Source organism: Lagenorhynchus albirostris, chromosome 2 (assembly GCF_949774975.1).
Source record: "Lagenorhynchus albirostris chromosome 2, mLagAlb1.1, whole genome shotgun sequence".
Classification (NCBI taxonomy): Eukaryota; Metazoa; Chordata; class Mammalia; order Artiodactyla; family Delphinidae; genus Lagenorhynchus; species Lagenorhynchus albirostris.
This window is the reverse complement of record NC_083096.1, coordinates 42,307,215-42,595,572: the sequence shown is the minus strand read 5'-3', so window position 1 is coordinate 42,595,572 and position 288,358 is coordinate 42,307,215. Positions and strand designations below refer to the sequence as shown.

The window sequence follows — 288,358 nt, the reverse complement described above, 5'->3', positions numbered from 1 at the left end:
TCTTTGCAAACCAATGTATTCTCTTCTTCAATGAGTTTATGACAACCTCATGGAGGAAAAAATTCTAAAAATTCTAATTTTGTTATACATGTTGGAATGAGATTTAGGATGCTAATTTGGGCTTCTGGTTTTTATAACAGCATATTGGTAAATGGAATCTGCAGTAAATCTTCTCAGTGAGAACTTGTTTTAACTTCTAGGAATGATGGGTATCTTCCATTCATTAGCTCTGCCCTTAAAATCTGTTATATGCAAGTCCATGAACGTCTGGTATTTCAACTTGTCTCATAAGCCGAATACCCAAACCTCTGAAAGAACCTAACTGGGCAAAGCCAAGATGTAACTCACTTAACCTGCTCCAAGTCGTGGCTATTTTCAAAGGAAAATAGTCACCTGTTTACAAATCAGCAGTAACACTTCTTTCCTTCCCCACATGGCTGTGATTTGGAGGGAAATGGCCACCAGCCTGCTGTGAAGGCATAAGCTATGGGCTGACCATAAATAATAGCGTAGGGGAGACAAAGCATTGTGGGCTGACACAGGGCGCCCTCATGACCCTCTGCTGGCCCACGTCCAAGAAGATGGCCATTAAAACAACAGGCAGATGGCATCCAGGACAAGTTAAACCCTCGTGCGGACTGCCCAAGGTCTAGCAGGAAGGAGTGGGCTCTCAGCCAGCACACGTTATTAGATAACACAGCTGTGATTTCAACACCCAGTGGATCGGCTCACATTTAAAACTCAGAAATATCTCAATGTTTCCCTAAAAAGTCTGTAACTGTGGAAAGCTGCCATTTTCCTGCCTCCTTGGGGGAAGGAAGCAGCATTGGGGAAAAATTCGAAGCGGGAAGAAGTGGAATTCCCTATGATTACAACAGTGTAACTTTTGCTGGAAACCATCTCTAACTAAGGGTTAAGTAAAGCACATTTTCCTTAGGTGCGGAGTTGTCCTAAGCCCTAAAGAAAAAGGAAACTCCCCCCACTGCGTTCAGAATAGGAACCTAAAAAGAACTTATCAGGCTGGTAGTTAGCTTCTTGGCCTCTTTCCTCTCTACTGGGGGGTGTAAGGTAATATATGAGGAGCCTTGGACCGGAGATCGAGTCTAGAACCTCAGTTTTGTTTTGCCACAAACTTAATAACCTTTTTGGGTGTCTTCTTGAGTGGCAAAATAGGACCCACTTCACAAGATTATTAAATATCAAATAAGACAAAGCATTTGAAACTGCAAGGATTCGGCTTGACAAATCTGGTATTTTTATGCATGTAAACATTACCCTATGATCATCCTCAAGGCGTCCTAGAGAAGAGGAACAACAAAGAACTGTCATCTTATTCACCTCCCACATTCTTTACTTTGAGGGGATGAGGGCTGGTGGCATTTTCTGTGCTGGAACTCAATCTGCAAGTCAACAAAAATGTATGAACTTTGGGGATATGCGGGTTTCCTCGTGATTTTCTAAAACATCAATAGAACATACCACTTACATCTACACACATAAATACATCAGCATTACACAGGACAGACCTTACCTGCAGCATCAGAACCAACATAAAAGCCGTCCCTTTCCCTTTCATACCGGGACAGGCTGCTGCTAGAAATGTGGCAGACAGGAATCTGCGCACCTATTACTCTCCAGAAACCACTAGAAAATTCCTGTCCAACACCACAGGATGGGAAGGATGGAACACACTATAAAAATGGTTGAGGGGTAGAAAAATGAGTTTCTGGTAACTCAATGCTTAAAATATATTTTTCCAGTAAAACAATGCTATAAGTGGAGGTTCTGATAGTTGAAACAAAAGTAATTCCCATTTTTAATATATTATGTGTGAACTCAATTAACTTTCTAAGCTTGAATTAGCCACAATTTGCAATGTTGTTTCTATAAAGAAATGTATTTTGAGTTCCAAATGGTCAGTTTATATGAACCTCAGCAACACAACTCATTTGTAATTAAAATTGCAGCAATTGTTTTCTTTGGGTATTTTTAATGAGCCAACCAAAGAAAAACCAAAACCAGTGGACAGTACATTTGCAAGATCAGTAATTGAATGATATGAACAATTCTACAGTGATTAAACTCATTTGCAAAATAAGCATTAGTGGTTTTGAGAATGGTGAGAATTTTGTGGGACAGAACTTCATCTGAAATTAATGTGTAGTGTTGGATGAAAAGATTTATCTAACAATTGTAAACTGCAATTTAAAAAATTTTCTAATTATATGTATACAGAATAACCAACAGAGTGCAAAATCCTATGTATAGTTAAATAGTAACCGATTAATTTAATTATCATGACAACGTCAGGAGTATTATTATTATTCCCAATTCTACCAGAAGAAACTGGGGCATAGTGAAGGTCAAACTTGGCCCAAGGTCACTTGGGGAGCCCAGGCATTCTGACACCTGACTTTTAACGTCTACATTATACTAAACTTGCATATTCAAAGCCTTACAAATCTTTAGATTTTTCAAGTTTTCCAACAGACTCTTTAAAAAGATTTGCTTTTATTTAAATAAATAGTGCTTATGCACTGAGTTAGTAGTTACAATTTTTAGAAGTTGAAATTTATAGCTTGTCTCATTTTATGGTTTTGAAAATTCAATAGGTAACACAAGTCAGATGCCATCATCCTAGACTGAAGGACATCTCCATTGCACAGAGAGGAAAAGCTACTTCTATCACAGGCATATTTGTGCTATCAGAATTATTCTGGAACAGACTGCTCCTAGAGAGGCACAATATAAACAAGAAATAGAGTGGGCTCTATGTTCACGAACACCATGGTTGAAATACTTCAACCCTCTGAGCCTACATCATCTTTTATCCAATAAGTATAATCCCCGTTTTGCAAGCTTGTTGTGAGACACACTGTTATTATTAACAAGCTCTCTCCAGACATGAGTCAGAAGCTCCGTGTCTCTTACTTAATGTTAGCCTATGAAATGGAGATCCTAATGTCTACCTCACAAAGGTGTAAGGTTTGAGCAAACATTGAAATGACTGTAATTTTCCACACTGTGTTTTAAGTAGCTGAGCCGTAGCTCATGTGAATAGTGCCATTAGATACATAGCTCTACCTGGAGGTAGGATGCTAGTTTCAGGTCCTCAGTCTTTTCTAATTAGAACGAACGGCCTGGTTCTTCTGAAGCTACCCAAGTTCTATTCCCTCAGTGTTCTCTCTAGTCAGTGAACTTAGCGTGAAGCCCCTTCCTCTAAAGGGCAGGCAGCTTATGTGAGTAGAAGTGGGAGGGAGAGCATAGTCCCTTTGGACTCCTGATAACTCCCAACAACACAAAGGGCCATCTCAATTCCTACAGAATATTCAAGAGGGAAAAATCATCTCAACCAAGCCCCTCTTTGAACAGATGAGAATCAAATCCCTAGATCTCTGGACTTGGTTATTTCCCCATATGATTTTTCAGCTGGGATCTTATTTGTGACTCACCTGGCTTATTAGGTACTTCAGTAGTTGGGATTGTCCTGTATTTAGTTTTCCTCCTATATGCAGCTCAGCTCCTAGGGTAACAAGTATTATTAGCTCAAGGAAAAGAATATTTAATGTCCTTGCTGTCCATTTATAAGACTGTGAACAATTCTCTACAATTCTGAAAATGGAAGGCATGCTGAGTACTTCCTATAACAAGGAACAGCAACTACAGTTCACCTAGGAAAAGATGAAGATGCTTTCAAGGACTCACCAAACCGCCCAGCCAGACCTATTGAGTGGAATCTTCCAAAAACTGGAGACAGCCAATAAAGCTGATGGCCTGATCCCAGCAATGTCTACTCTGGGCCATGCCCTTGAGCACATGGCAGCCTTGGGATGATTTATGGTAAGGATATTGCACCAGACCACAACCTCGAGCAACAGAAAAAACAGGAGGAAAGTCAGGATACCACTCTCAGTGGATGAATACTAAGTAGCTTAATATTATTGAAGCATTATCCAACCATAGAGGCCATCTGGCAAAGGACAATTTTAAAATATAAATGATAGTATTTGTCAAGGTTTACACATCAATCTGAACTGGAAGTCAAGAGCAAATTATCTTTTACTAGCTCATGTCCTGGAAAACATCTTTACCCCGATTCAAGGACACAAGGACTTGTTCCAAAGTTTTTGGAATTGATATGGCTCATAATGCCTGCATATTTTCAAAACCCTGTCATCCGTAAATGAGCTGGAAAATACCACATACTTGTATCCTTGCTGATGGGATTTAATGGGTACACACAATGTGCTAAGCGCTGGCTGGACATATTATATGCCTACATAACCTTCATGACCCATATTCCAAATCATGTCTTTTAATATAACTGAATACATTCACTAAATATAGTAATATCGGTTGTTAAAACATTTTTACTATTATAAGAGGCTGGTGAAGTTAGCAAGAAATGGTACCAATGTTCATAGTATATTTATATTTAGGAATCATTTTTACAGAAAACAAAGGTGAATTTTTTAATAGAAAATATGCCATATTTTAATAGAAGATCACCATTTATCAGAATGCATACGAAAATACTACAACAAATTGGTCTTCAACAGAAACAGCACAATGACAGAAAACTCGATATGCTACACCTCTGAGGAGTCTGCAGCCAGGCTAATTGGAAATCAACACACAAATCCCACTACCCCACACACAAATATGTACAGGTTATATAAGCCAAGATTTAGAAAACACATTGGAAGAGGAGGGACACACCCACATATGTATTTGTGCGCATGTTTTCCTTGAACACATATAACATTGTTTTCTTTTGTTTTACTCAACTCAAAGAAATTCTTGATCTAAAATTATTTTATGCTTAACACTATACCAAGGAAATACCATAAGGCAAGTTTACATTTTCCTGGGAGCTGTTTGTTGCAAGTAAAAAATGTTTTGCAATTTTTTAGTGTAAAAATCCGTATAAAAACAGGAGTTGTTATATAGTGCTTGCCATTTGTGTTAACATTACCAAAAAGCTTTATACAGGACTATTATACATTACAGAAAAGGAATATCAATGAAGAGGTAATCAGTGCTTCCAAACTTTTCTAACTGTTATACAGGGGAGATCTAAAGAGTCCAACATATTTAGATTTATAAGGAATTGTTTTCTTCCCTCTGATAATGTGCTCCCTGAATAAAGAAAAACCCCACAGACACACTGCCTTCTATTCAACTACAGCCACCTTCCAGGGGTGCTGACACACAAGGGCTCTTCTACTGGACCCTACAGTTCTCACTGCCCTTGGACTCGGGGCCAGCTTCTGGGCTGGGAGCCAGCCGGCCTTGCTTGGCCCTCAGGCCCTCCCTGGGGCTGTCAGCCGAACTTCTCTCAGGAAGGTTACTGATGGAGAGAGATCTGGTGGTGGGTTCTCGGAGGGCAGTGCCTGAATCCACTGGGCTCTGTTGAGTAACCTTGACCTGCAACACAAGCGTCGTTGTTAGAGGTTTAAATCACATTCACATTTCTACAACATGAAAAATCAAGCACTTAGATCACCAAATTTGAAGTTAAATTCTTCTTCTAGGAGTTGTACACAGTTTTACTATTTCTTCTTCCCCAAAAACAGGCCCCCATCTAACAGAGAAGCTAGAGAGAAGAGTCGGACACAACCTCTGACCAGCCAGCCGCCTTGCAAGCTTCCCTTGACACCTCTGACGGCCGCAAACTCACTCCCAAGGCCAGTATGACATTCTCAGGTCAGAAGGTACGCTCTTCGAGGGCAAAGACTATGTCCTCTTTACCTTTGCCTGCATAGTGCCCAGAATATGCCTACCTGGCAAACATTCAATATTTGCCTAAATAAGAACCCAAAGCAGCTTCCATTTATCTTAACTGAGCCCCTGCTGTCATTCAAATGAACGTATTACAAATGAGTAATACCACCTTCATAGAGTGGAAGCTTTACTTACAACATTTAAAAGACCTAGAACCTCTTCCTCACATACCAGCATTTTAATCATTCCCCTTACATTGTTGTTTTATTCCCATATTTGGTTTATGGCAGAAGGGCAGCTATCTAATAATAAAGTCCAGAAAAAAGTAAATTCCCTTTCTGATGTCCTGCCTTTTAAGAGAAAGAGGGAATCTCAAAAATGCGAGACTTTAAGAAGTAGATGAAAGGGCAGGGTAGCTGGTAAAGTCGAGATATTTTTGAGGTTTCCATGGTAGCGAAAAAAGATATGGGGTCGGGAAAGAGAAAGAAGAGCACGACAGACGAAGCACAGAAAAAACGTCACTTAACCAAAGTGAAAGGCAAGAGTAGACAATTCAGGTAGGAAGATTTGTAAAAGAGAAAGGAAGGACTCTTAACAAGGGTGCTCAGCACAAACGTGCTCACTACCAAGCCTGATAAGCGGCTATGGGACACGTCACTCCCTGTGCAACGGACTGCCGGTGACCTCCTTCTGAAGCAGTAAGAAGAAAGAATGGAAATTATTTCCCCGTTTATATTCTTTCCATAGGAAGTACGTGGTCTTAAAAGGCAGCTAAATACTCTTCATTACAGAAAACACAGTAAATCTGGCCGACAGATCAGATCCCTGGAAAGCTTGCCTCTACCTCAGAGGATGTGCAGGACATTTAAAAGGAGCAGCCTTGAAGGATTAGGACTTAATGGAAAATTACTGTCCATGGAAAGTTGAAGGAAAAAAACCAGAGTTTTACTGGCACTCCTTTTTCTTTTCCTCTTTTTTTTTTTAAAGTAGAAAGTGATACAAAAACACACTTCCCTTGAACCCAACAGCTGCAGGAGAATCAAACCTTTAGATTCACCATTAAAAGCAGGGGGATGGAGAGATCAAGCTGGGGAAAGAGAATTTAAGCTACTCAATTCCTGAAACCCAATTAAATAGCCAAAGCCCACCCTTTGGCCTCCCCTCTAGACTCAATTTCTTTGATTCTGAATTGACGAAACTGTAGCCGGTGATCAGAGTTTACACGATGGATTTGATCCTCATGTTGGTTAGTTAGCCTCAGACTCACCCATAACTAGGTGAGGTCGGACTTACCAGGTACTTAAGCTATTAAGTGCACCCATACCCTGACTGTCTTACAAACTGTGTCTGCAGCCACAGTGGGGAGAGGGCAGGTATGCAAATGGCTCATTGGAAATGAATCTCATTAGTAGGAAAAATAGCTAAGACCCCACAAAACTGCTGACCGACTCTGTGGTGACGGCCTCACCATCATCTTCTACAATTAGTGGACGGTCCTCTGGAGCTGACTACCAACCCTAGATTCAGATCAAGTTTACACACAATCACAACTCCCCTGTTCCCAGCAAACTGGGAGCTCTGGGCTTATTCATCCCAGAGACATAACAGAGAGTGATCCTCACCTAATCCGCATTTTACCCATGTTCCCCTTTGAACTTGTCAGATGTCACTAAAGGTTCCGTTAAACGATCTAGGAAATCTCTCAACACTCAGCCAGTGACTTCAGGCAAAGGCTCATAATCCCAAGTTTCTAAGCAACTGCTTTAGGAAACGACACCTTGCTCTCTCTTTTTTCAAACTGAATGATGAAATATGCTCAACAGATGAGGCAAGCATTTTATAAGGTGATTCAGAAAATGCTGAATTAAATTAAAAATCAATAGGCTGGGGCTTCCCTGGTGGCGCAGTGGTTGAGAATCCGCCTGCCAACGCAGGGGGCACTGGTTCGATCCCTGGTCCAGGAAGATCCCACACGCCGCGGAGCAACGAAGCCTATACACCACAACTACTGAGCCTGTGCTCTAGAGCCCGTGAGCCACAACTACTGAGCCCGTGTGCCGCAACTACTGAAGCCCATGCGCCTAGAGCCCGTGCTCCACAGCAAGAGAAGCCACCGCAATGAGAAGCCTGCGCACCGCAACGAAGAGTAGCCCCCGCTCGCCGCAACTAGAGAAAGCCCGCATGCAGCAACGAAGACCCAACACAGCCAAAAATAAATAAATTTATATATATTAAAAAAAAATCAATAGGCCGGGTTTCAAAGGCTTACATCTAATCATGAAGTCCCCTATAACCTTCTTTCAAGAGGAACCACCCTCCATTCATGTGCACAAGTGCACAAAATTGCTTAGCAATTCATAACCACTGGTGCCTACTGCAGCCTGTAGCTAAAGCAAGCACACAAGTCTGCAGGCAACCATGGTTATTGCTCTGTCCTCAGCAGATGCGACAGCAGTGTGGAGAGCAGGCCCCCTAGCGTGCAAAGCTCTCTTTCTTAGATAGTAAGTCTAAACTCCACACGGAAACTGCTTTAAATAACATCAATTCCTCATAAAAGAAGGGAAAAATGACCCATATGATGATTTCATGAGGTGATTTCCTAACACACCTTTAAACATCTATTATTGCAATCACTTCAGAACATTCACAGCTCCATTCATTCAACAAATATCTCTACTAGACATGAGGACACAGGTAAACTGTAAACATAACCAGGAACATCGCAGAAGTCATACTGGAACTCAGAAGGCAGATATTTAGGCGAGTAGTTACAGTAAAGTGAGCTGCCGTGAAATAGCAGGACGTACAGGGTACTACCTATGTATCATGATTTCCTGTTTTAAAAGAGCCAAATACTTCATTTCAGGAATTAGCTTGTGGTTAATAGCTTTAGTCAAACCTGGAAGCTTCACTCTTTAAAGGTGCTAGTTACTTTATGGAAAAGAAGCTGTTCTTATTGTCCCTTGGAAAGTCAGGACCTACTGCAGTGTACTCTTCAGTGTTCTATTGCTACCAGCATCCAAGAGTTAAATCCAAATGTGAGTGAGTGAGTGAGGAAAAAAAAAAAAAAAGATAAAAAGGTGGGTGGAGGGGTGGGGATGGGGAAGAAATTTGCACAAAACAGTAGAATATTTCTAATACAAGTCATGAATGGGCCCATTTTAATAAGTGAAAGAAAACCTCAGACCCTTCTTCCTCACTCCTGAGTTAATCAAATTTTTATTATAATGTAAGTTATGAACAAACTTAATAGTAGGCATAAATTCCTTAATCCTTAAAGCCCTTATACATCAACATAGCAAACATGTGCATATGTGTTCTTGCTTTGATGCAACTAATCACCAGTGTCTTTGTATTTGGTGTCTAAAATCCTACTGAGGAGCATGCCTGCCCACTTAAGAATTACTACATTACACAAATAGGGTTACTACACTTTCAAAGTTTTGTTGTCTGCTTCAAGGTAATCACTGAATACTTAAACTCTGACAAGTAAGCAATCAAAGTAAAATCACGACATTAAAAAAAAAAAAAATCTGTGAGCCATTCTAGAAACTTCCAACAAGATTCCTGCAATCCCTAGTTTGAGAAACAATGGGAAAAGATCAAGACTGGAGCTGAGAGAGAGAGTAGGTGTTAAGTCTGGGCAGTTTCAATCTTCGTAAGTCTTACTTTCTTCCTCCTTTTATAATACTACTTACTAGGAGAGTACAATAAAATAAGAAAATAAAACTTGAGTTCCATAAAATACATATACTTTGCATACATAAGTGGTAGATGCTGGTATGGATTATAGTAATGGGACAAAGATCTGTGAAGCAAATATCCTCTATGCTTTAAATAACGTGACTGGGCTGTTTGCAAGGTGCAGAGAGGTCCCTAAGATCCCAGCCCTCCCTACCCTCAACAATCAAACTAGAGACATCCATAAACAGAGCTACTTTCTCCAGATATCTACTGAAATATGTGCTTTTTGTAGAAAGTAAAGGAATAATAAAGCACAAAGAGTCAGCAGCTGGGGGGCAGATGGGTGAGAGGGAAAACTGTGAAGCAAGCAATGACCAGTACCCATGCCAAATCCTTCAATGGTACTGCCCGAAACTTTCTTACAGACCCTCTGAGCTCTGATCTAACAACGCCAATTCCTGCCAAACAATTTCTAAGTGGCCCGCTGGGTCAAGGACAAGATTGTGCGGCAGGGTAATGTGATGTTTATCCTCGCATCTGCTCGCTACTTTCCTCACTACTGACTTCTTTATACCCCAGGGGGAAGGTCAGACTTTGAAGAGCTCCTGAGTCAGAGGGCGCAGTGTCAAACCCTTGCCCAGATAATGCTGTCATTTCCTGGATTTCAAACGGTAGATACATGTTGACAGTAGTTTACCTTTTGTGATCTGCTGCCACCAGCTGTTGGTTTGGAGGTCTCAGCGAGATTTTCTTTGTCGAGACTTAGTGGGGATGGTGCTAACTTCTGTGCAGCAAGGCGGGGGCTGGTCCTTGTCACCATGGTTGTTCTCCGCAGGATGTATGGGCTAGTCTTTCCTGTTGGGATGTCGGCAAACCCTAAAGGCAAAAAGCTGCCTGTCAACACTGCTGGCTTCAATTCTATCTACGGTGGGAGTACTACTCACTAGGTAAAGTTTGAACAAGGATAAGGGTGACTCCGAAAACACTTTCTCCTAGCCACAGTGGACAATGGACACACTTTATTCATAGTTACCCTGGAGTCATCAAATTGAATAAATCACTAACAGGTTTTTTTCTTATTAGAAACGTAAGAAACCACATGAGGAAAATAACATTAAACAGAAAAAATTTTTCCTGCTTCTTTTATGTGGATGTCTTAACTCGCACTTTTCTAAGAAGAACACACCAGCAGGCCTTCCTGTAAGATTTGGATTAGAGGAGGAAACAATGGGTGAAATGGAAAGGAAAGAGATAAAAGAAAAGGTCTGCTCTTGTTGAAAGGAGGAAAATGTGAAATGGTAGCAGCTACTTGAGGTAATTACTCTCAGGCAGAAAAACTATGTGGGAGGAGAGATTTGACCTTGCTCTGCACTCATCATCTCCTTCCACAGAGGGAACTGACAGGACCTGTGATGACTGAGAGGTGAAGGGCAATGCCAAGGATACTTAAAGAAAGCATGTCACACACAGCATTAAAGTAACTACAGTAACTACAGCAGCATGTGGTTTTGCTTTGTTTTTAACCCTTTAACTACAAATAAAAAACAGAAACGAGAAAGACATAGCTAACTATTTAGGGGTTAGATTTCCTAAAGCCTAGAGTTACTCAGAACAGTGCTTCTCAAACTATCTATGGCAAAAAATTGGTTTTGATATTTTGCGGGGGAGGGGTGGGAAGTAATTTCCCATCTGCTGTGGAATGATACTTTTGTATAGTACAATAAGAATGAATCTAATAGAGAACTGATTATGTGCTTGAATGTTGCAACAATAGCAAAGGGCTATGAAAATTTCAAACTCTTACTCTTGATTTCTATACATTGTTTTGATCATGGAGCAGTAACAAAAGTTCCTAGACTGGCCCCAATCTCTGGGTCGCACTTGGAGCACCAGTGGGTTTTAAAAAAAAAAAAGTGGTAAGTGGCTTCAGCCAGGGGTCCAGCATCATCAGGCCCATCTTGTAGCTCACCCACTACCTGGGGGTCACACAGGACTGAAGGTGGGAAAGCTCGAAGGGTGTCTTTGACTTGGGGATTTTTCAACACAGAAATGCCAATTTCTAAACAGGTTTTTGACAGCCATTTTTCAAATCTCCTAGTACTTTTGGTACTGTGACATGAGTAATTAGATCTTAGCCATTCTCTCATGACAGAAAAGAAAGTATATGCCTTACCAATTTAACAATGGACTATTGCTTCTGAAGGTCAACGAGTACTGTTACGCAATAACCTAAAAAATAAATGCTTCTGTCTTTTTGTATGTGAATTTTTATGAGCACTTTCAAAAGAACACAAATCCTTTTTGAATTATGAGTACCTTTCTTTACAACTTCTGGAAGTCCCTCTGGCTCAGGCTCAGCGTCTTCTGCATCCTCTGCAGGGTGAATACCACTTTTGACTGCTTTCCTGCTTTTTTTAGAAAATTTCTCTGGTGTAGAAGGTGTGGTTTCTCCCCCATCCTCCCGAATCCCACCGGACCTTTGCCTCTTGCCTGAAGCTTTATTTTGGCCAGATGATAACTTCTTTTCAGTAGCAGAAGGGACTGGGGATGGTCCTGGAACAACTGAATTCAGCGAAGGAGAACTTCGAAGATTAAGTTTAGATTGTTGTGAACTCAGACGGGCAACCTGTGTTTCTAACATCTCTTTGGCTTTCTCTAATTTCTCATGGCTTATAAGCAGGGAACAGTATTTATCCAGGTATTCGTCTGCCTCCTTGGTTTTTTCTTCAAGGGTTTCTTTCAGTTCTTTCATCTCGGTCATTAATTCATCAACATTAGCATCCACAACAGTACCTGTCAAAAATAAAGTGACACATCATTTGTAACTTGATGCTTCTCTGATTAACACTGGGCATCAGCAAGCAGATAACCTTAGACTTGCTTCTTGATTTTTATTTTTGGGAAGAGTGGCAGAAGGTCTATCTGTATATGTTCTTATAGTTCTTGTTTGGGAGGGATCATATCAACATACATATTCTAGTGAGTTACATACTTATTGGGATAACTTAAACATAACCCACCAAAATCTCAAACTCATATTTCGGCCAATCCATCAAACCTTCTTGTAGTTATCATGTGACATCAAATGAATTAATTTATTACATCCCCGATTTTCCCGTCCGTCCTTTCTATTGTAAGGGAATGAACGGTAAAAGTCGAAAGAGAATATAAAGTCACTGCTGTAATGGCTTTGGGAGATAGGAAAGGGCCAGTGATGAGACAAGGCCAAAGAAGTTCTGAAAACCATTTGGAGGCAATGGAGGATCTGATGGACAAGGGCTTGAGGGATACTATAAGGGAAGAGGTCTCAGTAACTTATAGGTGCCTGGTTGGCACTGATTCCATTAGAGACTCCCTGGAGCCCCAATCCATTCTGAGTACTCTTCTCAGGAGGCAAGACTTGACCTCCCACCCGTGCCAATTTATGTATGGTCCAAAAGAGGCACTTATACTATGCTTGCCATCATCTATCCACACAGAAAAAGCATTCCACTCTGGGGGCATACGTGGAGAAAAGTGGCAGGAAGAGTTGTCATTTCTTTTTTATTTCACCTCCATATCCAAAAATATAGCCCCCAACCCTTCCATTTAGTTGACCCACCAGGATGGGCCAAGGCCAACCAGAATCAGCTGTTTATAAATTACCAATGCCAGCTCACATGCCAGTCTTCCTTTACATTAGAACTACATCATGGACATCCACATGAAAAACCCTTCTTGGAAAGGCTCATTAGCAGAAAGGGCTACCAGTTTTTTGTATGTTTTATAGAACAGAAGATGCAATAATTCTGTTTTTAAAATGCAGGCTTCATTCTGAATCCTATTAATGACCCCAAGCTAAGCACAAAATTCTGAAACTGGAAAATGATGAAAACGGCTAACTGCTGAAAATCAGCATGCAGTCATAGAACAGAGCACTAACGACACTTCCCATGCAGACACACCATAAGTGTATGATTCACTAGTGGAAAACAGTCTGGGTTCACTGATGTACCCAGTTAACACCGACCTGCTTTCTGTTTCTCTTGCGCAGCTTCAAGACGAGATACCTCTTTCTGCAACGTCTCCTTTTCTTCTTCCAGCTGTTTACAGGATTTGATCAACAACTTTATTTTCCCCTGGGCACGATCGTTTTCCTTCTTCAACTTATCTGCATATTTTAGATTTTCCATCTACAAAACAGAAGTAATTCCTCTTAAAACCTTGAATTGCTTTTCATAAGCATATGGAAAAATAATAAGATATAATTAAGAATCATATGCTGTAAATTTAAGAACTATTATCTTCAAAACAATTCATCTTCTCTGCTCAGTGTCCTAAGTCCCCCCAGTAGACACTGTGGTTTTGTCACTACCTTTCTTAGTATCAGCAAGCATCAGTCACAGTTCTTAATATAATGTCCTATTAAGTAGCCCACTATGTCTGTGTTTATCCAATAGGAATCACACCGGGAGGTAGGGGCCAAGGGTCCGTGCACATATTCTTGGTAGGCCAAACACTCTAGATGACAGAATTGTTCCCTTTTGTGATCTGTGCTGTTGCACAATTTCAATACCTAAGATGGCATTTGTTTCGTCACACCAAGTGATACTACGGCTCACAACACAAATTTAAGGCCAAATGATATTATGGTTTACAATACAAATTTAAATTTTATAGCAGCTCAAACAAAAAGTGAATAGAATGGTGGCAGAATTATGTCATCAAGCACTTCTCAGTAGAACATGTTCACAGTTCCTTAAGCACAATTGCAAAATCAAAAAAAAAAAAAGCTCTGAAAATGATTTCTAGGCAAAACTTGACTTGAACAGATATGAAGGAATTTATTCCTTTATTTATCCCACCTTGTAAAAATATTTATACATTTTGCTGTAGAAATATGAATTTGATTATGAAGTATTACCCCAAGATTCTGATGGGACATTACGTAATATGTGGCATATGCATTGTATTATGCAATATCTAAGAAATGCAGAATTGTAAAACAATCTAGCTCTAAGAGTTTCTGATAAGAGATCATGAACATATAAAGGCAGACCAAACTATTAAAAAAAAAAAAAAAAAGAAGAACCTGAGCATCGCATTCATGTTACAAGTAGATTTCATTCTTCACACATTTCACCTTGAAATAATTCATTGGCAATGTTGCAGTAAATCTGCACTTTCAGAACTTTCTATTTCTGATTCCAACAGTAATTGGATTAGAGATAGATTTAATTCAATTTCAACAATGCTGGGACTTCCCTGGTGGTCCAGTGGGTAGCCCTCCACGCTCCCAATGCAGGGGGCCTGGGTTCGATCCCTGGTCAGGGAACTAGATTCCACATGCATGCCACAACTAAGAAGCCCGCATGCCGCAACTAAGAAGTCCACATGCCACACCTAAAGATCTTGCATGTTGCCACGAAGATCCCACATGCCATAACTAAGACCCAGCGGAGCCAAAATAAATAAATAAATAAATAAAGCAATGCTTATCAACTTCTACTTCATTAAAATTATATATGATTTGTATAGACTCAACTACAAATGTACCATTTTGTGCACGGCATATATATAAATAGACATTCCCCACAGTACAACTGTCGAAGATTTAAAAAAAGGAGAAAGTGAGTAAATTAAAACTTAGACCTGAAGCTACTTCTGTCTTCTTATTAAACCTAACATCTCTCATTTTGTAGCACCAGGACATTATTGATCATTAATGTTATTTTGCACTTAGTTTGTATTTTACTGGTATATTTCCTTCACCTTGATCATTGTATAAGAGCTGTAAACATAAGAAATCTATACCTAGTTTTCTGACCTTTACTGAAAAATATTTATTTTCCAGGTTCATATTGTACGTTCTGGATGGTATTTGTTTTATGAAAAGAATTTTGTGGGTATCAAAACAGCCTCCCTCTCCACGTAGAATTGCTGTAGCACCTTCTACAGTCTCACAATACTGAGATGAGGGCTCACCTCCTTTTTTTTATAAAGAAAAAAGTTTTATGGTCCTTGCATGGAAAAGAAAAGGAGAACATACACATACGTGTACCTGACCAAGTGCTTGATCTCCCCATAAGCCATGGTAAAGTGGGTTTGGTGACAGCAGTGAACCTGAAGACCAGTCATGCAAGACTTTCACCACCAAATTATTATTATCCACACCTGGAGGGGCCTGCCCTGATCTGTTATTGGCTTGCTCTTCATATCCATCTCAAGAAGTCTCTGACATCCTCTACTCTGAAAGGATTCACTGAGCAATGAATGAAGTTTATTCAAGCTATGGAACTGCAGGCTATCCTCTAATTTTTAAAAACAACTCAGCAGACAAGTGATGAATGGTATTATTTATGATTACAAAAAACTTTTTTCATGAAAATTAAAATGAAAGCACTTAATTTCATACTGTTAAAACCACTGTTAGACGTATGAACCATTCTAAGTCATGAAGTAATGATAAGTGAACATACCTTGGTTTTCTTTAATTCTTCTAAAGTCTCAGTGGTCACTTTCAGAGAATTATTGAGTTCTTCTTTACTGGACTTTAAGAGGTCTATCTCCACCTTCTGGGAGCTGAGACATTCTTCCTTAGAAGTTAATTTCTCTCGATATGTCTGGATTTCCATTTCATACTAGGGCAGAAAAATGTTACTTTAGCCAGGAGGCTCAGGTGAAAATATTGTAAAGAAAACAAACAAAAAAGAAAACTGCTGATCCGGGGACCATTTCAAATGGTCTTTGCAAATCCCTTACTATTCTACTCCAAGACGGAAATGTATTTTTAAAAAAATCAAGTCATAAAATAAGACATGTGCAAGTAACTGGTGGAAAGATAGGGAACTTAATAGGATGGGATGTTCACAGGATTATACATCATAATAATAATGCAGAACACTGACCTTCTTGGAAAAAATGCCTCATCACCATGGTCAACACACTCTCTCCAGTTCCCCCAGTCACCAGACCACACATTTTTACCTGTTTGTTTATATCCAGAAGCAAAGCCTGGTGTTTCTTTTCAGCTTCCTGAAGCCGTAGCTGATATTCAGCTATTTCTTCTCTCATCTTCCCTTGCTTTTCCATCTGGTCTTTGTGTACACAATCCAAACTCTTCTTCAGTTCACTGTTTTCTAGAATGAGCTCCTTCAGTTGACCCTGATGAGAAAAATAATAAAATCATGGGAAGATAATTAAGAGCCTGGATATATATATCAACATCTAGAAAATACTGAGTACTGGATATATATATCTATATCTAGAAAATACTGAGTACTGTCTTGCCTGTAATAGTTTACAGGCAAGACAATCTATAGAGAATTAGTGCTATAAATCCCTAGCAATGTACAGTCAACACTGTTTCCCCAGATTTCACATTCACTGATTCAACCAACTACAGAACAAAAATATTCCAAAACACAAATTCTAGAAATTTCCAAAAAGCCAAACTTTAATTTGCTGTGTACCAGCAACTTTTTACACAGCATTAACATTGTATTTACAACTATTTAGGTAGTATTAGGCATTTTAAGTAATGTAGAGATGACTTAAAGTATACCGGAGGAGGTGTGCAGGTGATATGCAAACACTATGCCATTTTATATAAGGGACTTGAGCATCTGCGGATTTTGGAATCTGGGGAGGGCCTGGAACCAATGCCCCGTGGATACCAAGGGATGACTGTATTCACTTTAAATGGCGATTTCACCTCCAGTGGCAATTTCCTTTGCTCCAGCCCAAGGTTACATCCACGGGGAACACAGAGTCTCTGAAACCTGGACTTCGCTACTAAAACACTCTGGACCAAACCCTCCTAGGCTCCCAGGCTCACTTATTTAAGTACTTCTAGTGCAGTAATTTCTTGACCTCATTAGCAGCATCACAACTACCTTCACACTCAAGCCCCTCCAGACTTATGTTTTCTTCCTTGGCCAGCTTAGATTCCATCTTCTATCAGTTTAAGAATTTCCTTCCAAAGGCCCCCCACTCTTCTGCCCTTCTCTCCCTTCACTGTGCAGGACTATCAAAACTGCAGCCCTAGGGCTTCCCTGGTGGCGCAGTGGTTGAGAGTCCGCCTGCCGATGCAGGGGGCGCGGGTTCGTGCCCCGGTCCAGGAGGATCCCACATGCCGCGGAGCGGCTGCGCCCGTGAGCCATGGCCGCTGAGCCTGCGCGTCCGGAGCCTGTGCTCCGCAACGGGAGAGGCCACAACAGTGAGAGGCCCGTGTACCGCAACAACAACAAAACAAAACAAAACAAAACTGCAGCCCTAGAGGTATCTGGCTTCTCCGTGCCTGACCCCAAATAGCTGTTTCTATACGTGTTTATATACATGCTGTGTCCACTTCCTCAGCAACCGTTCACCCTCAACCCACTCCAACCTGCTTTCATCCCAGCTCCTCCTGAAATGGCTTTTCACGGCATCGTTAAGCTCCATGTTGCAAATTCCAGGAGGACTCCTCAGCCCTCATCTCATTCGACCTCCAGGAAGTATGTGCTGCCGCTGACCACTCCTTCGGTCTTGAGACACCCTCCATGCGTGGCTTCTAGAACATGACACTCTCCTGGTTTGCCTCATCTTGTCTTCTCAGTTTCTTTGCTGGTTCTTCCTCACCCTACATGCTGCAGGGCATCTGGGCTAGGCCCTGAGCCATCTTCTCTTCTCCATCTATGTTTTCTACCATTCCCATAATTTTTTAAGCACTACCTATATTCTGAACTAGCCCAATTCATGTATCCACCCTAAACGTTTCCTTCAATCTCCAAGCTCATGTATTTGGTGTCACTTTAGATTCTACTCTGGTTCTTTACCATGCCTTCCTACTGCTCCAACCTTCTTTCCTATTATTTTCCATCTGACTCCAGACACAATGGCTTCCTTTCCATTTCTAAAATGTACAAAGATTTTTCTAATTTCAGAGATTCCACCACTCTGCTCTCTAGACCTAGAAGGCTCCTTCATCTGCCCTGTTCTCCACGTGGCTGACTCCTTGCCTTGCACGTGACATTCTCTGGCCACGCCATCTAAATTAGGTTCTTCCTTACCCCACACTCCACTTCCCAAATATTCTGCAGTGAAGAATCTTGCTTCCTTTATAGCACTTAACAGTTTATGATTATTCGATATACTTCCTATTTAATGATTTATTGTATGTCAAGATGGTAAGTTCTATGGGTGCAGGAAGAACCACAGGACAGCTATCGCCCTCCATTCTATCCTCTGACCTTAGCCGTGTTTATAGAATGAATAAAGCCATTGCAGACTAACAAACTCATATGTATGGCCTTGAGGCTGAACACCTAGCTTTCCTTTTTAGTAGAGCCTATAAATGAAAGACAAATAACAATATACTTGGGATACTCCCAAGCTGCTCAGTACCAAAGGAGATTTTAGCAGATGCAGGACTCAAATATCATCCATAGGAACTCCTTCCACACAGCATTGCCAGAAAATTCCATGAGCCAATTGCTGAGATTAAATGCCAAAGCTTTTCAATGTTCATTAGATTAAATACCACATTTAAAGAAAAGCACTAACTTCCCCAACTCCTTATACAGGCCATTACAAATATCGTTTCAACTTTTTGTGATTACTCTGGGTCATAATCACAATTATATTTTGCTGTCCTTTTCTGAGAATTACCTAGGGATGAAGTTGCACAGGGACTACATGAATATAGGAGTGTTTACCATTTGCATGCATGGTAGCTGCTACCTAAGACTTGGTGTTAAAGAGATTCAGGAGAAAGCGTATGAATCAGCAATGTCTATTACGGGACCAGCAGTGGGAGTGGCAGCCCAAACGCTATAGTTCTGCCACAACCTGCCCTAAAATAGCACCCAAGACCGCTCCAACTTTACATCTTACTATGACTTTCTTTCTGTTACTTTGTTAGTTCTTTGCAAGATCAGTGCATTTGTCTCTAGCAAGTTCTGGCTTGTAATCTGTGGCAGGCTAGGACAACAGCCTACTGAAAGCAGCATGAAATCCATTTCTGGTATGCATTAATGTAGTTACAAGGGTCATCTTCTATGAAAAAAATATTTGGGCTCCATGACAGGTATTTTCATGTGTTCAGGGGCCTCGCCTGACTCCTTCCGGGCTCATGACAGTGCTGGATGGCGAAAATTACTGCAGGTCTGATCGTGACATGAGCTTGGGTTACTCTTTTCAAAAGCTAAAAAAAAAGTTTAGTACATTACAGAAGGTCTTAACAAAAACAAACAAGGAGAGCGTGCACAAGAATTATCAGAGTGTAATGAATCTGTCACAGAGAAACTTACTTTTCTGCTCTTCATTTCTTCCGACACTAATTTTAAATCTTCAGTTAGCCTGTTTTTCTCCCTACTAAACTCTTCTTTCAGCTCCGTCGTTTTCTGTACCATTGCAAGCATTTCCTTCTGCAGCTCAGTTTCCTTCACAGTCATTGTGTTTACCTGAAATTTCCTCTTCGTTAGGATCTGCTTATGGTTGTCTGTTTGATCAAATTAATCACTCTTATATGGCATATTCACGACATTCGCTTTAGCCTCCAATAATAAAATAAAACCCAGCTAATTCTCCCTTTACTAATCCACTCAACTAATATTCTCAAAACCTACTGGTAAGCTTACCTTTTCTTCTCTGCAAGATTTAATAAAAGACAACAATAAGGAAAGGAATGACAAAGAAAGATAATATTACCAAGTCTTAAAATCCTTCATAGAAGTAAAGATTTGAATTAAACTTAAATATCAGAGATTGTATGAGGCAGTGACTTAATCTATCAGCTCTTGGATCTCTTACTAATTCTCCAAATGCCATGCTAAAATGCAAGAAACATGACTATGATTCATTAAAACCAGTTAAAGCAGTATTGTTTACATTCGTCCCTATATCAGATTGAAACAGCCTGGTATAGTTTGTCTGTCTCCACCCATAATTGCCATACAAAAACTTGAAATTCTTGGAAAATACAGAGGTATGATTGATTGTATTTTCTGGACAGTCTCTTAATATTTGTCCAGTAAAAACTTAATTTGAAGGAATCACTTTCCTAGGTCAGTAAGTATAGGGCAAAAACTTAATTTTTCTTTAATAATTGAGCTTCCAGATGGCAGATTTTCCCCTTTAAACATCAGCTAACAGAACAGGAGACTGCCCGAGGAGAAGGTACAAAAGAGGGGCTGAAAGCACAAAATCCCCAGGACATGCCCCGGGAGCCACGAGGGTTCTATCAGTTACAATTGTATCAGTATCTTTAATAGTTCTTTCTCCTAAAGGCAAAAAAAAGGCAGGGCAGCAGCAAAGGGGATCCCTACTGATTCTAACTGATATCTGTTATACTCTCTACAGCAGTGGTTCTCAACTGGGTATGGGTATGGGGGCTACTATTCTGATGTACTGTGAGAAGGGAGCCATGCACAACCCAAAAGCTTCTGCCCTGTCCAGGTGCCACAGTGAAAACCATGCCAATCCATACAAGTGCCCCATGGAAGTGTGTGCCAAAGCAAAGGGTCACCACTGCTGGAGCCAACTCAATGTCCCCACAATTCAAGACCCCAAAAGCCTTTACAAAGTTTGGTCCAATACTGCAAAAGCTGTCCAGAAGGAAAGAGAATTCACACAGTGGCTGACCCTCCCACATGACAACACATTCAAATGTACAGAGATAAAGCCACTTACTTTTTCAACAAAGGACAGTTTTTCCATTTTTGTCAATTGAAGCTCTTTCTCCAGATCCTTGGAAGAATTCTGCAGAGCTTCTAAGGTGTCCTGCAAAGTGTCATTTTTGGATTGCAGCACCTGGGTCTTCTGCTCCAATTCCACCATCAGATTTTCCAGTTTTGTTCTTTGCTCCTCCCAAAGTTGCTGTTCTCCTTCCATCTGGGACAGTTTAGAGACCAGCTGCTCTTGGTCTTGAATATGATTTTTTAGTATCCTGATTTCTTCATCCTTTTTCTCTAGTTTCTGTTTGCCATCTTCTACTTCTTGAATGAGGCCATTCACAGAAGACTGCAAAAGCATGTAATTACTTTTGGCCTCGTCAAGGCCCTGTAGCAGTTGAGCCTTCTCACGTTCAAGGGAATCTACTTGACTACTCAGGCTCTGTTCTTCTACCTTCCAGGTCTCCTGGTCATCACACAAGGCTGCTACTTCCTCACTTAGCTCTTTCAATTGTGTCTGCAGTATCTCCACCACAGCTTTAGATTCTTCTTTCATCTGTTCTTTTTCTTGCTCTTTTTCTTGCAATAGATTTTCAAATGAAGAGTTTAATGTTTCTAATTCAGACACTCGACCTTGCTCTTTTTGTAATTCTTTTGTCAGATCTTCTTTTTCTGACCTTGTATTGACAAGATCTAACTCCAAAGCTCTCAGATTTGGGGCCATCTCCTCTATTTTTGCTTTCAGGGTCTCTACCTCTGCTTTGGACTTCTCAGCCTCAAGAATCACATGCTGTTGGTTTTTTCCTGATACCTCTAGTTCTCTTTCAAGGTTCTCAACTGTATCCTTCAGCAAAGCTGCCTGATGCTCACTTTCCTTCAGTTTTTCTAAGATATGGAGCCGCTTCCTTTCATTAGTATCTAGGTGGACTTTCAGCTTTCCAATGTTATTTCTCAGCTGATGTACTTCCGGCACTGGGGAGTCCAGACTCTGTTCTTCCGCCTTCCAGGTCTCCTGGTCATCACACAAGGCTGCTACTTCCTCACTTAGCTCTTTCAATTGTGTTTGCAGTATCTCCACCACAGCTTTAGATTCTTCTTTCATCTGTATTTTCTCTCGCTCCTTTTCTTCTAATACATTTTTCAATGAAGAGAGTAACGTGTGTAATTCAGACACCTGACCTTGTTTTTCTTGTAGTTGTTTCACCAGATTTTCTTTTTCGGACCGTATGGTGACAAGGTCTAAATCTAAAGCTTTCAGCCTTTCAGTCATCAATTCCATTTGTGTTTTTAGGGTCTCCACCTCTGCTTTGGAATTCTCAGCATCAAGAATCACCAGCTCTTGGTTTTCTTCTGCCATATGCAATTCCCTTTCAAGGGTCTCAACTTTATCCTGAAGCGAGTCGTTCCTACGCTCGCTTTCTTTCAGTTTCTCTGAGATGTGGAGCTGCTTCTTTTCATCGGCCTCAATGCGGACCCTAAGCTTCTCAATGCCTTTTCTCAGCTGGTGCACTTCCTCCTGCGTTGAGCTCAGCCTCACCGCGACCTCGCCTTTCTCCATCAGTGCAGCCTCCAAGGCCTTGGTGACGGTCAGCTTTTCATGCTCCAATTCACTCAGTTTGGTCTGCAGGCTCTCGGATTCCCTTACGAGTGATTTCGTCTCTTTATTCAGTTGTCTGATTTGGTTTTCCAGCTCACTTCTTACCAGAGACAGTGCCTGAGAGTCCTTTTCCAAACTCTGCAGCTGCTCTTGGAGATGTAGATACTCATCTTGATGAGATTCGAGCTCTTGTATTTTCTCCTTCATCTTTTCAGACATCTGATCCAGCTCTTGATTTTCTTTTGACAAAGTATCTAATTCTCCACGAAGCTGGTCTCTCTCACTTGTGACCACCAAGAGTTCTTCCTCAAGACAGTTTATAATTTTCTGCTTATTTTCATTGTCTTTTTCTAAAAACAGCTTCTCTGTTTGAACTACCTCTAAGTTGGCTTCCACAGAGAGGGCGTGATGCTCTGTGCTACCTCTCTCAGCTTTCATCCTCTGCAGCTCATTTTCCACATTGAGACATCTCTCTCTCCAGTTGTCGTTCACCTTGGCTACCTCATCTTCGATACCTTCATGTGACAATTTATCTGTGCCCATTTCTAAGTTAGAAGTGAGGCCTCTCGAACTTTCTACTCTCTGGTTATCACGAGAAAAGGATTCCAATTTTTCACTGAACTCTGACTTTTCTTTCTTGAGTTCCTCAACTATTTTTTCTAATTCTATACATGCTTCAATCTTGGTAGTTAGTTGTATTTCCTGTAAATTGAGTTTTGAGTCTAACTCTTTGATTTCATTTAGCAAGCTTTCAACTTTTTGGTCACGTTCCTTTATGCCATGAAGTAATCTCAAATTCTCATTTGATGTCTCTTTTACCTGCAGTTGGAGATTCTGAATGGTTACCTGATTCTCTAGAAAATCCATAGGTACCGAAGCGTCAGGACCAGAAAGTGACAATTCGGAAATGCATTCTGAACAGCCCTGGGTTGTGTCTTCCACTGGGGTCCCGTGACTGGTTTCTGGGGACTGCTCCCCAGACCACTCTCCTATAAGCTTGATTGCACTCGTCTTAGTTATTTTCTCCATCTCTAGACTGAGGTCCTGCTGGACATCTTTTTCACAAATCTGATGGATCTCGTGCTCTGGTGTCCTCTCTTTAGTTTCTGAAGTATAGTCTTCCGATTCTCTTATGTCACAGCTATCGTTTCCACCCCGAATAGCCTGTAGTTGTAACATATAATGAGAAGGCACTTTATTTTTCAAGAAGAATCAAAATAGAATAAATAGGCTGAATTATAGTATTATTTTTGAGAAACTGGCTACTTGCTTCTGCTAAACACATCTCTTCAAAGGGCATTCTTCCCACCAAATTCACCTCTCTCCATCCAAATATTCAACACAATTAAACAAACATTCAGTAAGTGTTCTCTGTGGGCAAGGTACTGGGTATTTATCATGAACACAAACCCTTCAGGGTCAGTTACGTGATCATCTAAATTGTGATGTAGTTACATTTCAAAATTTGTTTCTTGCTAGCAATATTGTAGGTAACCTAAATATGAAATCTTCTTTGGGATTATCAAATAAGAGGCTAACAAATTCCACATAAAATGGTCGGCTTCCATCTTCAGCATTTATGATATTCTTCGATAAGAGAAGGCAGTAGGGTTTCATGACCAGATTCCCAGCCCAAGGACTTAATCACAGATCCAGCACTTACTATATTCTTGGATAAATCACATGTTTGAACCTCACTTTCTCTTCTCTGTAAAATAGGGATCTGCTACTTTGACTACAACTGCTGTCACCTCTCACCTGCCCTCCCTACCTTACAGAGGTAGAGGGAGGGAATTAAGTGAATCTCATTGTCTGTACGCCATTACTAGTTTAGCTGGTAGACTAGAAAAGAGAAAGGTGTAAGTAACCGAACAATTTCATATTCTGTAAAGAAAGAAATGTCTCTTTGAATGACTGATATCAAATCAGAGATTTGATATCCAAATTTGTACCAAGCAAATTGTCAGAAAAGTATTCAGAAATACATAATAAACTCCAATATTTAGGTTCATGACTATAACTCTAACATTAAAAACAGTCTGAAAGGGCTTCCCTGGTGGCGCAGTGCTTGGGAGTCCGCCTGCTGATGCAGGGGACACGGGTTCGTGCCCCGGTCCGGGAGGATCCCACATGCCGCGGAGCGGCTGGGCCCGCGAGCCATGGCCGCTGAGCCTGCGCGTCCGGAGCCTGGAGAGGCCACAACAGTGAGAGGCCCGCGTACCACAAAAAAAAAAAACAGTCTGAAAAAGGCAAAAGAGGTTAAAATTCATATCACCTTACCATTCCTAAGTTCCAATTTGATATTTAATGTGCTTTATTAACTCACAAAGAGTGAAAACACACAGACGTCCTGAAGAACATGTTCTGACACTGTAACATGATTTTCTCCAGGAGTCTTCAAAAAACATCTTTAGTAATGTCCGATATAATAGTGTTTAAAGATAATCATGATAGAAATTTACTCCTCAAATATAAAGTTGACTCACTTTCCTAAAGTTCTGGTTTATTTTTTCAAAACTTTGGTATATTCTGTTCTTATGTCCTTGAACCCTAAAAATATTTTAGTTTAGATTTAATTTCGATTTCAATTCAACAAACATTGATTGCGTGCCTACTAGGCACTCGATTAGAGAAATAGCATGTCAGTCCCACATACTTACATCGTCTATGTCGGTGCCAAGCAGAGACCGAGAGCTTAAGTCCAGACCTTGAAGCTGGAGTCGTGCTACTTCGAGCTCAAGTGTAAGGTGTTCCGTGTGTTTCTTTTCTGCCGCCAACTTGGACTCCATCTCTGCTGTCACACTTGTCAGCTTCTGCTGCCACTGTTCATTTTCTGACAAATACTGCTTCCTGAGACAGTCAAGCTCTTCCCTTGCAGAACTTAGTAACCGTTCGAGTTCTTCGATTTCCTTATTTTTCGTAATCCCTTGACTTTCAATTTTCTCTTCTAGCTTCTTGAAGGACTGCAGGTACATCTGACAGACGGTCTCAAGTTCTTCAACGCTCCTCACCGGGGCAGAGGGGATTTCTTTCTCAGTCAGATTCTCCTCCTCCAGACTACTGCAAGAGACCTTCTCTACACTGGACTGGTTTGCCAAAACAGTCCTGTCTAAATTATTCAAAAGGGATGTTTCTCCCATATGCTCTAAAAGATCTTTGTAAAAAGAGGATTCTATTGCATTACCAGGGCTGTCAGTCACACCAGAGAGTGACAAGGACAGAAAATGCTTCTCCCCGGGTCCTGGCATCACCTCCTTTACCAAGTCACCTTGAGAGTTTCTCAGACTCATGGACAAGACTGAATTTTCAGCCTTTAACGTGTCAATGTAGGACTGTAGCTCTGACATCTTAGAGCTCATCTGGCAGTGCTGATCGTGCAAAATTTTGTGTTCACTCTGTAAAGATGAGAATTTCTCCTGTAATTCAGCAAAGTGCATGCGAACTTCTTTGTTTGACACTGTCAAGTGCTCATAGGAATTACTGTCGTCCAAAGGATTTAAGGACACAGACGTCTGCTCATCTTGCTGTTCACCAAATTCACTTTCTGGCGTTTCTTTCACGAACTCACCTTGGAGAAGTCCATTTTCGTCATTTAATATTTTAACCTCATTTACTAGTTTCCCTACCTCTTCTGCCATTTTGCTAGTTGCTGTGACACATTCTGATCTTGAGTCGTTCAGCTCAGATATGAGTTCAAGCTTTTCCACCTGCAATGCCTCACACATCTTCTCTAACTCGTCCAGCTTGTTCATTGCCGTCTGTAGAGAGCACTGCAGGTGGGCATTGTCCTGCTGACTTGTTGACAACTCGTGAAGCACCGAAATGTATTTTTCCTCTGGATCTATTTCAAAGCTTCCAAGGCCGCTAATATCTTGTGGCTGAGTGCCTTGTTGCACATCTCCAGTTTCTAATTCTCCTCCAATTTGTAATTCGTGCTGTAGGTACTCCTCCTTCTCACTCTCCTGAAGTTTTAATTCCATGTTTCTCACTTTAGTTTCTACTTGTGCCAGTTGCGCACTGTAACTGTCTAGAGAAGCATCTTTAACTTCAAGGTCCATCGGAAGTTGAACGTGACGTGTATTTATCTTCCTCTCTGCTACTTTCACAGAGTCTTGAATTGGTTCCAATTCTAGATGCTGATGCTCATGTTTCATCTTCATTAATTCCATCAGGTGCTCCTTCTCTTGTAATAAGGCATTAACTTCCTGTTGCATCTTACTTTGTTCTTCCTTTAAAGTCATGATTTCTTGCTTTAAGCTGTCAGCCTCCCTCTTGGAATTGCTTTGGATATCTGTAACCTCAGATCTCAGGGCTTGCTGCACTGTCTCCAACTCTAGTATTAAACTCTGGTTTCTTTCTTCAGCTAATGCTAATTGTGATACAAATGCTTGGTGTTCCCTTGCAAATGTTTCCTTTAGCTGTCCCAATTCATTTTCTCTATCTTCACAAACACTCGTGCATTCATTCAGCAAGCATTCTAATTTAGAGTTCTTTTCCTGCTCTGCTTTATATTTTTCACTAAGTTCCCGAAATGCATTTCCTGTTTCTTCACATCTTTGGAGCAAAGTAAGTCTTTCTTGTTTGTACTGGTCAGATAACTCTGAAATGCTTTTGTCTCTTTCATCTATACAGTTTGAAAAACTCTCAGTTTTCTGGAGCAAGTTCATCTTCTCTTGGGTTAAGGTTGCATTAATTTCCTTGAGAGTCCCATTCTCTTGGGTCAGCTCTTCAATGTCCTTTTTATCAAGAGAAATGATGGAACTCATTTCCTTTTTCTCCAAGCTCAGAGTTTCAGACAAAAGTTGTAGCTCCTTTAGAGATTCCTGAAGTAAATGGTTGCTCTTTTTTAATTCTTGAATCTCTGCCTGCTCAGTTTCTAACTTTTCATTCAAAAGTTGCAACTCTCTTTCCTTGCTCTCCAAGGCAGCTAAAGTTTCAACAACAACATTCTGATGAACAGAAGTGTCTTCTTGTAACTTACTAATTCGTTGACTTGTTTCAGCCACAAAACTTTGATGCATCTGTTCTGCTTTCATGAGATTTTCTTCAATTTCTCCTTTGATTTGCACCAATTCTTCACACTGCTTTTGCAGATCTGAGTTCAACTGCTTTTGAGACTCTAATGAAAATTCAAGAGAAACGACTCTGTTTTGTAACATGGATGAGCTTTTAGGACTTTGGTCTGTTTCTAAATGGCATTCGCTCCTTTCTGAAGGCACGCTTTCTTGTTCTTCAATTATATTTGCAAAGGAATTATTCACTGCAGACTGCCGTTCAAATGCCAAAAGACTTCTCTGATGAGACTCATTTGTCACCGCAGAGGAATCTCTGGATTTTAGCAGATCCCTGAGGCTCTCAGATTCAGCATGCAAGTCTTGGTAACGCTGGTTTTTGTCCATTATTTCACTTGACAGTGACTGAAGCTTATCTTCTAGATCTTCAACTTGCCCGGTAAGCTGAGAAATTTTCAAACACATATTTTCTATTTCCTTCTCATGTTTCTGATCTGAGAACTCGGCTTTCTGTTGTAGTTCTCCATACGCTTGCTTCTGTGTCTCTGCCTCTGCAGTCTTGCTGTCTATCACATTGTGAAGGTTCCTGATCTCGACATTTAGATTTTCTCTTTCCATCTCCAATGTTCTTACCCTCTCATTGTATTCGTGACTTTTTATTTGTTGTGTCTTAAGACACGTTTCCAAGTGATTAATTTTACTCTGCAAGCTTTCCTTTTCTGATTCCATCTGATTTAAAAGTTGTTCATTTTCACTTTTCCAGCGAGAAAACAGAGTTTTCTCTTCTTTCAATTCTTCATATTCTTTCTTCTTTAATTCCAAAGCACTCAATAAAGCTTCGGACTCTCTCTCTGTTTGGCTTAACTTTTCATTCAGTTGTTCGATGTGATGTTCCCTTTTCTTCAAAAGGTCTTGAGAACAATCTCGCTGCTTTTCCAGATCAGCCAGGGCAAGCTTCAGTTTCTCTAAAGTCAAGGAATTCTCTTGCTGATTTATTTTTTCTTGAAGATCTCTTAACATGGTTTCCTGAGAAGTATTCTTAGCTATTAAAAAAGATACTTTTTTAAGTTGTCATGATTTTAATAAATATTTATTCTACAAGAATTCTAAACTCTCAAAAAAAAAACCCAAACAAACTAACAGCTTCTCAAGTCCTGTACAAACTGGCATTATTGCCTGCATACCTCCTTGAAAATAGATCGCCTGATAATTATCTAAGCTTATATAAAGACAATGGAAAATGGTCCTTTTCAGGATGGCAGTACATTTGTTTATCTCCTTTCTCAGCAGCTTAAGAAAGTGTTGTTGTATAAAATACCAAGGGATTAAAAAAAAAAAAAAATACCAAGGGATTATTTTCCTAAGCACATGAAACTTTCTTTTATTCTTTTTCCTTGTATGTGTTTATGCCCTTTGGAAATACTTATTCAAGGAGAGAAAAGTGTGACAAGAGCAGCACTAAAATGGAAATATCTCAGGAATACTATGGAGTATTCCAGATTTCTCAGAAAAGTAAATAACTTCTTTGCCACTTTAGCCAAAAAATCCATAGGATCTGGCATAAGTACTAGAGTATAAAGTGCTACAGGGAATTATACTCAATATTTTGTAATAACTTATAAGGGGAAAAAATCTGAAAAAGTATATGTGTGTGTGTGTGTGTGTGTGTGTGTGTGTGTATGAAACACAGTCACTGGGCTTCCCTGGTGGCGCAATGGTTGAGAGTCTGCCTGCGGATGCAGGGGACGCGGGTTCGTGCCCCAGTCTGGGAAGATCCCACATGCCGCGGAGCGGCTGGGCCCGTGAGCCATGGCCGCTGAGTTTGTGTGTCCGGAGCCTGTGCTCCACAACGGGAGAGGCCACAACAGTGAGAGGCCCGCGTACAGCAAAAAAAAAAAAAAAAAACACAGTCACTGTGCTGTACACCTGAAACTGACATGTAAATCAACTATACTTCAACTTATATATATATATATATATATATATCTTAATAGTATATGGTGCTATATATTAGTAACTCTCGAGGCCTACGTGTGAGTATCACTGGTAAGCAATATCCCCCCACATCCCGGCCCCTCACAGTGAGGGTGGTGCCTGTGAAGATGAGAATCATCAGGAAGATGTCACAAACTCCATTAGCACCTGTCCTCTGCCTAAAAACTCCCCTCTGCCCACTGGCCCCTGCTAGTTGAGAATAACCACACTGCTTTCATTCAACAATGATGGGAAGGCTTCCCAAGTATGTTGAGGAAGAATAAAAGTTGTGAATCTCAATAGTAGATGAAAAAGGTAGCATGTATTATAAACTCAGATGTAACTAGAAATCATTCCTATTTTTAGCCCCCTAATCTCAGTCTACATACTGAGAGTGGAAGGCTGGTGGAGATAGCGCCACAGGGGATATCAGTCCACTTCGCGTGTGAGGACCTCAAATAATGATACTGGTGACCAACACTGAAAAACGCCCTAACCCTTTCTTTTCCTATAGTTTTCTTTAAAAAAAGCTGAAGACTGACATTTCTACCTCCTGCCATGGAAAAATTGAAAGCTGTCTTAGGGAGACTGGAATTTAAAAAAGAAAACAGTCACAGAGAAGTGTGACACCCATTACACAAGTCAGGTTAAAAGAAATCCAAGATGTGCAAATACCTCAGGGGAGAACATAAATGTAAGGAAAGACTCATTCACATTTATATATACATAAATGTGAAACGAACAGTGGATTCATTTGGTGTATACAGCATCATTCTATGGCTATACAGAGAATAAGGAAATAAAATCATTCAGTCAAGTAAGCCATCCCAAAACAATGGTCACTAAGGGCTGGGAAAACATGCATTTAACATAGGATTTTCCATTATAAGGGAAATGGTGATGGGTGAGAAGATGCGCCGTCTGGATGTAACTAACAAACACACTTGAGACACAAAATAGCACTCTGAGGCGAGAGACAGCCCCAACAATTTACTCTTGTCTGGAAAATATTTACCCTTCTGGTTTCAAAGTGCTGAAAACCAGGCATCTGGGGACTCAGTGTGTTCCAATAAAAAAAAAAAAAGTCCAACTATCACTCTGGAAACGAAAAAGTGGAAAAGCAAAAACTTTTTCCACATCAACTGCAGACATCTCTCTGGGAGAAGATATGGAAAAATTCAAAGAAGCTTCTAATGATATCCATCCTCCCTCATGGGAACATTAGCCTAGAGAAAGAACTCAAAAACGCTACATTTACTCACCCCTCATTTCTTCTGCAAAGTTCTGGCTCTGACTCAAACGCTGCTTGGCCTTCTTCAGTTCTTCCTCCAGGTGGCAAACTTCTCTGGCCCTTTGCTCAGACTGACTCTTAAGGAGGCTGTTTTCCCTCTTCATTTCCTAAAGCACAGGTTTAGTTAGTTATCACCCAAGCAGATGCTCAAGCAACTTAGGACTTCTGCCTTGGTGAGGGTCCCTAATGGGACTGGGTGTGTATCTCACTAGGGGAGGAATCACACTTTCCCTTTGAGCAATGAAGTTACATAGTTTTACTTCAATAAAATGATTTTATAAATAGAAGTCAAAAGCACAGAATCCAAAACGGATGATAATCTTTTTACTTCGAGAAATATATTTTTTGAACTTTCTGGATGTCCCTATGGTTGTGAAAGTGTTCGTTCATAAGGAAAAGCCTATTTACAAGCTCCCCCAAAACACAAATGCTCCAAGTCCCCATCACACCTGAATGATCAAATATATCTTTGCGGGCTTCCCTGGTGGCGCAGTGGTTGAGAGTCCGCCTGCCGATGCAGGGGACGCGGGTTCGTGCCCCGGTCCGAGAGGATCCCACATGCCGCGGAGCGGCTGGGCCCGTGAGCCGTGGCCGCTGAGCCTGCACGTCCGGAGCCTGTGCTCCGCAGCGGAAGAGGCCACAACAGTGAGAGGCCCGCGTACCGCAAAAACAAACAAACAAACAAAAACAAACCAAAAAAAACACAAAAAAAGTATATATATATATATACACACACATATATATTTGCAAAGTTCTGAGGTGCTAACGAACCAAAAAATTCACGTGACAAATTTTGATGTTTCGTTATAAAACCATCTTAAGGTTCACTGTTATGGGAATGTCTTTATGAGTAAAATTACCTTTAATAAATGTTCATTAAGAAAGTCTGCAATGTAAAGATGTTGGAATGGGCGTTATGAAAGATGCAGCTACAAATTAAGAGAGTCTCTGCCCCCAGGACCAGGTACCCGCCAGTGGGGGACGATGCAATACCAATCACTTAATACACACCAAGATGCACTACATCCTCAAGAGAGATGAAGTGTCCTATGGGAAATCAGAGGGCTGGAGCATGGAAGAATTAATTCTAGGTGGAGGAATCGGAGAGTTCACAGTGAAGAAAGGTCCTTTGGGTACCTGATTAAATGAAGGACCCATGCATCGATGTGGCAGCGTAGCAGAGACACATACGCAGCCCCACACTCTTTTCTAGGGAGATCTGTCTATTTCTCTGAGTCTTAAAATGAAGCAATATTTTCATGCTGAACAAAAATGCTTCTTATTAACCACATGACTTGCATAATAAATATTATAAATCCTCTACCCATATTCCTCAACCTGCTGTTCAACCTTCAATGATATTACAGCTGATAAGTATTTCAACCTATATTATATGCCACCCTCTGGACCACTGGGAATTGGCATATATCATTACAAACTGACAGAATCAAGCAACTCCCATCCTTGGTGGTGGGGGGCGGGGGGGCGCGATTCATAAGCCTGACTTTAAAACACACACACACACACACACACACACACACATAAAAAATATCCCTCTGAAAAGCTGAAAAGTAGGGGAAATTTTTTAATCTTAAAGAAACAATTAAGACCTATCCTCCAAAACCTACTGCACTGTTGGAAAACAGATGGCCCTGGCAATTTAGTGCTGGAAGTCTGCCTTCAATTATCAGTCTGGTTACTACCAGCAGATGGGTACCAACGTAGCAAAGCCAAATTCAAGAAGAGGGAGAATCTGGCTGGTAGAAAGTACTTGAAAACTTGCTGGCAGCTGCTGTGCTCATGTATATATGTTCATTTCATCATCAAAATAAGACAGAGTCCGTTGTAGTTATATTTCTTTTTCCTTTGTCCTGATCCTACCTCCCTTCCATGAGCTCAACGCACAAGCTATCAAATTAAGAGATCAACCAGAACTAAAAGCCCGCTCCGGGCTTCCCTGGTGGCACAGTGGTTGGGAGTCCACCTGCCAGTGCAGGGGACAGGGGTTCGAGCCCTGGTCCGGGAGGATCCCACATGCCACGGAGCGGCTGGGCCCGTGTGCCGCAACTACTGAGCCTGCGCTCTGGAGCCCATGAGCCACAACTAGTGAGGCCCGCGCGACTGGAGCCTGTGTTCAGCAGCAGGAGAGGCCACGGCAATGGGAGGCCCACGCACCGCAACCAAGAGTAGCCCCTGCTCTCTGCAACTAGAGAGGGCCCGTGGGCAGCAACGGGGACCCAACGCAGCCAAAAATAAATAAATAAAAAATAAAATTAAAAAAAAGCCCGCTCCAACTCATCTCAAGACTGACATTCATACCAGTCATTGTGAAATTCTGCAAAGAATGATCACTGAAGTGCAATGATGTTACTGACTTAAACTAGCATCATTCAACTAGAGAATCTATAATCGCTTGTTTGCTCTTCAGGCTCCAAAATAGTCACCACTCAAATGAGATCACAGATGTGAAAGGAAAAATACCTTAACGTACTTTAACAAGGGTAATGGAGCATTGTCAGTAGTGTTTCTTCCTAAAATTTAACAGCAGCTAGATGTGTGTGATCAATGCTAAGATCAGCTAAATGAGCTCAACATAAGAGTAACTAGAATGCAACCATCTGAGTTGACTTAGCATTTTTACTTTGCAACTTATATATTTTACCCTAAAAAAAAAATCATCAAATCAAATGGCACCTACATCTAGAGGCGTGACAAGAAGGCTGACAAGACACTGTATGCAAAGCTGGGTGCATCCCAGTCGGAGGAAGGAAGGTGAAAAGGAGGAGAAGAGGTGGGGAGGGACCCCAGGAGGGAGGGTACAACTTATGTTTATGCGTCTGTTCGTCTCTATCCATGTCTGTGTATAACTGGAGACATTTAAATGAATACTAAGCTCAATGAAAAGATTAACAAGTCTTTGTCTATTCTGGCAGTAGTTCCATAAACACTTGTTTCAAATGAAGGAATGTTCAGCCAGTCCTGAGACCCAGCAGGCTTATCATGCTATGGCTATGGCCAGCCCAAGAGTTTTAAAAAGCCAGAATTTAGAAAATGAACATCTGAAAATGGAGCTGTAGGCTGCCACCCATCAGCAATTCGTTTTCTGCACAGCTTACAGCCACTTAGGACTTGACTGGGTGGCTCACTGCCAACGATGCGTTAAGCATACAAGGATATATTCTCCTAGGCAGCTCTTGCAACCTCACATGATTTGCAGAGTTGGGCACTAGTCTGGAAAAACACAACAAAAACCCTATAACCACAAGCCAGCCTTAGAGCTTAGCGAGCAATTCCAGCCAGATCAACTTTGGTTTAACCAAATTAAAATTGGTTTAGGAGCAACCAGGGAAGCATCATTTCCTAGGACCAGACAAAACAAATTTCAGTTACTGTGTGGCATTTCATGATCCCATCCATGAATGAAGCTTAATACGTCCCCTGCTGGGCGAAGTCTATATGGTGAACCAGGGACGGATGCAAAGGATGTGTTTTTCCCCTTCCACCTCATCATTCTTGCCTGCCAGACCAGGCCCCTTAGCGGACCCTGTTGTAATACAGGTCCCCACGCTCAGGAAGGTCCCCAGGCAAGTGTTCCCTCATCTTGGCTGTCAAATGATGGTACATGATCGCCTAACCCCAATGCTATGGAGCTGGCACTGGATGCTAGGTGAGCAGCTTATCTAAACCTTCCATTCACTTTGATACTAAATGCTAACTTTACCCTTGATTGGGCCATTACATCACATTTCCACTACTGATAATTTCTCACTGTGAGCAGCATATTAGTTTGCTAAACATGGACAAGGAAAATTGCAGTACAACTGTCTCATTTTTTTGGCATCCAAAACCTATAAGCGTGCTAAACTTGTTTGTACTTATAATTAGATACAGAAAGATACCCAGCACGATAAGACTAGAATGGGCTGCAATTTTATATGTGAAAAATCTCAAATGCTCTTTCCTTTGCCCATCCTTTCTGTGCCTATGGGTGAGAGCAAACAGTGGTAGCATCAAAAAGTTACAACAGTTGTGAAGACCAAAGAGCCCTTATGTGCTTGCTGGGCACGGATCTAAACATTTGACACACAATATTTAAGTTAATCATTAATGCAGCTCTGGAGGGTTAGTATTAGTCCCCATATGCAGATGAGGAAAGTCAGACTCAGAAATGGTAATCACTGTCCCCAGGTCACACAGCAGGGAGGTGGCAGAAAAGTGATGCAATTTCAGATCTCGCTCACTTTAAAGTCACCAAAATTTTACCTCGAAGCTATACCACCAGTCTAACTGGGTAAATTGCTTTTCTGATTCCAATCCCAATTCAAACTGCAAGAGCCAGCTAAACCCTTTGAATTCTTGATATCATCCTCAAAAGAAGGCACACACACAAAAACGTAAGTTAAAGACAAATACTAAATGAATCCCCTGGCCCTGAGCTATACACCTCCAATGACTGCCCTCACTGGACACAGAAATCAATGAAATATTAAGTGCAACATGACGGGCATTTAGCTAGAGTTCATGGTGGACAGCTCCACAGCTGACAAACCAGGCCCTGCAGGGATGCATGCGTCTTCAGAAACACCTGCGAGAAATGTCCAGCCCACTGTGGAGCCTTCGCCAAGCAAACTGTTTGCAAAGTGTTTGGACCCTCTTAACCAGTCGATCGATTTTACAAAATGTTTCCACCAGGCAGCCAGTGGAGTCGCGGGAGAGTTCCTGGCTGAAAGGGAAGCTCACAGAGGGAAGAGTTCAGTGCCAGTCTGCCTGTGGAAATGTTAGCAGAAGCATCTGTTGGTTGGTCCCCACTGGCCAAACGGCGAACATTTGTTTTGCTGAAACAAACTCTTTCATTTAAAAACGTTTGCTGATGAAACCGTCATCTGATATGAAGTTTTCTTCCACTCGGGTTTCTGGGGCTGTGGCCTCCTCTCTCCAGCAGTATTACCCCTCTGAGGCTATGGCTGCTTTAACAACCTCTTCTTTGCTACTGACAGACGTTCTGGTTTTATAACCATAATACACTCCTTGAAGCTGAGGGGATAAATATATTTAGACTTGCCTCACCTGGATAAATCACTGTTCTTTACAGAGAACTTAAAAAACAAACAAACAAAAAAAAAAAACCGTACAATCTAAAAAGTAATTGCAAAATAGTTAAAAGATTAGTGAAAACAAATTCTTTCCTGTGACATTTGCTGGAAAAGAAACCTCTAATGTTCTGCGGTGCTTTTCCATAAAACTACAATGTAGATTTATGACTCTATTCATATTGTTTCAGTCTATTAACTGTCCCTAAATGGTTCTTAATTAAGCCCTTTAAAATAAACTCCAAGCAACTACATATATTCAGAGAGAAGCAAATTAAAGTAAGTATGGGGACCTCCCTGTTGGCGCAGTGGTTGAGAATCCGCCTGCCAATGCAGGGGACACGGGTTCGAGCCCTGGTCCGGGAAGATCCCACATGCTGCGGAACAACTAAGCCCGTGTGCCACAACTCCTGAGCCTGCACTCTAGGGCCCACGAGCCACAACTACTGAGCGCGTGTGCCACAACTACCAAAGCCCGTGTGCCTAGAGCCCATGCTCTGCAACAAGAGAAGCCACCACAATGAGAAGCCCGAGCAACGCGACGAAGAGTAGCCCCTGCTTGCCACAACTAGAGAAGGCCCGTATGCAGCAACAAAGACCCAACACAGCCAAAAATAAATAAATAAATAAAGTTAAGTACAGATAAAATCCTATCGGTAGAAGCAACATCAGGGTACGCCCAGTACTCCGTGCCATTGGGAAACCTCATCCACAATTTTGTATCGTTACCATGACTCTCCAGAGACACCGTCATGGGAATTTTCTGGTGATCAAGTGGTTAAGACTCCGTGCTTCCACTGCAGGAAGCACGGGTTTGATCCCTGGTGGGGGAAGTAAGATCCCATATACCATGCAGCATGGTCAAAAAAAACCACAAAAAAACCCAGCAAAGACACCATCACCCATGCCTGCACACACTCAACATGAAAGTTAATGTTGGCTGCTGAAGCCAGAGTAATACAATTTACAATTACTTGAGGTTTTTATAACAATATTAAATCTAGAAACTCTTTATCTGTAAAAAATTTTATATTTAAGTCTATCACTTTGCACAAGGTTTTTAATATTTGATGATGCAAAAGCCAACCCTTGGAAAAGGGATTTAAATTATACCTCCCATCACCAGTTTTGTTTCTTTCCATTTAGAAAATCCCTTGCTTTCTTCCATCCTTCCACCTCACAGGTGGTCTAAAACAATCTTAAGAAAAAACAAAAGAGTAGTACATGGTCTTAATATAAGTCATGCTTTCCTATAATTGCTAGATGTGTATTAGTAAGTTATATCAGAATAGAAAGTGAAAAAAAAACCACATGTTCTATGTCATAGATTTTATACAAAACACTGTAATATATACTTCTGGCAAATTAAAAACAAAAATGTAGCTATAATAAACTACTAGAAAATGGAATAGAAATTCTTTAACCCTCCCACTTCCTCCTGTACAGAAGTTGACAAATACTCTTCTCTACCCCTCACTTACCTCACTGCTTCTCCTCAGCTCATTTTCCTTGGTCTGACTTGCCTGTAAGGTCTGTTCAGTTCTACTGAACTTTTCCTTAAACTCTTCCAATTTTTTTTCCAGCTGGTGCTTTACAGATGTGACCTACAAGTAGAAAACAAAGCAAAGCTTCATTTTTCTTTACTTTTTAAATAACTATGTATTCTTAAAGAATAAAAAGGTCATGGAATATAATAATTGATATCATCTATTTTGGTTGAGACCCACTATACATAACTGCTTAATAAGGCCCTAGAAGTTCAACTTAAAATACCGTCATGTCAACCTGTGACATTACTTGGCAGCAGCATATGTTGATGAAAAAGGCTAGGTTTGAGGAGGAAGCCACAAGGAAAACAATTAACCACAAAAAAATAAAACAACTAAATAGTAATAAACTAATTTTTAAAAATGAGATAAGAAATAACAAAAATTGAGAAAACAAACTGGGAGAACACATTTGCAATAAATACAACAGAATAAAAACGATATTTCCAAAATACAACACATAAAGCATATCTATGATTCAATATACAAAGAGGCAAGCCCATTTATAAAAAGAGCAAAGGACAGAAACAGAAATGTTATACAAAAGATACAAATGGCAAATCACCTTCTGAAAGAAATAACCTCAATGGTAATCAAGAAAGTGTGAATTGGGACTTCCCTGGTGATCCAGTGGTAAAGAATCCGCCTTACAATGCAGAGGATGCGGGTTCGATCCCAGGTCAGGGAACTAAGATCCTACATGCTGCGGGGCAACTAAGCCCATGTGCCGCAACTACTGAGCTTGCGCCTCTCAACTAGAGCCCACGTGCCACAAACCACAGAGCCTACGTGCTCTGGAGCCCACGTGCCACAACTAGAGAAGAGAAAACCCGCACTCCACAACTAGAGAGAAGCCCGTGCACCACAACGAAGAGCCCTCACGCCGCAATAAAGACCTGAGGCAGCCAAATAAATAAATATATATATTTTAAAAGTGTGAATTAGAACAATGATAAGATAACATTTTTCACTCCTTAGTTGGCAAAATTTTAAAAATCTGGACTATCTCCTATTAGGAGGATGGGAGGAAACAGGCCTCTTACAGCTGGTGTCAGGTGAACTGCTACGACTTTTCTGGAGGGCAATTTGGAAGTACCTATCACACGTGAGAACACATATGTCCTCGAGGCCATCAATGTCACATGTAGGAAGCTGTCCTACAGAAGCACCAGCAACACACATCTTTACCTGCCCAATGATACCACCAATGGTGCTACATGAACCTAAATACCCATCAGTAGGGGAATGACTAAATAAACTACAAAACATCCGATAAAAACAAGGCTCAGACACTACCAACAGAATGCTTCCTTTTAAACCAAAAAAAAAAAAAATTATACATTTGCGAATGTATATTTTTAAAAGTCTTGGAGGACATCCAATAAATAGTGCATAGCAATTTATCCTGGCACAGGAAGATTTTTTTTTCTTTTTTCCAAACCTGGACAGATGGATAGATAAAGGAATGACTCTATTAGAACTTCAGATGATCCCTCGTATGTAAGAGATATCAATGAATGTTGGCTGTCCGCATTTCACCTGCATTCCCCCATCCCCAGCTCCTCTGCTACTAGAAATCAACATGTCCTAGGCTGCTATATCTTACATTTGGGAATTAACCTGTATTTTTCATATGAGACAACCTAATTGGTAAACCCACACTTTTAGAAAATAAACAAACACTAAGAAAATAAGTATAACTCTGACAACAGGTGAATACCTGACATAATCAGCATAAAACTCTAAAATGTGTCACCCTCTCAGGGAAAATGGGTGAAGTCAAGAAAAGAATGAATTGGGAATTCCCTGGCGGTCCAGCAGTTAGGACTCTGCGCTTTCACTGCTGAGGGCCCATGTTCAATCCCCGGTTGGGGAACTAAAATCCCACAAGCCTCAGGGCGCAGCCAAAAAAAAAAAAAAAAGAAAAGAATGAATGACCACATTGCTTCTTCTGACAGCATAAAGCTCTGGATATTTAGTGCTTCCACATTGCAGATGGAGCAGGAAACTAAACAGACGAGACCCTGTCCTCATGGAAAGATCTGAGTGATGGAAGGAAGATAATATCTTTTTAAATTAATTAATTAATTTATTTTTGGCTGCATTGGGTCTTCGTTGCTGCGCGCGGGCTTTCTTTTTAGTTGCGGTGAGCAGGGACTACTCTTCGTCGCAGTGCGTGGGCTTCTCATTGCGGTGGCTTCTCTTGTTGCGGAGCACGGGCTCTAGGCGCACGGGCTGCAGTAGTTGTAGCATGCGGACTCAGTAGTTGTGGCTCGCGGGCTCTAGAGCGCAGGCTCAGTAGTCGTGGTGCACGGGCTTAGTTGCTCCACGGCATGTGAGATCTTCCCCAGACCAGGGCTCGAACCCGTGTCCCCTGTATTGGCAGGCGGATTCTTAACCACTGCACCACCAGGGAAGCCCCAGAAGATAATATTTAAATAAACAAATAACTCTATTATATGTCAGGTGATAGACTTTATGGAGAAAAATAAAGCAAGGTAAAGAAACAGAAAGTACCTGAGGGCAAGGGTCTATGTAGTGACCACGGGAAGATGTCATTCATAAGGTGACACTGGAGCAGCAAGTCTTCAGATAGTGAAGGCTCACACCCTACAGATCTGTGTGGGGACGGAGCACCCCCAAGAGCAAAGCCCAAAGCTGCCACTTGCTGGGTGTGTCCCCCCATGGCAAGGAGGCCACGTGGACAGGTAAGCAAAGGGAGAGTAGGAGATGGGGTGAGCGGGTAAGGTGGTGGGAAGGCCACCTAGGCTCCTGCATACATTTGGAATGACCTGACTCTTACTCTGAGAAATGGGGAGTAACTGCAGACTTCTGAGCAGAGGAGTGACGTGATCTGACCTATACTTGAAAAGACTCCCTCTGGCTGCTGATTGAAAACACACTGTGAGGAGGAAGGGTGGAAGCAGGAAGACCAGTTAGGATGCTGGTACAGAAACCCAGGTGAGAGATGATGTGTCTTAGACCACATATAGAGCTGGAGATGGTGAAAGCAGTCAGATCCAGTGTAAAACATAAAGACAGAGAAGTCAGGTTTATTCTTAGCATGGAGGTATGTGGCACATGAAAGGTTTCTGGGGTAGCCAACAAGATTCTATCCTCTGACATATATAATGGTCACAAGAGAGGCATGCCTTATAGTAATTTATTGTTGTACATTTGTTCTATATAGATTTTGTGTTCTAACACACAAAAAAGTTTATACTATTCATATAATACACACATATACTCATGCATGAAAATATACATATGCACAGATATACACAAATACACATGCACACACATGTGTATGTGTGTGTGTGTGTGTGTGAATAAATAAAGGTAGAGCCAGCAGAGTTTTAATGGATTACTTTGAGGTGTTGCGAGGAAAAGAGGAGGTGAAGATGACACTGAGGTTTTAGCCTGAGTGATGTGAAGAATGGAATTGCTATTTACTGGGACAAGGAAGACTAAGCAAAGAACAAGTCTGAAAAAAGTTGGAGTTCCATTAATAACATGTTTCAAGTGTGAGATGCCTATTACGTGTGTGACTGGAAATATCAGATGCACACCCACAAGTCTGAAATTCAGACCAGACATCCAGACTGGAGATATAAACATGGATGTCATCATCACATGGATGACACAGAAAGCCATAAAAGCAGATGAGATCATTTGTGCAGGGAGTGTTAAATAAGTAAATTATAATTTTCAGTGCTTTGACTATTTGGAAGCATAAATACTTGGGATAGCTCCCAGCTGGTGGCATGACCAAGAACCAATGGAATATCAGAGACACCCACAGACCTTCAGATCTGAGATCCTCACTCACTGCACTCCTTCTCTAAACAAGAAAACCCAGACCCAGAAAGGTTCAGTTTGCTCTCCACTTTGATACGTAAGGAAAGTGAGGATAGAGCTTTTTTTTTCTTTCTTTAAAGGTATCATATGTCCGCTGTGGTACAGAAATGACATGTATTAAAAAGGGGGTGGGGAGGTTAAGGAGGAGGGAGAAATCAGTTAGCACCCTACTTTATCCAGTTCAGCCTGGAGGATGTTGTGCATGTTCTTGGCTTGCTGTAGCTCCTGGGTGAGCTTGGCTTTCATCTGAGTGAACTCTTGGTCCAGGGTTTGGAAGGAACGCTGTTGACGGGAGAGCTCCTAAAAAGCAAAAGACAAATGCATCAAACTGATGCTGGTTAACAAGGGAGATCCTAGGGCGAGACCCATTCTTCCTCCAGGCAATGCTCTTCTGTAAGAGCAGAAGATTATGGGAGCCGGTCTGCGACTACCTGATGATTGATATAGGCAGCCTTAGCACGGGTCCCGGGCATCAGATCCGGGTCTCTGAGCGGAAGAGGAAGGAGTCCGCCAGGAGAACACATGGAAACTGGCCTGTTCCCGCCTCATCCCCGACTTAAATGAATCACCTCTGTTCTGAATTATCCAGGGGCAAAAGAGTAGAGCTGAGCTGCAGCCGGTCACAACTCGGCTGAGAAATCAACACACTCAAAAATGGAGTTTAAAATGTCAAATAGCTTATGCCACTGACCATTGAGAATGACAGGAAGGAAATGCCACCAATTAACTTGGATAATCACACAGGGACACCAGGTTAACATTTCCAGTCACTCTCATTGAAAGACTATAGACCCATTTCAAGGCTAACTCACCTGAAACTGATACCAAGCCTTATGCAAGGGCATCTTCAGCCCTAATTTGTCTGCCAACTTCATTCCCCTCCCCATCAATTACCTTCCTAATGTATTTGCCAACTCACAGCCTTTAAATACACCTGGTGAATGTAATACAATTTCCTTTAGAACACAGAGTGTTTGAAATAAGAAATACAATCCTTTCCTACTTGGTGTCAAATTTCAAACAAATCAGAAAATGTTGAAAAAAAAAGAATATTCTAAGTCCCTTCTCCAGTCAAAAACTAAAAGATGGAAAAGTGTGAAGGAAAATATAGTGCCTTTTCCGCACAAAGCATTTCCCGTCTAGTGGAACATCCCAAATAATGACAGACGCTCCTCTTTTCAAATGATCAAACTAGGAAATGCCGACAAGAGCCTTCTGGACAAACTCCTCATGAATCCATTTACCTTACCTCTTGGAACTCTTTTTCTTTTTCCTTGATTTTCTGTTCCAGAGAACATCTGGCACTTTCTGCATTTTGACGCTGACAACTCAAATCTTCAGTCAATTTTTTCAGTTTTTGCTCCAAAGCAATACACTAACAACAAATTAAGACACTCAGTACAAAACAAAAATTCTTGGAAAGAAGCAAACATTCTGAATTTTAGAAAAATTAGTCCCATGATCTGGTTCAAGTTTAACATAGTGTTTTGACATTTTTATTTCATAAAAAGTTGGGTTTAAAACAATTAGTCAAGTACCAAAACCACTACAATTATTTTAGCACACATAAAATTTATATTTGGGAAATATTAGCAAGGATGTAAAGCATTAGACCATTTAAATAAATACTTCATAACTTGTGCCATGAAAAAAGAAATCAGCATGTCTGAATAATGATTCACCTAATGATTTTTTGTTTTTGCTTTTTTTTTTAGAAGATGTTGGGGGTAGGAGTTTATTTATTTATTTTTGCTGTGTTGGGTCTTCATTTCTGTGCGAGGGCTTTCTCTGGTTGTGGCAAGTGGGGGCCACTCTTCATGGCGGTGCACGGGCCTCTCACTATCGCGGCCTCTCTTGCTGCGGAGCACAGGCTCCAGACGCGCAGGCTCATTACTTGTGGCTCACGGGCCTAGGTGCTCCGCGGCATGTGGCATCCTCCCGGACCAGGGCTCGAACCCATGTCCCCTGCATTAGCAGGCAGATTCTCAACCACTGCGCCACCAGGGAAGCCCTCACCTAATGTTTTGTTGCACGGGAATGAGAGGTTAAAATGCAGTGATGTTGGGCTTCCCTGGTGGCGCAGTGGTTGAGAGTCTGCCTGCCGATACAGGGCACACGGGTTTGTGCCCCGGTCCGGGAGGATCCCACATGCCGCGGAGCACCTGCGCCCGTGAGCCATGGCCGCTGGGCCTGCGCGTCCGGAGCCTGTGCTCCGCAACGGGAGAGGCCACAACAGTGAGAGGCCCGCGTACCGCAAAAAAAAAAAAAAAAAAAAAAAAAAAAAAAGCAGTGATGTTGACCTGCGTAATTTAGAGGCTATAAAATAACCAGAGGGTACCCATTATCCTCATGTGATAGTGTTTTTCAAGCACAACAGATTTTGTGGGAAACTTAAATATTAATATGCATCTTTCCACAATGCTCCCACTATGCCATTTTAAATATCTGGAGGTTCACAGCACTTCAAAGAATATCACAATGGGTTTTAACCAAGCTGCCAAAGGCAACACGAAGAACATGCATTTGCCCTTTTACATAGCCATTTATCTTTTTTTTTAATTGAAGTATAGTTGATTTACAATGTTGTGTTAGTTTCAGGTGTACAGCAAAGTGATTCGGTTACACACACATATGTTCTTTTTCAGATTCTTTTTCATTATAGGTTATTACAAGATATTGAATATAGTTCCCTGTGCCTTACAGTAGGTCCTTACTGTTTACCTATTTTATATATAGTAGTGTATATCTGTTAATCCCAGTTTATCCCTCCTCCCACTCTCCCCTTTATAACCATAAATTTGTTTTCTATGTCTGTGAGTCTGTTTCTGTTTTGTAAGCAGGTTCATTTGTATCATTTTTTAGATTCCACATATAAGTGATATCAGGTGATATTTGTCTTTCACTGTCTGATTTACTTCGCTTAGTATGATAAGCCCTAGGTCCATCTATGTGGCTGCAAATGGCATTATTTCATTCTTTTCTATGCATAGCCAGTTATCTCTAAAATAATTTTTAAAACATGAACTACATCAAAATTTAGGATGCTCTTCTAAAATTAAATCTTCAAGTGTTAAAACCCATTCCTCTGATGCTTCCCTGTAGTGTTCAAATCCTTGAACTGCCCTACAAAGCAACTCTAACTTCCCAGGAAAGAATGAGAACAACTCACATTAGTGGGGGAGAAGTCCTGTTCCAAAAGAAATGTGCCCCAGTTTGGCAAATCTCTCCACTAATGTATTTCTCTGAGACTCATTATAGTCCGATTTAGAACTATTAGAACTATTAGAAATTTAACAGAAAATTCAGAGGAAAAGAAAACATTATGTAAGACTTTCCTGGAAGACCAGACACCAACTATTAACTAACCAAAGATGAAAAGATAAAGCTGGTCTGATTTTGCAAATATCATAACTTTAAAATACTGGATTCAAAAAGTAAAATATTGAGCAGTTGTTCAAATTAATCCACTGCTTTGAACATTAAGACACCTTTGTCATTAACCTTATTGTTCTTGAATTTTTAAATCCCTAAGGAAAATTATGAAAGAAATTATTTCTAATAATAATAAATATGAACTCAACAAATATGTCTAGCACCATGCTAGGCACTGGGGATATAGCAGTAAACAACTCAGACAAAAATCATTGTTGCCTAAATGATGGTCTAAAATTTTGACAGGGACTTCCCCAGTGGCACAGTGGTTAAGACTCTGTGCTCCCAACGCAGGGTGCCCAGGTTCAATCCCTGGTCAGGGAACTAGATCCCACATGCATGCCGCAACTAAGAGTTCACATGCCACAACTAAGGAGCCTGTGTGCCACAACTATGGAGCCCCCGAGCCGCAACTAAGGAGCCTGCCTGCCACAACTAAGACCCATCGCAACCAAATAAATAAATAAATATAAAAAATAAAATAAAATAAAATTCTGACAATTTTCAGGGGGAAAAAAAAACATGCATGGCAGAGTAGACGAATGAACCCTCGGCACCCTCTGCTGGCACTCCGTCAAACTGCAACATATTCCACTATAGGATCTCAGGATCAATCAATTCTTTCTTATTAGAAACAGTAGCTTAAAAAAGAGCCTTTAAGGGTAATTTATATTTTATTTAGATTATTTTTTATGCTGATATTTATGATGCACAATCCATGTGCAAGTACCTGGCCACTAGGTGTCATGAATGCTCCATAATACTCTAAAAAAGTGTCCAGAGCTCAAGTCCTTTAAAAATATACAGCATATGACCCTGGAGACTCAGTGCTCTGGGCCAATGAGCTTTTAGCTGTAAAATACGGGTGCTGAAGTCTAGCTTTGCTGCCAGCCCCAGCACTGTTTCTACATGAGTTCAAACCTAGCATCCCACACGGTTTGTAAATACTTGGAAAAGAAACATACGACAAACAGCGTATGTTCACTAAAGCACACGGTATTGATTTTGGCTAAATTAGCTCCATTTTATTTAATAGGTAGTTCTAATGGTACATCAGGGAATAGCATAAACAAAGCATAATCTGATTTCAGCAACATATTGGACAAGGTCATATTATCTTTAGAGACAAGATGGAGAAAGGTGGACTGAATTTTCAGTTAGGTGGGTTTGTAATTTACAGGAAAAAAAATGGAATACAAAAAGCATTGAACGAATGAGTCTTAAGAACTTGGAGAGGAGTCTCCAACAGAAAGAAAGCCAGAGCTATATTCTCAGCACTGTCCTGGTCAAAAATCCTAATTCATGATCTGGTAAGAAGAGACTTCATCAAATATGCTAGTCAGTACAAGGATTTGGTGACCTTGTCACACCAAAACCAACAAGACAAAATGTAAAAGGATAAGTATAATTCTCTTATATGAGAAGGCGTGACTTGGCAGAAATGCAACTGAAAATGAGCTTCACTGACAAGGAACTTTATTGATATAATAATAACAATTATTATTATAAGTTCACCATGTGCCAGGCACTATATGCCAAAACCTCTATAAAAATTATCACAGGTACTTCCCTGGTAGTCCAGTGGTAAAGAATCTGCCTTCCAACGCAGGGGACGCGGGTTCAATCCCTGGTCAGGGAACTAAGATCCCACATGCCGTGGAGCAACTAAGCCCACGTGCCACAACTATTGAGCTTGCGTACCTCAAAGAGAGAGCCCACATGCCACAACTAGAGAGAGAAAACCCACACACCACAACTAGAGAGAAGCCTGTGCACCACAACGAGAGAGAAACCCGAGCAGACCACACGCCGTAATGAAAAGATCCCACATGCCTCAACAAAGACCCCGTGTGCTGCAACTAACATCCGATGCAGCCAGAAAAAACAAGGAAAATAAATAAATTAAATAAATAAATATTTTTTAAAAATTATCACAAACTTTACAGCAATCCTATGACAAAGGCATTATTATTAACACCATTTTATCGATTAGGACACTGAAGTTCAGAAGTTAATTAAATAGCTCCAAAGCAACACAATTGGGATGTAGTAGAGCCAGGGTTTGAATCCAAGTCTTTCTAACTTAGAAAACCAAATTACAGACCCAGACTGCACAAAGAGAATAAATATATGGATCAAGGGAGATCATGTTCCTTCATACATCTAAGCCGTAGTTACCAAGAATTTCTTGGTGCAAAGCACTGCACTAGAAGAATTCTAAAAATGAACCTGGACTACCACTTCCAGGTAGATGGAAGAGATGAACATTTCCCTCTACCTCCCACCAAGAATAATCCAAAACCTTGCACGTTACATTAAAACAAACATAAAAAAGCTCTGAAAAAAAGAGAAGAAAGAAGATTAACAAGAGACTTTGGAGCCCAAGGAAAAACAAGACAGTGCTGAAAGAAAAAAACTGTTAACCTTTAGAATCCTATAACCTGCAGAAATATCTTCCAGGAATGAAGAGGAAATCAAAACATTCCCAGACAAAAGAAAATTTAGAGGATTTGTAACTACACTAAAAGAATGGTTAAAGGATGTTCTCTAAACAGAAAGGAAATAATGAAAGAAGGAAATATGGAAGGAATCACGAAGGAAGGAACAATAAGTTAATGAACAATAAACATATATACAATAGGCTTTCCATCTCTTCTTCAGTTTTCTAAATTATGTTTGACAAGTGAAGCAAAAATTATAACACTGTCTGATGTGGTTCTAAATGTATGTAGAGAAAACACCGAAGGAAATTATACTATAAATGGGGAAGGGTATAAGGGCAAAAAGAGAAGTAAATTTTCGATAATTTATTAGCGTTGATAGAATGACAACACCAATAAACTGTGATAAATTGTATGTATATATACATTATCTAAAACAATCATTATAAAAGCTCTACCAAGAAATACACTTAGAAACACTATCAATAATTCAAAAGGGAATTCTAAAAAGTGTTCAAGTAACCTACAGGAAGGCAGGAAAAATGAAAGAGAAATGAAAAATGAAAGAAATAAAAAACAAAAAATAAGATGGAAGACTTAAGCCATGACATATCAATAATTACATTGAATATCAGTGATCTAAATATACTAATTAAAAGACAGATAGTGTTTCTAAAAGGGAATAGTGTTTTAAAAGAGTGGATTAAAAAATATGACCCAACTAGACGCTGTCCACACAAAACTCACATTAGGTCTATTTTCTAATTTATAGTTAGGTCATACTTTTTAATTTAATAGCATAGATAGGCTGAAAGTAAAATGACAGAAAGAAATACATCATGAAACATAAACCAAAGGAAAGCTACAGTAGCTATATTACTACCAGATAAAGTAGACTTTAAAATAAAAAAAATTACCAGAGACACTGAGGGCTATTGCATAATGATAAGGGTCAATCCACCAAGAAGACATAGCAATCCTAAATGTGTATGGACCAAACTACAGAACTGCAAAATAAGTGAAGCAAAAACTGATAGAACAGAAAGGAGAAATAGACAAATCAACAATTATGGGAGACTTCAATATCCCTCTCTCAACAATTGCTAGAGCAACTAGACAAGAAATCAGCAAAGATACAGAGGAATTCAACAAAGAACGTTAACCAACAGGAGCTAATGACAATTTTAGAACATTCCATCCAACAACAGAATATACATTTTTTCCCAAGTGCCTGTGAAACATATACCAAGATAGACCATATACTAGGCCATAAAACCCCCACAAATTTAAAAGACCTGAAATCATAAAGTATATTCTCTGAACACAGTGGAATCAAACTAGAAATCAATAACAAAAAGAGAAAAAGCTCCAAACACTTGGAAACTAAACAAGGTATTTCTGAATAATCAATGAGCCAAAAAAGAAGTTCCAAGAAAAAAAAATTTTTTTAGTACATTAAAGAATAAAAATTAAAATACAATATATCAGGGACTTACTTCCCTGGTGGTGCAGTGGTTAAGAATCTGCCTGCCAATGCAGGGAACACGGGTTCAAGCCCTGGTCTGGGAAGATCCCACATGCCGCGGAGCAACTAAGCCCATGCACCGCAACTACTGAGCTTGTGCTCTAGAACCCACGAGCCACAACTACTGAGCCTGCATGCCACAACTAGTGAAGCCCATGCGCCTAGAGCCTGTGCTCTGCAACAAGAGAAGCCACCACAATGAGAAGCCCACGCACTACAACAAAGAGTAGCCCCTGCTCCCCGCAACTAGAGAAAGCCTGGGCACAGCAACGAAAACCCAATGCAGCCAAAAATAAATAAATGTTTTTTAAAATTATTTAAAAAAATACAATATATCAAAATTTGCAGAGCACAGTTAAAGCAGTACTGAGAGGGAAATTTATAGCATTAAATGTCTGCATTAGAAAAGAAGAAGTCTCAAATCAGTAAGCTAAGCTCCCCACCTCAACAACCTAGAAAAAGAAGAGCAAAATAAACCTAAAGCAAGCAGAAGGAAATAACAGAGAGGAAAAAAAATTAAAAAATCAATGAAATTGAAAATAGGAAATAGAGAAAAATCAATGAATTAAAGAGCTGACTCTTTGGTAAGATCAATAAAAGAGCAACAAAACTGTCAAGTTCCTAGCAGTACTGAAAAAGAGAAAAATAGAGAAGACACAAATATCAGAAATGAACAGGGAATAAACCTGACCTACAGACATCAAAAGAATAAGGAAATACTATGAACTCCACATGCACAAATTTGACAATTTAGATGAAATTTCCTCTAAAATCACAAACTAACCCAACTCATCCAATGTGAAATAAATAATTTTAATAGCTGTGTAACTGTTTTAAAAATTGAATTTATAATTTTAAATCTCCCAAAAAAGAAATCTCCAGGCCCAGATAGTTTCATGGAGAATTCTACCAAATGTATAAAGATGAAATAACACCAATTCTGCACAATCTCTTCCGAGAAGAGAAGGGAATGCTTCCCAATGCATTTTATGAAGCTAGTATTACCTCTGATACAAATACCAGACAAAGACAGTACAAAAAGAGAAAACAGCTGAACAACATCCCTCACAAATATAGACACGAGAACCCTTAACAAATTATTAGCAAATAAAAGTCAGAAATATATAAAATGAATTATACACCAAGACCAAGTATGGTCTATTCCAAGGATGAAAGACATTCAAATATCTGAAAAGCAATCATTGTAACCCATCATATTAACAAGCTATTATTTTATATAACTACACGAATCTATAATTATCTTAAAATAAAAAGGATTAATTTGAAAAAAAAGAAAGACAGAAAGAGCCTGTTCCCAGGAAGCGAATAGAAGATACAGGTCTACCTACTACAGTGGTTTTTACCTAGAGATTTTATTAAAGGTAAATTCCATAGGCCCACTTCAGACATGAGTCTAAGAAGATTAATTCTGCAAGGTTCTCAGTGATTCTGACAATTAGCCAAGTGTGGGAACTACAAGAGCTAGAACATAAATAACGACAATAAAAGGGTCATAATGGGGATGGAAGCCAGGAGAAAAGACCTCACCGCACTAAGAAATGAGAGAAGGAGCTCACGGGATGGGGAGCATGTCAAGAGTATTCCAAGAGGCGGGTATGCCGAGCAGAAAGGCAAATGTGAGCAGAACACTGACCCAGACACAGATTAGGTTCAAGAAACACCAAATAACTGCAGTTGGTCCTAGAAGATAATTCGTTTTGCTCTACACTTTTCTCCATATAACACACTATCTACGTGACTGGTACATCTACGTTACGTCCCCCATTATGATGAAGCTCCACAAGGGCCATTCTTTTTGTCTATTTACTCACTGCTGCATCCCCAGGTCTAGAACAGTGGCTGACATACAGTAGATGGTCAATAAATATTTGTCAAATGAGCCAGTGAATGAATGAATAATAGAAAAAAGAGAAGAAAAGACTAGAGAGGTAGGTTGGGGGCAAAGCAACAACAACAACAACAAACACAACCCCCAAATAGCGGGCTATGAAGCTTGGCCTTAATTAGAGCCTTAGATTAATGGTAGGAGTGTATACACTGGATCCCAGGAGTAGGTCTATTCAATTCTATCATATGTCCTAAACCTCTTTTAAAGCTCCATGACTTTAAGTGCCTCTTTTATATATTAGGCACCTGCCAGGCACTGTACATACATAATCTTTATTCTTCACCACCCTCTGAGATATAAAAGAGATCAGTGACTTGCCCAGGTCCCTTGGCTGGGAAAATGTGCAGTCTGGATTTGACCCCAGATCTACCCAACTCTAAAAGAACTTACTGTTCAACTGCATCAATACCGCCTAGTATATAATAAGGTTCATTACTAATATTTATTTCACAAGTCTAAGTGCAGAGTACTCTTTCCAAAGAATGATATGAAAAAAATGGAGATTTATCAATAACTCATGAAAAGTCAAGTACCTTGGTTGATGCCTGGTCATACTGTGCAGTTGTTCTCACCAGTTCATCCCTGCTTTTGTTCAAAACTTTCTCTTTTTCGTTTAATTCCACTTTTGCTTTCTCCACTTGGAGTTGGAGTTCTTGAAGCTTGTTCACTTGGCCTTTCATTTCTCTTTCTTGTCCTTGCAGACGTAGTTCCAACTCACTAATCTTGCTCCTTAGCTCTTAAATCACAAACAAAACCCACACTTCAATTAACATATATTTTTCACAAAGACATTTACAACTAAACTCAGAATGTATCAACGTTACTCTGCTCTGAAATCTTTGGTGAGTCAAACATAAATCAATTCACATTAAACAAAGAAGCTACTTTAATTGGATTTAATTTCAATGTTTAGTCTTTATTGTTATTTGTATTCAAAAACCCTACAGAAAGCCGGAGAAACAAATTTTCGTAAGTTTTCACAGAGAAACTTGGGGGGGCAGAAATGTTTTTCTAAAATCGTGAATAGTATCTTATCGAGACTGCAAAAAGTGTACCACATATAACAGCCTGCACTAAAATTACCACTTGGTTTTATACACCCACAAACTAATATATTTTTTGTGCCCATATCAATGCAAATGAGTGCTAAGCAGTGAAAAATTCACACTCCCACATTCTCTAGTAGCTTGTCCTCCAGTAAAGAGCAAGACAATGTGAACCTCCTCTATTGCCAAAATTAACAACAATGTTTTTTTTCATTTTTTTCCCCACATATACACAATATTGGTTCCAATGGCACTGGCCATGTGACAGGTCTCACCAGTGCACACAGATGGTGATTTTCAATCTACCATAGCACTGGTAATTATCATAGTCTGCAGACTAGATTCCAGAACACCACCTGGCACCCTTGGCTGTCAGCAGTAGCGTGATGCAGCAGCCAAGGTTACAGGTTTCTCCCATACACACAACCTGGCAGCACACAGCAAAGCTCTCCTACAGACACATGCCACACCTCTGGCCAAAACTGGCTTGTTTCATGGGCCACAAAAGGAGCCAGGGGAGAGCTGTGGGGAGTGTCAACTGTAACCCACCTACTTGCCCCGCTCTGGAAAGTCAAAGCCACTCACCCTACTTTTCAAGTCTTCATGGCACCAGCTTTATAGTACAAATAAAGGTAACTTTCTAAATGGTGATATCTTTTCTCATTATCCCAAAGACAGTATTTCACATCACCAGGCTGGGATGTTGATCACTGATGGGTCTAACAAAACACATGAGCACTTTCTAGGGCTAAAAATGTCCAGAAATTTCTAGACTTCTAAAATTATCTCCGGAAAATTTAATTTAGCTCAAGCAGTTACCTTGATTCTGGGCTTTGAATTGATCCAAAAGATGAGAATTGCTAGAATTATCACAGAAACTGCTATTAGCATCTCTATTCCCTATTTGCAAAGTTGATCTACTAAGAGTCACTTCTTGTTCCGCAGAAAAACTAGATGCAGAGAAATCCCTCCTAATTGGAGTTTTTAGAGCATTGGATGAAAGACGACTTGGGGTCTTTTCTTGTTGCCATGAGAACACAGATGATGAAGCCTGATGTCGGGCAATGTCCCGGTGATTCATGGTGCTTTGGGGAGTAGCCTGGCTTGCTTTCTGTAAAAACAGAAACTCTTTAGAGCCCTTTAGAAGTCAAAATATTTAAGACTATGTAGTAGACTCACAGACATAAAAAAGCAAACTTATGGTTACCAAAGGGGAAAGCAGCGGGGGTGGGAGGGCGGGTAAATGAGGAGTTCGGGATTAGCAGGTACAAACTACTACATATAATATAGATAAACAAGGTCTTACACACAGGGGACCACATTCAATGTTTTGCAATAAATTATAATGGAAAAGAATATGAAAAAGTATATATGTATATATAATGTATATAACTGAATCACCTTGCTATATACACCTGAAACTAATACAACATTGGAAATCAGCAATACTGCAATAAAAAAAAAAAGATTATGTGCTTATTTTCAAATAGAACATAAAGCCATGCCAAGAAGGTAACACTTCCACTGTGTACCAAGAAAGAACATTCATCAAGTCAAGGGGACCACTGGGTCCCAATAACCAGTGAGGAAATGTTCTAACAGTCAGACTTGGCACTGAAGGGTGAAATCAGTGCCATCTGAGGCCCAATCTATTTTAAATTGGCTCAGTTTTTATATTTATTCTGCATCCCTCATATACTTCATAAAAACACATGTGAGTACTCACTGCCATTTTGAATTCTGAAATTTGATTTTACTTTGCCCCTCCTTGGTCACCTCCCCCTGTAGCTTTGCACACTGAGACTCAAAATTCAATACTAACCTAAAGAACTCTTTCAAGAATCTCACATTCCACCATAACACTCTCCCCCCAAAAATGTCGTCTGAGGTATTTTGTATTATATAACACACATTTGTGGATTTTCTGCTGTTATGAATTCTTCTTTTTGTTCTTCTCTCTGCCTGCATTCTGAAAACTATCAAGGTGTGACTATAGAGGCTGAGTTAATTTTGTTTGTTTGTTTGTTGTTGGTACGCGGGCCTCTCACTGTTGTGGCCTCTCCCGTTGCGGAGCACAGGCTCCGGACGCGCAGGCTCAGCGGCCATGGCTCACCGGCCCAGCCGCTCCGCGGCATGTGGGATCTTCCCGGACCGGGGCACGAACCCGTGTCCCCTGCATCGGCAGGCGGACTCCCAACCACTGCGCCACCAGGGAAGTCCAAGTTAAATTTTTGATAGCAAGGGCTTTTCTTGCCACAGGGAAAGGTTTAAGGCTTCTGGAGACTCATAGTCCTCCACAAAATAACTCTGGGAACAGATGTCAGGGCCAGAATTGATACCAATGACTGAACTGGATAACAAAGCACATATTTCCAAGTCAGACCAGAGAATTATTGTTTAATTTTATTCATCTTGTAAGCAATGCCTTTGCTACATATCAAAACCCTGGTGATCTCAAAACAAGGGTTAAAGGCGTAAAAAGAATTTAAATTGTTAAAGCTCTACCAGGTATTTTTTTGATCCTCAGTATTTAAGGCATCTACGTATAAATTCAGCCTTAAACTGTTTGCTAAGTTGTGCCATCTCACCAAGTTCATATGTTTAGAATTGTGCCATTAAGTGCCAAACTGGAATTTTTTAAAAAACAAATAACAGCGGGCTTCCCTGGTGGCGCAGTGGTTGAGAGTCCGCCTGCCGATGCGGGGGACACGGGTTCGTGCCCCGGTCCGGGAAGATCCCACATGCCGCGGAGCGGCTGGGCCCGTGAGCCATGGACGCTGAGCCTGCGCGTCCGGAGCCTGTGCTCCGCAACGGGAGAGGCCACGGCAGTGAGAGGCCCGCGTACCGCAAAAAAAAAAGAATAAAATAAATAATAAATAAATAACATCGTGCACAGAAATGGGAAAGGTATTTCTATAGACACCAGGTATTTTCTGGGTCAGTCCTGAAACTAAAAGCTGGGGTTTCCAAAATACGCATTTTGTTTATTTTATTGATGTTAAACAAATCTTTTCACCCACCCCTCTGTGCTTTTTTTACCCCTATCAAAATGTAATTTAAAACACTTGTCAGCAACTTATTTAAAAGAACTGGGGAGATTACGTTGATAACATTCTCACCTGAAATAAACAGTTCATTAATAATGACCCCCAAACCTCACGTCCCTGGTAGCAATCACCACATTCCATCAGAAGGCCTGAACAGGAAGCAATCGCCTCCAGGTTCCAAAGCTAGTGAGTGTCAGTTATGACTCTGGTCCCACCCTCTTGAAACTTCTTCTTTATCATTAGATCTTAACAGAGAAATAATTACATGACCACAGTTTCCATGGAATTTGGTGAACATTTAATATTTAGGGGTAAAGTCATCTCCCCAATCTATTTTACTCTACTCTTACCTATTTTAAAATTTAAAAATACCATAACCAATGAGGCAGGAACTTTATTTTCTCAGTGTAATAAAAATGTGCCAGCCCTATGTGAAGCAGACTTTTCTCTATCCTTGTTGCATCCTATATCAAAGTACTTCTTCAACTGCATACTCTATTAAAAGGCCCATAATTAATTTACCTTTGCCTGCAAGGCTTTCACCTCTGCCTCTAATCTTTTTCGTTCTTCAACTTCTTTATTATATTTTTCTTTTAGATCTTCATATTTGGAACCTAAACACAGACATTGAGATACAGTTTTACTTCGATCACTGATTTTGCAAAGAATCATTATGATAGATCGCCTAGAAATGAGTATCTTAGTACATCAGATAGAAAGAATATTTTGGTTAAGGCAATGGATACTGATCAAATTACTCAAATATCAAAATACATGGAAACATAGGTGTTTTAAATATTCCAAAACTGAATTATGTTTTAAAATACCATAGGATAAAGTGAAAAGTTTAAAGGCTTACTGATGGCTCAACATAGTTCAACAGATACACAAATGTATATGTAACTAATGGCTGCTTTTTTTTTAATGCTAAAATTAGAAGTTGAATTCAAAGTTGAATGAATTCATTTCTTTGGCAGAATTAAAATCTCAATAAAAGAGCTATTTATACAAAGGGAAAATATCCTTACCGCTATAATACTGGCTTGGTGTGAGTGGAGTTGCAAAAATTTTTTGTGGTGTAGTGCATGGACTCATAGAGACATCTGCAGACTGTGCAGCTTGTTGGCTTCTTTCAAGTTCAGATTTACACCTATGAGAAAAGGACCCGAGAGGATGGCAAATCAGAGCAACAGCTGTAGAATACCAACACCATACGTTCTCAGAAAGCGATAAACTTACAAAAAAACCAACCCTCTAAGAATTCTTACCACTTCATTTATCCAACAGACGTTTAATAAGAACTAATTTATGAGACAGTCCTTTGTCTTCAAAGGAACTCAGTCTAGTTAGGAAAACAGAACTATAGACCAGTAATTACAACGTGATAAAGACGATAATGAAGATCTGTAATAACCACCACAGTAGCAAAGAAGAGTTGAGAGGGTTGGGACACATTCCAATGAAATTTTATATTCTAGGCCAAAGAAAGACACAGTGCTACAAAATACCAGAATTTCAGAAACACAGGAGGAAATTGGAGCATGGGCTCAAATCATAAAACCGGATGGCATTACTTATAATATTGTCATTATAAAAACAGAGATTTGGGGCTTCCCTGGTGGCGCAATGGTTGAGAGTCCACCTGCCGATGCAGGGGACACGGGTTCGTGCCCCAGTCTGGGGAGATCCCACATGCTGCAAAGCGGCTGGGCCCGTGAGCCATGGCCGCTGAGCCTGCGCATCCGGAGCCTGTGCTCCACAATGGGAGAGGCCACAACACTGAGAGGCCCGCGTACCGCAAAAAAACCAAAAACAAACAGATTTGATATACATATCACGTCTTTTGTGATATTTTTAAAACACATTTTAAAAATCAAGTTAACGTAATGCATCTAGAAAAGATACTGGCAGGAAACAGATCCAAAGAACTGGAGAAAGTGAGCTATATACAGTCGTCCTTGGGATCTGTGGGTTGTTGGTCCCAGGACACCTGCAGATAACAAAATCCAGGGATGCTCAAGTCCCTTATATAAAACAGCAGTCGTACACTCAGCCCTCCATATCTGTGGGTGCAGAACCTGTGGATACGAGGGCCGACTGTATTGTATATGTGTACAGAGTATCCCTACCATTTCAGTTGTAACACCCTTCAGAAGCAAACCTAAGAGAGGACTCAATTCCTGCAAGTCTCCAATGTCTCTGAGTTTAACTTAACACAAGAAATAAAATGAATACCCTAGTAGAATGGCTAATGATGTGCACCATTCTCTTTGCCAAGGACACATTACTCAAAGCAGGGAGTGAAGAAAGTAGTGAAGAAAGTGCCTCAGTGCCCTAGCTCTGCCTGCTCCAAATTCAATCCGGGAAGGAAGAAGCAATGTATGAGTTGAAAATGGCTGCTCAGCAAATCAAATTGTCACATTCGAATTTATAACAGGTAAGAGTCCTCCAACAGAAATGTTGTATTAGCATGAAAAAAGTAACAAGAAATAAATGAATTTAATCTTAATATTTAACTCAATATTTTCCATATTGTAATTTCAACTTATAATCATTACAAAAATCATTAATAAGATATTTTACATGTTTTTGTACTAAATCTTCAGAATTTGGACTGGGTTGTGTCCTTCCAGCACACCTCAATTGACACTAGCCGCATTTCAAGTGTTCAACAGCCACATGTAACCAGTGGCTACCATATTGGACACTGCAGGTCTATAGACTTCCAAAGGTGTAAAAAGGTTGGTAAAACTCCAGAGATGAATTTTGAAGAACTGTGCAAAACTGATGTTTCTTTGCCCTCTCAAATTCACATCTTTTCAGTAAAAAAAAAAAAGTTTATTAATTTTAACTATTAAATAAAAGTATACCCTATTATTTTTATAAACCTTTGTATCTCCTGTCTCGTAGGGAGAGAAAAAACACAAATCACCACACCACCAAAACAAAACAAAAAAACATAAAATTAAGCTGTTTTCTCCTAGGTCTAATTTAACTATATGAGATTGCTAATATTCACCAGTTTTTATTTGTTTGTTTTTGTTTGTTCATTTTTTGTTTTGTTTTAAAAAATAATTTATTGAGGTGAAATTCACGTAACATAAAATTAACCAGATTAAGTGAACAATGCAGTGGCATTAATTACACTCACAGTGTTGTACAACTACCATCTCTATCTACTTAAAAGCCATTTCTATCATTCCATAGTAAAGCTCTTTAACCATTAAGGAATTTCTCCCCAGTGCCATCTTCCCCCAGTCCCTGACAACAACCAGTCTGTGTTCTGTGTCTATTATTCACCAGTTTTTGACCAACATTTCAAATGTTCAACCTAACTCGTTCAAGATGTACCTGAAATCGGTGGCCATTGATGGAACAAATAAGTTCCTGCCCTGTACCTGAAGGTTACCAGTGAAAAATTTTAAACTACACTCGGGGCTTCCCTGGTGGCACAGTGGTTAAGAATCCACCTGCCAATACAGGGGACACGGGTTCGAGCCCTGGCCCGGGAAGATCATACACGTTGTGGAGCAACTAAGCCCGTGTGCCACAACTACTGAGCCTGTGCTTTAGAGCCTGCGAGCCACAACTACTGAAGCCCACGTGCCACAACTACTGAAGCCTGCGTGCCTAGAGCTCGTGCTCTGCAAAAAGAAGCCACGATAATGAGAAGCCTGCGCACCGCAACAAAGACCCAACACTGCCCCAAAAATTAAATAATTAAAACTATACTCAATAGTTACTGTAATCTATAGGTCTTATACCCTTAACAATTTTTATACTATAGAAGAGTATACTCAATACTTTTTATAGTCTAAAGTCTATACAGTTTGTAAACTTTTATAAACATCTATATCTATCAACATCATAGATAATAAAAATATTTTTAAACTAAATGCACTATGAGGGTATCCTAATCCCATGATGACGATAATAACTAACAACTGATAATATTAATGCTAACATTTAACCATTGCTACATGTCAGATACAACCATGAACTATATCTGCAGCCACTGCTACCAAATGGCACTTTTCAATGAAATAGGGAAATGTATACAAAAGCATTTTTTCTCAAATGTTAAAAAATACTAACATTTCTGTCTAAATTAAATTATTAAAACCAATTAATAAAGTAAATTATTAAAACCAATATTTCTAACATTGGCAGCCAAAATGTTCTTTTCAAAGAAATGATTATTCTAGCATACTGAAGTGAGCTTCCTACTTCCCGAGCACCTGCTTTCCAAAACAAATGCCTCTCTTTCATTCATTCATTCAACAAATATTTGAGGACCTACAATTGCCAGGTGCTAGGAATAGTGATGAACACAGACCAGGATAGAGTTTAGGAAAACAAAGAACTCAACAAGACAGAAATTTATTTATCATTCTAACATGGCAAATTATAGATAGCCACCTTCCCACACGGATAGGAAACAAAATTAGAAAAAGATTTCTGTGCACTTAAATTATCAGCTTCACCAAAAGACAAGCATATAGTTGTCCCTAACAATCTACCTGCAGAAGATTGGTTCTAGGACCCCCTTGAATACTAAAATGTGCAAATGCTCAACTCTCATATAAAATCACATAGGTAGTATTTACGTATAACCTATGTATATCCTCCTGTATACTTTAAATCATCTCTAGGTTACTTATAATACCTAATACGATGTATATGCTATGTAAATAGTTGCCTGCACGCAGCAAACTTAAGTTTTGCTTTTGGAACTCTCTGGAATTTTTTTCAAATATTTTTGACCCTTGGTTGGTTGAATCTGTGGATGCAGAACTCATGGATATGGAGGGCAAACTGTAATTTTTAAACGTTTTAACTTTCAAAAGTATGTTTCCTTTGTAGGTAGAATTAAGATTATTGCAGCTATGCCAGGAAAAAAAATTCTTGGCATCAAAATATTTATTAATTACAAATGGAAAAACAGTAACTTTATAATGCAGAAACCCAGATAAACACCCTAACAAGCGATCGGTTTAAAAGGCAAATTAAATCATGTACACTCTGATATGATCCATGTCACTACTATACACGTCACTATAAAGGTGTGTCACTACCTCTGTGGTATTCTTACCAAAAATTCATAACCTCAATCTGACCCAGTGATTCTCCATCAGGGATGAATTTGCCCTCCCAAAGGACATTTGGCAATGCCTGGCAAGATTTTTGACTATCAAAATTTGGAGGTGGTGTAAGTGCTACTGGCATCTAGTGGGTAGAGGCCAGGAATTCTAAGTATCCTACAATGCAGCCTACAGGGCAGCCTTCCACAACAAAGAATAATCCAGTCCAAAATGTCAATTCTGCCATTGTTGAAAAACAGCAGACGAACCCAAATTGAGGACTATTCTACAATAAAGGAGACTAGTGCTCTTTAAAAATGTCAAGGTCACAAAAGACAAGAAACCATCAGAGCTTAGAAAAAAAAGTAACTAAGACCCAGCGCAGCCAAATAAATACTAAAAAAAAAAAAAAAAGTAAGAAAACATCAACTAAATGCAGTGTGGAATCCTGGATCAGATCCTGGAACACAAAAAGGCCATTACTGGAAAAATGAGTGAAATTCCAATAAAGTCTGTAGTTTAGTTAATAGTATTGAATTAATGTTTATTTCTGATTTGGTCATTGTACTCTGGTTATGTAAGATGTTAACAACTGTTTCTGGAAGTCTAAAGTTATTTCAAAACAAAATTTTTTCTTAAAATTTTTGGGTGTATATTCATGGAATTAACAATAGGGCAATTTGCTAAAGTCTTTTTTGCTTTTAGTGTTTATCACTCCTTGTTATTTTGACAAAATTCCACTACTAGAACAAGAAGATTCCATTTATAAGCCAGCAGTGCTCAAGTCCCATTAAATTTATTTTGAATAATGCCTCTAGTTGTTTGGGGGATTTTTTTTTAATGGAAAAGTAGTAATAAGCACCTTTTTTTTATTGCCTAAATATGGAGTTGATATTGGTGAATTGATTATGTAATACTTAAGATGGAAGATGGGTCTCTTGGATGGGGACCTCAGTAGGAAAGTCTTCTAGACTTCACTTCCCTCCTCTCCAGCTGAGATTCCATGGCACCCAACTTCAATCACTCTCTTCCAATATACTCAATTATTCCACTGTCTTCTATCCCATCACCCTCGCCCAAAAACCCTAAATCGATCCTCCTGTATACCTTCTCAGCATTTATATGCTAAAGAAAGGAAAAAAAAAAAAAACTCATTAAACGCTATAGATTGGTCCCACTATAAATTCCTGGCCTCCAATCTCAACTGACCCCTCAGTGCTCCTCAGTCCTTTTGAAGTTCCCTAGTTCTCTGATTCTCTACAACAGCTTTTCCACACAGAGAAAACAGAAGCCATCAATATAAGCCATGCTTTAACTTCCCTCCATTTTTTCAGTAACCACTGTTGATAGTTTTGGTATTATTTATTATTGCATTCCCTAGTAACAAACACAGTGCCTGGCACATGAAGCAGCTTAATAAACATATACTGAATAAGTAAATGAATAAGCTAGCAACCATTTAATGAATTTATATAGTACTGAGCCATGCAACAATAGGACTGAAGCATATAAGAAAAGAATTAATCTTCCTCAAATCATTGTTCATTCCACTGGAAAGAAAAAAATGTCAATGTGTAATAATTACACCATAAAAGGAAAAGATAGCTGCATCTGATGAATATATACAAAGACATCTATAATAAATACAATTCCCAAAAAAGTTACCTTTTAAGTTCCTGTTCCAGTTTTTCTATTTGCTTTTTGCTTGTGTTCAGTTGTCCTTCTTGGAAATTCACTTGTGACTCCTTGACTTGAAGTTCGTGAGAAATCTTCTGCTTAGTCTTCTCCAGATTTTCACATATTTCCATCAAGCTTTGGTTCTCTCTTTTCAGGTTTGCACCCTCAGCTTTTTCATTCTCAACCTAATGCAGATTATTCAAAAGGAACTAGGTCTCTTACTCATGAATTTACCAAATAGTATCTGTTAATCTAACACTGATGACTAATTTTCTGAGATATGGTTGAAAAAATACAGAAGTCAGTGCTTGATGTACACCGAAATTTTAGATGATCTCACTTTGAAGCCTATTGATAGAAAAGTTTTGCAAAGTCATGTATTACAGTCCTTGGTTAGGGCTACACAAACCCATCCTAGAAAGAGAGGCTTTAATAGGCTTTCAAGAATTAAAAAATCAAAAATAAATCTTATAAACCCTCCCTTAGCTATTCATTTTCAAGTTCAGCTGCTAAAGCCAGTTACTGTAAGAAACTGAAAAATTCTCCCACTAGCAAAAACATTTTAGGAGCAGTAATCGTATTACTATGGGTTGGCTAATGCAAAGATACGAAAGAAGTACTATTTAAGTTTCCATTTACTAGTCCTGGAGAGAGGTGGGAATACCAAGGTGAAAAGCTCACTCTCAGAAAGTCCAAATAGTGGACTTTAAATAGATATCCAAATAGTGATATCTATTTGGACTGCAAAGTGCTCTAATATTGATCCCAGATTCGGAGCCAGAGATTTTCGGCCATTTTAGTGCAGAATGCAAAAGCAATGCCCAATTCTTGGTCCTAAACAGAAGTGAAAATGGAACTCAGCAGCCCTACACATTAGCAGGTAAGCAGAAATGAAAACAAAGAACGGAGAAAATGAGGTAATTAAAATAAAAATGACTCAACAGGGGAGGGGACTTCCCCTGTGGTCCAGCGGTTAAGACTCAGCTTGAGCTTCCACTGCAGGGGGCGCGGTCCCATCCCTGGTCGGTGAACTAAGATCCCACATGCCACGTGGTGTGGCCAAAAAAAAAAAAAAAAAAAAAAAAAAAGATTCAATAAAGGAGAGGAGGGGGGATTACCACCTGAAGATGGCAAAATCATTTTTCTCTTGAAAAGACCAAGACAAAACCATTCATCCAAATAATGAGAGAACAGTTTTAAATACCAGCATTTCAGTGATACCTTCTGTTTTTGCTTCTGCAACGCAGCCTCCAGAGTTTCAAGTTGAAACTGCCTTTGCTGCCTTTCTTTCTTCAGTTTGTCGAGCTGTCCTTCAAGCTCTTGAATTTTCTGAAGAGCTCTTGTAGGCAGGCCTTCCTTCCATTCTTCCAAAGCCCAGCTCATTTTGCTCTCCTTTATTATTCAAACATTTATAAATAAACTGAAAAGAATAAACAACCTGTTGGTCTTACTATAGTAAAAAGAAACTTACTGTCTCAGAGACTAACTAATCTACATAACCACCTCTAAGAATCAAGTTTCAAAACTTCACGTTTCAAAAGATAACAAAGTATAACATCCATCTTCTCCACCCTCTGCAAGGTGACTACTAATAACTGACTGTGAAGTGTCAATAGTACACAGTATGCTTGTTTGGCTTCCCCTTGCTTTCTGGTTTTCTTATATCTTATTTTTGACTCTTATATGGCTACCTGCTTTCTACCACTCAGTTTGTTTTCATTGTACAAGACATGAATATTTTGCTATAAGGTTTCTGGTGAACTAGGTCTTACAGGACAAATAAAATGCATGATAAGTTACTTTGCAAATGCTCTTCTTTCCTCTCTTCATGTCATTAATTCCCACTCATACTCTGTCCCTCTTCTTCCAGGAAGCCTTCCCTGAGGACAACCATCATAATCTGGTCATATCTCCCCAACAAAGTCTCTCATGGCACAGGTACCTCCTTTTCCTCCCAAGAGGTTATCATTTGTTGAGTCAATGCATGCATGAACAAAGGGTGAATGCCATACTAGCACTAGAATCACTGCAAAATGCAGTAAAGTCATTCTCCAGACAGACCCTGACCAGGAATCAGGTATATAGCCTTAGTGATTCAAATCCCTGCTCAGCAACCTACAAGATGCGTGACCTTGGGCATGTTATTTAACACCTCTGTGCCTTGGTTTCCTCATTTGTAAAATGGGAATAATAATGGTGGTGGTTCCCTAAAGCTTTAGAACAGTATCTCCTGGTAAGCTTTCCATACATATTAGCGATTGTATTAGTCACTGAAAACGCTTTTTCATTTGTATACTGATGCCTGTGGCGCCAAGATAGAAATGGCCTACCTCTTTCTCAGGCATATCTTAGAAAATTTAAATCAGCTGGGAGACAAGTATGGCAATTATTCTTTATTCATTAGCCTTTAGAACTTAAATGAAAGAAAAAGCATTCATTTTCCAGTTCCTTTAGCAACAGGATGAGAATCTGTTTTTTACTAAATGAAGTCCACAACCATTTTTAGCGTTTTGTTTCAGTCGACTTTATCAATGACATTTTTTATCAGATTAATAAATAGTTGATGAAAGTACTAAGTATAATAAAACTTTTCCCAAATATTAAAAGAGAAGGAAGGGTCTCGGAAAACACATACTTTAGTATCAAGCCTTGGAGAGCTGTTTTCTCTGCCATTCTCACCTCCCACCCCACCCTTTTAGTTCTTTGAACACAACATCTTAAACTCCATTCCCATTTACCCAAAAACTAAAGGAGTCTCATGCCACTCGCTCCACCAACAAAGGACAATTTACACTGCCCCAATAGGCTATTCCTTCTATTCCAAACTAGCTTGCTCATTCAGGGGTTCACGGGTGGGTATATCATACCTCAGAGGCACACAACTACAACTCCTAAACAATTCTGCCAGCCACTGAAATCATGACGTCCATACACCATAGCGAACAAAATGTTAAAAGGAGCAATTTAAAAAGATGATAGAGATGATGGGAATAAACAGAAGGAAGACTGCCAAGTGAAATGCTTTTCCATTTCCAAAGTCTAAGACACAGCAACAAATAAATAGTTAAAGCAATCACCAGACCCAAGCTAATTTTGATTAGAGGGGACTTTGACAGATTAAGGCATCAACGATTCAACAATCTCTATGGAGCCACTGGGAGAAAAGGACAAAAAATGCAATCCTCAAAGATGTGAGGGGCAAAGGGATGGGAGTGGGGGGCGGGGGTGGGTGATGTAGAAAAGCCCTGGATATCGAGGTTCCTGCAAAAAAGATCTGCAGGACTATCCTCCTTCCAGAAAATGCTGTTTCTGTCTTAACCGTGGGGAGGACACTCTCCATGCCCGAATCACTCAACCCCAGAAAGTGCCCGAGGAAGCTCTTTTGTGACCTTGTGACTCGCCCACCCCCGGCACGGCAGGCCCGTTTTGCGCTTTCCCTTTATCAGAATTCCCCATCTCCACCAAGAAACCCAAGTTCCCGCCTAAAGTGCCACCGCGGAGCCTGTGAATGAAAACTCTGCCTGCTCCTCTAGACCAGGCTCAAAGTCATTTATTTCTGAGTCCTCATCCCATAGCGGAGCCAGGAACACAGGCGCAGCCAAATGAACGTGGAAGGCGTGAGAGAAATGCTCTCGCAACTAACAATAGGCACACCAACCTGCTGCCCGGATCAAAACCCTCAAAACTAAAGTTTGCATTTCCTCCACGCAACAAAGGACCGATGTCCAAATTTCAAACAGGCGCGGAAGGCTGCTAGTAAATACCTGCTGATCTCCCAAGTCTTTTACCTTACAAAGGAGGAAACTGATCCTCCAAAGGGCAAGCCCGTGACCGAGCAGGGCCTCCGGACACTAGTGCGAGCCCATTTTTACCAGGAGCAGAGGGGGGCCGACACCACAAAGAACTTGGCCCGGGGCCGATTCCCCAGTTCCGTCAGAAGGGAAGAGGCGGCGGCCCGCTGTACCTTCAGTGCCTAGGAGGGCGATTCCACAGGCATCCCCGCCCAGTAACCCCCTGCAGAAGGCCAACAGCTCCCTCACTCCCGCCGCCAGAGCCGGGACCCAAGCAGAACGCTCACCTTGCTTGCAGAGTCGGGAAAAACCCGACTCACAGAGTCGGGCCCTAGTACAGCCGCCGCGGGCTGGAGCACAGATTCCAACTCAAACTGCCCGCGACCGCCACCCGTTTTCGATTCGCTCGCTTCCGGCCCAGACCAAACTCATCTCAAAGCCTATTGGTCTCTGTCATCAGCTGTCAGCCTATCCGCTTCCGCGCACTCGGAATGCCGCCTTTGATTGGTCCTTTCGGATGGATTTAAAAATCAAGCCACCAAAAAAAAAAAAAAAAAAAATCAAGCCACAGGAGCAGAGCGGCCGGTGCTGGTGCTGCAGGGTGTTTTGTTGTTGTGGGGAGGCGGAGTCCACGTGCTTTAGCTGAGGCTGGGAGGCGTTATGAACCGCTCGTTCCGCAAAAGCCAGGGAATGGGCAGACTGATTAGGAGGGTGAGGCCTATCGGCTGCAGCCCGCTGGAGTGTGCTGTCTGGTGAAGACTCAATACTGTACACTCATATCTACTTATTTATTAAATATATAACTTAGGACATAAATACTAAGTACTGTGCTGCCATGTGTTCTTCATCCCGTGTCATTCTTAACAATTCTTTGAGGAAAATATTCTTATTTTTATTTAAAAGTTAACTGAAGCACATAGAAGCTAAGTCATTTGAAATTGAATCTAGAACATGCAGGATCTCACTCTTAACTGCTGTTCTCTATTGATCATATTCTAAAGAGGTGATTCTGAACATCTGTTAGCTGGGATTCCAGGGGAGAACACTGTAGCCAGAAAAATCGTCGAAACAGGATGCAACCTCTCCTTTTCTATGAAGCTCACTAGTATTGTGGGTATTTATGTACCCGTTTTATATCTCTCAACTAAAAATAAGCTAAAGGCAGGAGCAAAACAATGAATTGTTAAGTTAATATATCTCTGATGCTGTTGTCTTCCTCAATAGATTCCAATCTTTCTGTCTCCCTCTCTTTATCTTTTATTAGACCGTTCCTGCAGCCCCTTACCTTTCACTGAAATTCTACTCATCCTTCAGTACACCATTCAAATGCCACTTTCTTCTTAAAATTTCGCTATTCCCACCCACCCCTTAGAAATAATAATTTCCTAGGCCTTTCCTAGAGCTTGGTTTATACTTTTAGGATTTTTGCCGTGTCTTATAATAGATGGGTAGATAAATATAGTTATACATATAGATATCTATGTTTACGTCTGGCTCCCCTTCAGACTCAGAAAATCCTGTAGATTAAAATCTTTTTAAATTCATCTTTGCATCCCTAGTAACTCCCTAGTAATTTTACACATAGAACTCCCTAGTAATTTTACACATAGAACTTAAAAATAAAATTATCTTGGGAAGTAAAACTGCCAGCTGGAGAAAGGCCTTGTTCTCCAAGGCCTTTGGCTTCCAAACAAGCCAAAGAGGAGTAAAACTGCCAGCTGGAGAAAGTCTCCTTGAAGCCCCAAGGAGAGAGGAGGGAGCAGGTAAGGGAAGAGAATTTTATGAGACACTCTTCCTTATCAGTCTAGTATCTGGCTGTTTGGAGATTTGAACCAAATTCTGACGCCAACAACAATTCCAACTATGTTGCTTCCCAGGGTAATTATTCGACTATGTATTAGCTGCCTAAGGAAAACAGAACTAGAAAGACGTGTAATAGAGGATTCTCAAGGTTTGAATGGGAAATTTGCAGTTACTATTCTTTCATTCATTACTAAGCAGATGTCTATTAGCGACCACTGTATAGCCAAGCTTTGTGCTACACTATTCTATAATAAATAATAAAGAAATACATTCACTTCTTGGACAAGGGAATTATGTGATGGAGGCTATTGTAGCAACTTCAGTGATATTTCTGTGACTTAAATTTTATGATTCCCTTCCCCTGCCTCTATTTTTCCCCAGCTTTGTTTTTGGCTAGCACCATAACTAGAGGAACTGATGAAATAGCAGAGGATACTGAGGCACAATTGTTAGAGAGGATTAATGAGTCACCGTGGTACGCAATCCAGGTTGACAAGTCTACCGATGTTGACAACAAGGCAACAGTGTTTGTTTTTGTGCGATACATTTTTCAGGAGGATGTGCATGAGGATATGTTATGCGCACTTTTGTTGCCAACCAACACCACAGCTGCAGAATTATTCAAGTCCTTGAATGATTACATATCAGGAACACTGAATTGGTCATTTTGTGTCAGTATATGCATGGACGGAGCAGCTGCCATGACTGGACGGCTTTCTGGTTTCACTACTCGGGTCAAAGAGGTCGCCTCTGAATGTGAGTCTACAGACTGTGTCATCCACAGAGAAATGCTGGCTAGCCGAAAAATGTCAGCTGAACTTAACAGCGTTTTGCAGGATGTGATTAAGTTGATAATGAACAATTATAAATATTATTATCAATTAATATTATCATGTATTAAAATACATGCCCTTAGCTCACGTCTATTTGCACAGCTCTGTGAGGAGACGGATGCAGAGCACACACGTCTTCTCTTAGACACAGAAGTGAGATGGCTTTCTAAGGGTAGATCACTGGCCAGAGTTTTTGAGTAATGAGAGCTGCTCTAGAGATTTCTTTTAGAAAGAGTCACCACTGGCAGCACATTTCAGTGACACAGAATGGGTCACAAAACTTGCTTACTTGTGTGACATATTCAACCTGCTCAATGAACTCAATCTGTCACTTCAGGGGAGAACGACAACTGTGTTCAAGTCGGCAGATAAAGTGGCTTCATTCAAAGCCAAACTGGAATTCTGGGGGCGATGAGTGCACATTGGGATTTTTGACATGTTTCAAACATTAGCAGAGATTTTGAAAGAGACTGAGCCAGGGCCTTCTTTCTCCCAGCTGGTGCCTGATCAGCTATCTCAGCTTTCAAAAGACTTTGAGCGTTACTTCCCAACCACAAAAGACCCCCGAACTGGGAAGGAATGGATCCGTGACCCATTTGTGAATAAGTCAGGTGAATCGACTTTGTCCATCCTAGAAGAGGATCAACTGCTCGAGATCGCAAATGACGGTGGCCTTAAAAATATGTTTGAGACAGGGCTTCCCTGGTGGCGCGGTGGTTAAGAATCCGCCTGCCAACGCAGGGGACACAGGTTCAAGCCCTGGTCTGGGAAGATCCCACATGCCGCAGAGCAATTAAGCCCGTGCGCCACAACCACTGAGCCTGTGCTCTAGAGCCCGCGAGCCACAACTACTGAAGCCCGTGCGCCTAGAGCCTGTGATCCATAACAAGAGAAGCCACCGCAATGAGAAGCCCACGCACCGCAACAAAGTGTAGCCCCTGCTAACCACAACTAAAGAAAGCCCTTGTGCAGCACGAAGACCCAACACAGCCAAATATAAAAATAAATAAATGTAAAAAAATATATGTTTGAGACAACTTCAAATCTTCATATGTTCTGGATTAAAGTCAAGGCGGAATATCCTGAGATTGCCACAAAAGCACTGAAAAGCCCGCTTCCATTTCCAACATCCTATTTTTGTGAAGCAGTTCCTGTTACACAATGTAGTGATTCGATATTTCTACACATTTCAAAATGATCACCACAATAAGTCTAGTTACCATGGATGTTTAACTTTTTAAGAAACATCCTCAGTCTTTTCCAAAGTGGTTGTATACTTCACATTGCCACAATGCATGAGTGTTCTATCTCTGATCCACATCTTCACCAGCATGTGGAGTCAGTCTTTATGTCATTCTAATTGGTGTGTGTATTTCACACTGGATTTAATTTGCATTTCTCTGATGACTAACGACATTGAGCATCTTTTGACATGCTTATTATTTAGTTGTATATCTTGTGAAGTATCTATTAAAATATTTTGCCTATGTTTTTATTAAGTTGGTCTTCGTATGATTTCCCATATATTCTGGATACAAAGCCTTTGTCAGATATATGTCCATTGCTTGTCTTTTCAATTTCTTGATGATGTCTTTTGAAAAGCAGAAACATTTGATTTTGATGGAACCTATTCAATTTTCTCCTTTACACATCATGCTTTTTTTTGGACAAATCCCTTATCCCAAATTTGCAAAGACTGTTTCTTCTGTTTTCTTCTGGAAATTATATAATTTGAGCTTTTCCATTTAAGTTCATGATTCATGTTGAGTTTATTTTTGTGTATGGTGTGAAGTTAGGGTTAACATTTACGTTTTCCCATATAGAGATCCAGTTATTCTACCACAATTTGTTGAAAAGGTTATCCTTTCTTCATTGAAATCACCTTTGTTTAAAATTAGTTGAATATACAAATATGGATATATTTTTGCCTCTCTATTCTGTTCTACTGATCTATATGTCTATCTTTACACCTGTATCACACTGTCTTGATTACCGTAGGTCTTATAGTAAGTCATGAAATTAGGTAATGTAAATCCTCGATTTACATTACGATCTTTTTAAAATTGTGTCATCTATTCTAGGGCCTTTATCTTTCAAAAAAATTCAGAATAAGTATATTAATTTTTCTAAAAGCCTTCTGGAATTTTGATTGGGATTGTATTCCTAGGTGACAGATAAATGGTCAGCACACTTGGGTTTCACTTGATTTCTATTACCAGAAATATTCAAGCATTGGCCCAGCAGAAAGCTGAGAGCCACTACAGTGCAAAATCAAGGCAGGGCCCGGCGTTTGGCCATATCATCTGCAAACCTAATAATACTAGAGATAACTGTGGCCAATAAGGCCAAGCCTCTGGCAAGCCTCAAGGAGAAATTCATTGCACAGACTCCCCAGCATCCTGGAGCAAAGCCATGTTTCCTCCAGTAAAGAATGACTCACCATTTGAAAAAAGACTCCTGATGTGCTACTGGCTTTATTAAAGACTGAGCACCTGACCTTGGAATATCAGGTATGTCCATCACTAGCTGAGTATTGTCAGATCCACCAAGTCAGGGGTTCTAGGGGGTGCAGCAGCAAGCCATTCTATGATGGAGCCCAAGCCACAAATAACTTACATAAATAAGTGGCCACAAGTCACCTGTTCTGTTTCACCAATGCTTTGTCTCAATGCGCATCTATGGTCTCATTGTGGGTTCCCCAAACAAGCCAAAGAGGAGAAAATGCCTGATTCTCGTTCACAGATGGGTTGGCTTCATATGTTGGGGTGTCCTGAAAACAAATTGCTGCTCCCTACAGCACCACAAGGGGGGATTCCAGTGTGCAGAGCTGTGAGCAGAACAGTTGATTGTCTGCTTCACATGGAAGAAAAGGTAGCCCATGTTCAGGATATACCTCTGGGCAAATGATTTGGCTGACATGTCAGGGGCCTGGACGGAGCAGGATGAAATTATTAGAGACATAGAGTTTTAGAGAAGAGGGTTTTGGGTAGACCTTACAGAAAAGAGAACAAAGAGTTTGAGTCTTTGGGTCTTATGTCAATGCCCTCTAGAGAGCATCCACCACAGATAAGACACAACCAGATGGACAGGATGATTGGTCTGGTGGATTGTCCAGTGGATGCCCTCAGTCACCCGAGTGCACAATGGTCCCATCATCAGAATAGCCATGGTGTCAGGGATGTGGCTATAGATGGGCCCAACAGCATGGGCTCCCTCTCAAAAAAGCTGGTCTAACCACTATTTCTGCTGCATAATCAACCTGTCATCATCAGACCGACACTGTGTCCTCAGTAGCCCAAGTAAAAACAACCAACCAGCTTCTTGATGGCAAGTCAATTGTATTGGAGCCCTTCCTGTCTGAAGGAATTGATACCTGCTCCTGATATGGGTTTATCTTCTTTTTCTGCAGTGCCTCTGCCAGAAATACTCTTTGAAGGGCTTATAGAATACCTGATAACAGTCACAGAATCCTGCATAAGATTGCCTTGTGCCAAGGGACCTATTTTATTGAGAAATGTGTACATGACCATGGGATTTGCTGGTTCTACCATATGCTACTTTTTTCTGGAAGTAGCTGGTCTAATACTGTTTGAGTTGAATTGTGTCCCCCATAAATTCATATGTTGAAGTCTTAACTCCCAGTACAACAGAATGTGACTTTAATCGGAAACAGGGTCATTTCAAATATAATCCGTTAAGTTAGATGAGGTCATTAGGATGGGCCCTAATCCAATATGACTATGTCCTTATCAAAAGGAGATATTTGGACACAGAGACAGAGACACAGAGAGAACACCCTGTAAAGAATAGAGTTACACTGCCACGAGCCAAGGGATACCAAAGATGGCTGCTAAATGACCAGAAGCTAGGAGACAGGCATGGAACAGAGTCTCCCTTACAGCCAACAGAAGGAACCAATCCTGCCAACAGCATCTCAAACTTCTAGAATCTGGAAACGTGAAACAATAAATTTCTGTTGTTCTAAGCCACCACGTTGTTGGTATTTTGTTATATCAGCTTCAGGAAACCAATACAAATACCATATTGGAGGGACTTCCCTGGCGGTCCAGTGGTTAAGACATCACCTTCCAATGCAGGGGGTGCAGGTTCGATCCCTGGTCCAGTAGCTAAGATCCCACACACCTCGCGGCCAAAAAAGCAAAACATAAAAACAGAAGCAATATTGTAACAAATTCAACAAAGACTTTAAAATTGTCCACATCAAAAAAATCTTAAAAAAAAATACCATATTGGAATAGCCTATTAACAGTTCAGCTAAGGCAACATCCTATAGAACTGGGGAACTATCCTCCTTAACGCACTATCTGTACTGAACCAATATATCAAGGTATGTCCCTCATAGCTTGAAAATCCAGATCCAGATGCCAGAAAGTGGAACAAGGATTAGCCCCTCTCATTATCACTCATAATAACCCATTTGTGTTTCCCATTCTAGTGTGGGCTCTACTGGGTAAAGTGGGGAGTGGGGAACACTACTCCCAGTGACACAAAAGGATTCCAGAAAATCTGAAGCTACAACTCGTCTCTTTGTTTTCCTTATGTGGGTGGAACAGCAGGCAAAGAAAGGAGTTACAATACTGGTGAGGTTACTCAACCTTGATTATCATGAGAAGCTAGAATTGTTACTATGTTAAGGGGACAGGGAAGAATATGTCTGGAACTCAGGGGGTTCGCTGGGGTACCCTTATGTGTGTGTGTATTTGATAATAATAGTGAACAAGCAATTGCAGCCACCGCAGCCTGATGAGGGCAAGGCAATCTAAGGCCTGACCACTCAGATGAAGTTCTGGGATCCCCTACCAGCCAAATAAATTAGACCAGCCAATGCTGGCCAAGGATGAGGTAATCTAGAATAAGTGGTAGAGGAGAAAGTTGATGAATCTCAGTCATGGCCTTGGGACCAGCAGGCACTATTAGCTTATTCCACTGTTTCTCCTGCACAAAGTCCTTTCTAGAAATGTGGCCACCGCTTTGAAGGCACAATGACAAAGCGAATTTAATAGGGGGACAGAGGGATCTGACTAGTGTAAGCCGTGGTCTATAGCAAGTACTTTATGACATCCCCTTGGCCCAGCTCTGATTTCAGCCACAGTTGTGGTAGACAGTTCTCTGTGGGCTCAGACTCTTTCTACCTCAACAAGCCATAGGTCGCTCCACTTCTCTGCTCCAGGGCTTTCTCTGAAGCTGACGGAGGTCACAGCACAGCTTGGAAACATGGGGACAGTCACTGTATCCAGGAGCAATCCTCAATGAATGGGGTCAGGAGGCAGCAGATAAACATCCAAGGGTCCCATCTTCCCCATGGGCAATTTTGGTAGATGCTGGGAGAATCAAGCCACTGGCATCTACAGTAACAACTGCAATTTGTCACCCTTCTCTTGGCTTCTCCGCTTCCCCCGTCTCACTCTTGCTGCTCCCTACTTCCCTTCCTGGAATCATCACCCAAATAAACTACTTCCATTCAAATCCTTATCATAGTCTCTGCTTTTGGCAGAACTCAACCTAAACAGAAGTTGCCATACATGTATGATTTATTATTTTCAACAGGTGAAAATGCCGTCGTGGTCCCAAGTGTTTTAAAGCTTCTATTATGTAGATAGAACCTCAGCTACCTCATCTGTGAAATTAGAAGTGCAATCATAATGCATTTGCCTGGTGTTGATGGTTTTAGACCAGGGGCTTCTGATAGGTAAGGGGCATGCTTTCATGCTTGGTTTTTGCATATCTAAACCTTGTTTGACCATGGAACCGTGAATTAACACATTCTTTGGGACAAGAATTAATTTTCAAAGCTTAATATTAGGGGATTTTTGAACCCTCTAGGAAAGCGAGGCTTCGGGGTAAATATTTAAATATTCAACATATTAGCATGACTTAAATAAAGTTGATCACAAAAAATAAGTGTTCAAAATCTTCATATGTTTTAAATAAATTCATTGCAAACCATATGGACACTTGCTCAGTAACATGTACTGAAGCACAAGGAAAAGGATCTTAAGCTTTTGAAAAGCTTTTTCTATTCGCACCACTAGGTGATCCCCTATACTATGCCTTAGAAAGTCATTAACCATTACTGCTGTCTCATACATCCTGGTTTACTACATTATCCTTCTACCTCCCACTCCACCTTCCCTTAGTGTATCTAACGTTCTTGTTTACTCTCTTTTTAAAATAACACTTGCTTGTTTAAAGTAGAGGAAAATAAAAGGAAAAAAGAATAGCTCATAATCCTACTGCTTATAAAATCTTTCTTATTAACAAAATAATAAAACAATAACACGTGCACCTGATAAGAAATTCCAAACATTCAAAAAAGTGTAAAAGACAAATTCAGGAAACTAGAATGAGCATTGACCATCTACCAGACTAAATCATTTTGTAGTTGAGGTCAGTGAGATCAAGATATTTCTAAAAATTCAGACAACTAGTTACTGACCCAACACCCTACCCCTGCCAAATGCAAATTAAGAAAATGGTGTAAACAGATAAAACATCATCATTCTGGTATCAGCCACCTTACAGAAACTCAAAACACATTCTTACAACCCTTACAATAGTAATTTTTATGAATGAAATGAAATAATTTATATGTTTTAAAAATTTTAGTAGCATTTTTTATGGGGAAAAAGGCTCACCTAGTGCTTATTTCTTCCAAAGTATTAAAATCAATGTTCATTATATTATCTATTCCTTAGCTGTAAACCTGAACCTCAAAGAAAGAAAGTGGCTGGTATAGGTCCAAGTTCCCCAAAAGGAGATGAGGGGCTTCGCTGGTGGCGCAGTGGTTGACAGTCCGCCTGCCGATGCAGGGGACACGGGTTCGTGCCCTGGTCCGGGAAGATCCCACATGCCGCAGAGCCGCCGGGCCCGTGAGCCATGGCCGCTGAGCCTGCGCGTCCGGAGCCTGTGCTCCGCAACGGGAGAGGCCACAACAGTGAGAGGCCCGCGTATGGCAAAAAAAAAAAAAAGAGATGATATAGCCAAAAATAAATCTTTCAACTTGCAAGACAAGTCTGCTCAAGGACGTAATATTTTTATCACGTGACTGAATTTAAGTTCAATTTGTCTCTAGCTCATTTTCAATAATAGCTTTGATCCAGGTGTTAGATTAGCCATGGAGTAAAGCGCTTGATTCTCCAGGCCTCTCTGACAAGGGGGCTTGACACCTTGGAATAAAAGGTGAAGGAATTCCCTAAACCAGGAGTAAAACTTTAGTGTCCCTAAGAATATCATGGAGGGAACTATCCTCAATATTCCTATAAAAGAATCTGAAAAAAAATAGAAAATATGTATGTATAACTGAATCACTTTGCTGTTCACCTGAAACTAACACAGCATTGTAAATCAACTATACTTCAATTAAAAAATAAAATAAATAAATAAATTTTAAAACAAACAAACAAGAATATCATGGAGAGCTTTTTTTAATGCAAATTTTGAGGCTATACCTTTTTCTGATTTAACAGGTTTGGAGTGGAGTACAGAAATCCATTTTATGAAGCACCCCTGTGGTCAATAGATAAGATGAATACACTTTCTGATTTACTTCAATTGTCCTGGCCTCCCTCTGGTTTAACATGTGTCCCAGAATTATCGTTGTTGTTGTTTTTAAGAAAATATTATTAAAAATAATTGTATTAAAATAAGCCAGGCTGGCTTTGGTAGATCACTTTGTACTTCCATATTCTACCATGGCCTTATTTAGTAGCATGTGAGCTGCATGTGCAGTAAGCAGAGTCCAGCATTTAACAAGTGGTTATATCTGAACCATGAGTGATAACCCCCCCTCACTTTTTCAAAACCCGTCTTGACACTGGTAACTAACTCCACCACTTTAAGGATAGCATACAGGATGCTGGCTGATAAAGTGTGGCTGCATAAGGGCAGGTGGCTTGGGACAACTAACTTCTGGTCCCCAGTGATGTGGGAGAAGTGTTTGCTTCTGCCCCTGGTGGCCATCTGGTGGATGAGTCGTTGTGCCCTAGTTCAGAGGGAGGCCTGCGAGATGAGGAAGCCAAGTAGGCTGCCAGTCTCCCAGTGGGTGGTATCACTTTGAAACGTGGGAAATCAGAAATTTGGTGCATGAGAAATAAACGTGAAAAGTGGGGGTGAAGCATGCCTGCAGTAGAGCTTGTACAGAGAAGTGTGAGCCATCCTGCTGAAGTGGGTTTGGCTTATAGTAGCCAAATTGTTGTAAATCTACAACAATTTATAGCTATCCTCTGCTTTTCGAACGTTCGGTTTACACCACTTCTAGTACCTTTCTTTGCTAACTGAAACAAATCTGAAGAGGATTTTTGCTTTCACAAAAAAAGGGCAAGAAGCAAAAATAGCATTTTGTGTTTGTTTTGCAGAAGCCCATAGAGAGGCAGTGCATACCTGGAGCGTTGAGTGAGGCACCACCAAGCTCCTTCCCCAGGGACCACACTCAGCATCTCAGCATGAAGCCGCCATAGCTTTGAACTGTGTCTGTGAGCATCTGTGCTTTAGCTGGATCTATCTTCCTACGAAAGATTTCGTAGGAACACTCTACTTTTGTAAAGCAGGGGAAACCTGTATTTACTTTATTGCTGTAACAATTTTTAAAGATTTTACAATGAACCCTCTCAGCAGCAATGAGCTCAAGAAACAAAGCTAAACAAAACAAAAACACATGTTTAGTGAAAATTGAGTACAGAATTTTTATTTTTCAGTAAAGTTGATAATAAATGTACAACATACATAAAATGTTTGCCAACATTTACCATCTACCATGGGACCTGTAGTAACTAAAACTAGAAGGCATAAATATGCTATAAAGACCCCAGGGACTTCCCTGGTGGTGCAGTGGTTAAGAATCCACCTGCCAATGCAGGGGACACGGGTTCGAGCCCTGGTCCGTGAAGATCCCACCTGCCGCGGAGCAACTAAGCCCGTGTGCCACACCTACTGAGCCTGTGCTCTAGAGCTGGCGAGCCACAACTATTGAGCCCACGTGCCTAGAGCCTGTGCTCTGCAACAAGAGAAGCCACCGCAATGAGAAACCCACACACCGCAACAAAGAGCAGCCCCTGCTCGCCGCAACTAGAGAAAGCCCACGCACAGCAACGGAGACCCAACGCAGCCAAAAAAATTTTAAAAACCCCAGAATTTGCTTTAAATCTTAGACGTTATTTTAAGATTATCTTGGATAAGTATGAACGATGAAGAAATAGCTATTAATGTGCTTGGTTTAATTAATAGAAGAACTCTGCAGACAGTTAAATGACTCATTTTTTGTGTCACCAATTATTTCAAATTAAAAAATTAATTCCAATAATTGTTCATTTTTTCATGAAATTCATGGAATCAAAGTAAAAAAAGTTCTTCAGATCTTATTGTGAATACTATTGTAAATTCAGTTAAAAAGTTTAATTTTAAGTATTTATTTATTGGGTTGCACCAGGTCTTCGTTGCGGCAGGTGAGCTCCTTAGTTGTGACTCGCCGCCTCCTTAGTTGTGGCATGTGTACTTTTAGTTGCGACATTCATGTGGGATCTATTTCCCTGGACAGAGATGGAACCCGGGCCCCCAGCATTGGGAGCACGGAGTCTTAACCACTGCACCACCAGGGAAGTCCCAAAAAGTTTAATTTTAAGGATAAAGTTATTTGCTTTGTGAGGATCATAGGAGTACAAGTTCTACATACAGTCTGTCTCTTATCAATAAATTTCTTGCTAAATAAGAAATAGAGCAGAAATGTTCTTTGAAGCTTTTAGAGAATTGCAGTTCTTAAAAACAAAATTTGGAAAGTGGGAAAATATTGAACAAATTAAACAATGAGAGCATAATCAATTTACAAGTTTTATCTTTGAAATTCTACCATTGTGCCTTGGAATACTCAGACTTGTGGAATAGTCTTTTGACAGAGCCTCTTGCTTTCATTTCATAAATGTATACTCTGTCTCAGAGAGCATGAAACTGCAAAAGCTAACAATTTTGAAGCATCTAAATTACACAAAATATTTTAAAGAAGTATAAATAGAGACAAGTTACTGACAAGTTTTGTCTGGAGGCAAACATAAGGCACCTGTGAAAAAAACCTTGGCTGAAAAATTTACGCATTTCAAAATTTAAAAAATAGAATTGAGAATCCCTCCATTTAGCAGAATTTATTCTGAGCTTACCACGAGTCTCACCACCTGAAGAATAATTTCTCAGTTGAAAATATTGTGGGCTCCAGAGAAGAGTCAATTGGAAAAGATTGTGGCAATTTAATGAAAAAAAAAAAGATCATATTGAAAACAATATATTCTTCAGAAATATGTCAGTAACAGAGTATTAGCAAATGATACAGCTAAGAAATTGAAGAAAGTATATAAGTATAAACCAACAACTATTCTGCTCATATTATTTTTAATATTCAGATAAACAATATAAATGTTTCCAAAAGTTTGCTTTAATATACATGGGTACTTACGTTTTGTTTTGTTTTTTCGGACACGCTGAGTGGCCTACGGGATCTTAGTAACTGATCAGGGATCGAACCCATGTCCCCTGCAGCGGAAGCATGGAGTTTTAACCACTGGACTGCCAGATAAGTCCCTTTTATATACTTTTTTCTTTTTAAAAATTTATTTTATTTATTTATTTTTGGCTGTGTTGGGTCTCCGTTGCTGCACGCGGGCTTTCTCTAGTTACAGCGAGCAGGGGGCTACTCTTCGTTGCAGTGCGTGGGCTTCTCATTGCGGTGGCTTCTCTTGTTGCGGGGCATGGGCTCTCGGCACGTGGACTTCAGTAGTTGCAGCACACAGGCTCAGTAGTTGTGGCTCACGGGCTCTAGAGCACAGGCTCAGCAGTTGTGGTGCACGGGCTTAGTTGCTCTGGGGCACGTGGGATCTTCATGGACCAGGGATCGAACCCGTGTCCCCTGCATTGGCAGGCGGATTCTCAACCACTGAACTACCAGGGAAGCCCCTATATATGTTTTTAAGAGAGAATTTTTTTGAAAATGGTTTTTAATGAAAGTATTTTATAGATCCAACAATGTAAAAAACCAATTTATTGGTCAATAAATGAATATGCTAAAAATGACACATGCTAAATAATTTTAGTCACCCCTTTTTTCTCAAAAATATTTGTCAGCTAAACTGTATACTCACTCTATTTTAAGCCCAAATTTAAGAAGCAGTTAAATCATTCATGCCCTATATTTGTTCTAGAATATTTTTAAATGGATTTGGATGGAGGTTCTTTTATTGTTATTTTAGGGTATAGGACATTGAAAAAAAGACCAGAGAATGTAACATTTTAAAACTGTCTCAGGGCTTCCCTGGTGGCACAGTGGTTGAGAGTCCGCCTGCTGATGCAGGGGACACGGGTTCGTGCCCCGGTCCGGGAAGATCCCACATACCGTGGAGCGGCTGGGCCCGTGAGCCATGGCCGCTGAGCCTGCGCGTCTGGAGCCTGTGCTCCGCAACGGGAGAGGCCACAGCAGTGAGAGGCCCACGTACCGCAAACAAACAAACAAACAAACAAAAAAACTGTCTCATTTGATTCTAAGCAAAACATAATCCTACTTATTGAGGTGGTAGGCTTAGCTTGTTAAATTTCAAGGAGCCGTTGAATGACCAACAGGACAAATGCCCAGGAGGGAAGAACGGTTTCCCTGGGATGTGGAACTTTCAATGCTAAAACTGTGACAGTCTCAGACAAGCCAAAATTGATGGTCTCCCTACATCTATTAAGTGAATTCAGACTCCAGTGTGTTTAGGTGAGGCCGGGATCGCATGTGAAGAAAGGAAATCATGAATACTGGGCCTGAGCCACGATTTCAGAAAAGGTACTCTTTACCTTTCCTATATCTCAAAATAAGTAGACATCAAGTTTTATGGCTCCTTTATATTCCAGTCCTCGCTTCTCAAACCAGGAAAACCCAAGACAAATATCGTATGATGATTCACTTCCTTCTCCTTTCTCCCCAGGGGAGCCCTGAGTTCTGCTTCTTCACACCCTTAACCTTAAAACTACTCCCACCTATGAGAGCAGATGCAATATTTGAACAGCATCTGGGGACTGCCTGACTTTATAAGGAATCCATTTCCTCACATACCCACCAAAAAAGCTGAGCATTGAATCCTAATGCCTAGTTCAATGGTGGGCACATAGTAAGTTTCAATGAATATATGTAGAACTTGTGAATGATAGATCAAAGCGCCCCTGAAAGGTGGAAACTCATCCAAATGTACTCACCCAGCTATGTGGTGAAAGAAAGTCCTCAGGAGGGGAGGGGAGAGAAAAAGTTGGGGAATAACCATTTTCCTTTTTGCCCTGCCCAAGAGCTCAGTGGATGGATTGAAGTGCAAGCAAACCACAAATGCATTGAGGACAACCCTTTATTCCTGTCTCCTTTGCCTCTTGGAAATTAAAGGAGGAAGAGCAACTGAAGGAACCTAGCTATCCTCTCTTGGCTGGTATCAGCTAGCCAGGTACCTGAGAGATAAAAGGTATAAAAGTACCCCTTATAGGGGCTTCCCTGGTGGCGCAGTGGTTGAGAGTCCGCCTGCCGATGCAGGGGACACCAATGGGAGAGGTCATAGCAGTGAGAGGCGCACGTACCGCAAAAAAAAAGAAAAAAGTACCCCTTATATTTTCCTTTTGAGGAGATATTGCTTCTGGGATCCTAGAACCAGGAAATAGGAATACCTGATTATTTAAAAACAGGTAACCAACCCTTTTTAGATTTGCATGTGACTCTTAATTACCAAGAGAAAAGGTATTATTTCATGAAAAGTCAAAGATGACAAAATATGTGTTCAGAACATATAAAGGTGACCTGTTGACCACAGCAACTGAAGAGTGTTTTCCTTGCTTTCTAGATTCCTATCCTGCCTGGTAACCCGGAGGCAGCCCAGTGTAGGGCTGTAGGTATCAAACTGAAGATCACGGCCCAGGGCACCACCTACCAGCTGTGAGACGTTGGGCAGATTATCCACCTAATAGTGTTGTTATGAGGATTAATTGAGATAATGTGTGAAGCTCTTAGCACTGGGCCACATGGTAAGTACTCAAAAGGTGCTGATGGTACTTACTGTTCTGGATAGGCTGTGTCATCTAATCACCTGTGATTTCTGCTGGAAGAACTAAGGTGATTTTTACACCTCATAGTAAAATTATAAGTTATATTAATCATAGGAAAGGTTATACCATGAGTTGGTGGTTGCCTAATTTGATGAGTCAGATTGTTTTCTTTTTTCACTTCTTTGTTGAAAATAGAAATTTAGGTCAAATTTTTGCTTGAGGCAGAAAAACCTTTTTATTCAGTTACTTGTCTGAAATGAGAAGGTAACCCGTTTTAATGTCTGGCCACCAACCCAGCCCCACAGCTGATATTAATAGGTTTCCTTTGGGAACCACAAGCAGGAGTGTTAGGACAGAGCCTGTATATGGCTCTTAAGCTAGGAAGCATAGATTAAAATCTAGTTTAGAGTCTTTTATCTCCAAGCCCATCTGAACTGAAACATTTAAAAACTCAGAACCCCAGAATTCTTTGGTTGAATTTAATAGGCAACGTATCCTTGTGAACAGCTTCACCAGATCAGAGCTCATTAGTTCTGTTACCCTGGGGTGCAGTCAGGGAAGGCTACACAGGGGAGAATTTATGTGATGGGAAACTTGAGGATGCCTAGGGACATCCAAGGTGGTCTTCCTACTAAGAAGAGCTGATCTAACGAATTGCTCTAATAGGCTTCTAGGTTGCTAACAATCAAACGGCCCTAATCAGCAGTAAAGGAGCACCCACTTAATCTACCCCAAGTCCCAAGGTAACGTGATCTAACAAGAAAGGTGAACTGCCTATGTCATTACCACTAAGTGACATAACTTGAACAAAACTGGCAGATTTTCATTTTCCCAGTGTTCTCCTTGGTGCATGAAACTGGGTGCTGGCTTAATAACCCTTCGCCATAAAATACTGTAACATGTTAGTTCATGCTGAGTGGCAACAGGTTTGTTTTTCATGATTATGTAATCTGAATTCTTTTTCCAAGAAAGGATTTGGAAATGAGCTATTACATTGGATTGCCAGCAAGTGTTTGGTCTAAATGCACATGTGTAATAGCTGCAGTAAACTCAGACCCTTTCTCTCAAACTGCCCCCTTCCCCTAGACAAAACTGTAAACTATAAATCAAGTGTGACCCATGAGAAATGTCCAGTAGCTGGCTGAGGTTTACATAAAGCATTGAAATGCCTACTAAGGATTTTTAGGGAGGGTATTTGATCTCCCTCAGTCTTAAATAGCAACCTAATGAGCCAGGCGATCTGGGCCCTCTGTACACTAGTACCCATGTTAGATCGGCTTTAAAAACTAATATGGTGTTAAAACAGTGTGTAAAGGGTGCATACTGGAGTTGGTTCAAAGACTTTAGGTGCGAGTTTGGTATTTATTGACTAGAATGCTACTTAGAAGAGAGTTCACATTGTTCTTACCTTCCAGGACAAAGCTTAAAACCACAGCAAATAACTGCTTGGGGGTTTGCATTCCATAGTCCTGGACTCAGAGACAAGCTTCCTGTTCCCTCCTGGCTGGCAGACCGAACCTGAAGGCCAGACGGTGAATGGTTTGATTCTTATAGGACAATCCACTCTGGCTTTCAGCCCTCAGGGTTCTGGGTGCCAGACCAGGTGTTTTTGTTGTTGTTGTTGTTGTTTTTAAGTTCCTCCTGGAGACTTGGATTTCACCTGAAGATAACAGGAGGAGAACAGACTGAGTTAGGCATTTGGGCAAAGGCCTAACTAATAGAGATCCACACACCCATGTAGATCCCATAGAGGAGTGTTTCAGAATAACTAAGAACCAAACTTGGAAAACTGTAATCATTCTCTGGGATCTTCTTGGTAGGTTTCAGGAATTAAGAGGGAAAAAAAAGAAGAGAAGAACAATACAAGATTCTTGGGGCAACATGATTTTTTTTCTTCTGGGGGAAATGGCAGATTTTTTTTCAAATGGTGTAATTCTGTGCTTTCCTATGCAACATGTATACACAGTCCAATGTTTACCATGAGCTGAAAGTCAAACGTCAAGATTTCCTCTACTGCCTTCACCAACAAGTGCAGTGTTAGTAACTGGGCCCCAGGTCAGAACCTATGGAAACTCTGAGTGAGGGAGAGAGATTGTAACTCTGGCAGTGAGTGTGTGTGTGTGTGTAACAAAGAGAAAAGGAGAGAGAGATACAGGGGGAGAGAGAATTCCAGAACTTGTCCTTGTATGGAATAGTTATGAGTCTGCTTTGAATTTTTAGTGAAAAATAAAGAGAATACTAGAACACTCATTATTCAAATATCATGCCCAAATTAATTGCTTAGGGAAAACCATTAACCTTTTCTTCTCTGCCCCATTACTGCAGCAATTTTAAAGGTCTTATGGCCAAAGGACAGGATCTTGAAGGGTTGGTGGTGGGGTGGGCGAGAGCTGAATTTTTAACTCAGCTGAATTGGGGACTAATTTCCTTGGCAGTTCAAAAGCTCTTAATGAAGCCATTCTGCCAGACAGAAGCAGCGCAGGCCACTAGGCAGTCATGCTCAGGCGTGTCCCCGACCCTCCTTCAGAGGAGAAGACGCTGGTGTCCTATTCCTCTGAGGCAGCCCCTCCTTTGGGTAAAACAAACAACCTTCCTCAACACCCCCCAACCGCTACCACTGTGCTCATTCCGACCTTTGTGCCCCCTTTCAAACTCTGCTTGGAATTCTCTCTCCCCACCTCTTTAACCCAATCTTTCGCCTCCTTCCAGGTCCATCTCAGAACAGCCTTACCTATAAAGAGCTTCAACGCAAGGGTGCTCTCGTTCCTCTAAGCCATCATGAAACTGCTGCAGTTTTCACTGTTTCTGGTAGATTCTTTGAGCTAGCTAGTCAACTAGGGACAAAAGCCCTTCTCTTTCTTTCCTGGCTGCACTTTTCTTTCTTTTCTTAAAAAAATAAATAGGGGCTTCCCTGGTGGCGCCGTGGTTGAGAGTCCACCTACTGATGCAGAGGACACGGGTTCGTGCCCCGGTCCAGGAGGATCCCACATGCAGCGGAGCGGCTGGGCCCATGAGCCATGGCCGCTGAGCCTGCGCGTCCGGAGCCTGTGCTCCGCAACGGGAGAGGCCGCAACAGTGAGAGGCCCGCGTACCGCAAAAAAAAATAATAATAATAAAAATAAATAAATAAATAACTTTATGATCTCCCTGCCTGACTTTTATCATTGTTTACTATATCCACAGAGGTGGAACATAACTGACTTTTCACTGCTGTTGCATCCAGGCATGATATTATTTCAGCTTAATCCACTGCAATCAACCCAAGTGCATATTTGGTTTTTGCAAAAGTTCTCTGACATTAGAATTTAAAAGCATTCTGAAAGAATGGAAGCTGTTTCTCCAGCAAGGAGGAGAGGAACTGAAGAAAAAGTGAGTACGTGGAGGGTATATTATGCTACTTACATTACTCTACTCTACTCTGGGAGCATATGCAGAGAAGTAACCTAGAGGGACTTTTCAGAGATATGGTCCAAAGATACTACAGAAAACCCTCTCTCTATTTACAAAAATGTCTTAAAGACTTTTTTTTTTTTTGGGCCGTGCCACACGGCATATTGGACCTTAGTTCCTCATCAGGGATCGAACCCGTGCTCCTTGCAGTGGAAGCACGGTGTCCTAACCATTGGACCACCAGGGAAGTCCCTTAAAGACTTTTTAGAGACTTCCCTGGTGGCGCAGTGGTTAAGAATCTGCCTGCCAATGCAGGGGACACAGGTTCAATCCCTGGTCCGGGAGGATTCCACATGCCACAGAGCAACTAAGCCCGTGCGCCACAACTACTGAAGCCCGCGTGCCTAGAACCAGTGCTCCGCAACAAGAGAAGCCACCACAATGAGAAGCCTGCGTGCAGCAATGAAGACCCAACGCAGCCAAAAATTAAAAATAAAATAAAAAGATTTTTTAGATGAAGCAAAAAGTAGAAATATTTTTCTACTTGGGTCTCCCTAAGTTTTTAGATCTCCCTTAAAAGTAATAAAGGTGGATACAGGGAATAGAGATTCCATGAGAGAGAAATAATTCTTTCTCATGAGTCTGAACTTCCCTACCTAGGGAAACCTAAAGGAAATTGAGTGCAGTCAACCTGCAAGGGTGAGCAGAGATCATTGAAATGCACTGATAATTCAGAATCTCATTTCCACCTCATTAATTTCAACCTCTGTTCCCTTCTACTGGTACTTCTACAAGGTAGACTAAGTTGAAGATAATATCCTGTCCCCACTCCTGCCTTCCGCCTCCCCCAGGGTGCTGTCAGTTGGGTGGAAGATCATTCTGAGGAAAAAAAGGCAAAGTAAGTTGCCTACAAGTTTCACAACCCAGCTAGCCTCCTCTTCATCACTTAATTATGCAAAGATTACAGGTGAGTATCACTTTAATATTGATGAGATTTTTTAATTTGAAAATTATTTCTGGTCTTGATCTGTTTCCAATTTGTCAATACCCTAGATTTTGCCAAGTTTGGGAACCTTAGCGTAATTATGGCTAAAGTCATTTGACTACAGTTAGTGAACTTCTGTGTTTTTACTCTCTCTCCCATTCTTTGGGAAGGGGGGAATTTTGCATTGTTTTCAATAGGACATGATTATTAATTATTGCCTATACTGGAAAGTGATTGAGGTGCTGCCTCTCCCTAATATTTTCCTCTGTCATTTTACAATGTGTACTCATCCTATTATTGTATAAGAATATGTACTGTATATACCCTGTTATAAATCATTATAAGAAAAAAAAAACCCTATCTTCTTGCAAGGAAAATTTCAAGATTTACAAATACTAGATAACACATCTGGATGATAATCTGGGGAACATCAGACATTAAGTATTCTAGAATAATCAGGTTTAAGTACAAAAAAGAATGTTCAGCGTCATAGGAAGCCATTGTAAAGAGAGAGGAGGAAATTCAAGCAGGTGTAAACAGCAGGGACTAGGTGGAAAAAGGGTCAGAGAAGGTTGTTTCCTATGAGAGTCAGAGTGAGTCCTACTCAAAACCGTGCTATAGACAAACTTAACTTTCCCCTTTCCTTTTCTTTACTAAGACCGGCTTAGAATTTCCAATAACAGGATAATTATTACTACCACTTGTAGAGTTTACATTTTGACAATGTTTGACACAAACTATCTCTAACCCGCAAAATTTTAGACTGGAAAAATATGGATGAAGGGAAATTTGTGGAAGAAATTCCCTAGCCCAGAAATTCTATTGCACATCAAGAGTGCCTCAGTCCAGCCTTGAGCAGTAATGAGGAAAAAATTCTAGGCTCTGATCAAGGTACCTGGTGTGAGGGAATACAATGTGTATGCCAAACGCATAAAAATAAAGATTAAAAGAGTCCAATCCTTCTAGCAGGGTGTGCTGGTTAGCTATATGTGTCAATGTGGCTAGGCTATAGTATCCAGTTTTTCAATCAAATACTAATCTGGATGTTGCTATAGAGGTATTCTGCAGATGGGCTTAACATCTACAATTAAGTTGACTTCATTTTTTATTTTTTCAGTTGACTTTAAATAAAGGAGATAATCCTACATAATGAGGCTGGGCCTCATCCAATCAGTTGAAAGGCCTTAAGAGCAAAACTGAGATCTCCCTGAGGAAGATAAGAAATTCTGCCCCATGACTGCAGTACCAGCTCCTGCTTGGGAGTTTCCAGCCTGCTGGGCTGACCTACAGATTTCAGATTTGCCACCCCCATGCCCCACCCCCCATAAAATATCTGTCTATTTACCTAGCTCCACCTATCTGTCTGTCTGTCCATCTATCTATCTTTCTCACTGGTTCTGTTTCTCTGGAGGACCTTGATACAGAGAGTCACCAGGAGAGAACTCAGGAGGTGATAGTAAACTGACCCTCAATGAATAAGGAACCAACTATATGAAAAGTAGAGTTTAATTATGTTCCTTTCAGAGGGAAGAGCATACCCAAAGGCCCAGAGATAGGAAATAGCTTGGGATAAATAAGGGTGTGAAAAAGAAATCAGGATATTTTAGCCACAGTGAGCAAAAGAGAGATGGTCCAAGATAAGGTTGGGGAGGTTTGCAGAGGTCAGATCATACAAGACGCTTAGTAAAATACTTGAACTTATTTTTCAAACTATTGTAGGAGGTCATTTAAGGTTTTTAACCTGGAGAAAGATGGCTGCCTGTGGAGAAGAGAATGGAGACCAACAAACACATAGAAGGTTACTATAGTGGTCCGGGTGGGTAATGGTAATAGCCTGGCCCAGTGTGATGGCGGAGGAGATGGAAAAATGTGGGCTGATTCAAGGTTATATGATGGAATGAATGAAGAAGGTAGGAGGTCAGGGCATCACAGATGCTCCTATGTTTCTGCCTCATACAATTGGGTGGATGGTGATGTTACTATATCCAATGGGGTAGACTGCTAGAGGAACAGGATTAAAGAATGTGAATTAAGAGTTTAGTTTTGACTGGAGTTCAGAAGAAAGATTTCAGCATTAGATATAAATTTGGGAGGCGTCTCTTACAAATGGCATTTGAAGTCACATGAATAAACATGATTAATCAAGGAGAGAAGGAGATGAGACAGGGTAGAGAAAGAGTCGCTAGAGAGTTTCGAAGGGGGCGAGGGCGGAGAGAGTAAGAGTGTGCCCAGAGGTGTTGTGTTTCAGGAAAGAGGTAGTAGTCGACTCAGTGAAATACTGCCAAGAAGCCAAGCACAACTAGGACAGAAAAATGAACATAGGGCTTGATACCATGGCCTTGCTCTGTGAGTTCTGATGTCTGGTGTGCTTGCGTATTTACTTAACGTGTTCTCATTTACCATTCACCATTTATCATGGTGACCACTATCATGGCTAAGTCCAGGTGATTACTGGATCTCCTAGGTATTGGTTTTCATAATTGAATGTACATGGATGCCTAATTTTTTGTTTGTTTGTTTCTGAAAGAGAAGGAAGGAAAGAAGTTGGTTTCTGGGAACCTGGGGATGAAGAAGGAAGAGAAAAGAGAGGGGTAAAGAAAGGAAGGATGTTCTGCATCCCCCAAACTGACCTTAGAGATAACATCTGCTTTTTATATAAGATGAATTGTTTTAGGGAATTCCCTGATGGTCCAATGGTTAGGACTCGGCGCTTTCACTGCTGTGCATCTGGGGTTCGATCCCTAGTCAGGAACTAAGATTCCTCAAGCCGTGCAATGTGGCCAAAAATAAATAAAATAAAATAAATTTTTTTTAAAAAAGATGAATCGTTTTGAAGATTCAAATATCCCAAGTTCTAGGTTACTCTCTCCCTTAATACTGTTTTTCACTTTTTCTTCATAGTATTTGAAGGTTAATTTTATGTGTTGACTTGACTGGGCTAAGGGATGCCCGGATAGCTGGTAAAACATTATTTCTGACTGTGTCTGTGAGGGTGTTTCTGGAAGAGATTAGCATTTAAATGAATAAACTGAGTAAAGTTACTCCACTCTCACCAATGGGGGGCGGGGAGGGGGGGCATTTTCCAAACCACTGAGAGCATGAATAGAACAAAAAGGCAGAGGAAGGGGGGATTTGCTCCTTCTGCCTGAGCTACCCTTGGATGTCTGCTCTCCTGGTTCTCAGGCCTTCAGATCTGACCCGGACTTACGCCACTGGCTCCCCTATTACTGGGCCCTTGGAATTGGACTGAACTACACCCCCAGCTTTCTTGGTTCTCCAGCTTGCAAATGGCAGAGCATGAGACTTCTTGGCCTCCATAATCATGTGAATCAATCCTAGGATAAATCTCTCTCTCTCTCTCTCTACATATATATAATATATATAGCTTCTATTGGTTTTGCTTCTCTGGAGACCCCTGACTAGTACACTCAGCCTGGTCTCAGAGATCACATCTGATCTATAGGAGACGCCTTACATAAAAGATAAATTGTTTTGAAGATTCAGGTATCCCAAATTCTAAGTTAGGAGATTCATTCTCTCTCTGAATATTGTCTTCTTCCCCCTTCATTACATTTAGCACAATTTGTAATTACAAATATATTTGGTATAACAATTTATTTAATGTTTAGACCTGTACTAGCTGTAACTTTCATGAGGCCAAAGCCTGTCTGGTTCTATCTACTTGTATCTAGTGTCCAGCACAAAGCCTGGCACGTAGTAAGAGTTCAAGATATAGTTGTTGAGTTAATAAATGATGATAGTTTATGTAGGAATAGAAAATTAAAGCCATAAGTTTATAGGCATAAATAAATTTGTGAACTAAAAATCAGTAGTCTTCTATTTCTCCATATACATTAATTTGCTACCTTTTTATATTGCTCTCCACCACTAATAGACAAGCAGGGGCAGCCCCTGGAAATTTTAAGAGACTATTTGGAGAAACACAGCAAACTGAGAAAATTTTACATATTAACTTACTTTTCCAGAGATTTTTAGAAAAGACAACTGTTATTTTATTTTACCTGTAGAAAATCTCAGTACTTATGGAGAATTCTGTACTGGTATTTGGGAATTAAAAACTTATTTTTTATTGACATGTCCAGAAAAACCCAGATGTACAGTAGCCATAGGAACCACAGGAAGTCCACTACTTGTGTAGTTCCTAGAGCATTAGCAAAATCACCACTTTTCAGAATAAGAAGTTTGGGGAAGAGGCATATAAGGGAACTATGAACTTATGCCACCGACGTAGTAGAAGATTTCTCTTAGAGAAATCAGAGAACCATACAATTTTAGAGTTAAAGGAGGCTTTAGGCCAGTTTTCCTTACTGTATAGTTTGGGAAACAAGGGCCTATAAGTGAATTGTAGACTCACACGGCCAGTTGTTACAACTTGTAATAATCTCATGTCTGAGCTCAAGTCCAAATACTACATCGTGTGTGTGTGTGTGTGTGTGTGTGTGTGTGTGTGTGTGTGTGTGTGTGTGTGTTTAATTTGTGTAAATATTGAATTCTGACGTATAATCAATACTGGTGCACATAATATAAATGAGCTTATGGTTAGAGCCTTGGCTATTTACCTCGAATGAGAAACAATCCCCCAATATATTTATTTCATAAGTTTGGAATTTTTATATTAGGTTTTCTCCAAAGTGAGGCACTGCTGAACTATTCTGATGAGATCTCAATTTTAGTAGGAGCGAAAATGTCACTTTCTCCCCTTGCAAACTCTTGCGAAGACGTTGGTGAGCTCAGCAGGGGTCATCGAGTGAGGCCAGTGCCCTGTGCTCCAGTGGCCCAGGCATGGCCATCAATAGCTCTAGTGGAGGATCTCATACATGAATCGCATCCCTGTCCTGCCAACTTTTTATAACTCACTTATTTCTGTGCATTTTTGAGGAAATTGATAGTTTTATATGGCCACGTATTAATATTTTCTTTCTTGGTTACAGAATTTGGTTAAGAAATGACTACTCCTCCACAAATACAGGGAGTTTTCTTGAATGTTTCTTCTAGAGTCCTTGCTTTCTACACTAAAATGGGTACCAATGGCTTTGCTGGTTGCAAATCAATAAAAACGTGTATTCAGTCAGATATAAAACACACATAAAGATGTAACTCACTTTGCAGAACAGCTATTATTTAGGCTAAAATTTTTCATTCCTTATTTTAACATGGTTTTCTTCCGTTGTATGATTTTCAAACATTAGGAATTTTGAAGTCAGACTCCTTTTATATCCTTCATTTACAGTTCTTACAGCAAAGTGCTAGTTTAGCCAGAAAGGGTGTTTTTGTGCTCCTATTAAGGACTATTTTCCTAAATCTTCATGCTGTTTTCATGATTTGATGATGTCATAACATTTTTTGAAGTTTTATGTCAAGGATCATTTAATTTGAATGATTCCTTTTAAAATTAAAGAATACAGAAAAATGTGGTAATAATGTTCTTTCAAGGAAAGTAGCTATTGAACATTTTTCCCAAGTTCTATTATTTAAAAAAAAAAAAACTCCTTTCCTCTTTATCAAAAAGCTTGTATTGATTCATAATTCTGTATTAAGTATAGGAAGTTATCAAAAGATGACAACAAAGACCTGCTTTAGTCTAAATATAGAAGATTGTTTAAAAAGTTCCCCCCAAAACATGTCTTATTCAATTGTGTGTTATGAACACTTAGCAAACAGTAAGGGCTTATTAAACTTTTACACAAATACAATCATATAAGTGTTTATAAGGAGTCTGCAGAAAAATTGGGTGGAAAAGATACTCTCCTTAATTGAAAAAAAAGTCTAACAAAGAGATTACATTGGTTTTAGAGAACATATGGAGCTGGCTTGGCAGATGGATGGGAGTAGGTGGTACCCGGCATGCAGAAGGGCCCTACAAGTCCATCTTTCTGCTTCTTGTCAGAAAAGAGATAATAAGATCAATGCACACGCTAAGTGTTTCTCTCTCTGTTTTTAAATAAGGTCCATGTAGTTATGATACTTGTTCTCTATTTATATTCTCATGTTTGCTAACCTTTCTTTTCTCCTCTTTCCTGGACAGGTCTACCGTGATTAATTTATCAGCTATTTTAATAGAATATTTCTAGCTGAAACAGATAGTTTTAAAAACTGAATTGACAGGATTGACCAGTTATTTTGGTGCCCTACACACAGGTTACCTATAGACTCAGTTCTCCTGACTTCAAATCCAGATCATGGATCATGGGGTGTGTACATGTGTGTGCATTTGAGAAGTTATGTATACATCTAATAAAATGTAAAAAGCAAAATCAGTAGTGGACTTCACAATCTAAAGGAGCCCTAAGCTATACTTATGTTTACTTGTTTTAAGTGAAGATTCCTTCTCATCCAATCTAAAACAAAGTTTTTTCCTAAGTTTGGAATTTTTATATTGTGTTTTCTCCAAAGGGAGGTACCTTGGAACTTATTCTGATACTTTCAAATCTCAAATTTACTACAAATGAAAATGTAGTTTTCTCCTCTATATTGTTTGGTATATATAATTCTAGACTTTAAAATAGTCTTGTGTGTGTCCCACCCACAATGTAGGATGGCTGACAGCATTTTGTAGTAGCTAATGCCTCACTTCAGCTTTTTCTTGCACTTAACATATATATCTATAAAATAAAGCATAAAGCCTCGGTCTGTATCAGTATAGAATTAAAGTGATTACCTCCAGGGAATGTTAATATGAAAATGGGAAGTGAAAACAGGCAACCCATCTTTTCATTATGTACTTCAATATTATTTGAAATGAGGACATATTGTTTTTATAATATATTTTTCCTTTTAAACTTTTTATTATTATTAGGCTTTTAACTTTATTATTTCACACTTATACAAAATTAACCAATTAGTATAATGAACTCCCATGTATCCATCAGTCAGCTTCCGCTGTCATCAACTCCTTGCCATCTTTGCTTTATCTGTACTCCCATCCATTTCCTGGCTCCTGTTCTATTTGGAAGCAAAATCCAGATAAAACATTTCAACTATAAAAAATATATATATTTAAAAGAAGTGGACTCTATTTTTAACATAAAAACAATATCAGTTATCACATCTAAAGTATTTCATAGTAATTCCTTAATATCTAATCAGTGTTCAAAAGTCCTCATACATGGCATAGCTTTTTTGTTTTAGATTTTGTTTATTTGAATCTGCATACAGATAAGGCTACATGTTGTGAGAGTTGGTATGTCTTTTAAGTCTCTTTTAATCTATAGATTACCTCTATTTCCCCCCCCCCTCGCCATTGCAATGTATTTGTTTTAAAAAAAATGTTTTCTTCTAGACTTTCCCACAGCCTGCATTTTGCCGATTGTTCATATGCTGATCTCTGAGGTCTGTTTGAACATGTTCCTCTGACTTGTATTTTTTTTTTGTAAATTGGTGGCTGAATCTATCTAGAGGCCTGATCAGGTACAGGTTGTCTTTCTCAAAACAAAACAGTGACAGTCTGATGTCTGATTATCTCTTTTTTTGTGATGTTAGCAACCATTGAAGGTCTTGCCTAGATCCATTACTTTATCAGAGGTTGCAAAATGGTGATATTCTAATTTTATCATCCCTTTTACTTGTTATCTAGGATATTTCCATAATGTAAAATCCCTCCTCATCTACTGCTTGGTTACCAGTGGTGTAATTTCTTAGGAAAGGCAAGATGAACGATTTATTTCTATGCCTTCATTTATCATTTTTCAAAATAAAGACTTGGCTCCAATGACGACTAACTAGTTTTTTTCCCTTTGTACCATTATGAACTTATGGATTTCAACGCAGTTGAAATGTATAACTAATTGCTTTTATCACCCTTATTGATGCTAAAATTGGTCCATCTGTAGCCACTGAGAGTCTCTTCAACGTGGTTTCTGAGTCCTTTGGTTACAACCCTAGTGTTCTTTTGATACCTTTCTTGTACATTTCTTTCCTCAGACTTGGAGTTTGCCATTTCTCTAAGGAGCCCAGGTTCTGTTTAGTGGGAAAGATTTGGAATGAAATAATTTTTTAGTTGGATGGATAATTTGACCCCATCACCTTTCAGCAAACCCTGAGCATAGCATAGGGGTTAAAATCACAAGTGCTGGAGTCAAAAAGATCAAGGTTTGAATCCCAGCTCCATCACTTACAGCTTGGTGATCTTGGGAAGCCTACAGGGCTTCTGGCTCAGGGCAAGATAGCAAAGCAACACAAATGGAGTGCTCTCCCCTGGAGAGATGCCACAGGAGATGAACTTTGGAGCTGTGTTCAGCAATTAGCTGTGGAAAGAAATTCTTGGGGTGGATAGAAGTTGACTTGATCTCCTGGCAGGGAAACTGGCCAGAGGTGGGTAGGGCCTGGGGTCACAGGTAGGGACTCAGTTTGGGGGAAAATGTTTTAGTTCTGTCTTTTCCTCATCCTTGTGCTGCCCTAGGTAGATGTGCCCCTCCTTTGGGTACTGTAGAGGCAGGATTTCAGCACATAGAAGCAGTGGGGTAACTACAAGGCAGGGCTTGGATGGGGGATGGTTATGAGCAGATGGCAATGAGTGTATGTGGTCTGACCAGTCCCTGAGAAGGCCCCCTCCATACATACATCTCCTGGCTCTTATCCTCCTGTGGGCACCCACTTATAATACCGAGTGGCTGCCTCCAAGAAAAGATTATTCAGAAGTTCTTTGCAGACCAGTTGAGCACAGTACCGTGCCTCTCCCACAAATGCACATAACAAACATACACACCAATTCATCTAGAGCAGCACAAGTTCTTATAGACATCTGCCCCCTCCACAGATGCATTTTGCTAATCAAGGCAGCTAATGGCCCCAAAGGAACAAGGATGAGCTCAGAGGGCAAATACCAAGAACTGTAAGTTTGAGGAACAACAAACTGAACAACCTATACCAGAGAAAACAGAACTCATGGAAAACAGGAGAAGAATTTAAAACCAGAATAATAAATATGCTTGAAGGGGTGAGAGAAGATACTGGAAACATGAAGTGAGAATAAGCAGTTCTTACTAGAAGAGTAAAAGAATTAGAATGAATCCTGACAGAGAAAGACAGTACTGATGGTATCACTTACACGTGGAATCTAAAAATAAAAAAAGTCAAACTCATAGAAGCAGAGTGTAGAATCATGGTAGCCAGGGGCTCGAGGGTGGGGGAAATAGGGAGAGGTTAGTAAAAGCGTACAAACTTTCATTTAAAAGATGAATAATGTCTGAGGATCTAATGTGTAACTGGTGACTATAGTTGATAACACTGTATTGTATAACTGAAATTTGCTAAGAGGGGTACAATTTAAATGTTCTCACCCCAACCAAAAATAAATATGTGAGATGATAGATGTGTTAACTTAATGGGGAAAATCCTGTCACAATGTTTACATATATCAAGTCATCACATCGTATACTTTTAAGTATCTTACAATTTTATTTGTCAATTATATCTCAATAAAACTGAAAAAAAGTTAATTTTTCAAAAATATCCTGTAATTATTGAATAAATAATTCAATGGATTGCTTAAATAATGAAGGTACCTAGTCAATATGAGCTGGAAGGTTAGGTTGAGGAGTTTCCCCAGGAGGCAAGGAAAGGGTAAGGGTAAAGAATGGAAAATAGAAAAGAAACGTGGAGAATCAGAAAAGAAACGTGTCAAAGTGTGTGTATTAGGGACCCCAGAAAGAAAAAAAACAAATGGAGGGAGATCAAAAGTTCAAAATTTCCCAATGTCACAGCTATTAAGTGGCAAAGCCAGGAGGTCAGCCCAGGCAAAGTAGCTGGAGTATAGACCCTTAACTATAATTAACTGCCTCAGATATACTATATCAGATGCAAATCTGGAGGAGGAAAACCAAGTTAGGAATAGGGCATAAAGGGAAAAATTATAAAATAAGCAAAAGAGAGGCAGTGTATAAAGTGAGGAACGGAGTGTGTTCCGAATGGGGATAAGTCTGGATGTCTCCCTGTGACTGAGGTCCTTAAAAGCAAACGAACGTCAAAACCTCCCAAACACAGAAACCACCTAGAAATAACAACAAAAACAGACAAGTTATTTCATCTCTCTAATCTTCAATTTCTTCATCTATAAATGGGAGAGTGTAACCCTTACTTCGTAGGGTTGTTGTTAAGATTAAATAAAATAGTACCTGTAGACTTCTGAGCACAGGAAAATAACTGCATATAATCACATAAAAATAATAAAATTTTTATTTATTCAAACATTCAAAAAATATTTGTTGGGGATCTTCTATGCACTAGGCAGTGGAATACAGTGGTGACCAACACAGACAAAAATCTCTACTTGCAATGGAGCTTCTGGAGGGGCGGGAGGGGCAATAAACAAATAAACACAAATAGATAATATAATGTCAGTAGTGAATGTGCTACCAAGGAAACTAGAGCAGGATAAAGGAATACAGAATGGAATGTGAAGAGGTTCTATTTTGATAGGATGGCTGCGAAAGATCTATCCAAGGAATGAAGTGAGGAAACTTCCAGGAAACATCTAGAGGAGTGGCAGTTCTTGGCAGAGGAAACAGCACATGCAAAGGTCCTGAGGTGGGAGAGTAGTTGGAATGTATGTTCAAGGAATAGCAGAATGCATCCTGGGGGCAGAGGGAGACAGTGAAGAGTAGTTGGAAATTAGATCAGAAAGGTAGCCAGACAGTGGCCAGATCATTTGGGTCTTCCTCTATCACTAAAAATTCAGTTTCTCTTTCACCATTTAAAATTTTTGTCTTTGTGTATTCCATGACATCAAAGGTGCCCATCGTAGAGGGAAGCCCAGGATGCACCCTCCTACATTAGTAAGCTCTAGTGTCTAGGATTTAGAATGTCAGAAGGTACCTCTTTCTCCTAGTTGTGACAGAAGATACCTCAAAATTGAGCTTCCTAGGCAATTTGCCTTTCTCCTGCTGGCCACCAGAAGTATCTTTCGATCTCAGTGGTCATTCCAAACCAGTTCTCTAATTGCCCTTGTCTAGGTCCATGGGAATTACTCAGAAATGTTTGAAGTCACAGTGCCAGTCACACTCTGAGTCACCCCTCATTCTAGAAGAGGCAGCCAGGAAGCAGCCAGGTCTTAGGGGAGGTTTTGATTTAGTGATATTGGATTCACTTACATAGCCCTGACCATACTTGGGGGTAACTCTATCTCACCCCTGCAGGCTGGATCGTCCATGTTCTTTAGAAAGCCATCCCAAACACGACCTGATCCTTCCCTCCCCCAAAGAAGGTTGTTCCTTGTTGCTAGTCACAGCAGAAGATTCCTTTCACGGCCCATACCTCTCAGAGGGGTGTTCTGGCTATAGCAGCCGATGTTAGAAACAAATGCACTCTTTTCTTGCTTTATTTTCCAGTCCTCTCTGAATTTGTAATCCACCTGGAAGTCCATCTAGTTTTTACTTCCATAAATCTGGTAGTACAGTTTGCATTATTATTTATTGACAATTTTACCTAGGTGTTTAAATTATATTAAAAAATAAGCTCAGAACCAAAGAGGCAAGGGAAAAACAAACTAATGAATTACCACTTACTGGGACTTTATTTTTTTAATTAATTAATTTATCTATTTATTTTTGGCTGCGTTAGGTTTTCGTTGCTGTGCACGGGCTTTCTCTAGTGGCTGTGAGCGGGGGCTACTCTTCTTTGCGGTGCGCAGGCTTCTCATTGCAGTGGCTTCTCTTGTTGCAGAGCACGGGCTCTAGGCATGTGGGCTTCAGTAGCTGTGGCACACTGGCTCAGGAGTTGTGGCTCATGGGCTCTAGAGCGCAGGCTCAGTAATTGTGGCGCACAGGCTTTGTTGCTCTGCGGCATATGGGATCTTCCCAGACCGGGACTCGAACCCGCGTCCCTTGCACTGGCAGGCAGATTCTTAACCACTATGCCACCAGGGAATTCCCTGGGGCTTTATTTAAACGTGGCATTTAGGACACTAGGAGAAGAGTCAGTGGCCCATAAAGTTGAAATCCAGCTTTGTCAGGCTGGATATATTTTCAGAGGTTTAGGGCAGCTACAAATATTAGCAAACACAGACAATGTCAGGAAGAGAGCCATATCTGGACTGGCCCCTTTATTCTGAACACCATCATTTTAAGAAGGTAAAGATAGATACCCTGGCTCCAAATAGTTTTCTTCTAAGGTTGGTGGGAAAAGACAGAAAAATGTACATAATGAAGAGGGGGAATCTATTGACTTTTTACTCAGAAATGTCCTGACTTGATTTTCTATAATAGTGTGTCTGGCCATCACTTTCTTTATCTCCTATGAACTGTCCCCCTCCAGTGCCGCAGCTCTGCGCAGCATGCAGGATCTTTGTGCCCCGACCAGGGATCCAACCTGCGCCCCCTGCAGTGGAAGCACAGAGTCTTAACCACTGGACTGCCAAGGAATTCCCCTATGAACAATGATTTTAAGATTCCACATAGAATTTCCCTATCCCAGTTATTTTTAGCAACCTGGCACCTATTCCCACTATCATGACACAAAATGGCAACGGGCAGATATTTTGGAGACGATTAGACAGGGATAATTACGGCTTTTATTGACCTGCCCTCATGCAGCTCCTTGGAGGTGTTGATGGCTCCTTGGCCAGCCATGGTAAATGCTATAGCTGTGTACCTTCTTAAGAGGTGGCCCAGGTAGGGATATAATCAGGATGAAGAACAGTTTAGCTCAGTTCATGGATTCAGGAGAGATTCATAAGTAACTATTCTTAGAAAGTAGGGTATTTCTGACCTCTTGAGTTTGATGTCATGAACAGAAAGGACTCCACACTCCCAGAAACTGTGACCTCATGCCGGTCGAAGGTGACCTCCTGTGTGCTAGAAGGACCATGGACCCAAATTGCCACTTCTTGGACTTCATGCAGCTAAGAAGTGTGGACATTAACTCATGGGAATCTTGGGAGCTAATGAAATAAATAGTAGTGAGAATTAGAGTTCTTTGAAAGGATTTGCTCCCTGATCATATGGCAGTAGCTTCCCTTCCCCTTTTTACTAGGTGCACTCAGAAAAATATGGGAAAAGAAGGTTTTAAGATAATTGAAGACACGTACCCTGGATATGTGTCTTCTTATTAGTAAAATTTAACATCAGCCAAGTAGAGCTGTCCTCTGGTCAACTACTGTAACGGGGAATTTTGACACTACACTTTTGATGGTTTTATTGCCCCTGTTTTTAACCATACAAGCTTGGCCACCACCTACCCCTATTCCTGACATATAATGGTACTCAATAAACTTTGTAGCGACAGGATGGTTTAGAAAGAACATGAACTTTGGAATTAGAGAGGTCCATATTTGAATCTTGGTTCTGCCACGTACTTAGGTACTTAAGTACTCGTCTAAATGCTGGTACTTAATGTCTTGAGGTCTCATTTTATTTCTCTGTTAAACAACAAAAACGCTAACCTCAATGTATTAGTCTGTTAGGGCTGCCATAACAAAATACTACAGACTGTGTGACTTAAACAACAGAAATCAATTTTCTCACAGTTCTGGAGCATGGAAGTCCAAATTAAGGTGCTGTTGGGCTTGGTTTCTGGAGAGACCTCTCTCCTTGGCTTGCAGATGGCCTCCTTCTCTCTGTGTCCTTACATGGCCTTTCCTCTGTACACATGTGGAGAGAAAGAGCTCTGGAATCTCTTCCTCTACTTATAAGGACATCAGTCCGATTGGATTAGGGTCCCACCCTTAGGACCTCATTTAACCCTAATTATCTCCGTAAAGTCCTTATCACCAAAGATAGCCATATTGGGGGGTCAGGACTTCAACATATGAATTTTGGAGGGACACAGTTCAGTCCAAAACACGCAAACACTGTCACAAGGATTACTTCAGACTGTGTATATACAGGACCTAGCCTTGCTCCTAGAGCATAGCAAGTGCTCAATGAATATTGGTTCCCTTCCTTTCAGCCCTGTGTCACTTGCCTCCCTAGGGGGTCACTTTCTTCCCTACACACGAGAAGCCAAGTTTGGACCTTTGCATAGATGGTGTAGACAATTAGAGAGGGTGAACAGAGGTTTTCGAGACTTGACTTTGGTAAAAAATGTCTCCCTTCCTTGATTATTGTGCTTTCAGATGACTCCCTGGCCCCTCCTGCTTTCTGAGAACTGTCCTTCCCACCCAAAGGGCTGAGCCCAGCCACAATAGCCTGTTCCTTCTTCAAGACCCTAGACTCACAACTGAAGCCATATTCCTTCTCTTGGGAGTTTGGATTTGAGATTCAAATTTGGATTTTCCTGCTGAAGGCGAGAAATCCAGTCTGCAGGGACAGAATGACGTTGATGAGAATATTAATAGGTAACATATTGACAGCTCAATGTGTACCAGGTACTCTTCTAAGGGGTTCCTACCTATTGACTCACTCACCACAATCTTACTACTACTTCTTACTACAACCCCATGAGATAGCTATGTTCATCATTCCCCTTTTTACAGGTGAGGAAATTCAGGTGTGAGAGCTTTAGTACTTTGTCCAGGGTCACATAGCTATCAAGTCTGGGTACAGGCAAAAGAGTAAGATAGTATCCCCCCAGCCAAAGGGAGGAAAGCAGAATGTCCCGCCCCTCTTTCTTTCTTGTTATTCCAAGACATGTTCCAGTATCCTGCCAATATCTTCCTTTTTTGCTTGAACAATAAGGAACTTGTACTAAGACAATTGGCCCTAAGTACCAGATCCGTTGCAGCCAACATTAGAGTATGCTTTTGAGTTTATCAACCACATGTAAATGACTATGAAGAGCCTTCCCTCCTCCCTCCCTCCCTCCCCCCTCCCTCCCTCCTTCCTTCCTTTCTCTCTCTTTTCTTCCTTCCTTCCTTTCTTTTTCTTTCTTTCTTTCTTCTCTTTCTTTTCTTTCTTTCCTCCCTCCTTCCCTCCCTCCCTCCCTCCCTCCCTCCCTCCCTCCCTTCCTTCCTCTTTTTAATGACTCTATTCCATTACAAAGTTTAAAGTGATTTAAATCGAAATGAAGAAGCCCTCCAGAAGAGATTCTGGAGGTAAAGTCTTCTTCACTGGATGGATGGTGGATGGTTTTCAGCAGTAAGGGGTGGGTACACTCCATTGGCAGCATGCCCCACAGAGGATATGGTGATGACTGGACGTGTGTGTGCACATGACAGTGTGGGGAGTAAGCTGTGTGTTCTCATCAAGCCTGGGAAAGCTGGAAGACAAGGTTGGGGCCGAGGGCAGCGGGGAAAGTCAGCAAGTGGAGACCGGTGAGTATGACCAGGAAGCTTGTACCTTTAAGATGTGATTCAAAGTGTGTTTGTGATGCAAGGTGAAATTAGTAGAGAATAATGAATACAGTGAAATGGGTAAGATACTTAATAGTACCTAGGTTTTATTTCTTTTAAATCTTGCTGAAAGTAGTGATAATGTGTGTGAATTATCCTTTCTAGCGTATACTTGATTAACATATATTGCTGTCGTATGGAATTTTTAATAAACAATTGGCTGCATCTTGTACATTTTCCTTGGAAAAACTAGCGACCTGCCTAGAGTGAATCTGCTTGGTGTACATGACTCTGATACCATCGCCCACGTGGTCAACCACAGTTGCCAGGGGAGCTGGCATAGTGTCCCAGAGGACAGATTTATCTTCCTCCTCCCAGCTCGTAAAAACAAAACCTAAAAATCTTTGGAATTCTTTCCAGAAGGAAGTAACAAGGCAATAATTCATTTGTGGCCTAGGTTGACAGCCATGGATCTGGGGTCCCTCATTTCTTTGACTCAGGTCAGAGGACAGTCCCTTTGGAAGGCAGGGAGCCTTTTCCTGAGACATGGATAAAGGAAAGAGAAGTGAAGTGGAGAGGTAATGTGGTGACCAGAAGGCTTGGTGGCCAGAGATGACAGTATATCAGGAATGGCAGGGTTGAGACATGAGGAAAGATGAGGAAATGGAGACAGTATGGGACATAAAAGGGTGCAGGTATGGCGGGCCTCCAAAAGAGGCTGGAGAACAAACCCAAACAGATATTTTGCACTTTCATCTTATCCATGCCTCCACAAAAGTCTCCTGTTATGTTATCAATATTTGAGAAGAGTGTGACTTCCTGCCTTTAGTTAACGTGGGGAAATCTGAGCTTTAGAAAGTCACTTTTGGGGAATTCCCTGGTGGTCCAATGGTTAGAACACTGCACCTTCGCTGCCGAGGGCATGGGTTCAATCCCTGGTCTGGGAACTAAGATCCCACAAGCCGCATGGTGAGGCCAAAAAAAAAAAAAAAAAAGTCACTTTTCTTCCCCAAACTGAAAGTCCTCAAAGATGCAACCAGGAGGGAAGGACTCAGTCTTCTGTGTCGGAAATGATTCTTCCAAAGCAGACTCCATGAAGTTACCTCTAAAACGAGAACTCCTAATATCACAGCCACCATGGTGCACAGCTCCAGGGGATGCCATTCACACTAAAGACTATTTGAACTTACATAGTATTGTGCGCTGTGTGTGTGGATGTACGCAAGAGCTCTGCATAATCACGTTAGCTCTTCAAAAAGTCACGAGATAACACAAAGTCCATATTCCAGGCAATTTCCAGTAAATTTTATGGACAAGAAGCTCTGAATGTGTACTACCATTAAAACACTCTTCAAGTTGGTTGTTCTTAAGTGTTCTTGTTTTTCTTTCTCTGCTACTTAATAGTTTTTGTAGGGGTTAAGAATCTAGGCTTATTTTATGATTACTTTTGTTGTAAGTCATTGGTTCTGAATTGGAGGGTTCAGGGATAACAGAATTACTTGGGAAATATTTTCAAAATATACTTGCCCAATATATCAACAGAAGAATGCATAAGCAAATTGTGACATGGACACACATATACATACACACACATTATATAATTCTATTTATATGAAGTTTGAGAACCAGCAAAACTATGCTATGTTAGTAGAAGTTAGCCTAGAGAGGTGTTACTGACTGAACAGCCACATAAGGGAAATTTTTGTGGTGATGGAGATTTTCGTCTTTAAAATTAATTAATTATTTGGCTGTGTTGGGTCTTAGTTGCAGCACGCAGGATCTTTGTTGCAGCATTCAGGATCCCTTGTTGAGGCAAACAGGCTTCTCTCCAGCCATGGCATGCGGGCTCCAGAGGGCGGGCTCAGCAGTTGTGGTGCACAGGCTCTCTAGCTGTGGTGCGTGGGCTCTAGAGCACGTGGGCTCGGTAGTTGTGGTCCATGGGCCCAGCTGTCCCGCGGCATGCGGGATCCTAGTTCCCTGACCAGGGATCCAACCCTCGTCCCCCGCATTGGAAGGCGGATTCTCAACCACTGGACCACCAAGGAAGTCCTGGTGATGGACATTTTCTATATCCTGATTTGGGTGGTGGTCACATGGATGTATCCACATGAAAAAGTAAAGTTGTAGGTACATTTTTATTGAGCGTGAATTGTATCTCAATAAAATACTGCCTAAAAATATTATATATAGAAACATATATATACCAACTGAAGTCTCTTACCCTAGAACAAGGGGATAAGATAAATAAGACACGGGGAGCAGGAGTTACAGAGAGGATGCGTATTTTGAAAAAGCTTCTGATTTCTCTTTTCTTCCATTACGGTACACTGCCAAATACCCTCTTAGGAACTGAAATTAGACTTAGGGTAAAAACAAACAATCTCAGACTTCCCCAGTGGTCCAGTGGTTAAGACTCCACGCTCCCAATGCAGGGTGCACGGGTTGGATCCCTGGTTGAGATCCCGCATGCCACACGGCGAGACCAAAAAACAATCTCTCTCTCTCTCTCTCTACTTATATATGTCTTTACATTTTGTAGAAGGCCCCTAGAGATTGTCAGAGTTTTCTTAAGAGAGCCTGCTGACCTTCCGGTTTTCTTTGATTGCGGAACTTATTTTGTTTTGCTTTTCAATGGTTTTGAAGGTATAAAATTAATAAATTAATGTGAGGAACACATTGGAGGTGGGAGGAATCATGGCAGCCCATGAGATTTGGCCTGTATTTGTAGTTTAAATTGGGCTTAGAAACAGTTGAAAGATTTGGGGGGATATTTAATACTGACAAGTTCCTAAAATTACAGAGCTTTAAATAAATGTGTAGTGATGTGTTTAGGGCCTATCGCATCAATCAATCTCCTGTTTACTCTGATGCATGTTGAGAAGACTCAAGTGTAACGCAGACAGGAAATGGGTTGCTTTTTTCTTTTATGAAAGAAGCTCGTGACTAGCTTTTATATATTTATCTAGAGAATGAAAGGCTTTTAAAATTTGAAGTGGGACTTCATATTTAAAAAAGTCTTACTTGTATTGCCTTTCTGTGATCTATTCCAAAGAAAATGTGGCTGGTCAGATGCACTTTATGGGCTTTTAAATTAATAATGGGTTAATTTATTTTTAGAAGTAAAATTATTTAAAATAAAAATGAATCCACAGGAGTAGTACTTAATCTTATCTGATGGTTTTCTATTTTTTTGTTTTTTGTTGCCATTGAACACTCAGCAACATTTTCAACATTCATTTTGATTCTGAAGGCAGTCCTTTCCCCAAGACATCCTGGCTTTATCACTTAGCTTCTTCCATAGGTATGCCATCTGCTTGGAGGAGTATACATTCATCCCAGTTCAGACTGGGAAAGACCTCAGAGATGAACTCGTTCAACCAGGCTCTGACCTCCATGTCACACTCCACTTAAATATTAAACTCAGGCCTAGAGGTGAAGTGTCTTGCTCAGGGTCACACGGCTAGTCAGAGGCAGAACAAAAACTGCGTCTGCAGACAAGTTCTTTCTCATCTACACCACGACTGTCTCAGCTTGCTGTGCTCAAGAGTTTGGTGTCACAGTGACTTTAAAGCAAAACTATACAAATGCCACTTCCTTTCCTGGAAGACCTCAAGAGGCCTCTCATCTCTCCTACCTTGAGAGCCTGTAGGTCTTTCCTTATCTTTAATCTTAACCCTATTTTGGTTAAATTTTGAAAGGTTCATAAGTTTGCATTTTGGGGCCAGACAGACTAGGGTCCATTATCATAGTTTACTTGCTCTGTGATCCTTGGTGAGACAGGTAATTTCTTCACACTTCACTTTCCTCATCTCGGAAATGGGCATAATATACCGGAGCACATAAAGTGCTTTCCACGCTTCCTGGTGAACAGTAAGGCACTCCTTAATTTTCTTTGGAAATCCAGCAAGCCCATACTGAAGCTATCCAGCTATTTCTTGAAAGTTGGAGAAACCGATCTTAATTCCCTTCAGCCTTTTCCTTCCATCCCTTTAAGTTCTCCGCTTCTTTATAATTTTGAAGAGTAGCAAATGCTCAGAGAAGTCAGAGTTTTGTGACCACAAATTTGTACATGATGGCTGCCAGAGGCTCTTCCCCAAGAGTCCAGGAATTTTTCTGAGTTGTGGGACACTGAAGGAATTTGAGACAACATCCTCAGTGGCAATGACTTCAAGGACCCTATTCAACCTAAGAAAGGTTGAAAGGACTGGGCTTGAGTAAGACAACAGACTCCTAAGGCATCATTTTGGCAATGCAAAGGACCACAGAAAAATAGGCAAATCGTTTAATCTTACAGCTACAGAGGTCAAGGCTTTCAGGAACTGGGACACTCACCACAGGTCAGGTCCGAAAACCCGGGTTCCCCGGCCTGGCTCGGTGCCTGTTCCATCTTACCAGCTGCGTCTCTTTAACTCCACCTCCGAAAATGCTAAGGAAGTTCCCTCCCAGTGCCTACCCAGGCTGGGTGGGGCGATTCTGTGGCACTGAAAGAACCGGGAAAACGACATAGTCTAACTCCCTGCGTGCACTAACTGCTTTTGCGATTCAGGGAGGCGGCGGTGGGGTTGGGGGTTGTTAAGACGCCAGGTCCGGTACCCAGAGGTTCCAGGTGTCCTGGACAGAGAACTTTAAGATTGCCTATTTGGGGAAGCCACCTTCCTTTCTCCTGGTCTGTTTCCCCTGTGCGGTGGCCGCATGGGGACATCCTGCTTGGAGGGTTCCCCCAAATAAGATGGACTGTCCTTGCTCCTGGTCGGGGTGGGCAAGTTCCCGCCGCTGCCCCGCCTCTGCAGGTTGCAGAGATCTAGGTGGGATTTTTCCTGCTCCCCGCTTTCGCCCCCGCCGGGAGCGGCGCTAGGCGGGGTCTCTGTGGTCGCTTTGCCTTCCCCACTCCCACTCTCTTACTCCGGAGAGTTTCACCCCGTCCTCCCCGCTCGGCCCTCACCTTTGAAAACCTTCTCCAAAGCCACCACATTAAAAGTGCGCGACTTCCCCCGGGCCTGCAGAAGGAGCTCCTGCAGCCCGGCATTCCTCGGATTCCAGCGCTGTGACGTCCCCAAGGACGCGCGCCTGGGGCTCGGGAGCTGGGGCTCCCCTTTCCGCGCCGCCCCCCGCGCCCCCGCGCGCGCCCGCCCAGCCGCATTCCTCCCCGCCCCCGGCGCGCGCCCAGCGCTTCCCCCCGCGCCGCCGAGCCCGGCCCGGGGGTGGGGGAGCCGCGGCCGCTGGCGCCTGCTCCGTCCCCTCCCACTCGCACGGCCCCTTCCTCCCTCCTCTCTCGGCCGCTCGCATTTCCTGCCGCTCTGGCTCTCCCGGCCCCTGAAAGTTCGTCCCAACTTTTTCTCCCCCGGGCGGGCGCGGCGGGCGCAGTCCGGGGGCAGGTTGCTGCGCTCCTCCTCGCTCCGCCGCTTGCCCTCCCGGCGCTGGTCCTCGGGGAGCGGCCGCCACTCAGTGGCCCCTGGCGGTCCTTCCCCTCCCACCTCGCCCATCCTCCCGGTCCCAGCCTCCCTCTGGCGGGACAGACGCGAGCCAGGGTGGTTCTCCTTTTCCCCTTCTCCGAGCGCCCCCGCGCCAACTCTCGCGCCGGGTTCGCGGCGGAAACCTCCCTCCTCTTTCGCCTCCTTCGGCTCCTTCCCTCCGCCCTTCCACCGCCAGCCACTGGAATCAATTCTTTGGGGGAATTGGGGCTTCGCCGCTGCCGCCGCCGCGGAGGACAGCCTTTCCGCGCGGGACTCCGGGGCACCGATAGGGCCATGTAAGCAGGTAAGCGGCGTCTGGGGCGGGGAGTCGGGCCCGGGGTTGGGGGCCTCTTGGGCGTTTCGGGCGCCTTGCCGATGACTTGGGCAAACGCTGGCAACGCCGACTTGGGATCGGCGGCCCGGGACGCCTGGCAGGGCAGCGGGGGCGCGAGGTGGCCGGGCCGCAGGAGTTTTAAGTGGCGGTGGGAGCCGCCCGCTGCGGCGCACAGCTTGTCTGGGGAGTTAGGTGGAAGGTGAGCGCTGTCTGGAGAGCTGGTGGTGAAATCACACTCTCGCCTCCTCTTCCCCATTCCCTTCTCCTTTTTGGGATCCAGAGAGGGCCTAGTGAGGGCAGCTGGAGATACCCAGACGGTGCGGGCCGGAGGATGAAAGCCAAAGACGTTGCTGCCTCTCGGGCTGGAGAGGGACTCTCTCCGCGACCCTCCTCTTGCCCCCTAAGGAGACAGGATCCTGAGAGGGAGAGGAGTTTGCATGCCCTCCCACTAGGCCCCAGCCTAGCCACCAAACCCCAGGGCTTCTTGGTCCCTACTTGGGTGGTCGGGCCGGCCCATCGGGAAAACCTGTGGCCGCATAATTTCAGAACAGGTCTCCACCTCAAACTCTCGAAGTTCTGAGTATTAACAAGTTCTGAGGGTGTTGTTAATGCACCGCCTCCCCTCTCTCCTGGCATGACCGCTACATCGGGGGTTTGAATGCTTGTAAGGGATTTTCCACCTTTTGGAGGGAGCAGTGAGGTAACGCCGCCCCTGTCCCGCTTTCCTCTCCTCTTCCTCTAGTTGCCGTCACCCCCAGCTACAACTTAAGGAGATTGTGGGGTTTCGTCTTCAGTCTGTCCAGGGACTGGCTGTTGCAGGCTCTTTGTGAAGGTGAGGAATCTCTAGACTGCTGGCTGCTGGTGGGTTACAGGATTTCCACCAATGTGTGAATTTCTTCAAATGGGTTAGTTCACCCATTCATTCAAGGAATCTAGTATTGCAGTTTCCCCTCTGGGCTAGGAACAAGGGATACAAAGATGCTAAAACAAGATCTAACTGCAGCCTCCCGGAGGAAACCCTCAGGCTGATCTAGAAGTAGAGCGTAATGAGAGGGCCTGAGAAGCCTTGGTCGGGAGGTGAGGGGGCAAGGTGTGCACTGAGCTGAGAGGATTGAGATGTTGCTCACCTGGAGGGCCGATTAGGAAAGTGCGTTTCGCGCAGAGGAAAGAGCTTGTGCAAAGTAAGAGTCATCCAAAAGACGAGTACAAAAAGGTCATATCTAGTAGCTAGCTGGGGGCTGGAGGGGGATTTATGGCCAGTGTAGCATTTTTTTTTTAAATATCAGAAATTAAAGTGGAAGCATTTAGAGGAACCAAGTAGCTTCCAGAGGAGCACACATCTCTCTTTTTGGACACGCCTTCATGCCTGATGCCGTTTCTACAACAAGCAGTGGTTGTGGGACCATCTAAATTTTCATTGGCACTAATTGGCCCAGGCCTGGTTTCATTAGAATGGTATTGATTCTCTTTTAAAGAGCCACCTGACAGCAATAGGTGATAATACTGTAGCTTACAGAGTCCTGTATTAAAGTTGCCTTGTCTTTTGGTGATGGCCTTAAAAGCTTGTGCCTTATAGAATGATAGGTTAATGAATGGGGCTGAACAGCACGGTGCTCTTTTGCCTAATCCGAATGGGTGGCCATGCTGTGCAGAGTGAGTTCACGTATGTGTCACTGTGTTTGTTGTAGTATTCTCCACTTTTCCAAGTCATTACTGCCCCAGCACAGTTGGAAGGATGACTTTCCCTTCCTCTGAAACTTTATGAAAAACTGAATGTCTTCTGGGAGATTGTCGTAGCCTCATCGTCCAGGATTCAGCAGATCCTGCCTAGAAAATTTTTTATAGTACGGCAGCCTCCTGTACGTGTTTGCCTCTCAAGGGTGCCTCTTCTCGGGGCTGAAGTCGCGTTGTAGTATTTATTATTCATAGTGGCTGTGTCCTGGCTGAGGTGGCAGAAGTCCAGCTTCTGGTGACCTCAGGCCAGTCCATCAGAGTGAGAAAAGAACATTGACTTCCTACAGTGTCGGGTGTTTACCTAAGCTCCCCGCAAACACCATACCTTATCTCAAGAACAGCCCCTTGACGAGGGTTTTCCTGAAGGTATAGGACCTGCTTGAGAGTAATGGCTCAAGGGAAGCTTTTTCTTGCTAATTCCAGGTAGCCGCCCAGCCTCCATCATTGGCTTAAACACATAGTGAATTTTAATGCTTTAGTTATTTAGGTTTGTGCGGACCATGTGGAACGGACAGCTGTAATGGAAAGAGCAGTTTGACTATTTTCACTTGGAGGAACCTAAAGAATTCAGAGGAAAATCAGAATTTCGGGGAGAATTCTTACTTGTCCTGAATGGAAGAGCCAGAAGTCGAGAACTATGAAAATTTTTTTGGTTTCCCAGTGCCTTCCCTCCTTATTAAGGGTTTCCATTTTTGGCTCCAGGGAAGCAAACATAAACCCTTTGATTGCACATCGTCCCCCACCTGGGTTCCATATTCTTATCCTTTGTCACCTGCGACCCTGCATTCGAACTTCTTTACTTAGTCACCAAATGCTGTGCATTTTTTGGAACTCATTCTAAGCCTCAGCACGGTACTGTGCACTTTGTTAGACATAAGGCAGGGGAAAGAGATGAGATGAACTCTTTAGTCAATTCAGTTGTTGCTGCTTGTGCTGATTGAAAAAGAACGAGGGAAAACAAACAAGTTTTGGTAGAGAAGAGGTTAAAGTTAATGTCTAAAATAAGACTCTGTGGCCTCCTCTTATTGATTTAATTCTCTCTTCCCCTGTCTGAGCCCCAGGGAGGGCTTATTAAATGGTCCAAGGGGTGTGTGTAGCACATTTTGCAGCTTTTCCGGGCTATCGGTATGCTGGTGCCAGGGATCCAGGGTTGGGAGTTCAAGATATAGCTAGGTTTGTATTCCAGCTCTGCCATCGTTTAGCTGTGTGATGTTGGCCGAACTTCGCAGCCCTTCCAAGTCTCCATTTCTTCATCTCTTAGATGGGGCCAGTAGTATTTAACTTGCCAGGATATTTGTGGGGAATTCTGTGTAATGCTGTATGTCCCTCTGCTAACAGTGCCTCCCTCACAGAGTAGGTGTTGGGTCAAGGATGGCTATTTATATGTTCCAGGAGTTATATGTGGCCATGAATGTGCTCTTTGTGTGTGTCATTTTTTCCCCAGCAGCCTGAATTCACATGTGTGCCAACATACACATAAAGCTTTGTCTTTGACCCCTTTTTTTTTTTTTTTTTGGTCTATTGGCTCAAAGCACACGTGTTGGCTGGCAGCTGCTGGCCTCTCATATATGAGGAGGTCGAGCGTTGCAGGACCAGGCAGTAGGATAGTTGGGAGGGAAAGCCACATAGACAAGGGCAGAGAAAAGGATTCTTTTCCCTGTATACTACTTAGTGTAACGAGGGTCCAGTGCTAATACAAGGATCCTTGTGTTTCTAATGTTGAAATCCAGTTAATTAAATGATGTTAGAATAAATCCGCCTGCCTTTATAGCAAGAGTGCAAAAGCTGGCCGATCGACACAAATGAGTGTCTTTGCAGCCTTGCTTTCCTTCTTTGAAGCCCAAGTATAAGGAGGTAACTGCAATGCCTCTTGTGTCCTGCCAGCTTCAGGTCGCTTGAACTTTAACGTTGCCTTTCATCCGAGAAGCCTAAAGTATTTGGCAAACATTAACTCATTGATCTTCGTATCAACCTCCCAACAGGAGGGAATGTTAGAAGAAAGGAACAACTCCTAAAACAGCAGTAAGGCAGGTGTGTAGTAGCTGTTCTAGAAGCAGAAAGGGTTGTTACAGTCAAGAATTGGCTAGATCGTGCATACGGGATTGTAGACTGGTCCCAGGTCAGAGAGGACCCCTTTGAGTGGTCGAGGGAGAAAGTTTAAGAAAATGCAGATCAGGCTGGGATTTTTGCAGTGGAAGGGGAGAGGAAATCACATTACTAGGACCAGCCATTGCCTTTGCCACGTATTGCATGCACACCAATTATGAAAATAAATAATCTCTGAATTATTTATAATTTTGAATGAAAGGATATGATGCAATGCTTGTGGATGAGGATTTAGAGTAGCTGAGGGTAAAAGGTAATAGTGACTAAGTACCTTTTTGTGGGATAAGGGTGGTTATGTGTCTAAGTTGGATTATAAATGGCGTATTAACATTGTTTTAATTTCCTTTCCCTTTTTCCTGTTGCTTCCATATGCCTCAGCTTGGTTTTGTTTTACTCTCCAGTCAAGCTTTTGCTGGACTTGCTTTATGGTCCTTGCTACTGGAAAAAACATACTGTGGCCATGCTTAGATCAATCTTGTGTGTAGGATTTGATGTGGGTGATTTAGCTTAGTTCCTTAGGGGACTCCATTAGGCCCAGCTCAAGGGTTTCATCCTGAATCTGGTCAGTTAGCTTGACCCAGAGGCCTGTTGCATATCCAGAGATCCTGTAACCTTAGGCGACCATCCCATAAATGCTCGATGTTGCTCAACAGGGAGGTGTCTGGTGAGAAAATGAGAAAGGGTTCGCTGGTGGTGGTGGCATCCTCTGAGAAGCAGAGCATCCTTTTCACGTTTGTAATGTTTGAGATTTTAGTACTGAATGATATTCCTCAATTAGAAAGCTTTACGGTGAGGACCACTGACGTGCTCTCCTTTGCTTCGCTGTTGAAAATTAGCAAAAGTTCCTGATGCTTGTCTTCGTGCAGAGTGTATCCTTTTCTAACTTACAGTTTCCTCAAATCTTTGGAGACCTGTCTCCTGGGAGTTCTCTTTCACACTCCATTCCCCTCAAGTAATTGGGGCATTAGCTAAGGCTGTAGATCTCAAAGTCTAGTGAGCCTCAGAATCACCTGGAGGGCTCCTTACCCACAGACAGCTGCTCTTCCCCACACCACCCCAGCTTCTGATTCTGAGAATTTGCATTCCTAAGGAACTCCCAGGTGGTGTTAATACTCCCGGTCCTTTGATCATCTGCAGTTTGAGTAATCACTGAGCCAAGGAATCTCATTTTGGTCCATCCATCCCAGTCAGCCTTGGGGTGGTAGTCACTTAAGTTTTTCACTGTATTGGTTTGAATGATTCTGTTTCTGGTTGCTTTAGAGCTCTGGAGAGGCTGGGAGTCCCTTAGTAGCCACTTATCCCTAGCCAGACCCATGGCGAGCATGAATTAGATGCTTACTTTTTTTTTTTTTTTTTTTTTTTTTGGTATGCGGGCCTCTCACTGCTGTGGCCTCTCCCGTTGCGGAGCACAGGCTCCAGACGTGCAGGCCCAGCGGCCATGGCTCACGGGCCCACGGGCCCAGCCGCTCCGCGGCATGTGGGATCCTCCCGGACCGGGGCACGAACCCATGTCCCCTGCATCGGCAGGCGGACTCTCAACCACTGCGCCACCAGGGAAGCCCCTTAGATGCTTACATTTTAATGGGTTTGCTTGGCTATCTTCTCCCATCCAGACCCCTCCGCTTGGTTCCAAACAGTTCGGTTTATCTGGTACTTCTCTCCATCTGGTTATCCGATCTACATGCCCAATTCCACCTGTCTCAGATTGAACTTGCCACAAAATCTGCTGCTTCTGTATGTCCTGTCTTAGTGACATCAGCTGAGTTAGCTGCCGAAGCCAGGCAGTTGGAGTTCTCTTCAACCTGTCACTCTTTGTTAGCACCCCCCAACCCTGACCCTCAAACCCCAATAACAGACCCAGTCAGTCCCTAGATCCTTTGAGTCTGTGTCTCTAAAATATCCTTAATTTGTTCCTTTCCCTCCATCCCCGCTGCCTCTTCAGATTGTTCAAGAGTTTCAAAGGCTGTCTTTCATATATTCTTCATCTACTCTTTCAAAGAGTTTTTTAAAACACAAATCTTTTATGGTATTTAAATTCTTATTTTGCTTCTTATTACCTGTATGATAAAGCTTCTTTATTCTGAGTACCTTCCCATTCCCATCTGCTGTTGTCTCTCTCTCTCCCTCTCTCTCTCCCTCTCTCTCTCTCTCTCTCTCTCTCTCTCTCTCTCTCTCTCTCTCTCTCTCTCTCTCTCTCTCTCTCTCTGTTCTAGGGCCCTAAGATTTGGTGATGTGTAATCCCCTCTCCTTTGTTCCTTACATTCCGACCCTGAGCGACCTCTTCCCCTTTGCCACCTGCTTAGTCCCTGTGCCTTCAGCTAAAGCTTCTTCTTCCCTAACACGCCTTCCCATGACCAGTTAGGCATTCCTTTCTCTATAGCTCCGGAGCGCTTTGCACTTAGCTCTATCGGTAAGTTCTGTCTCACCATATTATATATGTTTACCTCCCTGTTTCCCCTACTGAGTTTTAAGCTTCTCCTGGCAGGATTCACGTTTTACTTGGTTCAGAATCTCTACCCTGTATGGAGGTTGGCTAGAAATAGCCACGGCTTACCTTTACTGGTGCGGACTCTCTCCCAGTGCTCTCAGCACTTTCGATGATTTTATTATGTCTTTCAACAGCCCTGTGAAGTAGGTACTATTATTATTGCCGTTTTGCAGAGAATGAAAGGGAGTTGACTTTTTTTTTAAGTGTTTAAAGAATCAGCGAATGAATGCATTTCTGAAATACTGACCTGAAGGTTTAGAGCTGAGTTTGGTGTGGAATTTATTATTTATTCTTTAATAGGAGGTGTGGTGCTCTGGGAAGATTATATCATATTAATGACTCTAAGTGATTTTAAGTTAAACAGATATCAGTGCTATTTATGATACACATCTTATTTGTTCATCTGAGGAGATGAATCACATCCCTCAGCTTTTTTTTTTTTTTTTTTTTTTTTTGCGGTACGTGGGCCTCTCACTGTTGTGGCCTCTCCTGTTGCGGAGCACAGGCTCCGGACGCTCAGGCTCAGCGGCCATGGCTCACGGGCCCAGCCGCTCCGCGGCATGTGGGATCTTCCCGGACCAGGGCACGAACCCGTGTCCCCTGCATCAGCAGGTGGACTCTCAACCACTGCGCCACCAGGGAAGCCCCTCCCTGAGTTATTTTATCAAGTCACTGATACTCTGGTCTTATTGTTGTTTTGTTTTACTCGTATACTTTCAAAAACATGGTAATCTTCTTCCTCATTTTTCAAACCTAGGAAACCTTGCAGATCAAGGGAGTGTAAATATCACAAAAAGATTAATAAGTTGGAATACTTGGGGGTTAAGGCATAAAACAAAATTGTTTTCACAAGTTTAGATGTACTATTGACTAGAATATGCTTAATTTCCTTTCTATGCATTATTTTCTTTTGTCCCTTATGTTAAAGAGGAAAAGGCAAATCACTCATTATTCAATCTCTGGGTTACTAGTTTTTAAAATGAAAAGGAAAGAGACCCTTCATGACACCATGTCACACTGGATACCAACCTGTCCTTAACCAGGACGGCCTGTTCTGCGTACAGAACCATGTAATAAGCAGCAATGATGTCACTGACGTTATCACCCAAATCACGAGATGGGCTCTGGTCCTTATTTCAGTTCTCAAGTAAAAGGGACTAAAGAAGATTTCATGGTCATGAAAGTGAGTTTGTTATGAATTACGTGTATACACTATATATACTTCAGATTGATCTTTAAGGTTCTCCACAAGTAATCCCCACATGGTCCTCTGATTTCTGCAGATTTATGTCCCACTATTCCCCAGGGTTCTGCCAAGCTGCAGCTGTTTCCTGAACAGGCCCAATAACGTGTCACCTATGGGCAGGGATCGTGGTGCTCAGCCATCCTAACCTGTCAAAAGCATCCTCAAGGTCCACCTTAAGTACTGCTCCTCTGGGCAGCCTTCCCGATCTCACCCCCTGGCCAGGCCCCTCTGCCGCTTTGTCTTGGCATTTACCTCTTTGTGCCTTGTGTCCTGGTTAACCTGCCTCATCCCTGTCATTAGCCTGCCAGCTGCCCAGTAGCTGCCACCCGCCTCACTCCTCTCCACGTCCCTCCTCATTCCCAGCACAGACTGTCCCAGCCTGTTGCTTCTCTTCTGCGGCGGGTCACCTGTAACTGTTCATTGGGGTCTGCCTCCTGCTTGCCCCAGGAATGTACTCCGAGGCTGAGGTTGCCCTTCCTCTCTCCATCGTGACAGTCCTTCAGCAAAGACAGTTGTCTCAACATCTCTTTGTCACCTGTCCTGCCGCTGCCAGTGCAGAGACCAGTCCACCCCCTACACTGCAGAGTCTTGTTTTAAACACGTCTGATATTTTCAGTCTCTTGCTTGAAATCTTTCTGGCCACTTTATATTGTTTAGAGACACATATGTCTGTCGTAAAAGTACAGTTGACCCTTGAACAACATGTGGGTTAGGGGCGCCAACCCTACACACAGTTGAAAATTCTTATGTAACTTATAGTTGTGCTCCCTCCCCCTCCAATATCCGTGGTTCCACGTCCACAGATTCAACAAACCACGGGTCAAGTAGTTCTGTAGTTACTATAAAAAAAAAATCCAAGTATAAGTGGACCCATGTAGTTCACACCATGTTGTTCAAGGGTCAACTTGGTAAAGAAATGCCAAGAAGATAATAAACACCAAATACAGGGGATGGGTGGTGGCAGAGGTGAGGAGAGATGTCGTATTGTTTTATTTCCTAAGCTGGGTGGCGGGGACACGTATGTTTACTATATTCTCCTGTATGTCTAAAATATTTCATTTTAATACTACATGAGACTGCCCACAGTCAAATGCAGACTTCTTAGCGGAGCATTCAGGGCTCTGCATGCATAGCTCTTTTTCCCACCTAACCTAACTTCTAGCCTGGGCCGGCAACATTTCTCATGGTTGAAACATTGTGGATTTGACTCATGCTGTTACTGTTATTCTTCCCTTGAATTCCTTTTCCCATCTGGTCACATCATAATTTCCTCTGTTCCTTAATGTCTAGTACGAGTTTTACATCTTCTAGATGTTTTGTCTGACATTCCCTTTTTATCATTTGGGAGAGTTCATTGTCCCCTGATCTGCCTTCCCTTGGTCCTCTCCCCATTCTTTACTGATAAGCATCACATTGGATTATAGCTGTTTGTTCATCTATCTCCCCAAAGCTGTGAGCTCTTCGGGGACATGTTTTGTGATTTATTTATCTTTGGGTTCTTGGCACCTGCTGCAGAGTAGAAGTTCAATAAATGCTCGAAATTGTTGAGTCATAGATGTAAGATTAATGTTTTTAATTGAAGTAATTTTTTTAAAAAGAGCGTGTCTGAAAAAACTTCAAATTGAAGGGGGAGTATCTTGTGGGCTCAATATTGGAAATGTAGACTGTAGATTGAATTGATTTACACATGGATGTCCTAATTCAAACCCATGATTAGTTTTAGAAATTATTTCTTCTGCTTTTCCCATTTACCTTATGGTGATGGGTGATGGTGTAATTGTTTTGGTTTGTTCTTATTTTTTAGTCCTTTCCCCCCGTGACCATGGAGTATGTTGATGGTCTCTGTAGCAGTGTCCAAGGGATGTGTGAGTCTAGGTTTTGAAGTAGATCTGCGCTCTGAGGTGGTACCACTTGTTGTAAGGGTGACTTATGCCATCAACGCTACTTGCTCTGGGATGGAGAAGTGACACATCCTTGTAGAGGAGAGGCAGCATTTTTGTGGCAGACGTGTCCCACTGCAGAGCTATAATAACTGTAATGAAGGAGGATTATGCTGTATTAGGTTTTTGAAGGGTGTACTGGTCTGTTACCAGGGTCAGTGGTGACAGCTCAAGCCAGCAATTAGGTTTCATTAAAGACTCCAGCAGGCAATTAGCATTCGTTTCTGCCAATGAAATCCTATGATCTATTAAGCATATTCTTTTCCATTAGACATTTTGTAAACTGTGCTTTACATGACGAAGGTACACATTTTTTTTAGACATACGCAAGTCTCCAAATTATCATTTGAAAAAGGGGGCTGACTTTTAGACCCCCTGTGTCTGAACCTGTGGGTTATACTGTCATTTTGGGTGGATTGTTCTGTTTTAAAATCTGTACGTTTTAAAAAGATCATATAAATTCTTTTATTCAAAGGCAAGGAATTTGTTATGGAATATTATATAATTATGTGATTTATGAGGGGGAAAAAAGTGTGACTGATGTGAAATGAATTAAAACTCCAAAATAATGAAGTGACACCTACCGGTTTTAATTATATTCTTTAGAAAATTATTGTTTTTCTTAACAGGCATCTAAAAATAAAGGCTGGGAAGGATGATTTGTGCTGTGTTTCTGCCGAGCAGCTGTTTGGTTGTTTTCAAAATGAGGCCTATTTTCCAAGGGCTAGTTTTGGTACAAGTGTGTGTTTCATGTCGCTTCATCCTCGTGCACGTGTTTAGGCATTTAAGCTTGGCCTGTGAATATGAAGTGGTGTTTACACTTTACTACATTATTCAGATAAATTTCCTTCCTCCTCTCTTTCTCCCTACTCCAATCCTTTCTCCTCCCTTTCTCCTCCCTTCCTTTATAATAAATTGCCTTCATCTGGAGGATTCTGATAGGTTAATTACTGTATATGTATCAGGGATGATAAAAGGGAGAAATGCACAGTGCACAGCCCATCGGGCCAGAAACTCAGTGCAAAGGTCTGTAAAGATGTCTATTTCCATGCGATAATTATAGACTATCTCCCTGTTGTTTGCTTCTCTTAATTCATTATTAATTTTTCTCATCTGTAGACTGCTAGAATGGTAATAATGGCTGAGCATAGCGGTTTGAAATCTGTGTACATGAGCGTGTTAAAAACTCCAAGAAGTCTTGCAGTAAACAAAAATGTGTTGAATCTGGATTTATTTTAGTTAGGACCTTTCAAAAAAATCGATTTTATGAAACACATGTAATCTCAAGGCACATGAATATTATATGAAATACTTTCTAGAAAAAGCATCTCAGTTGAGAAGGTCCCTGGAATAGAGAAGACTTGTTTGTTGTCTTTAAGAAACTCAACATCTAAATTAGAGAGTAGAGTGACTTGGATTATTAATACAAGTAAGCATTTAAAGTCTTCATTAGCAGACCAGACTAACTTTATACTTTTTATTAATTGAATTTTGGGGGGGACAAGCACAGAACAAGAACAAGTTTAAAATAAAATATCAGGAATTTATTCACAAAACCAACCTTCAGGGAAAGTTTTAGGAACGGTAAACATTTAGTCTAATTTTATGTGTTTATAATACAGGGAAGAGTAATGTTCAGGTTGGATTTGAGGCACTACATCCTTCAAAGAAAGAGCCATGTATCTTCAGTAATCCGTCTGATTGGGGCCAGAAGCTGTGATTAATATATACACTACAGAAAAATCTTGATTCTCCAAATTCTGGTGATCAGCGCCACCCTCCTCCCACCCCCTTACTTATCATACTGCCAAAAGAAAGCAGTCGGGCTAAGGAGGTATAAACCATTGAGGGCTTTAGAAATGTCAGTGCAATTATTTTATTAATAGCTGCCACTGTGGCAGTTGTTTTGTGCAACTGGGCATTTAACAAAGACTCTATGACTATCACATGACCAGTTTTTCTCTTCCATGACCTCTTTATTATCTCTAGCTAATTATTAGCTCAGCATTTCCTCCATCAATTTTTCCCACTCTCATTTCTGACCTTTTACAAAGCAGAGCTTTCGGTATGGAAAACTCTTTTTCTCTACAGCCTTTCAACTCATAACAATCTTATGAAAGAGAGGTTATTTTTTATCTATAGTTTATCCTTGAGAAATATGAGAGTTAAAGAGGTTATTTGCTAATGTCTCACAGCTATGAAGCGGAAGAAGTGGATTTGAACTCATTCTCTCTGGCCCCATAGTTCAGGTTCTTAACCACAACCTTAGGCCCAGAAGTCTCTGCAGGTTGGGGACATCTGTTCTTCCTCCCTTCCTTCTTTCTTTCTTTCCTTCTTTCCTTTCATCCATTCATCAGTTTGTTTAATAAACGCATTTTGATGTTTTTGAAGGTGGGGATGTTTCTCTGCTGTCCTAATCTTTAAAAGACTAAGCAACTCATCAGGTAGCCACCAGGCACATGTGACCATTTGGCATTTGAAATGTGACTAGTTTGAGTTGAGCTGTGCTGTATCAAGTACACACCACATGCTGCAGAATTAGTACAAAAAAAGAATGTCGAATATCTCGTACTTTAAAAACTTGATTACATGTCAAAATATTTCAGATATCTTGAATTGAATACAGCCTAGTATTAAAATTAATTTCATGTGTTCTGTTTTGCTCTTTAAATGTGACTCCTGGAGATTTTAAAATTACCTATGTGCTTGCATTTGTGGTCCACATTCTATTTCTTTAGGACAGGACTCTTACAGATGGTTATCCAACTACTCCTGGGAGCCCTATCCCCCGAGTGATGCCTGAGGACTGAGGGAACAGTGGAGAGAGATGGAAATTAGAAATCGTTTTTGGTGATGGAAAGAAGCAAGCTTGATGACGCCTTAGGTGACCAGCAGAGAGAGACTACCATTAGCGGGCATTTATTTACCACTTACCATTTGCAAGTGCTTTGTCAAGCACTTTAAATGGATTATCTTTTTGATCCTTATAGCAACTCTGTGAAGTAAGTGCTCTTGTTGGCTTATTTTATAGATGAGAAACCTAGGGCTTAAAAAGGCTGAGGCGCAAGATGGTCCATTAGTAAATACTAGTTTACTGTGTAACACCTTTGGCATGCAAATACAAGTACGTGAATGATGGAGCTCCGTGTCAAATCTGGGCATGAATCCAGAACGTGTACTTGTAACCACTCTGCATCACTGCCTTTCAAAGGCAAAAGAGAAAACATTACCTAGAACCAATAAGCAGTAGTTCTTTTGTTCATTCAGTGCCTAGGAAGGCCACACACTCTTCTCCCCAGCACTGTCAGAAATATCATCTTTGATTTAGGGAATATAGTACAATAATTGATGACCTCAAGTTACCAAGAAATGATGAAATTATGCTTAATACACCCTCTTGACTAATCCAATCTTGCCTTAATTAGAAAGATATTTATCAGAAATTGATTTTAGAAACTTTAAGCATACTTCACCTTGCTTTTAACTGAAAGACATTGATGTGTTGAATATTTCATAGCAAGTACAGATTTTGTAAATATAAGCATTAGATTTTTCTCTCTCCTCAATTAAAAAAAATTGGTAAAAGTTTATTTTATAAACCTATTTAAAAATTTTTTCATGTTTTTCTAGACTTTGCTTATACGTAGACATATTTTTATAGTTTTATATACTCTCACATATACGCATGCTTTTTGTATTTCTTATTGTCTTAATAATTAATATTTTATATATCTACATGTAATTGACATACTGTGAATTCCTTTATTTTTTTGTTGTTGAAAATATATACATTTATATTTCTTGCTATTCCATAGAAGATGATTGTGAGAATCTTCACATTAACAGTTTTTTTAATCATTATTGAATTTATTTTAGGATAAATTTCTGTGAATGAGAGTGCTTGTTATAATGAACACTTATGATTCTTGAGTCACACAAATGTAATGGAATTTCAAACAGGTCATAAAGATAAATTCAAAGGTAGCACAACTTTATTTTCAGGTAGGTGATGTCTTTTCAGACCTTGCCGTCCCACAGTGTTTGATGACTAGAGAATGGATTCTCCTGGCAAATAACTCTTGCTTTTGTCTGTTTTTTTTTTTTTTGCACTTCCCTTCCTTGTAGTCTGACAAAAGAATTTGATGAACCCTGAATTCATACCTTCAAAAACTGAATAACCTTTTGCACTAGATTCATTTTTAGCATAAGTGTACACTAATCTGTACATCATTTAATGCAGAAAACAGTGTGTTGGATAGAATTACTTCTGTTATAAATATGATCTGTATAGAATTACTGAAAATATATTGGTATAAAGGTAGCATTTAAAAGGGAATTAAAGATTTATAAATCTATACTTCATTTGTAAAAATAATTATAGGGAATTCCCTGGTGGTCCAGTGGTTAGGATTCCGTGCTTCCACTGCTGGGGGCACAAGTTCAATCCCTGGTCAGGGAACTGAGATCCTGCAAGCCACGTGGTGCAGCCAAAAAGTAAAAAATTATAAACTGTTACATCATTCTAAGTTAGTTAATTTCTGGTGCTCGTTGGCTTGCTTTATTTTATATAGATGTCTTTGGCAAATGCCTATTAGTTTTATCTTCTACTTTTTCACAAGTTTTTTTCAAATATATGTCTGCCTATATCAGCGATTCTATAACTTGCCATATTTTGATGACTGTTGTATTAGCTTTTGATATGGTCACAAAAAAGGTTCCAGCATCTCAGTGGCTTATGACAACAAACATTTATTCCTTGTCTATGTGACATGGGTGCTGCAGTGTGCTGCAGCCCTTGGTGGCTTGACCAGGCTTGGTGCCGCTCCACACACGTCTTCTCTTTCAGGAACCCAGGCGAAAGGACAGCCCCTATCTGGGGCATGCTGTTCTCATGGCCGAGGCAGGAATATAGTGAGAAGCATGCAATCTCATTTAAAGCTGCTGCGTGGGGACTTCCATGGCGGTCCAGACTCCGCGCTTCCACTGCAGGGGGCACGGGTTTGATCCCTGTCAGAGAACTAAGATCCCACATGCCTCACAGCGTGGCCAAAAAAAAAAAACAACAAAAGGCTGCTGCATGGAGGTGGCAAATACGCTGTCTGCTCACATCCCATTGGCCAAAGTCTATCACATAGCCAAGCCAAAAACCAGTGAGTTGGGGACCTATACTCACCTTGCAGGATTCTCAGGCAAGTCACAGGGACATGGATGGGATATATTACAGGAGGGGAGGAGGGGAGCAAAGAGTTGGGATCAATAATCTCATCTTTTATACCATCATTGACTTAACTCTTCCCTTATGGTTTGGTATTTGGATTGTTTCCAACTTTAACAATTATAAGTAGCATTGCAGTCAACATTGTTGAACAAATTACATTTATTTGCAGAGTATTTTCTTGGGATACAGTTTCCAAAGTAGGCCGTCTGGGTAAGAGGGCATGAATTGCTTGTAGATCTTGTTACATATGGCCAGATTGCTTTCTACAAAGGCTATCAGTTTATAATGCCATCACCAACGTTTAAGTATACAATTTTCATCATTGCTTATAGCTTAATTTTTGTAATTATTCAAGATGGTATTTTAAAACAAAAACTTTTAGAGCAAATTGTATTGTTATTTTTTCTATTAAATCAAATAAAACTAGGGCCACTTATAATTTCCTGTCCTGGTTTCTTAAAATCATTATAAAGAAATACTCATTTTTGTCATCTTTTTTTTCTTGGTCCCATGTTCTTCTCAGTACACTGTTTCTTAAACACATCTTTATCCTTACATTAAAACAGTAAAAAAAAAAAATAAAAAGAAAACATACACTTGATTTGAGGTTTTATAACTTTTATCCAAAGCAAATCGTAGTAATTATTACTGTGGAACTCGGTAAAAGGCTGAACCTACTCAAATTGCTGAATTTTGCTGCATATTTCAAAGTCTTAGGAGAGGAGATTTGTTTATAGTTCTGTTGCCTAACATCGGACGGCTTTAATTCCACGGTGTTCAGATTCCTCTATGGCCTTTTGGTTTATATAGCAGAAAATACCAATTGAAACTTAAGAACCAGTCTTTCCTACAGTTTTCCCCCCTCAAAGTGTAAACTAAAACTTTTTATTACCAACTGTATCCTCTCACTTGGCTTACTTTACAAGTGTCATGTTGCCTGCTGCTACACTTGTCTTTGGTTTCTGCTTAGAAATAGTAGTATCTAGACATGCCCATCAATGTCCTTGGTTATATTTCCTCATGTAAGGATCTGAGACCTCACAACAAAGGCAATAAGACTTGCAGGGCAGATAAGAGAAATCCTCAGGCCACTCAATCCAGAGTCCATAGGCAGAATAAGCAGGCGTGTGTGTGTGTGTGTGTGTGTGTGTGTGTGTGGGGGGGGGGGGGGGGGAAGTGGTGTGCTGGAATTTGGGAATGATAGGTTGGATTTTGCAACTACCAGTGGAGTGCAGATGCCTCCCACCTCATTTAGTGGAGGAAAGTCAAAAATCCTCAGAACTGAGAAATCCATTTTAGAGGCAGCCTGGTAAAGCTTGTAAGAAATACTACAACTCAGTGGGAAACAAGTTGACACGTGAACCAGACATCAGTGTGTGAACCAGAGTTTATTTGAACAGTAGTAGGTGCTGACTGCAGAATGTTAAAAGTGTATTTAGAGTATTAATATTGTGAATAGTAGGACTCAGATTAGTGTTGAGGAAATAATGAATTGGAATAGATTTGCCTTGGAAGTCTTTGGGTTTTTGTTCCTGAGATGGTTTCCTATTTCAGTTTAAGTTCATTTAGTGTAAGTCTTCTTGGAATTCATTGCAAATTTCTTTGAAGATGAGGTGAGGACCCGTTGCTTTATGAAGTTTTGATTTTGTAACTAAATCTTTTGGGAAAATTGGGATTCTGAGGCTCAAAGTAAGTGAGAATGAGGATGCTTTATGTTAATATAGAAGAAACCCAGTAATTACAGAACAGAAGCTTTTAAAAATCAGTGCAGTAAAATAGGATGCTTGTCTTATATTGAATGGTTACATATCTAGGTTGAATTTACAAGCAGAAAGTTACTACTGAACTTTTCTCAAAGGTTGTCATGCTCATTGTAAATGTTTTCTTAAGCTGCTAATAGTTTTTTTTTAATATATAAATTTATTTATTTATTTATTTATGGCTGCGTTGGGTCTTCGTTGCTGCACGCGGGCTTTCTCTAGTTGCGGCCAGCGGGGGCTACTCTTTGTTGCGGTGCGCGGCCTTCTCACTGCGGTGGCTTCTCTTGTTGCGGAGCGTGGGCTTTAGGCGTGCGGGCTTCAGTAGTTGTGTCACGTGGGCTCAGTAGTTGTGGCTCGCGGGCTCTAGGGCACAGGCTCAGTAGTTGTGGTGCACGGGCTTAGTTGCTCCGCAGCACATGGGATGTTCCTGGACCAGGGCTCAAACCCGTGTCCCCTGCATTGGCAGGCAGATTCTTAACCACTGCGCCACCAGGGAAGCCCAAAATTTTTATTTATTTATTTGTTTATTTATTTATTGGCTGTATTGGGTCTTCGTTGCTTTTTTTAAAAATTTATTTATTTTTGGCTGCGTTGGGTCTTCATTGCTGTGTGCAGGCTTCTTATTGTGGTGGCTTCTCTTGCTGCGGAGCCCTGGCTCTAAGTGCACGGGCTTCAGTAGTTGTGGCACATGGGCTTAGTTGCACCGTGGCATGTAGGATCTTCCTGGACCAGGGATCGAACCCATGTCCCCTGCCTTGGCAGGCAGATTCTTAACCACTGTGCCACCAGGGAAGTCCATGTACCATCTTAATGTCTGTATAAATTTAACGGGTGTGTATTTAATGCACTGAATTTCCATTCCATAGCAATTTCCATTTATTGATTATTTGGGTTATTTCCAGGGTTTTTGTTACTATAAATAAAATGCCATTAACATCTTTGTATGTGTAGTGTCTTTCTTCTTTCAGATTATTCCTTTGGGTTGAATTCCCAGGAGAACAATTAACGCATCACAGAAAATACTGTATACATTTTTATATTCTTCGTTGGCAAAACCACTCCTCCAGGGATGGGCCAATTTACATGCTGCCAGATTTTATAATATATAAGGCTCATGTTGAGTCATTGTTATATAGATTAATATTAAATACGTATTATTAGGATATTGTTGACTTGATATGAAGGTCTTTTATACCATCATTGGAATAACTGAGGCACTCAATAAATTTTGATTAATTGAGCTTTAGAAGGAAGTGCTTATCACTGTTAGCATTTGCAATCCTGTAACCATTCATCTTTATGTGTATATTGACTTTTTAAATGTTTTTACAGATTTTTCTGCGGGCCGGGTGGGGGAAGCAATGAAGAGAAAAAAATTTTAAAACCACCAGACAGCTTTTGTCCCAAAGACCTCAGACCCTGCTTAACTATGTTCCCCAACTACCTTCTAGATTTTTCTATTTGTTTGATTGTGGTTGGTTAGGTGTATCTCAGCATGCATTTCTGTGCTACTATGAAATCCAGTCCATTTTTAAACTACTTGACTATTCAGAATCTTGGATGTACCTGCTAGAAGGAAATATTGTTATGCTGATAGGAGTTTTTGGTTGATGAAAGGGAATGCTAAAAAAGAAGAATTAAAAATGTAGTTAATGTTTAAGGGACACCCTGAACAGGCAGCAGAAGTATCAATGCATGTAACAGGCTATGCTTGTTTTGTAACAATAGGTAGAGTGATCTATTTCTCTTTATTTAGAATTTTTGAGTACTAAACTGATTTGCCCAGACATTAGTCCTTTTGGGTTGAGAGTGAGCAGAGTTCCTTTGACAATTTGGCTTCTCAGTATAATTTCTCAGTTGACATTGGTCACTTCTGGTTGAACTCAAAATCAAGTTCCTTAACAGGCAAAGCAAAAGACCAGACCTGATATGTAGATAGAAGCCTCTGTTGGCACCCAGACAGAAATCTCAGATATCCTGGAACATCTGGTCAGAGTCTTATGTCTTGACTAGGACTTTACCCGCCTTGAAGGCAGGGGGCTTTCCTGCTGCCCTCTTGGATAATAGACACCATTTTGCCTTTTCCGGCTTTTATCGCCTGCTCTCTTTACCACTTCATTACTTTCTTTTCTTCTGATTTTCTGTTCTGCCCTCCGGCTCCCTTCTTTCATTTATCATTTCTTCCACACATCCCAGGCTTAAAATAAAAACAAACAAACAAACAAAACCCCCTAGATTTTCAAATGTCTTGCCAATCAAAATGCCCCTTCTCTGCTGTGTCTGGGCCAGTCATTGCTGGGTTAAGATCTTGGGAAACTTTCATTGCTGTATTTTGTTCTTGGGAGCTATGCTCGAAGAATTGCTTTTCTCCTAAGGTTAGCTCTGTCTCTCTCAAATAATATGTATCTTTCTGGTGTCTGGGTACCTACCATGAGTTGTTACTGAACAGATTCTAAAGGTAGTTTCCTTATAGTGCATATTTTACTGGTGATTGAATACATTAAAATGATATTTTTCCGTGGATTACTATTTTACCTAGAAAACCAAATAGACTTCTTTGCTTGGTATTTGAGTTACTGTTAGTATGTGTACACTTTATCTGCAGCTTGATTTTAATCACTTTGATTACACATATATCTAAAAATCCATTACCCATTAAAAAGGCAGCACCATTATGAAGTGACTCTAGCTTGTTACATGAGAGTCCCTTAGACCATGTAAGACGAAACTACTCTGGGCAGATGTGTAATGGGCCAAGTCCATTTTGAATTTTGGTGAACTCTCCAGCCATCCCCCATCATCACCCATGTGGTCTAGTGGAAAGTGCACTCCTGTGGCATTTCAGAAACCTGAGGCTTACTTCTGCCACTAATATTTTGGTTTTAGGAACTTACTTAGCCACTCATGACTCAGTTTCCTTGTCTTCATCATGAGTGAGTTGGCCTAGTTGGTCTCAGGTTTCTAGCTTTTACACTCCTTCGAAAATTCAATAGTTCTGGAAAATTTTTTGTTTCAGCTCTGTGGTTGAGTTTGTGGTCAGAGCAAAGAAGGAAACCTCAGAGCTGTTACTCTTCTCAGAAGAAACTGCTAATTGCCTGGTTTATTTTTGTCTAGGAAAAGATTTAACTAGCATATTTAAGTATTAAACTTTTTTTGCCGTGATAGTTAATTTTAATTGAATGAATTTGTGGCATTTACCTCTGATGCTTCCCGGGGGCTATCCTGTATGTTGTATATATACTTATTATTGCATTCATTTAAATTAACACTGATTTTGTTTGGATGTATTTTCAGAGTTTCACCCTGGTCGTTGAGGTCATTTTAGATAGTGTTAAGTGTTGCCCTATTAAAGCTTGGAAATCACTGGGGTAAGAGAATGAGTAGAATTTAGCAGAAGTATCTTTGTATTGTGCAAAAGAATTCCAGATCTCAGAGATTTAGTGCTGGTTATTGTTACTGTGTAGGTCTTTCAAGTGTGAGTTGCTGTATGTTATTAATACATATGTGCCTCTTTGGCATCTCCTGAGCTGTGATTTGTATCCTTTTGGGAATTGCAACATCCTATCCCAGGGTTTTAGGTTTCCTGATGCCCTCCAGGGCAGATTTCTTTATAGCATACACTTATTACATTGATTTGTTTTCAGAATTTCATCATTTATTTTGACATACTTTAAGACACTCAGGGTGTTTCAAGCTCTAGGCTGGAAATCTCTTTTAGAAAGCAGTAGGTGATAGACAAGAGAGACAAGAGAAGATTGGGGGGGTGGGTCAGTGGTTTCCAAACAGAGAGCCAAAGCTGACGTGTAGGAGTTGCAGGATAGGGGTAGTCTGAAAAAATAGATTTCACAGTATATATGCGATCTTTATTACATAAAGATCCTATTCTATTTTGAGTCCTTTCATATTTTTTTTTTTTTTTTTTGCGGTACGTGAGCCTCTCACTGTTGTGGCCTCTCCCATTGCGGAGCACAGGCTCCGGATGCGCAGGCTCAGCGGCCATGGCTCACGGGCCCAGCCGCTCCGCGGCATGTGGGATCTTCCCGGACCGGGGCACGAACCCGTGTCCCCTGCATCGGCAGGCGGACTCTCAACCACTGCGCCACCAGGGAAGCCCGAGTCCTTTCATATTTTTAAAAGCATACCTTATGTTGCTTACTCTCCACTCTCATTAGATTTTAATTTAACCAAAGTCTTTATTTATTTTACACACACACACAGTTTATTGATACAAATTGTCATTCTTTCGCTTTTACTGCTTTGAAACATGCATCCTGTTTCAGCTTCTAAGCCCACTTTATCAAGGATTGATTCAAAAGTTTGTTTGTAAATCAATTAGCTGGGAACCAGGAACTGATTATCCTATAGAAAGATGTTAATTGGTGCTGTAAGTTCTCAGCTACCTGGAGAAAAGCCCATTTCCTCTTATGTCGCACACTATAGAATGAAGCTCCTCTTTTAAATGCTGTTTCAGTGCAAAAAAGAGATTCCTGGGTCTTTGCTCAGTAACCAGAGCCAGGAGGCTCTTGGTCAGCCCCAGCAGGAGGAAGGGTTCCAGACTTTGCAGTGGTGGCCGGTGCTCCTGGGGCCAGCTGTCTGGGGAATGCTGCTGGACCCCTGGGGTCCCTTTCTTCTGGGCACCTTCATTGAAACTGCCCTCAGGTCCCCCAGTGGTCAAATCCATGAAGCCAGTTAAAGTAATTACTCTGGGTTCATTCTTGGTTAGGAAAGACTACCAATAAGGGATGTATAGGGAAAATGGGAAGATAGGAGAGGAGAGGGGCAGCAGATGCGCTCCTATGAGAGACTATGTTGACCTTTAGATACAAGGTCCAAGGTCATTGCCTCTGTAAAGATGGGTCATGCCTGTCCCTGCAGATCCTGTGCTATGAAAATGTCAGGATCACTCAAGGATTAATAGTGTATTAGTCTCCTATATGCTTAGATGCCTCATAAGTATGATTGAGTCAAGTCAGAATAATTATCATTATTTTGGTACTTAATCAACTTCTGATCACCACTGCAATTAAAAAAAAATCTTATATTGGTATTTCCCTGCTTTCTTTTCTTTTCTTTTTTTTTTTTGCGGTACGCGGGCCTCTCACTGTTGTGGCGTCTCCCGTTGTGGAGCACAGGCTCCGGACGCGCAGGCTCAGTGGCCATGGCTCACGGGCCCAGCCGCTCCGCGGCATGTGGGATCCTCCCAGACCGGGGCACAAACCCGTGTCCCCTGCGTCGGCAGGCGGACTCTGCCACCACTGTGCCACCAGGGAAGCCCTCCCTGCTTCTTAATAGGTCTAGTGGCTGCTGCTTTTTCCTGTCTTATCTTGCCAGCATTTTAAATGTAATTGATATCACTGACAATTATTAACTATTAAACATGAAGTTGCATGTTAAATCATTAAAAACACCATGGCATTTATTTTCACAACTGGTTATCTTTTGTTTACAAGTAAAGTTTTTACAGCTTTCTTGCTATATTTTTCCCTTCTGGTGCTCTTCATTTATGCTCTCTATGTCCTTTATTGAAAATAGCCTGGAGTTTGCTCACTGCACTTCTAGGCAGCCTTCTCCATTTCACACCATTTGGTTTAGACTCAAGGAATGTTAGCAATTTTCTTTTTTTTTTTTTTTTATGCTGGTTTAAGCCAAATGTAATTAGGAAAGTGAGTTTGTTTCAGAATCTGATATAAAGCATGCATTGCATATGCATTCTTGGTTTCATTCTTCTGGTCTGGATGGATGTTTGTATCCTGCTTGTTCCTTTTCTGAGCATAGGAAATTATTGGTGTTTGTTGAAGTAGCTAACTGTTGGTCGTCATTTTGCAAGTTACCCTTTTTGAAAAGAAGATGCTTGTTTAATCTAAAGCTTGTCTTAGCAGTGATTGTATCACCTCCCCACCATTGGCCATCCCATATTAAATTATAGCTATTTTTGAATCTTTCAGTTGCTACAATACTGATATGAAATCTTGCATACTTGTGAAAAAAATGATCTAAGAAGTTTTCTGATTTATGTTTTCTTGCAAATTAAATATAAACAAAACAAAACGAAAATCTCATGAAACAGGGTTTTAGGTGCCTTTGTCAAACAACTGGGGGATCAGTGTTGCCCATATTTTCCCCCATGGCTTATTTTGCCTCTTTTAATAAATTTCTTATTAAACTCTTTTTGCTCTTGTTTCTATTTATTTATACTATCATCAGTTTAGTACTCATAATGTATTTTCCTCACTTGGCAGGGATCTGATCTTTTAATTGGATTTGTTGTTTTTTTCAGAAAGTTCTGTACCTGGGCTGGAGTGGGTAGCTAAAAAGTCCTTGTTGCCACTAACTAAGGGATTATCAAATACTTTATGGAAACAACATACATGTGTATGCATTTATACGAGAGGTCTTTTTATTTACACTATTAACATGCCATGTGTGCCACGGACCTTGCACTGATTCATGCCTTTTCATTGAAACTTTTTTTCTTAAAAATTGCATTTCGCTGCTTTTTTTTTTAGACTGCCACTTGCAAAGATAAATTTTATTCTCTACTTAGGAAAACAAATGACTCTCTTTCCCTAAAATTCCTTCTGTGAAATGGTATGTGGACCTGGCAGCCATTGTGAATCTGTTTTATTTTCCCCTTGTGTTACATAAAGCAAAGAAGGCATTTTAGCCCCTTGAAGGAGATACTAGCCTGGGGTAAATAACCATTTAGTCCAGGTGGGTAGAAAAGAATGCTTATGACATTCTTTTCATGGGCTCCATGTGTAACCTCCACTCAGGAGGTCAGGCAGTAAAACATTTGAGTGAACTGGTGAAATGTTTTGTATTTATTTACAAGGCCCTTAATCACAAGACTGATCCCAATAAACTCAACAAGTCAAAGTGATGGAGGAAAGTATATGAGGCATGGAGAACAGTAAAAGTGGAGACTGGAAGGGGGCTTTAGATTGCACTTAGCCTGCTCTTGTTTCCACTGTGGAATGACGGCCATCAGAATCTCTGGTGCAGTGGTCATGAGTGGATTTGATGAAGAATGTAATTATATCCATGCTATTCGCACCTGCTGCTGAACTACTTGACATTTTGCTTTTAAGTTCCAGACATCCTGAAGTACTTGAATTCTGTTTTGCTAAAAATTTGCAATATTTTTTAGCCTTCTCTGTTCCAAACCTGTCTTCCCTTGTTCCCAGGGTATTCTGTGTTTTCTGTGGTGCTGGAGTTGATGACTTGATTTCATTGTCTATTATAGTCTGGTTTAAAGCAAAAGCATTCGAATACCTTCTAAGTTTTGTCATTTTTATTGTTACCTTATTTTAAAATTTTTGTTTAGATGTAGCCTGTAGAGAATAAAATTAGGGAAGTGGCCGTGCCTCTAGATAAGCAGTCCCTAACATTTTCACATAGTAAGCTCTGGGGTCGATACACATTTCCTTCTTGTCTTTAGTGCGTGATCCTGTTCATCTTATCATTGCATCTTATCGTGACAGAGCCACCAAATGATGGGCAGGGCTGTAATTCAGACCTGACAGCTCTGCTTTTTTATACCTCAAAGATTTCATGGGGTAGGAGGGTTAAAATCTCTGTGAATATTAAAAGTCCAGATTAATGTGAAAGAACTTTCATTTTATATGCTACTAAAAAAACGCTTTAGACAAGCAATTGTCTAATTTCTCTCACCCAGCAGAAATCTAGGCAGGATAGATTTAATGAATAAATAAGAATAATTTAGTGTTAGCCTATTAGACAAATAAGAGTGCTTTAGTATTGGGAATAAGATTTTGTTATTATTGGGCTTCCCTGGTGGCGCAGTGGTTGAGAGTCCTCCTGCCGATGCAGGGGACGCGGGTTCGTGCCCCGGTCCGGGAAGATCCCACGTGCCGCGGAGCGGCTGGGCCCGTGAGCCATGGCCGCTGAGCCTGCGCGTCCAGAGCCTGTGCTCCGCAACGGGAGAGGCCACAACAGTGAGAGGCCCGCATACCGCAAAAAAAAAAAAAAAATTTTGTTATTATTTGGACATTTCTTTTTGCAAACTGACTTTGGAAAATATTAATGAATATTAGGCAGTTACTTCAGTTTATTATGGACCGGCAAACATTATTGAGAACTGACTGTATTGTGGGTATGGTACAGGGACTATGAAAATGAGTGAGGTGCTCCCAGTTGGGGTAGGGGTGGGGAACACGCTCAGAATCAGATAATTGCACTAGAATGGTGAAAACTTGATACAGGAGTGCAGTTGATGCTGCTCTAGGAACATGCTTCCCACTTGCTTCTGGAGGGAGGGTTTTTTTTGTTCTTTATTTCTTTTTTTTTTTAAATAATTAAAGGTGGAATAGTTTACAACAAACATTTCTGGAATATAAAACAGAACGTAGGGCAGGCGTTCTTAGGACATATTCATCAGGTTACCATTTATTTTATTTTGTGATTTGAATGTAGTTTTGCTTTTTAATTTTTCCTCTATTTTGTGTCAGTATAGTTGACTCTAACTTAAAATAGAGTGCATGTAGCACAGGGAGATCAGCTTGGTGCTTTGTGACCACCTAGAGGGGTGGGATAGGGAGGGTGGGAGGGAGATGCAAGAGGGAGGAGATACGGGAACATATGTATATGTATAACTGATTCACTTTGTTATAAAGCAGAAACTAATGCACCATTGTAAGCAATTATACTCCAATAAAGATGTTAAAAAAAAACAGAATGCATAGCTGTGGTCTTTAGAGGTAGAGCAGATAACAGACACCTGTAATCCCTTCCTTATTTTCTCCCACTTGGATCCAGCTGACCCATGTGTCCAATGGGATTTTGGTTGATTTAGATGATTTCTCTTGAGTCCTTGGCTCAAGAAAAAACATGGGAATTCGTTTTTGAAGCTTCATCCTCTCTGTGTGAATAAATTACTTGATCATTAGCTACTGTTTTTCATTTTGTGAAAGAAAGGAAAAAAGAACTGGAGGCAGGGAGGGAAGAGAAGGAAAGAGAAGAGACTTAAAATATACATAAAGCTTATAATAAAGCCCTCTAATGAAGGGCCTTAGAATTCATCATGTATAATAATGGATAGCGGAGAAGAATAGTGTTCTAGACAAACGAACTTATATTTGGAACAGTTAATGTAATACAACATTTATTCCCTTTCATGACTTTAAATGAACAAAGAAATGAAATAAAATATTGTTGTCCTGGCAAATAATTTATCAAATTCTAAAGAAGATTGTCTTGAATCTGCCCGGGATGTCTTTTATTAGTCCTGGTGAATAGAGATTCCTGGCTTGGGTATTGCTGGAGTCATATTTTCATTGGGTGGAAATCTCTCTGACATTTTACATGGTGTGGTGCTTCTACGTTTCCCCCCTAAAATAATAATTTCATCCTTGGGAAAAGAAGTCCATCATGGCTGGATTTTCAGTTACAGCACCCAGGTCAGTCTCTTGACAAATATTTGCTGTTTACCTTGTGCTAGGCGAATAGCAGTGGTAGTTGGGGGGTTAAAGAAGATAAGAAAGCATGATTCCTTCTTTAGAGGATTTTATTATAAACCTTACATGTTTTAAGTCTCTTTTCTTCCCTTCTCTCCCTGCCTCCAGTTTTTTTTTTTTCTTCTCTTCCTTCCCTTTTCCATTTCATCTCAGAAGAAAGATGTGTTTCACCGGGCTGGTGTTCTTGCATCTTTTCATTTATGGCTCCTGGTTACTGCTGTGATAAGATTTTTGGATGTGGGTGGTTAAGTGACATTTCTTTCTTGAGCTGTTTTCGCTGTGTTATCCTCAGGAAGTTTGGTGAGTTGACCTAGAAGCAGCATCTCAAGCGTCTTCAGATTCAGTGTATGGACTGACTTTGGCTTTAACTAGTTTTAATCTTGATGGTTGGTGTTCATTTGAGATATACTTGAGGAAGGAGCCTCCTTTTTCCACTTAGGTTTCTTAAATTCTGGTGCAATAATGATTTCAGGAAGGGAAAAATATCATGCATTTCTTAATGCATGCATGAAGTTTGCTTTTTGGGGAGACTTCTACAGGGCACCTACCATGTTTCACAGAAACAGAGGCAACAGGAAGAAGATACGCAGGGTTGACGATTGCTCTATAAATGACATGAATAAAATATTGTGAAGCTTAGAGGTGGGACTGGTTACATTTGCCTGGGTGACATGAGACAATCTTAGCAGAAGAAAGAGCTGGGTCTGGAAGGATGAGTAGGACATACTTACTGGGAAGACAAGAAAGAATGTCTCTAGGAAGAGAGATAACAAGAGCTGAGACAGTGGTGGAGTGTGGATGCCTTAGATGCAGGGCATATTCAGGAAGCCAAGAGTTTAGTATGTTTTGTTCCAAGGGTGGGTGGAGTGGGGTGGGGAATGGGAATTGTTTTCAAGCTGGGTTATGATGGTAACACAAGAATGTGTATATGACTTTTCTCTTTGGAAAGATAAGAATTTTCCTGGATGGGACACTTAGGACCTGCCTGTGTCCCTGATTTTTTTTTTCTTGTTTCCAAGTTAATCCTGTGTTTTCAAACATAAACTGCCTTTCTATTTCCATTTGATTCTGTCTCCAGAGAAAATAAATATTTACAGTCCTCGTAGCGATGCGGATTGCCCCGGTAAGCTTTTAGTAGTAGGTAACTTCAAACACACTTTACCAAAGCACATTTTGTGTTTGCTTTGCTCTGGTGATAATCTGGCAAGAATGATGCCCAGCAGGAAAGTCAACATACCTTAATAAGCCATCTGTTTTACAGGAATGCTGGGTTTCTGGCAAATGTAATATCTGCCTGGCATGCATTGTATAGTGATGACTCTTGTAAACTTGTTCTGGTGGGGGACAGCAGTGTATTTCATTGGTCACTGTCATCCTTGTCGAGAATAGTCTAGAGTGCTCTAAATTACTTTTCAATTTGTATACAGACCTCAGCCTCTTACGCTGTAAGTGTAAAAACCAAAAACAAAGCAGAAAACGTCATACAGAAATTAATTCTACCGCGTCAGTTCTACGGCGTCACCTGGTAGAAGTAGGTGGTGGGGAAACCGGAGAGGCAAACGATGTTCTTACTCTGTGACTGGTTTCGTCAGCCATGCATGTGCCAATACAGGGAGATTTTTCTTGAGAACCTGGGGTTGGGGTGAGCCCAGCTCCTCTGGGGTGAGGTGGAGGTGTACTTCCTTTTTCTATGGTTTGGCAGGAGAATTATACCCAGACATTAGGAGTTTCTTTGAAAAGTTGGCTACTACCCTCTTTATCAGATATAGGACAAGGCCTAAGTGAGAGTATCAGCCCAGTTGCCGTTTGGCCAGAAAAGTTGTATTTTGCCAAAGGCTACTTTTCCAAGGGCAGTGATATAGCAAGACATTTCCTGAGAGAGGGAAGTAAAGAGGAAAAATCCCTTTTATGGAATTAAAAATTCAAAGAGTATGCTGAACACAGTTTCTAAAAACTCAAATAGTGTGTAAGTTTTTCATTGTCTTTTAATCCCTGAGATAAGGCTTTTTCTGCTTATGGAGGGATCTTTCTGCGGAATTTTGAGGAGTTGGCTGTTCAGAAGGCATTGAAGAGATGCTATTCCCTGGGCATGATGCCATTTTGATAAGGTTGAAGACGTATTGGGAAGAATTTCTTTTCTTGCTGTTAACTGCACTCGGTCATTCCTATGGATGGTGGAGAGAGAGGGATACTTGCTTATGGTTGACTGGAGGAGAGACACGGCCAGGAGACTGAACAGGGTGAAGAGGGTTTCTCCTTAGTATGTGACTTACAGGAATGCCTCTAGTACCTGTTCTGGCCCTCATGCTGAACTTGGGCTGCTGTTACATGAGATCCTGAGAGCATACAGCAAGCGCGTCTCTTTTAGAGTTTTTACTGTGTGGTCTTGTGCATGGTACAGCAGTTGGTGAGCTGCACGATGGGGTGACGAAAGCTGGATCCGATGGTGCAGGAGTTGGCACCCTTTGGTATTTCATCGAAGTCCCAACTCTGCACACCTGGGAACTCGTTAAAACTAGGTTCCTGCTGGGAGTTCCCTGGTGGCCTAGTGGTTAGGATTCCAAGCTTTCACTGCCATGGCCTGGGTTCAATCCCTGGTCAGGGAACTGAGATCCTGCAAGCCTCGTGACATGGCCAAAAAGAAAAGAAAAAACAAAAACAACTAGGTTCCTGCAAGGGCCCCCGGACACGGTGAATCACACTCTCTAGTGTGAGCGCCTTGGAATCTGCATAACAAATTCCTAAGGTGCTTTTCACTTGGAAAATTGCTGGTTCATACTTACCTATCCACAGCTGCTCTAAGCTCATTTTGCAATTTTGACAAATCTTTCCCCAAATGATCCAGCTATGGGGGAGAGGGTGCATGAGGGGCCCAGAGTGGTTCTTATGCACCAACAAAACTCACGTATGCAGCATATCCTAAAATCATGGTCACTTTGTGATATCTTTGCAGAGAGCTTGAGAGTCTATTTCAGGCACTGGGTTTATTGCCTTTTAAAGTGTGGTGTTTTATCCTGTGTAAGGACACCTTCAGACTATTAATTTTGCTCCTCGGGGCTATATGTTGAATATGTTTGCTGCTCTGGAATCTGTAGCCTGGAAGTGGCCGGATGGTAAAAGACCACCTGGGTTTCCTAAGTCAACTCTCAAAATTATCTTGGATTTAAAAAAAAGAAAAGGAGAAAAAAGAAAAATTGTTGGGAATGTGGGTGGTACAGGGAGGGGGTCTTTCACAGCTGGATGGGTCCTGGGATTCCCTCCAATCGTTTTTATTGGCCTAACAAGAATGGTAATGATGATGAGAGTAACAACAAAAAACCACACACAAAAATAAAAACAGCAAGTATTTAATGAGGACTTACTCTGTGCCAAGCACTGTGCTAAACCCTTTGCATCCATTGTCTCATTTAATTTCTGTGACAACCCTATGAAGTAAGTACCATTATTATCACTTCATTTTACAGATGAGGAAATTGAGGCAGAGAGTTTAGATCAAGTCACTTAGCTAGTAGTGGCAGATGTGGAATTCTAATTCTGTGAAGTCTGACTTGGAACCCCGGGTGCAAAATACAGTGCAGATTATAGATTCAGTGCCTCTAGGGCTCGGCTGGAAGAATAAATGAAGAAAACATGCCTCTAGGCACAAAGAGAGTGGTGGGGACCACAGCAAATGAGAGGGTCCTTCCCCTGGCAATGCGGTAGTCACTGCAGTCCCAGCTCCTTGTTGCCAGGCTGAAATTCAAGCCATTGCTATCGGTTTTTTTTTTTTTTTCCAAGAGCTAATGGAAATCTGCATTTTGGGGTGAGACGTCTTGGTTTTTAAATAGGGGCAACAAATTCAAATTTTAAAATAAAAGTATCTGGGTCAAACAAAACAGCAGAATGTAAGCAGGATCTTTAGTCTGTTTGGTATTGATGCTGTATTGACAGCATCTAGAACAGTGCCTGGCATATAGTAGGTGCTCAGTAAGTGCCTGTTGAACAGATGAGCGAATGAGTGTTGGTGGACTGCATGACATTCTCAGGTTGCCAGTTTATAACCTCTGCGCTACTGCTTTCCCCAACTACCTTTAGGTTTTTCTGCTGCTTCCTATTCCAGACAGGATCATTTTTTAGTTAAATATATAGATCAGATGTACTTCAAGAGTTAAAATCCCTTTCGTTTGGTGTTTGAACCAGCGTTCTTTTTTTTTTCTTTTTTTTTAGGGTTTTTTGGTTTGTTTTTTAAATTCTTTTTCAAGATTTGTGGTAGAAAACAAAATTTACCATTTTAACCAGTTTCCAGTTTCCAGCTAAGTAGCGTCAAGTATACTCACGTTGTTGTGCAGGAGATCTCCAGAACTATTTCCTCTTGCAAAATGGAAACTCTATACTCACTAAACAACAACTTTCCCCCCCCCCCAACCTCTGGTAAGCACCATTCTGTCTCTGTGAATTTGACTGTTTTAGAAACCTCATATAAGTGGAATCATATTTGTCGTTTTGTGACTGGCGTATTTCACTTAGCATAATGTCTTCCAGGTTCATCAGGTTGTAACCTTATCAGAATTTCCTTCCTTTTTAAGGCTGAATCATATTTCATTGTAATGTGTAGACCATATTTTGTTTATCCATTCATCTGTCAGTGAACGCTTGGGTTGCTTACATCTCTTGGCTTTGTGAATAGTGCCACGATGAACATGGGTGTGCAAATATTTCTTTGAGATCCTGCTTGCAGTTCTTTCGGTTATATACCCAGAAGTGGGATTGCTGAATCATATGGTAGTTCTATTTTTAATTTTGGGGGGAGCCTCCGTACTGTTTTCTTGAGCAGCTGTACCATTTTACATTCCAATCAACAGGGTACAAGAGTACCAATTTCTCCACATCCTTGCCAACACTTGTTATTTTCTGTTTTTTTTTTTTTTTTTTTTGCTGTACGTGGGCCTCTCACTGTCGTGGCCTCTCCCATGGCGGAGCACAGGCTGCGGACGCGCAGGCTCAGCGTCCATGGCTCACGGGCCCAGCCACTCCGCGGCATGTGGGATCTTCCCGGACCGGGGCACGAACCCGTGTCCTCTGCATCGGCAGGCGGACTCTCAACCACTGCGCCACCAGGGAAGCCCTATTTCCTGTTTTTTTGATAATGCCGTCCTCATGGGTGTGAGGTGGTATCTCACTGTGGTTTTGGTTTTCGTTTCTCCAGTGAGTAGTGATGTTGAGCATCTTTTCACGAGCTTATTGGTCATTGTTTTGTATTTTACTATTCAGTAGCTTTAAATCTGTGAGCTTGCCTTGGTGTAGCACGGGGGAATTTTCTCAAGGTGATTGTGTGTTCTCTTCCACACAGAGATGCAAAAGTTTATTCAATCAACCTAACTCCAGGAGCCATTAAAGCATCAGAAGCTAACGCTAGGAACCCTGGCCCTGGCTTTAACTGCTTAGAAAACATATCAATCATTCACAGAGTACCTACGGTGTACTGGCCTAGGTTTACAACTACCCAGAAAAAAGTGCAAACAAATTGAGAGGGTCTCTAGCCATTTGCCCAATGTAGAGGGGTCATTTTTGACTCCGAGAGCACTATTCCGTGGAATCTGATTAAGAATTTTTTTTTTTTTTTTCCCGGTACGCGGGCCTCTCCCTGTTGCGGTCTCTCCCGTTGCGGAGCAGAAGCTCCGGACGCGCAGGCTCAGTGGCCATGGCTCACGGGCCCAGCCGCTCCGCGGCATGTGGGATCTTCCCAGACCGGGGCACGAACCCTGCATCGGCAGGCGGACTCTCAGCCACTGCGCCACCAGGGAAGCCCTGATTAAGCTTTTTGAGGTGAGGTTATAGGGGGCGAGGAAGGTGAAGAAGGAAGGGTTGAAGTGACTGGGAGCTTTTTTTCTTATTTCCCCCAGAATGCCGAACCATCTCATAGTGGCAGAGCTTAGTGTATTTAGAAAGGATTGATAAATTAAAGTAGCCATATAGGAAATGTAAATGAATGATCTTTCCTTCTACTGTATTGCTAGTTGGTACTGAACATAACAAAAGAAAGTTGGTGGAATCAATGTGGTGAAAATAATGGTAAAGTCTGACACCTCCAAATCCCAGCGAAGAGTAAATTTAGCTCTGTGACAGCTAATTTGTAGTTTCAGGGTTAAAAGGTGTTATGTACACCTCTTGAGATTTTCATTCTAGAATTTGATATTCCAGGGTGAACCTCTCCTGACTCAGGATTAATTGAAAAAAGGTACATATGTTGAGGTCTTGACTTTTGAGATGTTCTTTATTGACAGAGCATTGCTGTGGGATTAACCATATCTGCAGCCTCAGAAACAGGAGGCATTCCTGCCTTTTCACTGTCTGGTTTGCAGGCATGAGGGCTGGGAAGGATTGTCGGGGCTTTTGTTAGGCAGTAAGTTAATGGTTAACTCCTGCAACATGCCAGACATAGCACCTAATCTTTGATGAGACCTGCTGCTCAGAATGAATAATGGTTAACCATTCATTACCTTTGACTCAGACCATCTACCTTCCATAGTTTGTTCCCTTAAATATGTGGGACTGTGAAGGGTTTTTTCTTTCTTTCGCAAATAAAATTTACAAAGCACAGGAGTTTTATGAGTCATTACTTGCAAAGAAAACAGGTGCTATCTGTGAATAGTTTGGTGTTTTTTTCGGGACCAATAGAAAGTTTGCTTCTGAATTTTTGTTTAACTCGATCACAGCTGTGTAGCTAGACATCCATCTAAAATGGTCCTTTCCTCGGTGTAAAACATGAGTGCTGTTGTGAGCAGATGTGTCTTTTTGTCTGCTGTGCTGCACGTGACAGTGAGACTTTCTTATTTATGGTGACCAGTCATCTGGACTGAAAAAGATAAAAACTAAAAGCAAACAAAGGGAGCAAAGAAAAGTTAGAGGTCTCTCTCCCCTCACAGGGGGCTGTTTTGGGCTGGGTGGGTTGCAAGGAGTCAGCCCCCTTATTCCTGGTGAGTTAGCGGTGGTCACCCAGCAGAATACCTCCACCACAAAGAGTCAGTTTCAGATTTATGTGTCTTATGGCCAACTGAAACTTTTGGTGTTCTTGCCTACTTAAGAACATTCTATAAACATTAGAAAGATCCTTTATCTTTCAAAAAGAAAAAAAAAAGCTCTGCTGAAAATTAGTTTTTGCTAGTTCTGAGAAGTTGGTCCGTAATGGTGTTAATGGTTCCACACTTGTTATCAGGGCCCTGGTTTCCTTTCTTAGTAATCTTGGTCTTAATTTCCTTTCTGCAGAGTAATCTGTCTGTTGTCTGAGCCAAGGATGCGTGGCTGACACGGCCAGTGTCTGTCTGGCTTGGATTTACCCCTAGAGAGTTCATTGTAAATCTGTTCTGAACTGACAATTCGGTCCAGGTTGGAATATATTTTGCTTATACAAACTCTTAACTTAAAAAAAGAGAGAGAGACTGGGCACTCTTTCCTTTGTAGCTAAGGTTTTCGAGAAAGTTCTGAGGGATGGCTGCATCTCTCATTCTTAGACATTGGCTCCATGCATATGGCTGGCAGAGGGGCCAGTCATCTCCTAAAGGCTAGTGCATATTTCTCAGTTCTCATCTGATTTGACCTTCCTTTGGAATTTGACATTGACCATGGCCTCCTCCTTGAAGCATTACCTTCTTGGGCCTCCCTGATGTTATTCCTCCCCTGGGTGTTCCCTTTCACTGTCTTTTGAGGGTTCTCCTCCACTGCTCACCTGTTGAATGCAGGTGTGGTCTCGCATGTGACCTTCTGCTCTTCTGACACTGTTTTCTGAGCTCGTCTGTAGCTCAGACCCCTCTCTCTTCTGGGCAGCCACATTCCAGCTGCCCATTGGATTTTCCATGTGATTGACTGCAAATATCTTAAACTCAGAATGTCACACACAGAATTCATTGGCTTTCTCCTCAAACCTCTTCCTTTTCCTCTATTCCCACCCTGGGGGACGGTGTCACCTCCTTTCGAGTTAAACACACTACGGACTTGAGTCAACCTGAATTCCCCATCTTCCTTTACCCCCTATGTGCATGACACAAAACCCTTTTCCTTACTCTAAGGTAGGTATTTTTTTCCTAAATGGAGCCGATTCCACTGTCCTTCAGAGTTCAATCTGTACCTTACCTCATGCAGAAAGAGCCCCTAGAATTCTGGACTTAGCCCATTATCCTGGGGTGTAATAAATCTGGTTTACCTGTTGGTCCCTGCCTCAGTGGAACTCAACCATGGCTGAGCAGAGTGGTACCTTGGAACTATGCAATCTAGTGGCGGGCTGGGGCATCCGTCTGTGGACTTCCTGTTTCTGAAAGCCTGTTTCTCTGGTGCCTGTCCTTTGGTTGCCTTAAGTTGGATGTGACAGCTATGGGAAGGGGATAGAGGGCAGGAGGCAGTTTTGGTTTGGTGGGAAGAACACAGACTTCCAGAATGTTGCTCTAAGGATTAGGGAAGACTAATGCATCAGGAGCTGCCAATGAGGAGCTGGTTCTCAGTCATGATAGGTTCGGGACAGCTCCCCATTGCCAGGGCTGGGCGAGGTGCTTGGATGCAGCAGTGAGAGAAAGGGTCCTTGTCTGGCTAAATGGTGACTGACTGGGGTCACAGTCCTCATGTATTTTCTCACTCCTCCAGGGAAGTGTGAAGGTCATCTCAGAGGTGGGGCTCAGGCAGAGGCAGTGGCAGTGCTTTATGTTCTGTAATGTAAGTTGGAAGACTTTAGTCTTAAGTTGACTCTCCCTCATTTCCAGAACGAGTGAGGAGGAATTGGGAAGTGGTGACATCACTGGTAGCATTCTAATCACCATTTCCTGGTTCTGCATTTGGGGAAAGGTACCTGAGTTTCCTGACTATTTCTCACACTTCCCAGGAACAAGAAAGCACCGTGTTCAGAATGCGTAGAGTCCTAGAAACCATCTGTTGCCTTAGGCTTGTCCTTACTGGGAAAGCTCAGAGACTCAACTGTAAGCTAAGATAAACAAGTAAAAAGACATAAGGCAAACCTTACTGGAGTACGTGACGTCAGGTATGTTTGCTCCTGAACAGATAGAAATATTTTATACGCAGATAAAATGAAATGACTCATAATTATTGCTGACGTTAGTCTCTGCTCTTCCTGCACCTAAATATGTCATATGATTTTTGCTGATTGCCCCAACTGGTTGTTCATAGACAGACATTACAATAGTAGGAGCACAAGACCATGTATTAAGGCGCTGCACTTTGCTTTGAGAGGAAAGAACGAGCCCCTGGGGAGTCGGTGGAAATGTAACAATCCTGAACAAAGATTTGAAGTGAAAATGCAATGCTGGATTTTATTTTTCTGCTCCTTAAACTCTGTTTCTAAAGTTTATCTTGTCTTGCAACTATACACCTGCATATTGGAGATAAGAATGGAAGAGGGGAAGCTGACGATAAATTTATGGCTGTGTTTAAATAAGGTTTAGTCCTCTGATTACTGAGCTATGTCAAAGAAGCCATGCCCAGAATGTCTTCTCACGTCTTTTCCCATGCCAACCTCAATACTCGATATAAGTTTAGGTCCGATTACCTCTTATGTGTCGTTGGAGATTATTTTGAAGTTAGTTCTTATGAAGTACTTAGAATAGTATCATAGTAAATACTAAATAGTAACACTAAATAGTGCTTACTCTCTTATTGATAATACTATTGTTTATTTTTAGCAAAACTGTATTTATATTTTTCTTTTTTTTTGCGGTACATGGTTCTCTCACTGTTGTGCCCTCTCCCGTTGCGGAGCACAGGCTCCGGTCGCGCAGGCTCCGGACACGCAGGCTCAGCGGCCATGGCTCACGGGCCCAGCCGCTCCGCGACATGTGGGATCTTCCCGGACCGGGGCACGAACCCGTGTCCCCTGCATCGGCAGGTGGACTCTCAACCACTGCGCCACCAGGGAAGCGCTATATTTTTCTTTAATGGTAGATTTTGCTAAATATAAACCAATATGATTATTTTTCACAGTTTGAATTTAAAACTCAGAATCCCTCTGTTAATTGGATTTTGTTGTTTTGGGTTGGAATTTTCTTTTGAGATACTTTACTTTTGTAAGGTTAGGCTACTAATATATATTACCTATAAGATATATTAGTAGGTTTTAAATTTTTTTATTGAAGTATAGTTGATTTTCAATGTTGTGTTAGTTGCTGGTATACAGCAAAGTGATTCAGTTATACATATATATATTCTTTTTCATATTTTTCATTATAGGTTATTATAAGATATTGATAATAGTTCCCTGTGCTATATACAGTAGGACTTCGTTTTTATCTATTTTATATGTAGTAGTTATTAGTAGGTTTTTTAAATTACAAATTTCAACAACTTCTCATTTAATTTTTCTACTGTCTTGTTAAAAAACTTTGAGGGAAATCTGGTTACATCCTATGTAAATAATTGATATAAGAATGATAACACTTTGGGGCTTCCCTGGTTACGCAGTGGTTAAGAATCCGGCTGCCAATGCAGGGGACACGGGTTTGAGCCCTGGTTCGGGAAGATCCCACATGCCGCGGAGCAGCTAAGCCCATGTGCCACAACTACTGAGCCTGAGCTCTAGAGCCTGCGAGCCACAACTACTGAGCCCGCGTGCCTAGAGCCCGTGCTCTGCAACAACAGAAGACACCGCAATGAGAAGCCCGTGCACTGCAACGAAGAGTAGCCCCTGCTCGCCGCAACTAGAGAAAGCCCGCACACAGCTACGAAGACCCAACACAGCCAAAAATAAATAAATAAAATAGATAAATTAAAAAAAAAAGAATGATAACACTTTCATTTATGTTTTCCACATATATATTTTCTGTGATATTATTTTTAACATTATTGTGCTATGTGTCATTATGGAACACTTTCACATAATCAAATAACTCTGCCTTTGTTTTTGATAATTTCTTGATAATTTTCTTTGATAATTTCTTCTAATTCCTTGACCTTCAGATGCTATATTTTCCCCAAAGCTTAGATGAAAATGCCTATCATTTTCCTTAGCTTTTAAATGATAAAAATATTTAATTAATATAACAAATATTTTTCAATGCATATATTTTTTCTTATTTAATCCTTGCCACTCTGAGTTGTATTGTAGCAAGAAGAGGCTTATCTTGCCCCTGGGAAAACAGGCGTGTAAAGCGTACATCATTTACCTGGCTAGTAAGACACAGAACTGGGTTCAACTCAGATCTCTGTCTCTAAAGCCCAGACTCTTAACCAACACAATAAAAACATTTCACAACAATTTCTCTTAGAATTGAGTACATGGCATGGAAAATGGCTCTAAGTTAATTTTTCTCTATTCTACACCTGGTGATCTCAATTCATTTCCTTAACAAGTGTTTGTTAAGCTCCTAATATGTTCCAGGCGCAGTGTTAGGTAGAAATTCAACAGGGATAAACATGAATAGGGTCCCTTCTTAAAGAGTTTATAGCTACTTGTTCATAGAATTCTTAGTACGTTTTCATCGATTAAGTTTTCTCTGTTTAATCAGCTCTCTTATGGTTTATGAGACTATAATATTATTATAGTCACACCCTAATATAATCAAAATATGAAAAGAAAATTTAACATTTTTTCCCAGTTCTGCCAGATGAATCTCAACTGTTTGCCCCAATATTCCTTGAACTTTGGTGTTGACTTAAAACTGCACATCCTGTCAATTAAAATACTTTTTAATCTTTATTGTAGTTAGTTTTCTTCACCTACTCTTGTTGTTAGTGTTTGACATAGTTCCTCACAGTAATGAATAATTACCAAATACCAGGTGTCTTTTAATCTTTCCTCTAATGCTTGCACTCGCCCCCTGGAATAGCTCTGTGCTTTCCTCATATTCATAATGCAGGGACCCGAGGCACCGTGCCATGCCCTACAGATGTTGTCATGCCAGGCCAGGGCAGGCCTTGATGGCTTCATGTTTCTTTCAGACTTTCTCATGAAGACCTTAGATAGGCTGTAACAAAATATCCCCTCATCCGCTCCGCTTCTGCAGGAGCCAAGGTTCCTTATAGACGTGGAAATCTGGTGAGACCAGTGGTGAATTGATTGCTGAACTTTCATTTCTGTCTGCCCCTCGGTGGTCCTGATACCTTAGGACGTTGGACTTCCCGAGAGGGATTTATTCAGTCAGCAACGTATTCAGGAAGCCACTTGTCTTCGAGCCAGTTGTATTAGGAACCAAGAAAGAGTTGGTCATTTACTGAGATGGAGGAGGATGGTATTGCTGCCAGGGCGCCTCTGATTCTGAGAAGCCTCAAGCAGAGAGCGCTCAGGAGAGGTGAAGCTGAGTCCTGTGGAAGAACGTGGAAAGTTGGGGTGTTTGAACAAAATTTGAGTTGCCTTGGGGATGTTGAATAGGAGACTGCAGATTTGCGTGGCAAGGGAGTGAGGGAGATCTATGGCCCCTTCTAATTGGGAATCTGGGACGTGACTACGCCTTTTGTCCCAGACTACTAAAGGATAGTTTTTCAGATTATCTTTCATGATTGCCACAGATATACCAGCAGCACGGACACATGTGAGTATGTGGTACTTCACTGGGAGAATATTCTGCGGAGAACTTTTATTTTTGGGCACATCCTTACAGTTGTCTTAGAATTAAGTTATCCTTTATAAGCCAAAATGCCATCAACAGGAATTGTGATTCGTTGCCTACGGTGAGAAAATGTCACACAGAGTTGCTGGCAGACACTCGCAGGTAGGACTGTTTGCCCTTTCCCTCCTCAAGGGGCTGGTACAGATGTGTCCCCAGGACCGAGAGTTCCTGTAGGAAATGTATTGGCTTTTGAAGTTGAGTTTCCTGTAATATGAAGAGTGTTTTCTGTATCAGACATCAAACAGAGCTGAGTATTATTTTCTTTTTTGGAGTTGTCTCATAGGCATTTTTTGAAATTTTATACTTAAATTAGAAGTCGTATAACAACTTTACAGAGAGTTTGACATATTAACCATTTAAATTACAGTGACGTGAACTTTGGCAGACTTTCTGAGTTCACATAAATGGACAGTTTTACTATGTAAAGTGTTGGCTTTGAAGTTTTCTTTTGAGGGCAGAGATAAAATGTATTAAATTTAAAATTTAAATTATATCTATTTTTGTTTGAATGGGTGAAAGATGAACATAATGCAGAATTTTAAAGGTACCCTTGATCCCCAGCCTCAGGTTCCCCTCTTAGAGGCCAATTGTTAATAGTTTTTAATGTAGTCTTCCAGAGATATTTTGTATGCATACAGACATATATATCCCTCCCCCCATTGTTTCCACAAACCTAGTGCATCACTCCTGCTCTATATCAGTGTTTTCTCTTATCCTAGAAGCCATTCATTTCAGCTTATATAGGTCCTCCTCATTAATTTTTCCATTTTATGTACACACCATTATTTCACCTGTCCTCTGTGATGGGGTTTTTAGGTTGTTTCCAGATTTTGCAATTACAAAGAATCTTTTCACACACATATGAGTCTTAGAATAAATTTCTAGAAGTAGGATTGCTGGGTCAAAGGGTTTGTGCATTTGTAATTTTAGTAGATATTGCCAAATTGCTTGCCATGAAAGTTACACCACCAGCAGTGTTACCGGGATACCTTGTAGACTGTTGGCCTTGAAGTCTTTCTTTTTGGGGTAGGAATTTGAGACATTAAAAATATACACTGTTAAATATATGTGTGCATATTTAGATATGTTTCAGTATATATTTCATTATTATGGAGTCATATATGAGTCTCTTTTGGGAAGCTAGGTGTTTAAGTGACAATTTTCAAACGTAGAGGGCCATCAGATTGAGAAGAGATGAATAGTGAGGTAATTGGAGGGACTTCTGGGTTCATGTTCTCTTTTTCTCTGAATTCTTTAAGATTCAGCCCAATGTTGCCTTCTTCCATGATACCTTCTCTAATTATTCTAGGTCTTAGTGACCTGGGACAACGTTTAGAGCCTGTAGTTAATTATATGATTTTATTAAAATTAATCTGTATCATGGTTGTGAGCCATGTCTAGAGAATCAGAGTTAAAATGGAAAGAGCAAGGAGGACTTTGCCCTGGGTCTAGTCTAGTTCTTGGGACAGAATTCTAAATACTGTTATATTAAATAGTTATTATACTTGGGACAGGAAATAAATACTATTTTTTCAAGTTTTTTAAAGCTCCTGCAAGCACTTCATTATAACATTTTAAGCATAACACGATATTTTTCTAAATATAAAAGTAATAATGATCATTGTAGAAAATGTAAGAAATATAGAAAATTTTTTAAAGCAGAAAATAAATCACCCAGCATCCTACCACCCATGAATAATCACTATATCACCTCTTGTCCTTTTCTGTGTTGCATGTATGCATGGATATGTGTACATGTGTGTGTGTGTGTGTGTGTTATTAAATTGGGATAGTAGTGTGTGTTATTAAATTGGGATAGTGCTGATAGTAGTTTGTTTGTATTTATTTATCTATCTATTTATTTATTTATGGCTGCGTTGGGTCTTCGTTGCTGCACACGGGCTTTCTCTAGTTGCTGCGAGCGGGGGCTACTCTTCGTTGTGGTGCGCGGGCTTCTTATTGCAGTGGCTTCCTTTGTTGCAGAGCATGGGCTCTAGGTGCGCAGATTGTGGCACATGGGCTCAGTAGTTGTGGCTCGCGGGCTCTAGAGCGCCCGCTCAGTAGTTGTGGTGCATGGGCTTAATTGCTTCACGGCATGTGGGATCTTCCCGGACCAGGGCTTGAACCTGTGTCCCCTGCATTGGCAGGCGGATTCTTAACCACTGCGCCACCAGGGAAGTCCCTGATACAGTTTTATATTCTCCTTTTTTTACCTGCCAACAGCTGACGGTTTGGGGTATGTCCTCCCAGACCTTTTCTTATGCGTGTGCATAGACAACATGAAATGTAAAGAAAATTTTAAAAAAGAAATTAGAAACTGTGTTGGGCTTTTATCACACAGAGATGTGTGGTAATAGCTCCCTGTCCTGCGAGTATGTACACATCCTAGTTCTTTTAAATGTTTGCACCACGTTCCATACAAAATTTCAGTTGTATCAAGTTTTCCCTATTCAAAATAATGCTAAGGCAGACGGCCTTTTACATAAATACATGTAGAATCTTGCAGGATAGATTCCTAGAAGTAGAATTCCTGGGTTAAAGGTCATACACACTTTTAAAGTTTTTACAGGTTTCCCTTAAAAAGGTCTTACCTGTGTCTGTTCCCATAACAAGCACCATATATCCTCATCGGCACTGGAAATGATCAATCTCTAATTTTTTTTCAATTTGAGAGTTAAAAAAAATGGCCCCTTATGTGTGTTTAATTTACATTTCCCTGATAATTAGAGCGTTTGAATGTCTTCATATGCTCTTTAGCCCTGTGTCTTTCAGTTGTAAAGTGTCCATTTTTCTAGTTTCTTATAGATTAATAGGATTTCTTTGATATTGACTTTTTGTCTGTTGTATATGGTACAAGTATTTTCTCCCAAGTGGCTGTCTTCTAACCTGCTTTATGTTGTCTTTAGCCATGCAGGAATTTTAGATTATGTAATAAAATCTGATATGGTTTCTGAGGCCAGGATCTTATTTAGGAAAGACCCATACCTTCACATTTGTAATGTATTTTCTTCTGACAGTTTTATAACTTTTTTTTAAACATTTAGATTGAGCTAGATTGATTGAATTCTACTATTCTTTTTTCCCTGTTGTTTAACCATGAAAACTGGTATATTCTTGTGCAGAATTTTTATGATTTACCAAAGCAATTCTGTATAGGAAAAAACCAAGTTAAAACTGATGGAAATTTACATGTTCCAGATACATTTTTCTTGAGGGTCTTCCAGTCTTTCTCTAGCTCCCATTTAGTTTGTCTTTTCAAGCTGTGTTTTCTGGTCACTTTAGGGGTCCCAGGACTTGGGGCTAGGTGTCGGGGGGGGAGCGTCATAGAGGATATATGGGTGTCAGCAAGTCAGTTCTGCTTTCATCTGTAATGTTTTATTTGAAAATAAAGGTGTTGCTTAAAAAAAGAAACAGAAAACCTCTGATTTGCTAACCTGTTTGAAGTTGGGGGAGCGGGGCAGGTAATAGGAACCCGTTTTCCCCTGGCTGGGGTCTGGGTGGGTTTCCAGTACTTGGTGTTAGTCCTGCATTCGGTCTGTGTGCTCTGGAGCTAGAATTCCTTGCCTTGAGGACCTGGGCTGAGCTCCCCAGGCGGGGCTGGGCTAAGCCTCACTCTGTTTCCAGCCCTATCCTGTTACACTTATAAAGTAAAGTATGTTCCGTTGCTTGACCTTCTGCTCTAGAACATTTTGCACACTATTCCACATTTCCTCTCGAATACCTTTCTCATCTGTACACTGGGATATAGTTAAGCAGAAGCAATAAATACTTCAGAGCATAAATATTATGGTTAGGAACTGAAGTGCATTTCTAAATCTGTGAGCACAAAAGTGACATGGAAAATTACTGAGTACATTCTAAGCTCAGGACCATGAATGCCAGTAGAGTTTTATTTTTATGTTTAGAAAAGAAACACAAAGTGTTGTTTGTCTGTGGGTGTGAAAAATATATTAGAATAGCATTTGCTAACTATGTCGTGAAGCTTTCTTCCTGCCCTATCTTAATCTGATAACTTGTTTAAATATGTTTTCTCCTGGAGTAGATTGATGGCAAATTTACTTCAAATTGATAGCAAATCTTTCTTATTTGGGCTCCTTTGAGTTATTGCAGACATTTTGACTGTTTAATTCTTATTTCTCACCTTAACGTTATTTATTTTTCAGACATTATCAAATAAATTTTAGTTCTTAGAGTCACCTTTCAAATCTTTTTATTTCTTGAGTGCTAATTTTTTAACCATCTTTCCTCCAGTTGTAATAGCTATATTAATAGAAACCTCATTAGGGTTTATCTGTGGTCCAAATACTTGAACTGCTTTACATGTAGAGTCTCATTTAATCCTTCCAGTAACCCTGTGAAGTGTAGTTACTGTTACTTTCATCTTACAGATGAGGAAACCGAGGTTCAGAGAAGTTAAAATGGTTTGCCCAAGATTTTACAGTTAGTTAAAATTCAAACTTAGTATTCAAATTCAGGACTTTCTTACTTCAAAGCCCAAGCTCTTGAGTCTTTAGATCTTTTTCACCTTAATGAGTAACTGGATGTGTCTCCATTCTTTTACGGGATGAGGCTGAGGAGAGAGAAAGCATCTCACCACCAATGCTGGTCCCAGCTCTCAGACTATTGCTGGTTGGTCTAAAGCGAGTTAAGTAATCTTCAAGACCTGGTTCGTTTCATGAGTTGGACAAGAGGAATTCCAGGTCTTGCAGGCATCTCTTTCCCTTAAGTTTACTTGTGGTGTAGATGACTTTACTTGTGGTGTCGTTGCTAATTATACTTCATTCCTTCCTTTCCTTGAATCTTGTCAAGGAACAGAATCACCTGCCCTCACTGCCTCTCTTTCATCCAATAGTGTAGTAGCGGCTCTTGGCCTTAGAAATGTCAGGAGAGGCCATTCTTCTTTTACTCAAGTATTTTGTCAGCTTTCCTTCTCTCTGCGTCGCTGCTGTTCAGGTAAGAGCTTCCTCTATATAACCAGTTTCCTAGCCTCTTCTCTTTCCACTCCTTCAGAAAAAAGAACAGCTCTAACTTCTTAAAGTTAGATGATGGAACACAGTGGAGCATACTGTTTGTCGGTTAACTCAGCAGTTAACGAGAAGTATATCCAGGGCTCGCTCCTATTTTGACCAGAAAACATTAAAGCATAAGTTTATATGGCAGGAATCCCCAACCTCTGTAACCTTGGGGGTGCTAGACCATGCAGTAGGCTGCCAAGACCACTAGTGTAATATAGGAAGAGAGAAGAAGAAAAGAGAGAAAGAGGAAGGCACTAAAGATGGGAGAGAGAACACTGGTGGAGTGTGTATTGCATATTGGTTATCTTCACGCAAGTTGAGTGCCACTACTTTAGAAGTTGTTCTTACTTTCTTTGACAAATGCCTATAAGAATATGTTCTTAAAAGCTGCCCCCAATATAATCATTCTGCTGATATTTCGAATTTGAGCAGCTTTTCATCATATATATATGTGACCTTGTATGTGTTGCTCTTGTCCATAAAATAGGTCTAACACATGGGCCAGCATATCAACTTACAGCATCTTCACTGATCTTCACATCTTCACTGTGCCTCTGAGTAGATTAAAATTGTGTATAAAAGGCAAATTTCTTCCTTAATGTTCTGGTTTTTTAGACTAAGATCTACCGTAGTAAATAAGCCTTTTGTTGGAGGGGGGCAGTGTGTACAAGAACAATGAAGCACGGAAGGAAAAAGGTGCACGTTTGCTCTGGCCACTACGTAGATGAGTACCGCATCTCATCTGGTCTCTTTCCAAAGCCAACTTCCCATGTTCTGAAGTTTTCATTGTAAGCCTAGGAGGGGATGCAGTGGTGCTTTATCAAGGCCGGTAAATAAAAGTTGGACTACTTCAGCAGCATTGGCCGTCTGCAGCCACTGTAGAGCTCTTACATCGCAGTTTTATCCATGAACTAATATGACATTACAGCGTCAAGAGAACATATAAAATGAGGCTTGATCTTAGAATTTTTCCAGGCCATTCCTAGTCCTACATAATTATTGTAATGAAATCTGTGGAGCTTTAAAACCTATTAAAGAAAATGTAATTTGAAAAGCAGTTTGTTCCTATGGCACTGAATATGGGGTTAGACCGTATTAAGTAAGCAAATTACATTTCTTAAAGTAGCATAAATATAACGATGAATTCTGACATCTTTCATGGTATTGTCACTTATATATGCAAAATGGGATACGCTCTGTGGTCTAATTTATAGCCAAGGATGTTTTGACTAATATGGTGTGAAATGACTAAGCTTTTAAACTTGAACTAGCGATCAGCATGGTACAGTTACTAATAGTGCTCTGTCAAAGGTAGCTGTTAGTGTAGCAGCTGCTTTATTCTGAGCTAGGTCATGAGTTCCTAGGGAAATGCTTGTCTTGGGAGAAAAGGTTAAATTCAAGGTTATGTGTGAAACATTTTTTCCCCTCAAAGCTTTATTGGAAAACCTAAGTAATTTTTAAATGTTTAGCTCTGGAAGGGATCCGGCTTGCTTGTGGAAGTGATCTCTCCCACCCTGTAGCCATATTATAGGGGGAGTAACTCTGTATCTGCTCAGAGCCCTGAGATTGGAGGGAAGAGAGGAGCTAGGTACCAAGGGCGAAGTCCTTTATTACTGGCGAGTTGGTTTTTGACCTGTAATTTACTAGTACTAATAGCTGACATTTACTGAGCACATACTATATGCCACTTACTGAGCTATGCTTCTAAATCTTAATCCTCAGAACAGCCTTTTGAGCTATATGCTACTCCTAGCTTTTGTTTTATAAAGGAGATTGAAGCTTAGAAAAGTTAAGGTGGGGGAAAAAAAAGAAGAAGAAAAGTTGGTCAAGTTGGTAAGAAATCAAGTTAGGACTTGAACTTGGGTATTTCTGGTTCCAAAGAATGTTCTGGAATAAACCCTTAGCTTCAGTTCTCTCTCCTCAATCATTTGTTCAACCAACCAGCACAGTTGATTTGATGCCTGCTTTGCATAAGCACTCCACAAGGCTCTGGAGCTCCAAAATTGAGTATGAAATGACCCATGACCTTGAGCAGCTCAGGACTGAATGGCACGTTCTCTGAGAGAGAGGGCCCGTGCCCACGGGCTGGGGAAATCCAGAGAAGAGACATCAAACCTTAGAGAGGGGCAGTCTAGAAAGTTTCCTAGAAAGGTGACACCAAATGAGTTCTGAAAGACAAGTAGGAGTCAACTGGAAAGTAGGACCTCTCAGAGGCAATAGCACTTAAAAGCTTGGGGATTAGAAAAGGCATGCGGGGTTCCTGCCCCTTGCAGGTGGTTGGTGCATGTGGGGAAAAGGCAGCTAAGGGAGGGCGTGGTACACTGGCTAAACACCTGGACTCGGCTCTGCCACTTTCTAGCTTTGTGTCCTTGAGCAAAGTCTCCACCTCTTCAATCCTCAGTTTTCTCATCTGTAAACTGGGGATTAAATAATAGACCTGTCCCGTAGGGCTCTCATGAGCATTAAATGGCAATGAGCTGAGACTGCTTAGCACAATGCTTGATACATAGTCAATGCTGAGTCCATTGGATCTGCGATTATTAATCACTATCATTATTATCACCATCCTCTTCCTCCTCCACAGTATTCAGGAAGGCACAGACCAGATACCTTTTTTTTTTTTTTTTTTTTTGCGGTACGCAGGCCTCTCACTGCTGCGGCCTCTCCCGCTGCGGAGCACAGGCTCCGGACGCGCAGGCTCAGCGGCCATGGCTCACGGGCCCAGCCGCTCCGCTGCATGTGGGATCTTCCCGGACCGGGGCACGAACCCGTGTCCCCTGCATCGGCAGGCGGACTCTCAACCACTGCGCCACCAGGGAAGCCCAGACCAGATATCTTAAAGGGCCTTCTTCATATCACCTTATTTAGTCTTTGGGAGCAGCCTTTAGCCACACCATAGACCAGGGAAAATTCAGATGTCTTTGAATGCCATAGTGGGAGGGGAGAGTGAATTTCGTAATTTGAGAAGTGGCAGCAAGCTTGTTTTGATGAAGTACATTCCACCATAGCAGAGAGGTCAAGAGCCTGCTCTGATGTCAGAGCTTGCAGTGGGGAAATTTGTAAGGAGAAAAAGGCAATAATATTACTCTGTGTCAGTTTTGCAAAAATCTTCTTGAACACAGCTCTCAAACCTCTTTCCAGAGAATGCTCTTTGCCCTCTCTGATTCTTAACAATTCATCCTCACTAGATTATGAGCTTCCTGAGGACAAGAACCGGACTGTACTCATCTTGGTATCTGCAGTGTCTGCAGGGTGACTCAGTGGAAATGAGCTGGATAAGTGAAAGTTAACGGTATTCCTTAGTGTTCTGGTATTTGACATTTAAAGAAGGGCAGATGTCCCTAAGAAAAAAAGATGAGACTTATGCCAGTGCATTATTTGGTGATTTTTACGTGCTCAGCTATGATACTGCCCTGCCTGGATGCTTTAGTGATTTCAGTCTTTTGAGTGCCTGTACAGACAGTTGTTTTAGAGATTAAGGTGTTTTATGGTAGGTGGGCTTCTTGAGGACAGCACAGCCATATCTGTTTTAAATAGTTTTATCTGTACTGTCTAGCATGGTGCCTGGCACATTGTAGGTCCTTGATAAATATTTGCAATAATGAATTTCTTTTAAAAATGTGCGTTAGGCCATTGTCCTAAAATATAACCTTAATTTAATAGAGACAACAAATTTGACTCTTATTTACTTCTCTTGGCTCATAAGTGGGAAGATGGCCTGTGGTCAGTACAAAATTCATGTTTGTATAGAAATGTTCTTCTGTTTCAAAGGTTGGCTTAAATGCTGTATGGTGTACACAGAGCCTTCACTTTCTCCCCCATGTCACCAGTAGCATCCTCTCGTAAAGGTGAGGTCTTTGGGCTGAATGGGTTCAGTGCTTAGGTGTGGACTTTTGGTCCCAGCTCTGCTTTGTATCCGTTTGCCCTCGTTACTCTGCCTGGACTATTGGAGGGATGTCGTGGCAGAGTGGGAAAGCCATCCTGCAGTGCTTTACCCTTGCCCTCCCTCCCTCAGATGCAGCTGATTATGTGGCCTGAACATCATACCCACAGCATCCTCTGCCTCTTCTTCCCAGGCATGTCAGAGAGAGGCCTTCCCCCGAAGCCGGCTTCTCTTTAAGTCACTATTAAGCATGTTATGTCGCAACACGATGCTTTCCTACCTTCTTCCTATGTTATTTGCAAAGGGTAGGTTGATTTAAGGTTTTTCCCTATTGCTTTTATAATTGGATTTCACAGTCCTTGATTCACCTTCCTTAATTCTAGTCTAATTTTTGAGACCTCTCAGTAAGTTTCCTGCTTGGTCCTTCCTTCATTTTCCTTTCCTTTCTCTAGTCATATGTGAACTACCCACGAATCGGTGACTTTAGGATATGCCTTGGCAAATAGGCATAATTTACTTGAATTTGTTTATTTTATTTTATTAATTTATTTATTTTTTAACATTTATAGCAGAAAGTAACACAACACTGTAAGCCAACTATAGTACAATAAAAATTAATTTAAAAAACTCCCCTTTATGTTTATAGGTAAAAGATTGCAGTGAAAATGATACACTTAGGTCTAAACATTTTCAAAAAAAACTTTCTAGCTTTTTCAATATTTGTACTACAAAAATGTCTGGTTCTACTTTTGTTCTCTTAGTTTTCTTTAATTGGGTACCTTTTTTTGTTTCCTATATGTTTTTATAGATATTTTCTCTTTTTTCTGGCAACTCGAATTATTTAATAAATGCGTCTACATAGATGTCATTTTCAGTACATTTTATTTTTTATTGAAGTATAGTTGATTTACAACGCTGTGCTAGTTTCAGGTGAACAGCAAAGTGATTCAGTTATACATACGTGTGTGTGTGTGTTTGTGTTTGTGTATATGTGTGTGTATATATATGTATTCTTTTTCAGATTCTTTTCCCTTATGGGTTATTACAAATTATCAAGTATAGTTCCCCGTGCTATACAGCAGGTCCTTGTTGGCTGAATTTGTTTTAATATTGGCATTAGCTTAAGAGGAGTGGGTGCAGTGCAATTTGTGTTCACTTCTGCATTTACGCATGAGAATATAAAAGCATATAGTTTTTTCTGGTATTATTAAAAACTTTAAAAAATATCAGCTTTATTGGGGGTCTAACTGACATATAAAACTAAGATATTTAAAGTGACTATCGTGGTGATTTGATGTACATACATATTGTGAAAGGACTTCCCCCATCTGGTTAACTAACACATCCGTCACCTCACATATTTATCTGGTATTTATTATTCTGTTGGTAGAGTGAAAAGACGCTTTGGAGAGTTTGACCAAAGTGCACAAATTAACATGAATAAGTAGAAGGTCGTGCCTCTGGGTGACAGTGGGTCAGCCTTTCCAGATTTCCTGAGAACTGCCAAAGCTAAAACTTGGAACATGCCAGTTTGTCATGTAAATATCTAAGAACTTCCCCACATTTTGGTTTATTTTTTTCAGTCAGTCCTACGGTATCAAGATTAGCCTCTGTTCATTAGTGGGAGGAATGTCAGGATCCAGGGAGTTTGTTTTTGAAACAGAGAAGGAACAATACTGGTAAATGCCAGGCATGTGTCTAGAGCAAACGCCAGGCCCACATGGAGCAAAGACCTGGCTTCTAGCCCTCCACTCCCTCTAATCTCCGTTCTTTCTTTTTCTCCTGACCCTGGGTCATCTAGCAACTTTGTTCCTCTTGTCCTAACCTTAGGAATTCAAAGAGTGCATTTCTCTAATGTGGCAACTAATTGTATTCAACACTGTCAGTAGGTCGTGAGCTCTGAGTTATATATATTTCCACTGGTAGAGATTAATTTCCCTGTATTCCTTCAGACTCTAGAAGAGTCATAATAGAGGCTCATCCTGTAAGATATTACGGAATATGGAAACCACGTGGCCAAATGGAGACTGTGTGAATTCCACTGCTAGCTAGTGTGTTGTCTTAGGTAAGTTACTTAAACTTTGTAAGCTTCAGTTTACTTATCTATGTAAGATGGGTATGATGCCTAGTACAAGGTGGGTGATGTGAGTACTGGAAATAATATATGCACAGAGTTTAGTGTGGAGGAAATGCTCCATAAATGGTAACTGTAATTTCTGGGAAAATTAGGAGTTTGGCTTTTGGCTGTGAACACTTAGTGATGAGAACTCACTGACCTTCACTCATTGAACCCATAAAGGTGGCAGCATCTGTACATGTCTGTGCTCTAGGAATCACCACTTACATATGAAGCCGGGATGTCTTCAGCCCTCATGGTCATCCATCTTCATGGATTTAGGCTCAGTACAAAAGCCATCTGTATTTGCATTTAGATTAGCCTCTAGTATTTGAGTGGTGGACATCGGGAGTTGGAGGTCTAGGTCAGCTGTTTTTCAGGTTTCTCTTCGGGTCCACTTCTTCCAGCTCAGTGTGCATGGGCCCTTCTTTATTCATCTAGTCTCTTCTAATGGGTCCCTGTTCCTGGCGTTTACCACAGACTTCCTGAAACAGAGCGAGATGCTCGTCTTCTCACTGAAGGAATTCCAAAGGCTGGCTTCAGGATATTCAAGGGGACCTTTCCTTCCTAGAGAAACATCCCTCTTTTCTCAGTCTGGGAGGCTGCATGGTGCCTTTTGTGTTGTGGCAGCCTCCTGACTCCCGGGAGAGACAGGAGGCCAACTAATAAGTGCTTAGTAGTTTAAAAAATAAAAAACACAGTAAGTGTTCAGTAATGTTAGCTCGGATGCTGGTGGTGGTGGCAGTGAGAAGTAAGGACTTGATCTCACTTACACCGAGTCTTCCTTGCCACCATCCTTCCAGAATGATTAGCAGCATGAATACTCTGGTTAGACTCAGTCCACTGCTTTCTATTCAGTATAAATATGTTAAGTAATGGTTACAGCTAAGCCAAGTGTGGTGTTGAGATTGCATTTTCTTTTTCGAACACATTCTTCTTGCTCCTTGAGTTGGTAAATGCTTCACCTTTTCCTTTGCTTGGTTTTCTTTAAACATCTAAGTCTTCCCACACACAGACTTCCCACAAAGTCTTCTAATGGCTTTATGAAACGCCTCTTACACAGCTTTCCACATGATCCAATCTTGTCGGATAATTTCACACCCCTCTCCCTTCCTCTTTCCCTCCTGGAGACCTCCCTCTTGGAGCCCTCCGACTTCCTGTTCCAGCTAGACCGGGAGGAGTAACACTTCCTTAGAAAGACATTCAAGCAGTTGCCTTACTTCCGCACCTTCCTTACTCACAACCTACACACTCGCGACGCAAAACAGAACACCTGCTACCTTGTGCCTCCCAGAGGTAGGCGAACAGGGGGCCAATTTAACCTGCTCTCCCGGCTTTTTTCCTTCTGGATTTGTATCTTTTGTTGCGGGGTTTCTGAAATCCCCTACTTTCATCAAACATGGAGCTTTTAGCATATAAGTCTTGTTCTCCTCCTCGGTTTGAAGTGATTTTTCAGTTAGGAAGTGATTTTTCAGTTAAACTCAGCGATCTCCTAGCTTCTAGCTCTAAATTTCTAATTATTGACTGGACTAAAGTAACCAGACAGAGCAAGGAGTTAAACCTACGTATTCCAGACCTATTTTATACTTTCTTTTTCGTTTGTCCTATTCTTCTTTATGTGATACAAATGAGAACAGGACTAGGTTGGTTGGTTGGTTTGTTTTTTGGTTTCTTCTTCTAGTGAGAGATCTTTTCCTTCTAGTGAAGATATGGGAAAACTCCACCTGTGTGCACTGTGTTTTCTGTTGAAAATGAGATAGGTTGTAAAGATAACTTGTCTTATTTTACTTCTGCAACTAGAAGAAAATAAGAATTTAGAGTTAATAGGGAACTACAGAGATAATTAAAGGGCGATGAACCTGAAAAGAGAAGGTAAGAAAGGAAAGATGATTTAAGTTGGAGAACCTGAGGCAGTGCGTGTCATACTAAGTATTAAATGTTTGAAGGTGTGATGTAGAGATGATGGTTCCCAGTTGCCCTTTTCAAGGTGAAAGACTTTAAGAGGAAATGGATAAAATTAGAACCAGAGATTTAAGTATATTTTACAAAGGAGAAATTTCAACACAGTGAAGATTGTTACTGGAATGAGTTACTGAAGTATGGTCACCCTGGGTAATTTTTCTTTGATGTGTTTAGCCACCATCTAAAAGTTCTAACCTTGTATATAAGTGACTAAGTGTCATCTCATTTTTCCAAGTCAGTTCACTCTCTCTTCAGGGTGTCCAGGAGCAGGTAGTAGAATGGGATCTTCATTCTTCACTTCTTGCCTGTTTTAGCTGCTGTATTACCATTTACCGTTCTGACTTAACTGCTCTTGAGAACTAATGACTATGGTTCCAGTGTTTGGGTAAATGGAACAGTTTCAAAATATCGTATGTGATAGTAAGATCCATAGAGTATTCTACTTTTTATTCTTGTGCTGACTGTGTTTGGACCTTCCGTTTCTTCTGTCTTAACTATTGTGTTTATGTGAAATAAAATGAGCTTGGACAGAACGTTTAGCCAAAATCCTCTGCATACTTGAAGGTCTTCTTGAGCCACGAACCTTTGTCATTTCCCTTTCTACCTTTTGTAAGTAATCCTGAAGCCTAGAGGTCTCCACATGGTTGGTGTGCATGTTCATCTACTCCTTCTTTCTGTCTTGCCCTTGCTCTGTCTGGGCTAATCTCTTCCCAGCTGCGCAGTGTATCTGCTGCTCTTGGTTTTAGCCTTACCTGGCATTTCCTACGACTCGGTAGACAGAGAGGGTGTCTTTACTTGTTCTTTGGGATTTCCCACAATTAGTAGTCTGTGCTGAGTGAATAATAGTTTTTGAGGAAATGATATATAAATATAAGGAAGTACAGTCATTTGATGTTCAGGCCAAGTAACTTCCATAGTTCCCACTTGATGGGGGGCAACATGTTCTATTTCTCAAAAGCTATCCTTAGAACTGCTGTTTCTGAAGTTGTGGTATGGGACACAGCACTGTAGCTCTGGAGAGAAGGGATCCCATTTATTGCAGGTTGGGTATTGGGATGCATTCTGTTGCCCAGACCTCCTGTCACATGGGGGCATTGGGGCTTTGATGTATCCCTTGTGGGTTGAAATTTTCCTTTACTGAAGCTTTTCTGCCTTTTGGGGAGTCGTGCTGAAGACAACCCTGTAAGAGAAAAAAGCTTTAACCTGGTCTTGGTTCTTTTGACTCCACGTTTGATTCCTTTCTGTTTACTTTATGCAGCTTTTAATGAAAGTATTTAAGAAAACGCAGTATTTCAGTCATTTTACAGGTAAAGAATTGGAAGTCTTAGCAATTTGTCATGGCTTGTGCATTTTACAGTCCTTTGGGAATCGGTTTAGGAGTACGCAATGAGACTTCTAAAAACGTATAGCTTTTGAGTTGATAACACTCCTTCTTAAGAATCTAACCTAAAGAAAGGATCAGAGGTCTAGGCAAATCTTTTAGAACAATGGCAAAAAATCAGAACCAACCTAACATTTCAGCAATGGAGAATGATTACATAAATGTTGATCTATCCCATGGAATATTATGTAACAGTTTAAACTTGTTTTTGAAAAATTTTTAGTAATATGGGAAAATAATAAGTAGGAATCAGACAAAAGAAAAATCTCAGTGTTGTACAATCCCAACTATGTAAACAAATTTAAAATACACTTAATTAAAAGAATTGGATAAAATATACAAAAGTTTTAAATTGATTTCTGGATGGGGACGTTATGGGTGACTTTTATTTTTTCCTTTTAGTTTTCTATGATTTCCAATTTTCTTATAATGAATTTATAATCAGAAAGTATTAAAGATTATTAAAAGTTTTAAAGTAGAAAAAGAATGACATTTTGAACTCTAATAATTCAAAAGAATAAAAACTCATGCAAGTTCCAAGATTTAAGTGGTTTTAATCAGTTCTAATTTTGAGAAGGAATGCTTGATCCCAAGCAATTTTCTTTTTTTCCTTTTGGTCAAGGGATGATTATATATGATGCTGAAAGCCATGTGGTTAATGAGACAGTGTGCTAAATATCGATATTTATGAAGTGGACATAGATAGCAAATGTGCATCTTACAGTATGATCTAATGATGAAAGACTGGGCTTGGAGGGAGTCTCTGCCACCTGATGGCTTTGGGACTGGTTATGTAGTCTACAGGTTATGTAGTCTCAGTTTTCTTATCTGTAAATAGGGATTTTGAGGATTAAATGATATGAGGCCTGCAAAAGTCTTAAGCCCAATTTTGGCACATAGTAATCACTCAGATAATACTCTAGCTGAGATGATACATGATAGCTGATGTAATACTACTCCTGAAGGAGGACTTCTTCCAAATTGCCTTCATATAGAATTTAGAAGAGGCAGAGGTTAAGTGGTTTAAAATACCGTTTTTTGGTCTAATAAGATATTAATACTCCAAAGACTGTAAAGACAAAGTGGTTGTTCTGCTGCCCCTTTCATCCTTCTGAGGATGGATGGAAATGCTCTACACCTTTCTCCAAGCTTATATAAGCATAAACATGTGCAAGATGACTGGCTTTGCTTTGTCTTTCCCTTACGTATTACTCTGCAACTTTTCCAACAAGCCAATAGTTACAGAATTTTTCATGGCTGTTGCTCTGAGTTCATAGGTTCAGATGTTATTAATTTTTTAATAACTGTATAATACCCCAAATAATGCGGCAATTGCAGAATTTATTTGGGTTGGGTTGTTCTTAGTTCCCACCCTCTACTACAGATGATGTTTACTGCAGCATCCTTATATGTAATCCTTAAGATTCATTGCTTTTATTTCCAATTAGTTTCCCCAAAGTGGCATTACTGAGTCAGAGTATGTGTTAATTATAGTGCAGAAGGATTTGGGGTTACAAAAGTTGTGTAAAACATTGTTGGTTCCTGCCCTCTTACAATCTAGTTGAAGAACAGATGCATTTATTTTCCCAGGAATTTCTTTTTCTTTCCTTTTCTTTTCTTTTTTTTTTTTTTGCTTATGTACAAAGATTTCAGTAAATGGTGTTTATTTCTAGGGAAATTTGAAATCCTTAACATTTTGAAACATAAGTATAAATCAAGAGAGCAAAGGGGGGCGTCTTGGATGAGGTTTACTCTGTATAGTCTTCGCTGCATTTATTAGATATGTATTTGTTAGAAAGTGTACATGTGTACGTTTTTCAGTTTTTAAGAGCTAAACGTCCCACTTGAGAACTGAAGCACTTGACATTTGCCCTCCTGGTCCTTACCAGGCTCACATCCCACAGGGCACAGACGTCCCCCATGCAGGGGGAGAGACAAGACGGACAGCGTCTTGTCTCTTGAGGCTCAGACTTGCTCCGCGAGATGCAGGCAGCTGAGCAGATCTTCAGGTTTGAGGTCACTGATGGTAACAGGAATCGTAGGATGAGAACAAATTGTTTTTACAACAGTGAAGCTACTCTGCTAGAGGTAGACAGATGCCTTTTCTTTGTACTGTTACTGAGAGCTACTTAGTACAACATAAGTTTTACCAAGTACCCACTTAAGGTGTGTGTATGTGTCTACCTACCAGGTAGGGGACAAAGAGAAGAAAGGACAGTTAGGATGGGTTTGCCGTGCATGTGTGTACGTAGTCTTCTTACATGAAGGGACGTATGTGTCGCATGACCATCTATTTAGAAGCTTCGTTTTCTCCCATTAGTAATTAACATTTGGTTACATCAGTTGGGATTATGCAACTCTTTAACAGCTGACACTAGTTCATACCTGTTTTCATTCTTTCTCCCCCCGGAGTCAGCATCTTGGCTCTGAAGAAGTGATTGCATTATAACACTTTAGAACCCACTTGGTTGTATTCTTGACTCACTGGAGTGGTCACATATCTGAAACCCACTAGGCACCCTGTCACGGTTCCCAATCAGTGGGACCTGTAGTTGCTTTTCATTCATGGTCTGTCTCCTTATGATGAATAGCCTTAACTTTAAACATTCTGTAACTATTGGCTTGTTGGAAAGCAAATTTTTTTCTCTTCTGGGACTTAGCAGGTACTTTGGGTTTCCTTGGGCTTCTGCAATATTTAGTGAAATAGCAACAATAATAAGGGCAGTGAGAGTAAACATACATAGTGCCGACCACATGCCAGGCGCTGGACCAGCACCCTGTATAGTAATAACTCCTATAAGTCCTCCAACAACTCTGTGTGTTGCAGGGGGACTCTTATCACCCCCATGTTATGAATGCAGAAAGTGAGGCAGCTGAGCCATGGTGATAGAGCTTATAAATGGCTTGTGCGTGGAAATTACTCCACATCGGGGAGAGGCTCACTGGTGGGGCTGGAGAAACCCAGGAACAAGACAGCGCACCCAGGGAAGCCGGGCACTGGATGCACAGACCCAGGGGGAGAGAACTGGCAGAGATGCTTTGGCCCCTGCTTATGTTTGGAGAGGAAGTGACACAGATGAGGCCTCCCATCCGAAAGCCCTGGACTTGTGAGGGAAGTCGAGGGAACTCAGGGCAGGAAGGAAGCGGAGGAAAGGGAGGTGTGGAAACTTGGCCGAGGGACGTCACTTGCAGCAGCCTCTCACGAAGAGCCCCTCTCTTCATGGGCTTTGTGCCCTCAGGGCGCAAATCCCAGAGGAGGGTGAAGCAAGTTGAAGGTGTGTTTACCTTCAGCCAGTTTCTTTTGTTTTGACAAGTGAGTCCTTTGACCCGGCTGGAAAAACCTCTCCGGCTGCTCTTGCGATTGTTTCTGAAATTGGTTTTTTTTTTTTTTTTTTTTTTACATCTTTATTGGGGTATAATTGCTTTACAATGGTGTGTTAGTTTCTGCTTTATAACAAAGTGAATCAGTCATACATAAACATATGTTCCCATATGTCTTCCCTGTTGCGTCTCCCTCCCTCCCACCCTCCCCATCCCACCCCTCCAGGCTGTCACAAAGCACCGAGCCAATATCCCTGTGCCATGCAGCTGCTTCCCACTAGCTATCTACCTTACTGCGTTTGTTAGTGTGTATATGCCCATGACTCTCTCTCGCCCTGTCACAGCTCACCCTTCCCCCTCCCCATAACCTCAAGTCCGTTCTCTAAGAGGTCTGCGTCTTTGGTTTTTGAAGAGGTTGTGTGTGACCTGCTAGGATTACCCACACTGGGCGGCACAGACCACAGACCAGGACTGTAGCAGGAAAGCCGTCTAGGTAAGAGGCATTGGGGGTGGCGATGGTGTGACCTGAACAGGACCCTGATTCTTCTGCCGTGCCCTCTGGATATGACATCCTAGGGCTGAAGATGGGTCCCCTGCCTCAGGATCCATCTCCACCGTAGCTGAGTCGAGTCCACTGTGGGCGTGCAGAGGCAGACTGCAGATGCCATGTCGCAGTCTTCCTTATAGAATGTGGTGGCTTGCTTTTGTCGTTGTTATTTTTATATCACCAGGTCATGGTTTCCAACCCACTTTCCGGATATTATTAGAATGGTTCATTGAATAAGAACGTGGTGGGTCAGATAGTGTCATTAGTACCTAGCAAGTTCTTGGGCAAGTTCTTAACCTCTCCAGCCTCGATGCCCTAGTCTGTGAAATGGGGTATTAGGAACAGCCATCTCATAGGGCTTTTGGAGATAAAGCTCAGCAGGGTACCCCGGCATCATATATCCCCTTTAAACATGGAGGTGCCCCTTGTTGCCTTCCTGGGGTTCTGACACATGCAGGAATCTCCTGTTCTGGTTCCGGGCTGTGATTAGCTCTGACATTCCAGGACACACATCACCATGGGTGTACACACTGACAGAAGAAGGAACTGGAATTGAGAGTTGCAGATTCAACGGTCTCCCAAAGAAGGGTGGAGTCTCTTAGGACAAAGCATTCCTGGCATGAATAAACAGAGAAAGCTCATTTGAGGAGTAAGCCCGAGTCAGGTATTTTGATACAGGTGATTATGCAAGTTGGACAGAGAAGAATCCCTTCTCTTAGGTCTGATTGATGGTTCTCTGTATTCTATCCAACTTGTCACTTTACCTACAAAACTTTTCCTGTCATCTTCTAAAAATGAAATTAAAAACTCCTACTCTCAATTTGATCTAGTTAAATACAAGTTTTATTTTGGAAGGGCAAGAGGGATTTAGGGTAGAGGGAAAAATCTGACCCTTTTTTTCTGTAAAACACCTCTGCAGAGTGGGCACTGTTATACCAGGTTACTTTACAAAGTACCATTTAAGAAATACTTCTTTATTAAAAAAACAAACAAAAAACCCCCAACCAAACAACAAAAAAAACCTTCCAGCTTTTAAATACGGAAAATTTCAAGCACACACAAAACTGTAGAGAGTGGTATGAGCCCTGACATACCTGGCTCCCACCCTCAACAGCTGTCAACTCACGGCCAGCACTGCGTCATCTGTAACCAAACCCCCTCCACCACTTCGCGCACAGTTCCCCCACCCCGTTCCTTTTAAGCAAATCCTGACGACGTATTATTTTATTTATATTCAAGATGTACTTTCAACGCCTTAAAGTTTTCAGTAACGTGAAAAATGGAAAATTTCACATTTTAAGGTCCTTCTTGTGGGAAGATCATGTCTCTCTAGAAACCTCAGAAAGCAGGGGGTGGGGAAATGATTTTTTGAAACATTTACCTGGGGGGCTTTTTCAACTCCGTGTTTTCCCAGAGTTGCCTTCTGCAGGCCTCTTCTCCCTCCATTCCCCTCCTTTCTCCCTTTTCTCTGCCCTCCCCTCCTCTCTCCCCCTCCCTTCCCTCTCCCCCAGTTAAAAATGGCAGTTCTTGCAACCAGTTCTTGAAACTGGTTTGCTTCTGAGTGTTAGAGCAGGAATAAAAGATAGGGAGCCACTTGCTTAGGGAAAAAAGTGATTCCAGGTGATGGAAGCTTTACCTCTCAAGAACCATTTTTTTTCTTGTTATTCTTAACCACCATGAATGGGACTGTTTAAAAATATATTCATTTTCTGCCTTCTTAACCGCCATGAATGGGACTGTTTAAAAATATATTCAGGGCTTCCCTGGTGGCGCAGTGGTTGAGAGTCCGCCTGCCGATGCAGGGGACACGGGTTCGTGCCCTGGTCGGGGAAGATCCCACATGCCGCGGAGTGGCTGGGCCCGTGAGCCATGGCCTCGGAGCCTGTGCTCCGCAATGGGAGAGGCCACAACAGTGAGAGGCCCGTGTACAGCCAAAAAAAAAAAAATATATATATATATATATATATATATATTCATTTTCTGCCTTCTTAACCGGAGTCCGCTGGATGTTATTTAATCGTTCCCATTTACTACAGGGTGTTTTCAGTACAGCTTTCCATGCTGTGGAGGGCTTATTTTTACAGTTTACCTGTCACCTCTCTCATTGCCAATTTTGTGCCCCGTCAAGGTGCTTTTCCTTATCTACAATCTGCTAAGGGCTAAGAAGCAAGGTATGTAAGGTTACAGTGAATGAACTATGAGGGTGTGTTTTGTTTCCCCAAGCAAAAGTGTATGTTGTTGGACTTAAGGGCTTTGTGATATATGAATGCTCAAAGGCAGTTTGGGCTCCATTTCCTGATTTTCAGTGATATTCTACATAGATGTTGCTGTGTAGCTACCTTTCATGTAGGTGAGGTATCCCTGTGATGGGGTTCTATAGCAGGAATCTTTCTTCTCACCTTAAATACAGCTTAAGAAAGGCTTGAAAGGTCAACCACATGGTTAGTGCCTGGGAATGTTGGAAAATGTGTTTTGGGACACATTTTTTCCATCTCACTGTTGAACGTTTGAGAGTGAGTTAGTAGGAGAGAAATGAAGGGATTTTAAAAGGTGACCATTCTGTTTTTGTTGTTGTAGTTATTTAGCAACTAAAAGTTAGAAATTTGTGTTTTAGACCTTGCACAAAACTTCTCCTTGGCTAAAAATAATTTGATATATGGGTATATATCAAATTTATAGTAGAAACTAATAGTCTGATTTTTCACCGGACAAAATGAACTTCCTGTCTGCTATTCTTTAAAGGGGGAATCAGAGAAGACATTTTCATCCCCTCTAGCCCTATCCTTTCTTAAAACTCTCCTTAGGAAAAGGACATAGTATTTTTCAAAACTAAGCTGTGCCTTATGCAGGTTTATACACAGGATGGGCTAGTGACATCAATTTTTCCTTTCTCACACCCAGACCAGGGTTACATAGTTCTGTGAGGTATGCTTGGGAGTTGTAATAATATGGAATACTGGAAAAATTCCAGAGGCTGTTGGTAAATAAAGAATGCAGCTGAACAGCAGTTAGCTTCTGCTAGTGATTTCAGAACTCACATTTAGGAGAAAAAAAAAGTCAAGTATGCGTAATATAGCATGGGAAATCAAGAGAAAGTGTGATGACCATCTTGAAGATTTGGGTGTTAATTTCTGTCTTTCATTTTTCTAAAGACTGTACAGGTAAATCAGTAAAGAAGATTAATCTGTATTTGGTTGACATTATGAAAGATCTCTCTACTTTTAACCCAGCTTATTTAAAGATTTATTAAATCAGCCAAACACTTTTTTCTGTATTATGAGAAAGCTGTCTTTGCTTTGTGTTTTCAACTTGCAGGGTTTTCGTTGATATATTTAGGAAAACGAAGAGTACAGGGTACTGGAAATTCACAGCTGATAGTCAAAGATGGATATATACATATTAGAGGTTTGGGGAATCTGGTGGGCTAGTCAGGAGAGGGTTTTAGAAGTGACTTTGAAGCTTTCTGTATGTTCTCTCTCACTGTTGCCTATTCCATAAAAGGCCTTTAAGTGTGCTGTTTACCCAGCAAATATCCCAACGAATTGCTTTCGGCAGTCATGGGCACACTAGAATACTATCCAATCGGTAGTTCTGTAGTTTTCTCACAGAACTTCCAGGGGATATGGCATCTCTCTAGTCTTCGAGACCACCCCCAGGACAAGGCACATTAAGGGCTGGAGAAGGGAAACTTGGGTGGTGGGAATGCTCTTTTCAAAATCTGGGTAAAATTTTTTCCCCAAAAAGCACCAGTGAGCTGAATAACTTCTTATCCCATTTCTCCACAGTTTTAAGCCTCTCTTAAGCGCCTCCAAGTCAGTCCTATCTGAGGCTTCAGATTCCTCAAGTTTCACTGGGGTCACCTGGAGGCCCCTGTCCTACCTTGGTTTCAAAATCTCTATTTTTAGGATTCACTCTTTCTTTCATTGTAACAACAAATATTTATTTAGCTTTCTGCCATGTACAAAACTCCACTTTAGGGTCACAGGAGACCACAGAGCTGAATCTGACAGAGAATCTGACACAGATCTTTCCCTTCAGGATTCTGATTGGGAACCAAGACACCTATGGGCGATTCTTCAGTGTGAGAGAGACTGGGATACGCTAGCAGCTGTAGAGACACAGCCTAGTGGATTATAGGACCGAAGGCAGTTTATTTATTTATTTATTTTTAATTAAATGTTAATTAAATGTTGTGGCATGTGGGATCCTTAGTTGCGGCTTGCGGACTCTTAGTTCCCCGACCAGGGATTGAACCCAGGCCCCCTGCATTGGGAGCATGGAATCTTAACCACTGGACCTCCAGGGAAGTCCTCCAAAGGCAGTTTAGAATCAATCTTCTACCAAAAAAAAAAACCCCAAAAAGCCAGTTGCTGACACCAGACACTATACACATGTTATTGACTGAAATAAGGGATTAAGGAGAAGGCTACAGTCTTCTCACCCACTGAGAATGGGCTCATAATGGGACATTTCATCGAATGACCAGTTCCTTTCTGCTCCAGATGTCAGTTGGGGGAATGACAAGGTAGCAGTTCTGGGAGAGTCCATGGTTCGTTTTACACTTGGTCAAGTTTCCCTGTGGAATTGTCATTGTTTCATGTTAAACTCTATATTCTTTGTTTTGCCTTTTTTCTATTGAAAAGGCTTTGTCCACGGTAGGTGGCAAGGTACTCAAGTCCTTTTCACACCTGCTCTGCTATCTGAGCAAACCCAGCTCACTGTGAGGGGCATAGGAAGGGAACACGCCCACACTTACTGAGCGCACCCCGGAAACATTTTCTCATTAACTCCTCACAAACTTGGGGTAGGGGTTATCTTTCCAGATGAGTAGACTGAGGCAGAGGTTATCTTTCCAGATGAGTAAACTGAGGATTAGTAACTGGGCACTCACTCCAGGCCTCTCTGGGTGAATCCAGTTCTCACACCAAGATTTGTGAATGTTCTGTTCCCTGAGATTAAACTTTGGCTCTTAGAGAGAACCGCTCAGCTCAATTGCAGTTCTCCCTCCTCTCGTCACGTGAGTGTCTTTTTACCCCTAAATATATCCACTGGCATCTCCTAAAGCCATTCTCCTACGTAACCACAATTCCACTATTAAAAACAGAAGAAAATTAACCAGCATATGTTCGTATCATCTCATTTCTACTCTCTATTTCAGATTTCCCTGATGGTCTCATGTGTTTGATAACTATTTTTTTCCAACCTGGGTTTGCTTAAGGCTCACACATTGCATTTTGCTTTTATAACTCTGGAATTTCTCTTACTCTAGACCAACCTGCCTCCAATCCCTCCTGTTCAGCTCTTGTTTCGGGACACTGACTTTTAGAGGGACCAGACCAGTTTTCTTATAACCTTTTTTTTTTTTTTAACATCTTTATTGGAGTATAATTGCTTTACAATGGTATGTTAGCTTCAGCTTCACAACAAAATGAATCAGTTATATACATACATATATTCCCATATCTCTTCCCGCTTGCGTCTCCCTCCCTCACACCCTCCCTATCCCACCCCTCCAGGCGGTCACAAAGCACCGAGCTGATCTCCCTGTGCTATGCGGCTGCTTCCCACTAGCTATTTACCTTACGTTTGGTAGTGTATATATGTCCATGCCTCTTTATCGCTTTGTCACCGTTTACCCTTCCCCCTCCCCATAACCTCAAGTCCATTCTCTAGTAAGTCTGTGTCTTTATTCCTGTTTCACCCCTAGGTTTTTCATGACATTTTTTTATAAATTCCATATATATGTGTTAGCATACGGTATTTGTCTCTCTCTTTCTGACTTACTTCACTCTGTATGACAGACTCTAGGTCTATCCACCTCATTACAAATAGCTCAATTTCGTCTCTTTTTATGGCTGAGTAATATTCCATTGTATATATGTGCCACATCTTCTTTATCCATTCATCCGATGATGGACACTTAGGTTGTTTCCATCTCCGGGCTATTGTAAATAGAGCTGCAATGAACATTTTGGTACATGACTCTTTTTGAATTATGGTTTTCTCAGGGTATATGCCCAGTAGTGGGATTGCTGGGTCATATGGTAGTTCTATTTGTAGCTTTTTAAGGAACCTCCATACTGTTCTCCACAGTGGCTGTATCAATTTACATTCCCACCAACAGTGTAAGAGGGTTCCCTTTTCTCCACACCCTCTCCAGCATTTATTGTTTCTAGATTTTTTGATGATGGCCATTCTGACTGGTGTGAGATGATATCTCATTGTAGTTTTGATTTGCATTTCTCTCATGATTAGTGATGTTGAGCATTCTTTCATGTGTTTGTTGGCACTCTGTATATCTTCTTTGGAGAAATGTCTATTTAGGTCTTCTGCCCATTTTTGTATTGGGTTGTTTGTTTTTTTGTTATTAAGCTGCATGAGCTGCTTATAAATTTTGGAGATCAATCCTTTGTCAGTTGCTTCATTTGCAAATATTTTCTCCCATTCTGAGGGTTGTCTTTTGGTCTTCTTTATGGTTTCCTTTGCTGCGCAAAAGCTTTTAAGTTTCATTAGGTCCCATTTGTTTACTCTTGTTTTTATTTCCATTTCTCTAGGAGGTGGGTCAAAAAGGACCTTGCTGTGATTTATGTCATAGAGTGTTCTGCCTATGTTTTCCTCTAAGAGTTTGATAGTTTCTGGCCTTACATTTAGGTCTTTAATCCATTTTGAGCTTATTTTTGTGTATGGTGTTAGGGAGTGATCTAATTTCATACCTTTACATGTAGCTGTCCAGTTTTCCCAGCACCACTTATTGAATAGGCTGTCCTTTCTCCACTGTACATTTCTGCCTCCTTTGTCAAAGATAAGGTGACCATATGTGCGTGGGTTTATCTCTGGGCTTTCTATCCTGTTCCATTGATCTATCTTTCTGTTTTTGTGCCAGTACCATACCGTCTTGATAACTGTAGCTTTGTAGTATAGTCTGTCTGGGAGCCTGATTCCTCCAGTTCCTTCTTTCGTTCTCAAAATTGCTTTGGCTATTCGGGGTCTTTTGTGTTTCCATACAAATTGCAAAATTTTTTGTTCTAGTTCTGTGAAAAATGCCAGTGGTAGTTTGATAGGGACTTATAACCTTTTTGTTGACACTTTTCCTGGCAAGTGTCTTGCAAATTGAAGATTTTAAAAGTTCTTTAAACCTATAATAGGTATTTTCTAGGAGATGTGTTGCCAGATTGTCAGATGTTGCACCTGATATTTTTCTGTAGCTAATATATTTTAAAAGAATCTTTATTTACAAAAATAAGGCAATTGTAAAATGTTAGAACAGTTCAGAAATACAGTTGGCCCTTTGTATCCACAGGTTCTGCATCTATGGATTCAACCAACCTTGGACTGAAAATATTGTTTAAAACAAAATTCCACAAAGTTCCAAAAAGCAAACCTTGAATTTGCCAAGCTGGCCAACTATTTACATAGCATTTACACTGTATTAGGTATTATAAGTAATCTAGAGATGAATTAAAGTATACGAGATAGGTTCTTTGCAAACACTATGCCATTTTATATAAGAGACATGAGCATCCTCGAATTTTGGTATCTGCTGGGATCCTGGAACCAACCCCCCTGCGGATACAGAGGGATGACTATGTATGAAATATAAAATAAGAGTTCTGTTTGATACCATCACCATGTAGCCCTGAGATAACAGTCATTTTGGTGAAGTTTTTTTTTTTCCCATTTATTTATTTATTATAAAAACTGATCATCTGTACACATTGTTGTGCAGTTTACTTTTTATCTCACTAACTGCATTGTGTCATGTCAAATATGTAGCTGAGATTGTGTTTAGTGGTGTCTGGGATAAAAGTGCACCAAGCCAGCCACATTCCTTCCTAGGTGTTCAAGGCGAGACACACCCAAATGCCCGGCCCAGGATGAGAAATGTGACTTGTGCCCACAGAGCAAATATTTTTCTCTCTTTGAGGCTCTCTAGCTAATATAGGAGTTGAATCTTGGTGTCTTCTGCCCTGTGTTTTAGCAAGTTGATGGAATGTGGGAGTAGTAAACTCTTAAGGACTCTGTATTTAAATTCTGATACTCTTTTGTTTTTCTTTTCTGGGTGGGTCCCTCCATATTTTTTTCTGCAGATACCAGGAGATCATCAGGTTGGCCTACCTTGCAGGTAAACATGATACTCTGCCAACATAAAGTGATTTAGAAATGTTAATCTATTTTACCAAGCCCAAGTCTCTAGCATATGTATTTTAAGCCATCATAAAACACGTACCTGTCACGCTAAGGAATGTGCCTAGGGCAGGCATCAAAGAATGGCCGAGGGAGTCTCAGGAGTGTGTTTTACTGTATTGTAGGATTGTGTCCTGACAACCTCTGTGAGGCCCGGGGGTACTGACAAGGAGTGATTTCTAAATATTGAAGCCATTTAACTTATGAATGCAAGAATGCCTGCAAGTTATTATTCCTGTTTGTCTATCCAAGTGTCAGGGTGCTCAGAGGTAATTCTGTGGATAAAGGGCATAAAGGCTGCCTGACTTAGGGAATCAAATTAACAGAACAATCATATGAGCGAGAGATAGTCCTTTGCACTTCATGGAGAACAGAAAGTTGAACAGAGAGACCGTGTGGATGTTTCTGGCTTCTTTGGAAGATAAGTTTAACGAGCCTCCCAGTGAGAGAATTGCTGGCACAGGGCGGAATGGTAAAGCCGCTTTTACTGTTGTTATTTTGTTCTCGTGTTGTCCATGGCAGTAATGTCATCACTGCCATTTGGTGGGACATCCGGGTGTCAGTAAATCTTGTTATTAGTAAGTTAAATTATCTGTAATTTGGTGATGGGCTTTTGCATCGAGAATTCTGTAAAGGAACAAAATGATTGTAGGGTGGTTCCCCACGTCTGTCTAGATATCTGGTGAAAAAAGGATAGAGTTGTGATTTTAAGTGCATTAAAAAATTCATGTATTAATTTTTTTTTGAAAAAAGAAAGTTGCTGAGTAGTTAATCATTAATTACTAATTTGTAATTAGTTAATAATTAAATGCATATGCACTCCATTTTCTATCATCCAGTAATAAAGTGAATAAGAAAATAAGTATAAATCTTAAAATAAGGGCTTCCCTGGTGGCACAGTGGTTGGGAGTCCACCTGCCGATGCGGGGGACGTGCCCCGGTCCGGGAAGATCCCACCTGCCGCGGAGCGGCTGGGCCCGTGAGCCGTGGCCGCTGAGCCTGCGCGTCCGGAGCCTGTGCTCCGCAGCGGGAGAGGCCGCAACAGTGAGAGGCCCGCGTATCGCAAAAAAAAAAAAAAATTAAAATAAACGGAAATAATGTTAATGGAAGTAAAGAGGCAGTGTTACAAAGAGTGAGGAATAAGATAAGATTTTAAGTTCAGGATCAGGGAATTGCTTAAATCATTGAACCCCACTTTTTTCATCTCTAGAATAGGGATCGTACAATCGACACCCAGAGGGTTGTTAATGAGGCTGAAATGAGATAATATATTTAGAAATTTAAAGAAAAAGTTCAAATTCTACTCCTGCTTTCTTGAGCAGACAGGCTTGTACGATGAAAAAAAGCATGTGAATCGAAGTCACGTAGACACTGGTGTGAATGCAGGCTTTGCCGTGTGCATTCTTAGATGAGTTCTTTTAATCGCTCTGAGCGTCAGTTACTCTAGCCATAAAGTGGATCTTATCACATCACCCTTGTAAGGTAAGGTCAAGTGCACGGGTTAGACCAAGGCGCTTGGGAGCAACAGAGTCTGCTGGCTCTTGAATCTGGACATTCATCTATCAGGGGCATATGCTTGTGTGTGTGGAATATGTGCCGCCTGGAGCTTCCCTTCCAGGTGATGACCTTGCTGCTGCTTTTCTGTTTGCAGCGACCCTCCAGAGCGCCACGCCGGGCATGGACGCCTTTTTCCGCACTTGGAGGAGCACGGGTGCTAGTGTCATCGCCCAGTCACAAAGCTGCTAAGGCCGTCTCAGGGGCGTGGGCGTCAGGACAGGAGGGCAGCATCCGAGGGCCGCAGAGCCATGCCTTTCGGCCTGAAGCTCCGCCGGACCCGGCGCTACAACGTCCTGAGCAAGAACTGCTTTGTCACCCGCATCCGCCTGTTGGACAGCAACGTTATCGAGTGCACGCTGTCTGTGGAGAGCACGGGGCAGGAGTGCCTGGAGGCGGTGGCCCAGAGGCTGGAGCTGCGGGAGGTAAGGGTGCAAGCGTGGTGGGTGGATGCGCCGGAGCTCAACCCCAGGGACCAGCCACCTTCTCTTGGCACCTGCCCGGCTTTTCAGCTTCAGCCTGGTTTCGAAGCATCCTGTTATTCTTAGCGTGGCCTAGATCTTAACACCTTTCAGTGGATGCAGACACCTGCTCTGATGTTGTGAGAAGCAGGGACACCCCCTAGAGTTTGCATGGGGCACGGGCTGGGGGTGGCAGCACCCCTTTGCTTTCAGCCCATGACGAGGTTGTAATGAGACTCTCCTCCCCAAAACCATTTACTCTCTTTAAAAACAATCAAGTGGGTAGCTGGGGTTTTGGCATTCCGGCTGCATATCAAGGAGAAAACCACATAAGCGGTGGATGCAGCTGCCTTTTTGTTTGTTTCCATCTTTTCCTCTTCAAAGAGGGAAAAGAGGGAAAAAAAGAAAGAGCGTTTAAAGTGAGCATGACCAGCGAGGCTTTTTTTTGTGGGAGCTTGTAAAATGGGGGTTTTGTTCCTTTTAAGATTCCTCATGACCTTGTTTTCTTTGGGCTTTAAGCAAACCCAGGGTTCACCATTAAGACAGTCACGTTATCTCTCTTTAGAAGAGATTCTTAGAGCAATGTGCCCTTTGTAACCAGCAAGCCCTGCTTTTTTTTTTCAGTCTTACAGACATTTAGGACAAGGGACTTTTGAGAGAAACCCCCTCAAGCATTTGTGTCTTGGGAGCATATCGCATGTGGCGTATGGGCTGGTAGGTAAGGGGGTGTGGTTGAAAGGTTGCCAGTGCTGAAATGACGGCAGACCCCTGAGAGTCAAGCCTTCCCGAGGGCAAGGAAGAGCTCTGTGATTGTCCTGGGCCCTGTGACACCATTGCCCAGTTCTCAGGGTGATGCAGAAGAGGGGAGCGGTCCGTATTGAAAGTGATCTTATTTGATCTCTTTGCTCACCTCTCAGGATCCACCCTCTTTCCATTTGCACAAAGGAGTTGGGGTCAAGGAAGGTCTTCCTCTCCGCTTGGCATCTTCCACAGGCTGCCTCTTATCCTCTGGGGGACGGTTTCACCTGAGCACTTCTGTTTCCTACTGGTCTTCGTGTTTATACTTTGGTTTCAGTGTTCAGGCCTCCCTTTGACATTTATCTTCCTGCGGAGGAGACTGTCCTGCCCAACAGGTATATGTAGCTTGGTAGCTGGTACGATAAACATGTGAAACGTTCTGACCTTGCTGGTTGATAGTTGGCTCTTTGTTGCTTCTTGGTAGCACATTAGGGTGCACATATTTAAACATATGTGTGTGTATCGGCATAAAGGAAAAACCTTAGTGCTGTCGTCAGTTGGTCAAGAGGCTGGTCTAAATTCTCATAAAAATTTTCATTATAGATCATTTGAAAATATATGCAGTGGTTTTACTTTTGAATATTCCCAGTAACTTAAATGAGAACAACTAAATATTCTTTGCATGCATTAGAAGCAGTATAGTATGTGGTTAAGTAGTTATAAGTGCAGGCTTTGGAGTCTTAAACTTGAGTCAAGTTATGGTTCTGTCACTTACTAGGTAACCTTGGAAAAGTTATTGAACTTCTCTGGAAATCAGTTTTCTCAGCAATAAAATGGGAATAGTGATATTCACCTGACTTACCTTACAGGGCTGTTGTAAATATTAGAAGAGATATAGTATGGCAAATGCATAGGGCTGTGTCTAATAATGTATAATTGTTCCAGTTTGAGAGTTTTGAAAAACATTTTTTCGTTAAAGAAAATACTGAACAACCGCAACGTTCCAGACACTGTTTGGGGACTTGGTGAAACTAAGATAAATAAGTTGTAATTTTTCCTTCAAGATATGCACAGACTAATAGAGGAATCCAGCATGTAAAAACCAGCTAAGACTGAATGTGATCCACACTAAATGCAATGCAGGGGCTGGCCTGAAAGGCAGTGGCTCTCCTTAGAGTTGTGCAGTGCACGGCCTGCTCCACTGAACACCGCAGCCCTAGCTAGGGGAGAGGAAGCCTCAGTGAAATATGAACAGAGCCCTCGCATTTTGAACAGGGACTTGAAGGATGCCCAGGAGGTCAGTAGGTGGAAAAGAAGGCAGGTCATTCTGGGCATGGGGAGAAGGCATCTCTGTGAATCACCAGGTAAAGCCAGAGTGTAAGGTGCAAAGTGAGGGGCGTCTGGAGATGTGTATGATAATAATAATTAAGTTCCAGCAGAGTATTGTTTCTCTCAGTGAGAGGGCAAAGGTCAACCCTGGATTATCCCACAACTGGGTCGTCACAAAGGACAAAGCAGCGAAGTCCAGATTCTACCGTCAACGCGTGTGGCAGGGTGATTGATCTTCTAATGCTAAGATGGGGTTTGCGTTTAATGTCGGCTTTATTTTGACATGCTCTAAACAGGTGCATCCACATTAGAACACATCACTTTCTCTTTTGGTTTTATGCTTTCATTCTGTGACAGATCACATTGAAGGTATTGGCCTTTTGTGAAACAGTCCTATAGAAAGTCCTCTTGAATCGAAGGATGAGACAGAGCAATGTAATACTTTGTTCTTCGTTTGCCCAGACACACCTCAAGGAGGAATGCATGCCCCGCCCAAGAGCAGAGGGGAGGGTGTGAACACAGGGTCTGCCACACTCACTTGACTTTGGATGTGGGTCATTTTTCAAATAGGGCTGATGGTGCTTTAGAGAAGAAAGAAAAAGTTCCTCTAAGATACAATGAATTGTTTAGTCTTTATGAAGTGTTGGAAAGTAGAGTGTGGTGAATTTTTGGCGTTGCCGTTAGAAGTGTTCTGTAGTTTAGGTGTGCCCTAAACTTGACGGTAGATTTATATTAGGAAAGGAAAACTAATTTTGATTTAATTTTTGATCTATGTTAATTACAATTTATGTTTTATTAGATAACTTAAAAATAGATTGTAGGGAATTCCCTGGCAGTCCAGTGCTTAGGACTCCATGCTTCCATTGCAGGACACAGGCTCCATCCCTGGTTGGGGAACTAAGATCCCATAAGCTGCACGGTGCGGCCAAAAAAAAAAAAAAATTGTATTTTTTGAGGCAGTTTTAGGTTTATAGCAAAACTGAGTGGAAAGCACAGAGAGTTCCTTACACCTCCTGTCCCCTCCCCACCAGGCACCCCCACTGTCGACACCCCTCACCAGAGTGGTCCATTTGTACAGTCAATGAACCCACATTAACACATCATATGCTCTAAGTCCATAGTGTAGGTTAGGGTTCACTCTTGGTGGTGTACATTTTGTGGATTTTGACAAACGTATAATGATGTGTGTCCATATGGTAAACTCTTTTTTTAATGTAATAAACTGATTTCTTAAACAAATGTTATATGCAAACATGAATTAAAAAGTATACATGTTTCAGCATTAAACACATATTCCTCTACCAACAGAATGAAATGTCACCCTGAGTCACCTTGGGTCACCAGAGGTCTCAGTTGACTCTCTGCTAGTATTTGACCGTGTCCTGTATGACTTTATCCTCCTGTTACTGAATGCAGGTTCATGTGCTCAATGCACAGTGAGGCCAAACAAACCGAAACGTCCACGTTTGGAGCAAAGAAAGGTTTATTGCAAGGGCCAAGCAAAGGGAACAGGTGGATCGTGCTCAGAAATCCCTGAACTGATAATGCTAAACGTTTTCAGGGTCAAATTTGGTTTTGAATACACAGCTGTGCTGCCATTTCATATGGCATCCAGAGTGCCCAGGCCTGGCTTAGTTAGCAGAAACAGTCATCCCCTGGGGAAGCAGAATATGCCAGGGTCCCTGCTCCCAGAAACCCTGGAGTTGGGAGAATAGGAAAAACAAGAAACAAAACAAAGAGAACAGCCTGTGCTGAGGTACAGAAACAGGAAAGAACATGGAGTTTTCAGGGAAGGGCAGAGTGCAGTTTGCACAGATTTGTGTGTGTGTGTGTGTGTGTGTGTGTGTGTGTGTGTGTGTGTGTGTGTGTGTGTAGGGGTCATGGAGGGGAGGATAGGAGTGTGGGTAGGTAGGTGGAGTCTGCTTTTGAAGGGTTTGATGTACCTGGCTAAGGAGTTTTAACTAGATCCAGTAGAACATTGTTTCTAAAATGTGTCACAAAAATAATTAAAATAATCACCACCTTTTAATGTACCACCTGTTTTGCTGAGCGCCTTTCATAGATCATCTCATTTAATTTTTCTAACAAGTCTGTCAGGTGACTACTCTTGCTGTCCCCATTTTATGGATGGGGAGACCACAGTGTAGTCACTGGACTGGCTCCAATTCAGGTAGACTGACTCCACCATTCTAATTCCCGGGGATGTGTAGTGGCAGAGAAAGGGGATGTGGTAAGATGCTTTGGGAAACACTCTCATAAGTTCTGCAGTTAAAAAAATAAATGTGTTGAGCTCACTGTTTCACAATTAATTTAGCCTTCTAGTAAATACTCTTCGAATCGTTTGGGTAATAAAACACTGCCTGGAGATGGAAAGCCATAAAAAGATTTCAAGGTGAAGCATGACATGATCACCTTGAGTTTTAAGAAAAGAACCAAATAGCCGAAAAACAATGGGGATTGGGTGACAGGAGGAACAGAGATGCTAATTAGGTGGGCATAACAATAACTTGGCAAGAGGAAATAACGTGAACCCCTTAAGAAAAAAAATTTTTAATTGTTTTAAATAAGTTCGGAAAAAAAATTAGGTATGAGTTTCTGGCTGGGAACTCTATTTAAAGGTAGAGGCTCGGGAGATATAGGAGGCTTAGAAAATTAGAATTCTGATAATATAGTTACAATATGTTTGGATCAATGGATTTCCTCTTCCCCAAATGAAATCTTAGGTGGAACTTCAGTATGTAAAATGGAGCTGCTCTGTTTGCTGAGGGGGTGGATAGGGTATCTGGAGCCCCATCTCCTTGTGCCCTTCCCACACACACCCCAACATGGCTTGAAAAATCATTGCCCTAGATTACGAGAGAAATAGCTAAAACAATGTTGCCTTATGACTAACCTTATCTTTAAAAAATAAATACATGGAGAAACAGCAGAGTTTAGTGGCTAGGAATGAGAGTTCGGACCAAACTGTCCGAGTTTGAATCCTGGCTCTGCCACTGTTGTGCTGTGTGATCTTGAATAGTTACTTAACCACCTTGTGCCTCTGTTTTCTCATCTGTGAATGAAGATGGTAATAGTAGCAGCCTCCGTAAATTGTTGGGAGGATTAAATGAGTTAGTTTTTGCAAAGTTGCCACCGTATCTCAGTGCTGGGCACATAGGAAGCACTTAATATGGCGGTCTCCTCTGCAAAACACTACTCAGGTCAGACAGAGAAAGAGAAATATAGTATGTTATATGCGGACTCTAAAAAGAAATGATACAGGGACTTCCCTGGTGGTGCAGTGGTTAAGAATCTGCCTGCCAATGCAGGGGACACGGGTTTGAGCCCTGCTCCAGGAAGATCCCACATGCCGTGGAGCAACTAAGCCCGTGCACCACAACTACTGAGCCTGCGCTCTAGAGCCCATGAGGCACAACTACTGAAGCCCGCACGCCTAGAGCCCGAGCTCTGCAACAAAAGAAGCCACTGCAATGAGAAGCCTGCGCACTGCAACGAGGAGTGGCCTCCACTCGCTGCAACTAGAGAGAGCCGGCGCACGCAGCAACAAAGACCCCAACGCAGCCAAAAATTTAAAAAAAAAGAAAAGAAATGATACAAATGAACTTGTTTACAAAACAGAAACAAACTCACAGACTTAGAGAACAGAACTTATGGTTATGGGGTGGGGGGAAGGGATAGTTAGGGAGTTTGGGATTGACATATACATACTGCTATATTTAAAATGGGTAACCAACAAGGACCTACTGTATAGCACAGCTCAATAATATGTAACAACCTAAATGGGAAAAGAATTTGAAAAAGAATAGACACATGTATATGTATACCTGAATCACTTTGCTGTACACCGGACACCAACACGACATTGTTAATCAACTATACTCCAATATAAAATAGAAAGTTAAAAAAAAAAAATAAGACACCACTCAGGCTGTCTAGACCCCCTACAGTCCCTCCAGAGTCTGGGCTCTCACCCTTTTGTAAGTCTGCTCATTCCATTTTTAGATGGCTTTGATCATTAGAAGCTATGATCTTCCACTGAGCCAGAATCTTTCAGTTCCTTGAACAGTTATTAATTTCAGATTGTGCTGCCCAGTAGGATAGCCCTTGGCTACATGTGGCTATCGAGCACTTGAAGCGTGGCTAGCTTGAACTGAGATGTGCAATAAGTATAACATACACAGCGGATTTTGAAGACCTAGTATGAAAAAAAGTTAATATATCTCCGTCATTTTTATAATAGTTACATGTTGAAAGCATAATATTTTGAATATACCATTTTATTTTCTTTTTTAATTTATTTATTTCTGGCTGCATTGGGCCTTCTTTGCTACATGTGGGCTTTCTCTAGTTGCGGCGAGCGGGAACTATTCTTCGTTGCAGTGCACAGGCTTCTCATTGCGGTGGCTTCTCTTGTTGCGGAGCACGGGCTCTAGGCATGCGGGCTTCAGTAGTTGTAGCACGTGGGCTCAGTAGCTATGGCTCGTGAGCTCCAGGGTGCAGGCTCAGTAGTTGTGGCGCATGGGCTTAGTTGCTCAGCGGCATGTGGGATCTTCCCAGACCAGGGCTCGAACCCGTATCCCCTGCATTGGCAGGTGGATTCTTAACCACTGTGCCACCAGGAAAGTCCCTATACCATTTTAAGTAAAATTTATTAAAGTTAATTTTACTTCTTTAAACAGACTTCATTAAAATTAATTTTACTTCTTTGTACTTTTTAAATGTAGCTACTAGAAAATTTTAAATTACATATGTGGCTCGGGGACTTCCCTGGTGGTCCAGTGGGTAAGACTCCGTGTTCCCAATGCAGGGGCCCCAGGTTCAGTCCCTGGTCAGGGAACTAGATCCCGTTTGTATGCCACAACTACGAGTTTGCATGCCGCAACTAAGAGTCTGCAGGCTGCAACTAAGAAGCCTACATGCCGCAACTGAGTCCGCGGGCTGCAACTAAGAAGTCTGCATGCATGCTGCAGCAAAGATCCCACATGCCACAAAAAAGCCCCGGCACAGTCAAAATAATAAGTAAGTAAGTAAGTAAATAAATAAATAAATAAATAAAGTGAAGTAGTGTTAGCATAATAATTTTAGAAAATTCAGGTCACATTTCAAAAAATATCTGGCTCACATTATATTTCTACTAAACACTGCTGTTCTAAGAAAAGCAAGGAGGCCATGTTAATAATAATAAGGAATATAAAGAATTCCAATAAAACATAAAAATATGCTAGAATTATTTCCTTTAGGGATAATTGTGACTACTTTTAATTAAAAAATAATAAATGGAGGAGGGATAAATAATTTTACACAGGTACGTAAGAATACTTTTCATGGCTATACTCTATTCAAGGTAGAGAACTGTTGTTTTATTAGGAAATTCAGCACTTTGGGGAAGAATAAATTTGATAACTCTTGGGCCTCTTCTAAGGCTAAACTAAGAGCCCTGGTTTTTAAAGGAGCCTAAAAAAAATCCATAACCATTTCATAGCGTTGGTGATTATCCTCTAAGTTATTCCCCTTTTCTTTTGCAAATTTATATTTTCATCTTTACTGAAAGCTGATTTATCCAGAGCTATCAGCTATGGTAGAAATGTCTCACATTTTGCTCTTTTCATAATGGCTAGAGCTTACAAAGGTACAGAATCTTAACATGCATTTCCTTTCATCAGAGTAAAGCTAACCTACATTAAGGACATTTCTATGGCTTGATTTTATGTTAATCTTTTGGGAATTGGAAATTTATCTGTGATAATGGGAGTACTCGAGCACTTCATTCCCTGGCCCTGTCAGATAATAGTGGAATTTGCTGTATTTTGTAGCTAGCTTAAGCATATCTATATATGTTTGTATTTGCAGAGAACTAAAATAATCAACCATAATTAAGAACTGATTGAAGAGTACTCTGCTGGGGAAAGTTCTGAGTTTTGCATTGCTTTTTGTCTTTGTAAAGATTATGATGTGAAATCTTACTAGCTTGATGTCAATTCTGTAAGGTAAATTGGTGCTAGTGTCTGTTTTCTAGATACAGAGATTGTAGGTGAAGCAATCCCCTGGTCTTCATCTTTTTGTATATTCCGAGTGAGTCGTGCAGCCTCAGAAGAGTGAATTTTCTTGGCTATGAGATTTGCCTCTTGGGTCTGTGTTACTCTGCAGTTTCTTTTCCTGTACTTTTATGAAAAGATTGACTAGGAAAATGAAGATGGTGCAGTTGTTAATTATAGACGTGCCAGTTATAGAAATCCCAGACTATCCAGAGCAGAGGTTGATTGCACACAAGTTGTTTTCTGCAGTTATCCAACTGATGTATGGTGGTTTATTTTCCAAAGCATTTGGAATGTAATTGCGTGAAGTGCTGTTTTCAGAGTCTGTGTCTAGTCACCTTTTGGAGTATTTTCCATGCCTCCGTGAAAGTTTGAATGCTTGTATGTAATTCCTGTATATTTTATGTGAAGGTGTCTCAACCTCTTTGTTTCTTAATTTACAACTGAAATATACTGGCTACGACAGGGACCCTATTACAACCTAATGGAAAGTATTTTAAACTTTTGCTTCTGGATGATTAACTCTTCAGAATGCTTGAGATAAGATCGTGGATTTAATCCCTAGTAATTGCCAAGACTGTGTCTGTAACCCTTATAAATAGTTAGCATTAAAGCTGTGTCATTGTCATAAAACTAGAAAAACAAGACCCTCAAAAAATATCTTTCCCTATTAATAGCTACCATGGGGGATAACACCATATTTACAAATAAATGAAGAAATCAATCAAAAACATCCCAAACTGTTTTTAAAGGCCTTATTTACTACAATCTTTTCATGATACCGGAAGAGGGCTCTTATTATGACACTGAAGGATTCACATGCCAATCTGCCACTGAAGAAACGAGCCTATTTTCGAGGGCTCACATACATTTATCCTTCCCTGTTAAAATGCAAAACTCCAAACCAAATAAACCAGGGAACTACTCATATGAAAATGACAATTTATGTGGCTCTTCTTACATTATTTTTTTAGTAATGCATTTTTGCATCTTTAGCAATTGATTCAGAGATGTGGTTCCTTTCCCTGGGAACCGGTTCTTCTGTCTTTTCTGTTCTTTTTTTAATAAATTTATTTATTTATTTATTTTGGGCTGAGTTGGGTCTTTGTTGCTGCGTGCGGGCTTTCTCTGGTTGCAGCGAGCGGGGGCTTTCTCCTGTTGTGGAGCATGGGCTCTAAGCGCGGGCTTCAGTAGTTGTGGCTCGCGGGCTCTGGAGCGCAGGCTCAGTAGTTGTGGCGCACGGGCTTAGTTGCTCTGCGGCATGTGGGATCTTCCCGGAGCAGGGCTCGAACGAACCCGTGTCCTCTGCATTGGCAGGCGGATTTCTAACCACTGCACCACCAGGGAAGCCCTGTCTTTTCTTATTGCAATGAACTCATTGCAGAATTCATGGCACCAGAGCTGTTTTCTAAAGAAAACTAGAGAAATAAAATGGGATTTAGAGCTCACACAGAGGTATCTTGAGGATTAGATGGACCTGGTTTATGTTTGGTGCTTTGGAGATAAACCAAACAAGTGTCTCAGGCATTTTCTTGGGCAATATGGTGGAATCCTTTTGGTCATGGAGGAGGTAGCCATTTCTACCATTTCTATTTGGAATCCACCACATTTCCTTCAACCATCTGGCAGCGTTTAGCAGTGAAGCTCAGCTTTCAGAATTCAGCTGGAGTTGAATTGGCAAGTCGCTTATGAACAGGCCTGGTGTGGTCTCAGCTGGGCTTGATGGGAGTAATGGCCCCTTGGCTGACACACAGGAAGTTGATTGGTGCACATGTTAGTTTAAGTGAGTGGTTAGGTTCTGATTCCATTTCCTGTGATGAATTTTGTAGACATGGCTGAATAAATGTGTTGCCTTGTGAACTTGAACAGAACAGGGTAAGAACTTTGAGACAAGGTCTTTCTCCTCCATTGAATACTCCAGAGCAGGGATGTGGCTAGGGGAAGAACGGGGAGCGGGGAGGAGGGGGAATGGAGAAGGTTACTTGGGGCAGAGCTGCACAAAACAGTGTGCGGATGGGGATCTCATAAATGAACTTTCCTTCCCCCTAAATAACTCAATACAGCACTTCTAAAACTAGGTCGTTCTGGCCTTAGTATGTAGAAACTGTGTCCTCCAGATTACCTGCCTCTGCATTGGAACCCCATTTCTTGAATAGTTAAATAATTGTTTCATTGGATAAATGCATGGTGAGTCACCCAGAAATACCCTGTGTCCTCTGGAAAAGACTGTATTGCAGCAACAAAAATAGCTTACGCCATGGATTAGGTTTTGGCATTGGAAGTGGTTTACCTTGTTATTTGGAATTCTGTACTGTTAATTATGGCTCAAGACTATTATCATACAATGATTTCTTTTGTACCTCATCATCTTCCTTTTCTGTGTGTGCACGTGTGCATGAATGTATCTTTGTGCATGCATGTATGTGTACTCCGTGGAATATTCTTTCTCAGGGTGGTTTTTTTTTCATTAATTTATTTTTGTCTGCGTTGGGTCTTCGTTGCTGTGCGTGGGGTTTCTCTAGTTGCGGCGAGTGGGTGCTTCTCTTCATTGCGGTGCGTGGGCTTCTCATTGCGGTGGCTTCTCTTGTTGCGGAGCACGGGCTCTAGGCATGCGGGCTTCAGTAGTTGTGGCATGCAGGCTCAGTAGCTGTGGCTTGCAGGCTTTAGAGCGCAGGCTCAGTAGTTGTGGTGCATGGGCTTAGTTGCTCCGTGGCACGTGGGATCTTCCCGGACCAGAGCTCAAACCCATGTCCCCTGAATTGGAAGGCGGATTCTTAACCCACTGCGCCATGAGGGAAATTGCGTTTTTTTTTTTTTTTTTTTGAAGCGGGGGGATCAGTTCTGGTTTAATGATTGGGTGGGAATGAGAAAAGGAAATTTAAAATACCGGCCTTCAAAGCATAGGAGAAGTAAAAGTTAAATCTTTTTTTTTTTTTTCCAAAATCAATTGTAGAATGTTTATGCAGTTACTGTGGACCCTTTATAGTTTGAATGTTACTAATTTGAGTGAATGTTACAATTTGAATGAAGTATGGACCATAAAATCATACCTCCAAATGTGAAGACTCCATTTAGTGAAAGATAATATATCATGGTTGGCTTGTTAAGCAATTGCAAAGTTTGCCCTCCCTTTCTCCACCTATGCTTATAAAAGGGCTCTTTTTCAACTAAAATAATTATCACAATAGCCTGTCACTGTTTACATATATTACCTCATTTATCATATGCAAACTCATTACTAGCCATCTACAATATGGTGGAATACCCTCACATGGCGCTGTGCTCCATGAAGGAATTCAGTATAATGCAGAACTGCCTTGGACCCTTTTCAGGCGGTTTATTAAGTACCCAGATTGCCTCATTTTAAGGTTAGCCTAAGCCCACATGATAGATCCCCTAGGAAAGCATCAGAGTGATGTTCCAGTGTCCCATGAACACCTAGAATGAGACTCTAAAGAAAATCTTCGGGGAGGCACTGCTTTGTGATTTTTTTTTTTCTTATACCTGTTAGATTTTTATCTTCCAGCTTCTGCTTTTGCTTGCTTTTTCTCCTTTATCTTTAGATAACTTCTGTTTTCTTTTTTTAACATCTTTATTGGAGTATAATTGCTTTACAGTGTATTGTTAGTTTCCACTCTATAACAAAGTGAATCAGCTATACATATACATATATCCCCATATCTCCTCCCTCTTGCGTCTCCCTCCCTCCCACTCTCCCTATCCCACCCCTTCTAGGTGGTCACAAAGCACTGAGCTCATCTCCCTGTGCTATGCGGCTGCTTCCCACTAGCTATCTATTTTACATTTGGTAGTGTATATATGTCCATGCCACTCTCTCACTTCGTCCCAGCTTACCCTTCCCCCTCCCCGTGTCCTCAAGACCATTCTCTACGTCTGCGTCTTTTAACTTCTGTTTTCTGATTCTGTGGTCGATAGAGATGCCAGTAGCACTGATGACAAAGCTTCTTGAGGCTTGCCTGCCTTCACTCACTGAGGATGATGATCATGGTGATAATAGGAGCAGCAACCGAAGTCACCGTTTATGAAGTAGTTACTTAATGTGGGCCACGCACACGTGGACAGGCATTATCTCATTTACACCCCTAACAGCCTGTGGGTGATGGTTGTAATCACCATCCCCATTTTACAGATGAGAAAGCTCTGAGACCCTCGGAGGCTCCATCACTTGTATAAAGTTATCAAGACAGAGAGTGTAAAAGCTGGGAGATAAACTGACTTCAAAGCCTATTTTCTTTCTGTTCAGCCACATTTCATTTCCCCTACGTCATCAGTCCCATTGGAACAACTAATGGGCTCACTGGAGCTGGGAAATGAACAATAGGGTCAGAATTCACTCAAGCAAGTTGGTCCAAGTTGATAGAAATATAACCTCGGCTCTGTTCATTGGCATTTTGTTGCTCAAGAAATGCACAGATTTCTGGTATGGACTTGCCTTTCGGAAAATCATGGAGGAAATGGTCCCATCTGAAAGTACACCCATTTAAAAATATCCTTTAGAGTATTTTGGGTCTGCAGCTTTATGTAGGGAAGGATGTGTCTGGTTTTCTGGTAAAGTCAGAGTCAAAACTTGATTACAGATTTTGGTGGGGTGGTGATGGGGATTGATCTATAGTATTGTTGAGGTGGCAGCTGGCTGGAGTGGGAAGGTCGGCGCAAAAATGCCTTTGGAAATTAAACATTGTAATGAAATGATTCCTTTGAAGGCGGCTTTCCAGGTGTGCTGTAAACCATTTTAGGCTATAATTGAAATATAAAAGAATGCTTCAAAAGCAGTGATCTATTTTTTAGCGACTGTTGTGCTAATCCTGAAATCCTAGCATGAATTAATGTAAAGACAGGATTGGATGCATAAAAGTACCTGTTTTAATCATTTAGCACGTTGTTCAAAACTAACCCGGTTGAGGCTTCAAGTCTAAGGGTGAAAATCTCGCTCTCATCTCTCAAATCCCCCCATCATCTGCCAGGAGGAGCCACCAGGGGCTCCTGCGGCAGCTGTGAAGAGGGGCTACTTCCGCTCTCCCTGCTTAGTGCCGGGGAGAGATTCCCTGCAGTTCCTGTATAATGAAGTAGTCGAGGCCGATGTTTTTTTTTTTTTTTTTTTTTTTTTTTTTTTTTTTTTGCGGTACGCGGGCCTCTCACTGCTGTGGCCTCTCCCGTTGCGGAGCACAGGCTCCGGACGCGCAGGCTCAGCGGCCATAGCTCACGGGTCCAGCCGCTTCGCGGCACGTGGGATCTTCTCGGACCGGGGCACGAACCCGTGTCCCCTGCATCGGCAGGCGGACTCTCAACCACTGCGCCACCAGGGAAGCCCGAGGCCGATGTTTTTTAAAAGTACTTCATTAAAGCTTAAACAGTGAATCAATTTTCTGTTCCAATCCGGTACTGTATGAAAATATCTACACTGCTGAAGTTTAACGTTGGCAGAAGGTTTCATCTTTGGAGTTGAACCGTAAGTTACTTTGTAGCAGGTGAGAGAGCTGTGTTTGCCTCTGCTCCTGCGCTTCACTAGCACAGGGAAGTCAGCCTTGAGATCTTAGAATAAGTCCACACTGTCCCCACTCTGCATCACCCCTGCTTACCTAGCATAGGTGCATCAGTACCCACATGTACAAACAGCAGCAATGGGTAGGAATACTGCATCTGGAGACTCAGGGTAGATTACAGTACTGGGTACCTGTGGTTTCTTTTCATGTGTCCCAAAGTTCAAAAGTAAAAGCCGGATCCTTGTGTACGGGCTGAGGCACCAAAGGGGAGGTAAGGTGCTGGAGTCTTATTTCCTGTGTGGTCTCAGGATGCCCCTTGTAACCATGAACTGACGCTGTTTTATCCTTTTATCTAGACGCACTACTTTGGCCTTTGGTTTCTCAGCAAGAGCCAGCAAGCACGATGGGTGGAGCTGGAGAAACCTCTGAAGAAACATCTGGACAAATTTGCTAATGAGCCTCTGCTTTTCTTTGGAGTCATGTTTTATGTGCCAAATGTGTCGTGGCTTCAGCAAGAGGCCACAAGGTAGGTACATTTTTTCCTCCGTGTTCCAAGTAGGATGTGGATTAACTGTGAGGCTTCAGATGAAGTAGATGAGCTGGTTGATTTAGGGGTGTGTGTGTGTGTGTGTGTGTGTGTGTGTGTGTGTGTGTGTGTGTGTGTGTGTGTGTGTGTGTGTGTGTGTGTGTGTGTGTGTGTGTGTGTGTGTGTGTGTGTGTGTGTGTGTGTGTGGTGGGGGAGGAGGGTGGCATAGTTGGGAATTGTTTACCAGTTGCTTTGCAGCTTTGGAATTTTTGTTTGAATCCATGTAGCTAACCCCAGCGGCTCCCTGTACTGCTAGTGAGGTAGCAGTGACCCTGAAGCACGTAGAATTTTGTGTCTAGCAGCATAGACTGTGGGTAAAATCAATATGCTAGGATTTCATGAAAAATTAACCCCCTAAAACCGTTTGGTCCAGTCCTTCCCTCAAAATGTCCCCAAACAAAATGCATCATCAGACTCTGGATTTGAGGATTGAGAAGGTAACTGAAGATGGCAGTAGAGTTGAGGAAAGCGCTGAGAGGGCAAGAGTTTTGGTTTCGTGGGTTGAATAGAGGAGGCAGGAAGCCAAGGGCAGAGCGATCTGGGGATGAGCCCCGCCCTCCTGCTCATTGGCTACTTTACCTGGGAGAGAAACCATGTGCCATCTTTGAAGTGATAGTTTTCCCTCATCTGTAAAGTGAGGGATTTGAATGAGTCCCAAACGTTCTGATAGTCTGCGATTCTGTGAATGAAACGAGTGCGTTTTTGTTGGTGTTCATTAAAATATGCAGGTGGCGGGGGTGTCTCCTTATCATTCTGTTATTTCCGGTACTGAAGGGAATCGCATAAATCCTCTACTTTAAGCCTTTTACTTGGATCATGGCGTTCAGAGTGCTTGGGAAGCAATGTCAGCGGCATCCCAGGTAGAAGGAACAGTATTCTACTTGATTATTCCATGTGTCATTTCTTAGATTTTAAATTTCTGAAATAAGGATGCAGTTGAAATTTTTGTTTACATTTTAAGGTGATAATGTCCATCTTCTTCTTTTTTTAACCCATATCATTGTTAAATAGGTGGTATTTCTATAAACACAGGCCATGAGAGAGCCGACAGTCTGACCCAGGAAACCTATGTCAGTCTTTCAGGTGTCATTCATTTGAAGCACTTGATTGTGTACCACCGTGCACTGTTTTCAAGTGATTTCATTTATTTAAGTCCTTTCTGTCCAAGAAATTATCTCCTCAAATCTCCTCAAGTCAAATCAAAGCAAGATGATTTCCTCCAGCTTTTGAATCCTTGAGTACTTTACACAGTGTTAGGAACACAGCATTAGGGTAAATAAGAAATACTTGCTGATTCATGGCTCTTGGACCATTAAATGCAAGAGAATGAGTGCCAAGGATGAAACATGGACTATAAATTAATGCATATTGGGAAAAGTACAGCCCGTAAGAAAAAAAAAATGAAGTGGTGTTCCTCTAGACAGATTTATTCTGTAAGGTCTGTTCAGGAAGAGCAGTTGAAATGGTGAGGGACTCAGAAATTGTGCTTTATGAAGTTAAAGAAAAAAAAGCTTGTTTAAGCTTAGAAAAATGAAGACTTGCAAGGGTACAGTAGCTGCCTTTGGACTCTCATGGGGAGGGAATTCTGTGTCAGCTCCAGAGCACAAAATTAGGGCCGGTAATAATGAAGTTCAAGGAGTTGAAAGACTTCGGTTATCTGGCTCGACATAAGAACAGACTTTCTAATAATAAAGCCATGTAAAAGTGGAGTAAGCAGACTCATAAAAGGGCAAGAGCCCCAGTCTCTGAAAATGCTGTAGCAGAGTGATAGCCCATGTAGTGTCTTGTAGAGGAGACCGCCATATTGGGAAGAATGTTGGAATCATCAGTGGTTCTCAAACAGACCAGGGCCTGCTAGATCATAATTACCCGAAGCATTTATTATAAATATGGATTCCAGGGCTGCACCAGAAGTCTGAACTGGAATGTCTCAGACTGGGGTTCACGAGGATGTGTTGTTTAAAATAAACAATATTCCTCAGGTAGCTCTGATGTTCATTCAGACTTGGGAATCAATAAGTTAGTTAACCTCTAAAGCTCTTTACAGTTTTAGATTTTCCAGATAAGTAAACTTAATGCTGCATTATTTGATTGTCAGTATTTGCATTTACAAGCTGAAACAAAAAGTGTTTAAATCTCAGAAACTGAGGTATAGAGTAGGAACTTTTGAATTTCTTTTTGCTCAGTTAGGTTGGTTCATTTAAGAAGTTTGATAAGGAAGGAAAGAAGGGTTTTTCAACACAGGATTTTGAAGCAAACTCTGTTACTGTTGTTTGATGAGAAAAACTAACAGAAAATAATACAAAACTTTGAAGGACATTTTTTAGACTTAAACATTGGAACTAACCTATGTAGATTTCAGGTATAACCTTCTCTTTATGGGAAAGGATGTTTAAAATTAGGAGCCGGTTTGCATGAAGGTTTTTTTGGTCCTCCCCCTCCCCCCCCAGCATTGCAGGAATTTTTGTTGTCCCAAGGGGCCGTAAAACTGGAATGTGCCTGGGGGGGTGGGGGGATGGGGGGCGGGGGGGGCGGCGGGGTCAGAGCAAGGGAGGTGGAGAAATAATAGAGAAAAGTGTTGTAAATAAAGAAAGGAACATTGATAGAGGGAGAACAAAAAGAAAAAAGGAGGGAATTCCCTGGTGGTCCAGGGGTTAGGACTCAGCCCTCTCACTGGGGGGGACCCGGGTTCAGTCCCTGGTTGGGGAACTAAAATTCTATAAGCCACACGGCATGGCCGGGAAAAAAAAAGAAAGAAAAAAGGAATACATATACTTGGGAAGGTTGAGGGACACCAACAATGACCCAGGTGTGATCCACTGAGACTCACCTGGGTTTTAGGCATATAGACTAGAGGGTAAAGGAGACTGGTTTGAACAGAATAACAGTTTTAAGTGCTCAAGATTTCTGGGTTTGATATTAGAGATGAATAGAAGAGCTGAATTCAAGGTGACGAGTGCTACCAATCGTCATTAGGAGCCCTTGGGAATCTGAGCCTTCCTGGGAGGTTTTAGAAGCATCTGGGGTCTCAACTGAATATTGAAACTGTCCTCCAGGCAGAGCAGCCAAGGAGAAGCCGGGGTGGGGGTGGGGGGCGGGATTCCAGAGGAATGTTTGAAAGAGGGCCCCGGCAGCATTCATGAGGAGCTGGTTAGTGGCTCACTCCCCAGTCAGCCCCTGTTACCTGAGTTACCAGGCATCTCAGGTGGAGGTGGGCTTTGGCTTCTCTGAGAGCACCTGGGATCCGCAGCATCTGACACAGAACAGTTAGTCTTTGTGATGCCCCGCAGAGTAAGATGTTTGCATAGATTAGAAATAGAAATCTGTCTTTCATTGTGGGCAACCCTTTGGAGGAGGCAACCATTCAACCATCTGTGCTTAAAAAATAAGCCTTTGTCTGGAGCCAACCACAGTTGTTTTCACCCAACACATGTTTGCAATTGTTTGGCTACTTCTCTTGGAGAGTAAAACAGGTTCTATAGCATTAGTCGGGACCAGCCATTTCTTTTCTGATTAAGGATAAAGAGCTTGGAATTAATACTCTGTGTGTGTGTGCGTGCGTGTGCACACACGCGTGTGTGCATGCATGTGTGTGAACCCATATAAAGACACACAGGGGTGAAAGAAAGATATATTTAAAAGACGTATGTTTCATTTCTCATCTTCAGACAGTCTACCCTTGAAAACTTGCAGGTTAACAGAGTATTTGGAACAATACAACAAAAATTGGAGAAGAATGTTGATTGCAAACTGTTTAAGAAGGTGATTGACTTAAGATTATCAAGTCCAGGTTTTTTAAGTTAGAAAATCGAGAATCTTTGTTTTTTGACATTAATTTTGATATGCTTTGTCTCATCTCGTTTCCAGGATATGACTTTTGCAGAACAAATCTCTTCGTAAGTGAGGGAAAAAGGCCAAGATACTATGGGGAGTAGGGGACGACATGGACAGTTCAGGACCTACGTTTAGGTGGTAACTGAATAGAAGACCAAAGATATCAAAAGGAGAATACACACAGAAGTACACATAAAAGGGGAAAAACAAAACAAAACAAAACTCCTGATAGTCTTACAGAAGTGTGAAAAAGCTGGTGAAAAGGACACACTAATAGACAGATGGAAGATGAGTCATGAAACCATAGGAATTAAAGAGATTAGGAAGAGAGTTTGTTAGCCCTGTTCCAAACTGTAAGATACATTACCTTGGCGCTTTAAAAATGTTAGTTTTCCTCCTTTGGTTAAAATGACTCAAGGGATGGGACCACCATATTTTTTTCCGTTTTGCTTTGTTTCTCATCTCCCTTTTTGCCAGCTTATCTGCTCAGCAAAGGGACTCTGGCTAGGAGTTCATCTTCCCCCATCCTGTCCTCCTCCTGACTCAAAGGAAAGATTTTTGTAATGTGTTTTAATGATGTGCATAGCAACAGGCTCATTATAAACACATGGTTTTCTGATTTTTTCTGGACACAGAAAGAAAAAAGATGGTTTGTGAGAGGTGGAGAAATTCTTAGTCAAACAGAAGGATCCTTAATAATAGCCAGGGGAAACCAGAAAGCTGTTGGCCAAGATCACTGCTTTTCGTTTAGGTCTGGGGTTTTTCCAAGTCTTCCTCCAGTGAGGAAGTCCCTCTTTAGTTTTTTCACTACTAAAGAGAACACTTTTAAGAGAAAAAGTAATTTTTGAAGAGTGAATTGGCTTCAAGGTGGAAGTTGCTGACTGCATACATGGTTTCTAAAATTTTCAATTCTGGGACATTTTTCTGTTATCAGAACATGTTTGTCTTTGCATCATCCCTGTTGAATGGTCTGTTTGCATAGTGCTAAGGGGCTTTTAATTGTCCTAATGAGGGCAGATAACCTTTCCTACTTTTCCAGAACACATTTGTAGCCTGCTGTTGAGGTGCGGCCATCCGCCTTCCTAGAGGTAAGCATCGTTTTGATGCAAAGCAGTGGAACCACTGCTGTGGCCAGCACAGTTGCTCTACCGGCCAAGGACAGTCTTGACACATTGTGGAATTCTGGTGGAAACTTCGGGTCTGTGGGACCTGTTCCAAGCTCTCTCCATCTAGAGGGTGCTGCCTCTGTGTTTTCTGCACTTCTCAGCCTCTGTGGGTCACTCTACTCTTGGAATCACCGTTCTCCTTACACGTCTCAAGTTCTCTAAAGTACTGGACTATGAGGCTATATTCTAGTCTGCTCGGTAAAGCTGCCTAGCAGTTCTTTCCAGAAGGATTTTGAAAAATACTTAATCTCGGTATGGGCTTGTAGGGGGCATTCTACAATGTTAAATGTAGCTCCTGTCTGGGAAGAACTTACCGGACAGCGTGTCATTCCACTAACTGCAAATAAATGCCCACATTGAAAGCTGCACTGTTTAGGTACCATAAAGAGCATGAGTGCATTTTTGTTGTGATGGTGAGTGACAAGACAGTTACGTTATTACATTGTTAGACTATGGTGGGGGGGCAGTGGTAACCCCCCTTTTCTTCCAATTACATAGTTTGGGCCTCTGGCATATTATATTGATGGCAAAGCCAGATTAGGTGAAGCCTTACATCCCCATAAAGGTTAAATTGGTATTTTGATTTTTTTTTTTAAACTAGGTTTCAAGAAGTGGTTCCAATGACCTTACAAAAGCTCTCTTCACCTTACCTTTCTAGTAAATACCTATGGTTTCCCTTTTAGTCTCTTGCCATCTGCCTTGAGTGCTATTATAAACAAGTCAGTGTTCAACCAGTGTTTAAAATGTCTCTTTTAAAAGCTCTAATTATGGTAACGTTTCCATTTCCTTTTACAACACCATTTATTTTGTTCCCTGGTTCTGTGAATTCTTTTATTATTTTGAAATGTCATTTTAATGGCTATTTAAAGTTTACCCGTGGGCTGGGAAATAGGGACTCTCTTCAAATCAGACTTAAAATTCAGCATGAATTCCCCGTGGATAATATAATTTGCTGAGAATGGCAAATCCTCCTCCTGGCCAGCTCCAGCGGGTGAATGAGAACTTGTTCTCTCTCTGTTGATGATTGAGAACAGAGTTGTTCCTGCCAGATATTTTAGATATTTTAAGATGCTGTTTATACTGGGATTCAATCTCAAACATCATGCTGTGTGGCTAGTGTCATGTATGATGAGATGAGAGAGGAAAATGGCTGTCTGCAACAAGCAGAGCAATCTTGAAGGCGAGAATTGCTTTCCCAAAGGAGATGAGTTGATGAAAATGTTAGTTGCCATTTGCATTATTTTTCATTTCAGCCTTTATTTTAAGTACCTGTTCCGTGTTAGACACTTTGCTAGTCAGTGGGAGTACAAAATGAACAGATCTCAACACGTCCTCTCTCTCCTGAAAAGAGCTGTATCTCCAAGCAGCTTTTATTTCATCTCTACATGTTTGACTTATTGGAGTTTGTTTGTAAAGCTTACCCAGGGAGCCTGGTAAGTGTCTTCCAGGACCTGTGACCTGTGCAGTTAGTTGCACGGAGCCCCACGCTCAGAAAAGCCCTGCACTTGGCTCAGTGCACTGCTGCTGTTCTTCTGAAATTCTTAATAATTTTTTTTTTTTTGGCTGCGCCTCGGGGCACACAGGATCTTAGTTCCCCGACCAGAGATCGAACCCATGCCCCCTGCAGTGGAAGCACGGAGTCTTAACCACTGGACCGCCAGGGAAGTCCCTGAAATTCTTAATTTTTGAATAATGAACGCTGCATTTTCATTTTTCACTAGACTCTGCAGATTTTGTAGCCAGTCCTGCCCAGGACAGCCTCCTACCTCCATCCCTGTTCGTTCATCTCTGCTTGTTTTATTGTTGCCTTGTGACTTTTGCTCTTAGCTCTGGGTAGATCTGAGTCTTCTGTTATGGGTGTGATCAAAGAGGAAAGGTAAAAAGACAAACAAACAAACAAACAAAAACCATGGGGGAACACAAATAAAATTTTCACTGTCTCTACAAATATGAAAATAAAATTGAGATCCTGGTAACCATTTCTGCTCCTGGACTTGACTTACCGGAAAATCCTGCAGAGTTTGGGGAACTGTTATAAAATCAGTTGAATTTCCTTTAGGGAAGCTGATCAATTAGCTTATCTCAATCCTCAACTAGGATTTCCTCATGTTTTGCTTTGAAGAAGATGAGTCCGCAAAGTTTATACTTCTCTTAATTAAATCGAAAGCACACCTTAGTGCCTACCTCATCATACCAAGTCTTCCAGATGCATGGAATTACTTTTTTTCCTTCTCTTTCCTCTCACAGGAAAAAGATATAGATTGCAAGAATATGTAGGGAGATAGCTATTTAGGCAACACACTGCCAGTAGAACAATGAGGTCTACACAAATAAAATGAAGTTAACATTTAAACACAATCTGGGTGTTTCTTTGATATTCTTTCCCTTTAGGGGAGAGAAAACAAATGGTAAAATAAATCAGTGTTCTTTAATAATATCACTTGACATTATTATTATTTATTGTAGGTGTTCTATAATAAATGGAAAAATTGGAATTTCAAATGGAAATAGGTCCGTGGCATCATTCATGTTTCAAAAGGAGCCTTCATGTAATGTTAGTTTTCTTTAATGCATCTGACATTTGATTTTCACCCTTTGTAAAGCAAGATATGCTTCTCTATGCTTTAACCATTAGTAAAGCAAAGTTTCTGCCAAATAGGTAAAGTATCAATAGTATACCTCAAAAAAAAAAAAACCCCTTTGCTTTTAAAGTGTTAAGATTCTCATTTTCAATCGTATGGTTAATGTGTATTTACTAGTTGTTTTTTTTTTAAATTTATTTTTGGCTCAGTTGTGGCTTAGTTGCAGCGTGCAGGCTCTTTGTTGCAGCGTGCAGGCTCCGTAGTTGCGGTTTGCGGGCTCTGTAGTTGAGGCACGTGGGCTCTCTAGTTGTGGTGCATGGGCTTAGTCGCCCTGCAGCATGTGGGATATTAGTTCCCTTACCAGGGATCGAACCCGTGTCCCCTGCATTGTAAGGCGGATTCTTAACCCCTGGACCACGAGGGAAGTCCTTATTTACTAGTATTTGATGATCTATTCTGAAATTTTCAAAAGCAAACAAAAATCATGTGCTTCTCTTGAGCTGTTTGGAAAATAACTTGAAATTTTAAGCAAGGGTAATACTTCTGTTCTTTGTGTATTCCTTGATTTTCAAACGTACATTTATTCGTTTGTTTATTCACTCATTCATTGATTTCAAATGGTTGTTTATCAGAGTTACATTGCAGAAGACTGAGAAAGATCCAACATTTGACTCATGAAACGATAAAGATTTGTAAGAGAGCAGGGTTTAAAATTTTAGAATATTCTTTTTTATTTCAAAAGCTGGTAGAACATGATGATCCCACACCGCAGTGTTTACCTTCAGCTGAGGGGTGGAGAGGGGAAAAATAAACAGAAGCGATGGGAAGAGGTGTTCTGTCGTGTCAAAGCATGCCGGCTATGTTCTATGGATTTTTAAAAGACATCCACTTCCTTAGAAAGTATTCCTAGGATTTGTAGGGCTATCATTATAATGGGTGGGATTGGGAATGGTGTGTTAATTTCAATGCTGGGGTTTTAAAAAAGTCTTGCGGGGAGAGGCACAGGAAGTAGTAGATGTTTTAGAATCCTTTGCTCTACTTTTTCTGGGATCTCAGTGCAGGGACCTTAAGTCAGGGCAGAGTGGGTGGGGAAGGAGGAGGGAAGTGGCAAATGTGCTGTATTCCCACGTTAAAGAGGCCTACAGTGTCAGAGCAGCAGCATCTAGAAAGCACAGAATCCTTTTCTGTGCTTTATGGTATAGCTGTTTTCTGACCCAGTACAAGACTTCCAAACCTACCCAGCCTGAGAATATGATAATTCTATGAGGTTCCATGGAAGCATGTAGTTTGTATTCCATCACCTGATAGAATTTAATAATAATAATCATGAGAGTGGCTAGCGTTTATGTACGAGGTGCTGCACCAGGTATCTTAGGTGATTACCTTTTCCGGTCCTCACTACAACCCTATGAAGGGGGCTCTATTATTATTCTCTGAAAAAGGATTGTGGGGTTTTTTTCCCTAATAGAAGTTTTATGACTAATAAGCGGAGATTTCGTCCATCAAAGTAGTTGAATCTTTTACATTACTTTGCCAGAGAAATACTCTCGTCCACATGTCCCTCTACTCCCCAGCGTTACCAGAGAAATGGGAGGTGGGGCCGTTAGTTCCTACTGAAGTGTCAGCAAAGAAATCCAGAGGGCTGAAGTACCCGTAAAGTCAGAGATCATACGCTGGCAGCACGAGAGCTGATTCTGGTCTACTGGTGGGTTTTGTTTTACCTGGACTTTTTTTTTTTTTTTTTTTTTTGCGGTACGCGGGCCTCTCACTGCTGTGGCCTCTCCCGTTACGGACCACAGGCTCCGGACGCGCAGGCTCAGCGGCCATGGCTCACGGGCCCAGCCGCTCCGCGGCATGTGGGATCTTCCCGGACCGGGGCACGAACCCGTGTCCCCTGCATCGGCAGGCGGACTCTCAACCACGGCGCCAGCAGGGAAGCCCTGGACCATTTTTTAAAGAATTGAATTTGGATGCCTTACAGATAGGTATAGGCTGTCTAGTTTGCCCAGTTCCCCGACTCCCTGTGGTGTTACAGTCAGCAACATGGATTCCTTCATGTGACCTGCTGGCCCTGTAGGCATTTAGGTTGTGACTGCTGATACTTGTGCTTTCTGTATAACTTGAAGTGCTTCTCAGTACTGGGATCAACCCATAGCTCCGCATTGGCCCAGTTGGGTTTTCGCCACTCAGAGTCCAGCTGTCTTAACACTTTAGCCACCTACCAGAAACTGAAGATGGTTCAGCTGGATGTGGGAGTATCATTTTCCTTACATCCTCATCTGAAAAGTTTGTTTCTATGTCAGATCGCTCCAGGGTGCTAGATGACATATTCTGTACTTTATGTAGTGGAGATGTGGCTTAAGTCTTTCAGAGTTTTCCCCATTATTGTTTCAATATCTGCCTCATCTCTGATTACTCATAAAAGATTCCATCCGTCACAAAGGTACCAAATGTCCTGTAGGCCAAAAAAAAAAAAAAAAAATCACCCAAATATTAAGCAAACATAGCCTATTTGAGAAAGTAGTTTGCCATCTGTCAAGACAGATTTACCAGAATCATAGTTTTATATCCAAATGTGAAACGCCACAGATTCCAGAGGCCAGTTATTTTATTGTACAGGTGAGAGAAGTGAGAACTAGAGAGAGAAAGGGGCTTGGCCCATAGTCACACCACTGCTTAGAGACAGAGAAGTCGGACTCTTCAGCCAATGCTGGAATGGTTTTAGGTGAACCAAGAATGCAGACGTGGGAGAGCCCGGGGAGAGGATTTATTTAAACTTCCAAAAGCCTTGGCCCGTCCTCCCCTCCCTTGCCCTGCAATAGCTAAGACACCCTGTGGTACTGGAAGAGATGTGTTTTGTCCAAGGGAAGGAAGTAGTTTAGACAGCAGAAACAAAGGGTAAGGGAGAACAGGTACTTCTTTGAATGGGGTGAGCATTATGTCGAGATTGGAACTGAGATGGGTTTTATTTAACATTTTTATCAGTGATCTGCTGCCCTGGGCACAGAGTGAAAGTGCCAAGCTTTCAGATGACACTAAGCCCTTTAGAAGAGTGGAAAATTGAGACATTGGAAGTAAACAGTAGAAAGGTGTCAGCTGGTGTCAGGTTCCCAGGTGTGACTGTGAAAGGATGATACTATTCTTTCTGGTGTAATTTGTGAGAGGAGGGGAGGAGTCCTCATAGCAGGGGCACGTTGCAACGTGTTTCAGTTTACAGCAGCCCAGCTCTCAAGGTTGGCCCGTCAGTCTTGTGCTGCAGCTGGCCAGAGTGAGTAGATGTGTTGCCAGCGTAAAAATGTTTCCTGCCAGCATAAAAAGGTGTTACCGTTATTCAGAGCAAAGCCCAGCAAATTTTACGTAAGTTTCACTGAAATGCAAGCCAGACTGCATGATACTTTAACAGACAATCAGAGAGAGGAAGCAATGTTAGAAACAAATGTTTTTGACCAGGACAACAAATGTTTTGAAGAAGGTCTTCAGAAGACCTGAACAGTGATCGCTAAAGAGAGAAACCCATAGATCAAAGGAAAACTCGAAAAGGTCAGTAATTTGGATCCTTGAAATAAATGACCAGTTGTGAAAAGATGGATACTGGTGGAAAAATATGAATGCAAGTTATGTATCTGCCAGACTTCATTGTGTGTATATTTTGAATGATTGATGGAATCAGCAAAGAACTCATATTCGGTCTAATCTTCAAGGAAAATAATAGCTGGGAATAAAATATAGTTCAAAACCAAAACTGCTGTAGTAGGAGCACAGATCTGTAGTCAGAAGACCTAGTTTGCAGGTATTTGTTTCTTGGTCAGGCTCTGTAAACCTCCCCAAACTCAGCCTTTGTGTTTATTGTCAATCAGAGATGATACCAGCATAGTTACTGTGATGATTAATTCAGAAAGCACATAGTGGGTTTCAGCACACAGTGGGTATTCAAATAATGTTTGTGTTTTAAATAACAAAGATATAGTGTAAGGTAAGGAGAAATTGCTGTGCGGATAGTTGTCAATCACCTGGTAGAAGAATCAATCCGGGCCCATGGTAACAGGAAACATACAGGGAAGAGCATTCTGGGAAATGTAGTTCAGCCTAGCCAAGTTGTGACATTACGTTGCTACCAAGGGGCTAGGTACCTAATTGATGATTAGCAGAGCCCAAATCGCTATAAACCCTGCTTTAGTAGAAACTCTTATTGAGTACAAATTTGGTACTGACACATGAGTGCTAGAAATCAAAATTACCCTCCAAAGACAAAGGATTTGATGTCATTGAAGTTAAGTTCAAATTTGTCCCTTATTTCCTCTGGCACTCCTAAAGTTAGAGTTGCAAAAACTAATTTAAGCAAAAACTGTATTGTTATCATCCTAAGTAGATTCCCTACCCTTGACCCAGTCCCATACAAGGGAGCAGATCTTGCCCAGAGGGCCCAGGCTGGTCCTGCTTTCTGGGCTGAGGTTACAGGCGAGTGTGAGGAAACAGGATAAGGCAGGCCTGGCCTGCAGCTTCACAGATGGTCAGAGCAGCTGTTCAGGGTCATGAAGCCAGGATGGCTACAGCAGGACGGGCCAGGATGACCTGATGCTAATCTTGCAGTACTTGTAACTTGAAGAGGGTGTAGTTTGAAGAAGATAAACAGATTCCAAATAAAGATTATTTAAGGGGATGATAGACTCTTGGTAAGTGATGATTATTTAAAAAAAAACAAAAGTAAGAAATAGGGCTGGTTGAATCTTTAAGTGTGGTCCTTAGCCTGCATGGCTCAAAATCACCTGTGGCAGTCTTTAAAAATGCATATTCATATATATATATATATATATATATATAACTGAGTCACTTTGCTGTACAGGAGAAATTAACACAACATTGTAAATCAACTATACTTCAAAAAAATTTTTAAATAAATCAGTACCTTTAAAAAATGCATATTCTTGAACCCCACTCCTGACTGCCTGAATCAAAATCTTTTAATTAGTGCCACAGGTGAGTCTTACACTTTTTTTTGTTAAATGGAAGTAAACTCTATCCTGATGTTCTTTCTGCTGTAGCTGGTGTTTTATGTTAGTAAATAGATGTTAGAGACTCTTAGGATGGATTGGAGGAATTGGGAAGGAATTAAAGAGTCTCAGTGTTTGTTTTAGGCTGAGGAACTTGGATGATAGATGGTGTGGTCTTACTTGTAGACTAACTGTAGGCATCTTCATGGGTTCCTGGTCTGAACACAATGGAGAACTCAAGGTTCTTCAGCAATTTTGGTCAGTTTTTATTTCACATACCTCAGAGTCTAACATTTTCGTCGTTTAGTTAAACTTTGATAATGCGTAATAGATCATACATACTGTAATGTATGATAGATCCCTAAATAAGTCATTAAATGTTATTTATTGTACAAGAATTTAGCATTATGTGCATCCTTAATAAAAGTGGTAATAACAGCTGGCCTAAATTGTGTATACTACTCTAAGACCCTAAAACTCTGTATGAGACCTTTTCCAATGTTTACTCAGGCTTTGAAATTGTAAATTTAATTTTAATTAAAAAAAAGAATATTTCAAAACTGAGAAGACTGTATATGGATTTCAGTAATTCTCTTGCCATTCTTTTTTAAAAAATATTTATTTATTTATTTTTGGCTGCGTCTGGTCTTAGTTGTGGCGTGTGGGATCTTTCATTGCAGTGTGCGGGCTACTCTCTAGTTGTGGCACATAGGCTTCTCTGTAGTCGTGGCACACGGGCTCTCTAGTTGTGGTGCGTGGGCTTAGTTGCCCCACGGCATGTGAGTTCTTAGTTCCCCGACCAGGGATCGAACCCACGTCCCCTGTGTTGGAAGGCAGATGCTTAACCACTGGACCACCAGGGAATTCCTTTCTCTTGCCATTCTAATTTGTCAATGTCTACTGAATTTAGGTAAATGGAAGATGAAACAATAGGTGAATTGAGAAACGATAATAAAAACATCCAGCCAAATAAAATCCCAAAGTTGTAAAAACATCAAAGTTTTCATGATTAGTTTTTTTAAAAAGGATATTATTTTCTAGACTGGTTCATGGAGTCCTTGATTCCAACTACTAACCAGAAGCACAATATATTTAAATAATAAAAAATTTAAAGGTAGAAATGCTCAGTTCTAGATAGGAGTTATCTTAATTTTCTAAATCTTCTGTGACCTCCTCCTTACTATAGGCTTTGTGTTGCATACACACACACACACACACACACACACACACACACACACACACACACACGATTTTTGAAGTACTCCCCTTTGTTATGAGTACTGAAAGTATTATTCTGAGAGCTAATATTCTGACAGTCTTTCCCAAGAAAATTCCACTCTTATTTAAAAAAAAAAAATGTCTTGGAAATGTTTTTATCCACAGGAAGTTGGAAAATACAGATAAAGGAAAGCTGTATTCTTTACATCTGGTTCATTTTCAAAAGGTTATCATGAATTATATAACCATTATACACTAAAGGAGGCATTTTTCCTTTCTGATTTAATGTGATTATTTGCTAATTTGTAACATTGTATAATTATAACTACAGTATGATTGAAAATTCATTTAGAGCTTTGAACATCTGCAGGAGGGGTATGTTGAATTACAGAGATTCTTATTCATTGCTCTGTGATACTTGCATTATACCTGAAAACATACATACATGCACACACACACCAGGACTAAAACATTTTACCTCTCTTTACCCTTGACCCAATATATAAATAATTGGATTAGAAAGCATTAAAATAAATGAGAGAGAATCAATCTAATTTTTTTTTTTTTTTTTTTTGCCGTACGCGGACCTCTCACCGTTATGGCCTCTCCCATTGTGGAGCACAGGCTCCGGACGCGCAGGCTCAGCGGCCATGGCTCACGGGCCCAGCCGCTCCGCGGCATGTGGGATCTTCCCGGACCAGGGCACGAACCCGTGTCCCCTGCATTGGCAGGTGGACTCTCAACCACTGCGCCACCAGGGAAGCCCCAATCTAACTTTTGATCATCAGGAATGAAATACTGTGTGTGTGTGTGTGTGTGTGTGTGTGTGTGTGTGTGTGTGTGTACACATCTATATATGTATATTTAATTGTCTAGAGTAATGTTTGCTAATATTCTGAAGGAGACTCATTTGGTCATTGTACGGATTCTCCTTTTATGGTATTCATTTAAGAAACACAGAATTTTGTCATGATAAAGGACAGTACAGATCATCAAATGTGACTCTTCTTTAAAGAAACCAGTCTGATCAGATCCAGAGCAAAGAAGCCCAGGCAGGTGTCTGCTTCCGGAGTGCTGTCCTGTGCCCACATCCTTGTTTAATATGTTCCAGCTGCTGCTTCTCTACTCCCACCCTTCACCTGGGTCCACGGACTGGGTGTTTGCTGTCTGCAAGCAGGTTGACCTTTCAACCTTTTTTCTTGATTCTCAATGCTTTCCCCAGTCTGGGTCCAGTTTCTGGTAATTTTCAAATATCTTTAATATCTGCTTCTCATAGATTCCTTGCCTTCTATTTTCAACCAGGCTTTTTTTTTTTATTTCAAAAATTCTTCCCAAAATATTCATTTCACAGCTTTTTACTTCCTAATTACCATTTAAAATCTCTCTTACCTTCAGATGCCTGGTGTTCCTGCGTGTATTCTGTTTATTTACTTACTGCTTCCATTATTTTTTGTTCATCCATTCCTTCTTGAGCCCTTGAGAAATTATGTACGTCGTTGATTTGGCTCACATGGGCCCCTTGAAGGTTACCAAGGGACACCCCACCTTAGAACCGGGAGCCTTCTCCACTCCTATTCTCTTTACTCCCGGTCAACACTAGACATGGCGAGTCCACTCCTGAAATTCCCTCCCTCCTGGGCTCCTGGTGCCATTCCCTTATCTGGTCCTCGCTTTGCTAGAACTCTGCCCTTCTAAATTTTTCTTTATCTATGATCTGCCATAGAGCTTAATCATCTTCAGACTTTAGAGGTAATTTCTGACAGATGTCTTAATTTTGTACCACTTACCCACATCTTATTCTTGATTTCCTGTTGACAGAGGACAGTCTAGAACACATTCATGAATATACTGAGTATCTACTGTGTGCATGGCACTGGAGTATATGCAAAATACAGCCTTTTTCTTAAGGAACCTACGTTCATGGGAGCCCCTCTGCTTGCGTGTTATAGTCTTGCTTCAGGCTCCCTGGGGTGATGATGACAGAACCATTTGTTGATCACCTCTACCTGGGGCACTTCGCACACCCTTGCACAACCAAATCTTGTAGGATCCAGAAAGGCAGACAGTGATGAACTGTTACCCTCCTGCTACCTCTCCTGACTTTAAATCCTTCCCTATATACCTCATTTTCCTATAGGTAAATCCGTGATTCTTTGCCTGTCATAAATTGGCAATTAGAGTCATCCAGGGCTCTCTTTCCTTATGTCATTTGTTATACCAGGCCCTGACCATTCCTCCACGCCCTGGAAGTTACTTCCACTTGGAGTCTCATTGTCATCTTCTTTCTCTACCAATAATCATTTTTAAGGTAAATTTTGTTAAAGGGTGACACATACAGGCAAATGCAGAAATCAAAGGGTACAGTTCAGTGAATCTTTGCAAAGTGAACACGCCCATGTAACCAGTCCTTAGATCAAAAATCGGAACATCGGGACTTCCCCGATGGGCGCAGTGGTTAAGAATCCGCCTGCCAGTGCAGGGGACACAGGTTCGAGCCCTGGTCTGGGAAGATCCCACATACCGCGGAGCAACTAGGCCCCTGTGCCACAACTACTGAGCCTGCGCTCTAGAGCCCGCGAGCCACAACTACTGAGCCTGCGAATCACAACTACTGAAGCCCGCATGCCTAGAGCCTGTGCTCTGCAACAAGAGAAGACACCGCAATGAGAAGCCCGTGCACCGCCACGAAGAGTAGCTCCTGCTTGCTGCAACTAGAGAAAGCCTGCGTGCAGCAACGAAGACCCAACACAGCCAAAAAAAAGAAAAAAAAATCGGAACATCACCAGCTCCTCACATCCTTCCTCATGTTCCCTCTCAGTTTCTATCCCCCCAGAGTAACCATAATCCTGACTTCTAAAAATATAGATTAGTTTTACATTTTCTTTTAACTTTTTAAGTGGAATAATACAGTATGTTCTCTTTGGTGTCTTACTTCTTTAATCACCATTTTGTGAGAGTCATTCATATAACAATATATGTATAGTTAGATCTCGGTCCTTTTCATTGCTGCCTAATATTCCAATATATGCATATGCTACAATTTACACATTCTCCTGAGAGGACATTTGGATTGTTTCCAATTTGGAGCTACTATGAACTGTGCTGCTGTTTACATATCTAGTATGTGTATTATAGACATTCTAGTACGTATCCTATGGACATTCTTGCCTATGGCTTTGACAAGTGGACTCATTTCTGCTGAACATGCATATATTAGTTTTATCTAGCAGTTCTGTAAAATTTTTTATTACTACCAGGAAAATAAAAAGCAAATCTTCAGGCTGAAAAATCTTAGCAACTTGATCTTGCTTTCTCTTTGCTCCCTATATTGCGTTCATTATTTATAAAATAAATATATATCGTGTGCCTACTGTGCTTGAGGCCACGAGGGCGCATCAGTAAACATGAAAGCAAGTACTCGGGCACTTGCTCAGCTGCAGGTCATTACAATTACTGCTCTTTCTTAACATTAACAATAATGACTGTTCACATTTGTTAACTGTTTACTGTGCGCCAGGGCACCGTTCTGAGATCTTTGTATGTACTAAGTCACTTAGTCCTTACAGTAACTCTTAGAGTTAGTACTACTATTTTTTCTAATTTTACGGAATAGGCAACTAAGGCACAGCGAGGTTGAGTAACTGGCCCCCAGATATGAATAAGCGACAGAGCTGTGATTCAAACCTACGCAGCGGGGCTCCAGAAGCTGTGTTTACCCCTACGCTGCCCCGCTTTCCATTTAAATCCATTCCAGCTTACTTTGTCCCCGCTTCATGTTTTCTTACCTCTGGCCTGAGATACCGTGAAGTGGTGAGGACAACTGGCTTTTGAATTGGACAGACTTGGAGTTGAATTCTAGCTCTGCTACTTGCCTTCTGTATGCCCTCGGGTGAGTTATTTATCCTTTCTGTGATTTAGTTTCTTCACGAACAGATCTCGTGAGGACTCATCTGGTTAGTAAATGGAAAAGTGTGCTTTGTAGTACCTGACACTATGATCGTAATTATTATTTGGCCTCCTAACTTGTATCTTTCCCACCCATCTTGTGGTACATACCACCTACACACCAACTCTAAGCATTTTTCTTAAGGGTGGTTGTTTTCATCATTTTCCTTTTATCAAAAACCTTTTTGATTTGAGGGCTTACCATTGCCTCAGAGATAAACATACACTGGCATTTGAAGCATTGCAAGGCTGTATCTTCCTTATTGCCTTCTACTTCCTTCCGTTCACCTTTTATACTTGTTTGGCCAGTCTCTTCAATGTTTCTTGACACCTGAGCTGCTCAGTTCTTTCTGTTCTTTGCTAGTACTGGAAGTATCACCTTCTTCCTCTTTCCTTCCTGCTTTGGAAGCCTTCTCTGCCTTCCAGACTCATCTCTGGACATTCATTCAGCACATTAATTAGTCCCTAAGTGTAAGATGCTCTACAATGTAGAGTGGCACGAGATGGCGCTCCTGTTCTCTATGGGTTTTTCAGTCTGTTAGGGAAGATTAGATGGTCACATAAAAATATCTGAAGGTATCACTAGTATACGGTGATGCCAACTGGCGGTACCTTTCATGGGTGGAATGGTAAGAGGAAACTCTGGGAAAGTGTATTAGGGTTCTCTAGAGAAACAGAACTAACGGGATCTGTAGCAATGGAGGGAGATTTCTTTTAAGGCATTGGCTCACAGGACTATGGGGGCTGGCAAATCCAAGATCATCAGAGTAGGCCTGCAGAATGGACACCCAAGGAGGAGTTGCAGTTTGTGTCTAAAGGTGGGCGGCTGGCAGAATTGCCCCTTCCCTGGGCAAAGTCAGTCTCTTTCTTAAGGTTTTCAGCAGATTGGATGAGGCCCTCCCCACATTATAGAGGATAATCTGCTTTACTCTGCTGACTTAAATGTTAATCTTACCAAAAAATCAGCTTCACAGAAACCTGTAGAATAGTGTTTGACCACACATCTGGATATGGTGGCCTAGTCAAGTTGACAATAAAGGTAACTCGAAGTGTGAAGTGTCAGTGGACTTTGAAGAAGATGTTGGATTTTGATAGGTGAATCAGGACCGTTGGAAGGGAAGACAAAGGTGGTAGGCTGTCTTCTCCCACACATACCTAAAGGGTAAGGTAACTCCCATAAGTAGCAGGGGCTCACTGACAGGTGAAGGTGGAGAACATTCTGAAGGGAGAACATTCCTAGGAAACTATATGAGAGGAGAAGAAAATTGCAGTGTAAATTCCTCAAGGGTGTTCTAAAATGTGGTAGGAAGCAGCTACATTGTAGCAGAAAGAGCCCTGAATTTGTATTTTGGCTTCACCCCTTTACTCCTTGTAAATCATGAAGGTGACTACCCTCTGAGAGCCAGTTTCCACATCCGTAAGATAGAGATGATGAAGTTCATTTCTCCTTTCTGCCAACAAAGACATATCCACTTGTTGAATCCTATTAAATCAATGTGGTTTCAGCCAGAAATAGAGAAGACCAGGAGTCAGCAGTTCTGCATTGCTTTTGGTGCCCCTGTTAACTTGCTGTGTGACCTTGGGGCAACCAGTTAGTCTCTCTTGTTATTTTCTTAATCTGTTAAATACTGTCTCCTATACCACAGGAGAGGTTAAAATTTTCTATCTTATAGAAATAATTGTATCTTTTTGAATCAGCTTTTTGATTTCTTGGAAAAAAGAATTTTTTGAAGTTCAAGATTTTCCTGTTACTATTGGGTCACAGGTTCCTGGTATGAAATCTCTCTCTATATCCTGGAACTAAGTTATGTTGTTTCTTCTTTAGAGTTTTAATTTGGTAGTCATTGAGGAAAAATGCTATCTTTAAGTCTAGAGTGCTCAGTATTTTCGTTATAAAGAGACCACTTTTACTTTTTCTTCTCATCCTAAAACCCTATGTTTTGAAAAAAAATTATCCACCTTTAGTACTTCCCCAAAATATTTTATTATTAAATACCACATATTTATCCTTAGCATGGAATAACTAGTATAACAACACAATTTTTTATAGTTTATATTTGAGTTAGCTTAGACAACCATTTTGGGCAATATACCAGTCACTTAGGTTTTTCATTCACTCATTCATGTGTGTGTGTATACATTCAATAAGTATATCCTGAGCATTTGTTGTGTGCTAGGAATCTTCTAGTAATTGGAGATACAGCAGTGAACAAAATAGCCAAAGTCCCTGCCTTCCCTCACGAAGGTCACATTTTTGAAATATTTATAGCTGTTTATGAATGTCCCCTTCCCTTTTATAAAATTCAGGGAATTATAAGAGCATATGGTACCTAGTTAGCTGAATGATTAAAATCAGATACCAAATTCTCTAAAAAAATTGTGAAACAGTGTTGTGCAGTTCCCCCCAAATGGTTTCTTTTCACATAATAATTATTACAGGTCCCTCCATAGAAATGATAAGCATATAGAAGGTATTTATATAAACATATATATATAATAAATTATAAAAGGGTCCACTATGTTTGTTCTTTAAAAAGTTTTTTGTCAAATTCTTCTTTAGATTTGACTTAAATTTATGGTTATGACTTTGATGAGGAAATGTCTGTCTATAAACCAGTCATTCTTTTATGTAAGAATTGATGGAAATTATACAGAATGTACTAACTTGAGAAAGTGGAGAAATGCTTGGGACTTAGGTCTATGTGGAACGCGTACAGGACTTAGTTGCCAGTGTAAAGAGGATAGTGTCTCTAGATGAGTTTTCATAAAGGTAAAATTTAAGTAACAGAAAATGCATGGACTAGTAATTACACAGTAATAACACTTGGTTTTCCTTTCTCCCTAATCTTTTCAGTGCATGTTTTCTCATCAAGTTATACTGCAGATTTTTTTTAGTGTTATTATTCTTTAATTTGATGAGGAGGATGTTGTTTTTAAAGTATGGTGGTTTTATAATGGAGATCAAGTGGGAAGTGCCCATGATTTGGGCTTCGCAGGGGTTTTGCAGATGCTGGATGAGAGTAGTATTTCATTTCCCATTTCCTACCACGTGTCCCTTTGCTCACTCCACGTTTGCTACATGGGCCTCCTTGCTGTTGTTGATCAGGACTCAAAATTCAGATCATAGAAAACAGGTAGAAATATCTAAGAACTTCATTCTGCTTTTACAGAAATACAAAGCAGAAGATTTGGGGGCGGGGGGACAAGGGAGAGGAAGAAGAAGAAAAAGAATGATGAAAAAAAGAGTGAATCCATTACTATATCAAAGACACCCCCCTCCAAACTTAAAAAAGATTAAATCAAATGTTTGAAGTATTTTGATGAACTTGTAATAGTAAAACATAATCTGGTTATAATTTTTTTTTTAAACCAACAGTTAAATCCATTTCCCCCAAATCTATTTGTTAAAAAGTAGTCTGCCAGTTGTCCAAAAAGGAGAGGCCTTTATCTAAAGATTTTAGTTTAGTTCCTTAGGTCAAAAATGTTGCAGTCATCCTTGAATTCTCTCTTTCTCATACACCCTGTAGCCAACCTTCAGAATATGTCCAGCATCTGACCACTTCCTCCCATGTCCATGGCTGTTGCTCTACCTCAGTCCACGGTCATTTCTACTGACTGGTGTCCCTACTTCCACCCTTGCCCCTTACAGTCCGAGGTCTATACAGCAGCCAGTACCATCCTTTTAAACGTATGTCAGTTCATGTAGCTTCCTTGCACAGCTCCTACCACTGATGTGCCATCTTAGAATTGTCAAAATCCTGACCTTTTGTGGTAGAAGCCCTTTACGATCTGTGCCACTCCCTGTCTTTCATCCTCCTTTCCCTGCCGTTTGACCTCTTGCTCACTCTTTGCTACACTGGCCGCCTCGCCGTTCCTGAACACATCACCACACATTTTCTTGCAAGCCTTAGTATTTGCTGTTTATCTGCTTGGAACGAGAGCATCCTCCACACTTCCCCCCCACGCGCCCCCACAATGGCTAGCTCCTCATTTCTTTCAGATCTCTGCTCAAAGTTCATCTTATCAGAGAGACCTTTCTTGACCACCTGCACTTTGTTACTCTCTATACCTCTTACCTGATTTTATCTCAGCGAACTTAATTATTAATTAATTATTGCTTGTCGGTCTCCACCAGAATGTAACCTGCATGAACGAGAGCAGGGATGGGGACTTTTTAGCCACTGCTCTATCCCAAGTGCCGAGAACCACTCTTGGCATGTAGTAGGTGCTTGTTAAGTTTTATTGAACGGATGAATGCATCATTGAATATATTTATTTGTGCATTTCTAATATTTTACCAGTAACTTGGGTCTACGTTGGCTTTACTTTTGAATAAAAGTGTTATAAGAGGTTCAGAAATCATTGTGGTAATAGAATTTGACCATTTTTACTATGATTACTAACCAATGGATTTTGTAGTGATTTCGTGAACATATTAACAAAATATAGCAGGCCATATATTTTCTGCAGTCATAATTTTTTAGGAGAAGCCCGCTGAGCTTTTTGTTTAAGGGGGAGTTTGTACTTTTCTGTAGGAATCCTGTCTTTTGAACATGACCTCAGGCCCTGTGCAGCTACTGACTCTCCAGAACTGGCTGGCACCTTCTTGGTTTTGTGTACCTAGGTTTTGGGTTCCTAAAGAAACATTTGATATGTTTTTACTCTGGTTTCTAATGAGAAAATTTTCAATTGTTAAACAGAGTGAAAAAGAGAAATGTGTTTCTAGCAGCCTTCTGCATGAAATGGAAGAAATGAGGAATGAGGAATTTTCTTTGATGTGGGAATTACAGTCCTCTGCTTGACAGTCCCCCTTCCCTGCCCCCATACCTAAACAAAGGGCTTCTTTCCACCTGTGTATAGTTCATTGTCACTTTGGCTCATCATTTTCTTTTCTAGGAATTAAAAGTTCCTACCTTAAAGTCTACTAAGTATTGGGGGTTGCGTAGAGACTGGGGCAGTTAGTAAACTGAAACTCTAACGGAAGGAAGGACATCTAAAATTATTGTAAAATTGCATTCAACACATGGAGTATCTAGTCCTTTGATCCTAGAGCCCCAGAAGGGGTTTGAAAGGAAGAATTGTAGAGAGACATTTTCATGCCTGAAAATATCAGGGACAATTTTGGCAGAAAGCACAGCATAGGAAGATGCTAGATTCTTGGGCAGTGAGATGTTTGCTGGTTTGGTATTTTATCTTTGGCAGTTGTTGCCACATTTGATCTTCTTAGCTGCTTTTGAAGATTCTGCAAAAGAAAAGTAGTATTCATTTCCAGCAGTAAAAATCCAGTCAGTGGTCAGTGGATTCATGTTGTAATGTGTTTACAGTCTTCTGTACTTTTTTTCTTCCTTCCAATTTTTCCTTTGAGGTTTATGCTCCACACTTACAGAAACTACAGACTATGCCAGTTTACTACGCAGGTGCAATGTTGTCATGAAAGAGCACTTGACTGTAAGATTAGGAGTCTTGGCAAGTCACCTTGCCTCTGTGAGCCTCCCCTTCCTCACGGGGAAAAGGGAAATTGTGGTGACTGTCTTCAAAGGTGGCTGTGAATATGAAGTGACGTGTCATATTACACATGAAAACACTTGGAAGACAACTCTACAGATGGAACGCACGGTTATTGTTAAGGATTATTTGAATCTTCTGATCTCTTAACATCTAGAGAAATTGATGAAAATTTCAATCGTGGAGAATTCAAGGCTTCCATAGGTTTTGATGCACATGCGGTATGTTTGTATTATTTCTTTCAGACCACCCTAGGAACAATGTAAAGTTTCTTTCAGCTAGTCTGTAACTAACTGGCTTTTCAGTAAGGCCACATCACGTATGACTGGCGTGCTGTCTTGTTCTAATGTAGAGGTACAGTGAAGACCTACTTTATGCTAGGTGTGGAGGTGAAATACAAAGACGTACAAAATAAGCTCAAACAGTAGCCCAGGTGGCAGAAAGAAATCCCCATAACTAAACACATTGCCTTGATTAGGCATGTTAGAGTTACCAAACGCTGTGGGAACACAGAGGATGGAATGAATTACTCCGGTTTGGTGGCTGGGAAAGGCTTTATTGTGCATTACCTGGAGAAGAGGTGGTTTGGGGGTTTCGCTTTGCTGCTGAGTCTAGTAGTCTTCTGTGCCAACCATCTGGGTGGCTGACTTCCAAAGAAAGCATTCAGTTTTACCCACTGGGCTTCTCTGAGTCAGTAAATGATCATAGTGTTTTACTGTGCAGTTATCATGTCCGGGATCATCGGTTGGGTCTGTGAATCACTGAACGAAGACTGGTGTGTTCCCTGCCCTCAGAGTGCTTATGGCTTGATAGAGATGATGAGCCTGTCATCATTCGAAATATATGAAAGCTGTGATTTGGAAGTGCTGTGATTGGGGAGAAGTTGAACGTGAATCTCATTGGCCAAATAGAAAGTGAGGTGAGGTTGGTCACAATAGGCCCCCACAATGGAAATTTCGATCATCCATCAGGATTTTAAGGTATCTCCTATATTCCTGACCTCTGAGCAGAAATAGCAGCTGTTTTGCTATTTCTGATGAACAACCCATCTAGCTTATGTGTGTGTTTTTTTTCTATCAGTGTTTTAAAATATACTTTTAATATGGGTCACTCTGTTAGGTCTCAGGCATTTTTAAGCTGTGAATATGAGGAAATGTGCATTAAGTGGCTAAGAGAGCATGGGGTTAAGTGGGCAGCTGCAGAGTTTAAGCACTAAAGCCTGAAGCCTAGTGACGAAAAATATTTAAAACGTAGTTGGTCAATAAGTAAAAACAGCAACCAGAGTGTAAAATTAGATTTGGCTAGTCTTAGTTAGGGACAAAACTGGGTCCCTAACTAAGAGCTAGCACAATGGATCTCATCATGATTTCGATGACAGAGATGCTGGGAGGAAGGACGTACATGGTGCTGGTCACACAGAGTACTGAGGTGTCAGAGCCCAGGGACAGGGCTGGCGGAAGACAGCTAAAGGCAGGAAGGATTCTCAGCCTGTCACTGTGAGCAGTAAAAAACCCCCACAGTCAGTGACAGATTCTTCCCTTCCAACACTTATTTTAGACTAGAGGTTCCCACAGCTGGAGGGTGTTCCCTTGGCCTCGCTTGTCATTTGCCTTGTGGCCAATATAGAATCTTCAGTTGTTTCTTGAGTCCAGTGGATGTGTGAGAGTTGCGTAGACCAGCACATTTCGTTTATAAGAACTGAAGAAGGCCTCCATTTCGTGCTGTCCTGCTCTGATAGCAGGAAAATGGCTTGAAGAAGATAGCATCCTGGTACCCAGTGGTCTCCCCATTCACCTCTATCCATACTGAGTTTCCTGGTCACCAGTAATAATCAGATACCCTGTGGGTCTAACCATGTGATTTAATATAGGCTGGGAACTTCTATTTTTATCATAGTCTCTCTGGATTTATAATTAATTCATTACTTTCATTCCATCATTCATTCAGCAAACATTTATCAAGCCCTTAGTATCTTCTCCTCATTTCTGGGACATTACCTCATCGACAGAAGAACTGGCTTCGTTTGGCAGTTGCTGGGATTATATCTCTATGTTATGTATCTTCCCCCCCTGCAACCACTGATCTTTTTACCATCTCCATAGTTTTGCCTTTTTTTTTTTTTTTTTTTTTTTTTTTTTGCGGTACACGGGCCTCTCACTGCTGTGGCCTCTCCCGTTGCGGAGCACAGGCTCCGAACGCGCAGGCTCAGCGGCCATGGCTCACGGGCCCAGCCGCTCCGCGGCATGTGGGATCCTCCTGGACCGGGGCACGAACCCGTGTCCCCTGCATCGGCAGGCGGACTGTCAACCACTGCGCCACCAGGGAAGCCCTAGGGTTCACTTCTGATGTGCATTCTATGGGTTTGGGCAAACATGTAATGACATGTATCTATCATTAGATTATCAGAGTATTTTCACCGCCCTAAGAATCTGTGTGCTTTGCCTATTCATCCTCCCCCTGCAACCACTGACTTTTTACCATCTCCATCGTTTTGCCTTTTCCAGAATGTCATATAATTGGGATCATACAGTATGTAGCCTTTTCAGATTGGCTTCTTTCACTTAGTGATACGCATTTAAGTTTCCTCCATGTGTTTTTATGGTTTGATAGTGCTTTTTTTTTTTTAGTGCTGAATAATATTCTAGTATCTGGGTGTATCACAGTTCATTTATTCATCCACCTACTGAAGGACATCTTGGTTTCTTCCAAATTTTGGAAAATCTGAAGAAAGCTGCTATAAACATCTGTGTGCAGGCTTTTGTGTGGACATAAGTTTTCAGTTCCTTTGGGTAGATACCAAGGAGCACTGTTGCTGGATTGTATGGTAAGAGTATGTTTAGTTTCGTAAGAAGCCACCAAACTGTCTTCCAAGGTGGCTGTACCATTTTGCATTCCCACCAGCAATGAATGAAGAGTGCCTGTTGCTTCCCATCCTTGCCAGCATTTGGTGTTGTCAGTGTTGTGGATTTTGGCCATTCTGATAGGTAATGCAGTAGCATCTCATTGTTGTTTTAATTTACATTTCTCTGATGACTTATGATGTGGAGCATGTTTTCATGTGTTTATTTGCCATCTGTATATCTTCTTTGGTGAAGTGTCTGTTAAGGTCTTTGGCCTGTTTTTATTTTTTAAATTTATTTATTTATTTTTGGCTGCTTTGGGTCTTGGTTGCAGTGTGCAGGCTTCTCGTTGCGGTGGCTTCTCTTGTTGCTCAGCACGGGCTCTAAGCGCACGGGCTTCAGTACTTATGGCACGTGGGCTTCAGTAGTTGTGGCTCACGGGCTTTAGAGCGCAGGCTCAGTAGTTGTGGTGCATGGGCTTACTTGCTCCGCGGCATGTGGGATCTTCCCGGACCAGGGCTTGAACCCATGTCCCCTGCATTGGCAGGTGGATTCTTAACCACTGCGCCACCAGGGAAATCCTGGCTTGTTTTTTAATTGGGTTATTTGTTTTCTTATTATTGAGTTTTAAGAGTTCTTTATATGTTTTGGATCAGACCTCTATCAGATGTGTCTTTTGTAAATATTTTCTCCCAGTCTCTGGTTTGTCTTGTAATTCTCTTGATATTGTCTTTTACAGAGCAGAGGTTTTTAAATTTAATGAAGTCCAGTTTATTAATTATTTCTTTCATGAATTTGTGTCTTTGTATCTAAAAAGTCATTGCCATGCCCGAGGTCATCTAGATTTTCTCCTGTGTTATCGTCTAGGATTTTGCTAGTTTTGCATTTTGCATTTAGTTCTGTCATTCATTTTGAGTTAATTTTTGTGAAATGTGTAAGGTTTGTGTCTAGATTCATTTTTTTGCATGTATAGTCACAGTTGTTCCAGCACCATTTGATGAAGAAGCTATGTTTGTTCCATAGTATTGCCTCTGTTCCTTTGTCAAAGATTAGTTGACTGTATTTATGTGGGTCTGTAACTGGGCCCTTTATCCTGTCCCATTGATCTATTTGTCTTTTCTCTTGCCAATACCACACTGTCTTGATTACTGTAACTTTATAGTAAGTCTTGAAGTCGGGTAGTGTCATTCCTCCAACATGATTCTTCTCCTTTAACATTGTGTTGACTATTCTAGGTCTTTGAAGGACTATTGTTTACCTTTGCCTAAAAACAGGTATGTGACGGGTTACATTTCTGAAACTTTCAGGTGCCTCTTTCATACCATAGAAATAACATCTAATAATCTTCCTGTGAGGTGACTAGTCTCGCTTCCTCCCTCTGTCCTTGTTTCTCTGTCAGTATTTCATCTACTCAGAAACATTTATCGAGTGTCTAGTTGGCACCAGGTACTGACATTAAATGGAAAGACCCGGTCCCCAGTCTGTGTGGAACGGGAGAGGTGCTGACAGCAGTGCAGGGTCACCCGGGTGACGTGCTTTCAGAGCTGGGAGAGGGGTTCACTAACTGGATGAAAGGATTTGGGAAGCTTTTACAAAAGGACATACATTTCAACAGGGCTCTGAAGGATGAGTAGATGATGACTGTCCAAATGGAGAAGGATGGGCAAGGGCATTCAGACAGATGAAACGGGAAGGGGGTGGTATTGGGAAGCACAGTAAACTTATTACAGCTCAAGTATATGCTGTGTGGTGAGACATGAAATTAAAAAGAAAGTAGTTCTGAGTGGATCATGAAGAATCTGGTGTAGTGTATCAGGAGTTTGAAGTTTTTCCTGATTAGGGTTATTGGATATTTTGTTTTTTTGAGATAAAATTCACATAACATGGTATTCACTATTTTAAGCACGTTAAAGTATACAATTCAGTTGTTTTTACTATGTATGCAAAGTTGTGCAACCATTCCCACTATCTAATTTCATAACATTAGCAGTCTTTCCCCCTCCCCTTGTCTCCCAGCCTCTGGCAACCACTAATCTACTTTCTGTCTCTATGGATTTGCCTGTTCTTGGACATTTCATATGAATAGAATCATACAATATGTGGCCTTTTGTGTCTTGAGTTACTTCACTTAGCATAATATTTTCAGAGTTCATCCGTGTTGTAGCAATGTATCAATACCTTGTTCCTTTTTATGGCTAAATAATATTCCATTGTATGGAATAAACATTTTGTTTAGCCATTCATAGGTTGATGGACGTTTGGACTGTTTCCTCTTTTTTGGTTATTATGAATGATGTTGCTCTTCATGCTCAAGTTTCCTTGTGAACACATATTCTCAGTTCTCTTGGGTATATACCTAGGAGTGGAATTGCTGGGTCAGATGATAACTCCATATTTAACGTTTGAGGAACTGCTGAACTCTTCCAAGTCATTGGAGATTTTTAAGCTGGAGCAAAACAGACTCAGGTTCTGTTTTAACATCACACACTTGAGGACAGTGTTTTCTTTTGAGCCTGGGTATTTCTAGTGCTGTTGCCTTGTCTTCCTAGTTCAAGGCATCACAGTCCACAGCAGTGAAACCTATTGGGCTCTTTACAATTCCATTGGTGTGATTGCTACAGAGGAATCTGTACCCAATAGCGTAGAATGGGACAGAAAGAAGTGCTGTCAGGGTATTCATGCTCTCTCTCTAGGATGTGTTGTAGAGAATGAGTTTTTCAATTTTAAAGAGAACCTTGATTGAATTATAAGCTATTATTAGGGAGTTTATCGTACATATAAACTGTACTTCGATTCCCTGTAATTTGTTGTAATTAATGCAGGAGTTCAAGAGCAGAAAGTAAGGATCAGGTTGGGGCATGCTTTTCTCTTTTGCAACACCTGGCTATTATTGGCCTTTTTTCACTAGCATTAAGGCCTGTGTGCGTTTGTGTGCATTTAAACAAACATTATCCTTTTCAGGAAAGAATTGCAATCCTTTGACTCACTGAAACTTAAGGAGTCTCAGTAAGAGGTTAGGTGTCTCTGGCAAAATAGGATATTGATCAGCGAATGTTGAAAACCTCTGGAACTGAAGTTCTGCCAGGACAATCTTGTCTGTATGTGTTTGAGTGTATGCACGTGTTTGTATTTTCACGTACGCACGTGTGTTGGCTTGTGGTGTAAAAAAGGCAAAAAGAAAAACTTCTCCTTTTAAGGTTCTCTTTGTGGAGTTATGGTTTTAGCCTTTTCCTTTCGTTTCTTCCTCCCTGTTGGTTTATTTCAGTTTTGCATAGTTGCAGGAACGCTGACTTTGTCAGCTGCTTGATGATGCAGAGTATTAATTGACTGTCAATTGAACATTCATTAAATAGAAAAGATTTCAGATAGTGCATGGCTCAGGAACCAAACACATTATTATACCCGAATAATCACACACTGAAATCTTCTCGGGGGCTTTGAGGACAGAGGGGCCGAGGGAGGCAAGCCTTCCCGTTTGTCTGGTTCCATGCCCGCGTATGTACTGTTTATCTGGTCCTGGCAGGTGGAGAGCAGGGTGGGCCACCCTGTCCCTTATCTGGATTTACAGCTGTGAACACTCTTTGAAATGGCTGGAATGTGCTGTTTCTCTTGTGTTGGTACCTCTGTCAATCTAAGAGTTAAAATTATGCTCTTTGCCAACCTGTGTCCCAGAATTCTAGGACAGCTTGTCCCCAGCATCCCCCCACCTCCCACGTTTGTCTTTTATGGTAGAAAGCTTGTACATTTATTTCTTAGTTGCCCAATATAATGCTGACCAGAAAGCAATGCGAGCGTTTTGGTACCTACTGCACTGTCCTGGGAGAACTGGGTTTCCAGTACATTCTAGCAAGACTCTTCTGATATTGCTGATTGTAAAGGGAGTTTTCTAGTGAGGAAAGGACATTTTAAGTCTTACCCTTTTCTTGATAATAACAATGACAAAACAATCTGGTTTCTCTCTCTGGTCCTCCCACCCCAGTAGTTTTATGGAAAAGCTTCACAGACTGAGGAGTTTAAGGATGGTACTGATGTGCTCCCTCTCTCTAAATTGTCACATCCCTACTGACCATGCACATGGGAAGAGATAAGAGGGTTTGCCTGACCTTGAACTGTAGAGGAGGGAAAGGCAGATGTAGCTGTCTGACAGCAGCAGTGACACTGCAGGTCCACAATTAGAGCATACAGAGTGCTTCCACTCACCTGTTTTTAACTACGAAAGAGCGTTTTCTTTCTGTCTCAGATATCCTTGGGCAGTGGGGGTAAAAGAGATCAATGCATGGGTGGTATGTGCCGATCAGCTTCAAGTGTTATTAATACCTTAGTAGGGTGAAGTCTAGGTAACTTCACTAACAGAGTGAAGTCTGGGTAACTTTTTAATTTTATTTTATTTTATTTATTTATTTATATTTTTTGCGGTACGCGGGCCTCTCACTGCTGCGGCCTCTCCCATTGCGGAGCACAGGCTCCGGACGCGCAGGCTCAGCGGCCATGGCTCACGGGCCCAGCCACTCCACGGCATGTGGGACCTTCCCGGACCGGGGCACGATCCTGTGTTCCCCGCATCAGCAGGCGGACTCTCAACCACTGCGCCACCAGGGAAGCCTAAGTCTGAGTAACTTTTAATGATATATAATATAGAAGTATCTTTACTCAAAGCAAGGCAGTAAAGACTGTGTGTGTTACTGATGATGAACTGCTGTTTACTTTTTAAAAAATGTTGCATTTGGCAACATATACATTTAAGGGCCCAGTTTGCACCGGCTTCTGCGTACAGCCTCTCCTTCTAGGTAGGAGCCTATTAATTGGAGACCCCGATCTCTAGATTTTACTTTTATCCCTCTATGCGTCTTATGAAGTTGTCAATGAGTCGTTAGAATGCATAACTCAGTCTCCTTTCCCTTCCTTCTGCCTTCCGGAGGAAAGTGAAATATCCCAGAGGCTGCTGCTGGGAGAAAAAAACAGATCTGAATAACCCAAGGGCCAAAGTATGAAACATGTCATGTAATATGTTTTTACAGAAAAGCTTCTATGTCAATGCTTGTCTCATATGCTGTGGCACAGATGAGGGAGGGGAGGGCAGCTTGGTTGTTGAAGCCCTTCCTTAGAAGCATTGGGATCATGAAAATCACCCAGCAGTGGTGTTTGTATTTTCATTTCTATTTTTAGACTTCAGTGAAATTGATGACTTGCCTACAATGGCTGGGAATCCCATCCCACTCTCATCACCTCTGAGGTTGCCATGCAGAAAAGGAGCTCCAGGCTCTGGTCTGTGTGGTCCTGCCTTCAAGGAGCAGTGTTACCTTGGGCAAGTCATTCTCCTTCCTCAACAGAGTTTTCTTCTCTAGAAACAGAAGAGCTGGGCGTGAGTTTTCGAAATCCTTCCCTTATTAAGTAGCTTACACTAAGTCATGCTGCAATAGTATATGACCTCCACCTCTCTGTGGCTTTCAGAGCCAAAGGCTCATTTCTTGCTACCTTACATGTGTGCTGTGTCCATTGCCTTCTTTCCCTGGTGGTCAGGCTAACCAGGCAGCAGTGCTACCTGGACACTGCAGGTCTCAGGGCAGAGGGAAGCAGAGCTGGGAACCAGGCACGGGCTTGGAAGGCTTCTGCTTGGGATTGGCATGTGTCACTTCCTCCTCCATTTCACTGATCTCGAAGCTAGTCTCAGAGTTAATTCGGCTATGATGCTCTGGGAGGGGAGGCCCCATGGAGAGTGGCAGCATTCAGAGCAGCGATAGTGGCCTACCATCCTCCTGTCTCCACCATCCTGTGATTTAGGCTGAGTTATGTTGAGCCCTTGGGTAGAAGCATGACCTAAATCACATCTTAAAGTTTTCAGATTTTCATGGCTATTCCCTGTTTGAGGCATTTCTGCTGAACTGGACTTGGAATGAATATTTCACGTGTGAGAGGGGTGGGAGGAATATTTTAAAAGCAGCATGTACTCGGCCTCTGGGTTCTCTTGCCTTATTTGTGGTTCTGTGGCAGTACAGTCCATACTTTCCAGAATACCGTGTGGAATTTCTCAATCTGAGAAGTATTAACAGACCTGCATGTGAAATATACTTGCATAAGTGCTTAGATAAAGCCCTCATATATAAATTAAAATAAGAGATGAAAGATCTTAGCAGCACATCTGTAAACATTAAGGATAATGTAATGGGGAGTAATTTTGAAAGAGTCCTTTGATACCACTGAATGCAGGCTTTACTGATTTAATTCAGTGTGGCTTTTTTTTTTTTTTTTTGCGGTATGCGGGCCTTTCACTGCTGTGGCCTCTCCCGTTGCGGAGCACAGGCTCCGGACGCGCAGGGTCAGCGGCCATGGCTCACGGGCCCAGCCATTCCGCGGCATGTGGGGTCTTCCCGGACCGGGGCACGAACCCGCGTCCCCTGCATCGGCAGGTGGATTCCCAACCACTGCGCCACCAGGGAAGCCCCAGTGTGGCATTTTTTTAACCTTTCTTTTCAAAATCTTAGGGGGAGGAAAGAACATGGAGAAGTCACATATTTTCTTGAGTTTGGATAGAAGTATTCCAGATAGATGAGACCTCTAGGGATGGGTTTATAGTGTCTGTCAGTTTCCAAGTGTGATGTTTAATAGCACCAACTTTCAGGAAGCCTTTACTGCTTCACCCAGAGAAACTTGCATTCAATCCATAAATTAATCTCTGGAGATTCAAAACAAAACAAAAAACTGAAAATAGAAATGTTACCCTTGTTCAATAAGCATAATTATGTTCACCAGTTCTTAGAGGGAGAGCAAAATCTTCACCTAAAGCCATTCATTGGACCTCAGCAGTCAGATGGACTATTTCCAAGTCTTTGAATATAAAAAATATTTAAAAGCTTTCCTTGTGGGTTTGGGTTTTCAAAGAGGATCCCTTTGGAAAGTTGGCAAATACTTACTTTCCTGGCACAAGGATTGGTTTTTTTCTTTTCCCCTCCACCCAAGGCTATGACAGGGTGGAGTGGAGTATACTTCCATGAAATTGCATGTTTCCAGAATAGGATTCAGTGTTATATTTTACTGCTGTTAGAATTGAATCTCTAATCAAAAATAAGCAAAAACCAAACATTCTAGAAATAGAATTTCAGCTCATATTCTCTAATTTGGTCTTCATATAGGATAGAATTATTATATCTTATAAAAGTACCTTTTGAGCAGAAATGTAGCAAACAATCAATTAGCAAAGTGGTTCAGATTCCATTCCTGTTTCTGTGATCTCATGTAGTAACATCCACAATCTCAAATGGCAATCACACCATATCATTAACGCTGTTCAGATTCTCTCGTAGTCTGGATGGCTTGCAGGCAGGGGCATTGCATTCTTCAGCTCCTTGGTTTTGCTTACCAGCACAAGCCTACATTTAACCTAAATGACCGGGAACAATCCTGGTGTTCCTTGCTAGTGGATTGGGACTCGCTGTTGCCTAGTGTGGGATGGCTCTATAATAGATGGAACCTGCTTGTACATTGTATAGAAGTGATAATTGTGGATGAAAGTTGGGATCAGCAGCGTAAGAAAACTATAACTATTGTTTTGTTGGGTGCTGTGGATTATATTTCCCAAGGTCTCAGCTAATCATTTTTGCCTCCAAGGTGACGTGTACAAGGCCCTAGCTGTGGCAGATAATGCTAGGATAACACCTTTTAAGATGCTTTTCTCGTTGGTTCTTAAACATTAAACCCTTAAATACTGCACTGGAGAGAGAAACGTGACAGCGGTGGCCCGAGAGATGATGAGCCATCCCTGCGGGGCAGACTGTCTTAGCCTTCTCCAGGATGTCCTCGGCGTCTAGCCGACTTAGACGTACAGGAAGTGCTTAATGAATAGTCGTTAATGTCCATGTGTCTCCTGGGCTTGGAGAGCAGAAAATGAGTCGAAACAACTCCAGATACGAAGGAGTGAATGCATGTAGAAGAATTTCAAACACTGTTTGAATAGGACGGATGAGTAGGCAAACGTTACCATCCTTTCCCACCTTGAAATTGTGTCTTCTGGTTTGTCTGGGTTTTTGGGTTTGGTGCGTGTTGTTCTTGCTGTTGTTTTTAGAATCCCATTGTACCTTTCTTTAATAAACACTAACATTCCTTCCTATTGTGAGATTTTGTTTTTTTAGTCCGTTGGTTGTTTTTTTTTTGTTTTTATTAACAAAAAAATTAAACATCCTTTAATTTTTCTGAAGAAAGACACAGCGGGCTCCTCTGGCCATAGGATGATGTTAACACTTTTCGTCATCCCTCTTTTCTTCTTATTCCCCCAGTTTTGAGAGTATGGTCTTCAGATTCTAAGTGGCTCTTCTTCAAAGACCTATCTGCTTTCACAGTGAACTCTTGGTACTTAAAAGGTCTTTGATGACTAAGGACCCCCTTGCTTGCCTGGGTTTCTACAAGAAAGTGTTCTCCTTTTTGAGAACTGGCTAGGTTATAAACATAAAAGATCTTCCCTGGGCTTCCCTGGTGGTGCAGTGGTTGAGAGTCTGCCTGCCGATGCAGGGGACGCGGGTTTGTGCCCCGGTCCGGGAGGATCCCACGTGCCGCGGAGCGGCTGGGCCCGTGAGCCATGGCCGCTGAGCCTGCGCGTCCGGAGCCTGTGCTCCGCAACGGGAGAGGCCACAACAGTGAGAGGCCTGCGTACTGGGGAAAAAAAAAAAAAAGATCTTCCCTGGATGGCTCCCGGGCAATTCCTAAAATCTCTTGAAGGAAAAGTTTCCTCACGTGAATGAGTGGACCTTTTACTGTTTCCTGGAGAACTGGCCCAGAGGCACAAGACAGGTGCCAGAGGAAAACCGAGAACCAGGCTGGGGACAGGGAAGGAGCATGGCGGTGAGTGCTGAGGACAGACCATGAAGGAAGATGGAGGAGGCAACAGAAAACATGTGCTGTAGCTTTGCATGAGAAGAAGGCTTCTGAAGCCTGTGTTTCCCTCTTAGTTTAGGTTTTACTGAGCTTTCTCCTAGGAGATGAACTAATAGTGTGCATTATTAGGTTATGTTTTTAGGCATAAATCTGTTATTTAAGTAAGGTTATAAAAGCCCTGGGCTTTGCTTGGACTTGATAGGGTGCACACTCCTTGAAGCAAAGGTGCTAGTGTAAAGCATTTCTGTTGGAGCTCTTGGTTTGCTGAATGAAACCATGGAACCTGCGATCCTTGGCGCTTGCCATGTGCAGGCTGGCTGTCTCTTCCCCCTTGAGATGGGAGACATTCAGGCACACAGCAAGCACGTGGATCATGGGAATGCATGGGACCACCCTTCTGTGGTGGTAACTCACCTGGTGTGAAACATTTGAAAAATATGCCAGAGCTTGGGGACTTGACCTCAGTGAACAGGGGAAAAAAGGAAGCCAGAGGGGAACATGGCATATTTTAACTGCAGCAATTCAGGTTTCTTTAGTCTTCAATACTTTGATTCACTCTCATGCTGTTTCTTTTAATTCGTTTACAATTATTGCTTCAAAATGTTTTCATTTACTCTGATTCTCTCCTATGAAGAATGAAGAGGCAGGTCATGACTTTCCCTTTTCCCTCTATCATATATTATTGCCAGAAACTCCCTCAACAAAGAAAAAATACACACACACACACACACACACACACACACACACAGGTGGTACCTTCAACTTCACAGGATTTTTCAAAGTATCCTATCTAGTATTAGCTCCAATTGTGCACATTCAGAAACAGCAGAGCTGCCACTTCATTACCAACAAAAGATTGTTAATCACAGGGTCTTATATGAAACCTCTGTTCCTATTTGTTGGGATTTAGAATCCACGATGCCTCTAATCAGCTAAGGATATAATGACTAGGTGAGGTCAGGGCAGTGTCCACTGAGCTCAGAGTGGTGAGTGGACACAAAGGTTTTCTACAGGTACCAGGGACTTGTCTCTGAAAAGCAGTGAAGGTACCTGTTATGTACATTAATTGATTTAGTCAACTGATATTGACAAGTAGTCAAATTATTGATTCGATACTGGACGCTGTAAAGTGATTTTGAATACTTTAGGTGAAAGATAGAATGGTGGTAGGAAAAATAGGTTGTTTTTCTATTAGACATTAAGTTTGAGTAAAAAAAACTTTAGATAACGCCGAGTGTTGGTCCTTCTAATTTGAGTGTAGGTTTTCCCACCAGAGACAGACCTGGTTGTCTTTACCTTGTCCCATAAACCCAAGAGTAGAGAAGTAGAGACTATTTTGTCGAGCCTGATTCTTCTGTTCAAATAGGTATTGGATTGATATGTGGTGATGTCCATGATATAAAGGTAGAGGCAGCAATAATTAGCTCTCAGGGCTGATTGCCTCTCTCCACGAGAGCTGGGCTTTGGGTCACTCCTGAGCTCCCTTGATTGACATGCCAAAATTTTGAAGAAGTACAGACTTATGGTTACCAGGAGCAAAAAGGTGGTTAGCATTTGCCAAGAATTAATGCCTAAAAAGTGTGACTGTTCTAGAGGTAGCTGTGTTCTAAGAGTGTGGTCAAAGGAAGTGGAGTCCTGGGATGTAAAGGTTTGGGGTGAGGAGATTTCTAAGTGCGATTTTACTGGCGAGGAAACAATAACGCTGTATTAGTTTCTAGAACAGTGGTCTAGTTTGAGGTTGATGTTGTGTATGGGCACATTCTGTCCGTCTGAACTTTGCTGCTTAGAGGACGTACTTTGGGTTGGAAGGCTCCGTATCACATTTGATTAGATTTTTTGTGAGTCACAGACGTGGAGGGTGAGCCTGGCCCTGAAAAGCTTTATCCTGTCCATTAGCAGAATTCTCAATGATTTGGCCTATCTGTCTTCTACTCTCCCAAGCCTTGGGGTTTAAGAAATGGTGTGTTTCCAGAAGTTTTTCAGGAGTGCACACACTGTTGAATATGGCTTTGGCAGCTGTGCTGTTGTGGTTGTCGAAGTGTGGAAGAGCGTTTTCGTTCTTGGTCTCTTGTTGTGAAGAGCTGGTTCTTATCAGTAGTTCATCCTGCCGGCCCACAGTGAAATGATGTGATGAGAACGCTCTCAAACTCAGAGTGAACGGGACGTGGCACCTGCCACATCAAACAAAGATAAACACAGGCAGAGGTCACTTTCCATCTTCTATAGACCTGACCTTTATTGACATCACCTGTGTATCCTGCTGTGTACATAAGGTTTCACATCCAGAGGCATCGATGTCGTGGGAATGTATTCCAAGTATGTGTTTTTAAGGTTATTTGTTCTTCTGTTTCCATGAACAGATATCAGTATTACCTGCAAGTCAAAAAAGACGTGCTTGAAGGGCGGTTGCGATGTACGCTGGAACAGGTGATCCGACTGGCGGGCTTAGCTGTGCAAGGTAAGAGAGTGGGGACCGGTGTGTGACAGTCCGTCTTCTGTTGGATGTTGGTGTCGCTGGCCTCTCAGAGGGAAAAGTTAAATTTACTTAAACGATCCCTTAGTAACTCTCACTTTTCATTTCAAGGTATCTTACATTAAAAATGCAGAGAGAGTGATTTTTAGAGGCAGGATGTTGGATTTCTCAAAGCTGTTTGCAAATTGCTCATGCTTGTATAATTTTAGTTTTATTTGAAGAAACAGCAGCCTTCATCCTGCCTCTAAGTAAAGCTACATTGCAGGGTTGGTGGAACATTTTCTTAGAATTTTGTCACTGCCCAACATGGTCATATCTTGTGGCTTGACGCTATGACTGTGTGACTTTCACATCAGTGTCAAGTGTGAGAGCTTAAAACATTGTAGTGTAATTTATTCCGACACAGTTAAAGAGAGAAATTTAAAATGCAAGATTGTAATGTGGAACAACAAATGTGTGTTAGAGTACCTTTATCTTTCAACTTGTCCTACTTAGATTGATCAGACACCTATGTTTTTATCTTCTCTAAATCGTTACACATATTTACGTAACACACCATGTGAGTTTTTACATATCTTTATACATTACTCTTTATTGAGGGGTAGCTTCATTGTCTTTAGTCATGTTGAAAACAAGATAAAAGTATAATTTTTAAAGAGAGGCAAGTTTCCCTTGTAGTCATGATTTTCTTTAAAATCAGGTACCGTCCAAATGCAAGCCTGCCAGCCGCCAAGTCCTTGCTGTGTGGATTGTTGTAGAAGCTGAGAACTGAACTTCTTATCTGTAACTGCACTGAAGTTAAACCTTTTGGGTTTGAAATGTCTAAAGAGGCAGCCTTTCCTTGATAACTTTCATTTTTGGGATATTAACGGGTTAGCGACTTTTGTTGGACGTATGATTCTTAGTAGGTAGCTTCTCCTGTTCCCCTGTGGATTGGAAGTACGCAAAATATGTTGTATCTCATCTGTTCACCTAACACTGGAAAGGGAAGGAGCAATGCCCAGAACGATATAACGAAACCATCCGTGGTTATAACTGAAAAATCATTAAAACAGTGGAGAAGACACCCTTAATTGGGGAGAAGAGAGAGAAGATCAATGGGTCCCTCATCTTCATCTTGGGTCTTTCTCCTTTAAAATGCTTCCTTTTCACTCACTCTCTTTTTTTCCCTCTCACTCTTTAATCGTTGGGCTCATTACAGGCATCCTGGATATTGGAGGACCCTAGTGATAGCTTTCAGGCTGAAGAAGTTGGTGAACTTACTCTGGGTTCCCTTTTCCTTGGGTCCTTGAAGCTCGCTGTTGAGTCTGATGAAACCTCCTCTAGCTATAATATTTGTAAAATAATTTTTCTGAGAACCCTTATTGGGCAGTTAGAAAGCCACATCAACAGAGATAAAAGTTGTGATGAAATATGACAACAGATAACTGACCTTGGAATTAGGCAGAGCCTACGATCTTTGGTGTTCCTGAGTGCCTCACCTTGTTAATTAGTTATGTGCTGAGTTTGTAGGTGCATCTTTGCCTTCTTGGTAACGGCCTTCTGTGTGGATCCCCTCACTCTCTAGTTCTTGTTACCTAAAAGATACCTGAATCCATTTCTACCTGATGCTAAACATTTTACATGAAATTAAAATTTCATGCTGCTTTGAGTTGTTTTCTTTCTTTTTTTTTTTTTTTGAGAGCAAGTAGGATTCGAAGCAAGACATTTATAGATTTATGATAGAGGCGCACTGTATTCATTTTACCTGTGCTCAAACTTACAACTGTGAGATGAAAGTAGGAGAAAACAGAACTTTGGGCATCTTATAACATGTGCAGCTGTTTAAGAGGTATAAAATTTGCAAGGATGCTTGCCAAGGGTGATTTACAGTGGGAATTTCCAGCTGCAAATACATGAAGAGATGCAGATGGGTTTGTCTCTTCAGTTCTCTAAATTAACCTTGAGTTAAAAAGTCCCCTTGGCATGGGCTTCCGTGGTGGCACAGTGGTTGAGAGTCCGCCTGCCGATGCAGGGGACACGGGTTCGTGCCCCGGTCCGGGAGGATCCCACATGCCGCGGAGCGGCTGGGCCCGTGAGCCGTGGCCGCTGAGCCTGCGCGTCCGGAGCCTGTGCTCCGCATCGGGAGAGGCCATAACAGTGAGAGGCCTGCGTACCGCAAAAAAAAAAAAAAGGCCCCTTGGCAGATATTATTAAGATATGTGTTGGTGAATATTTCATAAAAAGATAAATATAGATTTGTTTTAAGTTTTTAAAATAGCTTAGGAATCACTTTCAAATTTCCCCATTCTTTCTAGAAAATTATGTAGCAGTGCTCACGTGCTTATATTTACATTATTGCTATGTGAAAGTGGTAGTAACATCAAACCCATCTTGGCACTGTTTTTATTTAATAATAGTACAGAAGTAGGGTAAAGTGGCGAGAGTAAATGTGGTGATAAGTTTACCCTATTTTATTCCATCTTTAATGTCATATAATAAAGACTGCCCTGCTTCCCCTTCTTTTCTTTTCAGCTGATTTTGGAGACTATAATCAGTTTGACTCTCAGGATTTCCTCAGAGAATATGTGCTGTTTCCAATGGTAAGTGTAATTTCCTTTTTCTCAATTAATTTTCTACCTTCTATGGATATTTAATTCTTTCCTTTGAAAATCTCAGAGGAATTTACACACATATTCCCTAGGGAGAATGTCCCTGCATTTATAAAGTAGGAACAAGTTTTGTAAGACACTGAGAATGGTAAAGATGCCTCTTCTTACCTCCTCAAGACACTTCCCTGCCCCCAGCCCCATCACACTAGCCTCCACTACTATGTTCTATCTTCCTTTCTGAGCACACCCGGCTTGGTCCCATCCCAGAGCCTTTGTACTGTGCCTCCTCTGCCTGGAATGCTCGACCCCAGGTCTTCTTATGACTTGTCATTCAGATCTTGATTCAAATACCACCTCCTCAGGGAAGGCTTCCTTTTCCTTGACCATCTATATTATACACTCCAACCATCCAGCACTTCCTGCCCTTTTATGCGTGTACTTCAGAGCTCTTTCAGTATCTGAACGTGTTCATTCTTTCTTTCATTTTTATTGTCAGCTGGAATGTCAGCTCTGTGGTCCTTAAGCAGGGACTCTATCTCGTCCACTGTCGTCTGGCACATAATTTGCATGAATAAACGTCTGTTGAATGCGTCCATGAAGTAAAATGTTTATTCCTGGGTTAAATTAGGGATGAGGCTAGGTTTTTATCCCTGGAGTATTTTTGTTTGTTTTTTGGTAGCTTTGGAGTAATTGAGAAGAGCTTTCACGAGGAAAGTTAAAACATTTGAAAAACCATTTTAGGGAAAGGCTATACCCGCTCCAACATTCCGGCTCTGATTTTAGAAATCACGAGCATTTACCACTTTTTTTTTCCCCTGAGGGATAAAGTTATATAAGAAACGGTGCTTGTTCTCAGGGCGACGACAAAGTGGCTGAGTCAATAGGAAGTTTGCAAAATCCTAATGCAAATCCAAGTGTAACAAAGTGTGATAGGGATTCTATGTAGGGAGAGGTTACCTGTTTTGGGGAGGTGAGGGTAGGTCGAAAGGCTAATGGTGTGTGAGCTGCATCTTAAAGGATGAGCAGCATTGCAGCAGGCAGAGAGGGAAGGAGCAAGGGATGCTCTAGACAGAGACTGGAGGAGGAGAGGCGAGGCGGCCTGCGTAACTGGGTGGGAGTCAGCTGGCCAGTCTGATGGCCGCTCAGGGGTGCGGAGGGGAGCGGTGGCAGAGAAGCCTGAAACATCTGAGGAGTTAGCACGCGTGGGCTCCGTCCAGGGGTTCCAGGCCCCACACTTTGAGGACCACTGGATTAGAGTAATGAGACCGTTTGCGGAAGGACGTCAGATAAGAATCTGTTGTGGTGTTCTCAGCAAGACATAAGAATTAGGTGTTGGCAGTGAAGATAAAAACGAAAAAGCAATGCAAAAGATATTTTGGAAGTACAGTGGGCAGAGCTTGGCATCTAAACTACTGTGGCATATGGGAGAAAGTAGAGGGGTCTGGCGACAAAGGTTTTAAGTGTTGAGAGAAGGGGTGAGTAAGGTTACAGTTATTTCCTGTGTCAGTGATGAGATGAATCTAATTGGTCCAAAACTTAAAAAAAACTTTTTTAAAATTTTTATACAATTCTTAAAGGTTGCTTTCCATTTACAGTTATTACAAAATGTTGGCTGTATTCCCCATATTGTATAATACATCCTTGAGCCTCCCTTATATCCAGTAATTTGTACCTCCCATTCCTTCCTCCCCTACTCGTAACCACTGGTTTGTTCTCTATATCTGTGAGTCTGCTTCTTTTTGCTATATTCACTAGTTTGGTGTAGTTTTTTAGATTTCATATAAGCGATATCATACAGTATTTGTCTTTCTCTGTCTGACTTATTTCACTTAGCATAATACCCTCCAAGTCCATCCATGTTGTTGCGGATGGCAAAATTTCATTCTTTTTTTTTACGGCTGGGTAGTATTCCATTGTGTGTGTATCCATACACACACACACACACACACACACACACACCCCCGCATCTTCTTTAGCCATTCATCTGTTGATGGACACTTAAGTTGTTTCCATAGCTTTTCAGTTGTAAATATTGCTGCTATGAACATTGGGGTGCATGTATCTTTTAGAATTAGTGTTTTCTTTTTTTTCAAGATACGTACCCAGGAGTGGAATTGCTGAGTCATAGAGTAGTTCTATTTTTAGTTTTTGAGGAACCTCTCTATTGTTTTCCACAGTGGCTACACCAGTTTACATTCCCACCAACAGTGTACAAGGGTTACCTTTTCTCTAAAGTGGTCGAAAACTTAACCTTATTCTTCTAGGTTAGGGAAATACTGCAAAATCTCTAACTTTTTATGAATCGCTCTCTCCTTATTCTTCCCACCAAGATAATAGCAGTATTATCTGGGGCCTGCTGTTTTTTATGCCTTATTAATTCCACCGATTAAATCAACCTCCATTCAAAGAGATTAGCATATTACTTAGCAGAGAAGTTCTTCATAGGACTTGGTGTCAGTATCTGTAACAACTCAGCAGCTCACACAAAAGTCAGGATGTTTTCTGGTGTGCTCGGCGGAGGAAAGTGAAAGTGATACCTTAGAATTTTAGAGAACGTGTATGTTCGTGTCAAACGGAGACAATGAATTGGGTTGATAATGTTTCACAATTTTTTTTTTTTTTTTTTTACCTTTCTCTCATTAAAGGTCTTTATCACATAACCTTTAGGCAGAGATCAGGAGAATTTCCAAGGGTGATTACGAGCATGAGATGTATGAGTTTGTAGGTGGTAAGATGCTTTGACAGGTTAAAGTGCTGTAAGGCAGCTAAGGAGTTATTTTGTGTATCATACCTTTTTCAGAATAAGACCATGTCTCCGCTGGGCCGTAAGCAAATCAGATATTAAAACAGCAGAGACCTCATTCAGTCTCACTGTGCCAGACAGATATTGATGTTGTTGTCCTTGGATCTAAAACGTCCCTCTTTGGTATAGTAGCTGCTAGTGACAGGTGGCTATTTACATTCAAATTGAAATTAATTAGCATTAAATAAAATTAAAAATTTAGTTCCTCAGTGGCATTAAAAACGTGTTCAGTAGCCACGTGTGGCTCATGGCTACTGTACTGGAAAGCTTGGGTATAGAACATGTCCATCATTCCAGAAAGTCCTACTGGACGGCCCTCAGGATGACATGGCAGAAGCTGATGTCAGCGTGCATGTCTGATTCGTGAACATTCCTAGGCTTCTGCCATCAGTCATGTATCCTCTCCTCTGCCCCACGCCCCTGACCCCTGTTGTATCCTCGATACACTGTGGCCTGTGGTCAGGAGGTTTAGAGTATAGGGGTCAAGTGTTCCGTGCCCATATCCTGGCCGTGCCACTTACTGGCTGTACACACTCGGGCAAGTTATTTAACCAAAGCCTCCGTTTCCTCATCTAAAAATGAGGATAGCAAGCCTGATCTGACTGTGAGGATAAAAGGAGAGAATGCATGTGAAGGACTTAATCGGGCACGTGGTGAATTCTCAGTGAGTGTTTATTTAGTTGTCATCATAATCACCGTTGTCCTCACATTATTATTATCAGCAGCATTATTTTTCTGTCTCTGTTAGGCAAGCACAGGCTGCTGAAGAGTGTGCTTTCCAGGCAACAATACTCTATGCACTTTGAAATGTGAGCAGACAGAGGACAAGCAGAGTGCATAAATTATCATTCAGCCGCTTCGCGTAACTTGAACCCTACTCAATACCCTGTAATGGCCTATATGGGAAAAGAGTCTAAAAAAGAGCTGCTACGTGTGTATGTATAACTGATTCACTTTGCTGTCCAGGAGAAACTAACACAACATGGTAAATCAACTATACACCAATAAAAATTAAAACAGAAACAAAAAAACCCTCGCTTGACAATATGAAACTGACACGTTGCATATTGAGCTCAGCTCAGCTCAGCGCAGTCAATGTTTATTGATCGTCTACTGTATGTGGAGAGTTTATACGCTGGCATTGTTCAAAGCCCTGAGTTGGGCCCTGGAGGCAGTGTGGAGCCTTGCTGCTTGCTGACCTTAGGTGCCTGTCATCTAGCAGAGGGAGGGAGACAAGGATAAAGGGTAAGATGAGTATCCAGATAACTATGTAAGAAAGACAATAGGTAGACTATGGTAAGAACTCTAAGAGAGACACACGGGGCGGAAGAGGTAGGTCCAGAGAGGGAAAGGCTTCTGTCCCACATGAGAGAATATGGAAGCCCTGTCCAGGGAGTGGTAGGTGTGTCAGGACCTGAAAGATAGGGTGAGACGTGAAAGCAGTTTGTGTTAGGAAGAGTCGGCCTGAGGCCTTGAACCCTTGAGAGAAGAGGTCTGAAGGGACGGCTGAGCCACACTGAAAAATGGTCTGAATGCCAGGCCCAGGTGTTGACCTAATTGAGTAGGCAGTGGGGAGCCATGGAAGGTTGCAAACTTTCTGCTTGGTTCCACTAGAGCTTTCAAAGGGAAGAGTGCATTCCTTTGGTGGGGGAGGGAAGATGGGATGAATGGCTGTGTTTGATCTTATAAAGTAACCGAATTTGTCAAATGGCATTTCTGCAGCCGGTCAAAGAACAAAGTTAAGTACACAGGGCGCTCCCCAGGTGTGCAGCTGTGTGCAGGCTCGCTCTCTGCCATTTTTCATCCGCGCGCAGCCACTCTCGCCTGGCCCTGTGGTGGGACCACATACCTCAGGGAGGCCCCAGACACAGATGGAGGCGGTGGGGTTGAGTACAATAGCAGAGGGGTCCCTTTGGACTTTTTCTTCTTTCAAAGTAGGAGACAGCAGTTTATTGGAGCACTTTTTGATCTTCAGTGATCTTTATTTTATTCTATTGCCACATGCCTTTTATTAGCTTTTCAAAATTAATATTGAGTTATTCCTAATACTCGGTACCTGGATGCACAGACATAGCTGGATTCCTAAGCCACGTGGCATCTTTGTGATTCCACAGCATAAAACGGAAAACATCGAGCTTGTTTCCTATCATGGACTTGAGTTGTTTCAGTGGATGGCTAAACAGAAAACAGCAAATTAATCAGTAGCACATGAAAAATGAGAGCTGCCAGCAATTCCCTCCGTCTTCTCTAAGGTTTCTCAGGACCATCTGCAGAGCTATAGAATTTCCAATATATAGTTAGGCTCGCATGTTCCAGCTTTAAGAAATATTGATTTTCTCCAGTTGCATCATTTGAGATGGGATGTTTCTTGCAGTTTTGAGGTGTACCTTTGGGGGGTAGTGTTTCATGAAAAGCTGTTAAATTGGACGTAATCTTTATAGAAATGATATTTTAGAACCAAGGGAATGAGGCGTTTTGGATGTTTTCTGTGAAAACATCAGTCCCCCCCCCCCTCAAGTGTCTTTGATGAGCCTTGGAAGGCTCACCGGGACACACAGCTCGGAGCCCCTTCTAACGCCCCCTCTGGAGCTCGGAGGAAGACGGAGCACATCTGTGCCCTCCTTGGTGCTCACCAGCCTGGGGGGCGTGGAAGTCGCACCTGGGAGGGGCAGAGGCGTCTGGGCTGGAGCCACCGAAAGGGGTGGGATGAGCTATAGAATCTCCATGCCCGCCAGTGTCTCAGGAGCTGATTGGTCTCCCATCTTGGATGTATTCCTCCGGACTCCATCTCACTTTCCTGCTAAATGTTTAACAAGCCCTTTAAATACTCCCGCCGTCATTGAAGGGGAGTTGGGAAGCAATGTGTCCTGTTGACTCTAATCCCATGGGAGCCAGCACAGCACTGGTCCAGGGGCCTGGGATTCAGTTGGTCGAGACACCAGCTGGTCAGCTCCCCACCTGTTACCTTCTGGAGCTCTGCTGTGGCGGTTGAGCTGTCGTGGCCTCTTTTGTTCCCAAGGCCCCATCAACTAGTCTCTGAATGAGCCAGCTCTGACTTCAGGTGGCTCTGAATTAGTTTGCTGGGATTGTGCTGGTGGATAAAAAGGCCAGGCACAGTCCCTTCTTGGGCTCAGCTTTGGAAGGGATGATGACCTGGAAACTCATTTGCCTGTATATCCTCACCTTAAAAACGTGTAAGCACTTACAGAGGATTTTTTTAAACTTTTAATTTTATATTGGAGTATAGTCGATTACCAGTGTTGTGTTAGTTTCAGGTGTACCACACAGTGATTCAATACATGTACATGTATTTATTCTTTTTCAAGTTCTTTTCCCATTTAGGCTGTTACATAATATTGACCAGTTTCCCTGTGCTATACAGTAGGTCCTTGTTGGTTATCCATTTTAAATATAGCAGTGTGTACACGTCAATCTCAAACTCCCTAACTATCCCTTCCCCCCAACACCCTACCCGCTGGTAACCATAAGTTGGTTCTCTAAGTCTGTGAGTCTGTTTCTGTTTCTTAAAAAGCATTTTTAATGAAAGTCCAAGAGGCAGGCAGATAGGGAAGAAGAAGGTAAATGAAAAAAGAGCTATTCCCAGATGCCCCAGAATGTAGATGGCAACCCCAAATATGCCTTGAAATAGCCTGTTACAGTGGAGAGCCCTGTTACAAAAGTAAACATGAACCTCTGTCCTAAAAATGACAACCTTTAATTCAAAGGAGTAGGGGCTTCCCTGGTGGCGCAGTGGTTGGGAGTCCGCCTGCCGATGCAGGGGACGCGGGTTCGTGCCCCGGTCCGGGAGGATCCCACATGCCGCGGAGCGGCTGGGCCCGTGAGCCACGGCTGCTGAGCCTGCGCGTGCGGAGCCTGTGCTCCGCAACGGGAGAGGCCACAACAGTGAGAGGCCCGCGTACCGCAAAAACAAACAAACAAACACACAAAGGAGTAAAGGGAGACTGAGGAAGTGAAGCTAATCAGGAACAAATTCTAGAAAAAAGAGAGCTTTTAAGGTTTGCAAGCAAAATAGCAAGTGACCTTAACTGCTTTCCATTTTGATAGGATTTGGCCCTGGAAGAAGCTGTTCTGGAGGAGCTGACACAGAAGGTGGCCCAAGAACACAAAGCCCACAGGTAAGGCGGGGGCTGCCAGGCCCAGCACGTGGCCACCGTCCTGTCCGGGGCAGGAGACATTCGGCCCCTTCACGCAAGCCCCGGCTTGAGTCAACACAGTTCTGTTTCTTGTAGCAAGTGATTCCGCTCTGTTCTGAGAGTGCATGTAGATTTGAAAACAGTGCTACCACTCCCCTTTCTTTTTTTCTCTCTCTCCCTTTCTTTTTTTTTTTTCCTTTTTTTCTTTAACACCAATTGGCCCACATGTTGGCCAGAGGAATTCCTCTCTGTGACCTTCCTAAAACTGTTGCCAGACCTGGGAAGCCTGGGACTGACCCACTTTACAAAAGATGGAGTTTTATCAGAAACCTAAAGCAACTGGCTCATCTCGGCAATTTGGGAGATGCCTGCAATTTCAGCATAAGCGTTTCGCTCCAGGCTGAGTGCAGACCTCAAGAGCTGCTTTGGGTGGGAAAGTCAAGGTCAGGAGGGGAAAGAGTGAGATCTAAGGCATCCCTGAGAGCTTGATCAGGGCTACGTGGAGCTCTTTGGGACATGTGCAGTGGTCCTAGACTCTTCTCTTATCTTGGTTACTTGACTCCCAAAATGTCATCCTCAGAAACTTTTGCCTTTCTTCCTTCTTTCTTTTTTAACAGTGGAGATTTTTTTCCCAGGTGGGAGAAAAATACATTTTTTTTTTTTTTTTAAAGCGGGCAGCATTATTCACCAGGATGTCTGGAATAATTATTTAGTGTTTATAGGGCTGTAGCTCTTAATTAAATATTTTACCTTCCTCTTATTATTCCCTGTTGAGTAAAAGGCTACTGAGGAATATGTTAATGCATTACTTAGTAATGTACCATGCCTGCACAGTTGGTTGGGTGACAGTGGCTTTTCCCAGAACTAAAACCACAGTTCTGGAATTTGCCACCAGGAGGGTAGGATCTTCCACTGACTTTATGGCTCTTAACCGTTTCCTCCTTTGATGCTCTTTTGATTTTAGTGGAATCCTGCCAGCAGAAGCTGAGCTTATGTACATCAATGAGGTGGAACGTTTGGATGGCTTTGGACAGGAAATCTTCCCTGTGAAGGTAGCATACCCTCTCCTTGCTTCAGCCGTCTCAGAACAGCACAGGCATTTGGAAAACCAGTGTTGATTGAGAGCAGAGAGCCAGAAGGCTTGGCTTCCTTACGGCTACGTGGCATTAGCTGGCAAGTCCAATTTACTTTAGGTAATGCAAACCCTTTTTCGTAACGGAGAGAGTTTGAAGCTTTCCATGGTCTTCAGCAGAATATCTCGTCTGTAAGACAACCTTCTGAGTGAGTACCAAACACCAGCCCATTTGGTGCCAAGAATTTATCGAGGCCACATCCAGCCTTCCAGTGGGACAAGGAGCAAACATCGTGCATGCCTTAATATAGACCCTCCCCAGCAGTTTTCTAGCCCGAGCTTCTTTCCTTTTCTCTTCTTTGGGCTGATGCAGTGATCACTGTTGGTGAGGAAGAATAACATTTCCTGTATGCAATCATACTTTATTTCTCCAGCTCTACAGAGCCTCTGTTGTGGGTTCCCAGCCCCTTTGGTGTTGTCTGGAAACTATGCCTAGGAAACGGTTACAGCACATCCCATCCTTTGTAACAGAGCCGCCTCCTGAAGTGGGTGTGGTTTGGGGGTTCGTGGTGCAAGGTCATTTACAGAGCTGAGCCCATCCTCCAAACTCATTTTCCTCTCTCTGCTGACCCACTTTACAAAAGATGGAGTTTTATCAGAAACCTAAAGCAACTGGCTCATCTCGGCAATTTGGGAGATGCCTGCAATTTCAGCATAAGCATTTCACTCCAGGCTGGCTCCGCTGGCTGTTGTATAAGTGTTCTGTTCCCCCTCTGTTGCACGCTTGCCATTTGCCTTAATGAGAACTGCCCATGTGTATCAAGTAGAAGCGAGCAGGGTGTCCGCAGCTTGCAAAAAAGGCTAAATGGCTCTTTTTTAGATTTGTTTAATTTTCTTTTGCTTCTCTAATGGCTGCCCTTCATAGGGTTGTAATCCATTTTCCTTGCAATAATACCTTATGAAGCCATCTGCATCCCACTTCCATTTCACCAGCCCATATATAGTCATGACATTTTGGAAAACCAGACTAAACTTTTCTCCACTTCTAGAAAACTGACTTCTCAGGCCCTGGAAGTTGGAGGTTTTGTCATGGTGGTCATTTGCTTGTGTTGTCTTTAGTGATTCTGAACTGTGGGAAATAGAGGCAGTGGAGACAGTGTTGAAATCCACCGTGCTTGGTTCTGATGTGTTTTCTAGTCTGTCCTTTAGTGGGAAAAGTACAAGGGAGATACCAGAGCTTAGTCCGAGTGGGCAGATAGGCACGGCTGACTCACCGCCAGTGGGTGTAACTCAGCTGGGCTGCTGCCTTTTTTCTTCCTCCACCACATATCTGTTCATGACTCAGGTGACCACCTACAGACCACATGATTCCTGGAGACCCAGGGATGATGGGTGGGGCAGCAGGAGCCGTGTGGGCAGTGATGGGGTCAGCTCTAAGTGAAAAAGCCACCAGGAAAGTATGCAGGGGCAGCCTGCCCATGGGGACGGGGTCCCTTTGGGTTAGTACAGGTCCTTCTTGACCAAGTAAGGTTTAAAAAGTGTGTTATGGATGTGTCCCAGGGAAGACCCTTTATGTTTAGTGTAGGTTTTTCCATGAGTGGTTTCTCAAAAATTTTCAAGCTTCAGGGCGGGGGTCCCTTCCATTTCCTGACAGGTCTGCCCCTCCCCCTCCACAAACACGGGGCTGGCTGCGGCCTCCACCCTCCTGTATTGTCAGAGCACGTGGGCATGGAGGGACGGAGCTTCTGGAACGGGTCATACAGAGTCTGGAGCCTCAATCCTTGACTAAGTTGTTCGGACGGGTATCCGTTCTGTGTTTTTTCCATTGTCCCACCCTGGTGGCCTGCTCCTCCCGTGTCCCCATCCCCTCCCACCAGGCCTCTGCACCCACCTACTGGCAACGTGCCCAGAAAAGTCTTTCTGCAGAATTTTCCTTTTTCTTCCCGTCTCTACTTCACCTATCTTCTTTTCCCTCACAGATTTTTCTGTAATACAGCTTACCTTTGAACTTCTCATAATTACCGAGGCCCTCTTTTTAAATTATTTATTTATTTATTTATTTTGCTGTGTTGGGTCCTCGTTGCTATGCGTGGGCTTTTCTGTAGTTGCGACGAGCGGGGGCTTCTCTTGTTGCGGAGCACGGGCTCTAGTCGCACAGGATTCAGTAGTTGTGGCTCACGGGTTCTAGAGCACAGGCTCAGGTAGTTGTGGCTCGCGGGCTCTAGAGCGCAGGCTCAGTCGTTGTGGCGCACGGGCTTAGTTGCTCCGCGGCATGTGGGATCTTCCCAGACCAGGGCTCGAACCCATGTCCGCTGCATTGGCAGGTGGATTCTTAACCACTGCACCATCAGGGAAGTCCCCGAGGCCCTTGTTTCCTCCCCAGTTCTTTCTGTCTCAGCTTTTGCCATCAGCAGTTGTCTTTCCCTTTCTCTCTCTCTGTTAGAAGACGCCTGCTTGAATGGAAGCTTTGGGAGGGGCGTTGAGAAGAGGTCCCTGAGAAGGGACACTGTCATCTTTGTGTCTTAAGTGGGATCAAGTGTTCTGAGGGAGGTAGGGGTTTATCTTTTCCATCTTAGGCCTAGTTGGGCACGGCCCTCCACTTACTCCACAAAGAGGATGTCCCCCGAGTGAAAGCAGGAGGCTGGGTGACAGTTTACTCCCTGGATGCTGAACCTTGCTCCCACTCTGCTCTCAAGAACACTGGAAGCCGGGTTATACTCTTCCAGGCGGGAGGCTGGAGGCACCTGACTGGACCAAGAGACCAGACCGAAGACCTCTGGGTTCCCCTAGACAGGGCCCAGCAGGTTGCCCAACAGTGAAGCCTATCATGCACGTGCCCTTCCTGTGCTCACAAAGGTCCCAACCAGCATTTAGCATCCCACCCTGGAACGTGAATAGACAGCCGAGCATCCTCCACCCCCATGATGCCCTAATAGGAACAATAGACGTCAACCCAATGAGAATGAAGCAGCGTGAAAGAGGCAGAGAGTCTGCAGGGTGAAGGGCCCCCTGCCCAAAATACCATCCTATGAGTCTCAAGGATAAAAAATTAAAATATATTACCTTCTTGAAGGAATAGAGTGCTTTTAAAAGGGAACATTCGGCAACTAAAAAAGAACTCTCAGAAATTTAAAATATGATATCAGAAATGGAAAACTTAATAGATAGGTTAGAAGATTAAATTAAGAGAAATCTCACCCCCCCAAAAAACCCAAAGTGATGGAATGTGGAAGGCAGGAGATAAAATTGGAGGGCCAGCCCAGATGTCCAACATCTGAACAGTGGGAGTTCTAAAAGGAGTGAAAAGGGGAAACAGAAGGTAGCAGTTTGAGAAAATATCCCAGAACTGAGGAACATGAGGTTCTAAATTGGAAGGCCAAGCATGGTGGATGCAAATAGACACACTCTAGGGTTTTAAGCGGTGGAAGTGGATGCCTTTAAGGGAGAGGAAATGGTGGGTCCAAGGCTGCTTTTAAATAAGATCTAAAGACGATTCAGTTCTTCAAACTGTGTGTGTAAATAATTGCACATATGCAGTATGCAGATAAAATCAAACTATGTGTGTGTATAATTCTGATTTAAAAAACCAAAAACTAGGGTTAGAAAAGATATTAATAGATATTCATGAAAGAGAAAATCTTAACTGCCTACAAATCTGAGAAAATCCTAAAATTCTTTCTCAAACAGGAAATGCATTGTGACAAACTGAGATAAAAGAAAGAAAGGTATCTATGTAGTCTATTAGGATGTGCAGTGGGATGCCTCCCTTCGGACCTAGTGGCTTTTCTGCCCCCATTCCGTTCTATGATTCATTGCACGTATGGGCGAGAAACGGGGTGTGGTCCCCATGGGTAGGCTGCCAGACCGCTGGGGATCTGTTTCATCACAACGATCTTTTGTTGATCTTATGCAGGACAATCATGGAAACAGTGTGCACCTGGGCATTTTCTTTATGGGGATTTTCGTGAGAAACAGAATTGGAAGACAAGCAGTAATATACAGGTAGTCTGATTTGTCTTTCTCCTTTTTCCCCTCGAGGTGCTCTAGCAAACCCCATGGAGTATGAAAGTTATACAGATGAGTTAAGAGGCAGACCTTGGATCAGAGTTGAGCTTTTCTCAACTCTGATAAGATCCGCCCCCTCTGCAGGATTTCAGGGGTTATGGAGAAATTCATCTCACTTTCCCTGGGGGTTTGGGGATGGGGGATGTTCTTTCTTTCCACCTGACCCCAAGAAATGCATAGTTGAACCTCCACTGAGCCAAAGAGTGGAACAAAACTCTGTGAGTCTGGTTGGAGATGGGCTCTTCCATGAGTCAGGTCCCCATGGGATTACCTTTGCCTCGATTACCCATGACCAGTCACTAAATCCACACTGGCTTCTTCCCATTGCCCTGAACCCTCTACCTAACCACACGTGCTAGGAAAGTGCAAACTAATTTTTCTGTTAACGAAAGAGGTCTGTTTGTGAAAGTGTGTTTTGAAAAAGCAATCAGTTTGTTATCATAACTGGAAGGACTTGGGTACTTTTTATTATTTTGACCCTTCAACCTTCTTTTCCATTTAACATGAGTAGAAGCAGCATAGGGAAGTGGCAGGGTGTCCCCTGCATTACATGTCAATGAGCTTGCTTTGTATAGGTGCCCACAGATCCCATCCTAGTATCAACAATCCGAAAAACTGCATGCCTGCTTTCATTTACGAGGGCAGTGTGGCCTATTATTTACCAGAAAGACAGCTTTCCAGTGTGTGCATCTGATAGGCAGAGCTGCACGTGCAGGGCAGATGATCAAAGACAGATCTTAGAGGCAAAGCACGGTCCACTTTCTGGAAGTGAGTTCTTGGCCAGCCGTGTATTTTCTGGATCAGCAGTTACTGCAGGTCATTTTGAGAAAGTTTTCCCACTAAAAGCTTCCTAATGGGCTTTTCTTTTCCTAGGTCCCCACCCTGCCATTATTTTCGTCCATTTATTTTCTCTTGCTCTTTGAATAGAGACATTATGGAAACAGGAGTGGGGAGAGAGCTCTTTGGAGCTACAGAATAAGCTTTTTGACTATTGGACATATTCAGTCAACTCATATACCTACAACAAATTAAATAAAATATATGAATATGTGCAGAGTTGTAACTCTACACTTTTATGCCCATGTAAAGCCATCCAGGCATTTTGTCCCACACAGTTCTTTGTAGCTAAATCAGTGCTTGAGTCTGGAGAAGAGAAGCAGACACATCTTGGATTCTGGCTATCTAGATTAAGTAGAAAATAGCAAGTTGAAAGTTTGCTGATCATAAGCGCCTCACAGGTTTTGTTCAGTTTCCTTAGGAACTGCTTCTAGACTGCTTCCTTTAGCGCTTGCCTTGAAACCCTTACAAGATGGGAACTGACTTCTACTACAGTGTCATGTTAATTGTGCCACTAAGGTAAAGTCATATGGTGGAGTGCGGAGTGGACCCAGAATTTTGGCAGTTGATTTGAGGGAATGGAGCTAGAGGAGACCACACCTCTCTTATCTCTTGAGACCTTCACTAAGGAGCACGTAGCTGTGAGTCCACATGGATGTGATCTAATGGAATTGTAAGTCAGCAGACAGCTGTGCAGAACACCTGTCGATGTACGTAAAAACAGGTGGTACTGGTGTAACGGAAAGCTGATCGGAGGAAAACCTGGAAGGTATAGAACTCATCGGTCCCTGATGAGCAGAGTGAGTGAGGCTAAGTCATCCCCTTTGGCCTGAATTGCCTCATCTCCAGAGTGGAACGTAAATAGCCGCCTTGTCTACCTAAGAGAGTTGGTAAAAGAACTGTACTCTATACAGATGCGAGACAACCTCATTACTTTGCATTATTTCAGCAAACATCTATTGAATGCTGTGTGCCAGGTGTACTTGGTGCTTGGAATACAGAGATGAAGAAAGCAGAATCTCTGCCCGGGGCATGAGGGCCTATGATCGAGTTTGGTTTAGTTAGGGATCTGGTCACAGACATGAACAATCGTGATACAATGTGGTGACTGATAGAGGACTGCACTAGGCCCTTTCCTGGCATGTGGGTGCTTGGGGATGAGGAAAGGCTTCCCGGAGAAGGTGACTTCTTCTGAGTCTTAAAGGAATCATGCAGGCAGAGGTAGAAGTGTAATGAGCAAAAGCAGGATGGTGGGAGAAAGCGGTGGGCAGGGAATTATAGGTCAGGGAACAGAGTGAAGGGTAGGTAGTGTAAGAGATGATTAGAAACTGGCTCCAAGTAGAATGGGAAGCGGGAGCTGACCTTCCCTTGTCTGGTGGTTCTTTCTGTGTATCTCATTTTAGATAAGATCTCCATGAGGAAAGGGAAGGAAACGTATGTGTGTGTTTAGATCACAAAAATGTAGGCACATTAAACACTCCCTAGGCATTTTTTCCAAGTGGCATAATCAAATCTGTAGTGTACAGCGCAACACAGAACCTCTGTGCGTTCTTCAGCCTAGATTCCTGGAGACACATGATTTTTTTTTTTTCTTTTTTTTTGGCCGCGCTGCATAGCTTGTGGCACCTTAGTTCCCCGACCAGGGATCGAACCCAGGCCCTCGGCAGTGAAAGCGCGGAGTCCCAACCACTGGACCGCCAGGGAATTCCACACATGACTTTTAAATGACATCCCCCTCCAGCACTGAAAATGGGGATCACAGGAAATGCTCTGTCCATTTGGAAGCGTGAAAACCAAGGCAGTGGAAGTCTCTGGCATATTCTCCTCCTAGGTCGTAAAGGAAAGTGTACTTTATTAACAGCAATATCTAGACGTCGTTGACGTAGGATTTTTAGCTATTTAAATAGATGCGTGTTGCATTTTATTTCCTTTTCTGCTTTGAGAGGAGGGACATTTAGCTTTTAAAAATATGGTTAAATCATACTTTGTAAAATGAGACTCAGGAATAACAGGTGACACTCCTATGCCGTCATAAACGCCTAGAACGTCTTTGGGCAAACGCCGTTGGCTTTCTTCTGTGCAGGTGGAATGACATGGGGAATATCACTCACAACAAGTCAACTATCCTGGTGGAGCTCATCAGCAAAGAGGAGACTGCCCTCTTTCACACGGTAAGCAAGACGGGCAGGTGAAGGCAGGGTCCCACAGGTGGCTTGCTGTTTGTCTTCTCAACCTGTAATATCTTCTCCTCGCTCTCCATGTCAGGACAGAATAAATATTCTGTTGAACCCATAACTTTCCAGTACTTGCCCAGAGCTGTCATCACTCACTTCTGGAAGGTGGTGGGGACCTCATGCTCACAATGCTGGGGTTTCAAGCTGAGTTTTGACTCTAGGGTTTGGGTTCCTCCACCAGCCTTATATGTGGTGGATCACATTGTCGGGCATGCCCTGGACTAGTCACCCCTGATGATATTGCGTGGTATTTTCTTTTACTGGCTGGTTGGGATTTTCTTTGCCATCATAATCCAAGCCTGATCTGAAGCAAACTGGGTGATTGCCTTTCTGTTGAGTGCCTACTTGAGAGCCAAGGCACTCCCTGCACCTCCCTGCCTCCCATTTGATGATGCTTGGCGTTCATGCTACGCTCTGCCTTGATTTATTTACTGATTTTCAAAGCACTTGGTTTAGCATTATGTAAAGACACGTCAGATCATCACTGTAACCCCAGCGTCTTTAGCAGACAGTATTTGTCTGCCATCCTTGGGTGGGCTTCATAGACATGTCCGCCACTGAATTTCAGCACACTGGTTTCTGGCTCAGGGGGTTATTTTGTGCTTGACATGAAGGGAGGAAGGGACGTGCCCCTGCTCAGAGGAATCCTAGTGAAATGCATATATTTGGATTGGCCAAAAAGTTCCTTCGGGTTTGGATGGCCCAACCCGAACGAACTGTTTGGCCAGCCCAATACAATCAAACAAATGTTTATTTTTCCCCTGTTTCTTCTTCTCCAAGGATGATATCGAAAACGCCAAGTATATATCTCGATTGTTTGCTACACGGCACAAGTTTTACAAACAAAACAAAATCTGCACTGAGTAAGTAAACATTTTGTCCACCCTCTCCCGGGATCAGCTTCAATTCTTGTGCTTTAGGGATGGTGTAGATCGCTTTTTATACTGACTGCTTTTCCTCATTCCTTGTAGAAGCTAAAGGGGCAAGGTAAAGCCGGGCGGGAGGGAAAGAGCTTTAATGATGAAGACTGTCTTGTGTAGTCTATATGCCTAGGGAGAAAATGATTTGCAAATTGACTGTGAATGCTTGACTTCCTGAACGGATTGGCCGACATCAGTGCCTTTCCAACCTCTGCCATGAGTTTGGAGGAACCGAGTGGTTCCCAATTTGCCGGGGCGCCCCTTCGTGTCAGATGTGGAGTGTGTTCAGAAGCAGGTAGCAGAGTGACGAGCCAACTTGAAAGAGAAGAAGCTGCTGTCATCCTCAGCCCTGTGTTGCTCACACAGTTGGCTAACCCTGCGTGTGCTTCTGGGTCACGTCACCCGCCTGTAAATGAGAGGCCAGGGTAATTAGAGGAAGACTTGGAAGACGCTAATAGATGTCACAAATCCATGTGTGTGTTTTTCAGTTTAATTTGGAAATAAAGATGATAAAGGGAGTCTGATGAGGGAACTTAACTGTGACCTGACCTTGGATATAGCGTGCCGGGCTCACACTATCATAGCCTTTCCTCTGGTTGCCTTCAAAAGACGTTCCTCAGCAGAGTACATCAGCAGTTGGGGCGTCCAAGGTGCTTAATTTTGTTTCAAAGAACTTCGGGATGTAAATGCAGGAGAAGAACTGCTTTCCCACTTCCCCAGTGGACACATGCAAGAGTGTGAAAATACTGTCCTAGAGCAGTTCCTGCTGAAGAAGGTGCTGCTTTAGAACTGGAGCATCAGGTCCGGACAGACTTTTTTCTCTACGTGATGGAGGTTCTTTCAAACCAGTCTTTGCCATTGGCCACTGTCAGAGTCTGAAAGTATATTTGATAGTACAGTTGGTCCTCTGTATCTGTGGGTTTCCTATCCGCAAATTCAACCAACCGTGGATCAAAATATATTCCAGAAAGTTCCAAAAAGCAAAACTTGAAGTCACTATGAACTGGCAGCTCTTTACATTGTATTATAAGTAATCTAGAGATGATCTGAAGTATGTGGGAGGATGTGCATGGGTTATATGCAAATGCTATGCCAGATGATATAAGGCACTTGAGCATACATGGATTTTGGTATCCGAGGTGGGTCCTGGAACCAATCCTCCTTGGATACCAAGAGATGACTATATAGTATTAGGTCTGCCAGCAAAGTTTGCAAATGTAAATCAGAAGAGCACTAATTAGAGAGCAGCAATTTAAGCCACCATATCTGTTATGGGTACACACATGCATACACACGCATGCGCGCATAGACACACACACCATTCTTTTGAACAGATTCCCTATAGGTCACATCTTTGCGGTTCTCTGCTGTTGCCTTTGATTTGTTGGGGTGTCTTTGACATTAACAAGAATTCTATAGTTGACTTCTGTAGGGTGAATTTAAAAACAAAACTATTTTGAGAAGTGTAGTCTTCTGGTTTGATCATTGCTTAGCAAGTGGCTTTAACATAAAATGTTCTGAGTATTTGTAATTCTTTTGTGGCCTTTTCTTCTTACACGAGTGAGCATCACATATATGAGTGAGCATCACATATTAGACTGAAAATTAAGGAAATTCTGTTTTCCTTTCTACTTCTGTAATAATCATTCCTTTCTTCTTCACAAGCATGTATGGGAGGTTCCTAACCGCTTATCTGATGAAAACTGGGACTCTCTAAAAAGCGTACCCCCTACCCCACATAGAGAGTAAATTCTGTATATATTGATAGTTTCAGAGCCTCAGCATGGGCTACATGAGGACTTGGGATAGCCCTCTGGAGTTTTAGGAAATCAGCCTCATCTGAACAGCATCCTTCTCCAGAGGTCTCCACTCTCTAACCTCTAAAAGACGGTTGTTGATTTTTATTTCCCTTATAATTTGTCTTTAGAAATAAGCCTCGTTCTTCTAATATTACTTTGTAAAACATATTATAAAAGTATCATATGTTCCAAACATTTTGAAAATAAAAAAAGGACAAAAAAGAAATCGAAATTGTTCTTAGCTTCAGCACCCAGAAATAGAAAATGTTTATGTTTTGCTGTAATTCTTAACTCATCTTTTCTCCTTTCCCCTCTTCTCCCTCTCTTGTCTATCTGGTCTTCTTGTACATGGTAAATAATAATAATAACCATCCTTATTTTTTTCAACTTTTCACGTAGACAATCAAATTCTCCACCCCCTATCAGACGCCAGCCCACCTGGAGCCGGTCCTCCCTGGTATGTATGAAATCTTCAGTTATCAAGTCCTCTGACTGTCGGGGTGTGAGTGTCCCTTTGTTGTTAACTTGAGGAGAGGGATGACTAGGGCATCATGACTAGGTCATGACCTCATGACCAGGTGAGATATGGTGAGAACACAGCAGGGCATCAGTCTGCTATGCAGGTGAGATGCACACCCATTTTGTCCCTCTTGTGCCCACCCATGTCCGTCACTTTTCTAAGTGTGACTCAGTGTTCACCCCCATGAATTTTAGTCTGGGCCGATGAGACCATGTTCCTTGAGCACGCAACCTACTGTGTGTTTTTTTCCACTTGCTTTATCTATCTTTATCCACTATTTCTGATTTTTGCATATAGACGTGTCTTCAGTTATAATCTCCACAAATTCTTTTATATTCACTGCCATAGACAGAGTTTAATAAACTAGTCAGAAAATGTCTACTTTAAATGAGCAAAAGTTGAAGGAGTCTAGTTGATGGTCTTAGGTAGAGTATTCAGTGGGGAAGAAAATTAAAATTAATTTTCTGATTTTAAGGCCAACAGAATTTGAGTTGATCCACTTTTCTACCTACCATTAGCCTTTTTAAAAAAACTGCTCTACTAATCATGTGAATAAGGGAAAACAATTCATTTCATTGCATGTGTTCTGTCTTAGACTGTGTTTTATTTTGAGAATTGAGGATATCATAGCAAGACGTGGGAGAGTTAGTTTCCTTTAAAATGTCTACTTGTTTTACGTCATAATTCTTTTATTTTAGATTATGATTTATTTTACACAAAATCAGAATAAACATGTGACCTTTAAATGTGTGTAGGTTGAACAGTTCCTTTGAGTTGATGGGAGAATAAAATGGAATTTTTCTTTGTACGCAATATATATCCTATAGCACATCTTTCACTTGTCTTTTAAAAGGAACTGTTTTAGGAATTTTTTTTTTTCTTCTGGAAAATGCATTGACATGAACTCTTAGAATTCTAGAGTTTGGTCATCATATCACATAATATTGATAATTCCTGCAAACCCACGTGAATATGATTAATCTCTGTGTTAATGGGCAACATCTCACAAGAGGTCTTTGCCTTGGAGGTGTAGACGGCTGCTTTGGGCTTCTGCCCTGAAGTATCAATAGATTTGTTCATGGCACTGGTTTCCTTATTCTTCTCCTTTGTTGATATGATTTTCCTTTTCCCTTCCTCAGAGTCCACATGTCTTTACTAGTGACATAAATGTTCACTTGTGTCCATGAAACACCAGGGGAAGCAGAGTGTTTTAGGGCTATCTTGTGATTTGATCTCATCCTAATTATCTAGAGAAGATACAGAGGCTTTCCTGTTTTGTTTGGATGAAGATAATCTACAGGAAGCCAGATTCCTGGCTTCTCCCTTTCCTCTGCCCCTTAGGATTAAACCATTTCAGCAAGAGCTCCTTGGGATGAGTGAGAGTAAAACCAGAGAACATTGTCTCCTTTGGGCTTCCTGGCTGATAACAAGGGCTTCTAATTGTTGTTTTTCTCTTGCCCTTCTAGCTCCTATATTGTGGCATCTAATTTGTTTTTGTGTTAGCAGATCTGGAAAGAAACAATAATATATTGAAATATATAAAGAGACAATAAATGATCCTGAAATGGTGTTTGGAGGATTAGCTATTACTGTTTCTCACTTGTATTGCTTACAGACTTATGCCAGTTCGTAAACGGTCACCTACGTATAGGATTTTTCTTTTTTTTTTTTTAAATAAGAGTGAGAGAAGGCAGAGGTGAGCCAACTTTGCCGTGCTGTATATTTCTGTTCCCTTGTATGAATCCCTCCCTACTGTTTTGTTTTGTTCTGTTTTGTTTTTTTAAACCTAAAAACTGGCTGTCCAATCATGGAAAAATTGAGTTGAATTACGTATTATCAAAAAGAGGAAAAATATTTTTAAATTGCTACTCAAAAACCAGCCAAGAGAGATTTGGGAATATTTAGAAGAGCTGATACCCTGAACTACTTTCTTAGATTAATTTCAATTCTTTACTTCCTCTACCCTGATTCTCTTTAATTTTTGGATTTCTTGTCTTCATTGCCTTCTTTATTTGCCCCTTTGATGCTTAAACATTATTTGTAGCAAAGGAAATAGTAGATGAGTTATTTGCCCAGCCTCGGACTCTGCGTAGAGTGTTCTTCTTCTGTTGAGGAATACTGAGAAAGTGTGACCCCTGCTGGCTTTGTGGGGTTTTTTTTTTTTTTGACTTGATCTCAGCTCTGTCCCAAAGCAGTAACATTTAAACTAATATCTATAAGATTAATTTTAAAATAATCAAATAGAAATATAAGAGATCATCCTGTTTGGTGGTTTATAAGCTTAAAGTTTATTTTTTAATGTCAAAACTCTTCCTTCAAACACATTTTTACCTGGAACCCTAATATGTGAATAAAATGGATCATGTTGGAGGGAGGAGACTGATTTGAGTGACAGGAAGCTGAGACCTACTGAGGTTAAATGACTTGCTCTAGACCATATTAGCCATTCATCATATTTCCTTTCTCAGCTCCCCAGTTAGTGAAGCCCTCTAAGCATTTTGGTGTTTTCTCTAAAAGTTTCACCCTCCTCTGCAGCACGGAGTTATTCAGGTTGAGTCTAAATGTCCATCTTTAAGAGTCTTATGGCAAGGAGTCCTCACTGAAGGGCTAGATGGTTGAACTGGATCCTCTGCAATGGGAGGGTCCATAAGTGGTGCTGGGAACTGCACGCTCATTGTTAGGGATCACATTTCAGATTTTATATAAATTTGCAAGTGGGCCCATCTTAACACTCCCCTGTCCCTATTTGAGGCTGACGCGGCACTGTGAACTAGGGTCATAGGTACAACTGTGCTGATGGGTACGAACTTGTAGCTTCAGGAGGGACCCAATTTTGAATAGAAGGAAACAGGCTTCCGCCTTACTCTCATTATGTTTTAGGTGGAACATAATAAAGTACATCTTCTGAGTTATTCCTTTAAAAAAGGCGTTGGGAGCCTTGCAGGTGTGTTAGAAAATACGTTATAAATAGGTACCTTCATGTTGATTACAGCCTCTTTCTCTCCTTGAACCAGCCTCCCCATTCCCCGCTTCTTGTTTCTCCAGTCCTAAGCTTGGTGACGAGACGGAGGTGCAGATGCTTAGGGCAGGGTTGGGTTGAGTGTGGAGAGCAGAGCATCTGCAGCGTGCCTTCCTGCAGGCGTGGTGAACGATGGGGACCATCGTGTGCTCGCGCTGGTGCTCGTGAGTGTTACGGCCGTTTGCGCCAAGGCCTCCCACCTGTGCTGTGTTCTCTGTTTCAGCCCCGGCAACAACCGTACATCTTGCCTCCCATGCATGTCCAGTGTGGCGAACACTACTCGGAAACACACACTTCTCAAGGTAACTGGCTGGCCGCTGTCCCTTCTTAAGACGCAAAGTTGAGCACTGGTGATGGGTACTGAGACTTCTTTTGGGGGGTGACCGTGATGCTTTCATTTTAACTTTGTCATTGTCTGAATGGCAGCGGGCAACAGCTTGGATTTGTGAAAGGCATAGAATATCATTTACTCCTGAGAGGAAAATCTCCCCAGAATTGGCTCCAGAGGGACTTGGGGGAAGGCAGTGAGCAAGTTCCTTTCTCCTCTTCTTTCTTGTAAGTGGGACAGAGAGGAGAGTGATGGCTAAGCCCCACAGAATACTCTTCACCCTCCTTGTCAGTGTCAGAGAGCTTGTAACAGTCAAGCAGGTTTTCAAGGTGACAGAGAACACAGGCATCAGAATAATTGAAAGAAATACACATAAAATCTCACCCCCTCATTTTTTTTTTTTTTTTGCGGTACGCGGGCCTCTCACTGTTGTGGCCTCTCCCGTTGCGGAGCACAGGCTCAGCGGCCATGGCCCACGGGCCCAGCCGCTCCACGGCATGTGGGATCTTCCCGGACCGGGGCACGAACCCTTGTCCCCTGCATCGGCAGGCGGACCCTCAACAACTGCGCCACCAGGGAAGCCCTCAGCCCCTCATTTTAAGTCTCCTTTCCGATCTCTCCCACTGGCCCCTTTCTCAGTGCACTTATTAAACTGTTTTATTCCTCTTTTTCTCCCTAAACACTCCCATGCAAAGTGTGTAAAAAAACCCATTCCAATAATAATTATTCTGAGAATGAGCATTTATAGAGCAATTCCTCTCCTTAAGCACTTGTTCTGAGCACTTGCACTGTATTGTCTCATTTAATCCTCAAAATAAACCTAGGAGATATGTACTGTTATTATTTCCATTTGACAGATACAGAAACTGGGGTACAGAAAGGGTACTGGGAAGCTTGGATATGAAGATTGGTGTCCTGACTCTTGAGCCAGGCTCTGTAATCATTACACTAACTGTATCTCCAAAAAGGAATGGGATTAAACATTGGATGTTGACAGTATGGTAATTGGATAATTTGTTTCTGGGTTATCATATGCTAGCTGCTTTGAATCTTTCTGCACTGTCTAAATGTGAGCATGGAGACTAAGATAATCAAGATGATGTAATTTAATAAAACACAACTTTTTATACGCAGACTAGCAGAGTTACCCTGCTTCTATGGGAGGGCACCAAACCCCATTAAGGCGGATAAATGCAACACGTTCTCCTAGTTTTTCTCGCCTGTATCATCTCATCTGGTCTATGTTCCCACCCCTCCTCTTCAGGCAGCCAAGTGTTTTCAGTCACCTTTTCTGTTTTTTAATCTTTTCTGCCTTTGCTTTCTTCTACTCCGCTCATGCTTAAATCTACAGTGTAAAAAATGAATATACTTTGCCCACAGAAAAGTGTGTTGGCAAGAGGTTGCCTGCCTAGGGGTGTCTGTGTATGTGTGTGTTAAAGGAACACTGGACCCCCAGAATGGGCCTTACTTTAGAAATCTGCTTTTCATCTCTTTAGGTACCTCTTTAAAGTATGATTAATTTTCATGGGAAACTGACCTCAGTGATGAAGCCAACTGTAGAGGCGGGTTTTAGGCAGTGGCTAAAAAAACCTCCTGATTCTTATTGTGCCCTCCGTTGGTTGCCGGTCAGAATGAAGCAGCCACGCTGCCGACATCCTGACTGTGTTATTGGCCTCGTGCCTTGACGGATGCGCGGCAGTCCCTCAGATACAGGGAGTTTTCCCACTGCAGTCAGGAAGATCAGCTCCCAGGACTCAGTAATTTCAAATCTATTGCCCTATTAAAGTTCTTGACTTCCTGACCCAAACACCCAGTTCTGTCGCTGAGCTGTGAACAAGAGGGCAGGTCTCCCAACGTGAGGGCCGTTGTTGGTGCCTGATTTAAAAGCTCGTGGCCACATCGAGAACTTAACCCAGGTGATAACGGTTCCGTATGTGCATAGCTTTCTTTGTTTAGATTCACTTTTTCTTTTTAGTGTGCTTTAAAATGTTCCTTCCATATGTTGGCATCTTGCCCAAGAAATTACCAGTTTTTCCATGGAGTATGTGGGTGGAGACCACGGGATTTCCCTTTTTATGACGTCTGTAAGTGTGAGGATGAACTTGATTGAAGCAGGATGGTGTGGACGTTCACGTGCCTCTGTGTGACTTCTTGCAGACAGCATCTTCCATGGGAATGAAGAAGCCTTGTATTGCAACTCGCACAACAGCCTGGACTTAAGTTATATAAATGGCACCGTCACCAATGGCAGTGTGTGTAGCATTCACAGCGTCAACTCCCTCAGTTGCTCCCAAAGCTTCATCCAGGCTTCTCCCGTGTCCTCCAACCTCAGCATCCCTGGGAGTGACATCATGCGGGCTGACTACATCCCGAGCCACCGGCACAGCGCCATCATCGTGCCATCCTACCGGCCGACCCCCGATTATGAGACAGTCATGCGGCAGATGAAGAGGGGGGTCGTGCACACGGACAGCCAGAGCCAGTCCCTGCGAAACCTCAACATCATCAACACCCACGCCTACAACCAGCCAGAGGATCTGGTGTACAGCCAGCCCGAGATGCGGGAGAGGCACCCCTACACTGTCCCTTATGGGCCCCAGGGGGGCTACGGTAACAAACTGGTCAGTCCATCGGACCAGATCAACCCGAAGAATACCACGGTGCCAAGCAAGCCTGGGGCAAGCGCCATCTCACATACGGTGAGCACCCCGGAGTTGGCCAACATGCAGCTCCAGGGCACCTATAACTACAACACGGCCCACATGCTCAAAAACTATCTCTTCCGGCCACCACCCCCCTACCCACGGCCCCGCCCCGCCACCAGCACCCCGGACCTCGCCAGCCACCGCCACAAGTACGTCAGCGGCAGTAGCCCCGACTTGGTGACTCGCAAAGTGCAGCTGTCCGTGAAGACCTTCCAGGAGGACAGCTCCCCGGTGGTGCATCAGTCTCTCCAGGAGGTGAGCGAGCCCCTCACGGCCACCAAGCACCACGGCACGGTGCACAAGCGCCACAGCCTGGAGGTGATGAGCAGCATGGTGCGGGGCATGGAAGCCATGACCTTGAAGTCGCTAAACATCCCCATGGCCCGCCGCAACACTCTGCGAGAGCCGGGGCCACCCGAGGAGGTGCCGGGGAGCCACGAGGTCCCCCAGCTTCCCGAGTATCACCACAGGAAGACTTTCTCGGATGCCACGATGCTGATCCACAGCAGCGAGAGCGAGGAGGAAGAAGAGGAGGCTCCGGAACCGGTGCCCCAGATCCCCGTGCTCCGCGAGAAGATGGAGTACAGCGCCCAGCTACAGGCCGCCTTAGCCCGCATTCCAAACAAGCCCCCACCCGAGTACCCCGGACCCAGGAAAAGTGTGAGCAACGGGGCGCTGGGGCAAGACCAGGTGTGCCTTGCTCCCGCCATCGCCAGGGCCAGGGTCCTGAGGCAGGGGCCAGCCAAGGCCATCAGTATCTCCCGGGCTGACCAGATGGCCATCAACGGGTCCTCTCTTGGTCCATCCATCTCAGAGCCCGACCTGACAAGTGTGAAGGAGCGGGTCAAGAAGGAGCCTGTGAAGGAGAGACCTGTGTCTGAAATGTTCTCCCTGGAGGACAGCATTATAGAAAGAGAGATGATGATCCGGGTAAGTGGCTTCCTCTCCCAGGGCATCTTTTGAGGGACAGTTAAATGGGCTGATTTCCACCCTCGCCCGCGGCCCCCTCTGCTCCTTTTCCATGATTTAGACATACATCCTCTGGGCACTGAAGAAAGCGCAAGCCTTATTCAGGGAATGTGGTAGGGATTTAAAAATCACTTGGCACATAAACAGGTAGTGTTTCATTTCACAGAACTTTGTTTTCACATAAACCTTCCATTCTCATTCATGGCTTCTCATAGGTGTGCTTGGTGCAAAGTGCTGTGAGAGAGTCAGGATCTTACAGGTTGGTGGTGTTGAGATTGGTGTCTGGGCCAGCATTTGCTGTTTATTCAGGGTCAGACTTCCCATTGCATGAGCTGCCAGGAGCTCACCTTCCTCCATCTCCTGGTACTTTGGTCCCTTCAGAGCACAGCTTTCTGTGTAGATCTAGATGTCAGGATCGTTCATCAATATTGTCCATGATGTATCCAGCTTTATGTTCAAATCTTCTTTCGAGAGATGTTTAACACAAATCCAAGAGAATAACAATAAACCCAAAAGTTTACCATTGAGCTTCCATTAACCATTCTTATTCTATCAAGAATTCACACATGCATATTTATACACACGCCACACTTGTCCTGGAAGTATTCACTCCCTTAAAAAATCCTCTTAATGTAACCATTCAAACCTAGACTGACTTCTCCTCTGCATGTACCACAGCTGAACTATAAGGTAGCCAGGGCTTATTTTAGGAACTCCAGAGCAGTTGTAACTTAAAATGGGCTTTGATGGAGTTCATTAGACTTTCTTCATTTATAAGAGTCTCCCAGTTCTCCAGAGGGAATCAACCTGTAAAGAGCCAAAGTTTTAAGGAAGCCAAGTCCCTCGGTTTAGGAGTCTAGTCCATAGCAACGTTCCTACTTTAGACAAACCTTAAGAACATTCTTAGCCTCACGGTTTTGGCCATCTGTGGAGTCTTGCTAAGAAGTTGGTGCAGGCGTAACTTTTTCCACCTAGAGGGAAATTGTGAAAGTTGTGCTGTGCCTGTGGGAAATAAGACGGTTGGGCTGAGATGCGGGGCTAGGTGCCTTGCGGGGGAGTCTTTTCCTGGGGATGGAATGAGAGGCTGGAATGAGATGCGGGGCTGGGTGCCTGCGGGGAGAGCTTTCTGAGTTTGGGAAAAGTAAGCACTGGTAGAAAGGGATTTTCAGCACTTCTTGGCCTCACACCCCTATAACACAACTCGGTATCAAGAACCCATCCGTCTAAGCATTCAGCTGCTGCCTACGTGGTCCCCTGGCCTCACTTGGGTCGTCTTCGTTCTCGTCTCTTCTCTTGTTACCTGTATTAAACAAAAGCCTGTAGCCAGATTCACGGCACTGGTTCCCTACATAGTGCTTCAGGCATTATCACAAAGGAGCAGGGGCCTTTTCCACTGTTTCCACGCGTCCTCCCATCCCATCCATTGGGTAAGAGCGAACAGCCAATTTTACCCCTTAACTAGTTCAGGAACGTCATTACCCCAGCCCTATGTCATTTTCCCTGATTTTTCTTTTTTAAATGTGTACCTTCTTCTTCTTTCTTTTTTTTAATTTTAAAAACGGTTTATTTCTTGGCTATGCCTCATAGCATGTGGGTTCTTAGTTCCTCGACCAGCAGCTAAGATCCTGGTCCCATGCATTGGAAGCACGGAGTCTTAACCACTGGACCGCCAGGGAAGTCCCTTCTCTGATTTTTTCCCCAAATCCTACACACTTGTGAGCTGAAGGGCTGCCGCCCTTGGCTGGTGTCCCAACCTCAGAGTAGGACTTGGAGGGTCTTCAGTGAGCCAGGCAAGGTGGTGACCACCACTGGCGCTGATGCTTGGGATGGGTCTCTATTGTCTTTGTGAAGAAACTCACCCCAATGACCTCCCCACATCCCAGATGACTGTGTCCCTCCCCCACCATGGGTAGCCTTTGCCTGGCTTGTTAGGCATGGCTAAGAAGAGGAGGCTGTCAGGGCCGCCCTAGGATAAGAAAATGAGAAAATGTAACCAAATAGGAACTGGAGGGAGACAGCTATGGGGAGAATTTGCCCTGCAGGCAAGTCTCTCCCTCCAGTTCTGGAGGTGCTTATCCATTTGATGGATGTAGTTCAGGCCTGTTGTCTTGATAGCTTCTCCTGGCTCCTACTGCTGCCTGGAAGACATTTCACTGTCTTTAGTCACCTAACCCCAAATCAGGTACTGGGAAGAGAAAAGGCCAAATCAGATCTTTGAATTAATTATTTTTGATCTCTTGTAATAAGATGATAGGATAAGTAAGGAGGAGCTAAGAGAAATAGGTTATCCCTGGGGTTTCAGTTTTCATTAGGTAAGTAGTAATCCTTTCCCAAGAAAGACAAATAGGTTTCTTTGGGCTTTGGGGCCCAGTTGGGGTTACCTTATGGTGGGAAGGAAGCAGAAGGACTGTTGGGAAGACCTCAGGACCATTTATTTAAAAAAACTTTGCTCTCTTAAAACTTTGCGGAGGAGTAAAACATTCTCAACTAAAAGAGATAATGGGGGGAAAATTCTCCCTTACAAAAACAAACTAATAAGCAAGTAAACTAACACCTCCCCCCCACCCCACACACACACCACCACATTTAAATCCAAAACTTTCAAAATCTGTCTGGGGTTGAGAAACCAGGGCCATTCTTAAGAATATTATACCTTTGGGACCTTTCTCACTTTCTCACAGTTAATCTTCCTCTGAGATGCTCCTTTTGTTTGTCTAATGGGTCAGCCCTGTCACTGGACCAAGCATCTTACTGACAGAATCACTCATAAAGGCCAGGGCTCCATTCTTTTTTTTTTAACTTTATTGAAGTATAGTTGATTTACAATGTTGTGCTTAATTTCTGCTGTACAGCAAAGTGTCTCGGATATATTTATATGCGTTTATATTCTTTTTCATTATGGTTTATCCCAGGATATTGGATATAGTTCCCAAGGCTCCATTCTGACTGTAGGTGGCATTGAGGGCATGCATGTAGGGGTGTAATGCCGTCCCCTTACACCCACAATTAGAATAATCTGCACCACGGCTCCATCAAGATACTTCTCTGGGGAGTAGATTTCTAAATGACAGACTAAGAAAAGAAATACCTAAAGGTTTGAAACAAGAAAACAGGAATAAGATGACTCCTTCATCTGTGGCAACCAAAGGAACCTGCAAATTGGTTTCCCTTTCGTGTGGCTCAAAATCATAAACTCTGTAAAACTCATCTGTTTCTATGCTTTATGAAGTCTCTCTGTGCTTTTGTCTTCTAAGACAAGATTATTTGGTGGGAAATGCTCCTGTTGTCTTGCCTGAAATGAGCAAATGGAGGTTTGTTGGTACCTCCATCAGTTTAGAGGGCGTGAGGAAGCACAGCCGTAGACCAGGTAACAGGAGCCCCGACTGATCCAGTTTCAGTGTCTGTGCAGGTGAGATAGAGAGGAGTTGCAAAGCCACAAACAAGGGCCAGGTGTCAACAACCGAACCTTCCGCTAAGTGCTCTGCTGGGCCCCTAGATCCGTGTTCTCCCGTGGCTCCGTCACATCCACCGCTGCTCCACCATGGTCCCTGGGAGCCATGGTGTCCATTCCTGTGGGTCTTCTGGATGAAGCATGAAGGGTGCTGCTGGGTAGGTCATCTCGGGTGGCCCCAGGCTGTGGTATTAGTGACTTTGCTAGAACCACAGCAGCTCTCATTTTGGGGATGATATCCCGGGGACCAGAGAGAGTCAATACAGGATTAACACCCTCAAGGCTTGAGCCCCTCTGAATGGAAACTTGGGAAGGTTTTTGTCCATTTATGTATGTATCCAACCTCTTAAGAATGCAACAAACAGTTTTTATAAGGTTTTTACTGTTTAATCTGTACAAAAGGTCCATCATTGTGATTAAGTTTGATTATTCATGAATCTCTGTTTCTCTTTTCCTTGTCCTGTCTTCCTTCAGCCCTTATCTTCCTAAAGTGTCTGGTGTACACTGTTTTCTTGTGAGCCCCGAGGCAGGGTGTATTTGTGTGGAGTCTTTGCTCTTGTTTGTTTGTTCGTTCATTCCTCTATTTTAAATAAAAGCTCAGGAGGCCTGGAGGAACCAGCTTCCTCCAGCACAGTGGGAATAATGGGAAGACTGTTTGAATTTGCCCTGCTAATGGTGACTGTCTGCATTCCTTGGCTGGGGAGTTACAGATTTGGGGAGATTAAAACACATTCCAGCATTCTCCTGGTATTACAAACAATGAGAACATGCCTTTTCTTGCCGCAAGAATCTAGAGAAGCAGAAGATGGCAGGCCTGGAGGCACAGAAGAGGCCACTGATGTTGGCAGCCTTGAACGGACTCTCGGTTGCTCGGGGCTCGGGGCGGGAAGAAAGTCGCGTTGATGCCACCCGAGTTCCCATGGATGAGAGGGTAAGCGCTGGGCTTGTCAAACATGTGACTCATTCTCTGTGGTCTTAGGATTCCAACGCTCTCTCCTCGCCCAGACATGCCAGCACGAAGGCGTGTTTGACGAATTCATTCTTCAATTTGAAGCTTAGCAAGACCTGGTCTGTGCTGTATTAAATTGATCCTTTTCAACATCTCATGTTTCTTTGTCAGGTTGGTGCCATGGCGACCCCTAAAGACACCAGCCCTTACCTAGCTGTGTGGCCATGGTCAAGTCATTCAATGTCTCTGGGCCTGTGTCTTTATTTTTTTTGCAAAATGAAGAAGTTAAGCGGTTGCTGTAGCTCTCAATTTCTGTGATTTGTGTGAACAAATACCCTTTACTAGGGAGTGATTCTTTGACCCACGCATTTATAGAATTCTTTAATACACTGGCCCCTTGTTTGGCTATAACATATGGCTGTTTTATCATTGTTAGGGTAATGCATTGTGGGAAAAGTAACCAGAAGTTGCGTGGTAGTGTTTCAGAGGTGAAGAAACGCGTTCTTTTAGTTCCTGAAATTGCTGTCAGGTTAAGAAACAGGTCATGTAAATGTAATAGAGTGCATTACAATAAGATTAGGGTTTAGTTTTTGCCAGCATGTATGAAGTATTAGCATGCTCTTAGAGCCAGAAGGGTCTTTAAAGGGATCATTTAATCTAATTAATACCATGTTTTGTTATTAGTAGCTTGACCGTGGGAAAAATAAAAGATGGGGCGTCTAATCCTCACGACTAGAGGACTGTAGACCAGTATCATCTTAAAATTTAGCTAAGAACAGCTGTGTAAGTGGAGGGAAGGACGTCTGGGTAATTAAGATGAACGATCTCCTTATCACTAGAACTTTAAACAGAGGTGATAATAACGAAAATACTAATTTTGAATTTCAACCCTTGCCTGGTCTGGCAGATTCGTTCTGTTTAAGGTATGAGTGAGAAGGAAATTGGTTATTGGACAAGAGACACGAGCAATATGGTCGGTAATGAGACCAAATAATCAAATATTAGTTGTCCATCTTGAAACTACTTATTAACACTGTCACTGTAAATATTTGAAGAAATCTGGTGGTTCGGTTGGAGTGTTTGGATAAGATAATTCAGAGAGCTGGAGATCAATTTCTGTTGCAGTTCAGAACCCTGAAGAAGAAGCTCGAAGAGGGAATGGTGTTCACAGAATATGAGCAGATTCCAAAGAAAAAGGCAAATGGCGTTTTCAGCACAGCAGCTCTGCCAGAAAATGCTGAGCGCAGCCGTATCCGGGAGGTCGTCCCCTACGAGGAGAACCGCGTAGAGCTCATACCGACCAAAGAAAACAACACAGGCTACATTAACGCCTCCCACATCAAGGTAAGAAGTGGGGGGTGGAGGGGGCGTGTTGGGAAGGCTGGCTGAAGATTGCCGGGTTAACGGTAAAAGGGCAGGGAGGAGAACACATATGGGCTGCCACTGTGCATCCTGGCTTGTCCCCAAACCCCAAGGGAGTGTTTTTGAACTCCTGTGCTTTTCTTAGTCAACTGGAAGGCCATGCCTATCACTGCACAGAGAGAAGGAAGCCCAGCGGCCTCAGGGAAAAAAAACCTCAGGTCAGCTATTTCTGAAGCTTGCTCATTACAGAGGGTTTAACTTTTTCTTCTCTCTGTGTGTTGTAACCCTCCCGAGAACTCACAGGTAAAGCTGAGGGTTAGCCCTTTCGGTGTGTAAGTGGCAGATGACGGAGAATTCACAGGCATTATGTTTCTGTCACTGGAGTTATGATGTTCAAGAGCAACAGAAACGTACTGTTTCTCCCTTGTAATACTACTGGTTAGGCATTTTAGAGCTGAAGTCCCAAATTTGCATGATGTTTAGAAGAGTGGGCTAATTTCAACATAAGCCATAACGGTGTGGTTGATAATGAATCTTGCAAAATGTGCCACATTATTCAGTGCATTTGGGTCATTAAATGTTTGTTACTATTTCAGATACTCCAAATCTTCATATCTCAGTATTTCATAGACTTTAAAATGGTCAGCTTAGCTTTACTTCAGTTAGAATTTAGAGTTATGGATACATGTGTGCATGCAGTGAAGTGTTTCCTAAATAGCTTACCTTCCTCAGGGCTCCTAATGACAGAACACGTTTGTTTAGAATGTCACCATTTGCTCTGACCTCTGAAGTAGGGGAATTATCTGTGTACTAATGTGAATTGTATTAGTATAATTGTTAACAGTTGTTACGGGACGCTTTTCAAAACAATACAAGGTTCAGATTCCTAGTCTGCTGTGATCAATAACCTTAGAAAATCTGTGTCTGGCATTATTTCCTTTCTTCATTGGACTTTTCAACTGTAGCCAAATTATAGGTAGGTTCCTTTGAGCCTTTAAAATACAGCCAGATGTCTGGCCTGTGTATCAGTTCTAATGGTTTTGATACAGAATATGGGAAGTGTACCATGGTTGGGTGTAGTGTTTTTGTTCACCCAGCATAGATAACCACATATATTTTTTAAGTGTCAGAAAGTCCTGTCCAAGGAAATAGGATGGCGTCAACCCTCATGGATCATATTGTGTATTCTACTCTTATTTTTCAGAGTGAGAACTCTCAAAACAATGAAACAGTAAAAACTGAGCCCCAGGAAACTCTGAAGGAAACTGACGGTGGTGAATTTCATGGGCTTAGTTTAGATAACGAAACAATGACCAAAATAATGCATGCAAAGATGCAGATCACACGGCTACATCTTGCTAGACTGTCTGAGAAAATCTTCCACAGCTGCAATATACTCTCTTCTTCTTTTGGCCAGAACGCCTCCCCCATTTTCCATCTGCTCTCTGGAAAAAGCTGTCAGTCTGCATGCGCTGTGCCCAGTGGGTGTTCTTAACATCCCTTCCATCCCTTCCTCCATATTCTCTGAGGCCCACATTTCATCTTGTGGATCCGGGTTAGACATGGGTGTGTTTAATAGACCCAGAGAGCTTGCAAGAACTTGTCCTGGTGATTTTGGAGTAGAGTTATATGTCTTGCCAATGTTTTCTCCCTGGGTTCCAAGCAGCCGTGAACGCAGAACAGAGATTTATTTGCTCCAGACGTGGAATCACATCTGTGAAATCTACCTCAGTAGCTTTGGTGGTTGTGTTTTTAATGCAGTTTTTAATACCCTCCTGTCAATACTTGGGAATACGCTGAAAGGCCCCAGGCAGCAGCATACTCTGGAAGTATTTATGGCTCCTATATTGTAGGGTGCCAGAGAGGCTGATGTTTAAAATCACAGTTCCACAGATAAGCCAAACTCCTAGCCAGCCGGCCAGCAAATGTACGAGTGTTATCTCCCACCAGTACTCGGAAAATGGATTTTGCTTGCCAGCTTTGACCTAAACATGCCTTGTGTAACGAGACAATAACTGACATTGTTTTTGTTTGAATCAAGTTAGTGTATAGTTTCATAAAATAAATGAGAGAAAAAGTTTCAAAAAGTGATCACTTCTTTGCCCCTAGCACCATCTTGAGATCCCCACTGGTGAATGTGTAAGGGAGCCTGACTTGGCAGTATCAGGGCACAGGAATGGAGGCAAACCCAGAAAGAACCCCTCCAAAGGCCACCATTTCACCCTGATGGCACGAGCTTTCACACTCGAGGCATGACTTTTTATTGATGTGTCTCTGCTGCTAATATTTATAGCTGCAGAATTATCCTCCCAAGATCACCCTGAGCTGTGTGGGATAATGATTTTATTATCCAAAATCATCTCATGACTCCAGAGTTCAGTTGGATGCTGTGATATTGTACGAGGGGAAGGTGATGATAAAATATCACGTACTGTTGGCTTAAGTACATTCACGATACCTCTACTGTATGTGGTACAGAGTAGCGGGTACAACAGAGGTTTAGGATACACTTCATAACCAGGGCAGTGGTAGAAAGACATTGCTCCCAAAGGGGTGTTATTCCATGGTAGATTTTTCTATTATTTAAAAGGATGTCATGGAGTACTGTGTCTCAGACTGTGGACTGCAATATGGTAGTGGTATATGAAATCAATTTAGTAGTCGGGAGCAGTTTGGGGTTTTTTTGTTTTGTTTTCTTTTCTTTTTTAATGGAATAGACTAGAAAAAGGAGAAGAGAATGGCAATTACCAGTACATTGCACATTGGAAACATAACTATTATTTCTGTAACAAGTTGTTAGGTTATATACATATATTCATGTAATATTGTATATGTGGGTATATATATATATATATGTTTTATATATATGTTTTTAATATGCACTGGTTTGTACATAATTACTGTGGGTTGTAGACCAAAAATGATGAGGTATATTGTAATAAGCTTGAGTGGCAAAAAGTATTTTCATGTGAGCATGGATGTCACTAGCCATCCATGGTGTCAGGGCTTTTGATGATAGCACTAACACATTTGGCCTAAAAATATTATTCAAGGTTTGCAGGTGGCTACAAAAGGACCCGTGGTCAGCATGTAACTCTGTCCTGGATTTGGGGTTTATTCACTAACGCTTGCCTTGGTTTCCAGGTGGTGGTTGGTGGGGCAGAATGGCACTACATCGCCACTCAGGGGCCTCTGCCACACACATGCCATGACTTCTGGCAGATGGTGTGGGAGCAGGGAGCGAATGTGATCGCCATGGTCACCGCAGAGGAGGTAAGGGGGAATGGCCGTACAGCCATCTGTCCCGGCGGGGGCGGGGGGCAGAAGATGGGCTTTGTGTCTACGCCTTTGCTGCCTCATCCTCCTTCCGGCAGCACCGTTTCTCTGCAAATCCTTCTCTCTCTGACGTGCATCTCTTTCCTCTCCTTACTTGCATATAGGTTTGTTTTGTTTTCCAAAGATAATTTATTGTTATGCCCCATTTTTATCCAGCTCTTAACTCTTTTCCTTGGATCACCATGAACTAAAATTAAACAAACAAACAAAAAAGAACCAAACTTCAGTTCAGCCAGCTCACTTCTGTGTGCCAAGCAAAGCAATGATCTTTCCGCTGGAGTTTGAGAACTTTGGGCCTGCTCTGGGTAAATCGGCATATATTCCCAACCCCGGGCGTGGCCGGCTCCCATGCCCTCCTGCTTATCAGCTGAAAAGAGACCAGAGCTGTTGTTCCTGTAGAGGCCTCTTTCTTTGGGGAGAGAAAAAAAAAATCTTTTTCTTCCTTTGCCAAGTCAAACATAGCTTTTCCCTTGTAACTAGAGAAGTCTACGTGGTGTTCCAAAAACTGGCATATACCCCCGTTCCGTCTAGCAGTTCGCTTGGAGCTTACTGTCTTTGGGGGAAGACGTTTTGGGTTTCTTCTCTTGTCACAGTCTCGATTTTTTATTTTAATTTTATTTTAACCACTTCCTTTTGTTCCTTTCATTAAATTTTAACTTATGTTTTGAAGTCATTTAAGGAAAAAGAGTTTTCTGTTCGTTTGTTTGTTTTTTACCGTATGTATGGTATTGCATATCCCTTTCCTAACAACTTTAAAAGGATGGGGAACAGAAAGAACTGGAAACAAAAAAAGTCATGTTCCCTTCCTTAACTCTTCTGAGCAGATGCTTTCCAGAACGGCCCATTAGAAGGTAGTGATGAAAGACTTTGGTCTCTTTCAGGCCAGTTGTACGTCTCTAGGCTGACCTTCTGTCCCACCTTCCCATAAAGAGTAAATGTTCCTGAAAATCTCTAGTTTTATAACTTTATCGAATTACATCCTTGGGAGGGATTCATTCAACTTAAAACAGTGTACTTAGCATCTGTGCTGACCCCAGGGTAAACACAACAGGCATGACCCTTGTCCCCAGGGAGCTTACATCCCAGTGGAATTTACAGTAAAAAGTGAACAAAGTCAGCTCAGATAGTGCTAAGTGCCATGGAAAAAAAATGAAACCAGTAATGGAATGGAGGGTGACTGTGGGGCTACTTTAGATTAGACTGCAGCCCGGGGCCCTCTGAGGAGGTTGCATTTGAGCTAAAACCTGAGTGACAAGAAGGGACCAGTCTTAGGAACAAAATCCAGTGATCGGTGAGGCAGCCAGAGACTTACAGTCTTTTGAAATCTGTAATTGACGTAGGTACTCAGCAGTTATATAAATTAAAGGCCTCAGATAAACCTCCTTTCACAGGATGGTTAAATAAAAGAGGCAGGTGTGCTTCAAATTTAAGAAGACTCAATTCAACCCAAAGAACCAGGGCAAGATGACTTGTGTCACCCAAAGCTGTATTGCTTTGTGAGCAGGCCAGCCTTCACTTGCCACTCAATCCCCCAGCTCCGTGCGCTGGGCATTTCTCCTCTCGCACCACCCGCTTCTGCTGGGTCCCCTTCTAAGCTGCCATCTCTTCCACCCCCGCTCCCACTCCTATGATATCAAAACTGTGCAAAACTTTAAAATAGACCCCATTTTGTAAATGGTTGAGAATGCATACCCCCGGAAAAGATTATAAAATTAAGGGAGAGAGAAGAGGGGTAACGCCAGTTTTCCTCTGCTTCAGTTGTCAGTGGAACTAAGACAGATGGGTCAGGCTGAAAAAAATGTGAGATTGACACTAGACGATAAAGACAGTGTCAGTGGCCGGTGGGGTGTAACAGAGAGAGCCCAGGGCCGAGCATCCGACGTGAGAAGCGTGACCTAGAACGATTACTGGGATCTGTCACTCCTCTGCGTAAGGTCACTTCATCACCTTTGGATGGCTTCCCACTGACCGTGGGGTGAAATCCAAACGTCCTACCGTGGACCAGGAGGCCTTCTAACCTCCCCTCTGCCGTCCACACTGAAGACCTTTCTGTTTCTTGAACACACCTAGCTTGTTCCCGCCTCTGGTCTTCACCCTGGCTCTTCTCTCTAACATTCAACTGCAGCCCAGTTGTGAATCTTCAAATTTTACCATTGATATAACTGTGTGGTAAATCTTATTATTGGTGTTAGCTAAAATATATGGGTATCTACTCTGGGATAGACACTGAATGATGCTACTGAGTCAGTGACTTAGAAGCCATTCAAGTTTTCCGCTGTCCTTAGATTTTAAGATTAAGAGGATAAGAGCTTCCCCTGACTCATGTCTAATTTTGCTTCTGTGTCTGATTCAGGAAGGCGGACGAACCAAGAGCCACCGATATTGGCCCAAACTGGGTTCCAAGCACAGCTCAGCCACCTATGGCAAGTTCAAGGTCACCACAAAGTTCCGAACAGATTCCGGTTGCTATGCAACCACAGGCTTGAAGGTCAAGCACCTTTTGTCCGGGCAGGAAAGGACAGTGTGGCATTTGCAATATACTGATTGGCCAGATCACGGCTGCCCAGAGGATGTTCAAGGATTTTTGTGTAAGTCTTTCCTTCCCTGTCGGGGTTTTACCAACAATAGTAATGGTCTTATCAGTTGGAGGTGAAATGGAAAGAGAGTCTACTTTCTCTTAAGTGGCAAAAGTATTAACAACATTCAGTATATAATACTTCAGTAGTATGTGTAGAACAGAGAAGACTAATACATGGCATTTATCATATTCTCTTTACCGTGTATGCAGATGAGCTAATGTGGTAAACTAATTGGTTCTACCTTGATTTAGACCTTTAGTATTCTGGTACATGTCACGTGTCTGAACCTTGAAAACATTATGCTAAATAAAATAAACCAGACACAAAAAGACACATGTTGTGTGATTCCACTTACATGAGTTATCCAAAATAGGCAACTTCATAGAGACAGAAAGTATAATAGAGGTTACCAGGGGCAAGGGGGAAGGGGAATAGGAAGTTCCTGTTTGATGGACAGAAAGTTTCTGTTTGGGACAATGAAAAATTTCTAGAAGTGGATAGTGGTAATGCTTGCACAACACTGAATATACTTAATGCCGCTGTACACTTAATGTCATGTACACTAAAATGATTAAAATGGTAAATTTTATGCTATGTGTATTTTACCACAACCAAAAAAAAAGAAACACAAAGCAATAAAATATAGAAAAAACAACTTCAAAAGTTTCTCATGAAAATTTATATCTCGGAAGCCCTGTATTTCCTACAGCAGTAAATCCCAATTAGTAGTTTCTCATACCTACGATTAAACATACTAAGAATTATTGAAATCAACTTGTAGTATTTGAAACTATCATTTTTGGATTCATTAATTTATGTGTAGTTTTCAAGCTATGGTTATCTTAGAAACTAATTCATCCAGATTGTATGCAGTACTATATTTGTAAGGCCAAAACCTGGGTGTGTGTCCACCAGTGCCAGGCACTGAATTGGGCTCTTAGAACGCAGAAATGAAGCAGTCTTTGTTTTAAAGGCTCTTGCGGTCTCATGACGAAGACAGGCCGGTGATCACTGTCCGGAGGTGAGATCTGATGCTTTTGGTGATGGCTGCAGCAGCCTCCTTCCCTTCTACAGACTTGCCTGAACATCCTGCACTTGCGGGAAACCCTACTCTTACCCAGCTAGGAAGGAGGCCTGAGGGTGCCTTGCAGATTTACTACACCTGCTATGTTGTTGACTCACCAGCTGGCAGAAGACCTATGGCCACAACAAAGGGAGGTTGGAGAATGTCAAAACCTTGATTTTTATTTTGATATTCATTTAGAGTAGGAGGGGTGGGGGAGAGAAGAGAGAATAGGTTTTCAAGTACCTAAAGTACCATTTCACAAGTTCCAACAGAAAGATTCTGATGCACACTTATTTATCAATGCAGCTATTTCATTTTTCATTCAAGTGATGATGGTTCTTAAGGAGTCGGACACTGAGGGTAAGAAAGATGATTGGAATCAAAGGATCTAGAATGAGACCTAGAGCAGGTTGGTGGCTGGCCTGAGGTCAAACAGTTACCTGCAGCTCAAAATATTAATGAGCACAGTGACCTCTGCAGAGCTTTCTTTCCTCATAACAGTGTTCTTTTTATTCCTTTCTGGTACTGTTTTGCTAATTGCTTTATTAGAAGCAAGACTCAGAAAATGGAAACAATAAAAGTAGATCCGTTTGATGACTGGCTAACAGATCTGATAAAAGGTTTTATGAGATGGTTAAAATTATAATCAAATCTTTTAAATCAGAACCAATTTAAGGACAGCCCGTCTAAATTACTGAAAAATATAGAGAATATTTTTAAACAGTGTTTATTAATTTACCTTTCTAAGAAACTCAGGACAAGTGTGCTGAGCAGGGTCTTAGAAATGTTGGTTCTTTAGGTTTTTAAGAATTTTAGGAGATTTTTGTTTGTGTTTAAATGAGATTACTTGGATGCAGAGGAACTGGGTCAAACTGTCTTCCAGAGGGCTTCACTGAGTTACACCTTAAGGAACTTTATTAATATGATTGCAGGAGAAAGAATCTGCTTAAATCTAATTTCTCTGTGTTTCATGAAATTCCCCTTGACGGTGGCATCAGCTTTATTGATCAATATTCCTTTTACTTCTCTCCTTAAATTTAGCACAAGAAAAACCTAGTCTCTTGTATGTGAACATTGCCTGCCGTCAGAAAATGTTATTGCCTAGTATCTTTTCCCCTTTGGAAAAGAAAATTGTGAAAGGAATTCCATGCTCAGTATTTAGCTCATGTTGGTACCAATAGCAACTACCTTATCTAGTCACCTCAGATTGCCTTCCCTCTTTTGTTTTGTTCTATCTCATTTTACATTATTAGTGGTGGTGGTGGTGATGGTGATGGTAGTAAACGTTTATCTGGGTAAACTACTTCAGATTACTAATTAAATAAGGTTATAAAAGAAATTGGAGTTCCTAGTCATTGCGTATAAACAGGTGCTTTTAAATTACAAGAATGGGGACTTCCCTGGTGGCGCAGTGGTTAAGAATCCGCCTGCCAATGCAGGGGACCTTGGTTCGAGCCCTGGTCGGGGAAGATCCCACATGCCTCAGAGCAACTAAGCCCGTGAGCCACAACTACTGAGCCTGCACGCCTAGAGCCCGTGCACCGCAAGGAAGAGAAGCCACCGTGGTGAGAAGCCTGCGCACCACAACAAAGAGTAGCCCCCTCTCGCGGCAACTAGAGAAAGCCCGCGCACAGCAACGAAGACCCAACACGGCCAAACATAAATAAATAAATTAATTAATTATAAAATATTATGAGAATGGTTTGAATGCTGTTTTCTCTTCAGCAGTTCGAGTTTTTCTCCTCATTTGGTTTTACACTGCTGCACTGGGATGAGATTTTCTGAGTATCAGGAACCTTCAAATCTGCTTCTCCCCTGAACTAGCTACTATAAAATCTCAGTTACTAATTGACTTTTTCCGGTTCTTGGATTGTTTGGGGATTACATTTATACACTTTTCCTTTTTTTCATGACCATTAAAAAAAACAGTCCTTAAGGCTTGGGTTGAGCAATTTTCAGTTTGTGCCCAGTTGGAGTAGTGAACAGTCTCCTGCACAGCCCTGTGGGGCTAAGCAGATGTTGACGGGGCACGTGGCACACACCCTACCCACATGTTGCCTCCAGGAAAGGGGGGTTATCTTGAGCTACTCACATAACCACATGGGATCCAAGCTGAAAACCAGGCTCCCCAAAGTCTATTTTATAATCTAAAAATGAAGTCAAGCCTCAGCTGACATTCACTCATTCAGTGAGGGGAAGGAAGAGAGGGCAGATGGACGCTCTTCCCACCAGAAATTGGCTCTGACAGGCGGGCATTTCAAGGGGACCTAGCTGGTGTCTGATCCCAGTCTGTTAATAGTAGGAATTGCTGTAAGTAATGTCGAGAATCATCTGCTTGGGGGACTTTGGGATTTGCAGAGGGGAAGACAGAATTTAATTTTTTAAAAAGAACTATTTAATTTAAAGAACAGATTCTCCCATGGACTAATTGACTCCCAGCTGGTCCTTTCTGGATCCAGGACTGTAGAGTGGGTACCAGCCAAATAATTAGTGTCTTGTAAGTAGTGTAAATTATTGTCACTTAAAAAAAAAAAATTCACAGTCAGTTTTTTTTCCCCTCACTTGTATGCAAAGCGATGCAGGACATCAGTGACAAGATTTGCATGTTGTCTTGCAGCCTACTTGGAGGAGATCCAGTCGGTCCGTCGCCATACCAACAGCATGTTGGAAAGCACCAAGAACCAGCACCCCCCGATAGTGGTCCACTGCAGTGCTGGGGTGGGAAGGACTGGCGTGGTCATCCTTTCTGAGCTGATGATCTACTGCCTGGAGCATAATGAAGTAAGTCATTCTGGGCTTCTGCATCCTCCACCTTGGGGACCAATCTACACCATGGCCAAACCTTCACCTGTGCCCTTCTATTTCCACTGTTTAATGTCCTCTCTCCTGACGAGAGTTTTCCAGACCCATGATTCCTAGTTGGACTCTGACATTTACAACCTTCCTGATCTTTTGCCTTTCACTGCTCTGTGTAGAGAGCCCGATAATATAGAAAAAGAGTTGAAACTGTGAGAGAGGCAACATTTAGAAAATCTGATCTTCGCTGGCATCAACTCCCAGAAGTCTGCAGTGTTTCATAGACGGTCTGGTTTTATTGTGGGTTATTTTCCACAGTGGGTTATTGGGTCGCATATAGTATAGATGCGTCTTGCATTTCTGGGATGTGTTCTGGCTTAACTCCTACGTGAAAATGTGTGTACTTTAAACACGTTTTTCATTCTTTAGTGCGGAGTTTTATTGAGGGGACTCTTTGCTCTTGTCTAGACTGGCAGTGATGTGTAGCAGAGCCGGGTAGGTAATCCGAGGGCACAGACGTGGCCTGCCTCTGCTGAGGCTGGAGGCCCAGCTTTTCTCCCGTAGACGCGGGCTGCGGCTCAATTTGTGCCCACACGGTGTGTGGCATTCCCTTCTTGCTGTAGGTCAGGGAGTTACACCGAGGGGCTTTTGATTTTGTAGAGATGAGACAAATAGCAATCAAAGGCGAAAGAACAATTCTTCTGCCTTCTATTCTCACAGGGGGTTTTAGATGGCTTTCACTTTTTTTTCCTTAGGTTCTTTAATCACCGCTAGCAGCACACGTCCCGTTCCTGTTTTACAGATGAGGATGCTGAGGTCCAGAAACAATCTAGTGGCTTGTCCAGTGCCAGGTGGCCCTTAAGCAGTGGTGCCAAGGTTTGAAGTGAGGTCTCTCACCTCCTGGCCCTGAGTTATTTCCCGTCTTCACTCTGCCTCCAAATGCCAAGTGTCATTTGATTCTTGTTCAATTTACAAATTGTACAGCTTGGAGAATCAAAGGAAACTTTTGAAGTGGTGTGATAGTTTTAAAATCAGGAGATGTTATAATGCATGAAGGAATTCATGCATTTATATTCCTTCACAGGAATATAAATTCCTGTGAAGGAATTTATATAACAATATATGTATTTACTCAACGGTTTGAAGATCAGATTAAATATTGCCCCATGGAGTTTGTTATATTCAGACTTCTCGGAAAACGATAAATGCCAAGTTTAAATATGTTCAAAGGATTTTTAAGTTCCCTGCCTATGAAAGGTTAATTTTGGAAACTTTCAGTCTGTACATATGAATGTTTGTGCTGCTAAAAAGTAGAAGAGGAGTTATATCACATGTGGCCTATTGTTCAAACAAACAAACATTCTATTGGGGAACAAAATGCCCATCATGGAATCACTTGAGTCTACGTAACAGAAATCTCGTCATCTTCTATGAGTTTTTATCGTTTTGTCTCACATGAGATTTCTTGATTGTCTGCTTCTCTGTCACTACTAGAAGTCTCTAGGAGTTTCTAGTAGAGTGAATAGCTCGCCACTGAGTCCCAGATCCGCTCACTGCGGGAAGGTAGACTAAGATGCAGTGGAATCCGGGTACGGGTGGCTCAAGCATATCCGAGCTCCGCTGGCAGCACCAGTGGGCTCCTGCGGAGGAAGAGGGGCTGCATCAACCCCTCCCCACTTAGAGATCTTTTCCTCGTGTCACTTTCTTCGCCAGATTCCCCTTCTTTTCTGCATTCCCCATGTGCTCTTCCTCTGTTCCCCCTTCCTCCTTTTCAACTTGAGAAGCGGTGTTGTCAGTCTGGTCTGACATGAAGGATCGCTGTGTTCTGAGAGCTCTTTGGAGACCCATCAAAGGCTGAGCCTCAGTAATACGATGACAGGAAGGCTCATCGATCACCAGATGTCACTGGCCCAGTGGAACATAACAGATGTCAGAGCCAGCGTGGTACAGAGTAAGGGGTTCAGCCGCCAGGGCCTTGAGGGGACTTGGTGAGGGCTCAGGGTGATTAAATTCTCTATGGTGTATCCAGACATAGCAGATTTCCTCAATGCCCAGTTGCATGCCAGAACATTTACTGGAATGTGGTCAGTCCAAAAAGGACTTCTGTTCCCATTGATATTCAAAGATAGCAAGATGACTCATAGTTTTCACTTCCCTTCCCCTAGCACATGTAGCCAGCCTTATCTGTCCCATTTCCCATAATTGCTGTTGGTAGCCGGCTAGGGAGAAAAGAGGTCTCTACTTGTTCTGCGTCGGACCTGGCTAGTAAAATTCAAACCCTTATTTTAGAAGAGGAGTGCAACCATGTTTCTTTGTTTTTTAAACAAAAGATTTTGCTAAATCAATAGAAAATTGGTTGTCCCATTTTTCTCCCGTCTAAACTTTCCCATCTTCTTTCCATGGCTTCTGGATTTAGGATACTTTATGTTTTAGTCTATAATCCATAGAGTTTTAATTTCGTCAGTGAAATGCCTTTTCTTTTTCCTGGAGCAAAGATGCTTAACCATGAAGTCGGGCAGCTGCGAGGGGATTCTCCTGGGCTGCCCTGAGAAGCTTCTTTGTGCCCTGTTGCTTTTGGTCACTGAATGTTAGCTATGACATTTTAATGCCCATACATTTGTTTTCAGAACGTACCAGTTTCATGGTTTGTGATACTCTCTTGGCCACCTGTCCCAGATTAGTTAAATTACAAAAGGTCAGGTTCTCACTAGCCAAAGAGCAAGATGTCTTGATCTTGCCGCTTTTCTGAATTGGTTATCCCTCCTTCGTAGAGTAGGGGGGTGGGGGGGACGTCTTCTAAGCAAGATGGAGCAAGCGTCAGCTGCCTCCGGATTCCTTGGGTTAGGGACGGTGGGCAGCAGAGCCTGTGGAAGTGCATCTTCAAGGCAAGCTGAAGGGTTCTTTCATTAAGGACCAGGGGGAACTTTGTCTTGTCTCCAAACTGCCCTATATCACCTAGTATACTGTCCTTGAGTCAGCCTGAGGGGCTGAGTCTTACAGGCTATGGAGATGGTAATGACCATGAATGATAGTGGTGATGGCAGAGGTGGAAGTGGAGGAGATGGTAGAGGTAAAGGAGATGGTGGTGGGGGAGGTGGTGGTGGTTGTGATGATGACGAGAATGAAAATACTATAATAACCACAGCTAACGTGTATGTAGTGTTTACCATGTGCCAACACTATTTCAAGAGCCTTACAGCTTGTAGCCTTCACAGTGACCCTACGAGAGAGGTTCTGTTAGTACCCTCATCTAACGAAGAGAAACTGAGGCACAGGGAGATGACCTCTTAGCTTCTGTGTGACCCTGCCTCTCTTGTCAAAGCCTTTGATGGGTATGAGGTAGGAGCAGCCTTATTCTATCCTTATATTCAGTGCCCAACACAGAGTAATGCTTATCATGCGTTATGTTAAGTTCATTATTAGGTGCTCTGTGTTGTGTATCATGATGTCAGTCACTCTGGAGTAGTTTAGGCACAGACCCACTAGTTACCATCAGAAGCTTATGGTCTAGGCTCTGTATTTTGACTAATAGTTTAAGGATTCACATGCCTTTTTCTCTTTGCGTATTACCAGGGACTTGTTCCTTTTAAATCTGTGATGTGCATTACTTAACTAGTTTTGGAGAAGCGTGACTAAACAGGATGGCACGTATGGTACTGTAGCTACACAAAGTTTGGAAATAGCTGAAATGACTTGAAAGTAAAGTAAGAAAAGACATACAGCTGAGTTCTTATTATTTTATTTCTGATGCTTGCTCAGTCCGTGCTGAGTTCGTGGGTGCGGTCGTTTGCCTGGGTTAAGGGCTCCCAGAGCAGGGGGAAGTATACCAAGGCCATGATGGTACATTGACTCCATGGTGCTTCTGCCTTGGCTGGTCCAGGGGGATGAAAGTGACACAAGTGAGGGGACACCGTGGCACCAATGATCCGCCATATTAGTTCCTTTCCATTGGAGATCTTCCAAGAATTTACACATTGGCAATCTCATTTAATACTCAAGATATCGTTAGTTAAAGACTTTCACTCCAAACATGTGTGACTGGTGCCCAGAGATTGTGCTTTGATGTTTTAAAGGTTTACACGTAAATTATCTCACTTGGTTATGCCTGCAGTCCTGTGGGGTAGCAGGATGGGCATGAGTGTTCTTATTTCATTAATATTAATGAGACAGTGAGTAGTCTTTATTAAGAGCCTACTATGTGCCAGACACTGTGTTAAATGCTTTACATGTATTTCTTCATCTGATCCTCTGAGGAGGGTACTGTTTATCACCCTGTGTTACTGCCGAGGAAATGTCACGAACTTGGCCAAGGCCACACTGCCATTGGAGGAAAGCATCATTATCCTTATTTTACAGATGAAGAAGCGAAGACCCAGAAAGGGCTTAAATCCTACCATTGGGTCACGGTAGGGTTAAGAGTACCAAATCGGGTTTAACTCCAGCCTCTGTGTTTTCTCTAGTGGACTGGTCTGTAGTTAAAATATCACACCCGTGGTACATGACGACCAGCTTCTCCAGTTACTGTTAGGGTCTTTGACTGGGATAACCTAGAGGGGGCTGTCTCCTCTACCTGCACAGGGGCAGCAAGTGAATGCTTCCTGGATGAGGGAATGAGGAAGGAACCAAGGGAAGCCCCCCCCGCCCCGCCCCATCTCAGGATCTTCTTCTCTTTTCTTGCAGAAGGTGGAAGTGCCCATGATGCTGAGGCTCCTCAGGGAGCAGAGGATGTTTATGATCCAGACCATCGCTCAGTACAAGTTTGTCTACCAGGTCCTCATCCAGTTCCTCCAAAACTCCAGACTCATTTAACCCCCGGCTTCAGCTCCTGGAAGAGGCGGCCAGCCCCACCGTACAGATGGGGACGCACCTCCAGACAACATCTGCTCCCCCGGCAGGGCGCGGATGGCCGGAGCAGGCAGGTCACGGGCTCCCTGAAGACAGGAGCGCCAAGATCGTTCACACACGTCATGTATTATTTTATAGGAGATAATTTATTTTTTCCCCCTTTGGAATAACTTTTGTGAATCATCGTAATGCAGTTTTCACAAATAATATAGTACTTTTCCTCTGAACCACATTTTGACTGATCTGCATTGTAATAGGTCAGTAGGGAGGGTTGCCTGGTGGATTATTTGGGGGACAGAGGCATAAGGGAACACATCTCTAGTGAAGTTGCAGCCAGATTTGTAACCAGCCCTGACATTTGTCAGCCTAATTGCTCACGTCCACATCAAAGATGGCAAGAAAATGAGTTCATCCTAAAATATAAAAGATAAGGGCTAAGGCCCTTTCCTGAAGGAGAAGAACAACACTCTTTTCTTATATTTGGGGGCTCCTGTGGCTTGATGGGCAGTTCCTTCCCTTTCCCCTTTTTGCCCTCTCCCTCAGTAGTCTCTTTTTTCCTCCCAGGCTTGAGTTAAAGACAGGACCAGCTAGAGGAAACGCTCCCTTTCCAATGCAGTGATTGCCATTGCCCGGGAAGAACGAGGACTCTGTGTTGTATCTTTCTCAACCACTCCTTATTCTGGGCTCTGGAGCCTGTTCCCCTGCTGGAGACTGCACCCTTGATATTTGCTGCTTCTCCCTGTTGGCTCAGTGGACCCTAGTCTGGTGGCCTCCGAGACCCTGGGCCAGGCCGTCTGTGCAGCTAGGCTTCTTGCCTGATTGAGAGAAGATAACAGACCAGTGTGGAAGAGACAGGAGACATGCAGGCCCTTGATACTGTTTCTTATTTAAATATGAAGCGTGTGCTGACGGGGATCTGAAGGTCAAGGTGCTGGGTGCCATGGAAAGGTTATAAAGGAAGCGGTTGGGAAAGCTGATGTAGGGGGGCTCTTTGGCACTCAGGTGGCAGGGGCCCTGCCAGGAGCCACCCCAAGTGTTATCCCCGCTGTGCTGCTAAGCATCTCCAGCCTTTGGCCTGCAGGAGCAGAACTAAGCCCACCCAGGACCTTGCAGTCCAAAGCTTGGCCCACCTGCTGAAAGACGGTGAGATTTGTGCTGCTTTCCTTTTCTCCATACAGCCCACTCTGGTCAGTTGTGGTATTAACCCTGCCCTCAGTTTGAAGCTCAGTCCTTAGTTCGTCTCCTTCTGGGCCTTCATTGGCCACTGTCCTTCTGAATTTTGTAGGTTAGTACATAATAAATCATGTTCTGCACATTTTCCCTCCTGCTGACTTCTGGGGAATTTTCCCCTCTACTGTCTAGTTTTTCTTGATGCAACTTTTAATTGTGGCTTTGTTCTTAAAATTGACTTTTGCGGGTGTTCCATGATGCCTTCTTCCACTGCTCCCTTTTTTTTTTCCTCCTGAGGTGCAAATATAAAGAAAGAATGGCATCCAGTCGACCAGAAAGAGTGTGCCTTTGTGGCTTCCGGTCACCACAACAGGCGGGTGCGGAAGCAGATTCCTGATGAACTACTTTGGGGTATGAATCAACTTGGTTTCACATCTGGCCAGGTGTTAGAGTGGTGGTTCTCTGTATTTGGACTCAGTATCTGGCGATGGAGGGCCTCCTACCTTCTCTTCCAAGGTCTAAAGAATCAGTCAAGGAGTAGAACTTCAGCTGAGCGCCATAGATTCTGGAATTTTGCTGCGTGATCTGAAAAAGAAAACCACTAGTATGACGTGTATTTTCAGTGGATCACAGCTCGTAACCCTCACTAGGAGACGCTCAGAAATTGGGTCATCGGCAAGCAAAGAGGTATTGTTTCCATTTCCTTAGGGACTTCCCATCCTTGGGATATTCTGCTGTTAGGGATGTTTTAACAGTTGGTCTGCCGTTACTGGTTTATTGTTTGAGGAACCACATCGGTATTTCTCTTTGTCTCTCAGGCCCCAGTGTGGGGTGTTAAAATGTCTCATGTGGGCAGCTCGTAGATCTGCTGTCTCTGAGCTCATCACTCACGGCCCTCCTTTCAACTCATCCACTGTTGCCACTTGGTGCTCTGGGAATATTCATGAACGCACAAAATGCAAAGAAGTAGGTTCAGTATCCAATTTCCTAGCCAAAGGTTGTATTGAAACTCAAAGGAAAACATTTAAAAGTGATTCCCCATATTTTGTTTTTAAAAACAAATGCTTTTCGCCCTTGAGCCCATTTTGCCTTCCTTTTCACGTCTCCAGTAAATGCCAACCTATCTCCTGTTAAATTAGCAGCAGCCATTTGAAGTCCTTTCAGTGGCATCTGCATAATAATTGCCCAGAGATGCTTTATATCTGGGAAGCAAGCCAAGGAATAAACCTTGAAGCAAAGTGTATTAAATTAGTTATCTAGTTAGAGCTTTTGGAGTGAGTTCCTGACGATGTATCAAGTCTGAAGCTGGAGCTATCGGGGTCTGTTGCTACAGTTTCGACTTGAAGGGAGAAAATTAAAAATGGAGGGGGAAAAAAAAAAAAGATACCATCTTACAACAAAGCCATCCAACACTTTCAGGCCTCTGGTTTTGAAGTTTTTCCAGTTGAAATGTTTTGTTTCTTTCATCCACTCCCATTTGGATATATTGACCCAGTGTTCATCCTTGTTTACCGTGGTGCCTGAACCAGAGGGGCTGAGTTTGACGTCTTCATCCTTGAGCTGAGCTAAGCCTGTTTGAAAAGCCGAACCGTATCCTGTTGTGCTTTACTGGGTTCCTTGGGCTTTAAGCGCTTTTTGTGAACTCACTGCCTTGCTACGGCAACCCTTGCCTCACTTGAGTGGGCCATCTCCTGGGGCTTGGAGTCACTCTTTGCAGAGAGCACTTTGGATTCTCCTAGGCAGGCCATCCTTTCTTGATATACAGTCTGTATTAGCTGACCTCAGCCCAGTGGTTATGGAACACAACATGTGGGCCCGAAGTGTCCAGAGTCACAAAGCAGAATGTGCTTTTGAATCTCTCTTCCCCACTTCCAGTGGTGCGTGGGATGGAGAAAGTGGGTATGGTTATTGATTTTCTTTGGGCGGGGGTAGACCTGTCAATCGCTTGAGGTCAGGGGGTGGGCAAATGCAGGGACCTTCTAAGATGTGTGCCAGGGAGCTTAGACTCAAGGGTTGGGGATTGAGTCTGAGCCATCTTAGTGTTAATCTACCCTTCATTCCTCCTTCGTGTCGGGAGTAACTGTCAGGATCCCAGACTAAGAAATTTCCAGAAGCACCAAGTAATTACTGTTGGGCTCTTAAGGTGGCTCTTTGTGGGAATAGTTTCCTCTTGTTTTACCAAAGATACTTCTGCAACTGTGTTTTATTTTATTGCCTATGGATTTTATCAGACACTCATCATGCTCTTACTTAGTGATTTCTTTTCGTGAGCAAAGTAACAACTCATCTAGCACTGATTCCAAATGGAGAAATTTGGGGTTTTCATGGAGACCGCAAAAATTTTCCATTGGTCTAGAGCTTTACGGGTGACAGATTAGTTGGCCCTATAGGGTTGAAATAATCCTACTCGGCCCTATAGGGTGGACATCTCTAGCATATTAAATTATGTTTGACACTTCCCGTGAACTCTGAGCAAGTTAAGCACAGTGGTTCTTGTCTTTGCCTCAGCTTCTAAGACATTTGGGGCAAAAGACCTTACTGGTGCATCTATTGAAAGTAACAGCAACATGCCTGGGAGAAATGGGCAGGTATATCCAATCAAATTCTGCCAACTCATATGTGTTGCCCCAAAAATTGCTGTTCTTCATGGGGTCCTGAGGAACTTGATGGCCTACTTGCCTGACACTCAACCTTTATCCTGCCTGCTCTCAGCTTTTGCATTTCTGTTAGAAACTCAGATGCGTGTTTTTATCCAGCTTACTACCTTACTTATTTTTTTCCAGCTTAAAACAGCTGTGTCTTCTTCCTCAAGGCCAAACTAAAAGGTTCTCTATTAAAATGTCCATGAGCCTGGCACTGAATAGCTGGCATCAGTCGATTTCACAGGACTGCATAATTTATTGTTGCTTGGTGCAGTGAAAAGGAGGATGTGCATCAGTTCCTACCGTTTGGAACTTTGATCAGCCCTCTCATTTAAAAACTAAATTCAAGGAACTTCTCGTTTTAAGACAGGAGGGCCAAAGCTGATGGGCAGCCTTGAACATGAGAACGCATCTATCTAGAAAGTCACTGTTCCTTCTGCCACGCTTTGGGCCATCAAGATCATTCTTTCCAAAAAATGCCATAAGCTTGCCCAGAGAAGAGCTATAAATGGGAAGAGAAAGAGGAAGGCCTGGAGTTTCTATCAAAAAGTTCCTGATTTACAAACAATTTTCTGAACTCGGTGATGTCTCTCCTACTCCCTCCCTTTCTATAAGGCCAGAGGGATGGAGATGAGGTGGTGATCCTGGGAAAGACCGCGCTGTAGTGGGGAGATCTGTTTCACCCTCACACAGTTTTTGCTTTTTTTTTAAATTATTTTATTTTTGGCTGCGTTGGGTCTTCATTGCTGCGTGCGGGCTTTCTCTAGTTGCGGCGAGCTGGGGCTACTGTTCGTTGCGTGCACAGGTTTCTCATCGTGGTGGCCTCTCTTGCTGCGGAGCACGGGCTCTAGGCGCACGGGCTTCAGTAGTTGTGGCTCGCGGGCTCTAGAGCGCAGGCTCAGTAGTTGTGGTGCACGGGCTTAGTTGCTCCACGGCATGTGGGATCTTCCCGGACCAGGGCTCGAACCCATGTCCCCTGCATTGGCAGGCGGACTCTCAACCACGGCGCCACCAGGGAAGTCCGTACCCTCGCTCGTAGTTTTAAATCATGTCCTCACTGTTGCAGTGGAGCTTGACGAATGTTCTCGATTCTGATGCCTGCCTAGGTCTGCTGCTCAGAAAGACCACTTCCCCTCGCTTGCTGGTGGCCCTCCCTTTCCTTGCAACCTTATTAGCAGAAGATTTGCTCGACCACACGGCTCTGGAGTTAGCTATCACAGCTCCTGTGCATCTTTTTTTTTTTTTTTTTTTTTTTTGCGGTATGCGGGCCTCTCACTGTTGTGGCCTCTCCCGTTGCGGAGCACAGCTCTGGACACACAGGCTCAGCGGCCACGGCTCACGGGCCCAGCCGCTCCGCGGCATGTGGGATCTTCCCGGACCGGGGCACGAACCTGCGTCCCCTGCATCGGCAGGCGGACTCTCAACCACTGCGCCACCAGGGAAGCCCCTCCTGTGCATGTTGATTGCGCCTCTCCTCCGGCCCGGGGGGGCTGCAGAGCGGATTCCCCTTCCCAGCACATCGTGTTTCTAATCAGGGCATAAAAAGCAGGTAAGACGTCAATATATCAGTAGTGACGGCAGTTCGTTGGCTCACTTGAGGGCACAGGTGGGACTACTTTGTGATGTCACCCTCTTCCAAGAGCACCCCATTCACTTAGGGCTACGCCGGCCTTGTTTTTCCTTTGCTTTATGGATCAGCTCTCGACGGCACACCTTTTCTTTCCTTTCCCTACCCTTTTAGCAACTCCTACAGAGCAGCTGAATCTAGTCATAGGTAATCACTCTCTTCAATCTCTCCAAATTATGTAATTCGGAAATCTGATTTTAATCCTGAAAAGCCTATGTAGTTTCAAAAAGTAAAATTTGGCATTTATGTAGTTTCAAGGAATGAAATCTGGCAAAGGGAAATAACCATAATGAAAACAGCTAGGTGCTGTCGGCAGCCAGGAAGCTGTCTTTACCCCCTTTCTCCCCTTGGCGACGGGCACTGGCAGTACTAGAAGGAGTGGAAGATAAGCTGGATCGATGGTCAGTCCTGTTTAGGACAAAGGTTGCACCACTCCCTCAGGCTTCTTTTGAGGCGAGCTGACATGGAGCCACAGCGGCTGCATTTGGCATCGTGACACATGTAGTCGGATTAATTTGTTTCTAGCCTTCTCCTGCTGACTCTGTTCCCTTCACCGTCACCTCTACGCAGCCTGGCCAGTCTGGTGAAATGGGTGAAGCTCTGGGCTCCACAGGGACATTCCTACGTTGCCTTGTGATCCGTTCTCCACTGTCTAGGGAAGGGCAGGACACGCTCTTCATCCAGTCTGCAATGTGTCCTATTTTTTTCTTCCTCACCTCCACCTCCTCCTTCAGGGAAACACAGAGGCTGCCTCACCTGACAGAGGTTTTGGGGAAAAGCTAAAAACATTAGATTGGGGTCTTTTTGGGCCTTAGGGTGGAACTAGTTTGCTAACATCTCAGGAACCCTGCTCTGCATTGAGCTCAGCTGGCTCTCAGAGCAGAGGTGCTTGGCGTTCTCAGCATTTCTCAGGGGCCTCCCACCTCCCTGAACTGTATGTAGTGTTAGCTAATAAACACCTTCAGCTTAGAACTGAGAGCTGTCATTCAGAGCCATTTTTCCCCCCAACGTGGAATACCGTAAAATGTGATTGCAACTTCCTTTGACTGAACTTTCTTGCCAGTTTGAAATCTTAAAAATCTGTTACCCTTATCCTTTCAAAAGTAAGGTTACTCTTCATCAGAGATGCTTTCCTGTGTATGTCCTTTGTTCCTTCAATAGTCAGCTAACTTGCTGGAGGACGTGTAAATGGGGAAAAAAGGTTTACATATGCAGATGACTATTAGATAACCTTAAGTAATTTGTGTTACATCAAGTAACATGCTGATCTATTTCGTTTCACTGGACTATTGTTGTGAGACTTAATTCAGTATTTTGATGCTTTCCTTGGTCTGTGTTTTATAAAATGTTGTGAATTGTTTTATCATTCAAACCAATTGACATTTAATAGGTCTCATTTCGAACCTACAGACAAGTCCCTAATGTAGAAACCAGTTTGTTCTTAAGGGTTTTAGGTCAGCCCACAGAAGCCTTCTGCTGTCCAACACGGCTGAATAGCAGGGCGGTGTCAGCCAGATCTGGCTGGCATGGGCTGACCTGGACATTTAACCACCTATCGTATTGTTGCTGTGAGAAATGCATTCCAGATAGGGGCTTGGGATCCTGATAACACATTCTTCTCCCCGTGGTGGGCACTTGCTACCTTGCAAGATGGAGGTCCAGTCTCTTCACTGCAAACTAATTGTAAGGGGAGAGAGGGAGTGAGACATTTATAGGACGTTCCCTAAGTTGGGGAGTGATTAATATTCACATGTCAACTTTACTTTGGTGTAGACTCCCTCTCAATTTAATAATATTAAAAGCCTTAAATAAAATTATGCATGCTCTTCTATGTGCTTTTTTATATCAGTAAATAAGCTTATGCTTGCCAGTTTTATACACAATTAAGAGGTGTATGAAACTGACTTTTGACAGTATTTTTGCACTGTTTCCTCTCTGTTTTTATAAAGTCTTTAGCTATTGGTCCTAGTTGTGTATTGTTTATGTTCTCACTGCCCTTGTTATTAAAATGTTTCATATGTGCCTTTACAAATGTGAGATCTTTATTCTAACCTTTTTTTGTAAAAGATATCTATTGACTTCCAAATGCAATAAACTTTTTTTTTTTTTCCAGAGAAAACAGCTGAATCTTTTCTGTCCTATGTATGTTTGCATTAATTGAAAGCATCTTCTCTCTCAGGATTATTTTCATAGGCAAACGTATCTGGGAAAACCTGCCTTTTCACTTCTTTAAAGCCCATTTATTTCTACCCACTTTTCATTCCTGGATAATTGGATCACACTGAAGAATCAGTCTGAAATTTCCAAAAGTCATCATTGTTAGGAAAAAGCTGAAAGGGGTGATGATTGTTTGTTAGGTAAATGGAGCGAAGAACCTAGAATTGGAGCTTACTCACAGCTGCAGTGACAACCCGTATTAAATGCCAAGTCCCCCCACAGCTGTCATTTATTCCGAGCCCAAACTGCTGGCCCAGAAGAGCCAAGCTGCAGGCTGCTACAGAAGACCCAAATCGTTGCTTTTGTCTTTCAACTTTATCAACAGCACAGCTCATCTCTAGGTTTAAAGGTGGCTGCCCTGCCCCATCTTTTCAGCCACTCAACTGCCACAGACACACATGGTGAACCCCGGGTGATGAGGGTGGATACTTTATGTCCCTTTGATGAGTAGCAGGGCACTATGACCACTTCAGTGAGGAACCCACTTTCAGTCCTATCAATCACTGTACGAGGAGTCATTCACCTACAGAGGTCCCGGCTTGTTTCACATCATGAAAATCAGGATACTGTAAACCACACTGGGGTGAAAGGAGATGGCAAGCAAATTTCACTAAACACATAGATTGTGCTGTACATAAGTTGACTGTGGCAACAAAACAATGATTGATAGTTTTTAAAAGAAAAACTACATCAAGTTTGGGGGAAAAAAAAGATGATAGGAGAGCCCAGCAAGATGGTGGAGTCAAAAGACTCTGAGCTTACCTCCTCTCACAAGCACACCAAAATCACAAGTACCTGCAGAACAACCATTGATGAACAAGATCAGAACATACCAGAAAAGATCTTCTACAACTAAAGACATAAATAAGGAACCACAATGTGAAGGGTAGGAGGGGCAGACTCGCGATATCATCGAGTCCGATACTCGCCCCAGGTGGGGTGACCCACAAATTGGAGAATAATTATACTGCAGAGGTTCTCCCACAGGAGTGAGGGGTCTGAGCCCCACATCAGGCTCCCCAGCCCAGGGGTCCTGCATTGGGAAGATGAACCCCCAGAGCATTTGGCTTTGAAGGCCAGTGGGGCTTAATTTCTGGAGGCCCACAGGACTGGGGGAAATAGTGACTTCACTTTTAAAGGGCACACACAAAATCTCTCGCACATTGGGACCCAGGGCAAAAGCAGTCATTTGATAGGAGCCTGGGTCAAACCTACCTGCTGGTCTTGGAGAGTCTCCTGGAGAGGCAGGGGTGGCTGTGGCTCACCCTTGGGACATAGACACTGGTGGCAGCCACAGTGAGGTGTATTCTACTGTGTGGACACTGGGGCTCGTACCATCATGGTACCCTACATCTAGCTCATTAGTGCCAACACCTGGCCCCAGCCAACAGCCTGTAGGTGCCAGTGCTGGGATGCTTCAGGCCAAACAACTAACTGGGCAGGGACACAGCCCTATCCATCAGTAGAGAGGCTGCCTAAAAGCTTCCTGAGGCCAGAGCTACCTCTAGACATGCCTTTAGATAGGGCCCTGCCCACCAGAGGGGAAGGACCCAGCTCCACCCACCAGTGGACAGGCACCAGCCCTGCCTAGCCTGTAGACCGGCCATGCGCTAACCTCTAAACCAGCCTTACCCACCAGAGGGCAGACACCAGACATAAGAAAACCACAATCCTGCAGCCTGCAGACCAAGCCTGCCCAAAAGAGACCAGACCCTACCCTGGGACCAGCTGGGCCCTGGCACTACCCACTAGCAGGGCAACACAAGCTTTGGGACACCCCAGACCCCATACCTAACTGTGTCAGTAACTGGTCTCCACCTCTGCCCCACCCACCCCAAACAGCAAGCTGACCCCAGCTCTAGGATCCCTGGGCCCTGCAGCTGAACTCCAGGACCCAGCCCTGCCTGCCAGTCGTCCAGCACTAAATCCAGGACATGGCTTCACCCACCAGTGGGCAGGCAACAGCCCTGGAGTCTTCTGGATCCTGACTCCGCCTACCAGTGTACCAGCACTAGCCTGGGCTGCCTCACAAGCAAGCCCCGCTAACCAGCAGCCAACAGCATCCGCACAAGGCGGGGCTTGGCAACCAGCCAGGCTAGGGACCAACCAAGCCTACCAGACCATCCACGTAGCCAGCCCGCCCCAACAGAAGGACCCGCACAGCCCTCGTAGGGGGAACCCCTAGAGTATACAGCTTGGGTGACAAGAGGGGAGTGTGCTGCTGGGACACACAGGACATCTGCTACAGAGGGCCACTTCTCCAAGGTCAAGAAACGTCACTGATCTACCACATACGTAAAAATACACATAGCAACTTAGACAAGATGTGTTGGGAGAGGAACATGTTCTAGACAAAAGAACCAGAGAAAAATGCCGGAAGAAGAACTAAGTGAAATGGAGATAGGCAATGTACCAGAGAAAGAGGTCAGAGTAATGATGATACAGATGCTCAAAGAACTCAGGAGAAGAATGGACGCACAGAGCAAGCAGTTCCAGGTTTTTAACAAAGAATTAGAAAATATGAAGAATAACCAGAGACGAAGAATACAATAAATGAAAAACACACTAGAAGAAATCAATAGTAGACTACATGATACAGAGGAACAAATCAGTGAGTTGGAAGACAGAGTAGTGGACATCACTGCCGCTGAACAGAAAAAAAAATAATGAAGAGAAATGACATTTTAAGAGACCTCTGGGACAACATCAAGCACACTAATGTCCACATTATAGGGGAATGTCCCAGAAGAAGAGAGAAAGGGCCCAAGAAAATATGTGAAGAGATAACAGCTGGAAACTTCCCTAACCTGGTAAAGGAAACAGTCACCCAAGTCCAGGAAGTGCAGCGAGTCCCATACAGGATTAACCCAAAGAGGAACACACACACCAAGACACACTATAATCAAAATGACAAAAATTAAAGATAAAGACAGAATATTAAAAGCAGCAAGGGAAATAACAAATAACACAGAAGGGAATCTCCATAAGGTTATCAGCTGATTTTTCAGCAGAAACTCTGCAGGCCAGAAGGGAGTGGCACAAGATATTTTAAATGGTGAAAGGGAAAAACCTTCAACCAAGAATATGCAGCCAGGCTCTCCTTCAGATCTGACGGAGAGATCAAAAGCTTTATAGACAAGAAAAAGCTAAGAGAGTTCAGCACCACCAAATCACTTTTACAACAAATGTTAAAGGAACTTCTCTAGGTTAAAAAGGAAAGGCCACACTAGAAACAAGAAAATTACAAAATGAAAAAGCTCACCAGTAAAGGCAAACATACAGTAAAAGTAGGAAATCACCCACACACAAAACTAGTAGGGAAGTTAAAAGACAAAAGTTGTAAAGTCACCTAGATCCACAATAAGCAGTTAAGGGATACACGAACAATTAGATAAAAAATATGATATCAAAAACAGTAATTGTGAGGGGAGGAGAGTATATATATATATACTGCTAGATAAAAACCTCATTGTAACCACAAACCAAAATTCTATAATAGATACACACAAAAATGAATACAAACGTAACACTAAAGACAGTCATCAAATCACAAGAGAACAAAAGAAGAAAAAAAAGACCTGCAAAAACAAATTCAAAACAATTAACAAAATGGCCAATAAGAACATATATATTGATAATTACCTTAAATGTAAACAGACTAAATGCTCCAACCAAAAGACACAGAGTGGCTGAACGGATACAAAAACAAGATCCATATATTAGCATATGCTGCCTACAAGAGGCCCACTTCAAATCTAGAGACACACACAGACTAAAAGTGAGGGGATAGAAAAAGGTATTCCATGCAAAAGAAATTGAAAGAGACCTGGAGTAGCAAACTTATTATCAGACACAATAGACTTTAAAATAAAGACTGTTAAAAGAGACAAAGAACGACACTACATAATGATCAAGGGATCGATCCAAGAAGTAGATATAACAATTGTAAATATATTGGGTTGGCCAAAATGTTCCACTGGGTTTTTCTGTAACATCTTACAGAAGAACCCAAATGAACATTTTGGCCAACCCAATACATGGACGCAACACAGGAGCACCTAAAATACAGAAGGCAAATATGAATGGACATAAAACGAGAAATCAACAGTAACACAATAATAGAAAGGGATTTTTAACACCCCACTTATATCAATGGACAGATCATCCAGACAGAAAATCAACAAGGAAAAACAAACCTTAAGTAACACATCAGGGCTTCCCTGGTGGCGCAGTGGTTGAGAGTCCGCCTGCCGATGCAGGTGACATGGGTTCGTGCCCCAGTCCGGGAAGATCCCACATGCTGTGGAGCGGCTGGGCCTGTGAGCCGTGGCCACTGAGCCTGCGTGTCTGGAGCCTGTGCTCTGCAATGGGAGAGGCCACAACAGTGAGAGGTCTGCATACCGCAAAAAAAATAAAAATAAAAAAATAACACATTAGACCAAATGGATTAACTGGTATGTATAGAGCCCTCCGTTCAAAACCAGTAGAATACACATTCTTTTCAGGTGCACATGGAACATTCCCCAGGACAGATCACATGCTAGGCCACAAAACAAGCCTCGGTATATTTAAGAAAACTGAAATCATATCAAGCTTCTTTTCTGACCCCAATGCTATGAGACTAGAAATCAACTACAAGAAAAAAATTGAAAAAACACAAACACGTGGAGGCTGAACAATATGCTACTTAAGAACTATAGGATCACTGAAGAAAAAAAGGATAACAAAAAGTACCTAGAGACAAATGAAAATGAAAACACGACGATCCAAAATCTATGGGATGCAGCAAAAGCAAAAAGCAAAAGGGAAGTTTATAGTGATACAAGTTTACCTCAGGAAACAAGAAAAATCTCAAACAACCTAACTTGATGCCTAAGCAACTAGAGATAGAAGAACAAACAAAACCCAAAATTAGTAAAAGAAAAAAAAATCATAAAGATCAAAGCAGAAATAAATTAAATACAGATGTAAAAATTAGGAAAAAATCAATGAAACAAAAAGCTCGTTCTTTGAAAAGATAAATGAAAGTGATAAACCTTTAGCCAGACTCACCAAGAGGAGAAGGCCCAAATCAATGAAATCAGAAATGAAAAAGGAGAAGTTATAATCAACACCACAGAAATACAAAGGATCATAAGAGCCTACTATGAGCAACTACATGGCAATAAGATGGACAGCCTAGAAGAAATGGACAAATTCTTAGAATGGTACAACACCACAAGACTGAACTAGGAAGAAATAGAAAATATGAACAGACCAATTACCAGTAATGAGATTGAATCAGTAGTTTTAAAACTCCCAACAAACAGAAGTCCAGGACCAGATGGCTTCACAGGTGAATTATACCAAACATTTAGAGAAGAATTAACACCTATCCTTCTGAAACTATTCCAAAAAACAGAGGAAGGAACACTTCCAAACTCATTCTATGAGGCCAGCATCACCCAGATACCAAAACCAAAGATATCACAAAAAAGAAAATTACAGGCCAATGTCACTGATGAATATAGATGCAAAAATTCTCAACAATATATTAGCACACTGAATCCAACAATACATTAAAAAGATCATACACCATGATCAAGTGGTATTTATTGATATCTCAGGGATGCAAGGATTTTTCAATATCCATAAGTCAATCAATGTGATACACCACATTAACAAAGTGAATAAAAACCATATGATCATCTCAATAGATGCAGAAAAAGCTTTGATAAAATTCAACATCCATTTATGATAAAAACTCTCCAGAAAGTGGGCACAGAGGGAACCTACCTCAACATAATAAAGGCTATAAATGACAAAGCCATAGCTAACATCATACTCAATGGTGAAAAACTGAAAGCATTTCCTCTAACATCAAGAACAAGACAAAGGTGCCCACTCTTGCCACTTTTATTCAACATAGTTTTGAAGTCCTAGCCACAGCAATCAGAGAAGGAAAACAAATAAAAGGAATCCAAATTGGAAAAGAAAAAGTAAAACTGTCACTGTCTGCAGATGACACGATACTATACATAGAAAATCCTAAAAACACACCACCAGAAAATTACTAGAGCTCATCAATGAATTTGGGAAAGTAGCAGGATACAAAATTAATATACAGAAATCTGTTGCATTTCTATACACTAACAATGAACTAGTAAAAACAGAATTAAGGAAACAATCCCATTTACCATCACGTAGAAAATAATAAAATACCTAGGAATAAACCTACTTAAGGGGCAAAAGACCTGTACTCTGAAAAGTATGAGATGCAGATGAATGAAATTGAAGACAACAGAAACAGATGGAAAGATATACCATGTTCTTGGATTGGAAAAATCAATATTGTTAAAATGACCATACTACCCAAGGCAGTCTACAGATTCAATGCAATTCCTATCAAATTACCAATGGCATTTTTCACAGAACTAGAACAAATAATTTTTAAATTTGTATAGAAACAAAAAAGACCCCAGATTGCCAAAACAATCTTAAGAAGAACAGAGCTCAAGGAATCATGCTCCCTGACTTTAGACTATACTACAAAGCTACAGTAATCAAAACAATATGGTACTGGCACAAAAACATATAGAGATCAATGGTACATGATAGAAAGCCCAGAAATAAACCCACACACTTTTGGTCAATTAAGAGGCAAGAATATGCAATGGAGAAAGACAGTCTCTTCAATAAGTGGTGCTTGGAAAACTGGACAGCTATGTGTAAGAGATGAAACTAGGAAATTCTTTAACACCATATACAAAAATAAACTCAAAATGGATTAAAGACCTAAATGTAAGGCCAGATACTATAAAAATCCTAGAGGAAAACATAGGCAGAACACTCTTTTACATAAATCACAGCAATATTTTTTTGGATCACCTCCTAAAGGAAATAAAAACAAAAATAAACAAATGGGACCTAACTAAACTTAGAAGCTTTTTAAACGGTAAAGGCAACCACTGATAAAACGAAATGACAACCTACTGAATGGAAGAAAACATTTGCAAATGTTATGACCAATAAGGGACTAATATCCAACATATATAAACAGCTCATACAACTCCAACATCAAAAAAACAACCCTATTAAAAAATGGGCAGAAGAGCTGGCTTATTTCCCAAAGGAAATGCAGACGGCCAACAGGCACATGAAAAGATGCTCAACATCGCTAATCATCAGGGATATGCAAATCAAAACTACACTGAGATATTGCCTCACACCTGTCAGAATGGCTATTATCAAAAATAACACAAATAACAAATTCTGGCAAGGATGTGGAGAAAAAGGAACCCTCATG

The 288,358-nt window shown here is 41.9% G+C and overlaps 2 protein-coding genes and 1 long non-coding RNA gene across 5 annotated transcripts; 1 reads left to right on the top strand and 2 right to left on the bottom strand.

Moving 5' to 3' along the window:
• Positions 1-4,466: 4,466 nt before the first annotated feature.
• Positions 4,467-62,948, bottom strand: CENPF (centromere protein F). Its single transcript, XM_060142136.1, has 19 exons — positions 62,787-62,948; positions 61,554-61,750; positions 55,836-55,957; positions 55,330-55,421; positions 52,580-52,871; positions 51,248-51,450; positions 42,657-42,782; positions 41,579-41,707; positions 37,484-37,606; positions 30,884-31,019; positions 25,296-28,690; positions 21,058-23,799; positions 19,677-19,829; positions 16,375-16,551; positions 15,867-16,028; positions 13,418-13,580; positions 11,725-12,201; positions 10,106-10,284; positions 4,467-5,427 (listed from the first exon to the last, which is right to left on the bottom strand). The coding sequence occupies exons 1-19, from the start codon at positions 62,946-62,948 to the stop codon at positions 5,224-5,226; spliced, it is 9,234 nt and encodes a 3,077-aa protein (XP_059998119.1). The 3' UTR covers positions 4,467-5,223.
• A 19,476-nt stretch (positions 62,949-82,424) lies between these two features.
• LOC132515778 (uncharacterized) lies at positions 82,425-105,750 on the bottom strand. The gene is made up of 3 exons (XR_009539182.1): positions 105,592-105,750; positions 104,982-105,130; positions 82,425-82,711 (listed from the first exon to the last, which is right to left on the bottom strand). It is a non-coding gene; the product is annotated as an uncharacterized LOC132515778 (long non-coding RNA).
• Positions 105,751-105,875: 125 nt separating this feature from the next.
• On the top strand, positions 105,876-274,869 carry PTPN14 (protein tyrosine phosphatase non-receptor type 14). Of its 3 annotated transcripts, XM_060131371.1 has the most exons (20): positions 105,876-106,406; positions 107,179-107,268; positions 173,043-173,370; positions 187,369-187,538; positions 224,905-225,002; positions 227,532-227,599; positions 234,477-234,547; positions 235,530-235,617; positions 239,551-239,639; positions 242,623-242,710; positions 243,554-243,636; positions 245,892-245,949; positions 249,255-249,333; positions 251,517-252,994; positions 257,272-257,415; positions 258,559-258,777; positions 261,940-262,068; positions 264,485-264,719; positions 268,394-268,557; positions 273,253-274,869. In XM_060131371.1, the coding sequence occupies exons 3-20, from the start codon at positions 173,197-173,199 to the stop codon at positions 273,379-273,381; spliced, it is 3,564 nt and encodes a 1,187-aa protein (XP_059987354.1). In that variant the 5' UTR covers positions 105,876-106,406; positions 107,179-107,268; positions 173,043-173,196; the 3' UTR covers positions 273,382-274,869. The 3 variants fall into 3 exon arrangements, with proteins under 3 accessions (XP_059987354.1, XP_059987363.1, XP_059987373.1); XM_060131380.1 differs by lacking the exon at positions 107,179-107,268; XM_060131390.1 differs by lacking the exons at positions 105,876-106,406; positions 107,179-107,268; positions 173,043-173,370 and adding an exon at positions 191,466-191,494 and having other exon boundaries at positions 187,482-187,538.
• The last annotated feature ends 13,489 nt before the right edge of the window (positions 274,870-288,358 follow it).

What these genes read in the sequence shown, in the direction of transcription:
- CENPF (XM_060142136.1), bottom strand. Translation starts at nt 62,948, where the DNA reads ATGAGCTGGGCTTTGGAAGAATGGAAGGAAGGCCTGCCTACAAGAGCT. An exon ending in CTTTGCAGAAGAAATGAGGG is followed by an intron (nt 28,691 to 30,883) that starts GTGAGTAAATGT and finishes CTTTTTTAATAG; the next exon opens with CTAAGAATACTTCTCAGGAA. An exon ending in AACTGTCCTTTGTTGAAAAA is followed by an intron (nt 19,830 to 21,057) that starts GTAAGTGGCTTT and finishes AGGAAATTTCAG; the next exon opens with GTAAACACAATGACTGTGAA.
- PTPN14 (XM_060131380.1), top strand. Translation starts at nt 173,197, where the DNA reads ATGCCTTTCGGCCTGAAGCTCCGCCGGACCCGGCGCTACAACGTCCTG. An exon ending in GGCGGGCTTAGCTGTGCAAG is followed by an intron (nt 225,003 to 227,531) that starts GTAAGAGAGTGG and finishes TTTTCTTTTCAG; the next exon opens with CTGATTTTGGAGACTATAAT. An exon ending in AGGAAATCTTCCCTGTGAAG is followed by an intron (nt 235,618 to 239,550) that starts GTAGCATACCCT and finishes GATCTTATGCAG; the next exon opens with GACAATCATGGAAACAGTGT.